Raw genomic sequence first — 288,358 nt, forward strand, 5'->3', positions numbered from 1 at the left:
ATGACCTATGTGAGGAGATGGCCTCCTACTGGAGTCAATGGAGAACCTGTGACGGTTCTTCCTCCCTCTTGCCAGCCATATCACAGAACAGGACTGACGGTAACTTAGAAACCAATCAGGGCACAGCTGTTCTACAAGCTGTGGGGATTACATGAACCCCAACAAGCTGTGGGGGTACACCGCTCTCTCCCTCCCCTTATGTCTAGCGCCCTGTGGGTGCCATTGTGGAAAATTTGATAGTGGATTTGGTAAGGGGGTAATTTGGACACGCAGCAAACCACCAAGGTGTGCAGCCTTTATAGGAAGAGGCAATGGAAGGTGCTGCTGTCTTGGGGGCGGCTTGCAGGTATTCTGCTTCAGGACTCCAGACAAAATGGTCAGGGTAAACCTCAACTGCATAACTACAGTTGCTTACCTCCAGGGGTGCCTAGAAGCCTTCTGGAATTATGATTGATCTCCTGGCTACAAAAATCAATTCCCCAGAAGAAAACGGATGCTTTGCCCTTCAGCCAACTTGGTTGCTCATGTTCAGAAGAGTTCCTCAGACTCTGGTATCCTCTTCCACAGGACCCAAATGCTCTCCTCTGTCTCCTCTGTGTGCATCTTCTGTGGTGTGGCTGCCTTTTCCTCCCCATCAGGAAGACAGTGGTTTAAATCCCTCTGCCTCCTCCCTGCCGCTTCCAGTCTCACTTTAACCCCTGCAACCAGCTCCATCTCACTGGCTAGCAGGGCAGATGGACCAGCCGTGCTCGACCTGATGGGCCATGAATACACCTCTAGGGAGACGGGTGGACCAGAACGAGGGTAGCGTGGCTCCCTGCCTTAGGGGCCTTGCTACAGCATGAACACACATGAAGCTGCCTTAGCAGACCACACGTCCATCAAGGTCAGTATTGTCCACTCAGACTGGAAGCAGCTTTCAGGGTCTCAGGTTGAGGTCTTTCACTTACCACTGGATCCCTTTTAACTGGAGATGCCAGAGATTGAACCTGGGAGCTTCTGCAGGCAAAACAGATGCTTTACCTCTGGCCTCCCAGAGTTTGTGGAAAGGCCTGTTAATCACATACCTGCAAACCTGGGCAAGCTCCCACCATGATTGGGGAAGGTTGTGTGGAGCATACGCACCTTTATTGGTGAACACCAAGCATCCACTCCACTCACCACTAGTGCTAGCCAAACCCTCAGCAGTAATTTTTCTTGCAGAATCAGAGCCCAGGTACGCGCAGACGGCACAGTAGCTAGACAAGCCAGAATGACTGAAGTCAGAATTTCAGTGGAGCAGGTGGATGAGTATCATTACAACGAGTATCAAAGCTGCCTCCCAGAGACATCAGGGGGTTACCAGATGAGTGCTCAGCAGGAGAGCACAGACCCTGGCTCAGGCAGGCAGGATGGGGGAAAGCGCAGGGGTCGAGTCCTCAGTGATAACAGCTCCTCTCTTGCAGCTGCTACCGACTTGAGTATCATTACAACCCGCTCTCCCTTAGCTCTCCACACTTCCTCAGGCATCCATCCGGCACTTGGAGGCAAAGATGTTGCCCACCCAGTGCCAGGCAACAAAAGCCAAGCCTGTGGAAGGAATGACCAGGGAGAAGCCAGCCATTCCCAGGGAGACTTGCCCGACACTTGTTCTTACCTAGCTCCTGTGCCCTGGAAAATGGCTGCACAGAGAAATGTGTAATGGGTATAGGTTTGCCTGGCATGAAGGTAATGAGGACAAGTGACTGATGCTTTTTTTGTTGAAAATGAAGGACTTTGTGCTGTCCCTTAACCTCAGACTCCAAAGGGGGACAAGACTAGTAAGTCAGAGAGACAGAGGGGACATGACACTGGGGCCATTTATACATGTTCAATTTTGATGCTCGCTCAAAGCTCTTTTTTAAAATGCGACTTTAAAAATGCCTTTTCACTGTCCCGACGCAAAAGGAGAAGTTCCACTCCCCCCACTCGCCTGCTCCTTTGTTTGCGTTTGCATAGTTATTAGCATATGCATCCCTAACGTGCCTCTGTTGTTTTGCATTGTTCCTTGAGGGGGATTCTACGCAGCAAACACCAAAGGTCGTGTTAAATGGCCTCTTTAGTAATGTGAAGCAGGTAAGCCCCAGCTTCGCAGCCTGCAAAATAAAAAAAAAATATGTGGGGCAATTCAGCCTGGAATGCGCTGCTAATTACCATGCAAAAATGGCCTGGGTCGTCCTTTCGCTACTGCTCTGAACTATCCCTTTGGTGTGTAGATTGCTACTCTCAGGGGAACTGCCTTCCTTCCTGCTTCTTCCTCACCTCCTCACAACACACACACACCTCTTCTCCATCTAGCCACCACGAGGGAAGGATGCAGGTCCTAGATCTCCCTCCATCCTAGTTACTTGGAATAGATGGGTAATTATATTTCACCCTATCCTATCCAGAAATTGATTTTCTACAAGAAACGAAGTATATTAGTTTGAATAGATAAAAGGGCTCCAAGTGATTTTTATTACTGGTACACACAGAGAGGTTTGGATGGGCTTCCCTGTGCACAGTTAGCCTTTATACACTCTGTTGACAAAAATCCAACATTTCTGGCTGTTGTGTACTTTTCGAAGGCTGCAAACTGTCTAAAAACAAAAAGACTCAGCTGCATGGGAAGACACTGCCCAGGACACTGTCATGACAGCCTTTGAAGGCACAACAGAGCTCTTTTGGCAGCTTTCCTGGTTGCCAGGGCAGGGAAGGGAAATAGGGGCTGCAGCACTCAGATCAAGTGTTGGGTTTGGCTTGTAACAAGCAGGGGCTGCTGTCTCGAGCAGTTTCAGGCCGACCCTAAGCATGTTTACTTAGAAGCAAGCCTCACTAAGGTCAGTGGAGCTTACGCCCTAGTGTGTTCAGAAGAGCCACCTCAGGGTGCCATCCTAAGCACATCTAAATCCATCAGCTTCACTATGTAGGGCAAATCCCAGGCCAGGCTGATGAGTGTTTTTCCTCAGCAGGCTCCCCAGGGATTTGATCAGCCCTTTTTATGTTCTAGTCCATCTGCACCAAACAGGATGGAACAGATCGATTCGAGTCTAGTAGCACCTCTGAGACCAACAAGATTCTGGGGGTATAACTTGACAAAGGGAGCTTTGATTCTCAAAAAAAAAATCTGGTTGGTGTCAGGAGCAGGCCATGAGGATGGTATGCGGTAGTGTGATTGTGCTGCTTCCAGGTGCTGTTGTGCTATTCTGTCCAAGGCCAGTCTATGCCCTGTGTTTAGTCTTCATAGATTCCCATACTGTGGGAATCGCCAAGTACTCCTTCCTGCCTCTTGGAGGGGGGGGGGTTGCCTGGGTAACCAGTTATCTCCTTTTGCTCTTCCATATATGCTATGTACCTTGCCTTTGACCCTTACTAGTGTCCTTTTGAATATGGCTTCTGAAACCTGTCGATTCTACCCAATAAAACTGCTTTTGTGGATTGGTAGTCTGCTGAAGTCTGTTTAAGGGGGCCGCAGGACTAGAGCTTACATTAGGACACTAGTCCTATCCTTACTTGCTGACCTTGGCTGGAGTCCTGGAGGGTTCGCCTGGACACTCGTCTCCTTGGCTTGTGGCACAGGACGGGCTCCCCAAGGACCCAGACTTTCTGCATGCCATCTTGGAGGAGGCACAGCAGACGTACGCGGAGTCCACCTGGCTGGTTGGGCTGGTGATTGATCAGTGGCATCACCTGGCAGCGACAACCCCCTGGAGGACTCAGGACGCTGATCTACGTGCCCACAATGACCTTTTGGGACTGGATACTTTGCTGGAGGAGGCCCGGTTGGCGCAAGAGGACTTTGCTGTCCTAACTCGGTTATTGGCTGAGCTTGCACTCTGCGGGGCGCAACAGGAGTCGGTGGCCCCAATCCAGGGACCCGAGTTCTTTTTCCCAATGGCGGGGGCTCAGGGGGGAGACTTTCCGCAAACTGTTCCGGATCCCACCCTATGCCGCCAGGAACCAGTCATGGTTCTTATGGATTACACGCCGACCATGGCGATGGTGGCCGACGGCAAGAAGGTACTAACTCCTGAATTTGGTCCTTCCTCTGCGGATCTTGCTCAACAGGTCCAACCGCTGTTGGGCCAGCACAAGGAAATCCAAATGCTCTTGGAACAAGCGGCCAAACCAATTGTGATGGCTGCCGCGGTCACCAAACTTGAGGTGGACTGGGCGCTCACTGACCGGAGGCAGGCAGAGGAGCAACTGTTGGGGATGCAGCCGCCGCTCGGGCGCGAGCGACGGCAGGAACTGGAGCACGGTTGAAAGTTAGTGGGGGACTGGACTGGTCTTTCCCCTCATTTTCTTTGGGCTCCCCGGAACCTGGCCTGCCCCGGGAGGTAGCGCGCAGGCAACGGCTCACCTTTGCTCCTGATGTGCAAGAATATTCAGAGGAGGAGGACTTGTATGCAGAGGAGGGTGACTGGAATACGAACTACCGAGTCAGCCAAGCCCGACGGACTGGGGGGGCTGAGGAAGAGATCCATGCCTTGAGATTTCAAAACCGAGAGCCGTTGGATCGTATGGCCCGTATGCAGGACCAAATGGACGTGTTGATGAATGAGTATGGTCGCCTACAGCGAGCTCAAGCAGCGCCTGCGCCGGCACCGGTCCCAGGCCAACAACCCCCCGGCCAGCAGCCTCTGCAGCAGCCAGCTCCAGGGCAACCTCCGGTGCAACCGCTTCCGGGGCAGCCAGCCCCGGTACAACTGGCTCCCAGGCAGCCAGCCCCAGGACACCCCATCCCTGGACAACCACCGGTACCACCACCAGTGGGACCGGTCCAGCCTATGGTCCCAGTCATGCCGTGGAAGCAACCCCGTTTGCGAGTGACTTTTGATGGCTCCACGGACTTGTTGCCCTGTTTTCTGCATCAAGTGGACAGTTACATGAGAGAACAAGGGCATACCTTTCCCATGGAAGACAGCCGAGTGAGATTCGATTCCTCACTTTTGGCTGGAAAGGCTGCTGAATGGATGGTCCTCCAGTTTGATACCCAGGCCTGCTCCATACGGTCGCTTAATGAATTCATGCGAGCGTTAAGGAGACGTTTCGAGGATCCGTTTCAAGGGGAGAAGGCCAAAGCGGCCCTCCTCCAACTCCGTCAAGGATCCTCCTCAGTCCGGGGAGTTTGCGGATGAGTTCCAAAGACTCGCTAATAAAATAGTTGATTGGACTGAAGCTACCCGGGTGCATTACTTCAGAGCAGCGTTGCATCCTGAGATTCTAAACTGGGCATACATGCAGCGAGACCCAGCCACCTTGGAAGAATGGATTTTACTGGCGGAAGAAGTGGAAAGCTGCCGCCAGTTTATTTCCTTTGCCTGACGGCAGGCCAGGGAGGGGGGAAGCCAGAAAAACCCTCCCAAACCTGCTGATCCTCAGGCCCCGCGGAGGCTGGCTCTACCACCACAAGACCGAGCGTTGCAGTTTCAAAGGGGAGCCTGCCTCGTTTGCGGTGCCATGGGTCACTTCGCTGCCACTTGTCCGTCACGTCCGGGACTGCCGAGTCCCACTCCCCAGCCAGAGGGGACTCCTCGTGGAAGAGGACGCACTTAGAGGAGAGGCACCGCAGCCAAGCGGAGCATCGCTCAAAGACGAAAAGCGCCCCCAGCTCTGCACGCCGGAGAAGTGACGACGGACCTTTCGCCAGCGGACCCGTCGGGTTCCAGGATTACAGTTACTACTCCTGGGTAGCTCCGCGTCTTCAGAGGAGGGTGACCACTGGAACTCCCCAGCCCTTAACTTGGAGTCTCCCCTCGAACAGCCAAAAAACAGACTGGGTCTGCGGTAGAGGGAGTGATACTGCAGACCTCCGCAGGCATTCCTGCGAAACCCGAGGCTCCTTTCATGGTGAGTGAAGTAGAAGAGACTGTGTATGTAGATGTGATATTACAACATTATAAAAAAGGTCCTCAATTACAAGTTAAAGCCTTAATAGACTCAGGGTGTGCCCGCTCGTTAATTAACGAAACCACCTTTAAGGCGCTCCAAGTGAAGTCAGTCCCTTTGCCGGCACCTGTTCAATTTGCCCAAATGGATGGCAGTGATTTCAGGGGGGGGGGCAGTCGACCGTCGCACTGACGGAGTGGCAATGGGAACTGGCCACCATTGGGAACAAATCAACTTTACTATTGTGCCCAATGTTCAATATGCTGTGGTGTTAGGAGCAAATTGGCTCAAAGGACACAGTCCCACCATAGACTGGGAAGCTGAGACTTTAACGTTCAATAGCCCGCTATGTGAGTTACACCGATGTGAAGTGGCCATTAAAACCGTAATCAAACCAGCTCCTGCCCTGGCCTCGAACACCTCCAGTCCGACCCAACTGCCACCCGACTATCAGGACTTTGCAGACGTATTTAATGTGCAGGAGTGTGATGTGTTACCCCCCCACCGCCAGACTGACTGTGCTATTGAGGTGGTGGGGGGTGGAAAACGGCCAAAGAGTAAGATCTACCCAATGAGTCCTACGGAATGGACGGTGCTCCGCGAGTTCTTAGACAAGAACTTGGCTCACGGTTTCATCCAACCCTCCACAGCGCCATATTCGGCCCCGGCTTTCTTCGTGCATAAGAAAACAGGAGATTTGTGTTTGTGTATTGACTTTCGAAAACTCAATGCTGTTACTCAAACGAATGCTTATCCCATCCCCCTCATTTCTGATCTCTTGGGACAATTGAAGGAGGGACACATTTTCACCAAATTGGACTTAGTCGAGGCTTATTACAGAGTCAGAATCCGGGAGGGGGATGAATCTCTGTCAGCCTTTTCCAGTTGCTTTGGGATGTTCGAATTTATGGTGATGCCCTTTGGATTAAAAGGGGCCCCGGGGGTCTTCATGCAACTCATTAATGAGATCCTCCATGATCTACAAAGGAGTGGTGGTATTTAGATGACATTCTCATTTACTCTAAAACCATGGATGAACATGTTGCCTTGGTTCGAGAGTGTAAGAAACTTTGCCAGAAATACATGGGCCCGTTTACCATTTCCCGGGTTATCAACGAGGTCACGGCCGAGCTGGACCTGCCCAAGACTTTGCAAGGGGTACACCCCGTCTTTCACGTCAGCCTTCTGAAACCCTTTTCTCCCGCCCCTGACTGGCACCCGGAACCTCCCGAGGCAACTCCTATTATGGTGCAGAGGGAACAACATTTTGAAATTTCCAAGGTCCTGTACTCCAGGCTCTGGAGGGGCCAGTTGGAGTACCTGGTACACTGGAAACATTTGAATTCGAGCCATGATGAGTGGGTTGCGGCTGGACGCATAAACGCTCCCTCTTTAATCGCTGAGTTCCACCGGAACTGCCCCGACAAGCCTGGGGACCCGGGGAGGGGACCTTTGGAGAGGCAGGATGTCAGATAGGATTTCTGGCAACACGGGCTAGACAATATGATCCTTCCATGCACTCCCCCCCTCCCTCCTGTTTTGCACACGAACCACTAGCTCTGGTCAGAGATCTACACCTGTATGGAGACCCGCCTGTGTAAATCTTCCATCAGATACCGGGTCTCGCTCACAATGCCAGGAACTCCACCAGCCCCACCTCTGATTGCCCTTAAGTACCCGGTACTTGACCCACTGAAGTCGTTACCAGGAGAAAGAAATCTATTGTTTCCCTTGTATTGCTGTAACCATTGTGTCCATTCTATAAATGTAGCAAATTCCCAATGATCTGCATTCTAACCTCTTCGTCTTGCTGAAACCACTGACTTCCAGAATAAAATCTTTGAATCGCTGCTCTGTCTGGATTCAAGCTTCTATTGCCTGAGACGCCGTGGGTTTACTGAAACATTGACAGAGAGGTGTTGCAACGTCTCAGAGACAATCAGCTCTATGCTAAAGTGTCTAATTGCGAGTTCCACAAGAAGCAATTGACTTTCCTAGGATATATTGTCTCACACCAGTCCCGACTATGGATCCTGAAAAGGTGCAAGCGGTGCTCGGTTGGGAACCACCCTCTACTCGTAAACAGGTCCAAAGATTTCTCGGGTTTGCAAATTTTTACAGGGCGTTCCTCCCACATTTCGCTCAGATTGCGCTACCCATCACAAACCTCCTTAAGACTAAGGGGAAGGGGAATACAGCCACCTTACCCAACACCCGGGTGGAGTGGACCCCCCAGTGTCAAGCTGTCTTCGATAGTCTTAAGCAGCTTTTTACATCCGAGCCTGTTTTGCAGCACCCAGACTGCAATCAACCATTCATAGTGCACGTAGACACTTCCGATATAGCGATGGGGGGTGCGCTCCTGCAGCGGGGGGAGGATGGGCACCTGCATCCATGCACTTATTTTTCTAAAAAGTTCACTCAATCCGAATTCAATTGGGCCATTTGGAAAAGGAAGCCACTGCGGTAAAGCATGCCCTGACAGTGTGGAGGCAGTTTTTAGAAGGTTCCAAGGTGCCTTTTGAAGTGTGGTCTGATCACAAAAACCTAGAGGCCCTAACGGGGGCTCGCAAGCTGTCCGCGAAACATGTGCGTGGGCAGACTTCTTTGCCCAGTTTTGATTCGTCCTGAAATATGTACCAGGGAAACAAAACCTTCTGGCTGACACTTTATCCAGACTTCCCCAATATCCCACCAAGGTTGATCGGCCCACAGAGTCGCTCTTCACCCCTGCCCAAAGAGGTCTATTGCCCACTTTGGCTGTACAAACCCGTTCTCAAACCCGACCCCCACCACCGCCGCTTTTGGTGGGAGAGGACGCCCCATGCCCGGCGGAGCCGGCAGCGCCACCCGCCTCGCTTCCTCCTCCTCCTGAGCGACTGACAGCCACGGTTCCCAAGGTGTGGGGACCCAAGCGCCCCGTTCAGTCGCTCCCTGCACCTGTGTCGGCTCCGTCCCTGATCAAGCTGCCCTCCGACTCATCTCAGGAGGGGGTGAAAAGGCTGTCTGATTCCTTTAAGGAGACTCTCCTTCGCAGTTGTCAAGCTGAACTGTCCTCGCAGACCCTTCCAGCTACTCTAATTAACACGGGGGGTTTGGGTACAAAGATTCTAAATTATATGTTCCGAAAGTGTTGAGGGGGGAGGTTTTGGGTTTGGTTCATGGCGCCAAGACCGCAGGACATTTCGGATTTCTCAAGACATTGCATTTGCTATGGAGACAATTTTGGTGGGCGGGCATGCGGTCAGATGTGGACTCCTTCATCCGCAGCTGCCCCATATGTGCAGCAGCCAAACACTCTCAGGGTAAGCCGCCCGGACTTTTACAACCGTTAGAGATTCCCTTGAAACCATGGGAAGTAATTGCAATGGATTTCATGACGGACCTACCCCCTAGTGGGGGGAAGACAGTTCTTTGGGTGATTACTGATTTGTTTTTGAAACAGGTGCATCTTGTACCCTGTGCAGGTATCCCTTCCGCCCCGAAATTGGCCCGCCTCTTTGTGTCACATGTCTTCCGTCTCCATTCCTTTCCACGCAAAATAATCATGGACAGGGGTTCAAATTTTGTGGCCAAATTTTGGAAGGCTTTTCTCAGGTTGGTCAGAGTAGAACAAGGACTGTCTAGTGCCTTCCATCCCCAAACGGATGGTCAAACTGAACGGGTGAATGAGGTGTTGGAATGCTATTTACGTTGTTACGTTAATTACCATCAGGATGATTGGGTAGACCTATTGCCTTTTGCTGAATATGCTTATAATAATGCGGTTCACCAATCCACAGGGTTCAGCCCTTTCCAGGTTGTCCATGGTAAAGAGTTTGGCCCCGCTGGTCATGTTGATGTTTCTGAGGAAGAGGGGGGAGCTGACGTGGATGGGTGGGTACGTTCAATTCAAACTACCTGGCCATGGCTAGTTAAAAATCTAGAGCGAGCCAAACGACGTTACAAGGCTCAGGCTGACAAACATCACTCCAGTATGGAATGCAAAGTGGGGGACCTCATCTATCTGTCCACCAAGAACCTACGATCCACCCGCCCTTGCGATAAACTCAGTGCCAAGTATGTGGGTCCGTTCCCCATTTCCCGGATTATTAATCCAGTGGCTGTGGAACTCTCCTTGCCCAAGTCCCTCCAGAGAATCCATCCTGTGTTCCATGTCAGTCTTTTAAAACCATATGTTCCTTCCCAAAAATGGCATCCTGAACCACAACCCGAAGTGCCTGAAATGGTGTGGGGGGGGGAGAGGAGCATTTTGAAGTGGCTAAAATACTGGATTCTCACATTCGCTACGGTACCCTTCAGTACCTGGTCCGCTGGAAACATTTTAGTCCCACCCAGCATGAATGGGTGCGCTCCTGTGATGTCTCCGCCCCCCGCTTAGTACAAGAATTCCATGCAGCCTACCCTCACAAACCCAAGGTGGGAAGGTGGGAGGTGTCTTTGGGGGGGCAGAATGTCAGGAGCAGGCCATGAGGATGGTATGCGGTAATACGATTGTGCTGCTTCCAGGTGCTGTTGTGCTATTCTGTCCAAGGCCAGTCTATGCCCCGTGTTTAGTCTTCATAAATTCCCATACTGTGGGAATCGCCAAGTACTCCTTCCTGCCTCCGGGAGGGGGGTTGCCTGGGTTACCAGTTATCTCCTTTTGCTTTTCCATATATGCCATGTACCTTGCCTTTGCCCCTTACTAGTGTCCTTTTGAATATGGCTTCTGAAACCTGTCGATTATAACCAATAAAACTGCTTTCGTGGACTTGCCGTCTGCTGGAATCTGTTTATGGGTTTGCTGCAGGGCTAGAGCTTACAACCCCAAGATTGAATTAGCTTTTTTTGTCGCTGCATCACATTGGCTGCTTATATTTAACTTATGGTCTGCCCATACTCCAAGATCTTCTGAAATCTTGGCTTCTGAAACCTGTCAATTCTACCCAATAAAACTGCTTTTGTGGATTGGTAGTCTGCTGAAGTCTGTTTAAGGGGGCCGCAGGACTAGAGCTTACAGTTGGTCTCTAAGTAGGGTTGCCAACTGCCAGGTAGTAGCTGATCTCTTGCTATTACAACTGATCTCCAGCCGACAGAAATCAGTTCACCTGGAGAAAATGGCCGCTTTGGCCATTGGACTCTATGGCATTGAAGTCCCTCCCCTCCCCAAACCCCACCTACCTCAGGCTCTGCCCTAAAAACCTCCTGCTGGTGGCGAAGAGGGACCTGACAACCCTATCTCTTAAGTTGCTACTAGACTGCAATCTAGCTGTTCTACCACAAACCAACACAGCTACTTTCTGTAACAAACAGGATGGAGCATGTCCCTCTTCCCAGCTTTTTGCGGTAAGCCACAATCAGTGTGCTTAAGGAGGTGGTCATTTTCCAGTTCCTGATTTCAGCTCACAGCCAAAGATCTTTGACATGAAAATGCCAGCATCCTTCAACTGATTAAAATCACAGCAGCCAGCCCCTTCTGTCAAAAACACACAAAGCAGATCTGTATTATAGACTTAAATTGCTGTTCCTTGCTACCGGGGAGCTCTGCCCTTGCGACGACTGGGAGGGGGCACAAACACTCATTATGACCCTCGACAGACCACCGTCCCCAGGATCCTTTGGGGGCAAGCCAGGACAATAAAACAGTAAATATCGACACTGAGCCAAATACTGCACTTCTAATCACCACCAAGGACGCATCACACATGATGTTCTCCCTCTTTGGACTCACACAGGAATATGGAAAATCTGGGCACACAACCTCACATGAAGCTCTTGCTGACAATAGGGGCCGTTTTTTTATTGGCAATCCAGCATGAGCATGCTCATTAAAGTACAAAAATGTGATATATTTACATGTGCATAAATATTTTTTTTGGGGGGGTGTCCTTCCAGTTTTTTATTTTTTTACTTTTTATGAAGTTTTATTGTTTATTAGATACTGTTACACAAAGTTACTTAGCCAGGGCAGCCATTTTGTCTTTTGGCCTCTTTGGGTTTGGCCTTCCCTTGAGCCTCCTGCCTTTCCCCCCTTCCTCGGCCTTGCTTTTCCCCCTGTCCTCCCCAGTGCATTGGAGGCTTCATTGCTGCGTGCTTCAGTCAGACCATTTTCTTTATGACCCACTTTTTTCATTCTTTCTTCATTGGTTTAAATGGGAACTACATTCCCAGCTGTAACTTTTTCTTTTATTTTCCACCTAGATAGGATGAAACTCTGATGAGGGACTGCACTCCTCATCCAAGAGTTCTCCCCCTGCCAAATTTCAGGAGAATAGAAGAAAGGGTCCCTGTTCTTTAGGCAATTAACATTCTCAGTTGCAGAACAAGCTGAGGCAGATGTTTGACAACCTAAAAATGCCAGAAATGTGCAGAAATAATATATATAATTCTAGGGTTAAAAAAAGCGTGTTTTAAGAGAAGTGTTACAAATTAATTCCAGTTCCAAATAACATGGAAGTTGTAAAGTAAACCACAGCTGACGTTTTGCATCCTGTAAGTGGCAAACACTTTGTCAAACTCTTGTTGTAATGATGTCCCGGGTGCCCACTCCTTACCTTGGTCTTTCAGCTATATCTCTGGATTGCGGGCAGAAATTCAACAGGTGCTGCATTCCTAAATACTAGCTATATACAGGCCTATGATATTTCTGCCAGATTCCCTCACTCCAACCAGACACAACTAAAGCATCATATGAGAATAAGACCTGTATATAGCTTCTTCTTTTTTTGCCTTCAGCTGACTTATGGTGACCCTGTAGGGTTTTCAAGGCTAGAGACTTCAGTGGTGGTTTGCCATTTCCTGCCTCTGCCCCGGTATAATCCTTGGCGGTCTCCCATCCAAATCCTTGCTAGGGTCGACACTGAGAGTGTGTCACGGGCCCAGGGTCACTCAGCAGGCTTCCATGGCAGAGTGAGGATTCGAACCTGGGATTCCCAGATCCTTGTCTGACACCTTCACCACTACAGCATAGGTCAGTGATGGCGAACCTTTTAGAGACCGAGTACCCAAACTGCAACCCAAAACCCACTTATTTATCGCAAAGTGCCAACACGGCAATTTAACCTGAATACTGAGGTTTTAGTTTAGAAAAAACAACACATACATTAACATCTTTTGCCTTAAAAGAAAAACACAATAACAGAGCTTTCAATGATATAAACAACTTTTTATTGAAAGGTAAAAGTTTGCATTTGGCATGCTTTTGAACAATTAATGTTTGTTCAAAGCCCCTAAGCTGGGCGGCGGGAAGTCCAGGGAAGGGGGGGGCCTTGAACTGCTCCACGCTGAGCAGTTCAAAGCCCCCGCCACCCAGCTGGGCAGCGGGGAGTCCAGGGAAGGGGGGGCTTTGAACTGCTCCACGCTGAGCAGTTCAAAGCCCCCGCCACCCTGCTGGGCGGCGGGGAGTCCAGGGAAGGCAGACGCGATGGCTGCTCAACTTACCTGGCAGAGGGACAGCTGCTGCCAGAGGACGGTTGCTGCCAGAGGACAGGAAAACTGCCGGGCCATGGACCACATGAAAGCCCCACGGCTGCTGCGCTGTACTGGTGCCTGTAGCAGCACCTGGGAAACCACACAAGCCTGTCCATGTGGGGAGACCACCCAATTCACACAGCTTGGGTCCCCCGAGCCCTGTCCACCCGCCCTGTTCAGGTGCCCCAATCACAGTCCCCCGCTTGATGAGCCTGCCCAACTAGTCAGTGGGACAACCTCTGCCCTGAGATATGCTCTCATGGGCCCGCATATTTTATTTTGCTTTGCCAATTTACACGGTTCTTCCCTTCCCCTTTTAGGGTATAGGTAAGGCTGAGAGAGTAATTGGCTCAAGGCGCTTTATGGCTGAGTGGGAATTTGAACCCAGGTTTTCCCAGCCTTAGTATAACACACTAACCAGAAACCACACTGTCTGTATCACCTTGGCACACTGGGCCACCCATGTCGTGATCGGATCATTTTCTTTCAACTGGATCTTGGAGAGCAATCTGGTATATTGTCTGAGTTTTTGACCACAATTAGTAACAACAAACAAACCAAAAAAACTGCAAGTGAGCCGTGCCTCAGAAAAAACCCTGCCACACTAAATGTGGTGTCATGGGATTGCCAGCTCCAGGTTGGGAAATCCCTGGAGATTTGGGATGTGACACAATGGAGCCAACCTCCCAAAGCTGCCATTTTCTCCAGGGGAACTGATCTCTGTAATTCCTGGAGAATTCCAGGCCCCACCTGGATATTGACAAGCCTATTTGTTTCTCCTACTCACAGAAAAAGAAAGTTTGGTTGCAACTTCATGACTGTCAACAGGCCAAGATGAAACAGATCCTCATGTGTGGCTGGGCCAGTCACAGCATAGCTATATCGAGCCTCACAACAACCCTGTGAAGCAGGTTAGGTCAGGAGGTCACACAGGAACCTGCTCTAATTCAACATGCTGTTCTAAATGTTCACTACTGAGGAAGTGAGGCAGACCTGGGTGCTCTGAATCAGGTGGTGATTCTGGACTGGACCTCAGGTGACAGCTGATTTCCTGGCCCAGAAGGCTTACAGGTGTGAATGTCCCAGCTGGGGCTGCCTGCATCCTCCTCCTCTGGCCCATGGGGGCAAGGAGACCAGTTCTAGCGCCACGTCGTTGCTTTCTGGGAATCTTGTTCATGTTGCACTTCCCTAAGAAGACAATGTATTCAACGTTTTTTGATATTTTGCTATTCAAAAAATTTTTTTTGCCTCAAAAGGCACTCCAAGATGTTCCCATATGTATGGCTTCAAAGCCCCCCCTCTAAATACTATCTTTTTTTGTTGTCATGAGCTTGAATCCTTCGTCCAAGATGGACCGCCTGTTGCGCCTCAGCCGCCTCTGCCTCTTGAGGTGAACGACCACTCCCAGGAGGGCGCTGGCAACAAGGAACAGCACCATCCCGGCGATGGCCAGGAGCAGGAGCGTGGCCTCCACTTGTCCCTGGGCCACTTTGGCACCAAACAAGCGGATTTGACGGGAGTCGTCTTCATCGTTGCCAGGAATTTCTGGAAATAAAAGTTGGAGGAGGTGGGAGAAGAACCACAGTTTAGAAAGCAGCATGATTTGTGAGGAAGAAAAGGCCTCCTTTCACTCTGAGAAACAACTGAAACATTCTCAAAGAGCATGGGGAGCTACAGTCCTCTCAGGAATGACCTTACTACTTCAGATGTGGTGGGGGGGCATGCTTCATTGTTACATCCAGCTGGAAGACGACCCATGGGTTCAACATCTAACCTATTATAAGGAGACTAGGATAAAGCTCTTCTCAATGAAGCCCTGGCTCTCCACATAAAGGAAGGGCAGATGGGAACTACATTTCAAGAACCCCCTTTCTCCCTCCTCTGAAGAGGTACAATCTCAGGAGGACATAAACACCCCACACACACCTAAAAAAAATGGAATGCAGCTCTTTGTATAAGTTGGTGGTCACCCTGGGACCGATCGGTTTGATAAATGTTAGCGCAGGTTTCATTGTGTTGTGCGACTGGAAGCAGGGCTATATGTTGTAGACAAGCTGGAACGTGTCCAGAGGAGGGCAACAAAGATGGTGAGGGGTCTGGAGACCAAGTCCTATGAGGAAAGGTTGAAGGAGCTGGGTATGTTTAGCCTGAAGAGAAGACTGAGAGGGGATGTGATAACCATCTTCAAGTACTTGAAGGGCTGTCGCATAGAGGAGGGTGCCAAGTTGTTTTCTGTTGCCCCAGAGGGTCGGACCAGAACCAATGCGTTGAAATTAAATCAAAAGAGTTTCCGTCTAGACATTAGGAAGAATTTTCTAACAGTTAGAACAGTTCTTCAGTGGAACAGGCTTCCTCAGGAGGTGGTGAGCTCTCCTTCCCTGGAGGTTTTTAAGAAGAGGTTAGATAGCCATCTGTCAGCAATGCTGATTCTATGACCTTAGGCAGATGATGAGAGGGAAGGCATCTTGGCCATCTTCTGGTCACTGGGGGTGTGGGGGGTAGTTGTGAGTCTCCTGCATTGAGCAGAGGGTTGGACTAGATGACCCTGGTGGTCCCTTCCAACTCTATGATTCTGTTTGTAGCATGGACATTCTGGGACAGAAAAGCTGGTTATAAATTTTAAAAATAAATAAGAAGAAATAGGACTAGAGTTCAGTATGTCTACTTTATGGTACAAGAAACTTCTGAGGTAAAATCCACTGCCTAGCAACTGTGCCCTCCTGACAAATGGTTGGAGGGATCTGGAGGCCTTTTTTGGTCATGGCAGGATGACTTTCATGATGTGGGTTGTGTTTTTGTCACATGGGATAGAGCAGTTGGTGTCCAAGGCACACACTTGCTCATCTATGAAACGCACACACGCCTGAGGGAGACAGGGCACAAAATCCCCAGCAATACTGCCTGAGAGGTAGGGTGCCTGTACCTGTGGTTTCCCTATGAATCTCACGAGTAAAGAATAGAAGTAAAAATTTACAAAAAGGTTTATAGAGGCTTATTTATCTGAACAGAATTGTTGATGTAATAAATAAAATAGAGTAAAGGTCATGAGTTGCTGGCTAAGACTATTCTTAATATTCTGAGATAAACAAACTGCAAGACTACAAGGTTATGATATGCAATGTTGCCCGCTTGATGGTTGTGTCTGGAAAAATATCAGCATCACTTATCCGAGGTGCTTGAACTCTTCTTGACATTAAGAAGGTCATTTCTGCCTGGAAGTTTAGTCCCTCTGATAGCTGCCGTGCTAGGAGGAAATAATGCTACCATCTAATGATTCAGACCTAGTCTTCAAACAGTATAACACATGGTGACCTTGCACTTGTGAAGACTTAATGCCAGGAACATGGTAATGCTTTTCTTCACAGACCAAGTGACAAGGCACACCTGGCACACCACCATGAGTGACCAATTGCAGGGATATGGGCAAACCAGGGCAGAAGCTTCTAGTCTCTCAGCTCAGATGACCACTGGTCTGAGAGAATAAAAGCCAGAACCAAACTGCCAGATGAGAGGGAGCTGACGGAAGATGGCTTAGGCTGTCTGACCTCACTCTCTCCACATCTCCAAAGATGTAAAACTTAGAAAGAAATGTTGGTAGAGGACAATGCTGGTTGTCTGGCTATCAGCTTTCTCTGTCTCTTGCGTGAGACTAAGAGGGAGTAACTGGAGGACAGCTGAAGCTGTCTGGCCTTGCTCTCTCCATCTTGAAAGATGTAAAAGCTAAGGAGATTGAAGGAAGACGACTCTGGTTGTCAGGCTTCACTCTCTTATCATCTCTGGCATACAGATTTACAGTCTTCTTGCCTAAAGCTAGAAATCCCTTTTGAAAGGGAATTCAGTTCAGCAATTCTAGTTCTCATAAAGGCTAGAGTCTGAAGTGAAATGCTGATAGGCTGCTCCATGACAAAGATGGAGACCTTAGAACTCCTAATACTCTACCTTAGAGATGGGAGTCTAAGTGTATTGGATCTTCACCATATTTGGTATATTGAGCCTCAACTGATCCTAGCAAGGATTAATGGAACCTCAAAGAAGATCTGTCTGATCCTGTTCTGGCTTTCCAAATGCTGGCAAGCATGAGGATTGTATATCCTATATAGATCCTATATAGATAATTCCCTGGACCTGTTCAGAAGTCTTTTCTAAATAACAGAAGGGCTTCAGAACTTTATCAGGGTAAGAGGGCAGAGATATTCCTGAAAAGAAAGGAAGATCTCTGTTTTCTGTGGTAATGCACAAGGCACATATAATATGCTTACATAAAACATATACAGAACCTATTAGGCTTATTTATGGAGACTCTTAACTAAGTAAACATATTCTCTGAAATTGGCAAAGCCAGAGAATAACTGAGTCTTCCATAGAACATTAATACAGCCTTAAGCTTACACATAATGAATTATACATAACACATAACTCTGCATTGCTGACTGTTAAGATACACACATACTTTCAGCATGTATGCAGCATTCCTGATCTTAACAATGATCAGAAGTCCATAAACATAGAATAGATTAAATACAAAGCTTATGGTATTCTATCCTCTGCACACAGCATTGGGTAAAGCTAACACATACTGAAACATATAAATATCCTGAACATAAATTCAGTTCCCATGAAGTTAAGATGATTTACAAATGACATGGCAAAATAAAAGCATGTCTTTTGTCCTGAAATATTGCTATGATACCTGAAATGATTTTAAGATGTTTTTACTAATCATATCTTCCCTCCCATTATATTAATCATATTTTGATAGGGATTCTATAATGATTATACACTAACCATGTTTTTACAAGATTCTGTAACTATAGTATTCTAAATGAATCTAGAGATACAAGTTAAACTCTCATAGAGAGAAATATTATGAAACATAGAAAGTGCTTACAAAGATTGTTTGAAACTGCTTGCGTATATCATAATGTATTTTATGACATGTTTTGAGAGTGTGTAAATATTCACATGCATATATATATTTTATGTGAAATAAATGTTATTTAAAGGAAGTTCATTGTTTATAAATTTTCTGGCACACTTCAATAGAAAGCCTACAGTAGTAGGAATTATCATTAACTCCTGTCTGTGAGGTCTCGCTGAATACGATAACTTCACTTCTCAGTAAGTGATACATTCTAAGAGTGTAGATCCCTTAACGACATGAGCCGTGACAGGACCACCCTCTTTTCCACCTGTAAAAACAGAGATTTGATGGTGGTGGGGAATAGAAATATACTTAATAGTTGCTTTCTTATCAAAGCTGAGTTTACATTACTGCTTTCAGAATATGAAATGTAAGACTTGGTTAAAACTGTACTCTGGTATATTTCTGAAATTTGAAAATATAAAAGCCTTAATTTTACTCAGACAATAATTACCAATATACCAAGAATTAGAGATTGTGCTCCAATCTGAATCACCCTTTAAGGGCTACTAAGCATTTCTTAGATTTCTCCAGTTGAGAAAGTAGGGACAAAAGAAAGTAGAAATTGGGTAACATGGTAGCAAACTAAGAAAACTGTTATCGTCTGGTTTTAGAAAGTGTATACAGACTTCAGCACACAGACAGCATGCTGAAAAAGAAGAAACACATTTTTTTAAAGATTAGATATAATCAGGCCAGCCTCCAGCACATTTATTTGGGAGTGAGCCCTACCAACCACAGTGCCATCCTAAACAGAGTTATGCCCTTCTAAGTTTATTGAAGTCAATGGGCTTAAAGGGTTGTAACTCTGCTTAGGATTTCATTGTCAGTGTTCAGAGCTGGCTGCAGGTAGCTGTTCATTTTTTATTTCTCATTGAATCTCATTAAATAATATATCTTTGAAATACTAGTATTCAAAGGTTTATTTCTCTAACTGGTATCTGAAGGATTTCCCCCCCCCCCACCCCCCAAAAATGTTCCTTCTGCCCTTCCATTTTGTGCTTCTTGGACTTGAGAAAATGGAAGGTTTTGTGGAGAGCGGGGAGGGCGGGGGGCACACAGAAGCTTCCCTCAGTGGATTTCACTTGAGGCAGAAGCTGTCACAGGAATTGCTCAGCAGACCTCGAATTTGGGAGATGCTCTGGATCCTGCAAAGCTCTTTCCCAACATCAAGTCCTAAGATTTTAGTATTTGCCATAGCAGTGCTGCGATTGTTAACATCTTGGGTCTAGAAGTGTAATCACCGTTGCATCAATGGACTGTGACAATATTATTGTAAATGTACTTCATTCATTATTCTGAAACCAAAAAAATGCTGCATAAGAGATTCTCCCTACCTCCCAATTTCCTCCAAAAATGTCCAGTTTTTTTCTATTAGGTAAAATGTATTTATTTATGTACTTCATTTATACCCTGCCTTTTCTCCCCATCAGGGACCCAAACCAGCTTACATCATTCTCCTCTCCTCCATTTTATCCTCACAAAACCCCTGTGAAGTAGGTTAGGATGAAAGTCTGTGACTGGCCAAGATCACCCAGCAAAACTTCCATGGAAGAGCAGGGATTCAAACCTGGGTCTCTCAGATCCTAGAGAAACACTCCAGCCACCCCACCCCACCGACACTTTTTAAGGCTCAAAACAGGAACATCCTTCATTCTCTGGGACACCTGATATGTATATGAACCTGTGAGGAAATGAAAGTCTTACCTGTACTGGAATCTGCATCCAAGGGCACCAGATCTGCAAGGAAATCAGTTTACAGAATGAGCAGTGTGTTAAAGGTAAAGGTCCCCTCCTGTGCAAAAGCACCGGGTCATTCCTGACCCATGGGGTGACGTCACATCCCGACATTTACTAGGCAGACTTTGTTTACAGGGTGGTTTGCCAGTGCCTTCCCCTGTCATCTTCCCTTTACCCCCAGCAAGCTGGGTACTCATTTCACCGACCTAGGAAGGATGGAAGGCTGAGTCAACCTTGAGCCGGCTACCTGAAACCAACTTCCATCGGGATCGAACTCAGGTCATGAGCAGAGCTTGCACTGCAGTACTGCAGCTTACCACTCTGTGCCACGGGACTCCTCGAGCAGTGTGTTAATGGACAGCATAAAAGGAGGGCATTCGACAGATGCCCCTTGACACCACTGCAGGAAAGCAGGGTCCGGAGGCTGGCTTTCTAGCACGCATCCACCTCACCAGGCTCGCCAGGTTGCCTGCAGACTATGGCAGAATATGTCTTTAGCTCCCAATGGGGCTGTGCCCTGGAGCCCCTTGGGTGTGCGTATTAGACCCGGATTGGGGCAGGTGTTTCCACAGGGGACTCTGCTGAAGTGAGCAGAATGTTGTGGCGCGTGGTGCTGTGGTGGGTGTATCGGTCTTGGTCCCCCACCAGGAGCTCACAGGATGCTGAGTCCAGCTCAACTACCTCTCTCCAGGTGTTCCAGCACCTGCCCATCCCTTGCAGAAGGGCAGGCCCACCCACTCAGTGGCTGTTCCCTGCCTCGCTGGTGCTGGGGACGTGTCTTCCTTAGGGCAGCCAGAGCAGACGCCCCTGCCACCCCAGCCTTGAAGCGCTCATTGCACTCTGCTCATTCTTGAGGGTGTGTGTGTGTGTATCTGTCTGTGTTAGTTGGCATCAGCATACCCTGAGGTGGGACAGTTGCCAGGGCTCCTGGTGAGGCCCACTTCTGTGGACCCCCGCCCACAAGCCCCTCCTGCCACATGTCTGTATGCCCTTTCCCATCGGTTTGCTTGAAGCACTCTCTCACCCATGCTCCCAGCTGCCCAGCATCATTGGAGAAAGGCAGTGGTACCTAGTGGTGATGCTGCTGGTGGCCATGGAAGCAGCGCTCCCAGCTGCACGCACCAGCCAGTGCTGTGACTGAAAGGGTGTGGAGGTGCTGGGCATAGGCATTGGGAGGGCTTACGAGTAGAAAAAGGTGGGGGCGCATAGGTGAGGGGAAAGGCATGGGGGGATCTGGTAGTGGTAGACGGGGACCCTCAAAACCTGGAACCAAACCTACCCTGAGGGCCTGCATTGCAGAGTCATGTGCCAGCTGCTGAGCCCTCTGCACGGTTAGTGGAGGTGGCTGTGAGCCACACGGCTTCTGCCAGGTGGATCGAACCCCTTGCACACCTGTGGCTGCCGCCTTACCTGGCCTGGGTAAGACTGTGAAGAGGGTCTCCATGCCGGCGTGGATGTGATCGGCCACATGGCAGTGCAGCAGCCACGTTCCAGGGTTGCCAGCCAACATTTCCACCATTTCAAAGGTCCCAGGAAAGAGGTCCACAACATCTGCTCTGTAGCTCTTGCCGTTCTGTCACAAGCACAATGGGGAGGGGGAGGGTTAGTTTGGAACAGCTTTGTTATGTAGGGAATTAACGACTTGAATCTCATTGGGGTGGGGGGGGGCAAGTCTGCACCAATAAAGGCTGAATGAATAAATGATTGATTATGCTAGTTAAGAAAAAATTATCTTGTGTGGCAATAATTTATTTTGCCTCTGCACATCATAGGGGAGGAGAAAATAATTTTGCAGGGCAGTGAAGTTCATACCCAGGAAAATATTTGGCCAGGGGGGAGATCTACTGGCACGACACTGTAAGATTTGCTAAAAATGATCAGAAGAAGCATCATTACAGTAGAACAAGAGCGAGCTTGTGGCGTAGAACCTGCTCTAAAACAGCCCGTCAGTTAGGGTTCCCATTTGCCTGCTTATGGTGGGAGACCTCCAAGTAATTAAGTTCTGACCATAGAGTTTTTAGCATTTCCTATAGCTACCCAGAAGTGACAGAAAGATAAATTTTAGAGTTTAGGCCTTCCCCAATTTCAAAACCACCTATTTTACCCCAGCCACTCCAACTCCTTTGTTTGATGCTCGGTGTTCATAGGCTTACCAGGTCCCTCCTGTCCTTCAGCGGGAGGTTTTTAGGATGAAGGTGAGGTGGGATCGCGAGCGTGCGCACGGCCGCACCAACGCGATTACGTCACTTCCTGTTTACAACCGGAAGTGCTGCATCAAGAGGCCTTTTCGGAAAACCGGAAGTGATGTATCGCTGCGGGCAGGCGCACGGGCACGCATTGCCCGCTGACCCTCAGCTGGTCGGCGGGCAGCCAGGTGGATTGGCAGGGGTTTGCCACCACCTGGCACTTGGTAATCACCTCAAAAAGAAGGACCTAGGTTGTTAGAACGATAGTGCTATAGCAAAAACAATCTATTATAATGTAAATCAAGTTGCAGAGTCTAAGTTATAAGTTCTATTGTTATTACCCTCCTGGACAAACCTAAGGAGGAAAAAACTCAGTTCCCAACCTCCAGGGCTGGCCTGGAGGAAAAAACCATCTGTTGCCACCCTCCAGGAATGACCTAAAGAAAAAAATGTTTGCCAATCTCAAAGGCTTCTCTAGACTGAAAATCAGTGGTTGCCAACCTCCAGGGCTTGTATTTTAACAAAAACAACCTGTTGTAATTTTTACCAGGTTTTCATATTAAAGTTTAATGATTTAATTTAATCATTAATGAAATATCATTTAATGATGACATTATTTAATGATGATATTTCTACGCTATATATTCTTACTACAACTATAATGCTAAACATAAACCAACTCAATGTTATACATACAAAATCTCCCACATACATGCAATACAAAAACTATATAATAGATCAGTCATCATACAAAATCTCAAGGTCAAAGGGTACAGTCTCCATATGTGACAAGTGAAGTCCATGAAACATATCACTATAACTTCTCAAGGTAAGTGTTCATGTCTACTATTGTTTTTTCTAGACATGTCCATGTTAGGGCTGTTGAATTAAAAAAAATTCGGTATAGTTCAGATTCGGCCGAATTCGGCCCGTTTAGATTCGGCATATGCCTAAGTCCGAACTCCCCCACTTCGGGTCCGTGCAATTCGACGGGAATTCAAAGTTCGGGAAAAAAATTCGGCCAAATAAAGCCGTTAAAAACACAACCGCGCCTTTCCGCGGCTCTGGGGGGGGCATTTTTGGGGGTAGAGGTTCCAAACATTCAGCGGAGCTTCAAAGGACGTTTCTTGAAAGACCCCCCAAGTTTTGTAAAGATTGGGTCGGGGGGGGGCTGAGATATGGGCCCTGAAAGGGGTCCCCCCCACCCTTAATGTGAATGTCTGAGCAGAGCTTGCCACCCACGCACAAAGCTCCCAGCCCCGACAAACAGCTGAGAAGTTTGCAAAGCATTGCAACACGACTGCAAAACAACATAACCTTGTAAGCAACACCTTTGCAACTGTGCAAAGCAACACCTGACACCTGGGAGTTTGAAAACCATGGAAAGGGACAGAGGCAGCTAGCTATGCATAATGAGCAGGAGGGGTGGAATTTCCCCTTTTGCATGGGACTCCAAATGCATTCTTTAAGTCACCATTTGAAAACCAGTTTTGAGCAAGCATCCAAATAGACCTAACCGCTCTTATGAATGAGGGAAAACCTGAAGACACACAACTGAAACCCCCCCCTCAAACCAGGGAGAGAGAGACTCGAGGGGGAACACACCCCCAGGCAGAACCGGCAAAAGCCCCCTTTGCCTTCCCCCCCACCCACAGAAACTGCTCCTTCCCCCCACACACACAGACTCTGCTTCCCCCCCCACACACACACACAGGAGAAAAATTATAGATTAAAGCCCCCAAAGGGGTCTTACTGTGGCTGTCTTCTGTTCCATCAGGAGGGACTGGGGAGGACTTGTAATCCAAGACGATTCCAATTAGGCACAGAACGTTTTGCTCTGGAGATGCATACAGGATCAGCTGATCCATTCATCCCAATAGGGAAAAGGGGAAAGGGGAAAGCCCATATTTCGGGACCCCCTGACCCAATATTTACAAAACTTGGGTGGTCTCTTAAGAAGGCTTGTCTGAAGCTCCGCTCAAAGTTTGGGATCTGCACCCCCAAAAATGCGCCCCCTGCAGCCACAGAAAGAGAGGGGGAGCCAATATTTCTGCCCCCACTGAACTCATCTTTACAAAACTTGGGTGGTATCTTAAGAAGGATTGTCTGAAGCTATGCTGAAAGTTTGGGGGCTGTATCCCCAAAAAAGCGCCCTCTGCAACCATGTAAATGGAAAAGGGGGAAGGGAAAAGGGGTGGAGCCCATATCTCGAGACCCCCTGACCCAATGTTTACAAAACTTGGGGGGTATCTTAAGAAGGCTCATCTGAAGCTCCACTGAAAGTTTGGGGTCTGTACCCCCAAAAATGCACCCCCTGCAGCCATGGAAAGAAAAAGGGGGGAGCCCGTATCTCGGGACCCCCTGACCCAATGTTTACAAAACTTGGGTGGTTTCTTAAGAAGGCTTGTCTGAATCTCTGCTGAAGGTTTGGGGTCTGTAATCCAAAAAATACACCCCCTGCAGCCACAGAAAGGAGCGAATGTGCACAAGCACCCCCCTCCCACACACACACACGAGGATTTCCCTCTCTCTCTCTCTCCCCGGCCAGGCCGCACATCAGCTGATTCCTCCAGTACTCAATCCTGACTGATTGGCCAGAAGAAGACCCAGCTTGGCCACCGATTGGCCGTGGAAGGAGAATGCTGCTTACTGACGGCCCCGAATTTGCCGGATTTATTCGTGAACTCCCGAACTCGCTGAATTCGGCTCCCCCGGTTGCCCTCCATTTTTGAGTTCGGTTCGTCCCGAACTAAAAACCACCGAATCAGGGGAAATTCAGCTGTTTTTCAGTTCGGGCCGAACCGAATCAACAGCCCTAGTCCATGTGTAAAGTTCTTTTCTTTTCTTTTCTTTTCTTTACAGGTTACCGGTTGGTTGTTCCTGTTTCGAAGATTTCTTCCTCAGAAGATGCACATGGATTCTTAATGGAAGCTCGAGTTTTACTCCCAGTTTTTCTTTCCTTACTTGTGGAACATGTCTGCATTTGGCAACCCTAGGTGTTCAGGAGATGAAGAAGCACACTTTGACTTATTATTTGTTTGGTGGTGACTCTGAGGGGGCTCTTGGAAATGACCCTGCCCTTGGAACCTGTTTATTGGTCACATCTGACACCGATGAAGAGGGCATCAACACCAAGGAAGGTGTTGCAGGCCTTTTCTCTGCAGAAGCCTGGTCTTTCTTGGACCTTTAAGGGTGTATTTCTCCACATGCATATAAGCCTGGATGATACAATGTACTCTACTTCATCCCAGAGCCGTCTACACTGCACGAGTCAATTGAATTTATAGCTTCATTGTCTCATATTGTAGGTCCTTAAATTGGGTTTGGGAGACTTTCCATTTTATCTTTAGGGGCCTGTGTATACTAGTTGTTATGTATTTTATTTTACTCATTACAGACTTATGTGTCATAAAGGACAATTACTTCATTTCTGGTAACACTACAGTAAGTCCCACGTAACCTGTTGTAAATAAGTTATATGTACAGTAATTAATGTGTGATGTTGTACTAATACTTCTGTTTATTGTTGAATTTCAAGGTTACAGTCCAAAGAAGGATATCGAAATGGGATACTAGCCAGCAAACCTATCACTGTTTTATGTTATATTATCAACACTTTTGTTTTTTATGTTTGCTCATTATTTGTATACTGTAATACATGTTTGCAATTTAATTGAACCTTTGATGGTACTATTATTTTGTAATACTTTGTGGTAGCTAGAAGTGAATAGATAAACGCCTTGTAACCTCTGGTGCCTTCCACATTTTTTCTGTCTTTTATCAGCGGTTTCTCTCCCCTCTTTTTCTATTTCTATGTCTGCACCATTTTCACTTCATAGTCCCCACACTTTTCACAGAGTGCCATTTTAAGTCAGAAAAGTTACAGTTGTCACTCACTGAGAAAGAATTTGTCAGAAAGCTTGAAGAAGGGTCCTCTCCTCATGGCAGCAAAGAGAAGACTAAGAGAAAAGAGCTCTCCCCATCCCCATCACGTGCCAGTTTGGGTGGGAAATGCCAGGTCCAGACTGGGGGAGGGGGAGCGCTCTGAGCACTCAGAAAGCTCTGCAAAGCTTGAGAATTCCTCTCTGCAGCTGGCCTACACATGCGCAGACCCATGTGTGCCTGAACAGAAGCCACAATGCTGAATAATAATTGTGTTATGTGAAGCTGCTTTGCTAGGATACTTCTGCATGTTCTAAAAAGTTAAATTTTAGTGCACACAGAGCCCAAGACCTCTTGATTAATATAGCATTCCTACATCTTAGAATTTGAAATGTGAAGTTTATCTTACAAGGGAATCCAGGACCCCAGAAGACTGCAAGTAAAGCTACACGGAGGACAGCAGGTTGGGGTCCTGATCCTCCTTCAAGTCGCCTGATGCAGGTTTGGACTGTGTGGAAAGACAAACTTTGAGAAGCCGACAGGAATATGCAGCTCTGCTTCAGAATGCAAACGGAATTCACTGGAAAGGCTAATGAAGCACACAGAATGGCTCTGGAGAGTCCTGCGGCCCACGAGATTGTGGTTGCTGTGTTATTTTGTCCCTGGTTACTGACTCGTTTTGTTGCTATGCAGTGAAGTCATTTGCTCTGCCAAGGGACAAGCCGATATGGCCCCTTCAGGCTCCTTTGGAGTTTGCATCTTAACCTTTCCACCGGTTTTGGTTTACCTCAATTTTGTGGCTGTCGTTAATGATTCTTTTGCATGCCACTTATATGCTGTGAGAGACAAAGAATGCTCAGAAAAGCATCTGTCTCAAGGGGGGAAACTCCGTGGCCAGAAAAAAAGGAAAGACTCACAGGTTTGTTTCTCTCAAGGGAGAAAGAAAATCCAAACAGGGATATCTGAATCAAGCCAGACCACTTCTGATAATTTTTATTGCTGCAGAAACATCTCTCCCTGCTGGGAACTATTTTGGCACCTTGAATTGTCTAATGAGTAGATTTCAGCGCCATTAAATGTATTTTTATCATATTGTATTATGCATTTTATTGGTTTTATTTTAATTATGATGTGAGCCACTCCTAGCCCAGCATTGCTGGGGGAGGGCAGTATGGATTTAGTCCATACCTTGGGGCAGAATTTTCTCATGCCTCCCTGTTAGTTTTAATGCATTTTATGCTGCCTCCCAACCATAGTTCTTGTGAAAGCTAACAATAAATTACAACAATTATAAAGGCAGTAAAATATAGACATCAGTCTAATCAATAAATTTCTATGCTCATAAAAGTACCAAAAATACCACAGCAAAGCAAAAGCCAATAAAGTTCAACAGCAACAATACAGTATCCTGCCAGCAAGTCAAGGAGGAGGAAAATACAAGTTGTACTTCTTAGTAAAGAAAAAAGCCAAGTTGCCATTTAAATCTTTCAGAGCACATAAATAACCCTTGGTCTCGTGACATCCAAAAACAGCTCGAGGGAATAACTTTCCCACGATGTCAGCCGCCATAAATTGCTGACGGTCAACTATCCAGCCATGTAGAAAATGGGTTGTTTAAGACCCCCATCTTTAGAATGCTGAAAAATTTACACCACATTTTTACGACCACCAAGGTGACCAAGCAGCCACTATAGTTCTCTGTATTGGCTCAGTGTGGACCAGCAATGGACTCATACAGAGGGGGTGAAGATCACATGTCTTGGCTTCTCCATAAAACTTTCTTTTCTTTTTTTAATTTTTTTTTATTAAAGGTATTCAACAATCAATATAGGTAAACATCAGAGTATAAATTCTAATAAACAATTGTTGAAAATACATACATATATAGATAAAAAATAAAATATAAAGACTTCCCCTACACCTCCCTCAATCTTGTCATTTATTTGTAATCTCCTTTGTTTAAGATTCTAATCCTAATATTGTTACAAACGTTTATAAGATATATTTTTCTTTATTTAACATTACTCATAATCTAAGTATTTACTATTTCATTTATCTATATTCAAATAAAGAAAAAGAAAATAAAAAGAAAAAAGAACAGAAATAAAAAGCACTATTTTTATGGCGAGAAACAGCGGCGCAGCCCGGCGGGGGCCGGGGAGCCTCCCTGCAGCCGCAGGGGGCCTCCCTGGCCGGTGAGAAGCGGCGGCTCTGCCCGGCAGGGGCTGGGGCAGCCTCCCTGCAGCTTCAGGGGGCCGCCCCAGGCCTCCCCGGCTGGCGAGAAGCGGCGGCGCGGCCCGGCGCAGCCTCCCTGCAGCTGCAGGAGGCCGCCCCAGGCAGCTCTCGGCAACAGGAAGCGGCGCGGGCCCAGCGGCGGCGGCGACAGTAAGTTCCCTCCTCCCTCCTCCCCTACCCTACCGTATTGACCTGTGTATAAGCCGAGTTCAGCTTTTTCAGCCCTTTTTTGGGGCAGAAAAACTCGGCTTATACGCGAGTATACACGGTAAGTATCATTTTTAACTTCCTTATATAACTTCCTTTATTTAACATTACTCATAATCTAAGTATTTGCTATTTCATTTATCTATATTCAAATAAAGAAAAATAAAATAAAAATAAAAAAGAAAGAACAGAAATAAAAAGCACTATTTTTATAATAAAAAATGGATTAGATAATAAGCATCATTTTTAACTTCCTTTGAGAATAAATATCATTATGATTCCTCCAGTTCTCCCACATATCTAATAAGTATCAGTTATGTTAATGCCATTAATTATTCTGTTTTTGTCAGAGCCAAGCCATTTAATCAGTCCTTTTTAATTAAATCCCGAGAAAAACTAAACCCTTTGACCCAGTCTCTTTATCTTAAATTTCCAGCATCTTCCTCTTTTTTCCAGTAGCTTTAAACATCGAAAGGCATCCATGGAAGTTGTTAGTGCAATTGCCTCTGTAAAAATTGATGGGGGATAGTAAGTCTGCAGCATGTTTTCTTCCATCCCTAAGGCGAGAAGAAAAATCCCGGTATTTCCAGCTTTTTGCCCTTTTAAATTCTCCCAGTTAACTTTGAAAAGTTCATCAGGTAAATCATACAAACAAAAGTCAAAGTCTCTTAGGTTCATATCCATAGTTGTCAATTGGGTTGGTTCAATTTCTTCTTGCAGATGTATATCCTTTGGTAGTCCTTCATAGCTCTCCATCTCCTTTACAGAATTTAATTTTTCTTTTAATGGTTTGTCGTTTGGGGAGCTTCCTTCTCTCATCTCTGATCTCATTGTCATAATTTGGTCTTTTATATCTTTGAGATCTCCCGAAATTACATCCAGTTTCCGATTGACAAGTTCGTCGATATTGTTTGTCAGAGAGACTAGTCGGTCCATGAATTTAGTCTCACTTTCCATGGTTGCTACTTCTGGTAGTTTGTTGAGGTTTAATTTGTAAAATCCAGACAGGTATACGTTGTGAGTTGTAAAGTGGTGTTACAGGGGACAGGATATAAGGTCGCGTGCCTGCCATTCCTTCTTTTTGCCTAGGAACTTGGGAAGTATTTGCCAGTTACACAGTGGTGCCACACATCCGGTCTCAAATCCCGTAGTATTCTCGCGATGGCAGACGATAGCTGATGCTTCCGGATAAGACGTGGCTTGAAAATCTGTTTACTCAGAAATGCCTCCTCCCGGAAGTGGGGAGGGAATCTGCTCGTCCCTCCCCTTTACACTTCTGAGTTTCTGATTGGTGGCTATAACTTCATTCAAAAGGTCCCAATTGTTATGTCTATCCACCGATCAATTTGATTAAGATCCTGCTGGCTTATCCAATGTTTTTAATTGTCAAAGAGTCATCCAAGCCTCAGATGGGGAGATACGGATTCTATAGATATTTTTTCCACTCCTTCGGGACTTCCAATTCCAGGTAAAAAAAAAGAGTTCTTGTTACTTACTCAGATTTTAGAAGAGTAGATATTCTTTCTTATGTATCGTTGCTTAGATGGTAATAGGTAGGGGAGAGCTGAGCCTAATTCCAGAGAGACGTTCGCGGCAATGGTTTCCCCTCAGGCCAGGCGGGACCTCATCCAGGATTCCGAGAGTCGTCCGATGGCTCTCTCAGCAAAACTGGGGGTCAAACCGCACTTCATGGGCAGCAGGGGAAATCCTTTTTCCCAATCCACTATTTAGGATCGGGTAGGGGTGCAGAATTACACCCCAGATTCGAATGAATCTTGGTTCCCTTGGGAGCCCCCAAGAGACGTGGTGTTCAGCTCAGCGTCCCTAGCGGAAGTCTCCATAAAACATTTTCAAAGGACACCTCTTTTTCCTTTAAAATGCTAACAGCAGAGCAACAGAGCCAGCGACAAACAGCAAAACCAAGCAGAGGCTGAATGAGGACATCCCCTCTCCCGTCCATGCATGGTCCCAAGGCCAAGTGAGGTGGCACAAACCTGCAAGTTGCATTTTACTGGTGGACCAGGACACATGCCCTGTCTGCTTGAATCCAACGTGCCCTACTTTGTGTGCCCTTGTACCCTTTCTCTCTCGTCCTTCAGACCACTCCTTAAAAACTCACCTTTTTGTGAAGCGTTTGGCTAAACCACCGGATCCTCCTCCTCACCTGGAATGTGTGTGAACTGCCCCTCTTTTTTCACCTGCCTCCCCTCCATCTAACTTCCCTTCCTGTTCTTCTGTTGTTGTCCTCCACTGTCAAAATGTGGATTGCAACCACCTTGGGGGCAAGGAACCTGTCTTTCTACCTGTCAGGATCATCTATCAAGTGCTCTGCAAATTGATGGTATTAACAAAGAGCAACGTAACAATTCTAACCTATAACATGCCTTTCCACCACTCTGCTGTGGTTGTTGACATCCAAACTGATCAACTCTCTTGTGCAAACCAGCACCCTCCTCGTGGGTAACTGTGGGCCCTTCAGACCCCATTTCAAAGGCTTCTTTTCCATTAAAGAAAGTATCTGCAGAGCATGAGTCTTTCATCCTGAGCTGAAGGCTCATCAAAGCTCTTCTGTTTGTTCATTATGTTAAAAAGCTCTGCCATCCAAGTGAGGACAAAAGTAAATATGGTTACATAACCCTCAGCTTTCTGAAGCGGTTGCTAAATTTCTTATTATTACTTTGGAGCAAAAGTGAGTGTAGTTAATGAACAAAGGATTCAGGTTATATAATGGTCTCCCTGGTCTCTATAAAGATTATTAAAACTGTTTGTAGTTACTATTTGTATATGTCTGGCCAAAGAACGGCCATTTTAAAATTGCTCTGCATTTTTAATTGGATGTCTCATTTTTGTAAAATATTGTCGAAGGCTTTCACAGTCAGAGTTCATTGGTTCTTGTGGGTTATCCGGGCTGTGTAACCGTGGTCTTGGTATTTTCTTTCCTGACGTTTCGCCAGCAGCTGTGGCAGGCATCTTCAGAGGAGTAACACTGAAGGACAGTGTCTCTCAGTGTCAAGTATGTAGGAAGAGTAATATATAGTCAGAAAGGGGTTGGGTTGAGCTGAATCATTGTCCTGCAAAAAGTATCAAAGGTAATGTGCTAATCATTGTCCTGTAAGTATCAAGATAATGTGCTAATGAGGGTGTGGTATGTTAATATGGAACCATTGTATCCTGAAGTGATCTGTTAATGTGTGAAATCCAAAGCTAATCTGCATGGCTATTGTGGACTGTAGTCTTTATTAGTCTGGAGGTTTTCAGGACAGGAAGCCAAGCCTTATTCATTCTTAAACTCTCTTCTTTTCTGTTAAAGTTGTGCTGATGTTTATGAATTTCAATGGCTTCTCTGTGCAATCTGACAAAATAGTTGGTAGAATTGTCCAGTCTTTCATTGTCTTGGAATAAGACCCTGTGTCCTGTTTGTGTCAGTCCATGTTCAGCCACTGCTGATTTCTCAGGTTGGCCAAGTCTGCAGTATCTTTCATGTTCTTTTATCCTTGTTTGTATGCTGTGTTTTGTTGTCCCGATGTAAACTTGTCCACAGCTGCAAGGTATACAATATACTCCTGCAGAGGTGAGGGGGTCTCTTTTGACTTTTGCTGACTGTAGCATCTGTTGTATTTTCTTGGTGGGTTTAAACACTGTTTGTAGGTTATGTTTTTTCAAAACTTTCTCCATCCTATCAGTGACTACTTTAATAAATGGCAAGAATACCTTTCCTATGGGAGACTGTTTTTCCTGAGTTTTCTGATTTTTGTTTGGTTTAATGGCCCTTCTGATTTCATTTCGGAATAGCGTTCGCTAGCAGTGCGTGATTTAGATGATTAGTTTCTTCCTTGAGAAACTGTGGTTCACAGATCCGTCTTGCGCGGTCCATTGTTTTGATTATTCCTCTTTTCTGTCGGGGGTGGTGGTTGGAGTTTTTGTGTAAGTAGCGATCTGTGTGAGTTGGTTTTGATGTTGTATCCCTCTTTACCAAGGTTCCAGTAAAAGACACAATCTCGTTGATTAACCAGATTTTTCCAGAAGATATAACAGCCTTATTTCACCATTGTTTGACAACAAGTTATTTCCTATGGGATAAAGAATTTTATGAACAGATTGATGGAGTAGCTATGGGAAGTCCACTCAGTCCAGTAATAGCAAACATTTACATGGAATATTTTGAAAAGACAGCATTAGAATCGGCACCTTACAAACCTACAGTCTAGTTCAGGTTCGTAGATGATACATTTACTATTTGGAGCCATGGTGAAGAAAAATTAATGGACTTTCTAAACCATCTTAATAATATCCATCCAAACATTCAGTTTACCAGGGAAAAGGAAATTGAGGGTAAACTCCCATTTCTTGATACCCTTGTCATCCGTAAAACAAACTTTCAGTTAGGTTACAAGGTCTACCGGAAACCAATTCACACAGATCGCTACTTACACAAAAACTCCAACCACCACCACCCCGACAGAAAAGAGGAATAATCAAAACATTAATGGACCGCGCAAGACAGATCTGTGAACCACAGTTTCTCAAGAAAGAAACTAATCATCTAAATCACGCACTGCTAGCAAACGGCTATTCCAGAAATGAAATCAGAAGGGCCATTAAACCAAACAAAAATCAGAAAACTCAGGAAAAACAGTCTCCCATAGGAAAGGTATTCTTGCCATTTATTAAAGGAGTCACTGATAGGATGGAGAAAGTTTTGAAAAAACATAATCTACAAACAGTGTTTAAACCCACCAAGAAAATACAACAGATGCTATGATCAGCAAAAGACAAAAGAGAACCCCTCACCTCTGCAGGAGTATATCGTATACCTTGCAGCTGTGGACAAGTTTACATCGGGACAACAAAACACAGCATACAAACAAGGATAAAAGAACATGAAAGATACTGCAGACTTGGCCAACCTGAGAAATCAGCAGTGGCTGAACATGGACTGACACAAACAGGACACAGGGTCTTATTCCAAGACAATGAAAGACTGGACAATTCTACCAACTATTTTGTCAGATTGCACAGAGAAGCTATTGAAATTCATAAACATCAGCACAACTTTAATAGAAAAGAAGAGAGTTTAAGAATGAATAAGGCTTGGCTTCCTGTCCTGAAAACCTCCAGACTAATAAAGACTACAGTCCACAATAGCCATGCAGATTAGCTTTGGATTTCACACATTAACAGATCACTTCAGGATACAATGGTTCCATATTAACATACCACACCCTCATTAGCACATTATCTTGATACTTACAGGACAATGATTAGCACATTACCTTTGATACTTTTTGCAGGACAATGATTCAGCTCAACCCAACCCCTTTCTGACTATATATTACTCTTCCTACACACTTGACACTGAGAGACACTGTCCTTCAGTGTTACTCCTCTGAAGATGCCTGCCACAGCTGCTGGCGAAACGTCAGGAAAGAAAATACCAAGACCACGGTTACACAGCCCGGATAATCTCATTTTTGTATTTGATGTTTTAGCTATCATGCCAATAAATAAGGTTATGAATGAATGAATGAAAAAAATATGGTTACATGGATGTATGATCAACCAGTGGAGAGTCTTACTCGGTATATGAATGTCTCAGCATGAAAGTGAACTGTGTGAACATCAATTTCCTGGCCCATTCCCAGCAGGTACCAGTTCACCCAGTCTCCTTGGTACATCGTCAGCCCGGGCAAGTTTGCATAGAGTTTACCATTGATGGCTGTGGAAGGAAGGAAAGAAAAGCACTCTGTTCATGAAATAGTACAGCCATCTCCCATTTGTATAATACTCCAGAGTGGGGGAGAGGAGCAGAATTCCCATATTAATGTGAGCAAAGGGTCTGATCCCGTAGCAGCTGCAGCACAGACAGAATTCAAAAACAGTGATGAACATAAGAACACAAGGAAAACCCTGCTGGATCAGACCAAGGCCCATCAAGTCCAGCAGTCTGTTCACTCAGTGGACATCCAGGTGCCTCTAGGAAGCCCACAAACAAGACAACTGCAGCAGCACCATCCTGTCTGTGTTCCACAGCACCTAAGACAATAGGCATGCTCCTCTGATCCTGGAGAGAATAGGTATGCATCATGACTAGTAACCATGAATACCCCTTTCCTCTATGAACATATCCACTCCCCTATTAAAGCCTTCAAAGTTGGCAGCCATCACCACATTTTGGGGCAGGGAGTTCCACAATTTAATTATGTGTTCTGTGAAAAAATATTTCCTTTTATCTGTTTTGAATCTGTCACCCTCCAGCTTCAGTAGATGACCTCGCGTTCTAGTATTATAGGAGATGGAGAAAAACTTCTCCCTGTCCACTCTCTCCAAACCAAGCATAATTTTATTGGAGAAAGGTTAACCTGCTGCTTTCTCCCTGTTAAAGGTATACAGAAGGTAGCCACAAGGCTCAAAGCCCCAGTCCTGGAGCAAAAGACACAGGTTATGGTGATTTTCTAGTGCATCTAGTTATCAGCGCCAGCTGAGAGCCACCCAGCTGCCTCCACGGAGAGATCTTCCCCAGCATGGGCAGCAGGAAAGCCCTCATAATACGTGGAGATGTTCAGGCATGATTTGTCTGGCTCCCAATTTCCCCCCTTTGAGCCAAAGAAAATAAACACCTGATGTTCTCCAGTTCAAAGGAAAAACTGCAGGGTGGCCATGGACAGAGCGTCCATTTGGGCAGCCTGCCTGAAGCCAGCATGCAACTAAAAAAGCTAGAGATTTTTTTAAAAAAATTAAAGCTGAGAATTCAGAGGAATGAGTAGATCAGGGTCCCCCAACTACTGCCCACCACTACTTCCCTGGTGCATGCAGAACTTTTTAGAAGGTGGATAGGGCCATAGAGTTTTGCAAATCCTAGAGTGTTTCATGATTTCCAGTTTTCACCGGAAGTCATGCCGACATGCCAAGTGCACCAGTGCCTGCCACCTAAATGCTTGCAGGGCAGCCCTGGCAACCCGAAATAGAAAATAGCTGCATGGGTTTTCCACAGGAGGGAATGCAGGACTAGCAGAGTCGGTGGCAATGGAGAGGGGAGAAGGGAGCTGCTAGGAAGAGTGCTTCAGCAGCATGATACAAAACAAGAACATTTGTACACGTTTACACTGTTTTGCTGCCATTACTTCCCACAGTAGCATTTTGCGGAGGGTTTCCTGACTCACTAGAAGTAGAGGTTGTCACAGCAGGCAACCTCCCACTCCCTCACTCTGACACTTCTGCCCGCTTAACTGGAAGTGACATCATGACACTTGTGATCCTCCCTCTCTCCAGACTCCACCCTTGAATTGCTCCCAGGGATCATGAACAGAGGGCAGGCAACCCACACTGGAAGACTTGGACAGAGCTTTCCATGCAGTGGTGAGAAAATCTATGCCTGTCAAAATATCTCCCCCCACAACAAGAACCATACAATCGTCACTTCACTTCGGCTGCAACCCTGGGCATGTTGAGGGCTTTGGGTTTGTTAATCTGGTAACCCTAATCTGGAAAATACTTAAATAGGAAAAATCAAATGCATAATTATTGGATAGGAGAGACTTGTCTTAGCAGTAGTGTGTGCGAAAAGGATCTTGGGGTCTTAGTAGACCAAACACTGAACATGAGTCAGCAGTGTGATGCGGTAGCTAAAAAGGCAAATGCGATCTTGGGCTGCATCAACAGAAGTATAGTGTCCAGATCACGCGAAGTGATGGTATCGCTTTACTCCGCTCTGGTTAGACCTCAACTAGAGTACTGTGTTCAGTTTTGGGCACCACAATTAAAGAAGGATGTAGACAAGCTGGAACGTGTCCAGAGGAGGGGAACAAAGATGGTGAGGGGTCTGGAGACCAAGTCCTATGAGGAAAGGCTGAAGGAGCTGGGTATGTTTAGCCTGAAGCGGAGAAGACTAAGAGGAGATATGATAACCATCTTCAAGTACTTGAAGGGCTGTCATATGGAGGATGGTGCCGAGTTGTTTTCTGTTGCCCCAGAAAGTTGGACGAGAACCAACGTGTTGAAATTAAATCAAAAGAGTTTCCATCTTGACATTAGGAAGAATTTTCTAATAGAGCGGTTCCTCAGTGGAACAGACTTCCTTGAGAGGTGGTGAGTGCTCCTTCCCTGGAGGTTTTTAAGCAGAGGCTAGATGGCCATCTGTCAGCAATGCTGATTCTATGACCTTGGGCAGTTCATGGGAGGGAGGGCATCTTGGTCATCTTCTAGAGATCACTGGGTGTGTGTGTGGGGGGTAGTTGTGAGTCTCCTGCATTGTACAGGGGGTTGGACTAGATGACCCTGGTGGCCCCTTCCAACTCTATGATTCTATGGTGGAGTCCAGAGTTGCCATCTTCTTTTTACACGCCCTGGGCTTTTCTACAGCGGTCTGCTGACATATGCACAGACGTTTAACAGGGGAAGTTTTTTCTGATATAGACATAAAGTGATGGGACAAGCTTCAGGTGCAATATTCAGCATGACAGACTGCTGGTAGAGGGATAAGAGCAGAGCCAGGGGCAAAGGTGGCTACCCCAAGGGCTTCCATATGACCTTCCCCTTGGCAGAGTAAATATCCCAAATGGCTTCTATGGACACTTTCTGTTTTGGGTTTGTCAAACAATAATGAAAGAACGGCTTGGCCTCCCCAGAAGTGGAGGAATGTCCTGTTCCTTTATTAAAAACATCTACATGCTGCATTTCCCACCAACTATGGCAGCTTGAGGCAGGTTACGAAAATCTTACCTGCATGTACCCAACAATTAAAACAGCTCAACATCTGGACAATTCCATATGTGAATTAACTTCCAAAAGCCCACCTAAAAAGGACAGCCTCACATATTCTTGGGGTGCAAAAAAAAAATAGCCAGCCTGGGACTCTACAATGCTGGGGCTGCCATGGGAAATGAATGGGTCCTTGCTGTGAATGATCGAGTAACTCAGAGGGGGGAGCCACTAGGAATCTGATCAGGGTCTTTGTGGGAAAGATAGTCCTTCAGGTAAGCTGGTCTCAGACTATGTCGGGCTTTAAATGCCACAATAAGCTTTTTGAAGTGGACTTGAAAGAATGTTCATAGCCAATGTAGTAATGGCATGTATCCAACTCTCTGTGGACTTCACAGTGGGGGGGCTTTTCTGATTTCCCCGTCCTGCTACAAATCCCTGAGATCCTCAACTATGGCTTCTAGATCCCCAGGAACAGCATAGGGAGCAAGGTGAGGGTCTGCAGTGGGAGGGGGATTGGCAAAACTGATTGCCCCTTTCCCATGAATAGAAATAGCATTTTGTTGGAAGAATTGTGTGGGTGGATACATGCTAATGCGCTCCCATCTGCATGCTGTAACCATTAGGTGAGCTACCCTGTTTTGCACCAGTTGAAGCTTCTGGATAGTCTTCCAAGGGCAGCCTCACGTACAACACACTGCAATAGCCTAGCTTCAAAGTTTAGTCTTTCTTCTGTGGTCCTGGCCCCCAGGAATACCTGTGGGGCTAGAAATATTCTAAGTGGCCAATTTGCACAATATTAGCAAGTGAAAAGCACATCAGATTACAGCCTTGAAGAACAGTGAAGCCTGATAGCTGAAATATTTTTGGTCTCCCACACACACTTCCTCTTACACACACACACACATGCGCGCGCGCACACACACACACACACACATATTGGCTTCCCCACTCCTCCACATGAAGCCAGCTGGGTGACCTTGGGCTAGCCAATGCTCTCTTAGAGCTCTCTCTGCCTTACCTACCTCACAGGGTGTCTGTTGTGGGGAAGGGAAGGTGATTGTAAGATGGTTTGATTTTTCCTTAAGTGGTAGAGAAAGTTGGCATATAAAAACCAACTCTTCTTCTTCTCAGAGACATCCAGATCTGGAACAGGAGAAGGATGGGTGGAATGGGGATACATCCAATGATGTCTCTTCTGTGGGGCTGTCAGTTAGATTTTGTCACATTTGGGGCACAGATAAGTATCCTATTGAGTAAAAAAGGGGTTTTGCTCCAGGACAGATAAGATTTGTTTTGTTTGCCTTTCTCTGCAGCTTGGCTTGGTTGCATGAGTCACCCTTGGCTTTGTATGCCTGCCTGCGTCTGCTGTCAGCCCACTCTGTGCTCCCGGCTCTCAATTTGCAGAAGGGCTGGTTGTGCCTTCCAGCGGGGGTCTGAGCTCAACAACTGTTTTGTTTGTTTCAGATCTATGATTTTATTCAGAAATGGAAAACCCAGCTGCAGCCAATTCAAGCATTCTCTGACTTTCCCACAAATTACTCTCAGGAATGAATCATGTGTCAATTGCCATCTGGTAGGACTTCATTTCCTACTCAGCAACAATTAGAACCAAGCTTTGCTGGCCAATGATCAAAAGAGTCCCAGGAAGGTCAGAGGTAGCAGCGTGTGTCGCCCACTGGGCAAGTGAGTGGTGAACTGCTAGGAAAACGGCATATTCTGTGGCAGATGTGGACACTCAAATTCCATAGTCATTCTTTTGTGGGGAGGGGCATACTGAGTGACATAAGGAAGCGGCTGGGGAGGGGGGAGATCCATCCCGATTCCTGGCCTGAGGCTCAGTCTGGGTGTGCAGTTAGCCTGAAGGCAAGTGCCATTTCTCACACACATGAAGCTGCCTGATACAAGATCAGTCTTGTCTACTCAGAGGACGAGAAGAAGAGTTGGTTTTCATACCTTGATTTTCTTTACCTTTAAGGAGTCTCAAACCGGCTTACAATCACCTTCCCTTCCTCTCCCCACAACAGGCACCTTGTGAGGTAGGTGGGGCTGAGAGAGTTCAGAGAGAACTGTGACTGGCCCAAGGTCACCCAGCAGGCTGCAGGTGGAGGAGTGGGGAATCAAATCTAGTTCTCTAGAATCTGCCGCTCTTAACCACTACACCATGCTGGCTCTCACATCCCCTACTGCCTGATACTTTTAACTAGAGATGCCGGGGATTGAACCTGAAGCCTTCTGCTTTCCGAGCGGGGGTTCTTCCACTGAGCCACAGCTCTCCCCTTTTATTTCATTTGATTTATATCCCACACTTTCCCAATGAAGTTAAGCTCAGGGCAGCTAACAATAATACTTTTGTATTATTTGTATTATTGTATTTGTAATAAAAAGGTAAATACATTTGTATTATTGTAGTATTTGTAAATATAATTATAAAACCATGCGTATCAATACAACAATTAAAAACCTAGGTAGTTAAAATACTTAAAATGATGACCTAAGAAATTTTTTTGCCTTACATTATTATTTTTATCCAAGAGGAACCATCCTCCTGTCGGTGAAGAAGGTGTCATCAGCAGGAGAAAGAAGCCCTTCAATAGGGTCCAGCAGGAGAGGCCAGTTTGTGCAATAGGTGCAATAGGGTCCAGCAGGAGAGGCCAATTGGCCATCACTGTTTTCATAGAACCATAGAGTTGGAAGGGACCACCAGGGTCCAACCCCCTGCACAATGCAGGAAATTCTGAACTCCCTCCATTTTCAACCATCTCTGTCTTACAGGCCCTGCAGAACTGAGCCAGATCCCCCAGGGCCCAGGTCTCATTTTACATCTTCCCTGCATATGCTGGCTGGCAGCACCCAAAAAGTGAACGTTCCCAGTAACAGCATCCCGATACTGAGTCTTCTCTTCCCTTCTGTCACATCCAGGTCACCTACCTTGATATGGCCATTTTGGCCACCTGGATCCACACCACAGTAACATCGAGACTAGACTACTGTAACAGACTTTACAAGGTCTTCCCCCCAAAGTCAATTTGAAGACTCCAACTGGTGCAGAACATCACATCTTGGCTATTATCGGGATCTAGATGGAGCATGCATATTGCTCCCATTTTGCAGTCATACACTGGCTGTCCATCAGTTATTGGGCTCAATTGAAAGTACTAGTTATCATGTACAAAGCCCATCATGGCCTTGGTCCATCATATCTGCAAGACAGCCTCTCCCCCATGACAGCTTTGCTCATCTGAGCGAGGCCTTCTGCAGGTGCCATCTGCCAAAAGGGGAAAACCAGCAACTTCCTGGGTTGTGATCTCCACCTGATTGTACGGGCCTGCCCGATGAGGTCAGGGAGGTTCCCATTCTCCTGACTTTCTGCAAACTGCAAAACTGAATTGTTCAAGAGGGCTTTTCTACACAGCTAATAGGGCTCTAGTATAATTACATGGTTCAGAAAGATGCTTGGGTTAGGCACTGTGGGCTATACTACTGTGTGATAGTTTGTACTATTTGTTGCTAAGTGTAGGATCCTACCATGTAATTTTTGCATTGTAACACATCATTGTAATGCTTATGTTTTGTTTTTACTCTGCTCAGATTTCTGCTTTGTTCCAGATTTCATAGAATCATAGAGTTGGAAGGGACCACCAGGGCTATCAAGTCCAACCCTTTGCACAATGAAGGAAATTCACAACTACCTCCCCCACCCCACACACCCCTAGTGACCAGAAGATGGCCAAGATGCCTTCCCTCTCATCATTTGCCTAAGGTCACAGAATCAGCATTGCTGATAGATGGCCATCTAACCTCTTCTTAAAAACCTCCAGGGAAGGAGAGCTTACCACCTCCTGAGGAAGCCTGTTCCACTGAGGAACCGCTGTAACTGTTAGAAAATTCTTCCTAATGTCTAGACGGAAACTCTTTTGATTTAATTTCAACCCATTGGTTCTGGTCCGACCTTTTTGGGCAACAGAAAACAACTCGGCACCCTCATCTATATGACAGCCCTTCAAGTACTTGAACATGGTTATCATATCCCCTCTCAGTCTTCTCCTCTTCAGGCTAAACATACCCAGCTCCTTCAACCATTCCTCATAGGACTCGGTCTCCAGACCCCTCACCATCTTTGTTGCCCTCCTCTGGACACGTCCCATTCCTCTGGCTTGTATTTGATTTAGTGTAATCTGTTTTGGCTCTGACTTGGATGGCTCAGGCTTAGCCTCGTCAGATCTCAGAAGGTAAGCAGGGTCGGCCCTCATTAGTACTTGGATGGGAGACCGCCAAGGAAGTCCGGCGTCACTGCACAGAAGCAGGCACTGGCCAAGCGCTTCCTCTCTTGCCTTGAAAACCCTACTGGGTTACCATAGGTCAGCTGTGACTTGTCGCCACTTTACACATACGATCAGCCTTGAGGCCCAGTGAGAAAAGCAGACTATAAATAATGCAAATAAATAAGTAAACCTGATATAATTACACTGAGTGCTGCCCCCACCCCCCCAATATCATCACCTGCTACTGGCAGGGGTGGAAAACAGGTCACATCGCACTAGTCTTTATAAAGGGGCAGGGAGAAGCTGCCAATTTGGGTAAGAGACCCTTATTTCTTGTCCTGTTTAATTCCACTCTGGGTTGGAGCCTGAAGACCCAAACCCACATGCGGCTGTTTTCAAAATGTAAGTATTCCTTTCAGGGTGAAGGGCAGCCCTACAGGTTTACAGTAGAATTGGGCTGGATTCATTGACAGGATTCTGTGAGGTCCCCAAGACCCCTTCCCCCTGCAATACAAAGTGTTTTCATTTTTTTTTCATCAATAAGGCTAAATCTATACTTGCACCTTTAAACATGAACAAAGTCAGACAGTTGGCCTGAAGCACAAGGGAAACATGATGGGGTAACATGAATGGCCGATTGAACATTTGATTGGCTGGTCTGCCTCTCTGTCATTGCCGTTACAAGACCGGAAGAAGCCGGGTTCATCCCATGGCGGCAAAATGCACAGTGAGCAAATTACAGCTGTCTTCCCCTTTTATGGAGCTTCTGGAAGCGATGTCATCCCTTTTCATTTAGGGTGGGGGTTAGTCTGGGCTGTGCTAGAAAACAATTAAAATTACATACTGGGGAAAACTGTGCCTTTTCTAAATTATGGAAACCCAGATTTTGCATGCATTTATGGATTCACTGATCACGTGAAAAGGCCTAACATCATGCTGGGCTGAAATCCATCTCCTGACCCTTGTCTCTGTCCACCCTCCCCAGCACCTGAGACTGCACGAAGCATTGCTCATACACTTTCAAGCCTATCTCACAGCCATGAAGGCTGAAAACTTGACCTTTCGAAATATGATAGCTGAGCTTACTCAAGATGCTGAATTCCACTCCAAATTCTTGAAGTCACACAGCACTATATTTAGAAGATGGAGGTAAACAAGGAGTATTTTTAGCCATAGCTTTATTTTTAGTAAGTTTCTGATTTCTATCCTTAACACCTTTATGCCCCTCCCGGAGTCCTTGTAACAAGAAGCTTAAAGGAATAAATATGAGCATTTTCTCTTTTAAGTCCGCTTCCCCTTGCATATCGGCCTAACTATGTACATACATAACACCCTCCTTCATTTGGGAGCAAAATGGAGAGAGCAAACACTGTTTTTTCACCCAGCCTTGTCAGGGGACAATTCTGGGTAATTCTTTGCAAAGAAAACTGGCAGCAATGCGTGGATCTGATGCAATACACACAAAAAAGGGGACCAAGTACCGTGCATTTTGTTGCTTTCCACAAATTCTTGATCATCTCGGTGGGCATGAGGCCAGTCTTCCTGGGCAGCATAATTCTTCACATTCTCCTCCAGGTACCAGGACTGATTTTCATCAAAAACCAAGAAGAGGAGAGCAAACTCTCTGCTTACACCTTTAATTCTCCCATCAACATCCAGCATCCCTTTACGGCAGACTTTTAAGGGCCCAATGAGGCCACTAAATAGATCCTGAACAAAAAGAGCAGTGATTAAATGAGTGGACAAGAAACCCTTTCCTCGGCTCTTTTAATGCAGCAGAAATAGTCATAAAGGTGGACTTTCCAAGGCTGTGCAAAGGGGTCAGCCCCCCAGGTCCATTTTGCCAGGTCACAGCTATGGATTCCCATAGAAAATCCTGTCAGAATTTGGCTGAGAACTCCCATGAGCCAGTATTCCATATTTCATCTATTTTTATGTCTATTGAGGACACAGGAGGTCGAGACGGAGTTCCAACAACAACGCTTTATTGTAGTACTGGACAGAACTGGGAACTGTACAAACAGGCCCTGCTTAAATGCTCCCCTGGCCCCTGGTGGCCGGTCCCCCCCTGATCCGTGATAGGGGGAAAACAACCCCCGGTTCACCAATGGCATGACCCGGCTTAGGGCCAATGGGATGCGTTGGCTTGGCCAATCATGCGAGCAGGGCTTAGGAGCCTTTGCCCAGGACTCAAGCTCCTAGGCTTCGCTTGTTATGATCTTAGTTACTCACATACATTACACCCATATTCTTATCAGTAATTTTAGTTCTCTGCTTTTTGCTGCTAATTTTTAGATTCATTGTGTATGCAGGTTATATACACTGTAATGTATCATCATCAGCTTACACCTTTATACTTACACCTATATACTAATAGCCAAGTGGGCTAAATCTGAGGACACTTACATCCGGTGACTGGAGCTATGAAGAGGCAAGACAGATCTTTCTACAAACATGAAAAAAACCCTACGTTTGCAGAAAAATGTGAAATCTACAAAAACGCACTGGAGGGCTTTAAAAAACCCAAAATTATAAAAGGAGGGCCTGTAGCTTTAATTCCTTCAGTAGTCGTTGTGAGGCAACCACAGTATTTCAGGCTTGCTTCTGTCAGTAAAAAGCAGCAGGAGGGGGCAGGGCCCTTTTCAGGCCTATTTTAGCCTTTGAGGGAAGACTCACTGGGGCCAGGCCTGACTAGGTTTGCCAGCTCTGGGTTGGGAAATTCCAGAAGATTTTGTGGTGGAGTCTGAGGAAGGCAGGATTTGGGGAGGGGAGAGGCCTTGGTTGGATATAATGCCATAGAGCCCACCCTCCAAAGCAGCCATTTTCTCAAAGGTGATAGATCACTGTGGTCTGGAGTTCAACTGTAATTCTGGGAGATTTCCAAGACCTACCAGAAGGTTGACAACCCTAGGTCTGGCAGCAACCTTAGGATGACTTGATTATGGATCAGTTATGTACTTTCAGCCTCACATGGTTGTGCTTATAAAGAGAAGGAAACTATAATAATGTGAACTACATTGGTCCCCACTGTGGAGAAAGGTGGGGTATAAGAAATAATAAATATAGCTGAAAATGGGAGGCAGATAAAGGTAGGTTGGCGAATGGCTGGCAAGGAGAGAATGAGGCAGGGAAAGGGTTGATAACTGCACACATCGTATATGAGAGACATATACAAACCAGTATTACAACTAGAACCAATCTGACCAGAAGTTTGAGTAATTGGTAACACATTTTACAACCTATACACATGCCTGGTTTGATTTAAACTGTTTGTATATGTATTTATTTCTGTAAATGTGTGCAGGCTTAACATGGGTTAAGACCACTGATGAAGGCCCAATGGGCCGAAACGCGTCTGGTATGTGGTTACAGATATCAACCCTAGGAAATGCCATTGTGCTATTTTAATGTTTTTAAATATTTTTAACCTTTACATAGCGCTTCGAATAAATTATATTTTCAGTATTTCTACCCAACATTGGGTACCCAGCACAGGCACAATTTCAACATCTTGATGGTAAATTCCATTCTTGGGGAAATATTCTCCTCCTCCCTCCCAAAAAGTAGAGGAAAAATCAAACCTTTACTGGGTCCACTTTGGAATAATAGACCCAAGAAACACAGGCAGAATCATTTGGTCCTGGGCCAGATCTGTCAGGAACAATCCAACGGTATGTTACAATTTCACCTTAGAACGAATGAAAGAAAGCATTTTATTATTTCTGCTAAGAATCCACCTCAGATCTATTTGCCTGCCATGTTTTACCCGACTTTACCTCCACAGAGTTGAGGGGCTCATACAGTATTGTTTTATCTTCTTAATGGTCAACTACATATGAGGTCCTTGTCATGAACATTTACCAAACAAAATGGCCAATAATAATAAAACATTTTCTGCTCTTTGTCTTTTCTTTTTAACTAATTTGGGTATATTTAGAAATGGAATACATTACATTTCTTAGTTTTAATGTAAATGGCCTCAGTCACACAATTAAGAGATTTTTAAAAAATTTCTACACTGTCCGGGGAGGGGCTCCCGCCCCCGTCTCCCGGGCCTTTCTGTTGGGTATTAGATAGCGAGCTTTGCTACATGTCAGACAGTTAAGGGTTAATATTGTAATTAGCCAAGTGGTCAGTATGGTGACCATTGCAATCGTGCCTGCTTATCACGTACACAACAATTTGCATGTTTAACTGCTTTCGATATCCTTTGTTTGGAAGTGAAAGCAGTATGGTAGTTACCCTTTTGGATGCCAGCCTGCTAGGATGGAGAGGCTTTCTTGCTGTTTAAGAATGCCTACTCGAGAGTAAGCTTAGCAACTGCCAGAGGCTCCTGGCAAGGTTAGGAAACTTAGAATGTAGAAGGTTTATTTGTTTTTGCTCCCAGTGAATTTCCTTTACCCTGAGTTTAGAGTAAAGATCATTTATTATTAAGACAAACGTCTTGTGTCTTTTGTGTGTGTGTGTGACTCAAGCTTTATTTTCAATAGACCATGATCAACGATCCAATCCCTCTGAATGGTAGCAGTAAGCCCTTAAGAATCTAACACTTTCCCCAGCCCCCACATTCACCAGCAGCACGGCAAGACCAGCCCCAATGGATCCCTCTCTCCAGGCACCCGAAGAGCCGAGGGACAGCAAGGGAGTTGTGGTGCCGCAGCCGTCGTCGTCGCAGCATGCCCCAACCCAGCCACGGCAATGACACCACTGGAAGTGGCCCGACCCGCTCAACAGCTAACGCGCGAGCGGGCCAGGGCGGGGAGAAGATGCGCCGCACGCCCGGAGGTTTCCTCCAGCCAACCATTTATGGACTTCTGGGGGGAGGGCTAGGAGTGAAGTCTGGGAGGGGCTTCTCTGGCCTGGAGGGTATAAAAGGCCAGAGAAGTTAAGCAGCCGGGGAGGATAGAAGCCAGAAGCTGCCTGCAAGGTGTGTCCTGCGGCAACCTGGCAACGTCCGAGGGAGAGTCGAGCTCTGACTCCCCCTCGGACTGGTCTGAGGTAGAAGAGATTGTCTCAGCCACGACATCCTCCAGGGCAGAGACCCCTTGGGCGGTGGGGGTTACTACCCCGCTTGACACACACCAAAATATTACTTTTCCCCAAGAGATGTAAAAACAGAACCTCTGACCTGCTACTGTGAATTTGGCACGGTACATACAGCATCAGACCATTGCTATAGTATTTACAGAAAGTTTCCCACCCAATTTATTGTACAGGAGGAAAGGAAGGTTTGGAAGGAAGATCTAGGGAAGAGACCATCACTCTTTAGGTGCCTTATAGACAAACATCAGAATTTTCTGATGCTTTATTTTTTGCATTTTGTTGCTGGAAAAGTAATTCTAGGGAGAAATGTTAATAGTGTTGCTAATACTCAGTTATAAATCTTCTGTTACCAATAAAAGGCTGCATACTTTATCACTTTTTTGACAGAAATGATGTTTCAGCTGACAGATACAGTACATGGAGATTCTTCAGAACATTTAAATACCACTAAACCTGTTTATCCTCTTTGCATGCTGTTACTCTAGAATTAATCTGGTTGTTGTTGTGTTTGCTTCCCAATACTTTTATTGCAAGTAATACAAGTATCTATATAGAGGCATTGAAAGCCCTTTCTGATCATGCTCGTATCTCTTTAGAGATAATTTTCTCTCAATCTCTGACTCAGCTGTAGTTTTGGAGACTACATCTACCGTATATATCTAATTCCCAAATGTGCCCTCTGCCTGCAAATACTTAAATACACAGATAGGGGCCACACTTCCACCTAACAAGTTTTTCTGCAGACTCGGGGGACCCCCTGGGTTCTTTTGCATCCATTCATGTCAACAACTGAATGTCCTTTCGGCTTTAGTCCAGTCATGTCATTAAGGACAGCGCTACTAATATTTATCCTCCAGTCTTCCCCAGTAGCTTATTGAGTGCCATTTACCTGGGGGTACCATCTTCCAGCACTATATCTTTCTTTCTTTTTTTCATTTTGTATTGTCTCATCATAGGGTTTTCGAGGTAAGGGTTGGTCAGAAGTGATTTACCATTGCCTTCTTCTGTGCAGGGTTAGCTGTAGTGGCACTGCCATTGTCTACGAAAGATCCTCCACCAGTGTCACCTTCTACTACTGCTGCTGCCCAGTAGCTAGCCTTCATGGATTCCTCTGCCCCCATCACCATTGGAACTGCCTTTTCTCTTCTGCGGATGTGAATGTTGATCTGTAAAAGGGGTGGACGCATCTTTGTCTGGTGTCTCAGCTGTGACCATTCTGCCTTGAGTGACTCTGCTAGGGGTTTAGCCTCTTGACAGAGTCTATACCCTGTATGGTATTGTTCCCAGCTTCGATGACACACACAACCCCCCTCACCACATTAAGGTGTGTGTCCAAAAAAGGGGGGGGCAGTTTAGGAAAGGCAAAACTAACACTCACTTCTCCAGCAGCTCTGTCCCCTGCTCTTTCTCCCAGCACAGCTGACTTGGTTCTCAAAACCTTACTTGTGCTGACAATGAAGCAGCTGTCAGTCATGGACTGACACAAACAGGACACAGGGTCTTATTCCAAGACACTAAAAGACTGGACAACTCTACCAACTATTTTGTCAGATTGCACAGAAAAGCCACTGAAATTCATAAACATCAGCACAACTTTAACAGAAAAGAAAAGAGTTTAAGAATGAATAAGGCTTGGCTTCCTGTCCTGAAAACCTCCAGACTAACAAAGACTACAATCCACAATACCCATGCAGATTAGCTTTGGATTTCACACATTAACAGATCACTTTAGGATACAATGGTTCCATATTAACATACCACACCCTCATTAGCACATCTTGATACTTACAGAACAATGATTAGCACATTACCTTTGATACTTTTTGCAGGACAATGATTCAGCTCAAACCCACCCCTTTCTGACTATATATTACTCTTCCTACACACTTGACACTGAGAGACACTGTCCTTCAGTGTTACTCCTCTGAAGATGCCTGCCACAGCTGCTGGCGAAACGTCAGGAAAGAAAATACCAAGACCACAGTCACACAGCCCGGGTAACCTACAAGAACCAATGAACTCTGACCATGAAAGCCTTCGACAATGTTCCTATGACTATTCAAGAGGTGCAGTATGCTATCAACTCACCCATTAAAAGTGAACCAATCCCTGAGTTTAGATCGTTTTCCCTCAGAGTTTTATCAAGGTTTTTAGTGATACTAGTTCCACCAACACAGGTTTCAGTAAATGTCTAATCCAAACCTAATTACCTGATACTTTGTAGGAGGCAAGCATTCCATTAATTCATCCACAAAAACAAAAAGATCCAGCAATGCATGGTTTTTTAACACGCAATTTCATTATTAAAGAAGTATTGAAAGATTTTTGTGTAGGGATGTGCATTCAGATTCAGAAACATTTGGAATTCACCGGATAAAGCCATATTCAGATAGTTCCGAACGTACCCAAATCCGAATTTGATAGTTCCTAATGTCTGTAACAATTCCTAACATTCTGAGTCCCATTTACTCCTATAGAAAGCAGAAGGCTAGGTTGCTGCTTGCTAGAGGAAGGGAGTGAAACCGGTTTCTCAGGCAACCTGGAGTGATTTCTTGAGAAATAAAACTTAAAATTCAGCAGGCACTCTTGCACCTGATTGGCGTTGCTGTGTGTTTCCCAAGGGAGGAGGACTGAGGTGAGAGCAAAGCCTGTGGCTGGTGTCTGTCTGCACCAACAAAATAGGCATAGACACCAAAAGGTGTTTTCACATTGGTTCTTTCCAACTGAAAGGTGGGCAGAGCAGCTTTTAAATCCTCTGAGCACCTGCTGTTGGGATATGCTCTATCTGTTGTAAGCCTGCAGCACTTTTCTCTGCGACCTTTTCTGAACACTTCAACTTACATTACATTCTCTACATCTCATTGTATATTATTTACTTAATATAGTTAGGAATAAGATTTAGATTAGTAGATTCATAGATTAATAAAATCTAAATTAATAGGGAAATTTTTATATTAGGTTTAGGCCCCGTTGGGGTATATGAGGCAGGGGAATAAGATTTTGCTATATATAGACAGATGTATTTTGTAACTCTGTGTGTGATTTCCATTGGAAGGGTCTGTGTTGTGCTGTAGCAGAATCAGATACTGTTCTTTGGGTAGAGCCTGCAGGCAGTATGAAACGTGGGAGCAGTAGAAGAAGGAAGCCACTTGGGGAAGGCTGCTGGAACACAGCCTGCAGCCTCTGTAGTAAAAAAGGGAGAGAGAAAAGACAGCCAACTGCTATTATGAGCCTCCCAACCAAAATCTGTCACCTGGCTGCCTTGTTCAGCACTGGCACTATGAAAGAGCAGCAGGCAGCAGTAGGGGGGGTGGGCGGTTGTCTCTGGCAAGGAGGTGGCAGAGATGCCTCTGGTTCAAGGCAGGGCAGATACGAGTGAACCTCAAACATGTTCCACTGACACTTTTGTGCAGTCCAGCCATGACAGCCAGGGGAAGGGTGCCAAAAAAGATGGCGAAGAAGGCACTTTTCTCCCCAAGAGCCTCTGTGCCAGAGAAAGACAAGGATGTCAGCTTGGGCGGCAGCGGTGCTGATGCTTCTGTGGTTGGGAGGGAAATTTATGAGAACCAGACACTGCCTTCCATGCCATGCAGCTCCATCGCATCAGATGTATTCAAGGGTTTATCCCCAGCCCCCATTCCCAGCAAATCTCTCCTGTGCAAAGCAGCCTTGTGGTGGTGGTGGGGGGGACTTCCCTTCAAGTACATGCGCATCTGATGTGGAGGAGGAGGAGACTGAGGGGACTCAGGTGGGCACTGTTTCAGAAGCATGTGGCCCTGAAATCCCCCTTGCCCCTCCAGCTGCACCTGCCCCGCCAGTTGCTGGAACTAGAAGTCACTACAAGTCAGCAATCACTTTTGGGAACATGCAGTCAAAAACTGGAGCTCCCAAGAAGTCAACAATCTGGAAGCATTTTCGACGGTGTGCAACAGATGCCAGAAGGTGCACTGCCAGAAGGTGCTCAAGCGTGGGCAGCACTTGGGCCACCTCTCCAACAGCAGCCTGCTCAGCCCCTGAAGACCCAGAACAGGGCACTGCTGCTGGCAAATGAAGCGGGCACTGTGGGGGGTGAGTGGCTTCCTTACTGCGAAGGGCAAGAGTCATCAGAGGGCAGAGGGTGAACCACCAGCCCAGGGAAGCAGGGAGGCAGATGGCCAAACAGCAAGAGGTGGGGGGGGGGGCAGCAAATGCCAGACCCACATCTCAAGAAGAAGCGCCATTTGTTTGTTACAGAGCAGTAGGACCCTCTGGAGGCCTGCCCCAGAGGAACAGACAGTGCCTAAAGTTCCAATAAGACTCCAGAAGGGTCTGCCCTGTTCTGTCCTCCCAAAACACCGGCAACATGCAGTGAAGATGCAGAATATACAGATACACGTGTTCAGCACCACCAGGGCAGTGTAAAGTAGATGTGGAGAACCATTAGTCTGGACACCCCATAAAAGGAGGTTCTTTAGAACAGGAAGGGACTGCAGTTGGCCAGCTTCAGGAAACCCGGACATCGTAGCGTGCTTACAGGATAGATACCTGGATTCTTCTCTCTCTCTCTCTCTCTCTCTCTCTCTCTCTCTCTCTCTCTCTCTCTCTCTGTGTGTGTGTGTGTGTGTGTGTGTGTGTGTTTCTCTGTGGAAGGTTTGCTACAGTGTCTATCTATTGCTTAATAAAAGGTGTTTTAACTGAATCTCTTTCTGAATTTCCTGGGCTAAGAGGGATAATGGGAATTTTCCCAATAGTGCACAATCTGCCCTCTCTGAGTGGATTCTGATCCCTCTCAGTCAAGCAGAGGCTTCTGTGTAATCTGATCTCCAAGTGAGTTTCATTAGTGAAGCTGAAGAAATCGTAGATTTATAGCTCTTTAATTGGGATCCAGTGCTGTTTTTAGACTTATAACCTGGCTTTGAGAATTTGATGAGAGTTATCAAGATGTCCACCTGTTGCTTATCTTTAAAACCCCTTCAGGGCCCAATTGTTTCATTCAGAGGACAATCACACCCTAGCACTGGAAAGATATATATTTGTTCCCCTCACCTTCTCTAAAAAAAAGTGTCATGCAAATGTAAGGCCGTGCTACCTACTGGAATACAGGTTCAAGACATATACAGGCCTTTGGCTGGCTTCTGTTCAAGGCCAGAGCCGGGCTGCTCCCCAAGGTCTGGTTCTCAGGCTCATAAATCCTGTGTACAGTTTTGGTTCCTCTGATTATCTCAGATGTTTGATATTATGGCTTCTCTCTCCCTGGGAATCGCTATCTCGAAGTAACTTCACTGTTTTGCTTTCACTGCCTTGAACGCTTTTAACCTGTACCTCGCACACCGAAAATCATTAGCAGCCTTTCCTGCGTGTAAGGCAGTCAGCTTCTTTTAATCCATCTTTTTGCTCCTAATAAAGTAGCATTGCTTAGGATCACCTGCCTGGGCGTGTGTGCTTTTTGGAATGCTAGGGACAGACACCTGAGCCTGACAGCAAAGGGCTAACCAGTCTTTCTGCAGGTGGCTCCTGGTCAAAGAAGAGCTTCTCTTGGGTGAGCATAATCGTGTGCAGGGCTTCCAAACCTTACATAGCACTCTGCCAATCAGCTTAATGCTGGTTTGCCTTAATCTTATGTATTTAACTAAATTTGAGAAATGGAAGGATACCTGATTTTTATTGCATGTGATCTTTCTGTATTCCTGGATTAATTTGCACCAGTATAGATCTATCAAGTTCTTGCCTAATAAAAAAGATGTTTTATTTTAAATAAAATCATTAACTCAGATATGTTCTCTGTTCATTCTGCTGGCAAAATATCTGATGTCGGACCCGGATTATTTCATTCTGCGGCAGGAGAAAAGTCTCTCTCATGGAGCTGTCTTAAACAGATCTAACTGGAGATTTTGCAAGGGTGTTAAGCTAATGAGAAAAATCCTCCCAGAGCCGAGCGGTACAAATCCCTAGACTGGATGTGAATTAGATAATTCATCCCACTGGGTTGCTCTGAGCTCAGTTTGTGGGTGGTACCTCCTGCGGGGCGATGGGGCTCCTCTCACTATGTGCTCCTAGGCAGGGGCTAAGGTCGCTTTGGGGGGAAGAAATGGCTCTGAACAAACAACATCTGAGTATTAAAGATGGTACTAAGGATGTCAGGAGAAAGTTAGATGTGACTCAAAGGCATGCTGGATTTTCTTGCCAGCTTTCCAAAAGCACACTGTTGCAGTGAAGGAAGCATGTGGAATAGAGTGCGGTAGCCACCTGACCACAGCTCTGGGACCCCAGACAGCAACATGCTGCCATCTTATTGGGCACATGGTGCTCCTTTCCAGCCTCCTGAAATTAGCTTGGTAAGTCCATGACCCCTGGCGAGGGCCGAGGTACACCAGTCACCACCTTTGGATTTTGCCAGCATTGCCGCCCAGCAAGGCTCCCTTGGGTCTCCTCCCTGAGCAGCAGCTGTCTGTGCTCAGGGCTCAGGTAGGCAACTCACTGGGAAGTGCCAAAAACTCCCACCTGGTGCGTGCATTAGATAGCTTCAGCTTCAGTCAGCGTGACTAGCTATAAATATTGGTCTGAGTTGGAACAGAACTATATTTTTATGCCCCTGAAATCTAAGTTATGAGCATGGAGGAAGGACAGAACTCCATCATGTCAGACGCCTTGGATATTAACTGGGGATAAATGTGAAGCAGCAGGAGCTTAGCTGGGGAGGCTCATCATTAATTGGCACCCCTAACAGATGATGGAGTGCAGGGAGAAGGCAGCTGAAGGAGACTCACCAGGTTTCGCTGCTTCTGGCCGCATCTCGCTCTTCTCCACTATTCCGTGGGCATGAATGGAATAAGGCCGTGTGGCATTGTTCCGAAACACAATGTTGAAGACGTCACCCACTTCTGCCCAAATGAAGGGCCCTGGAGGCAGAAAGACCACACTTCAGGGCACAAAGGCAATAGCACCAGTCTGAACAGCAGCCAGGAGCAGACCAAAAAGGACAGCAAAACAAAATGTGCCAAGGGGAAAAAGAAAGTGGAAGAAGAGGAAGACGTTCCAGCTTTGCTCACAGCATTATTGGGTATGCTGTACAGAGAATCAGGTGTCTGTTGTCAGGATGACAATCCTCACAACCCAAACCCAGCTTTGTATTCCTTTGCTACTGGTGGCATCTGGTCATATCTTTCTTTCTCAAGAGACAGAGGCTGAAATCCTAGACACTTTTACTTGGGAGAAACCCCATACAATCCTGTGAGTTTACCTCCAAGTAAATACACATAGGATTGTGCTGTAAGCAATGGGAGATTTCTGAAGAAACTGGCACATAAAGCCGCCTTGTAGAATTGGTCAATCCAGCTTGGCATGGGTGGCAGCTCTCCAGGGCTTTAGGCACTTACTACCTGACCCTTTAAATCAGAGACGCTGCTGGGGACTGAACCTGGGACCTGTGGCAGGCAAAGCAAGAACTTTTCCCCGCCCCCAGGATGGGCTGCAGTCCTTGGGATTGAGCTCCACTGAGCACAGTGGGATGTGCTTCTAAGGCACTCAGGACCAGGTGCTAAAGACCAGTCTACACTCTACAAAGGCCTTGTATTTGTCGGGGGACAACATGAGCTCTGTGCATCTGACATTCAACCAGAGTTCTGCATCTCCCAGAGGCATGCAAAATCGCACTATTTGCATGGCTCCATATAAGTTTCACAATAAAGCAAGTGGTGGTTCCAGTAGTCTGAGGAAGAAGAAAAAAAGTGCAGGGGAACACTGAAGCCACTTCTGCCCACATACTGCAGTTGCAAGGAGTTTCCAGGACGAAAGAGTCCCCTGGTCTCCAGACTTCACCACTGCTTATCTAGGCATTCTTAGCGCCTGAGGAAACAATTCTGATGATGAAGTGGGGCTAAAACTGCATTAGGAATAAGGCCTGAGACCTGGTTTACACCGGCAACAAAATGAGGCAGAGAGAAGGGGGAGAGGTGGTAAAATGGACTGTACCATTTCAGACAATCGGCGGGGGGATAACATTTTAATGACTTTTGCATTCAAACAACGACGACAAATAACTGGGCTTGAATTTTGTTCCTGGTGTGTTAATTGTACTTCCAGGCATTTTTCTAATATGGGAAATGATTTTAAAAAATGACACCCCCACCTGCGGCATGAACTGGAACAGTCCACTTTGCCACCTTGGAATTCCAACACACCACTGTTCTCCTGCACTAGTCGGGAGAATTAGTCTCGACTGGATGAAAGCAGCGGGCATCGCTTTGTTCTTACCCAAGATGCCTAAATGTTCTTCACCGTTGGTCCTGACCTTTGGGGTCTTGAATGTCCCATCAGTGTATTCCCTGTAAACTGCTTTCTTGTACTTGGAGCCAAGGAGTCCGTTTCCATGGCTGAGGAATACATTGCCGTAGCTGTGAATTTCAAAGTTCCTTGTTGCGTTACTGAAGCTCTATTGATATTAATAAAACAACACACATCTGTGTGCAAGAGAGCTCATGGCTGTGAATGGATTTCACCTCTGGAGATTTGAGCTTCCACAGATGAAAAGTTGCAGGGAAGCATGGCTCTGAGTGGCAGAGGGCTCTGGCTGAGGGCTGTCTCTTTCTACCTCACTAGCCGAGATCCTGCAAGGCCAGGGTCTGAACTTATAGAATCATAGAGTTGGAAGGGACCACCAGGGCCATCTAGTCCACAATGCAGGAAATTAACAACTACCTCACCCCACATCCCAACCTTCCCCCCGCCATGCAGGATCCCACAATCAAAGCATTCCCGACAGATGGCCATCTAGCCTCTGCTTAAAGACCTCCAAAGACGGGGACTCCACCACCCTCCAAACTTGGTGACTTCTGCATGCAAAGAACGTGTTCAGTCGCTAAACTGTGGCTCTTCCCTTATTGCTATAATATTATGAAGTATAAAAATTCACAACAAATTCTACTGCTTTTTTTGCAATTTAACATTGACAGTTATGCGTTAATGAATAAGCCTTTGAACCCGGCCTATCCCCACTTGAAATCTCCCCCCCCCCACCCGACTCCTGACTAAATGGTCCCCTGGATTTTTTCACTCTCTCCCAGGAAGCAGCTGGTTTCATCTGTAGCATTTTCTCTGCTCCCTGCAAGCTGTGTCACAGTCAAGAAGGAGTCGCCTGACTATCTGCCACCCAGAAATATGGCTAAATATGGCTTCTGGTCCACAAGGATAAAGCTGGCATAGTCTTGCCATTTTATACACACACACGCCTTGCAGTACAGGAGGCAAAAAGCAGGCGTGTGCTTTTTGCGGGGCAACATTTGGAAACGAGGCAACGAAAGCTCATTCATTTCTGAAGCGACCATGTTACCTTTCCTCACGAGAGCCATTGTGCCTTTCCAGCTCCCAGCTGCGGTCCGGGGCGTAGTCCCAATCCACCTCCTCCGCCATGATGTAGACTGTCCTTGCTCTCTCATATCGCCTGCCAAGAAAAGGTTCCTTCTTCCCGCACTGCTGAACTGAGTAACATCCCCTCATCCCGGACTGGTAATGGTTGCTAGTCTGACAGTAGACCTCAAAAGTCCCTACGAGACAGCATGAAGAAAAACACCACAAATGGGGGCCACGGAGATCCTTCACCAGATGTATCACAGACCTAATACTTAAGGAGAAGTCACCAAGTTCTCTTCGCCAGCTGTGGGAACCCAGCTGCTGAAAGACTTTGTCATTTTCATGACATATGTACATTCCGCCAAACCAGGCAAAGGGTCATTCTCAACCTGCCGGTGATGTTTCAATATGGCTTCCTGACTTTTCCCTCTTCAATGTAAACCTCCACATGCACATTAAGATCCTCCTCTCGTCCTCTTTAAAGAACAATTGCAAAACTGCTCTGGGGATGGGAAGGAGCAAGATGTCCTGGAGATGTCACAGACACTAGCGAATCACTGCCATCCGCAGCTGGCTTTGGCCACAAACTTGCAGAGCCATTTATTTTAAAAATAAAATAAAATCCAGTAGCACCAAAAAACAAAATCTGGCCCCAGAGGGAGAAAAAAAATAGATTTGTACTGAGGACACTTCCAACCTAACCCCACTGCTCTACAAAAGAAATGAATACCTTCATAATACAAAAGTAAGGAATGCCTTCGCCCTGACCTGGATGGCCCAGGCTAGCCCGATCTTGCCAGATCTTGGAAGCTAAACAGGGTCAGCCCTGGTTAGTACTTGAATGAGAGACCAGGAAATCCAGGGTTTCTAGGCAGAAGCAGGCAATGGCAAACCACTGCTGTTTGTCTCTTGCCATGAAAATCCTATGGGGCACTTTCTACCACCAATGAATGCCTTCACCATAAAATGAACACAGGAATCAGCTGTGTTAAGAAAAACCCATAGAGGTCAGTGCGGCATGAATGGATCTGGCCCTCACCTTCGTTGTCCGTCTGCATGAGGGCTGTGGCAAACGTGTGAGGGAAGAGGCTGGCTGTGTCTCGCCTCATCCCATCCATCAAGACAGTATTTCCTTGGAAGGCTGCTCCATGGACATCGGATTCAGTGCCCAGGCCCAAGAGGTGCCAGGAAACCTTTTCTCCTTTACATGCGTCCAGGCTAGGCAAGTTACTGAACAGGAATCCATTAATGGCTTCAGTGAGGAAAAGCACATGCACCACATTAATATAAACAGAACCAGAGATGACCCATCTCCTCTGAGGCTTGTGGGAAAGAGGTACACTGAATCTAAGTATTTGTTACACTGACATCCTGCTTTTCTTCCACAGAGCATTCGGAGACACAGACTGGGTCCCTGGGCTTCTCCTCTCAAGATAAGGACCAGATCTAGATCTGCAGAGCTTCACAATGCCACACCTTGTGCCTTCAGACCACACCCTCAGAGCAGATGTGCATTCCACACAGGCAGCGGGCAAGCTTTTGAAAAACATTTGCTTTTGTTTGACGTGTAGGGGGGAAAGAAATAACTTTCCTTGAAGCATTTCAAACTGGGAGCTCCTGCTAAAAGGTAAACAACAGAAGCAGGCTCGCTTGTTGTGTATTATTTATCATCACCACCTAATTCTGAGTTACAGGTGGGTCTCATCTGGGTGTCTAGATTCCCCAAGACCTGCTGGATTTGCTCAGAATGATGGACACTACTTGCCCCAGTAGAGAGACTAGAATTGAATCTGTGGTTTGCAGGGGGACAAAGACATTTGGTCAGCCCCCGCTGAGACCTGCATTATGGGAACCTCCCTTTTTGTGCTCTGTGATACCTACAAATCCACTGTAATAATCCCTTACTCTCCTGGAGTAGGTGTGGACATACCATGCATCCTGTTGGACTCCCTGAAGCCGTGATCCTCAAAAGCCTCTTCTTTCCTCAAGTAGTACTTCAGATTTGCATCCAGATACCAGCTAAGGTTTTCATCAAACACTCCGAACAAAAGATAAAACTCCTTGTCAACTCCTTTCTAGGAAAATAATGACACATAGAATTCATTCCTTTTATGAAACATCCAGATTCCCACATGCTAATAATCCGTGGATTATAATTCACACTGCCGGCATTTTAGCGCTCAGTGGTGGGGGGAGAGGAGAGAAGAGAGGGGAGAGAAACAGGTTGTGGCTGTGGAGCCACACACAGGTTGGCTGGGACTTCAAGGAAGAAATACGCTGTCGCTAAGAGAATGAGAACACAACTAATCCAGAGTTTGGTTGCCCATGCAGAGTTGTAACAAGGGTGGGGCCAGGGGTTACACTGCCCCACCTGGACCACTTACTAAAAAGGAGATTTCTTCTTTTTAAAACAACCACGGCTGCTCTCTGTGCCTTCAGTCAGACCGATGGTTATGTTTTAACAGCTTCCACTGACAATGAGGAAAGTTCTGGAACAATATTAGAGGTGGAGAGTGCCCCTGCAAATTATTACAGTTCCAAGTTCCACTCACCTGTGCCACTTAGCTCTGCCCGGACACCATTTTTTCAAGATCATGATGCCCTCATATTGCCCTGGCCTGGATGGCCCAGGCTAGCCCGATCAATTCAGATCTTGGAGGTGAAGTCCAGGGTTGCTACACAGAGGTAATTCCACCTTGGAACATCTCTTGCCTTGAAAACCCCACGGGGTCGCTGTAAGTCAGCTGCAACTTGGCCCTTTCAACCACAACCACCCTGCCCTCATATTATGCTAGGTGAGCATGACACGCACACACTCCAATGGCCATTATGAGACTCAGTGTGGCATTCGCTGTGAGTGGGTGCGGGATAGTCTCTCAACGAGGTTATTCACTATTCAAGGAGGGTGCCTAACCGGCCATAAGCAGTGAAGGCTTCTGAACTCAGAGATAACTGTTTCTGAGTTCATAGATAACTAAACTATGGACAGACACTTGAGTTTGGTGATAGGGAAATCAGAAACTCTCATAGAATAATAGAGTTGGAAGGGACCACCAGGGTCATCTAGTCCAGCCCCCTGCACAATGCAGGAAACCCACAACCACCTTCCCCCTACACCCTCAGTGACCCCCCACTCCATGTCCAGAAGATGGCCAAGATGCCCTTCCTCTCATCATCTGCCTAAGATCATAGAATCAGCATTGCTGACAGATGGCCATCCAACCTCTTCTTAAAAACTTCCAGAGGAGTGCTCACCACCTACCAAGGAAGCCTGTTCCATTGAGGAACTGCTCTAACTGTTAGAAAATTCTTCCTAATGTCTAGATGGAAACTCTTTTGATTTAATTTCAACCCATTGGTTCTGGTCCGACCTTCTGGGGCAACAGAAAACAACTCAACTATATGACAGCCTCTATATGACAGCCCTTCAAGTACTTGAAGATGGTTATCATGTCCCCTCTCAGCCTTCTCCTCTTCAGGCTAAACATATCCAGGCATCTCCATTCACTGGTTTGAAGCTCGAGCTGATGAGGATTGGAACCCTGGCTTGCTCCCACAGTGGCTGCTCACATTCTTCCAGGATGAAGGTGATGGTTTTTCTAGGTGTTACTCTATGGCTTTTCTAGGTGTTACTCTCCAGCAAGTGGAATTCAGCAGTATTCTGCCTCTGAACCTGGAGGCTTCACTGAGTGAATCGTTAAACAGCTCTATTTGGCTAATAGCCGTCGGCAGATCTGTCCTCCTTCATGAATATGTCCGATCCTCTTGTTTATCAATCTAAAGGCACCAACACCATCTTGGGGCACTGAGCCTCAGGGACAGAGAGGTCTTTGTAATGGAGAGTTGCCAACCTCCAGGTGGGCCCTGGAGATCTCCCAGTATTGCAACTGATCTCCAGAAGATAGAGTTCCTCTAAAGATAGAGTTCCTCTGAAGAAAATGGCAGTTTTGGCAGGTAGACTATGGTATTATACCTACTAAGCTCCCTCACCAAAGTCCACCTTTCCCAGACTCCACCCCCAAAAATCTCCAGGTATTTTTCAATCTAGAGTTGGCAACCCTAAGCCCTCATGTTGCAGAAACTTTTAAAAGTAGATGCCAGAGATCAGGCTTGGGGATGTGCTCTAAACCTGCACTATGGATCTATCGAAAACAGCAGCCCCGCATTTCAAAGGCAAAGCTTATCCTGTGAGATCATCGTGTGGCAAGCCCCTTGCCCGACCCCTGCAAGCAGCAGCTCGTGAGGCTGAGGATTTTATTCCACGAGGAGGAGTTGAGGAGACATTGATGCTGGGCTGTGGTTCTCAAGGGCAGCCAAATGCCGCCTCTAATCAAAGCCTTGCCTCAGCAAAGGGCCTCTTGTATCCTCTTGCTCCTGCTGAGACAATGTTCCGGCCTTAGCAGGCTGAGAGGCCGTACCTGCTTGTTCTGTTCACTGAGGGTTCCAGGCCGACAGACCAGTAAGGGCCCCACTAAGCCAGAGTTGGCGTCTCTGGCGGGATCCACCGCAGAGGAGTAAATCCGAGTCAGGCATGGGGGGCCTGTGGCCGTGGGCCCGACATGCTGGGGGACTGTCCAGCGGTACATAAAGCTCCCCAGAGGTTTCACGGTAGCTCCATTCCGGGAGAAGCCTTTTGAAATGCAAACAGAGATTGTGTGGCTTAGGCCCATATTCTAAAGACTGAACAAGCCATTCTGAGAAAAGGCAGCAGAAAAACTAATGTAATAATTATGTACTTTTGTCAGTCTTCAACACAGTCAGTCACTTTCACTGGGTGTCCTTGAGTTCTAAAGCATAAGCCTCTATCTATCATGTTTCCCCTTCACTGTTTCAACTAAAAAGAACATACAAAAACATTCAGCCATTGACCTCAGTCATTCCCCTTCTCTGAGCTTTTTTGCTGGATCTCTGAGGTCTTCTTTGTACACAGTATTTCCAATATTGACTCACATATCTGACAAAGGGAGCCTTGATTCTCAAAAGCTCAGACCCCGAAAATCTTGTTGGTATCTATGGTGCTACTAGACTTAAATCTAGCTTTTCTACTGCAGACTAACAGGGCTATGCTCCTGAAAATGTTGATACATAAAGGTATTGTGATACATGACTTCTTATTTTCATCCCTTTTCCTAGTAACTGAAGATAATTTCTAGTTTTTCATCCCAAGTATTCCTCTTGCACAGATCTACTTAGAGAGGGAGAATCATTTTTATGTGGCTGGGATTTTCATGACTAATCTTTCAATAAGAATACACCAACCATCATGATAGGGGGTTCCCTCCCACTCCTTTCCATAAAATACACCGTGGGGCTGGATACTGAAGGGCCAGGAGGCTTTGTTTGTAAAGGTGACCTGGATGGTATCTCCCACTTCGGCTTTGATGACAGGTCCTGGAGGGAGAGAGAAAATGAGAAGGGGGGGATATGGTTTGGTACCCGAAATTACGAAGGAAAGGCTGTTCAAGCCAAGGACACTCAATGGTCTTTTACGCATGGGTATTTTTATTCACATTCACCCCCAGACTGACTCGGTTCTTCCTTGGAGTTATGCATGAGTTTTCAATCCCTTAGAGATGACCTCACACCCAGCCCTTGCAATGTCCGGGTCTTCCCAATTGTTAAAACCCGATTCTTCAATCTCCCCTGAGATCAGCCCAGGTCAAATCATCCTCATCTCCATGCATAAAGCCAAATCACGGGACCGGGGAGCTGGGGGGGGGGCGCTTTTCTCACAGTAAGCACTACAGCCAATTACAAAGCAGCATTTCAAGGGGCAGGGACTCAAATGCTTCCTGATTTTTGTCCACCACCTAGAGTTCTTTCTGAGCAGAGATTTGCCACATAAAAATGAATTTTAAAACAACAGTTGGGTTCCCCCCGTTTCTTTTAAAGAGCTCCATTTTATGAAATGGTTTTTAAAACGGCACTTGGGTTTCCACTAGGGGGAGAGGGGAACTGGATGTTTTTCTCACAGTGAGCACTACAGCCAATTACAAAGCAGCATTTTCTAGGGGAGGGGACTCAGAAGCTTCCAGATTTGAACTGGTGATTTTGCTGGTGCATAGTATTTTTTGGATTCATAACAGAAAAGTGTGGGTCGAATGAGCATCGAACCCCAGGTAAAACTCCCATGTGTAAAAGACCAATGACTCCTAGATGGCTCAGAGATAAAAGGCTAAGAATAAAAGGCATCAAAGATTTGGGCTGTGTAGCTACTTTCCAAGTCTCTCCTCCTTTCCTTGGGTTGCAAAGGCTGGAATGCAAGAGGGGTCATGGAATAAAATTATAATTTAAAAAGAACAAAAATGAGAGAGGGAGAGCGAGAGGGGCTCCATTGCTCACTTAGGCTGATTATGCATGCTCACTTTACCCTTCTTTATTCCCCGTTTCAGCCAGGATCAAAGCAACCTGGGTTGGGGAAAACTGTATGCGTTGGCTTGAATGATCAGGGAATAAACTGTGTGCAAATCAGGGGCATGAATACAGGAAAGCAGTCTCCCAAGTTCAAATCAAGTTCCACCCCTTTAATTGCTGGTCTGTGATTGGCTCACCTCCTGAGAGAACATTTCCTTCCCCCCAGACCCAACTGCCGCATAAAAAAAGCATTTTAAGAACAGAAAACAAAAAATGGAGCCATTTGAAAGAAGGGGGGGGCGAAATCCAAGCCTTATTTTAAAAAATCCTTTCTTTCTCTCAGAAAGAGCTCCCAGGAAGCAGGAAGCAATTGAATCCCTGCCTCTTCGTGATTGGCTGTGAGAGATGCCAATCTTCGCTGCTTCCCCTGTATGGCTATCAGCAAACAGAACAGAAGAGGGGTTTGGAAAGGGGGCAGGGAAAGCTCAATGCGAGGCAAGTGTTATGTACGCTCTTTGGATCTGGTTTCAGCTAGGAAAGACCGTTTGACTCCGGCAAGAAGAGGAATGGGAAAAGCCGAGTTCCTTTAAGGTTGAAACGGGGTTGAGCCGAAAAGGAATGAGGTAACGTGCATTTCCAAAAACTGGATCCTGGCTGAAACAGGGAATGAAGGAGGCTAAACCTGCCATGCATAAGTGACCTTAAGCGCCCTACACAAAAAGTGTACTTTACTAATCTGGTGCAGGGGACAAATGGAAATAAAAAATCTTGGGGGTTGCAGTGGGACAAAACCTCTTTATTAACCATTTCCCTTTGACAGTCAAAGGCAGAACAGCAGCAAAGACAGCAGGGAGAAAAATATAGGAAAATTAAGAAAACACAACTTTGCCATTTGCATTGCTTGTTTAGGTGTTCCATTCAATTCAATCCCGCTATAAATAGCCTCAGCGCCATCAGAGAACAACTAATTTGCAATCTTCAAAAGGTGTGTGTGTGTGGGGGAGATGCCCTTGAAATGCTACAGGGCAATTGTTCTCCTTAAGGTTGAGAAGTAAATGGAATACAGAGGTGTAGAAGATTGAAAGCCAAATGCTACACTTTCCCCTACTTCTCAGGGTCACTTGACCCCAGGTTTGGGTTAAGGTTTGTGAAGGCAAGATTCTAGCTCACTGCATGTGGAAGTATGAACAAAGGCCTCCTGGCTTTCTTTCTTTTTTCTCTTTCTTGCTCTCGGTTTCTTCCTCTCTCTTCCTTTCTTTCTCTTTCTCTCTTCCTTTCTTCCTACCTACCTAACTGTGTGTGTAAAGTGTCGTCAAGTCGCAGCCGACTTATGGTGACCACTTTTTGGGGGTTTTCATTGCAAGAGACGAACCAGATAATAAATATGTGCACGTGAAAATCCAAATTAACTGCCACAATTCTATTTATTATGTCCATGCCTGCTATTAATGGTGCTTTTGGAAACATTATTTTTCTGGTTCTCGTAGGTTATCCGGGCTGTGTAACCGTGGTCTTGGTATTTACTTACCTGACGTTTCGCCCGCAGCTGTGGCCGGCATCTTCAGAGGAGTAACATTGAAGGACAGTGTTTCTCTGAAGTGTTACTCAGTGTTACTCCTCTGAAGATGCCGGCCACAGCTGCGGGTGAAACGTCAGGAAAGAAAATACCAAGACCACGGTTACACAGCCCGGATAACCTACAAGAACCAATGAACTCTGACCGTGAAAGCCTTCAACAATTATTTTGCTGCATTACCAAGTATGCCAAGGTGTTTCTCTTCTTCTGGCCGTTCTTTCTCCACCCGAAAAGTCCCATCTGTGTATTCCACGTATCTGGCCTTCCAGTATGTCCCCCCAATTCGAGTGGAACTCTTTTTAAAGAACAGCTCTGAGAAGCTAAACACAAATAATAACAAGCCTTATAATTCACGAACAGCTTTTTGCAACAGCTGAATTTTAAATTTGGTGCTATTTAACAAAAGTGGTTTATGCTAATGGAAGTCCAGCTGTGTCAAAGCCCAAAGCCTTTTTCATCCTGAAGTGTGTCATATATCTTGAAAAACAATAGTCTTTGGGCAGAGGATAGCTGATTCTGAAACTTACACTTCTTCTCTTCAATATTTTCAAAATCGTTAGAAAAGAGGAGACCTACAGCCAGTTGACTGAGCACATCAAGATTTAGAATTTGATATTAGAACCCAAAATGTTGACACTCGTCAGTATTTTCATTTGATCTGTAACTCTTGTACAGAGAATCATACCTGAAAGATTTAGGGTAGGGGTTGCTCCTTTTCCCCTCCCCCTTGTGGAATATGATTTCCTCATCAAAGCATCTGAAGAAGTGAGGTCTAACACGTGAAATCTCATGCTGGAATAAATGTCATTCGTGTCCAAGGTGCTACTGGATTTCTGTTTTATTTGACTCTGACTCAGCAACTTGCAGAAGAGCATATTAGGTAGTAGAAGAGCTTGAGCTACCTGGTGATACTTAGTGGTGGCAGGTGTGGATATGTTACTAAGGGCTGCCTGTGCGGTGGGGGGAAGCCACTTCTGCCTTCTCCCTCTTTCTCCTCTGCCTTTGGAGGTCAGTTTAGACAGCTGTAGCAATTCCGGTGGAGGACAAAGGGCTCAAAAAACCTCACGCCATAATGTTACAAGATTTGTCTATCACATTTTTACTCTGCCCTTCCTCTCAGGAGCTACAGAGCACATACACATATTATCCTTTTTTCCATGTTATCCTCACAATGAATTGCATCCAAGGGTTCAAACAGCCCATTCCTGAGAATTGGGCCAAAGGTTCTTTGGAGGCGGCGTGACCTCGCCGCCAGAATAAGTGTGTGTAATCACGCCAGGAATGGCGGTGCTGAGCCTGCTTTTTAGTAGGCGCAGCCTCGCTGTTTTCAACGGAGCGCGAAACGGCTTTTTTCGTTTCCCCGGCGTGTGCAAATTGGCTTAGGAAGAGGCGCCGACTCCGCACGCCGTGTTTTCAGGAATGGGCTGTGAAAGAACTTGCAGATGTAATTTCTGAGCCTCTGTCCATTATTTTTGAGAATTCTTGGAGAACAGGTGAGGTGCCAGAAGATTGGAAGCAGGCAAATGTTGTCCCCATCTTCAAGAAGGAGAAAAAGGAGGATCTGGGTAACTACCGACCAATCATCTTGATGTCTATACTGGGAAAGGTTTTTGAACAAATCATCAAACAGTCAGTCCATAAGCATTTTAAAAGGATGGATCTAAGAGACAGCATGGGTTTCTGAAGAACAAGTCATGTCAGACTAATCTTATGTCCTTTTTTGAAAAAGTTACTATCTTGCTGGATCTGTGGAATGCTGTAGACATTCAGTATCTAGATTTCAGTAAGGCTTTTGATAAGGTTCCACATAATATTCTTATTGACAAATTGGAAAAATGTGATTTAGATCCAGTTACTGGGGGTTACTGCACTTGTATTCCCAGCAATGTATTAAGAGTTTGAAAATGTTATAAAAAATACTGTTCGCACTTTCTATGTATTCCCACCGATGTATTAAGAGTTTGAAAACGTTATAAAAAATACTGTTCGCACTTTGTTTGGCCCCTTTAGCTGTGAAGACGTCTTCCAACCAATTTATAAGCCGTGGTATCCAAAAACCCTTTTTAAGCGATGTTTTTTACAACATTTTCAAACTCTTAATACATCGCTGGGAATACAAAGTGCGGTAACCCCCACTGTTAGGTAGATCTGTAACTGGTTGACAGATCATACCCAAAGAATGTTTGTTAATGGTTCCTCATCCACTTGGAAAGGAGTGACTAGTGGAGTACCTCAGGGATCTGTCCTCGGCCCTGTGTTGTTCAATATCTTTATAAATTATTTGGATGAAGGAGTAGAGGGAATGCTTATTAAATTTGCAGATGATACTAAATTGGGAGAAGCAGCAAATATGGTAGAAGACAAAGCCAGGATATAGGATGATCTTGACAGGCTGGAGAATTGGGCTAAAACTAGTAAAATGCATTTCAACAGAGATAAATGTACAGTTCTGCATTTAGGTAGGAAAAATCAAATGCATAATTATAGGATGGGGGAGACTTGTTTTAGCAGTAGTGTGTGTGAAAAGGATCTTGGGGTCTTAGTAGACCAAAAACTGAACATGAGTCAGCAGTGGGATGTAGTAGCTAAAAAGGCAAATGCGATCTTGGGCTGTATCAACAGAAGTATAGCGTCCAGATCACGTGAAGTGATGGTATCGCTTTACTCTGCTCTGGTTAGACCTCACCTTGAGTATTGTGTTCAGTTTTGGGCACTGCAATTTAAGAAGGATGTAGACAAGCTGGAACATGTCCAAAGGAGGGCAACGGAGATGGTGAGAGGTCTGGAGATCAAGTCCTATGAGGAAAGGTTGAAGGAGCTGGGTATGTTTAGCCTGAAGAGGAGAAGGCTGAGAGGGGACATGATAACCATCTTCAAGTACTTGAAGGGCTGTCATATAGAGGAGGGTGTTGAGTTGTTTTCTGTTGCCCCAGAAGGTCGGACCAGAACCAATGGGTTGAAATTAAATCAAAAGAGTTTCCATCTAGACATTAGGAAGAATTTTCTAACAGTTAGAGCGGTTCATCAGTGGAATAGGCTATCTCGGGAGGTGCTAAGCTTCCCTGGAGGTTTTTAAGCAGAGGCTAGATGGCCATCTGTCAGCAATGCTGATTCTATGACTTTAGGCAGATCATGAGAGGGAGGGCATCTTGGCCATCTTCTGGGCATGGAGTAGGGGTCACTGAGGGTGTTGGGGGAAGGTAGTTGTGAATTTCCTGCATTGTGCAGGGGGTTGGACTAGATGACCCTGGTGATCCCTTTCAACGCTATGATTCTATGACCTTATTCATATGCATGTAGATCCAGCCTCTAATAACTGCCTTGTTGGATGAGGCCAAGGCCCATGTAGGGTGGAAGCCAGCCTAATCTCTGTCCCTTGTACCTGGCGTTAAGAGGTAAACTGACTCTGTAGATGAAGGTGATATTGAGCCAATGCCTGGATGCTACCGACAGACCTGTCCTCTGTCTAATCTATTTTCCATGCTGCCTCTTGCAGAATGCACAGCATGTTGTAAATCCTAGAAATCAATTATGCATTTAATGAAGAAATACTTGAACTCCCCTCACACACACACACCAATAATTTTAATTGGGCTTCACTGAATTCTTGTGTTATGAGAAAGGAAGAAGGTTGTTTCTTGATATTATAGAAGCTCAGTTGGCCCATGCAAGTGACTTGGCCAAATCTGCAAATCACCTCTGCCACCCTGTGTCTGGTCCAGGGATTTGCTTTTAAAGAGCACAGGTCATCTCCTTGGCCCTTTCTGCAATGCCGACCTTGCCGTTTACTGAAAGCGGCTTTGAAAAAACCGCAGCATAAAATGCCTTGCTCACTTGCGCAAGTCATCGGGGAAACCCCACAGCTGGGTTACCGCATTATGTATTGTTGTGATTGAGTAATCTCATTCAGACACACAAGCTACACGCATACCCAAAGAAGCCGCTTGTCAGCAGCCCCCAAACCGCCCCCCCCCCTTTAGCATCAAGCAAGCAGGCATGCACACAAACATTCAAAAGGCTGGAATGTTTCCTCTCACATAAGGGAACAGCCTCACTCCCCCCTTCCCTCCCCTCCTTTAAGTTTCATTTCTCCTTGTAAGGGAACAATAGAGGTCTATTGACTAGATGTAGCAATGCTCACACAGACGGGTAGAAACTATGACGTTGCAGTGACAAGCTACATCGAATGTTATTGGAATGTCAAATGTCTATAAAACCTCTTGCATTGTCCCTCCCCCTGTGTGACAAGACTGCAGAGCTCATTAGCCTGTGTCTTGGCTCACCCGGTTCTGACTCCTTGGCCAACAAAGCAAGCCGTGAAGCTCACACCAGCCTCCTTGTCCTCATTACGCCATTGGACTCAATGGGGGGACACATCAGTATTCCCAGCGATGTATTAAGAGTTTGAAAACGTTATAAAAAGCATCACTTTAAAAGGGTTTTTGGATACCACAGCTAAAAAATGGTTGGAAGAAGTCTTCACAGCTAAAGGGGCCAAACAAAGTGCGAACAGTATTTTTTATAACATTTTCAAACTTTTAATACATCGCTGGAAATACACAGAAAGTACAAACAGTATTTTTTTATGTTTTCACACTCTTAATACATCCCTGGGAATACATAATGCGGTAACCTCCATTATTCACCTCTAGCATAGCCATGCAGTATTCCTTCTCCTGGGTCGTGTCCCTGATGGGTTGACCCTCCCCCCTGCATGACATCAGGTTAATTCCCCCCCCCCCCTTGATCCTCGTTGCTTGCTCCTCTGCTCTTTTTCATGCAAATCACGCCAATTTCTCAAGGCTCCCTTTCCTTCCTCAAGGACTCGTGTCCCGATTTGTGTTTCTCCCTCCCCCCTTTTTTAAAGGGCAAAAATATCGATACGTCAATATGTTGCTGCATCAACAAATGAAAGGACATGTATTATTGTTGTTGGGGAACGCGAAAGTGGGACATTCTGCTGTAGCGCTGAATATAAACTCCAGAAAACAATACTCAAAAATCATTACCACTAGGACATTAGAGCATATTACAGAAGGAAGGGTGGGAAAGTGAGTCTCTCCTTTCTTCATGCTTGTAGAACACATCACTATCTCTTCCTTGCAATCTGCCCCTTCTCATTGACTGAAAAAGAAGGAGACTAGCAGTAAGGGGAGGGAGGAGAAGGAGGCTGTGCTGTGCTGGGCGTGGAGGGGAGGGAACAGTGGGCAGGATCGGGAAAGTCGCATTTGTAATTTTGCATATGGCTACTTTGCGCCGGAGTCGGAGCAAACAAAAAAAGTTGCACCAACAGCGCTCCCTAGAAATCTGCAGCAAATCACCCCTGCTTTGAAGTCACTGCGCAGTTGCAAGATTTGCGTGAGAAATTAAAAATGAGCATCGGAGCAAGTCAGACGGGAATGCGAGGCTAATAACCATGCGAAAAGGGCCCTTGTTCCTGACTTGGGCAGAGGCTGTTGTGTGACATATGGGATTTCTATGAGAGCTGAAAATGATGAAGCGGAGCCAGCATTGCCTCTGGTGTATACACGCTTTTCTTGGGTCCCACTGTCAAGTCCGTTCAAACAGGTTTGCTCTTTTAAAAAATGTAACAGAAACCTACAAACCCCACTTAGCAGAGAGTCCAGGAAGTTTCCCTGTCAGTTACTGGGCCAGTCCGCCCTCTCTCCTTGTGGAGGCCACCCCTCCGCCCCAGATTTAAACTGGGTTCAAGCCTGTCAAATGACATAGCTCCAAATAGGAAATTATAATTCTGGGAAATTATAATTCTGTGCTTCAGTTCCCAAGACTTGGGAGGGAAAGGGAGGGAGCCCTTGCGATCAGTCCTCCTTTTCAAACTACTGTATTTTTCGCTCCATAGCACGCACCTGACCATAACACACACACCCCAGCTGGCCGTCGGGGCGGGGAAAGCCGGCTCACGCTGGAACGACGCGAGCCAGCTTTGTGCGTCCCGCCCGCCTCCCAGCTGGGAGGCGGGCGGGGAAAGCCGGCTCGCTGTTCCAGCGTGCCCAGCCACCTCTGTGCACCGGGGCGCACAGAGCCGGCTGGGCGTGCTGGAACGGGGCGCACAGAGCCGGCTCGCGTCGTTCCAGCACGCCCAGCCGGCTCTGCGTGCACGTTCGCTCCATAACATGCACAGACATTTCCCCTCACTTTTGAGGAGGAAAAAAGTACATGTTATGGAGCGAAAAATACGGTACTTTACATTTATTGGGTAGGTTTCCTATATACGAACTTCTTGTTTAATCAACTTGCACCACAAATGTTCTCTGGGAATAAAATGGCTTAAATCCAAAGACATCAATTTTGTTGGGCAAATGGTGCAAGGCCCAACTCTGGTGCCTTGTGAGCTTCAGGTTTACACATTTTGTTGAAAAATGCATATCCCTCCTACTAAGCCCCTTTCAATAACATGGCAAAGTGGTTCCAAACGAAGGGCCAAACGTCAGAACCCCCCTCCCCAATACCCCCTGCTTACCTGTGTGGCTCCTGCAGGCTTTCCCCCGTGCTCTGGTCTAATCCTGAGGGTCCATAATTCCACTGAACTTCCTGTGCTGCGATGTAATATGTCCGCAGTTTCCCTCTCAGGACAGGCTCTGGGTCTTGAGAGGAACAGTTTCTGACCTCATAGAGAGCCTCCATCCCTGCTGTAGAAAGGACACAGGAGACTCAGGCTCCTGCCCATGAGCTGCTCAAAGAGGGAGACCCACCAAGCTGAGCGTTGTCAGGTCGTGCGAGGGTTAAAACAACACAATCCTCGCATGACTTGACAGTTCTCAGCTTGGTGGGTCTCCCTCTTTGAGCAGCTCACAGGCAGGAGCCTAAGAAGGCTCCATATCTCTACAAGTTGCCAAGTTAGGTAAACCCCCTCTGGGGACTTAACATCCAAAACCCCGATAAACAAAGGGGTAAAACAAGGCTGCATACTGCCCCCCCCCACCTCTTTAACCTGTTTATGAATGGCCTTGCTTCTTTTCTGTGCTCCTCAGATTGCCATAGTCCAAAACTGGGATCGATTCATGTGCCATTACTGTTGTATGTGGACAATGCAGTGGTGCTTTCACTCACACAAATAGGCCTGAAACATTTACTATCTCTTTTCTTAGATTATTGTAATCTTAACAGTCTCACACTGAATTTTGAAAAATCAAAAAATATGGTCTTTGCAAAATCTTGTAGCCCCTTCAAATGGAGTATAAGAGGCAATTTGATCGAACAGGTGAAACGGTTCAAATATTTAGGAATATATTTCCATTACAGAGCCAGCTGGGTGACGAATAGGAAATTTGCAATAGACTCTGCTCATAATGGCGCACTGGCAATTACACGTTTCTACTTTACCAAAGGACACCAGTATGTTCCAGCAGCTCTTAAGGTTTTTAATGCAAAGCTAAGTTCTTAACTCCTCAATGGAATAACAGTATGGATTCATGCCTTTAACCAGGATGTTGAAAGAATGCAATCTAAATTCTTATGTAAAATTCTTGGAACACCAAAATGTATTCCTTGTGCAGCCTTGTGTTTAGAAACAAATCAAAGACTTATGGACACTGGAGTTTGGCTGGTAACAATCAAATTTTGGCTTCAGTGGCATTTCAAGGCTTATCTAAATAGTTTTATCTCTCATATGCTAACTGAATCTCAGTCATCCATATGGATAAGACATATTGAGGGGGAAAATAGATCAATAGGGATTTCTTTAGATTTCCTATATTGCCTCACAGAAAAGTCAGTGTTTGATGTGATCAGACGTAGACTTTTAGACAGAAATGCAGGAACTTAGAAGCCATGCAAGTAGTAGATGTTCCCCCTTGAGTTGGGAGCCTGGGCCAAATAGACAACATATAGATACTTGATGTGTCTAACTGCACCGCGACAGCGTAGAGCATATATGCTTGCCAGGCTAAATGCACTACCCTCCGCCTTGCTAGATGGAAGATTTAATAAAATCCCATTTGGGGACAGAGTTTGCCCCTGCGGGAATGGTGAAATTGAATCCCTTGTGCATGTCCTTTTCAATTGTTGCTTTTATGCTTGTAGCCGATCCCAATTCATTGACCTACTGTTTGTAAACAGGGAATGGCTCTCTGGTGAAATCAGGACATCCTATCTTATGACCACACAAAACCCAAAAATAATTGAATCAGTGGCAAAGTTCCTACAGTTAGCAATCTATTGGGGTCTTGTTAAGAGGCCCAATGAATCATGATTGCTGTTAGAAAGAATTCAGGTCAAGCACACAATAATAACAGAGTCAAGACTTGTTTCTTAATCAAACAAAAAGTCTTTTACTGTACTAAAATTAGGAAGGGTAACATGGAATAAAACAATTAATATCTTTCTATCTAGTTCCCTATAAGTCTTGCTAAAAGTATTAGCAGGTTTCTAAGGCTTAAATCCTTTTTGTCTGTCTCTTAGCCCAAGAAAGCTGAGAGCAGGCATCTTGCTTGTTTAAGATTGAAAAAGGCAACTGACTCACCCTGCCCCAAAGTTGACACCTTAAACAAAGAACAGGGTAATAAAAACAGTTCTGACTTCCTGACTTGGTGCACGTTTGCAATGGCAATTCTCCAGCCAATAGAATACTTACATCTGTCTCTTGCATCATCACCTTGAGACAATCTAAACTATTGAGGTAAACAAGTTAACCCTTTAACTGCCCTGACAGAAATGGAACCATATACTGTTAGTGTCCATAAACCAAAATCCATATACTGATGTTCAAAGTTATATAACAAGCATCCATCCAGAATTGTAATAATGTAATAGTTGGAACACCAGGGGGGAAAAAGGGAGGAAATTCCACTTATCCAGCAGTATGATCCTTCAGTGCCAAAATTGAAAGATGCACTTGTTCCGTGGTCAGTTGATCCTTGCTGGCCAATCCTATGTTGTTCCTTGGATGTACTGCTGCTAAGAAGCTAGCATAGAAAATGCTGCTGGAGAAAACTATGTGTTGTACATGTAATTGTACACGCATGCAATGTATACACACAGGTTGTATACACTTGAAATATGTAGAAAGTAACAAGACCCCAGTTTCATCTTGTTTCTCGTTGGTACTGTGATAGCTTCTTCATTCGGATATAAATGTAAAGTCTAACATGTTACGGTCCACCTTATGCATTCAGTATTGTATGTCACTGTAATAATTCATCATACGTTGATATGTATAAAGTGTAATACAGTTTGAAAAAGAATATTTAGAGTGATTAGTGGTTGTGTATTGAAAAATAATTTTCCTGTATAGGGATTTCCATAACCTCCAGGTGGTGGCTGGAGATCTCCCAGGATTACAACTGATCTCCAGGCGACAGAGATCAGTTCTCCTGGATGTAAAGTCAAGTCTATTGGATGCGTTTTCTTCAGATGCCCTTTCTATGAAGAAGCAAGATTTAAGCTAATTTCCCCTCTCCTTAACCTAACAAAGGACACCTCTGAGGAAGTGAGGCTGAGGAATCTCCTATGGGAAGGGTCAGCCCAGACGACGAAACAAGTAGCTAAATTCTGTGCTGCAATATACAAGATCTGTCAGACAAAGCAGGGGCTTGGCAATCTAACCTAAAATGGAAAATGTTATATTAATCTGAGGTTTTTAGCTAACAGTAATTTGTTCAATGTATTTAAGAATTATATATTACATAGTTTTAGATACTGCATCTTTTAATTCTATCTTGTAATTGATTTGAATATTTTAATGGCTTTGCCGTATTAATAAATCTGAATCTGGGTCCTTCTGGAGAAAATGGCTGCTTTGGGGGGTGGGCTCTATGGCATTATATCCCATTGAAGCTCCACCCCTCTCCAAACAGCGCCCTCCTCAGGCTCCACCCCCAAAATCTCCAGGTATTTCCCAACCTAGAGCTGGCAACCCTATAAAAGGCATTTGAGGGGGGGGGACAACAGAGATCTGTCCCCCCCCCATGCCGCAGGCCCAATCGCAGCATTTTAAAATCACCCATATTAGGCTGTAAAATGGTGGCAGCCCTAGGTCTGACCAGGGGATATCATCATGTTTATTTGTACCCTAAGGGCCAAACTAGACGCCATGTTTACATAACATTGGAGGAACATGCGCTTGGATTACTCCACTCTATTGCTCCAAAGCTGTGTAAATAGCTCCCTGCCAGGGGCTATTTCAGCTTCTCAAAATGGTAGTGCGGAGTGGTGGGGGGAGGCGGCAGGCAGGAGTCCCTCCTTCCCCCCATAACACTTTTCCAAGCAAAACATGGCTCCCTTTGATCTTTAAAACAACATTCCCTGCGGCTGGTGTGAGACTGCAAAGAACACGATTTGCGTCAGGGAAACGCAGGACCGGCCAAGGAAACATCACCTCTAGTCGAGCCCTCAGCATAACAGTTTGCTGGGCTGAGCAGCCCATCTTGTGGACACTGGTGGAACTGTGAGATCTTTTTAAGGTATTGGTGAGCTATTAATTTCAAGCTCTAAATCAGTGGATAATGATTCTCTTTGTGTTTGATCTGACTATTGCTAACATTGTATTGAGAAAGGAAATATAACCTTTTCAAAAACAATAATGGCCCCTAAAAAAGGTGATAAAAATGTAACTGCTGTGGCTCAGTGGAAGAATCTCCGCTTGGAACGCAGAAGGTCCCAGATTCAATCCCCAGTATCTCCAGTTAAAAAGAACAGGCAGTAGGTGGCATGAAAGACCCTGGCCTGAGACCCTGGAGAGCTGCTGCCAGTCTCAGTTGACAGTACCGTTCTTGATGGGGTTTGTTATTTCATTTTAGTTTTAACGGAAAATGTTTTAAACTGTTACTGTAAGCCACCTTTAACCACGAGGAAAGGCAGAGTATGAATGTTTTAATAAATAAATACATTAATGGACCAATGGCAACTTAAATTGTGTACATGTGAGAGGAAGAAGGTGGGGATAGAGTCTATGTTACTACTTATTAAAGATCTTTTGGATTAAAGAATCAAAACTATCAGAGGAAAGGAGTAATCACTCGATTAGAGAAAGAGTTTGAAAAGACTACCTGTTGAGTGCATTGATAAGAAAATGGAAGGTTGCAAATGTAGTGTAAAACTAGAACAGAAGTGTGTGATGGTAACTTTGAGTTGTTAAATGTTGAACTTGGAGAATTAGAAGAAGTTCAAAATGAAAGGCAAAAACAATTTGAAATGGAAAGCACGATGCAGTAAAATTAGCCCTGTTTAAATTAAAAAGCAAAGTTTTTTAATTTTAGTAACTGCCTAAAACCTTAGTCAGGAAATGCTGGCCCAGTTAGGAATATCTTAATGACACTACTGGAAAATGTGTGGGCAGGTCTATAGGAGAGGAAGGTTGTGGGGAATCTTTGTGAGAGGGGCAGACAGTGGAGGAATTCTTTCAGGTATCATGGTGGGGAGGACAACTGAGACAGTCAGAGGAAGAGATGGTCAGCCAGAAGAGAAAACATGAAGGGGGAAATTGAAAAGATTTTTAACTGAAGGCAAGACAAGGCTTCCCCTGAGAGTACAAGAATAGGAAATAGGCATTTAAGCCTAGGCAAGTATCACATGAGAGATGGCATTTTGTACAATACTGAATTTTAGCAGTAAACTTTGGAAAATATTGGGAAGTCAAATGTTTCTTGGAAAGGGAAAGAAAAACTGGAAAGGGAAAGAAAAATTCGGGAAATGAATGAGTGGCTGCGTCGATGGTGTCGCCAGGAAAGGTTTGGTTTTTTGGACCATGGCTTATGCTGCCTAGATGATGCTCTTCTATCGGGAGAAGGCTTGTACCCCACAAAGGTGGGGGGAAATGTGTTTGGCCAGAGCCTTGCAAGACTGATAAGGAGGGCTTTAAACTAAATCTTCCGGGGGAGCGAGACGTTAATTTAAAGCCTCATATGAGGACAATAACTGCAGATATAGATATGAAGGATTTGCAGAGGGTAGTACATAAGCAAGGAAAGACAGTTCAAAAACGCATCAATGGGAGGGAAACAATCTTGGATAAGCTGCCAAGAAGAAGGACCCGTGGTCTAAGATGTCTCTACACCAGGGATGGGGAACCTCAGGCCCGAGGGCCGTATGCGGCCCCCAAGGACATTTTTTGTGGCCCTCAGGAGCTCCGGGGCCCTGCCACGGAGGGGCGAGGCAGGGCAGCCCTCCCTGAGGGTGTTCCTGGGGCCACGACTTGCAGAGGCGCTGTAGCGCCCTTTGGACCTCCTCTCACCGACTAACAGCTGTTGGTCGGCGAGAGGAGGAGGAAGGACGCTTCCCCCAAGGCTGCCCCCTATAGCCGCAGCATGCCTGTCGGCTGTTGAGCAGCGAGTGGGGGGAAGAGGCCCGCAGCTCCCAGCGGCAGAGCATGTGCGCAGGAGCCGATCGGGCTTCGGGGGCCTTTTGTGGACTCGGGGTGGGGGAGGGCATGGAGCCTGGGGCCAGGTTGTGTGGGGCTGGCAGGTGTGAGTGTGTGTGTGGGGAAAGGCTTTTCTCTCTCCCTCTCTTTCTGCCTCTTTCTTTGTCTCGGTCATTTTCTTTCTCCCCCCTCTATTTCTTTCTCCCTCTCACCCTTTTCCTCTTTCTCTGTTTTCCTTCCTTCCTCCCTTCCTCCCTTGCTGATCGACCATGTGCTGCGCCCCCCTGGCGCCTTGTTTGCTCGGGCCCACCGCTGGCTGCCCTCCCGCCTGGGGGGGAGGACCGGGGGAGCGGGGGCACCCTCCAGGCCTTCTCTGCGTGGCCTCCCCTGGGGTTGCCAACCTCCAGGTGGTGGCCGGAGACCTGGCAAATCCAGCCTCTCCCCCCCACACCGGGAGATCTACACCTGGTATGGCCCCCGAATGATGTTATAAATGTGCAAATGGCCCTTGGCAGGAAAAAGGTTCCCCACCCCTGCTCTACACTAATGCACAGAGCATGGGAAATAAGCAAGATGAACTAGAACTCTTAACAGAACAAAGCAAATATGACATAATAGGCGTTATGGAAACCTGGTGGGACGAGTCTCATGATTGGAATGTAATACTTGAAGGGTATAACATATTTCGGAGAAGTAGACCAAATCGAAAGGGAGGAGGAGTAGCATTATACGTTAGGGATGATTACACCTGCGAGGAGGTCCAGGACTTAAAGACTGGAAGCCAGCTTGAAAGCATCTGGGTAAAAATTAAGGGGGAGAAAAACAGTGATGTCATTGTAGGGGTATATTATAAATCCCCAAGCCAGACTGAAGAGTTAGATGATGCCTTCCTGGAACAGATGTCCAAACATTCAAAAAAGAGAGATGTGATAGTGATGGGAGATTTCAATTATCCTGACATCTGTTGGAAGACAAACTCTGCCAGGACAATAAGGTCCAATAAATTCCTCACTTCCCTTGCAGACAACTTTTTGCATTTTCCAAACAGTGGAAGAAGCAACAAGGGGAACAGCTATTTTGGATCTGATCTTAACCAATAATGATGACCTGGTTTATGGGGTGGAAGGAGTGGGATTCTTAGGTGGGAGTGACCATATTCTCCTGGAGTTTGTTATACAGCAGAAAGGAGAAGCAAGGAGTAGCAGGACATGTATTCTAGATTTCAAAAAAGCTGATTTCAATAAATTTAGGGAACTACTGGGGGTGATCTTGTGGGTAAGAATACTGAAAGAGAAGGGAGTGCATGAAGGATGGGAATTTCGTAGAAGTGAGATATTGAAGGCGCAATTTCAATCAGTTCCAATGAGGAGAAAAAATGGTAGAGGTTGGAAGAAACCAGGGTGGATGTCTAAAGAACTTTTGGTTGAGACAGGATTCAAAAGGGGCATGTGCAAGAAATGGAAAAAGGGGGAAATCAACAAAGAGGAATTCAAACAAGTAGCCAGCATATGCAGGGAGAAAGTCAGAAAGGCTAAAGCACAGAATGATCTCCAGTTTGCCACGGAAGTTAAAAACAACAAAAAAGGGTTTTTTGGTTATGTCCATAGCAATAGGAAGATCAAGGTAACGATGGGGTCACTGCGTGGAGAGGACGGTGAATTATTAACAGGGGAGACAGAAAAGGTAGAATTATTTAACACCTTCTTTGTCTCAGTCTTCTCCCAAAAGGGAAATAGTGCTCAACCTGGGAATCATGGAGCAGAGGAAGCAGCAGGGAAATTACAGCATAGTATAGACACTGGGATAGTATGGGAATACCTGGCTACTCTTAATGAATTCAAGTCTCCAGGGCCGGATGAACTGCATCCAAGGGTGTTAAAAGAACTGGCCGAAGTGATCTCAGAACCACTGGCAATAATCTTTGAGAATTCCTGGAGAACAGGAGAAGTTCCAACAGACTGGAGGAGGGCAAATGTGGTCCCCATCTTTAAAAGGGGGAAAAAAGAAATCCCAAACTATTATCGCCCAGTCAGTCTGACATCAATACCAGGTAAGATACTAGAGCTCATTATTAAACAGATGGTCTGTAAGCACTTGGAATGTAATACTGTGATCACTGACAGTCAACATGGGTTTCTCAAAAACAGATCATGCCAAACTAATCTCATATCTTTTTTATGATAGAGTGACAAGTATGGTAGATGATGGGAATGCTGTTGATGTAGTGTACCTTGATTTCAGTATAGCCTTTGATAAAGTCCCCCATGATCTTCTTGAAGCAAAGCTAGTAAAATGTGGGCTGGACACTGCTACTGTCAGGTGGATTGGTAATTGGTTGACCAACCGAACCCAAAGGGTGCTCATTAATGGCACAACTTCATCCTGGAGAGGAGTGACCAGTGGGGTGCCACAGGGGTCTGTCCTGGGACCGGTACTATTTAATATTTTTATAAATGACTTGGATGATGGAATAGAGGATATGATAATTAAATTTGCAGATGACACCAAGTTGGGAGGGGTAGTTAATACCCTAGAGGACAGGGTTAGAGTTCAGAATGACCTTGATAGACTGGAGAGCTGGGCCATAAACAGTAAAATGGATTTCAATAGGGAAAAGTGTAAGGTACTTCACCTAGGAAGAAACAACATAAGGCACAGGTACAGGATGGGAGATAGTTGACTTGACAACAGTACACGTGAAAGAGATCTGGGAGTCTTAGTGGACCAAAAACTGAATATGAGTCAACAGTGTGATATGGCGGCTAAGAAGGCCAATGCAATTCTGGGCTGCATCAATAGGAGTATTGTGTCTAGATCAAGGGAAGTAATACTACCACTGTATTCTGCATTGGTCAGACCTCACTTGGAATACTGTGCCCAGTTTTGGGCTCCACAATTTAAGAAGGATGTTGACAAGTTGGAGCATGTCCAGAGGACAGCGACCAGAATGATCAAAGGTCTGGAATCTATGCCCTATGACAGTGGTGGCGAACCTATGGCACGCGTGCCAGAGGGGTCACTCAGAGCCCCAGCACAGAAAAGCAGCCCCAGCAGCAGGAGAGGTGGCGGGAGGGATCCCCCAAGCCACCTCATGGTGGCGACCCCTGCCCGCAGCCCTGGCTCTTGCACCGGGCAGCCTCTCTCCTCTCCTTCTTTTGGCAGCCACGAGGGGAGGGGGGAGGGGGAGAAAGTTGAGCTCCCCGGGTCTTCTTGCCATCGCCAGGGCGCCTGCGAGCTTCCCTCACTCTCCCCCTCGGCGGTGCAGGGTGACCTTGATGCAGCCACCCCCCAGGCACCAGGACAGGCCTGGATGGCTGGCGGCGTGTCCGGGCTCTCCTCAAGCGGGAGCTGCCGTGCCGCTCCTGCTTTGCGCCGCCAGCGTCTGTCCCTCATGGCGCGAGCGGTGGCGAGACTGGAGCTGGCTCCGACTGCCTGCACCGCCCCCGGCCCTGCCCTCAGAGGAGGAGTCCCACCGGGGCAACCTCCGCCCTCGCTTCTCACCCAGAACTGTCTGGTGCTGCTTGCGCGGCCTGGCCAACTTCCCTGAGGCTGCAGTAAGTGGGTGATACTGAGGTAACTCGGCAACATCGCTTTGCTTTCCCGCCGTCACAGGGATTCCTCCGCTGGTACGATTGCCAAAGATAGGACTTTTTGGAGGACTTTGATTCATAGGCACTTAACACACACACACGATTGCCAACCTCCAGTTGGGGCCTGGGAATCTCCCGGGATTACAACCGACCGCTCTACACAGATCAGTTCCCCTGGAGAAAATGGCAGCTTTGGAGGGTGGACTCTATGGCATTATACCCCGCTGAAATCCCTCCCCAAACTCTGCTGTCCCCCAGATCTCCAGGAATTTTCCGGCCTGGAGTTAGCAACCGTATTCAGGTTAAATTGCCGTGTTGGCCCTTTCAATAAATAAGTGGGTTTTGGGTTGCAGTTTGGGCACTCGGTCTCTAAAAGGTTTGCCATCACTGCCTTATGAGGAGAGACTTAAGGAGCTGGGTTTGTTTAGTCTGGAGAAGAGAAGGTTAAGGGGTGACATGATAACCATGCTTAAATATTTGAAGGGATGCCATGTTAATGAGGGAACTAGCTTGTTCTTGGCTGCTTCAGAGACTAGGACATGGAGTAATGGATTTAAACTAAGAGAAAAGCGATTCCACCTAAACATTAGGAAGAACCTTTTGACGGTGAGGGCGGTTCGATGGTGGAATGCGCTGCTTGGGGGGAGGGGGAGTTCCCGTCTTTGGAGGTCTTTAAGCAGAGGCTGGATGGCCATCTGTCGGGAGCGCTTTGATTGTGGGATCCTGCATGGCAGGGGGTTGGATTAGATGGCCCTTGTGGTCTCTTCCAACCTTGTGTGATTTTGTGATTTTTTAACTCTGCCTCAGATGTGGTTATAGCATTGCCTGTATTTCATGAAAAAGGGACAGGTGAAATCCTTGTTCCAGGTGCCCACAGCGGGCAAGGAAGACCATCAGCTGTTGGCCAAAAGCCCCATTGGCCACAAATCCCACTGGCTGCGACTCCTTACCTAACAGATGGTTGTGAACCTGGCAGCTCAGCAGCCATTTCCCGATGTTCCGGGGGATCATTTCAGCAGTGACAAAAGTGGCTGGGAAGAGGCTGGCCACATCGGTCCTGTGGCCTCGGATGGTCAGGGTCTGACCGTGGAAGAAGGCGGTGTGGACATCAATCTCATTGCCCATCCCAAAGAGATGCCATGCTACGTGATTCCCAGCGCACATGGTCATTCCGGGGAGGTTACCGAACACATAACCATTAATGGCTGTGGAAACAAAGATCAAGACGGTAGTCAAAGAATATTCGTTCAGTATTAATTGGGTGATGATTTTATAATTATGCATTTTGTTTTATTTTAAACTGTTGCTACCTACTCTGAGCCTGAGGGAAGGGATGTGGCAGAAATTGAAATAGATTCGAGAGAGCGTTCAGATGACGGCCCAAGCCCAGCGCCTCTTCCATTCCGTCCTATAGCGAATATGGCAGTTATCCCTTTCATTCATGGATCATATTCTGAATTGGAGCCTTTGAAGGCAGAAGCTGAATGCGGCCGGGGGGGGGGGGGAGCTTTGATATCCACCTTAGTGGGAAAGGGGGGCTAGAAATGAAGTCAGTAAGTGGAATATTCAGCTTACACCCAGGATGCCCTCCTTCTGTCATGTAAGTGGAAGAGTAACTCAGGATGTTAACAATTAGATGTTTTTTTACTCAGACCTTCCGTTCACTGACTTCAGCTCTGAGGTAAACTGTGAACCAATGCACACATTCCGAAAGGGCACTGCTACAGCCCTCACGTGACTGTTCCCACAGAATACGCTGTGGGGGGACTGGTGGCTTTGGAGCCACATTCCTTCTCTGTAAAGGGAGATTATGACATGGGGACACAAGTCTAATAAAAAAGGAAATAATTAAAGATTGTCACTTCTTTCAATGAATAGCAGCTTTTGTGTAATGAATTGTAAATTGCTAATGTGTAAGATTAGAGTGAACAGAGGAGAGAATCTGCTGAATGGAAACCAACATGAATGTACAAGATCTTCTCACATCAGTGAGTTAATCAAGCCACAGCCCTCAATTTGCATGATCTGAGCAAGGCTGTCAAAGATAGGACATTTTGGAGGATATTGATTCATAGGGTCGCTATGAGTCGGAAGCAACTTGATGGAATTTAACACACACACACAAGATTAGCCAGCATGGTGTAGTGGTTAAGAGCGGCAGACTGTAATCTGGAGAAGCAGGTTTGATACCCCCACTCCTCCACATGAAGCCTGCTGGGTGACCTTGGGCCAGTCACTCTCAGAACTCGCTCAGCCCATGCAGAGGCAGGCAATGGCAAACCACCTCCCAAAGTGTCTGTCCTTGAAAACCCTATGGCGTCGCCATAAGTCAGCTGTGACTTGACAGCACTTTCCACTACCAATGTGTAAGATAACCAGCAATGAGATTTGAGGTTTAGGTAGTATGAAAATGTATTGGTTCACTATAAGGAGATAAAAAACCCAACAAAATATTTTAACTAGTAGACAGCATAATAGTTCACACATATCTATTATTTCTGATAGTTAAGTTTCTCAGAGTCAGGGATGTATGTGTCAGTCTTTTCCACTTGGGATAGCAAATGAAGGGGAGACCAGGGGTCACTCACCATGCATCTGGTTGCTCTCCCTGAACTCCTCATCTTCTTCATCTACAGATTCTGGATCTCCACAGAAAGATGCGATGTTTTCTCTCAGGTGCCAGCTTTCGTTCTCATCAATCACACTGAACATCAGAAAGAAATGGAGATCCACATCCTGCCGCCTTTGAGAAACACTTTTCAGAGTTCCTGTACCAGGAAAGCACATGAGTGAACAGAGGAAGGAATCTGCTGAACATAAACCAACATGAATGTACAAGATCTTCTTACGTCAGTGAGTTAATCAATACGTCGGTGAGTTAATACTCCTTCCACGCTGCTCCCTTGGAAGATGTGGTTATGTGAGAGGAGCCTGAACTATGCCCCTGTCCCAAGCCCGCATCATCTTCCCCACTGATGGGAGCAACGTTAGTGTAGAGAGGAGCTGCAGCAAAGGCTCTTCCTGCATAGGCCAGATCTTCTGGTGTGACCCGGTGCACATGGAAAGAGGGCATGAGCATTCTGCCCTGCCCCATTTTCCTGACCTGAAACGGTCTGGGAGGGGGGCATTGGGGAAACTCATGAGTGAACACATATAAGACTGGGACTTTTGCAGTTCTGGAAAACAGCGAGGGAAGGAAGGCAGAATCTCCTTCTCCACATGCATTGCAGCTATGATCCAAAGGAGGCACCACACTCAGAGGAATTGAAGGGAACCTGCAACTCCCATGTGACTGCTATGTAGGACTCGGGGTAAGGACCCGGGACCCAATGTGTGTACTGTATTATGTGTGAATTACAAACCTGAATCTAGCCAAAAGCCATGCCTTCAAATATTTCTCTGTTTTAAAAAGCATGTGTTGGAGAATGGCACAGCAGCACCGGTCATTCTTCTTGTCTAAGGAAAACCTGTGCAGCCACCCTCGGGCCCCACACTTTCCACTTCCTTTCGCTAGCTCCATATTCAGGAGGAAGCCCACAAACATTACTCCTAGGGCAGGATCCCCTGGAGAAGGATTTGAGTCCTGCTGTGGGATCAATGATGCGATGTGGGCAACACATCCCACAGCATGGCTCTATTGGGCAAAGGGGCATGGCTGACGGCAGAGTGCACAGTTGTCATGCTAAAGGTCCCAGGCTCATTCTCTGGCATCTCCAGTGAAAAGATCTCAGGCAGCATGTGTTAGAGAAGAGCTTTCTCTACCCTGATCCTGCTGAGCCAGCGGTAGTCCAAGAAGGTGGACTGTTGTGGCTGCACCCCACGCTTTGAGGTTGTTCAGAATTACTGATGTTTGACTGACGGGCTTCCTTCTCTCTGTTTGTGTTTTTTTTAAAAACTTGGATAAAACTGTGCTATAAATGCTGGAGTAAACATGGGTTAGCAACTAGCTGAGCAGCCGGATCCTACACGTTTACTTGGGAGCAAGAGTCACACAGCATTCATTGCGAGGGTTACCACTAGGTCAGTGTGATACCAGCAAAGGAATAACACAGGGTCATGTACTAAATGGCAACTTACATCAACATAAATTAAAATTAGGGAATGTAGAAAGAAAGCTCACTAAACTGAGGTTATTGTACTTTGGTCACATTATGAGAAGACGAGAGTCACTGGAAAAGACAATAATGCTAGGAAAAGTGGAAGACCCAACATGAGATGGGTGGACTCTATAAAGGAAGCTATGGTTGCAAGACCTGAGCAAGGATGTTAATGATAGGACATTTTGGAGGTCATTAATTCATAGGGTCACCCTGAGTTGGAAGCAACTTGATGGCACTTAACACAGAGACACAAGATAATTTCAGCCCTGACCTGGATGGCCCTGGCTAGCCCAATGTCATCAGATAGAGGCTAAGCACGGTCAGCTCTGGCTAGTACTTGGATGGGAGACCACCAAGGAAGTCCAGGGTTGCTATGCAGAGGCAGGCAATGGCAAAAACCACCTCTATATGTCTTTTGCTTTGAAAACCCCACGGGGTTGCCATAAGTCAGTTGCAACTTAAGTCAGTTGCAACTTTCCACCACCAAGATAATTTCAAGGTAGGCTGCAAAACCTGCGGCAGTCTTACCTTCTTTACATATAAGCAACGGCCCAATTAAGCCAGTAGCAATATCTTTTGGTGCATTGATGTGAGAATGATAGATCCAAGTCAAACACATTAGGTCGTCAGCAGTTGGGCCATGATCCTCAGGAACAGTCCAGGTGTAGGTGTGGTTCCCTCCAGGCAGGACGGCATCATCCTTCTTGAGATCCTGTGAGGACATATCCGGATACTGGGACCCTGCAGGAAGCAAGCAGTCAAATATCTGTTCCATTACAGCCAGGACAAGAAATCTGATACACGCGTCAGCTTCTATTTAAAGCTGTGGCCCAACTCTTTCGCCCTGTGGTCTTGTACCAATCTTTGCAAGTATCTAAGCCATACCTTTAATGAACGGCTTTTACATTTCAAAGTCCCTCATGATTCCCTGTGTGGTTTTGTTGAAGAATCCTTTGAGTCAGAGCAATGGTCCAGCCATGTGAGGTTGCACAATACACAAAACGAGCCTGCAGCGTGCACCAGGCGGAACCTTTGGCTGTCCCCTGCATGAGCAGCAGGAAGCCCCCGCAGTAAACGGAAGAATCCCAATGACACTGCGCACAACGCCTGTCACTTCTTCCTTCGCACCCAGAGACAACAAATGGGCGGCTAGACGCTCCACCCGTAGCCACCAAGGATTTCTGGATGCTGCACTTTGCGCTATGCCACAACTCACAGGACATCCTCGCAGTGGCTTTTGCAGGTAGCCTAACACTGCAGTCATGGCAGCCCACCCACCCTGACAGTGTCTGTTGGGAGGCCCTGGATCAATTAGCATGCATATTATACCATGACCGTCATAGAATAATTCTTGCATTCAGCTACTCCATCTCGCTCCCGAGTGTACAGGACCGTGAAGTCTGTTTTGTATTCAATCTGGCCCCTCCCTTCTCCTCCTGTGTCTTTGTCTCTTCCCTCCTGGAGCTGCAACGAACATGATGTTCCTGTGGGTCCCTCCTGTGAGACCAATGCCAGGAAGACAGGCAGGAACATGCCCAGGCAAACGCACATCCACTCAGTTGAAACCAGCCATTTCTTTTAGAGAGAAGTATTCTTTTTAGAATGGGCTTATACTCCAATTAAAGCAAACCCACTTCAATGAAGTTTCCTCCTTATAATTTCTGGTTTTGCTGTGCTTCTTACCCATGCTTCAGCGTTGTATAACTCTGCTAACTATACAAACCATATTCCCTATGGCTCTAGAACATAGTGATTGTTTAAAGTGACTGGGTTTTTTGGAACTACAAAAGAATATTGTTGGTCTGTTTGTTTGTGGCCAGGCTATCAGCTCTACTAGGGTTGTCATGTTTCCTGCTATGGAGGTAAACCTCCCAGAAAACCTGATTTTTTCCTGCCAGCACCTAAAATGCTGGTGGGAGGAAAATGGGGGTGGGGGGATATGGGCGCTAGCAAGTTGACATCAGTTTCAGCAAAATCTGAAAACAATATAATGACATCAGGGGGATACTGTAGTATTTGCAAAAAAAAAACCTCTATAGTTCAAAATTTCTGGTTAAACTCAATGGATTTTTGTGAATCTTAGAGCATCCCTTCCACACAATGATGTCACTTCCTGTTCTCACCAGAAATGGCATCAGGGCACCAATAAGATTCCTGTGTGTTTGTCTCTGCCTCCCAGGCTGAGGACTTGCAGCCTTAAGCTGTGCCCACATGCAGTAAGAAATATATATGTTTTTTTCTTCTTTGTGGCAAGCTTAACAGCTTGGCCTGTGCACAGCAAAATGAATCTTAGAAAAGTTTTTTTCACCCTTTTGAGTTGCAAAAATGGCACAAAGACATGTAACCTTTCCCAAGCTCTGCAGAGAGAATTTCCATGCATGGAGTTTTCTCTGTTAGGAGAACAGATTCTGATTCCAATACGAAGAGAAAACTGTGTCCTCACATATCCAAAGCATGCAAAGTCGCCTCTACTCTAACATTATACACATTGTCCTGAGGCAGAGCATTTTCATGTACCTTCAGAGTCCTTCTCATAGAAGACGCCATGAGGATGGACAGTGAATGGCCGAGTGGCAAAATTTTTCAGCTGTACCATGATTGTGTCACCCACTTCAGCTTGTATGACGGGCCCAAGGAATCCCAGCCAGGCAGGTTGGGGGACCTCTGTCGTGTATGTGGAATCAGAATACTGCTTATAGACAGATTTCTTGTAAATGCTGCCAACTCGGTTCTTGGAATGCTGGAGGAATTTAGAGGCTGCCCTGGGGGGGGGGAAAGGTGAAAAAAGGTTAAATGCCAAGATTTCTACCCATACAAATACCCTTTTCCAATGTTTAACCCTACTCCCTTGGTGCTGAAACACTCTGACCCTCATCCTCTCTTGTGCTATTTGTGTGCACAGGTGACTGTTCGTAACTCATCAAAGAAGGGGGCCATTTTTAAATCAAATATGCATTCTGAGTAATGGGGACTTCACTCATGCCACTGATGTATGGAGTGGAGCAGACCTCCAGGTCCACCAGCACAGAGCCTGTCCCTCATGCATAGGGTTGCCAGCTCTGGGCTGGAAAAATCCTGGAGACTTTGGGTGTCGAGCCTGGGGATGATGGGGTTTTGGCGAAGAGAAGGTCCTCAGTGGGGTATAATGCCATCAAGTCCACACTCCAAAGCTGCCATGTTCTTCAGGGGATCAGTTGTAATCTCTGTCCTCTGGGGATCAGCTGTAATTCCAGGAGATCATCAGGCTCCAGCAGGAGGTTGGCAACCCTACAAGCAGCAGCCCTCCCTCAGCTCAGAAAGTCTCCTGTTTTATTACCCAAAACTCATAAGCCTGGAAATTGGTGTTGGCACAAATAATGAGAGCAAGAGATTAGGACAGACATCGGTTTAGCAGGGCAGGATATGTGGCTTGTGGGCCTCATTCAGGGATGGGGACACATTGTTTGGGATCTATCATTTTATGTCTGTGGTGGGAGTCAAAGTATGACAAAAGGGAATATTTTGCAGTTTGCATAAAGTCTGTTGTAAATTAATGTGTTTCTGCTCTTTTGCTCATTGGGTTCATTACTCAATGCCACATTCAGGGGGGGACCAAAAGGGCAGTAAAATAAATCAATCATAATTTACGTTAAGTGGTCTTTAGTACATCCAACACACAGTGCATTAATTCTAAATTAGATTGGAAACTGGAAAAAAAAAAAAAAACAGAAACCAAACAAGAAAACGGAAATAATTGCTGTTGTAATGGTGCCTTCCAAGTCACAGCTGAATTATGGTGACCATGCACGTGGCTTTCAAGGCAAGAGCTGTTCAGAGGTGGTTTGCATTGCCTGCCTCTGCGTCACGTCCCTGGTATTCCTTGGTGGTCTCCCATCCAAGGACTAACCAGGGCCAGCCCTACTTAGCTTATGATTCCCAACAAGGTTGGAGAAGGCTGGGTCATCCAGATCAGGACTGGTGGTGAAGTCACAGACAACTTACAGTGACTCTGTAAGGCTTTCAAGGCAAGAGACAATCAGAGGTAGTTTGCCATTGCCTGACTTTGTATAGCAACCCTGGACTTCCTTAGTGGTATCTAATCCAAATACTAACCAGGGCCGACCCTGCTTGGCTTCTGAGATCTGATGAGATTGAGCTCACTTGGGCCATCCAGGTCAGGACATAATTATTCGAGGGCTACAAAACAGGCCCAGAAGAAAAATGTGCAGCATCTTTCATGTGGACTTAATGTGTGTAAATAGGCAGTTGAAGCTTTTCATAGCATGGTGGTATATAATATCATAAGGTAAATAACAGACATGAATTTTCCTCCTCCTCTTAGACTGTTTGAACTAAACCACTTTAAGAGTGGCCAAATTTTGCACCTCAGTGTTGTCAGCAAGGAAGTATTTTTATTAATTATGCCGGCACTACTGAAATCAGAGTATTCCAGGGCTCAGAAATTTTATTGTATGAAGATCTGTTGATGACTCTGAGTCAATCTCAGCTGATCTATGATCGTAACAAATGAAGATGGATTGATGGTTAGAAACATCACATTAAGCTTCTATTAAAGGGACAGGACTCCCCCGCAAGACAGTTTGCAACCCTAAATTGGTCCCAAAATTAAGCCAGCATATTTATTTAGAACATTTCTGTGCCACCTTTCCTTCTAGATCAGGATCCTCAACCTGGCGAACAGAACAATAAAACAATTCAAATGCTAAAAACATTTCAGAACATTAAAAACAGTGCTTAAAATACTATATATACATTATTTAAACATTTGAATAAAACATATAAACCCACAAACAGGGAGAAAGGCTAATGAGAGTTATTGAGGGAATGCCAAACAAAACAAACAAGTCTTTACCCACTGGCAGAAGACAATGATAGAGGGAGAAAGAGATGATAATGATAGTGATAATAGACAGCCCCCATGATCCAGTGATACTTCTAAGCAGGAGTGAGTTGAGTTCAGGCTACTTTTATTTAAGATAACCCCTGTAGTGTAGTGATGTGCTGTACATTTACACAAGTGCAGAGTCTAGAGGTCTTAGGAGTTGTGGGTGTTCAGTGATGCTGAATGTGTGCTCTGGCTGCTTAAGCGGTGCCGGGTCAGGCCAAGAGCCACCTGGGCTAGCAAGCTCTACAAGAATCCCACTCTGGCAAGGGAGGGGCAGAGAACCCAAACCCCACGCTGTAAAAAACAGCACGGTTCATTTTGCTCTGAGATAATGTATGCAAAGTAGTAGAAAAGAGCAGGAGTCCAGTAGCACCTTAAAGACTAACAAAAATTCTGGCAGGGTTATCAGCTTTCATGAGCCACAGCTTGAAGTGAGCTGTGGCTCACGAAAGCTTATACCCTGCCAGAATTTTGTTAGTCTTTAAGGTGTGGCTCACGAAAGCTTATACCCTGCCAGAATTTTTGTTAGTCTTTAAGGTGCTACTGGACTCCTGCTCTTTTCTACTGCCAGTGACAGACTGACACGGCTACCCATCGTGATTGATCTGTATGCAAAGTGTGCTTTGAACACTCAAAAAGTGCCATGAATTAGAATAACAGGCTAACGAGTTACACAAGGAATGAATTAGAACAGTCTGCACTTCCCCCATGTCTCTTAGGGCGTTATGAATACCACAGCATGGAAGTGTCTGAGATAAAAAAGTTAAACATTAAGTCAGCAAAGATCAGATACATTTATTATCTAGTTTCTAGGCAGCCTTCTCCTTGAAGGGAAGTGGCACCTACATGTCATTTGCTATGCTTCGTCCTGTGACTTCGTTCTTTCGTAAGGGAGCATAATTCCATTCCACCTCACGTATTCCCAGATAGTAGACCCTGGTGGTGCCTTCCGCCAGAACAAGCAAGAGGAAGTGGATGTGGACTATGGCACGCTGGTAAGATCCCATCTCCACTCCTAGAAGGTCTTTGGGTGATCTTTGGAAAGAGAGGAAACAAAAATCTTACCCCGAGTCCTAAGAACTAGAAGGACCAATACGGCAGCACCCAAAACCTTTGACAAGAGTGGAGGACTGAACCGAACCGACTATAGAGGCAAAGAAGAATCAGCCCAGTGGTGCAGTGCTCTCTCATTCTGTTGGCAGGGGGTCAAGCTCAGTAGTGACTTGAACAGGACGGCAATGCACTGGTACCCTCACCTCATGGTGTGCAAGTGAGGCCAAAGAATGGAAGCAGCAACGGTTGTCTTTCCAGAATTGCCAACTCCAGGTTGGAACATTCCTGGAGAATTGGAGGTAGAGCCTGGGGAGGCTGGAGTTTGGGGAGGAACCTCAGCTGGTTATAAAACCACAGAGTTTCAGGAGATCTCCAAGCCCCACCTGGAGTGTGGCAACCCTATCCCAGACCCTAGCTTGGCTTCACCACCTGGTAGCCTACTTGTTCCTCATGATCCAATATGGCTATAATAGCTTCCCTATCAGGCCTGGGATTGCCAAGGAAGATGATAACAAAGCTGAAGCTCAAAAGTGGTGATTACAAGTTGGCAAAGTCAGAAGTATGTTCTATAGAAGAATGCATTTTGGCAATCTTTCGCAGGCGCCTTTTAAAGCTCAGACACGTGTAAGCTTTCCTTCCACAACAGAGAGGTGGCTCTTTACATAACTATTTTCTTGCAAAATCAGGAAGTGCCGGACACCCCATTTCCAGTGGCTACTGGGGACCAGGAATTGGCTGGTCAAACATTTACCTGCAACTGCTCACCTGTAGTTGCCAGCCTCAATGACAGAGGCATGCCTTACTTGACTCCTTGCTGCAGGCGCTGTTCAGAGAAATATCTCTGTTCCAAAGGGAACCAGCATGGTGTAGTGGTTAAGAGCGGAGGACTCCAATCCGGAGAACCGGGTTTTATTCCCCACTCCTCCATATGAAGCCAGCTGGGTGACTTTGGGCCAGTCATAGTTCTCTCCAAACTCTCTCAGCCCCACCTACCACACAAGGTGCCTGTTGTGTGTGTGTGGGGGGGGGGAGGCGATTGTAAGCCACTTTGAGTATCCTTTCAGTAGAGAAAAATGGAGTATAAAAACCAACTCTTCTTCTTCTTCTTCAAAATGCAAATAGATCTAAGAATGGCAAGTGGGTTATCAGGGACAGTGAGCCAGCATTGAGCCCTAAGTAATCCCACGGTGCACCAACATCCATTGGCTAAGTCCCTCGGCCCACAAATGCTTATCTCTCTGCTCAGAAGTATCAAATGGCAGGTGGGGAGTGGGGGTGTTTCATTCTCAGTCACCTACTCCTGAGCTTGATATAGGACTTTATCAGAAGTCTGCCTATCATTATTTAGATCGAGTTCAAAAAAAGTACCTGCTGCCTTTCCAGTGACCTGCCATCTATCGACTGAATTTTTATCTCTCCCTTCCTCCAAGAAACGCAGGGCAGCCTCACAAGAACCCTGCAAGGTGGGTTCAGCTGAGAGAGCAATACTGGTCTAAGCTCACCCAGGCAGCTTCATCTCAGAGCGTGGATTTGATCTCAGGTCTCCCGGATCCTAACCGGACATTCTCAGCACTATACCACTGCTCCTTGCAATTCCTTTCTTTGTCCACAAGACTCATGATGAAGCAGAGCTGCATCAAGCTCCACCTTGACAGCACATCACAGTCCTACCCAGAGTGTGTGTGTGTGTGTGGGGAATCTGGGTGTTTGGCACCGTGTTCCATTTGTAAATGTGGATCCATTGGATCCAGTGTGGTGTAGTGGTTAGAGTCTTGGACTAGGTTCTGGGAGACTCAGGTTTGAATCCCTGCTCTGCCATGGAAGCTTGCTGGGTGATCGTGGGCAAGTCACACTCTCAGCCTTTCCTACCTCACGGGGCTGCTGTGAAGATGAAATGCAGGACAGGATAATGATGTAAGCCATTTTGGGTCCCCATGGAGAGAAAGGTGGAGCATACAGGATGAGTTGTCTACCCTCGAATAAAAGACCATTCCCCAGTCCATCAGACAGAGCAATCCTAGCCTGCCTCCCATCAGAGCTGAACAACATACACACCTGGGAATCAACATTTACCACTTTAGTAAAGATGAAGGGGCGTCCTCTTGCAAAACCAACACTTCTGATCAAAGGGAACAGACTTCACAGCCCACCTGCCATGTGCCGTAACATTTTGGGCCACAAACATCCCGTCTGGCAGCCTGACATCCCTCTCCCAAACCTCAAGCCCTTCCTTCCCATCCCCCCCACTTAGGTTCTCCCCACGAATAACCCAACCTTTTTGCACATTCAGTGTAAAGGAAGTCCCAGTGGAACTTGCGCAGCTAAGTATGCCTAGCACTGCAGCCTGAGAAGCTCGCACAGAAAGCACTCGATTAACAGACTCTCTTACTTTGCCGAAGAAGAAAGCTTGCGACTAGTGTGAAGGGCTTGAGAAATATTTCCCCAGCATTTTCTTCCTGCGCCTGAAGCACCAAGGAAACCACAGCGGTTCGACAGGAGCCAAGCCAGGGCAAAGTCTCTTCCATAAAAGAGGGTAATGCCTGAACGTCTGCCTGTCGGGAGCAGCCAATGCCTTGGGTACACGTGATTGGCTGATGCTGGGGAACCATCCCAGTCAGCATAGAGATCCAGCACCCGTCATTAGCTTATCATCCCGGGTTTCGATGGCAAGGAACAAGCAGGGTGTGCGGCGCTCCCAATGAGGCCTGACCGCAGATTACTTTCAGGTAGGGAAGATAACCAGTGATAATATTGGTAAGAACAAAGTGCAGACAATTAGGACCCCGTGAAGTGGCCTGACCTGGGTGGCCCAGGCTAGCCCAACCTCGTCAGATCTCGGAAGCGAAGCAGGGTCGGCCCAGGCCAGTGTATGGATGGGAGGCCTTCAAGGAAGTCCGGGGGCGCCACACAGAGGCAAGTAATGGCCAACCACCTCTATTTATCTCTTGCCTTGAAAACCCTCGGGGGTCGCCATAAGTCGGCTGCAACTTGACAGCACTTTCCACCCCCTGCAGTGTAGTGGGTGGAGCGCTGCACTAGGGTCTCGTTTAAGTCCCCACTTCTGCCAGGGAAGCTGGCTGGGGGTCCTTGGGCCAATCACACACTCTCAGCCTACCTACCTCACATGGTTGCTATGAGGTGGAAATGAGGGAAGGCGAATTACGTTGCCACTTGGAGCTCCTTGGAGGAAGCGTAGGATGTGAAGTCTGTAGAGGTTCTTGGGGGTGAGAACACAAGAGATCAGTGATAGGGATCGAACACAAGTGGTGAAGGGCTTGAGGGTGTTGGGGGGGGACACTGCAGAGCTGCTGGAGGAAATGTTATAGTTGAATTCTAGTTTAGAATCCCAGCTTGTGGAAGACAAAAACTTCAGCTTACATCAGAGATCCCCAACCTTTTTGGGCCTGCAGGTACCTTTGGAATTCTGACACAGCATGGTGGCCGCAGTCACAAAATGGCTGCCTCAGGAGGTGGAGCCAGCCACAAAATGGCTACCATGGCTCTCGTTTTCACAGGGAAGATCCTTGTGCTGAGGTGGCAGATGCTGCCAAACAACATTTTTTTAAAATCTGCCCATTAGGAGAGATGGGCAAAATTAAAAATTTCCTGGCTGGGGAGAATATCGACTAAAGATGACGGTTTTACCAAGAATGAACTTTTTGTTCCAGATGATTCCTTTTGCAGTAGAAGAGAAAACATTGGAAATATGGCAAAGTCAAATTAACAAATTTATCTGGAATGGGAAGAAAGCAAGGGTCAGATTTAAAATACTACAGGATGACAAAAAGAGAGGAGGACTTGCAGTTCCGATACTACCAAGCATCTGGTTTAATTTGGATTACAGATTGGATTAAGACTCTGGATACAAAATTAATGAAACTGGAAAGAGATTAGATGAGTGAGGGATTTCACTTTAATTTGTGGAAAACAACCAAATACCAAAATATTGAACGTCAGCACATAATTAAAGATAACTTAACTAAACTTTGGTTTAGAATTAGAAGAAGGCTGAGCCCCTTGCCACCTCTAATGATGTCTCCGACGGATGCTTACTATTCTATAAAGGAGAGACAATCTATAAGCTTTATCACATATCAGGATATGATTAATTCAAATGGACAAATAAAGAACTGGGAAGAATTTAGATTGGAGAATAGAAAAATAGGCTGGTTTATCTAAACTAAAAAAAGACTGTATGGAAGGCAGTACTTTCAGGGACCCTACAGAGTTTGAATAACTGATTAAAAAGGATACAGATCATTTATTGGGGAGTATATACAAACTTTTATTAAAATATAATACGGAAGCGGAATAAATTAAACCATGCATGATAAAATGGATGCAAAACATTGGCCAAGAAGTGGGCTTAAAAGATTGGGAATATCTGTGGTCGAAAGCAATAAAATTCATAGCTAGCCAGAGCCTTAGAGAAAATTGGTACAAGATGTTTTTTGGTTGGTATATTACACCCAAAGATATCTCTAAAATAAGCAAAATACGGATGGCTATGCTGGATATGCAAAGGATGGAACTTTTTTTCACTGTTGGTGGTCATGCAACAAAATAAGAAAGTTCTGTGTAGAAGTACATCAAGAAATGCAAAGAATTTTAAATACAAGTTTTCTGTTGGACCCGAAAATATTATTGTTAGGAATCTTGCCACTTGATATCGAGAAAATGTGTCTGAAATATTCAGATATATGATTACAGCAGCAAGAATGGTAATTGTCTATAATTGGAAGCAAGAGTCTCAGCACTAAGGAACTGGTTTGATAAATTGGCAGAATATGCCAGGATGGCCAAGCTCACGAATATTGTCAATAAAAGACCTAGAGAAGACTTTTTAAGAATTGGAAACCGTACTATGATTATATTGTTAAGTGATATAAAATTAAATTATCAGGAGAGGGATAATAGTGATGGATATAATTAGCAATTATTAATGGATTTTAGCTCTACAATAACCACCCTAGATATGATAAATCTTTTGTTGTGCCTAAAAAACCGTTTGTCAGCTCTGGGCCCGCTTGACAAATCCCACAAATCACCCTCTAGGCAGGTCTTCCATAGAAAGATGATTTATTGAGAAATATACAGCGTGTTGCAGAAATCGACATGTAAATAAGCAAGGACACTAATGGGGGAAAACTATAAGGGTACAGAGGATATATAGTAAGAGTGAACATTCTGGAGAGTGAACATTCGGGAGGATTCCTGGTTGCTACAGCAACCCCCCAAGAGGACTTGCCCTTTCCCAGGATAGGGCAGACACAACAACCTTAGACAGTTCGAAATTGAAATACCATCTGGCTTACCAGGCCGGAGCCTGATATTCTGCCCCCTCTAAGGCCCCCCTCCCCCTCCCATGTCCGACGGGGAGGGTTTATCCGGGTATGCTGCATGAAATTGGCGGACCAGTCGGGGGGCGGAGACGTGGTGGTGAGCAGCCCATTCATCGTAAGCAGGACCAAAGTGCTTCCAGCGAACAAAGTAATGGAGCGCCCCCCTGTGGATATGGGAATCAAGGATTTTGGAAACTTCGAAGTGCTCCTCCACCCCCCCACCATGTTAGGTACCTCCGGAGGACTTTCTGGATGCCATTCGGGCGAGGGCAAATGTCGTTTCAGGAGGCTGATATGAAACACCAGATGGACCTTTCTCAGAGCTTTGGGGAGGGAGAGTTCTACAGTCATTTTGTTGATGATTCTGGATATGGGAAAAGGTCTCACAAACTTCTCACTAAGTTTCCTGCATGGGCGTAGGGATCGGAGGTTTTTTGTGGACAGGTACACTAGATCCCCCACCTTAAAGTCCCAACCAGGCGAACGATGCTTATCTGCCTGGATTTTGTATTTCCGTTTAGCCCGTTCTAGATTCTTTTGTAACCAGGGCCAAGTGGTTTGAATGGCCTGGTGTAAGGTCTGAGTTCACCTGTCAAATCCCAATCAACAGACATCCAGACAGAGTCGTCTAAGAAGCAGTTTATTTGGGAAGCATAAGGTGTATAGCAGAAACTTACAGGAAAAGGTACGAGGACTCAAGTGGGGGGAAGCAGGCAGGTTGAAACATGTACATCAGAAAGGCACCGTTGGATACCAGGCTGAGCCTGGTTCTCATGATAGATTAGTTATCGCGCCGGGGCGCAGGCTATTTGACCTTGACTCCAGCTGCGCTCTCAGTCTGGAGCTCCCACCTGGACCCACTCTGTTATGTCGGCATCTCCTCCTCCCCCGAGACGTCAACACTGCCTAGGGGACCGAACTCTCTCCCATATACTGCGTAGAACAGGCTAAACACTGTAGATTGATGCACAGTATTATAAGCATATTCAGCAAAAGGCAAGAGGTCGACCCAGTCATCTTGATGGTAATTAACATAACACCGTAAATAACACCCTAAAACAGCATTTACTCGTTCAGTCTGTCCATTGGTCTGAGGGTGAAAAGCACTTGACAGCCCCTGACCACCCCCACCAATTTGAGAAAAGCCCTCCAAAACTTAGCTACATATTGAACCCCACGGTCGCTAATTATCTTGCGTGGAAAACCGTGATGTTTGAAAACGTGACACAAATAAACGAGCCAATTTTGGGGCGGAAGGCAAGCCTGCACAAGGAATCAAATGTACTTGCTTGGAAAATAAGATCCGTAACCACTCATAGTACCGTTTTTCTCCTGCTGAGAGGGAGATTTGTCATAAAATCCATGGCAATAACTTCCCATGGTCTTGAGGGTGTTTCCAAGGGCTGCAACAACCCAGGGGGGGGCTTTCCTGGGGACCATTTGGCGATGGCACAGGTGGGACAACCGCGAATGAAGGCGTCTAAGTCCGATCGCATTTTAGGCCATTTTAGAATTGACATGATATGGGCAAGCAAATCTATTTTTACGCAATTACGTAAAGTACAGATAATACCTAGAACATTTTCAGATCATAACCCAGTTTCCTTTGAATGGAGTAACAGACAAGCATTCAGATGGAGGCTAAATGATAGACTTATGCGAGAGGATAATATGAGAAAAGAAATACATACCCTTATTAAAGACTTTTTTGAGATCAATATGAATTGAGAAACCAGTTTAAATATAATTTGGGATGCTTTTAAAGCTGTGTTGAGAGGATTTATGATACAGAAAACTATAGTATGGAGGAAAAAACAACTACAACAAATGATATACTTTGGGAATTACAAAACTTGGAACAGCAATATATTTTAGAATCCAGAGAAGACCAAAGGAAATTTATATTAATACAGATAAAAGCTGTTAAGCATCAACTTAATTTGGTGGTAATGGAAGAGATGAATTAAAACATGAAATATGCAAAGCAATTTTGAACATGCAAATCATCCAGGCAAACTGTTGGCTAGCCAATTAAAAGATTCAATGCAAAAGAAGATAATCAGCAAAATACAGACTGAAAAAGGACTGGTTTATACTACAACAGAGATACAGAAAGCATTTGTGTCATTTTATACTAAATTATATCAAAAAGAACCTATCTCTGAAAAAAAATAGATAGGTATTTGAGTACAGTAAATATCAACAAGTTATCCTCTGAACAACTCAAAATTATGGATGCGCCAATTACTACAACAGAAATTAAAGAAGCAATATCCAAACAAGACAGATAAAACACCTGGCCCAGATGGAATTACAGCTTTATTTTTTAAGATGTTTAAAGATGATTTGAAAAACTCTCTCCTGCAAGTATGCAACACAATATTAGACACGGGACTCTCCCCTGAGACATGGTCATATGCTTATATATTAATTCACAAGGATGGAAAAGACCCAGAAAGAGTAACTAACTATAGACCAATCTCATTATTAAATGTGGATTACAAAATATATGCTTCTATATTATCGAACCGTCTAAAGCAATTTTTTACAACTTTGATTCATGAAGATCAAGCGGGCTTTATCCCTGGAAGACAGATAAAAGATAATTGGAGGATTTTATTGGATGCAATGGAATATTATGAACAAAATAATCAGTGCAAGGCTGCTTTCATTTTCCTAGATGCTGAAAAAGCTTTTGATATGGTTTCATGGACATATATGAAAAAAATGAATTTTGGGGTAAGATTTCGAACTGGGATTGAAGCTATCTACAATAACCAAAAGGCTAAAATATTGGTTAATGAATCTATATCAGATAACTGTGAAATACAAACAGGAACCAGACAAGGATGCCCACTTTCCCCTTTGCTTTTTTATTTTAACATTGGAAACATTATGTTGTAAGATACGCGATACAGAGAAAATTCGCGGTGTCAAAGTAAATAAACAAGAATATGAAATGAGAGCTTTTGCAGATGACTTACTCATTCTGGAAGAACTAAATCAATCCATAGATTCCTTGTTGGATGAAATGAAACAATATGGAGAAGTCTCGGGATTTAAGATTAATCAAGATAAGACTCAGATAATGTTCAAGAATCTTTCTAAAGAAGAACAAAAAGATTTTATAAATACCTCAAGATGGGAGAAAACAAACAAAGCAAAGTACCTAGGTATTTGGATTACAAATAAAAGTAAAGACTTGTTAGTTAATAATTATGTTAAACTATGGGAATCAAAAAAAAAGATATGATATCGTGGTCCAATAAAAATATTTCATTTTTGGGTCGAATTTCAGTAGGGGAAATGAACATTTTGCCAAGACTGCTGTTTTTGTTTCAGAATTTACCAACAGTAACACAAACAAAATACTTCGATATTTGGAGGAAGGACTTCTTGAATTTTATTTGGCAAGGGAAAAAATCTAGAATTGCCTATAAATATCTGGTTGGCTCTAAAGAGAGAGGAGGATTTGCTCTTCCAAATTTTAAACTGTATGTGGAAGCATCAGCATTAGTATGGCTAAAGGACTGGATTAGTATGGCTAAAGGACTAATCCATACTGGATTAGTATGGCTAAAGAACACACTTTATTGGATTTAGAGGGCTTTGATAATAGATTTGGGTGGCACGGTTACTTATGTTTTGATAAATTAAGAAATCATACGGCTTTTCAACATCATATTGTAAAATCTTCTTTAATAAAAACTTGGCTAAGATATAAGCAACTACTAGAAACCAAAACACCTTTATGGATCTCTACTCAAGAAATGCTGACACTGCGACCATTGAGGCCATCTCAATTTGTAACTCATCATGACCTTTTGGTATGGGAAGCTAATAAATGTGCCCTAAAAGATCAAGAAGAGCTTAAAGAACATCTGACTTGGTTTCAATATCATCAGATAAAATCTGTATATATATAGGATATGAAAATAGGATTTGTTAAGGATAAAACTATTTTACAACAAGTGTTACTGGATAATAATGATCATTTAATTTTAAAGATGTATAAGGTGTTGTTAATGCTATATACAGAACAAGATCAAATTAAACCACTGATGATAACTTGGGCACAGACATTGGGTTATAATATTTCATTGAATAAATGGGAAAGACTTTGGTCACTGGATATGAAATGTATATTATCACAATCTTTAAGAGAAAATATCTACAAAATGATTTACAGTTGGTACTTGACACCAAAAAAGTTAGCCAAAATGAATAAGACAATGTTACCAAAATGCTGGAAATGTCAAGAAGAAATTGGTTCTTTTCATCATATATGGTGGCTTTGTGAAAAAGCTAAGAACTTTTGGGATATGATCTATAATGAATTATATAAAAAAAAAACACTGATCATACAACAGAATATCCCGAAAATGCCGAAAATGATGTTGTTAAGTGTTATACCGGAAACAATATTAACCCAGACATCATTTTTGATGTATGCCACTACTGTTGCAAGACTGGTTTATGCAGCAAAATGGAAGCTTTCGGAAATACCGGACAAGACGGACTGGATAAAGAAAATGCTGGAACTAGCAGAAATGGCTAAACTTACAGCATTAGTAAATCTAAAGGAAAACACAGAATTTGTGGGAGAATGGGAGGCATGGACAATATATTGTGAAAATGAATTAAAGCTGGGAAGGCTTAAAGATTATATTTTGATCTAATTCAAACGAGAGAAGTAGAAATATTATTAAAGATAATGATTTAGATTAAAAGAATTGTAATTAGATTGATATAAAAATATATTATAATGAATTAGAATTTAAATGCAAAGGGGACAATTAAGTTATCAAATAGATAGAGAAGGGGAGAGGGGAAGTCAATGAAATACTAGCATTAATTAGTTATTTGGTTAAGAAAAATAATGTTTATATCATATAACAATGTTATTGAATGATGCAAATTATTGTGATATGGAAAAAACAATAAAAAAAATTTTTTAAAGGATAACGCACTGGAGATCAAGAAGTACTTTTACAACTTGCTCTATTTAATGGTACCAAGTTTAAACATATAAGCATCAAACATCAAAATCTCTCCAGCCGAAACACAGAGTCAGACTGCAGAAAGAATCACATTACTGTTCAGTATTCTTCCACTTTTATACATTTTCTCAATAACGATACATTTCTTCTTTTCCCATGGTTTCATTTTTAACCAAGCAAACAGTTCTGCAATAAGCCAATTCTTTTACTGAAACATGAAGGGACTTTGCAGATGTTTTTGATATTAAAGAATGTGATGCCTTACCCCCCCTCCGTACCACAGACTGCGCAATTGAGGTGGTAAAGAGCAAGATTTACCCCATGAGCGTTTCCGAACGCACTGTATTACGTGACTTTTTGGATAAAAATCTTGCTCGAGGGTTCATTCGGCAATCGAACGCTCCCAACTCAGCCCCTGCGTTCTTTGTCCAGAAAAAGGAGGGTGACCTACGTTTATGCATTGACTTCCGAAAACTTAACGCAGTTACCCAAGCCAACGCCTACCCCATACCGTTGATTTCGGACATTTTGGGACAATTACAAGAGAGACGTATTTTCTCCAAATTGGACTTAGTGGAAGCTTATTATCGAGTCCGTATCCGTGAGGGGGACGAACCCCTCACTGCCTTCTCTAGCTGTTTTGGAATGTATGAATTTCTTGTGTTGCCTTTTGGGTTAAAAGGGGCTCCGGGGGTCTTCATGCAGCTCATTAACGAAATCCTCCATGATTTACTTTATCGCGGCGTGGTAGTTTATCTGGATGACATCCTCATTTATTCTAAAACCATGGAAGAGCATGTTGCTCTGGTCAGAGAAGTTTTAGAACGTCTGCGTGCCAACCAGCTCTATGCAAAGCTGTCTAAATGTGAATTTCACCAGGAGAAAGTGACTTTCTTGGGGTACATAATCTTTCATCGTGGCCTTAGCATGGACCCCGCTAAAGTCCAATCGGTTCTTGACTGGACTCCTTCCTTCACCCGCAAGCAAGTGCAGCAATTTCTGGGCTTTGCTAATTTCTACCGTGGTTTCATTCCCAACTTTGCTCAAGTGGCGTTGCCAATCACTGACCTCCTGAAAACAAAGGGTAAAGGAGTTTCTGCAACGTTGCCCTCTGCCAAAATACTTTTTTTTATAATTTTTTATTATTTTTATAATAAAACATAAACAAAAAAAAACAAAAAATAATAATACATATAAAAAGAAAAGAAAAATACATGTTCAGCGCACTACTTATCCACTAATACAATATTCAATTCACTAAATTCCATCGTGCCCTGAATCCAAATCCTACCCCCCCCCACCACAGTGCCCTTCACCATTGGACTTCCGATGGAGTGTTATGACATTACAAAATAAAATATCTATAATTATATTTAAAATCATATTATACTATAGTTCGTTAACTATACTTTTAAAATCCGTTTTTGCCACTTTATCCCAATATGCGGTGGCCTTTGACCATATAGATTTAAATTCCTCCATATCTTTACCATGTAAAGAAGCTGTGATTTTGGCCATCCGCATATACATCCATAATTTTTCTCTCCACTCTTTAATTGAAGGTTTATTTGTTTGCTTCCATTTTTTTGCAATTATAATTCTTGCTGCAGCAAAACTATATTGACATATGACTCTATCACCTTTATCTAAATCTTTTTTTGAAATACCCAATAAGCAAAAGGCGGGATCTCTCTTGATTATTAATTTAATCAGATTATTAGTTTCATTCAAAACTAACCTCCAAAACCTCCTTATTTTTTTACAAAACCACCAAACATGCATAAATGTACCTATTTCCATACCACATTTCCAACATAAAGCTTCATCTTCTTTCTTCATTTTACTTAACAATACTGGGGTTATATGCCATCTATAAAACATTTTATACAAACTCTCTCTTATTTCATTTGAAATGGTAAACTTAAATTCCTTTTCCCATAAATTTTCCCATATTTCCAAATCTATATTATAACCTAAATCTCTCATCCATTTCAACATCACCGGCTTAATCCTTTCTTGTTCTAAATTTATTTCTATAAGTAATTTATATACCCTCCCTATCAATCCTTTATTGCCCTTAGATAGTATAATCTCAAATTTCGATTTGGTTTGATTAAAACCCAACTTATCTTTATTAAAAACATCTCTTAATTTATAATACATAAACCAGTCTTTAATCTGAAGTTCTTCTTTTAATTTCAATACCCATGTACCATCTTTATATTCTATCATTTCTCTATAATTATTACCATCCAAATTTAAATGTATACCCCTTCTCAAAAATGCTTCTACAGGATTAATCCAGCCGGGAGTTTTGCTTTCAAAAACATCCTTATATTTATTCCATATTTTTAATAATTTTTTCCTAATAATATGAGAATTAAATTCTTTATTTACTTTCTCCTTTTCATACCACAAGTAAGCATGCCACCCAAATCTCAACTTAAATCCTTCTAATTCTAATAATTTCGGGTTCTCTAAGAGAAACCAATGTTTGATCCAGGTGAAACATGCTGCTTGATAATACATTTTCAAATCTGGTAGACCAAATCCTCCCGTATCCTTCAGTTCAATTAAATTATTATATGCAATCCTGTGTCTTTCTTTACCCCAGAGAAATCTCATAATATCTTTTTTCCAGACATCAGATATCTGTACACCCTTAACTATTGGGAGGTTTTGAAACAAGAAAAGCATTTTAGGTAATATCATTTTAACTACCGAAATTCTTCCCCACAATGATAATGGCAATTTTCCCCAGCTTATCAAATCCTTTTTTATCTGTTGCCATTGATTCACATAATTATCTTGAAATAAATTAAGATTATTATTTGATATCCATATACCTAAATATTTAACTTTATTTTCAATAATAAACCCCGTCTTTTTTGTTAATATTTGTTGTTGTGAAAGAGTCATAGTCTTAGTTAAAATCTTGGTTTTAGTTTTATTAATTTTAAAACCTGAAAGCTTTCCATAAACCTCCAAAATTTTATTCCATCTGTCAATTTGTTCAATCGGATCAATCAAAAAACAAACTAAATCATCTGCATATGCTTTAAGTTTATAATGATTTCTATCTATTCGTACACCAACTACATCATCATTTATTCTAAAATTATACAGTAAAAGTTCTAATACTAAAACAAACAGTAAAGGGGAAAGAGGACATCCCTGTCTCGTTCCCCTTTGTATTTCAATATTTGGTGATAGTGACCCATTTATAATCAAATTGGCAGTTTGTTGTGTATATATTCCTTTTATAGCTGTTTTAAAATTCACACCAAAATCCATAAAATCTAATATCTAAAACATAAACTGCCAATTGACATTATCAAAAGCTTTTTCAGCATCCAAAAATATCAAAGCTATTGGTGTTGTATCTTGTTCTGCATATTCTAAAAGATCAATTACCACCCTCACATTCTGACTCATCAACCTTCCAGGTAAAAAAACAGCTTGATCTTCATGTATTACTTGATTTAATACTCTTTTTAATCTAGTAGCTAAAATTGCTACAAATAATTTGTAATCGGCATTTAACAATGAAATTGGCCTAAAATTTTTAACTTCCAATATGTCAGAATTTGCCTTTGGTATTAATGTTATATTTGCTTGTTTCCAAGTTTGAGGAATAATTCCTTCTTTCAATGCTAAATTCATTACTTCCAATAAATAAGGAATTAACTGATCCTTAAATGTTTTATAATAAGATACATTAAATCCATCTGGGCCGGGAGATTTATTTAATTTACTTTTCTTTATTGCTTCTTCCAACTCCTCTTTAGTTATTAAAGAATCCAAAAAATCTTTATTTTCCTGTGTTATTTTTCCCAGTCCCCTTTAATAAGATACTTATCCATTTCTACCTCTGAGACTACATTTTTTCTGTACAAATTTGTATAAAATTCTACAAATGTTTCTAATATCTCCTCTTTTATTCTTGTAATCTTGCCATTCTTTTTAATTTGGGTTATTGGTATTTTTTTTTCTTTCTGCTTGAGTTGCCAAGCTAACACTTTACCCGGCTTATTTGCATGTTCAAAAAATATTTGTTTGTTATACATAAGTTTACTTTCAATTTCTTCTGCAATTAAAAATTCATATTGTTGTTGCCAATTTCTAATCTTAACCTGCTGTTCCTGCTTAGCTGCTTTATCTTGCAACCTACTTAAATATCTTTCACCTTGTCTTATTTCGTCTAATATATGTTTTCTCTTTTTCTCCCTTTCCCTGTACCACCTTGTATTTTGTTGGATTAACAATCCTCTAATTACTGCCTTACCAGCATCCCAAACTATATCTTCACGGGTACCCTTATCTGTATTTTCTTTAAAATAATTCTGTATATCCATCTTCAATTTGATGACTATTTTAGTATTTTTTAAGAGGAAATCATTAATTCTCCAGGGTTTGTATCCTCTGTCTCCCATTTGGATTTTAACTGAAACCGCATTATGATCTGACAGAACCCTAGGTAAAATCTCTGAGTCTTCTGATTTCTCTATTAGGCCCTTCGATAACCACAACATATCTATCCTGGAATATGTAAGGTGTCTTTGGGGGGAGGGGAAAGTATATCCTTTCTTATTACCATGTGCCAATCTCCAGACATCAAACATATTCCATTGATCAGTAAGAGCATCAAAGACCCCTGGTAATTTTCCTTCATTAGTCGCTTTCTTCTTTTTCCCAGATCTGTCTATCTTAGGTACTTTAACACCATTAAAATCCCCCATCCATATCATTTTTTCTGTGGCATATTCAGCTAGTAATATTGCTAATTTATCATAAAAAACTTTTTGATTTATGTTAGGCGCATATATTCCCACAAGCATTATCTTCTGAAAACCACGTTATTTCAACTAACAAAACTCTTCCCTCCATATCTTGGAAAACAACTTTTGGTTCCAATGAAATAGGTATATACATAGCTATTCCATTAATTTTTCTACCATTATTACATGCCGTGAAAAGTGTACCCAACCTTGAATGTTCCAACCTAAATATGTCCTTTGGGAGTATATGAGTTTCCTGTAAACAAATAATATTAGCATTACTTTTATGTAGCTGGTGGAATATTTTCCTCCTTTTATTAGGAGAATTCAGTCCGTTAATGTTCCAAGATAGAACCTGTAACATATCAAAAATCAGTTAGATCCCATACTCTTCCACACACAACATTAACAACCGTATTTCTTATTGCCCCCCTTCCCCCCATTCTTTAGTCTTCAGCTTCATCAATTGGAGAGTCCTCTGGAGAGTCTATTGGCAAATCTCCCCCTCCAGATGCCTCAGATGCCTTTTCTTCTTCCGTAAATTCTCTGGTTGGAACTTGCTTAGTTGATTTAGTAGGTTTCACCAATTCTGCATCATATCTTCTTATGAACTGCTCGGCCTTGTCCACTTCTGTATACTTGAACCTTTTTGCTTTAAAAGTGAAGGAGATGCCCTGAGGATATTCCCATCTATATTGGATTCTATTGAGCCTTAAACATTGAACAATCTCCATAAAATCTTTCCTTTTCCTCAGCAATCTTGCCGGTATTTCCTTCATCAATCTCAAAGACTCATCTTCAACTTTTAGTGGTGTCTTGTAATGAGTGTTAAGTATCAAGTCCCGGTGACTCCTCGAAAATAATTGAAGCAGGCAATCCCTAGGTACTTTGTTTCTGGTTGCATATGCAGAATTCATTCTGTAAGCTGTCACAATCATCCCTGCAATAACTTCTTCAGATTCTTGTAAAAAGTCTGCCAAAAGAACTGCCAAATATCCACGTAAATCCCGATTTTCAACTTTTTCTTTCAATCCACATATATGTAACGAAGATTCCTTTATCTTAAGCTCCATCATCGCCATCTGGTCTTGTTGTTTCTCGTCTCTATCAGATGAGGATGCTATTGCCATCTCAAGGGTGTCCACCTTCTTCTTAGTTTCTTTGATTTCCTGTGTATTTTTCTTTAACTTGGTTTCAACCCTATCTTGCCTGATAGTCAGAGATGAGATTGTATCTTGCAGAGTAGTTATTGCAGCAGAATTTTGAGATGTAGTAGCTGTATTCTGGGATAACTCCTTCATTTCAGCAACATCTTGATGAGTCTTGGTTAAAAGTTCAAATACAGAGGTCAATGTTACTTCAGGCTTTGCTTTTGGGGTCATCTTGGTAGTAACAAATGTTGGTGCACCTGGAGAAGTTGTCTGTTTAGTTGCAATTTGAGTCACAGAGGGCCTTCTCTGAGGAAGCTGTACCACCAACTTTGTATCCTTAAGAATATCCTTGGTGTGTTTCTCTTTTTCTCCCATTTGTAAGCTGTACAAGCTGAAGACAAAACAGCTGGCAATTGTAATCCAGAAAAAAGAGGGAAATGGGGGGGGGGACTTTCTTTTAGATCATTACACAAAAATTATTTCAGATGAAAGAATCCAGTTCAGACTTCCGATCGGACGATCCCCTCGCCGACAGCGTTGAAGACGCTCTCCTGCTGCCAGCTGCCGCAGGGCGATTAACCTCCCCTGGGAAAATCCGGCAAGCGGCACCCCTCGGAGTAAGAGGGGATGCGGAGTCGGGAGCCGGTGGCGGACCCGTCATATGAGCGATACCCTCCTAGAAACCGGCGGCGATCGCTCTGACGGGGCTCCGCTGAAGAGCCAGAGCCATCTTAAAGAGACAGCAGGAGAGAGCGAGGTGGGAGCCGATTTTCTTTATAATTTTTTTTAAAAAAACTTCACTTTGATTTTTAAAGTTACAAATTGGGGTGTGTGGCATTGTTGGTTTCTAAATAAAAACTCTGAACTATTTACAATTCTGTTACGTTTTATTTTTCTGACTTTTGGCTTTTTGCCAGTTGTGTGACGCATCTTAAAAAGTTTTTGGCAAGAGTGAGATCTTCAAAACAAATGAAAGACTTGGGAATCAATTAAGTGATATGACTCAAAATATATGAGATGTCATAGTGATTGTATTCTCCAAACTGAAATCATCTGAAACGTAATGATTTAAAAGAAACCTTCTGCCCCCCCCCCCACTTCCCCCTTGTGGAATACAATTGCTGGAGGTTTTGCTCTCAGCTTTTTTTAGCCTACTGATGGGAGACAAAGAGAAGCATGCAAAAGACATTCTTAAAATAGAAAGCTGGTTGTGCAGTCTTCTCTTCGAAGGGCCTCTGTAACTCAAGTTACAACTAAAACAACTTCTCCAGTGGCATCAACATCTGTCACTGCTAAGATGCTTCCAAAGTTTAAACCAGAAGTGACATTGACCTTTGTATTTGAATTGCTTACTAAGACTCATCAAGATGTTACAGAAATGAAGCAGGAGTTATCCCAGAACACAATTACTACATCTCAAAATTCGGCTGCAATTGCTTCTTTGCAGGATACAATCACATCGCTGACTGTCAGGCAAGATAAGGTTGAAACCAAGCTTAAGAAAAATGCACAGGAAACCAAAGAAATTAAGAAGAAGGTGGATACCCTTGAGATGTCAATAGCAGCTTCAACTGAAGAGAACAAACACATCTTGACCAAATGGCGATGATGGAGCTTAAGATAAAAGAATCCTCCATACGCATTCGTGGTTTGAGAGAAAAAGTGGAAGACCGGGATCTACGTGGGTACCTGACAGTTCTTTTGGCTGATTTTTTGCAAGAATCTGGAGAAGTGATTGAAGGAATGATTGTGACAGCATACAGGATAAACTCTGCATATGCCTGCTTCAACTGTTTTCAAGAAGTCATCTAGATTTGATACTTAATCAACACTTCAAGACACCGCTCAAAGTTGGAGAAGAGCCTTTGAGATTGATGAAGGTTACTGCAAGGTTACTGATGAAAAGGAAAGATTATAGGGAGATTGCTCAACGTTTGAGACTTAGTGGCATCCAGTTTAGATGGGAATTTCCGCACGGAATCTCTTTCATCTTTAAATCAAAGAGGTTCAAGTTCACAGATATGGATAAGGCTGCACAGTTTCTACGCAGATATGATGCGGAATTGGTTAAACCTATTAAACCAACCAAACAAGATCAAACCAGAGAATTTACAGAGGAAGAAAGGCATCTGAAGCATCAGGAGGTGGAGAATTACCTATAGATCCACCAGAGGACTCTCTAAGTGATGATCCTGAAGGCTGAACTAATTAACAGGGGGGGGGGAAGGGAGGCAGTGGGAAATAGGGATTTTTAATTTGTTTAGTGGAAGAATATGGGATCTAACTGAATTTTGATATGTTACAGGTTTTATCTTGGAATGTTAATGGATTGAATTCGCCTAACAAAAGAAGGAAAATATTTCACCAACTACAAAAGGTTAAAGCTAATGTTATTTGCTTACAGGAAACGCACATACTTCCAAAAGATATATTTAGATTGGAACAAGCAAGGTTGGGTACACTTTTTACAGCATGTAATGAAAGCAGAAAAACTAATGGAATAGCTATGTTTGTACCTGCTTTGTTAGAACTGAAAGTTATCTATCAAGAGATTGAGGGAAGAATTTTAATGGTGGAAATAATATGTGGCTTCCAGAAGATAATTCTTGTGGGTCTATATGCGCCTAATGTAAACCAAAAAATATTTTTTGACAAATTGTCAACATTGCTAGCCGAATATGCTACAGAGAAAATGATATGGATGGGGGATTTTAATGGTGTTATGGCACCTAAATTAGACAGATCAGGGAAAAAGAAAAAAGCATCCAATGAAGGAAAATTGCCAAGGGTTTTTAATGCTCTTACAGATCAATGGGATATGTTTGATGTCTGGAGATTGGCACATGGTAATAAGAAGGGTTATACTTTTTTTTCACAGAGACACCTTACATATTCCAGGATAGATATGTTATGGTTATCGAAGGGTTTAATAGAAAAATCAGAAGCTGCAGAGATCCTGCCAAGGGTTTTGTCAGACCACAATCCGATATTAGTTAAAATTAAATTGGGAGATAGAGGATGTAAAATCTGGAGGATTAATGATTTTTTTATTAAAAAATACTAAAATAGTTACCAAAATGAAGTTGCAGATTCAGAATTACTTTAAAGAAAATGCAGATAAGGGTACTCGTGAAGATATAGTTTGGGATGCTGGTAAAGCAGTAATTAGAGGATTATTGATTCAACAAAATACAAGATGGTATAGAGAAAGGGAGAAAAAGATAAAATATATACTAGATGAAATAAAACAAGGGGAACGTTGTTTAAGCAGAGTACAAGATAAAGCAGCCAAACAGGAACAGCAGGATAAGATCAGAAATTGCCAACAGCAATATGAATTTATAATTGCAGAAGAAATTGAAAGAAAAGTTATGTATAACAAACAAAGATTTTTTGAACATGCAAATAAACCAGGTAAAATGCTAGCATGGCAACTTAAGCAAAAAGACAAAACAGTACCAATACTTCAAATTAAAAGGAAGGGTAAGGTAACAAGAATTAAAGAGGAGATATTAGAAACATTTGTTGAATTTTATACAAACTTATACAGGGAAAACGTAATCTCAGAGGTAGAAATAGATGAATATCTTGCCAAATGGGACTGGGTGAAAATAACACAGGAGAATAAAGATCTTTTGGATTCCCCAATAACTAAGGAGGAATTGGAAGAAGTAATAAATAAGAGTAAAGTGAATAAATCTCCCGGACCGGATGGTTTTAATGCGTATTATTATAAAATTTTCAAGGAACAGTTAACCCCTTATCTACTGGATGTGATGAACCTAGGAATGACAAAAGGTATTATCCCCCAAACCTGGAAACAGGCAAATATAGCATTGATACCAAAGGCAAATTCTGATATACTGGAAGTCAAGAACTATAGGCCTATTTCATTGTTAAATACTGATTATAAATTATTTGTAGCAATTTTAGCTACTAGATTAAAAAGGGTACTGAATCAAATAATACATGAGGATCAGGCCGGCTTTTTACCAGGAAGATTGATTAGTCAGAATGTAAGGGTGGTAATAGATCTTTTGGAATATGCAGAACAAGATACTACACCAATAGCCTTAATATTTTTAGATGCTGAAAAAGCTTTTGATAATGTTAATTGGCAGTTTTTGATTAAGGTATTGAATTATATGGATTTTGGCAAAAAGTTTAAAACTGCTATAAATGGAATTTACACACAACAAACTGCTAATTTGATTATAAATGGATCATTATCACCAAAGATTGAAATTCAAAGGGGAACGAGACAGGGGTGTCCTCTTTCCCCTTTATTGTTCATTTTAGTATTAGAATTATTATTGAATAATCTTAGAAAAATTGAGGATGTAGTTGGAATACAAATAGGTAGTAATCATTATAAACTTAAGGCATATGCAGATGATTTAGTATGTTTTTTGACTGATCCAATTGAACAAATTGACAGATGGAAGGAAATTTTGGAGGTTTATGGAAAGCTTTCAGGTTTTAAAATTAATAAAACTAAAACAAAGATTTTAACCAAAAATATGACTCTCTCACAACAACGATTATTAATCAAAAAGACGGGGTTTAATATTGAAAACAAAATTAAATATTTAGGTATATGGATATCGAATAACAATCTCAATTTATTCCAAGACAATTATGTAACTCAATGGCAAAAGATAAAGAACGACTTGATAAGTTTGGGGGAAATTGCCATTATCATTGTGGGGAAGAATTTCGGTAATCAAAATGATGTTACTACCCAAAATGCTTTTTCTGTTTCAAAACCTACCAATATTGAAAGGTGTACAGATATTTGAAGATTGGAAAAAAGATATTATTAGATTTTTGTGGGGTAAAGAGAGACATAGGATTGCATACAATAATTTAATAGAATTAAAGGAAACAGGAGGATTGGGATTACCAGACTTGAGAATGTATTACCAAGCGGCGTGTTTCACCTGGATCAAAAACTGGATCTTCTTAGAGAATCCGAAGTTATTAGAATTAGAAGGATTCAATTTGCGATTCGGGTGGCACGCCTACTTATGGTATGAGAAGGAGAAAGTAAATAAAGATTTTAATTTTCATATTATTAGAAAAAATTTATTAAAAATATGGAACAAATACAAATTAGCTTTTGAAAGTAAAACTCCTGGTTGGATTAATCCTATAGAAGCATTTCTGAGAAGAGGTGCACACTTAAATTTGGATGGTAAGGTTTATAGGGAAATGATAGAATTTAAAGATGGGAAGTGGTTACTGAAATCGAGAGAAGAACTTCAAATTAAAGACTGGTTTATGTATTATAAATTAAAGGATGTTTTTAATAAGGACAACAGGTTGGGTTATAATCAAACTAAATCTAACTTTGAGATTATATTAGCCAAGGGCAACAAGGGATTGATAGGTAGGGTTTATAAATTAGTTATAGAAATAAACTTAGAACAGGAAAGGATTAAACCAGTGATGTTGAAATGGATGCGAGATTTGGGGCATAATTTAGATCTGGAAATATGGGAAAAGTTATGGAAAAAAGAGTTTAAGTTTACCATCTCAAATGAAATAAGAGAAAATTTATATAAAATGTTTTATAGATGGTATATAACTCCAGTATTATTAAGCAAAATGAAAAAAGATGGTAAGGCCTCTTGTTGGAAATAAAAGTCAGATATGCCAAGCAAAGGTTTTTTGAAAGAGCAAACAAACCAGGTCGTTTTTTAGTCAACCAACTTAGACAACAAGAGAAGAAAAGGAAGATAATAGGTGCCAAAGCCAATGGGATAACTTACAACAAACAAGAGGAAATTGAAGAAATATTTGTGGAGTACAAGCAACTTTATCGGAAAGATGACCTGCAAGAATATGGAATATCAACTTATCTAGCAGATGCACAATTACCCAAGTTATCATTAGAAGAACAAGAGAGTCTTAACCAGAAGATAACAACTCAAGAAATTGTTGATGCCATTAACAATTTGAAATCAGATAAGGCACCCGGCCCGGATGGTATAACACCACAATTCTACAAGTTGTTTGAACAGCAACTTACTCCGGTTTTACTCTCTTTATACGAGGTCATCGAACATGGCAAGATCCCTCTGTCTTGGCAGGAAGCACATATTTCTCTGATCCCAAAAGAAGCTGCAGATCAATATCTCCCTCAAGCTTACAAATATCATTATTGAACGTTGACTATAAAATTTTTGTCTCTATAATTACTAAAAGATTTCAAAAATACATTGGTAACTTGGTACACCTAGGTTTTGGAGATTAGTTTTGAATGAAACAAATAATTTGATTTAAGTCCAAAATTAAGAGGGATCCCGCTTTTTGTTTATTGGGTATTTCAAAACAAGATTTAGATCTAGGTGACAGAGTCATATGTCAATATAGTTTTGCTGCGGCAAGAATCACAATGCTAAAAAATGGAAGCAAATAAATAAACCTTCAATTAAAGAGTGGAGAGAAAAACTATGGTTGTATATGCGGATGGCCAAACTTACAGCTTTTTTACATGATAAAGATATGGAGGATTTTAAATCTACATGGTCAAAGGCCGCCACATATTGGGATAAATCGGCAAAAACTGATTTTGAAACTGTACTTAACGAATTGTAGTATTATGTGATTCTTAATTAACTATAAGATGAGAATTTTTTATGTAGTGTCATAACACCCCAATGGAAGTCCAATGGTGATGGGCACTGAGGTGGGGGCTGGGACTCAGGGCACTATGGAGATATATATTAAGAGAATGTATCTTTTAATTATTAGATAATTAGTGCTCTTTGTATTTCTGTCTGGTTGTTTTGTTTGTATTTTATGTTTTTTTTCCTTTTTTGTATGTTTCATTAAAAATTTAATAAAAAATTTATATAAAAAAAGAAAGAATCCAGTTCAGAGAAAGCAATCACTATGACATCTCAAATGATTTTATTCCATGTCACTTGATTGTTCTCCAACTCTTTTCTTTTATTTCCAAGTTCTTGCTTAATAAGAAACTGTGCGTCACACAGCTGGCAAAAAGCCAAAAGTCACAAAACAGAGCGTAACAGAACTATAGATGGTTCTAAGTTGAGTCTTTTATAAACAATACTGCCACACACCCCAAGTTGATATTTTAAATAAAAGAAAAAATTCTTTGTTCCAAGTTTAAAAGTAAATCGGATCCCACCTCGCTTTCTTCTTGCTGTGCCTTTAAGATGGCGCCAGCCATACAGCGGAGTCCCGCCTGAGTGACCGCCGCCGATTTCGTGGCGGCTATCGCTCCGATGACAGGTCCGCCACCGGCACCCGATTCTGCATCCCCTCTTACTCCGAGGGGAGCCGCTTGCCGCCACCGGCACCCGATTCTGCATCCCCTCTTACTCCGAGGGGAGCCGCTTGCCGGATCTTCAAGGGGCGAGATAATCGCCCCGCGGCAGCGAGGCAGCAAGAGCGCGGCTCCGCGCTTGTGGCAGGGGGGACCGTCCGACCCGGAAGTGTGCCAAAATACTTTGGACTGACCAATGTCCATCCGCCTTTGTGGCCCTCAAGCGGCTTTTCACTTCTGAACCTGTACTGCAACACCCGGACCCGAACCAAATGTTCATTGTACAGGTTGATGCATTCGATGTAGCCATGGGGGGAGGGCTCTTTTCCAGAGAGGACCGGACGGTCTCCTTCACCCCTGTGCCTACTTCTCGAAAAAGCTTGTGCATACCCAACTGAACTGGCCCATTTGGGAGAAGGAGGCATCAGCCGTCCATCATGCCCTCACTCTATGGAGACAATTCCTGGAGGGGTCCAGGGTCCCCTTCGAAGTCTGGACCGATCACAAAAATCTAGCTGCCCTCACGGGGACCCACAAACTGTCCGCAAAACAACAGCGTTGGGTGGACTTCTTTGCTCAATTCCGTTTTGTTCTTAAACATGTGCCCGGAAAACAAGACGTACTTGCTGATGCCCTATCCAGGTTGCCTCAATACCCAGTAAAAATTGATCGGCCGACAGACTCTTTATTCACCCCTGCCCACAGAGGGGCCCTGCCCGTACTGGCCGTGCAGACCCGATCCCAAACTCGGCCCCAACCTGGAAACCGCGCAGTAGCCGACAGAACATCCAACACTGACCAGCCGTCTCCCTCGCTGGCTCCTCTTGCGCCGCCTGTACCCGGCGCCCCGCAGCAGCCAGTTCCCCCCCCTCAATCACCACCAACTCCCGATCCGCCCTCTTCTGCGAGAGGGGGGGAGTGATCCTATCCAACTTCTTCTTGGACTCCCTTCGTGCTCAGTGCGTAGCCGCACTGCCCAGACCCTACCCCAAGGCTTGCTTGAACAAGGTGGTTACTGGTACAAAGACTCGAAGTTATACGTGCCAAAATTACTTCGAAGAGACGTCCTGCAGTTGGCCCATGGAGCTAAAACTGCAGGGCACTTTGGGTTCCTGAAAACCCTTCACTTATTGCACAGACAGTTTTGGTGGGGGGGGGATGCGTTCTGATGTGGACTCCTTCATTCGCAGCTGCCCTATTTGTGCCACGGTCAAATGATCTCAAGGCAAGCCCCCGGGACTGCTGCAACCGCTAGAAATTCCCAGCAAACCCTGGGAGGTGATTGCCATGGATTTTATGACGGATCTCCCACTTAGTGGAGGCAAAACTGTACTGTGGGTTATTACTGACTTGTTTTCCAAACAGGTGCATTTGGTTCCGTGTGTGGGTATTCCCTCCGCCCCCAAGTTGGCCCGCCTCTTTGTGTCACATGTTTTCCGTCTACATTCGTTCCTGCGCAAGATAATCTGCGACCGCGGAAGTAGTTTTGTTGCTAAGTTTTGGAAAGCTTTCCTCAAGTTGGTGGGGGTGGAGCAAGGTTTATCTAGTGCCTATCATCCCCAGACGGATGGGCAAACTGAACGTGTCAATGCTGTGCTAGAATGTTATTTACGCTGTTATGTCAATTACCACCAAGATGATTGGGTAGAACTGTTGCCTTTTGCAGAATATGCTTACAATAATGCTGTACATCAATCTACAGGTTTCAGCCCGTTCTATGCTGTGTATGGTCAGGACTTCGGTCCTCTTGCCCCTGTAGAGGTAACCGATGGGGAGGAGGATCCTGACGTGGTCTCTTGGGCGCATGCCCTCCGCACCACATGGCCCTGGCTAGTGAGCAATCTTGACAGAGCCAAGCGCAAATATAAAGCGCAAGCAGATAAGCATCGCTCTCCCAGCAAAGACTTTCAAATTGGGGAATTGGTGTATCTTTCCACCAAGAACCTGCGATCCACTCGCCCTTGCCACAAACTCAGTGCCAAGTATATAGGGCCATATCCCATTGCCCGGATCATTAATCCTGTCACTGTGGAACTGACTCTCCCTAAAACCTTAAGACGTATCCACCCAGTCTTCCATGTCAGCCTCCTCAAGCCTCATATCACCTCCTCGGAATGGCACCCAGAACCGCCTCCCGAACAACCCGTGATGGTGGGGGGGGAGGAGCATTTTGAAGTGTCAAAAATCCTGGATTCACGTATACGGCATGGGTCCCTTCAATACCTAATCCGCTGGAAGCACTTCCCCCCTGCGTACGACGAGTGGGTGCGCGCACAGGATGTATCCGCCCCGCACTTAGTAAACTCCTTTCACACCGCCTACCCGGACAAGCCGTCCCCCTGGCAAGATGGGAGGGGGCCTTAAGGGGGGCAGAATGTCAGGCCTGTATCCCAGTTGCTTTCGTTTTCTCACTGATCAGACTCAAGGATTGTTATGCATACCTAAACGCCTTTGAAGCTGTGTGAACCACAGCCTGTTTGTGTTCTGTAATCTCTTGCTTTTTTTCATGCTTTTATACTACCAAGTACAAGTCAGCAAAAGCCATTGCTGTCACCTTTTCCTTTATGCTCTGTTAACTTATTTTGACCAGTTAAACCAGCTTCTTTGGACCTGACTGTCTCTGATGAGGTTTTTGGTTCAGATTGGGCCAAGGGCTTACACCTTTATACATTTTCTCAATAACGATACATTTCTTCTTTTCCCATGGTTTCATTTTTAACCAAGCAAACAGTTCTGCAATAAGCCAATTCTTTTACTGAAACATGAAGGTTCCTTTGCCTAGATAACGAGCTAGCAGAGCAGAGAAAACCGCTGTGTTTGCGATGTTGCAACACTGAGGAATGTTAGTGTATGTGCTTTATGGACTTTCTAAACCATCTTAATAATATCCATCCAAACATTCAGTTTACCATGGAAAAGGAAATTGAGGGTAAACTCCCATTTCTTGATACCCTTGTCATCCGTAAAACAAACTTTCAGTTAGGTCACAAGGTCTACCGGAAACCAACTCACACAGATCGCTACTTACACAAAAACTCCAACCACCACCCCCGACAGAAAAGAGGAATAATCAAAACATTAATGGACCATGCAAGACACATCTTGAATAAGGCTTGGCTTCCTGCCCTGAAAACCTCCAGACTAACAAAGACTACAGTCAACAATAGCCATGCAGATTAGCTTTGGATTTCACACATTAACAGATCACTTCAGGATACAATGGTTCCATATTAACATACCACACCCTCATTAGCACATTATCTTGATACTTACAGGACAATGGTTAGCACATTACCTTTGATACTTTTTGCAGGACAATGATTCAGCTCAACCCAACCCCTTTCTGACTATATATTACTCTTCCTACACACTTGACACTGAGAGACACTGTCCTTCAGTGTTACTCCTCTGAAGATGCCTGCCACAGCTGCTGGCGAAACGTCAGGAAAGAAAATACCAAGACCACGGTTACACAGCCCTGATAACCCACAAGAAGCAACCAAAATGATTAAGGGACTAGAGCATTGGTTCCCAACCAGGGGTCCGCAAGAACTAAATTAAGGTCCGCAAAACAAAGTTATAAACCCATAATAAATTAATATTTTCAATTAAAAGTTCTCTATTATAAAAATATATATTCAAATGTTATTCTAAGTTTAATGTTTAACTAACAGTTATGATTAAAGTTTACTTTCAAATTCTCGGAATTTTTATTTTGAACCTTGGGGTCCCTGCACCGATCAAAAAAGTCCTAGTGGTCCCTGGTCAAAAAAAGGTTGGGAACCATTGGACTAGAGCAACTGTCCTATGGGGAGCAGTGAGGACGCTTAGGGCTGTTTAGGTTGGAAAGAAGGCGGCTAAGGGGAGACATGATAGAGGTCTATAAAATTATGCATGGTTTGGAGAGAGTGGACAGGGAGAAGTTTTTCTCTCTCTCCCATAATACTAGAACACGGGGTCATCTTTTGAAGCTGGAGGGTGAGAGATTCAAAACTGATAAAAGGAAATATTTCTTTACACAACGCATAGTTAAATTGTGGAACTCCCTGCCCCAGGATGTGGTGATGGCTGCCAGCTTGGAGGGCTTTAAGAGGGGAGTGGACATATTCATGGAGGAGAGGGGTATTCATGGCTGTTAGTTAGAATGGATACTAGTCATGCTGCATACCTAGTCTCTAGTATCAGAGGAGCATGCCTATTATTTTGGGTGCTGTAGAGCACAGCCAGGACAATGCTGCTGCAGTCATCTTGTTTGTGGGCTTCCTAGAGGCACCTGGTTGGCCACTGTGTGAACAGACTGCTGGACCTGATGGGCCTTGATCTGATCCAGCAGGGCCTTTCTTATGTTCTTATGATAATCACAAAAATATCTTCTTTCGTTAAAGATTAAATGTACAGAATAGAATACTCATGCTCACTACAAGTACAGAAGACCATCAGACCTCTCTGGGTATTTGGTTCCTTACTGAAACGCCTATGTAATTGGATAAAAGTTCTTCCCCTTGAGTTAACCAGGATTCACGGGTGGCCAGCTGTATCTCGTTAGTATATGACTAAGGGTAATTTCAACACAGTTGTTTCAGCATAGGTTATTTGTGTTATTGAGCTTATTAGCATGTGCATAGCTCACGCGCCTCTGTTGTTTTGCATTGTTCCTTGAGGGGGATTCTTCGTGGCAAACACTAAAGGTTGCGTTAAATGGGCTCTTTACTAATGCGAAGCAGGTATGCAATGGATTCGCAGTCACTTCCGGGATGACGGTTCAGGGTGCAAAATTCAAAAAAAATATGCGGGCCAATTCAGCCTGAAACGCGCTGCTCATTACCGTGCCAACATGGCCACTGCAAAACGAGCCCCCCAGGAGGCCGCGCAGCCTCTCCCCACAAGCGGGCGGGCGGCAATTAAAAAGGCACATCTCTTTTTCGACAGCACCGCGGCAGCACGGAGACGAAAGGGTTAAGGGGCTTTCGCCACGTTCCGGGATCGACGGGGCAAGGGCCGTTTCGCTGCGCCTCTTTGAGGAGCTGCGCGGCACTGACGTCAACCAGAATCCAGGCGCCCGAGGCCGGCTCTCTCCCCGCGGACGGGCGTGAGGCGACTCAGCTCCTGGCGCCTCGTGTCGACGTCACGTTGGCCGGGCGACGCGGGAGGTGGGCGGGGCTGCGGCGCATTTCTCAGCGCGGTCGGAGGGAGTGTGGCGTCGCCGTCCGGGATGCAGCCAGCGGAGGCGGCGGCGGCGGGCGTGCCTGGGGGCGGCGGGGCCGCGGCGGTGCCCGGCTTCCTGGCCAAGCTCTGGGCGCTCGTGGAGGACCCGGGAAGCGACGACGTGATCTGCTGGAGCCGGGTGAGGGGCGCAGTGGCGGCCACACGCCCCTTTGTTGTTGTGGCCGCTCCCCAGGCGGGCGTGGCTTTTGCATTGGAGGGAAGGGGCTGCGCAAGGGCATGCAGCAGGAAAAGTTTTTGCGTGTAATGATCTCCCCCCCCCCCGGTGAAAGGAGGGCATCCCAGAGCAGTGATTCGTACAGGGATGCGACAGGCACCGTCTTATGAAGGCAGGTGGCTTTGCTGCACCACAAGTGATTGCGAAGCCTGCTTTTGTCAGGTCAACAGCCCTTCCCTATCCTTATGGGAGTGGTTGGAAAGAGACACGCCCAAGGGACATAGCAGACAGCCTCCCTAGTATAGTCAGTTCTTGCCTTATAGGGAGTGCTTGTGATAAATGTGTATTTCTGTGTAGGAATGCATGTGTGTGCTCACATTGAACTAATGTGTGTGGTGCAACAGAATATGTGACCTGCATATGGCACACATATGGGCACATTGTGCATGTATTCCACTGTCATAATAGTTGGGAAAAGAAAGCAAGTACATTTGCATTGTGTTATGGAAACAAGCATGCGCCCTGCTAACAAGGAAGCTAGCTGCTGCCTCCGTGGGGTTCAGTAGTATGCTGGACTAGGGGAAGGCATGTTGTATCGCAGTGGTTTTCAGACTGCATTCAGGACAATCTTTGGCAACATATCTGCATTCCTTAGATTAGAAGCATGGCTATGGCATGGCCGTTGAAAATGAAGCTGAGGGCCTTCCTGGCCTTGTTGCTGTCAGAGCTGAGACAGCCTCATAGCCACCACTTGTCTGCAGTCCCATAAGGTGTGTTCCAATACGTCCGTCATTGTCGGGGTTTGGTTTTGGTTTCTGTGTGATAATGGGACACTTGCATAGCAAGCCACTTTGGCAAGCAACTTCTAACAATTTTCAAAGATGGCCAAAGGCTTCACCTGTAAGTCACTATTTGCCTGTTTTCTGTTGGTTGGATCAATTTTACTGGTTAAAATGCCGGTGGTATGTTTAGTCTCCTGCTCAAGGGTTATAGGGTCATAAGCAACTAAAGTGATTTTTCTGCACGTAGTATAGTGTTCTATAAAACTACTTTCTCAAAGTAGGTAGCCATTCTCCTCTTGAAACTGTAAACATCCACAATTATTAGGATTGGCCTCTAGCACTGAGTAAATGCCGGCTTCTGTAAACCTGTCTACAAGTTACAGTGAGCACATGTACAATCTGTATAGTGCACACTTGATTTTTCTTTATACATATGTTGGGTAGTTCTCATATAACATCCAATGCATGTCTTAAACCCTCCATTTACCCAGGTACTGGTGCCCAGTTTCATTTTTAAAGTGAATGTGCTTTGGTTCTTTCTTACACACAGATGGGCATGCCTTGCCTGAAACACGATCAGGACTTATGTTTTCAATAAATGACTGGCCAGTACTTTATCCAAGCATCTTTTGCTATTTTGGACTTGGCACAAACTCGTTTGCTTAGTCTGCAAATATCCACCGTGGATCCCCACTATGCCTGCAACAGCAACGTTTTTTTCCTGTTCTCCTCATGCCCCATATTTTGCTTATCATCCTCTTTGCAGATGGATTCTATGAAATGTGAAAGACATGTCACTGTTTTTGACTCTTTCACTTGCTCCTAATGAAGAAATTGTTCTGTTGTTGCAATTTTCCCTCCGTTTCTGCAGGAGAGATGTAAGGTTCTGTATGCTGATCCATATACTTGAAATCTCATAGAGGCTTGACACCTCAGCAGGGTGATGTGTTTATTTTGTTGCCTTGTTTCTATCCTGCCTTTCTCCCCAATGGGGACCCAAAGTGGCTGACATCTTCCGTCTCTCCTCCATTTTATCCTCACAACAATCCTGTGAGGTAAGTTAGGCTGGGAGCATGTGACTAGCCCAAGGTCATCCAGAAAACTTCCATGGAAGAGCAGGTATTCACACCTGGGTCTCTCAGATCAAGTCCAACACTCTAACCCAGGGGTGTCGAACTCATTTTTTAGGAGGACCGGATATGACATAAATGCCAAGTGTAAATAAATAAATGGGGTGGTACTTATCAAGGATGTGAAGTCACATTGTGAGGTCACATCCTATGATGTCACTTCCAGGTCAAAGGTCAAGTGACGTCCCTCCCAGGACAACCTCATCCTGCCACTTCCTGTGAGGTCACTTCCAGGACCACTTCCTGTGAGGTCATTTTCCCCCCTCATTTAAATTTTAAAAACCCAGTGATCAGATAGAATCTTATTCCATACAGATAGTAGCCTACAAATACAGTCAGTAGCTCTTTGATCACATAGTGTGTGTGTGTGTGTTTTGCTGTCAAGTCACAGCTGACTTACAGCAACCACATATTGTTTTCAATGCAAGAGACATTTTTTCAATGCAAAAAAAAATCAATGCAAGAGATTATTTGCCATTGCCTGCCTCTGCATCAGATGCAGAGAATTTTATTTATTTACTTCCTGTATACCTCCCTAACGGAGTCCCAAAGGGGCTTCCATAGTTTTCCTCTCCTCAATTTTATCTTCACAACAACCACCCTGTGAGTTAAGTGAGGCTAAGGGTTAGGGTTAGAGATGGGATTTGAAACTGTGTTTCTCAGATCCTAGTCTTAATAGTCTCATTACTGCAACACACCTTAATATTTTCAAGTTCTGCCAATAATCCACAAAAGAACCATCTCTCCGTACACCCCATACTCGACATAATTCACAATAACCTTGGCCTGTCCCTTAAACATTTGGGGGGATGGAGGAGTAAGTGATCAAATGTTTGTATACACCACCAAATCCTTTAAACAGAGAACAAGCAGTTCTGGTTACTTTCATTTAATAGAATAGCTAAGAATCAGACTATGCTTAAAATTATAGAATCACAGAATCTTAACTCAGAAATGAACTCACTTGATAGCCTCAGCTTCAGATCCCTTCTATGCAGTTGTTTGATGTCCCTGATATCATAGCTCTCAAGATAAATAAAAACCTTTACCTTCAGTCTTTGCTATTCTATTAGCTTCTGGTCATTTCTGTCTCCTCTGTTTGCATGTGCCAGTGAGGTGTACAGGTTATCTACTACAAGGACCACCAAGTATCACATAACAGAGGGCAAGCTTTTGAGTTCTCCAGAATTCTTCAGACTTGATGTTACCCCCCCCCCAAAAAAAAGAGGAAAAGAAAACAAAGATGCTGGGTGGTTTGTGATGCAAAGTCCTGGTGTAGTACATGCTGTGCCAGGCGCTAAATGCATGCTGGGGAGGGGTTGCATATGTTTTTTGCTTTTTTAAAGACTTGCCCAGTGGAATGCAGATACCAGGGAAAGGCACTCTGTACTCCCTCAGAGGCATTGCCTCATCTCCCCTGGGTACTGAGGCAGGATCACACAGAGCAGGGCTAGTGGGGTGGGTTTTTCGAAGTGGGTGGGAGTGGTGCCCCCCCCCAACCAGAAGCAGCTCCTGCCTCTCCCCAGCCCAGAAGGAATTCAAAGAGTACTTGGCCAGTTATGTCAGCTAGTGCCAAATTGCATAAGAACATAATATAAGAAAGGCCCTTCTGGATCAGACCAAGGCCCACCAAATCCAGCAGTCTGTTCACACAGTGGCCAATCAGGTGCCTCTAGGAAGCCCCCAAATAAGACGACTGCAGCAGCATTATCCTGCCTGTGTTCCAAAGCACCTAATATATTAGGCATGCTCCTCTGATCCTGGAGAGAACAGAATAGCCAAGACCTATCCTAGGAACTCATCTTCCCCAGGACTGAAGGAAGAAAGGGGGAGAGGCAAATGCAAAAAGATGCATGTCGGTCACCAGGTAGCCAGCTCAGCACAGAAGAGCAGCTTTTCCCCAGCCAGCCAAAGGCAGAACGTGGCTGTTATATAGGATGAGCAGAGAGTAGCTCCTTCCTCTTCCCAGCCCAGGCTGGATAGGGAAAAAATGAGCCGGGAAGAACCACAGGCACCCAGTGCTCATAGGACTTACCCCCCCCCAACCAGGAGCAGCTCCTGCCTCTCCCCAGCCAAGGCTGGATGGGATAAAAAAATGAGGGGAGGGAGAGTCACCATGGGCTCCCAGCACTGGAAAAACTTAACCTCCCCACCCACCCCCGCTAGCCAAGGGCAGCTCCTGCTTCTTCCCAGCCCAGGCTGGATGGGCAAAAATGAGCTAGAGGAAGAGGCACCCAGAGCTAGGAGAAATTCACACACATACCCCCAGCCAGGACAACACCTGTCTCTCCCCAGCCCAGGCAAGATGGAATAAAAAATCAAGGGGAGAGGCACACAGGAAGAGCTAAGGGTGCCCAGCACCGGGAAAACTTCTCTCTCACACACACACACAGCTCACTAACCAGGGGCAGCTCCTGCCTCTCCCCAGCCCAGGCTGAATGGAATAAAAAATGTGGGGAGGGAGAAGCACCACCACGGGCACCCAGCACTGGGAAAACGTCACACACACACACAAGTGCACGCGCTAGCCAGGGGCAGCTCCTGCCTCTCCCCAGGCCAGGCTGGATGGAACAAAAAAACTAGGAGAGCACCAGGGAAGACCTACAGGCACCTGGCGCTGGGAGAGCTTCTGCGTGCCCCCCCTCCAAGGGCAACTCCTGCCTCTCCCAAGCCCAGGCCGGATGGGGGAAAATGAGCTGGAAGGAGAGGCACCCGGGAAAAGCCGTGGGTGCCCAGTGCTGGAAAATCTTCACACACACCCCCCCCAACCAAGGGCAGCTCCAGGCCAGGCTGGATGGGGAAAACTTCACCCACCTACCCCCCAGCCAGGGGTAGCTCCTGTATCACCCCAGCCCAGGCTGATGGAGAAAAAATGAGCTCGAGGGAGATGCACCCGGGAAGAGCAGCCAAACAGAAGTTGCTGGCTGTGATGAAAGGGTCAGGGAGGGAGGTATGCCAACAAAAGCAGAGAGGTGGACTCAAATGAGGAGAAACAACCTACCTCCTTGTCTAGCAACTAGTGGGCCAACAATGGAGCCTGATCACATGCGACGCTCTGTTGCTGCTTCGCGCACCCAGGAAAGGGGTTTCTGGCCTGGGAAGGAGGCTTCTGGGCTTCTGGGCTGGTGCGTGGGGCCCCGACAAGGGGAAGAAGGGGTGGCAGGGTTGCCCTGCGGGGCCTGAATGGCCCCGACGAGGGTGGGAACAGTGGGGAGGGGAGGCGGCGGGGGAGACGACGAGGCTTGGAAGGGGCAGGTGGAGGAGGCATGCTCGGCCCGCGGGGCAGGAGTGGCCCTGGCTAGCTGGGAAAGGGACGGGGAGGCTCTGCGGGCCAGAGAAAAAGCCGCGGGCCGCATGTTTGACACCCCTGCTCTAACCACTCCACCACACTGGTTGCAGGAGCGTGCTTGACAAAATATGACCTGCCTCTTCCCAAGGTTCTTTTGTGTTCCCTGAATAAAAATTGAACCAGCTGGTTCTGTACTGAAAGTGGGTGTGCGGCTGTGCAGCTTCCTTGGTCATCCCCCGAGCCTTTGGTGAAGTGTAGAGCTGTTCTGGCCACGGTCTAGTTTTCTGGGGCAGTGACCAATTTTAGAAGAGATTTATATGTCAGATCTAAAAATTACAGGGTTCTGTGGGGGGAAAACCTGAAGGAAATTTAACAAATAGCAAATTTAACAAATAGCTTGTGATTTCAGGCACCTTATTTAGCTTTTCAGTTCACTGTGGCTCTTTTAGGTATTTGCCAGCTAGCCTGTTCCAAAGAAATGCACAAGTTTGCCTGCATGTGCCTGCCTGCCTGTCTTAGTCATGTGTCACCTGCAACATATTTTCCATAACACTTCCGTGTGTTGTCACCAAAAGGTGATTCCTGGCCTCTGAGGGATTAACTGATAAGCCTTCTCCAGTTAAGTCTCCGCAGAGCACCGGCAATGAAAGCCAAACAAGCAGACAACTTAGCTGCTTTCCATTTGAACCATTCTTAATGAGATACTGTTTCTGTTTTTAAATGGCTGCTGGCTGCTATTCTTAGTGCTCTGGCAAGGCTTTTTCATCCTTCAGTTCCTTATCAGCAGGCACTGCAACCGTACTCAGCTATGACTTTCTTTTCTATGTTACACTCCTACATCCAGCTTGCTGGCATGATTTGTGATTCTTCCCATTCTTAATTCGGGGTTCCACTCTGGAAAAAAACATCCTTGTTTTTAGTAGTCTGTTGTGTCGTGTCCGCCCCCCCCCCCCCCGGCATCATCACTGTTTACATTCCAAATGGATCCTATTCTGAAAATACCCTGGGAACACTGGCTTTTTATTGGCGGCTTCTCATTTTTGCCATCTTACAGGAGCTGTGCATTTTTAAAAGACTTTTATTTGATGCCCTGCAGGTTCAATTCTCGCTCTGAGGCAGGAGGGCATCTTCAGCTCAGATTATCTCCTTCTCTTACTCAGGAAGGCAGGAACAAAAAACACCAGCCTTCCTGTCTCCCGGGGAGAAATGATCCCTCCTTCCTCTTAGGCCCAAGTTTGTTTCCTGCCTTTGATAGGGAGAGCAGCTCTTACAGCGCTTTGCTGCTTTAGGTCTTAGGAAACTAGCCTTTGTGTTTTAGGATCAACTTTTACCTTTTGTGTGTCTTTGTTGTTCTGTGTTGTCACTGGTGCTTTTGTCTTCGTCTCCCTCTTGTCCGCCCGGTTCCTTTCGCCTCAGGCTTAAGGCCAGGCAAAAATTTCCCGCCCAAACAAAATGGTGGAGACCTGCAACGATGAGTACATCTCGTCCAAGGATTTAGATCCGGGCTTGCTTGTTGCAGCTAATCAGAGCCAGGACGAACCCTCCTGCAGTCACAGCTGTGGCTCAGACAAGCTGCAGGTCATCAGCAAGACACGCCAAACTGGCTCCAAATCATAGAGATGGCAGTCTCAGTCAGGAGGCCAGGAGCGTGGGGGGGAGGTGGAGGTGGCGGGGAAGGCAATCCCGGCCCCTGGCAGGGCCAGGAGCAGCCGGGAGAGTGGGGGGGGGGGATAGCGGGGAAGGTGATCCTGGCCCCCAGCGGGGCCAGGAGCGGCCGGGGGAGTGGAGGGGATGGCGGGGAAGGTGCTCCTGGCCCCAGCAGGGCCAGGATCGCCCGGGAGAGTGGGGCGGGCAGGCTTGGCTCTTGGGCCGGTGAGGAGCCCTCCGGGGCTGGATCTGGTCCGCGGGCCGCCCGTTTGACACCCCTGGTCTAGACGGAAACTCTTTTGATTTAATTTCAACCCGTTGGTTCTGGTCCGACCTGGGGCAACAGAACGCCTTAGTGAAATTTGATAAGGGCGCCAAAAAGAAGAGGCTTCTAGCCTCACTCAGACGACGCCTTGGGCTCTCTCTTCCACAGTGTTGGAACAGCCCACCTCACTGCCTGCTCCACTAGAGCCCATGACTGGACAAGTCCCTCTCGCTTCGCAGAGGGCTTCTGGGGGTGACCCAGTTCGAGACGGCCACGAGGCTGCAGACGGTAAAGTACAGCCCCGCACGAATGCACGGGGGAGGGGGGACTTTCAGCTTTAAGTTTAGAGCTGGCAGAGCTCGTTAGGAGTGCCTTTGCAGAAAGGCTGCAGTCTCTGCAAATTGCTTCCCCAGCCCCATCCATTGAAGACTGCCCTACCAACCAGGAACCATGGAAGGAGCCTATGGAAGGAACGATTTCAGTCCACAGGGGTTGTCAGGACTGTGGCAAACCTCACTAGCCTACTAAGGCAGCCCAAAAAGCCCCCCCCCTTCTAGGTGTTCTGATATCAGTCTGTTCCCTGATTCATCCAATGATGAAGGTACAGAGGAGGGAACTTCCCCCGGCAGAAGAAAAGCAGATTAGACTCTTTGCACAGGAGGACTTTCAAACCCTCCTTTCCAAGGCACTAGCAGCCTTGGATTTGCTCCACTCCTTCTAGGGCTATTCCAGTGCCTGATTACTTCACTACCCTACTCAAGACCGAATGGGAGAAGCCCCTTGCAAATAAACAGTTCCCAGCTGGGGGGAAAATCTCTCTCTCTCTCTCTCTCTCTCTCTCACTCTCGAGACACACACACACAGGGATAAATGCCACTTGTTCACATGTAGACCTTATCCAGCATTACTGAGAGATGCAACCTTTTAAAGAAAGTTAATTACAGTACCTGTTAACTGACTTGTTTTTATAATTGGCATAACTGTTGGACTGTTTGGATGATTAAATAATCTTTTTCTAGATTAAGTCTGTGTTTTTAAAAGACTTGACCGTAACTGACAGTCTCTGTCCAATATCTGAGCAGTCAGTTGACCAAATCTTTTCTGATTCGTCCAAAGTTCAGCCCCCAGCCTTTTTGAGCCTGCAGACATCTTTGGAATTCTGGCACAGAATGGCTGCTGTGGGAGGCAGTGCCAGCCACAAAATCTCAGAATGAGGTCACGCTTAACTCTAATAGTAACTCTTCAGAATCTCAGGCAGAAGCTCTGTATAACAGGATGTCTTTTGAAATGAATATATTGTTTTAAAATATTTGTACACACAGCTTTTTTTCAGTCATACACTGAAGATCTTTGTGGTGTTGTGGCAGCTGCTGCCAAACCAGCTTTTTAAAGGTTTGCACAACTAATCATATCTCCAGTAGCTGATCAGAAGCCCCACCTGGCCCCATCTACGTTCTAAAAACACTTGACCGGCACCAGGAAAGGTCCATGCAAGCACCATGGATGCGCACAGGCACCGCGTTGGGGAACCATAGAATATTGCTTTGCTGGGGAACTGCTTTGATGCTCAGCCTCTGGGTTTTATGATCATTTTTAATAAGCTCTGGTTATATTAAAGAGCGTGTTTATCCTTTCAGTGGCCCCTTAAGGTACATGAGGCCAAAGAAGAGCTAGGGAGCTTGCCCACAATTATCTTTATGAGCTTTCTGGGCAAGAGGAAAATTGAATCTCAGATTTCTTGCATGCAAGCCTCCTGCACTAGCTCTTTCACCATGCTGCTTCTTGAAGAAACAAGTGAGTCCCTCCTCATTTTGCTTACCAGGCCCCTTCCTGGTGAATTCTAATGTGACATGAAGTGCGACTGTTGTGTAGGTGGCTCAGGGTTGTGTACCTTCAGTTTCTTATTGCAGTGTTTCTCCCATTTTTCTAGAATGGACAGAACTTCAGCATTCTGGATGAGCAGAGGTTTGCGCAAGAATTGCTTCCCAAATACTTCAAACACAACAACCTGTCCAGCTTCATCCGTCAACTCAACATCTGTAAGTGTCTGTTAACTTGGTGTGGTACTACCATTTCCTTTCTTCTAGGTGGAAAACAGATCTGTGGACTAAAGGAAGCTTGATGTTAGCAGCACAAAGCAGCCCAGATTGTGTCTGAATTGCAAGATAATGCTTCTGCCAAGCAGCTGTTTCTGCTTTGAGGGATAGCCCCTTCTGAAAGCCAAGATTCCTTCCCAAGTGCCTGCTGCAAAGGAAGGAGCTGTTAGTGGATTCAGGCTGACTGTTTCTATTGGAGACGCGGGGAGAGTTGGTATAAAGTTCATAGAAATTATAACTCTTATTGCCTTGGCTTTAAAACACCTCCTGGGGCTCTGTTGGAACTTACTGGGGTTTCTCCTAATGAGAATATCATTAATGGTAGAAAAAGCTTCTCTGTTTTACATCTTTTTTACCAGCAGTATCGCTCTCTCCCTGCAGTGCACAGCTGCAGATGAATTCTGTGTGATTTCTTTATAGTTGCCTTTTTTAAAGGCAACCAACGCATAATCAAGTTGCTATAATAATAATATATAAGTAATCTATACATTTGTTTCTCAACTGTGGCCCCCATCTACAGATATCTAAACTTGCAGATTGGGCCACACTTGTATTTCTCTGCAAACTTGGGTGATTCCCCCCCCCAAAATTTGCAGAAAAATCTGAAATCTTAAAAAAAAAATGCATTGAGGGGGTTTAAATTCCCCCCAAAGTAAAATAGATTTTTCCTACCTTCAGTGTGATGGTTAGTGGCGGCAGTGGATTTCAGCAGTTGCGCTGGGCCCAGCATCGGCTGTGGTGGAGCCTGGGAGCGGCAGCAGGCATGGCAGTAGTGAAGCAGCCCTGGAGCCATAGTGGGCCTGGCGCCGGCTGCAGAAGACCTCAGGATCTGCGGCAGGCCCACCGAGAAAGGGGGGGGGAGATTCTTGTAGGCTCTGATATTCAGGTTCAAGCACACAGTCCAAAACATAGTTCAGATTTTAAGTAGAATTCCACTAACTATTAGACACAAGATTAGGCACAATGCAAAACACCTAGTAATATACTGATAAAGATGCTCACTGAGTAGGTTGTAACTGTTGTAAAAACCAAGTCTGCTTTCTCACTAGAACATTCTGTTTAGGTACAGCTGCACTGTAGCTTTAAAAAATTCCCAAGCATTTCCAGCAACGAATTGGACAGCAGGTGTGCCATTGATCATCAGATCTGATCAATTCTGTTTCTGATCATGACTGTTAATCTCAAGATGTGCTGAATACTGTGTTGGAGTCTGGATACTGAGAGTTAAGATGAGTACAGATTCTGCCCTGACTTTTGCAGTGAAGCAATCAATACAAGTGGAGTCTCCATGTCTTCGGGAACAATACATAGGATCGAATGATTTGTTGTCTAAGTTCAGTCTTCTGAGAAATGCAATAACCCCCCCTTCTACTAAGTCATTCCAGTGCCATTCATATTGGTGTGTTCTGAAGCAGCTGTTGTTGGTTCAGTATTAGATGCGCTACTTTATGAGGGGGGTTCCCGTCCACCCCCACCCACCCCCGTTCAGCCCAACTGTTTGTAGACTCCTATAAAGTATTGTGTGCGAGTTCTAGTTTTTTCCTCCCAGCTTAATGTGCAATAGCTAACTTTCTCGTACGATAACATTCTTAACAATTATCCAACTGCAAATCAAATGATCATTTAACTGAACCTAAAAATTAAACTGAACAACAGTTAAAAATTTAGAACCCTGCCATCAAACAATTACATTACATTGCAACAGTGGCCATATAGCCTAATAACCAATAAATCATTAATCTGCAACTGGCCCCATTTGAGACCCCAGGAGCCAGATGAGATGATTCAGTTTTGCCTTTGTTCAAATGTTCGGCTGAAGGGCTGGATAGCTTTTCTCTCTTGCAGGTGTGTGCTTAGCTGATGGGGGAGGGGGGAGGCAAAGGTGAGGGCCATCCTGCTCCATGTGTGAAATGCAAAGACGATCTGGGTTGATGTTCAGGGAGTTATTTAGTAGATGAGATAATGACAACTGTGTTAAAACGACGGCCTTAAGAACAGTCTTAAATTTTAAAAATGTGAGGAACTCTGTTTAGCCAATAAATGTTTTCCTACCTTGATAATTAACTGGTGTCTACACCAGGGGTCGGCAAACTCATTAGTCAAAAGAGCCAAATATCAACAGTACAACGATTGAGATTTCTTTTGAGAGCCAAATTTCTTAAACTATATAGGTAGGTACACTGTTTATTAACTTAATAAACTTTAAAGTTTTAAGTCTTAATTAAACTATAGGTACAATGAATAAAACTTGATATCATATTTAATAGTGATCTTATTTATTGATAAAAATTAAATTGTAAGTCCATGCCATTTTCCCCTCCACGTCCGGAGTCCTCGTCTGGAGGCCTGGTCTACCGCCATAAAAGCCTATTGGTAGACCTGGCCTCCGGCTGAGTCCCATTGGGAGGCCAGGTCTACCCATTGGCTTTCTTGGCAGTAGACCTGGCCTCCGGAGGCCCATAGAAGCCAATTGGTAGAACTGGCCTCTGAAGGGGGACTTTTTCCCCTCCTCGGAGTCCAGGTCTACCGCCAAGAAAGCCAGTGGGTAGACATGGCCTCCCAATAGGACTCAGCCGGAGGCCAGGTCTACCAAAGGAAGCCCGCACTGCCCAACAGCTGATAGGTGGGGGGGGGGCAGGAACCGCTGAGCCGCCCGCCCAGCAATCGCGCGGCTAGAAGGCAAGGGAAAGGGGGACCCGGCCATTCTCCACGGCGGGGGGGGGGGAGATAGAGCACGCCCGCTCGCCAGCTCTCTCTCTCTCTCAGGTGCGCCGGCTCCGCAGCCTGGCTGCCGGCGCGAGTGGGCGCAAGAGCAGGGGCTCCGAACCAAGTTCGGAAAGCCGCACTCAATGGGCCAAAGAGCTCTGGAGCCGCAGTTTTGAGACCCCTGGTCTAGACTAAAGAACGTACATGCAGGAGAGCTAGAAAAAGGAGGTTCCCTGAGCATTGTTCACCTTGGTACAATGACGACTTGGTCTTGGAATAAGTGAGACTGTGGATGAAGCTGTGAACAGCAACAGTGAGCAGTGTTTGTGATGATGCTTCTGTCTGGCCATAGCTTTTCCTCTCCCGCTTCTTAAAACATACAGGTGTGTGACCTACATGGAGCAAAGAGCATGTGTGAGCAAGCATTTCACCTGGGGAGGATAATCGGTTTCTGTACTTTGGCCTTGTCTGTGTGGCTGTGTTAAATTGAGAGTAGACTCCTAATTCATCTGCAGATAGCTGTCGAATTCCACGCTGGAAACACTCCACTGCTTATGACAGTCTTGCAGTAGTTGCAAGGTACCATTAGGTTTATTGTACTAGGAAATGGTCCCAAAATGAATCAGTAACTGATGTGGGCTGTCTTAAGTTGAAATGCTGGGGGGGGGGGGGGAGCGGGGGAGAGAAAGAATGTTTGACCTGAATTTCTATCACCAACTACTTTCATTTGGTACTCTTTTGAGAACATTTTATTCTTTTGAAAAGGTTGTCTGTTTTTGATTGAACTGGAAGAGAAGATAATTTCCTGTTTTTAAAAGTGTGTTATCAGATAATTATTTCTGGTGAGTTGGGAGACCTTTTTTCTTACTAGGCAAAACCAAATTCTAAATTGCTGTTAAACATCTAGGTAATAATGGGTAAAATTCAAGGGTGAATTTGGAAGGGGGCATTTCTTAGAATCTTCTGGTATTGCTAGTGCGAGATCTTGAGCGGCAGCCTGTTGTATCAGTAAAAAGCGTCCGAAATAGTGGCAAGAGGATTGAGACGTTTGTGTCAGAAGACCCACCCGGGATGGACTCCTGATCCAGTGTGCCACAAAAGTTGTTTTAAACATAAGAGAAGGTTTAAAAAGGTCCCCTTGTTAACTTCACAAAAGGATGCTAAGTTTTCAAATGCCTTCACAGATGGCTTCAGGAAGGTGATTGCCCTGGAAAATGGCATGATGACCTCTGCGAAGAACTTGGCCATTGAGTTCCAGCACCCATTTTTCAAGCAAGAGAAGTTCAGCTTGCTGGCAAACATCAAACGCAAGGTAGCTCCCCCCCCCCAGCTTGCCCCCCCCCCCCAGTGAGAATGTCTAGTGTTAAATGGGATTGCTGTGTACATTCCAATCTCTCAATTACGTCTTGTTGTTCCTGGGCAGGGAGATCCCCAAATGAGAGTAAAAAGGAGTCTTCAGTTAAGTTCTCCAGATTTTCTCTGGCTTGGGATGCCTGAGAAGGCAATTCTTCCACCTCAGCATCTGTTTGAATATTTTGTTGGGAGGGTGAGTCCAGATTAACAGTCGCAGTAGTAAAGGGAGACTGCATTGAAGGTAATGTGGGTAGAGGATAAGACAGAGGGATATTAGTTTCCGTCTCCTTAGGGGACCCTTCTAAGTGGAGGTTCAAGGGTAAAGTTGTTAAAGTAGTCTGCTGAGCAGTAGCATGTTCGGCTTCCAAAATTTCAGTAGCCAGAGATTTATTATGCGACGGGAAACATGGTGTCTGAAAAGTAACTCTGTGTGACCTTAAGTCCAAATCCATCTCATAATGAGTTCCATCCTGACACTTGGTAGCCAGATTCCCTGGCAATTTAAAGGTCCTGGAAATTGCGTCCTGAGATGATGATTGCAGGGAAGAAGGACCTTCACCATTTAGGGGATGAACAGTTGGAATTACATTCGAATTGTCAGGTTTGATAGAGTTGACTCCATCTCTTGTCTGTTTCTGTTCTGTTCTAATATTACTGAGAGGGACTACTCCTAAAGCATCCTTTGTTGGTTTAAATAGAAAATCTTTTCCCCTTAACTTGAGGCACAGGGGAGCTTGCACACAGTTCTTAAAAACTCTGGTCACCCGAATTCCGTATTTCCTATATAAATTTTTTTGGAGGTGTAGCATCCTAGAAGAGATATCTCCATTTTTAAATTGTAGAACCAATCTGTTATAAATTCCCACTCTGGGGAGTCTAAAATAGGAGCGTAGGGATATAGTTGAGATATTGCAGTTAAGCAATTGGCTCAATGAAAGGGTAATGGCATTAAAATTGCTCCATCTATAGTAATCAGTCTGAGAATTAAAAAAGATAGCCAAATGGTTCCGTTGAAATGTCAGAGAAGCTGGTGGAGAATGGATCCGAAAATCCTCTTTCGTATTTGGCAAGTCAGCTGCAGTCAGTTTGTTTGGTTGCGGAAGTTCAAAGTCTGCCTTATCATTACGCATGTTAGGCTTGTTAAGGCTTACAAAACGGTCAATAGCTTCCCTCATGGAGCTTACTTTGGCTTCTATGTCCTTGACTTTAGCTAATAACATAGCCATGGATTGAGAGGTTAAAATTGCTTCCTTAGAGAATATATCCAGGAGTAATGCAGGTAATTGCTGGCAGCAGTGTTGACGTGGGTTTAAATCAAGAGGAGTATCCTCCTCTTGCAAAACTCCCTCTTCATCACCCGGGAGTAATGGGGTTTCTGATTCTAAAGCAGCAAATCTGTTAACAAGTCTAATTACACCAGGTTGCGTTTCAGAGGCATTGTTGTCAAGGACGTACCTATCTATTTTTTGTTGTTTGCCAACTTTTAAGCCAGTTGTTTCGGAGGAGGAACGTCGGCGTTTTCTTGTAAACATAGTCTCCTTCAAGCCTTTAGAGATTTTTCCAGCCACAGTGTTACTGATTTATCTTTAAAACAATTCTAAAAAGACCCTGAGATTATTTCAGGTTTCAGACTGATAGTTAAAACACCCTCAGATAGTTAAAAGTTGTAAAAAGAGAAGATAAAAGTTTTCACTTGAGGAGAGAGTGGACCGGAGCTCCTAACAAGACGCCATCTGTGAAGGTAGCTGCTGTCTCTTCTCTTGATGATCAAGTGCATGTAAGCGGCTCTTTCTTGGGAGGTAGCAGCGGGGTGCCACTGGGTATGCCTCTCCCCCATTTTTTCATCTGGATGCTGTTAAGTAAAGCCTTGACCTCTTTCTGGCTATTCTGGCCCTGTAGAACAGAAGGTCCTGAACCATTTTGAGCTAGCAGGCACCTTTGGAATTCTGATTCAGGGTGGTGGGCGCAGCCGCAAAATGGCTGCTGCAGGAGGTTGTAGCCAGCCACAAAACGGCAACAGCATCTTACCTTCAGTCACACAGTGAAGATCCTTGTGTTATGGTGGCAGCTGCTGCCAAAACAACGTTTTTTAAAAACCTGCACAGCCAATCAGAAGACTTGTGGGCAAAAGCTCCACCTGGCCCCGTTCACTTTCCAAAAATGCTTGGCAGTCAAGAAGAAAGGCACCCACGGGCACGACATTGAGGACCCCACTCTAGAATATTCTTTGTATGCCACTCAAAGTAACTTTTAACAGATTTTTTTAATCGGAAATCTTTTTATTCATATTTAAACAATACAGGGGGAAATTTCAATATCTGTACATTCCAAATAAGTTACGTTGAAAATTTGCAAGCTTCAGCTACCCCTTCCACAGCTCTGTGCCGCTCACTGTTCTTGGGCAGGCGCATATAGCTAAATCTCATTTCTGGCTTAGTTGGGATTTTTGTGTCTCTTCCGAGCAGTTATATCTGGCAGGAATATTTGCCTGGGGACCTGGATTGTGAGCTGCAGTTGCTTCTTCAAGAATCCTCCTCAAAGCCATTTTCCGGGTTCTTGGACAGGATCTGGGCTCTCCCCAACCCCCCTTTGAACTGACTTCTAAAACAGTTCTGCTGCCACTGTGATCTTTTAAAGGTTGATTCTAAAGTGGGCAGTTGTGGCTTGCATTTCTAAACTGCCTTTTCACATTTTCTGAATTCTCCACTACTTAGAGGAGGATTCCTTTTTAAAAATGGTGGTGTTTCCAATGTGTGTTGTGTTTTCATCTGACTGCTCTTTATTTGATCAATAGTGCAGACTGCGGGGGTATATCTAACTTCCTCCAACTTTGTTATCATATAACTAAATGACCAGCTCTTTTGCCGTCTATCTTTTGATCATCGGTATATGTTCCAAATGCAAAAGCCTTTAAAAAATTGCCTTCTCGTTCTGGGGGAAGGGCATCTTGCAGGTTCGTGGGTTTTACCATCACTTGGCCTGGGAGGCAGGACTAAAAATTCAACTTCCTGTCTTCCTGGGCGGGAAAGCCCGCCTAAGCCAGTTTCCGTCCTGCCTTGATCAGGGAGACAGCTTCTCGTTCTGGGGGAAGGGCATCTTGCATGTTCGTGGGTTTTACCATCACTTGGCCTGGGAGGCAGGACCAAAAATTCAACTTCCTGTCTTCCTGGGCGGGAAAGCCCACCTAAGCCAGTTTCCATCCTGCCTTGATCAGGGAGACAGCTTCACCCGTTGGCTCCGACCGTTTTAGGATTTTTCTCTCATTCCTCTAGGCCTTTTCTTTCTATTACCTACTTAGATTCGTCTATTCGGTATTTCTCCTGAAGGCCTGACTTTTTCTTCGGCTCCCGAACATCCTATTTCTATCCGATCCTTCTCCCTCCCTCCCCCTCCCTCCTCATAATTCTTCTTCGCTCTATCGAGCAAGATGGCGGACAGTCCAGACAACCATCCACCAGAAGGATTTACAATACTTCTTGGAAGACCTTCGTATTGTGGTATAGAAGAAAGCACACAGACCCTCTTGTCCCGGGTATTCCCAAGATACTGGAATTCCTGCAAAATGGGGCGGATCAGGGCCTCAAACCCACCACTCTGCGCCGTCAGGTGGCGGCACTCTCAACTGTCATTCCAACCATCGAAGGCTTCTCTCCTTCTAGACACCCTCATATCTTGACATTCCTAAAAGGGGTCATTCAGGTGAAACCTCCAATCATTCATTGCTTTCCTACCTGGCGCCTCAATGTGGTTCTAGCGGCTCTTACCAAACCACCTTTTGAGCCTATTCAAGAAATTCCACTGAAAATGCTGAGGATGAAAACCATTTTTCTGACAGCGGTTACCTCCGTGCTCTGTGTTTCTGAACTAGGAGCCCTCTCAGTGTGTAAAGGGTTCTGCATCTTCCATCATGATAAGGTGGTCCTTAGACCTGACCCCACCGTCATCCTTAAGGTGAACTCGTAGTTCCTGTTTGCAATGGAAGTATATCTTATGTCCTTCTGCCCGAATCCAAAACACCCCAAGGAAAAAGACTGGCACAATTTGGATCTCTGTGGAACTCTTAAGGTGTACCTCAAACACACAGCATCTGGATCTCTGTGGCACACTTTGGATCTCTGTGGAACTCTTAAGGTGTACCTCAAACACACAGCATCTATCAGGCATTCAGACTCACTGTTCATTTCTCTGTCCAATCTTGCGAAAGGAAACAAGATGTTCAGGGCGGCTATAAGCTACGCTGTAAGACTTACAGGGCTAGCAAGATTCCGGTCCCCACCGGGATTACTGCACACTCTGTACACAGCACGGCTACTTCGGCAGTCTTTGAGAAACAAGCTCCCCTGGAAAAGATCTGCCGTGCGACCACCTGGTCCTCGGTTTTCACTTTCATAAAACACTACAAAATAATTCCATGGCCTCAGCTGACGCAGCCTTTGGTAGAAGGGTGTTACAGCATGTCTTGGATGATCAATAACTCCCACCCAATGATATAGCTCTTGGAGATCCCACGAACCTGCAAGATGCCCTTCCCCCAGAATGAGAACGGAGCCTTGTTTACTCACCGTGAGGGCTCCTTCTGTTTTGGGGTCGAAGGGTATCTTGCCCGTCCAGATGTTAGTTTAACTGATCCAAGACATCCAAGACATTCACAAGTGGGGTCTGGGCAGACAGGGTGAATGGGATCACTCCAATCCTCGAGCTAGTCTGTTATTGGGATTCCTTTGTCCACCATCTGTTCTGATAGTTTTCCTCAGAGAGTTATTCTTCTACATTCATGTGGTTAATACTTTTTCCACGTTACTGTTTATATCATTGTTGTTTTGTAGTTGCTATTTTTTCTATACTCACCTGTCTTATTAGCTTGGCGAGTGTCAGGCTGCTATCTCGGTTTCGTTATTGCCTCTGTCTCTGTGCTGTATTGTCTGCCCCCCAAGGTCGCATACCTAGGCCTGGGAACTCAGCTCCTGGGAAACTGTATTCATGCGTGTAATCTCCCGCCTTGCCTGCCTTATAATATCTCCCAGCTAGTGAGCCTCTCAGAGCTGTCATTTTATTCGTTTGCACTGTATGCCTATTTGATCAGTAAAAACCATCTGTTTGGACTCTATATGACTTTGTGGTGATTTCTGGTTCTGTGGGCCAAGGGCTGACATTATGACAGCTCTCCCTCATCTTCACCGTTCTCCTAGCCAGGCTGGAGCCCAGGGGGGTTCGCCTGCCACTTGGATGGGAGCTGTGCAGCTCTCCAGGTGATCTACTACCCTGGAGCCCTTCTCAGAGGATCCTACTCTGTTACAAGACTTAATCGCTGAACTTTTCCGGACGACCCGAGAGGTTTGCCGCTTGAGGGGACTGGTACAGGCGCAGTGGCAATCTCTTACAGGACGTCTCTGGATGTTAACATCGGAGGATACTGATGCTCGTTTAGATCTTCAGGACTTGGATCAATTACTGGACGATGCCCGATTGGCGACTGAGGATTTACAAATATTAACTGGACTTTTGGATAATCTTATTTCTCGACAAACTCTTTCTACCATGGCGGGAGCCCCGCCGGAGGGTTTTTCCCTGATCCCGGATGCGGCCAGCTGCCAGGCTGAGGCCAAGCGAGTCGCTATTAGCACCGCTCTTCTCCTTGTGGAATGTACAAAGGACACCCCGGTAGCCACCTTGGCTCAAGTTTTGACCCCGACGTTTGGAGCCGAGGCATCCGCACTAGCGGTTCGAGTACAACCTCTGCTGGGCGGGGAACCTGACCCCATACTCTTGCTCCTCGAGACAGAACTTTTGCCGCGCATTACGGCAGAGGCTGCCCTAAGACTTGAGAACGCCAAAGTTCTTGCGGATCAGCAAGCCGCCGAAGCGGCTAGGGTCGCAAGAGAGAGAGAGGCGGCGGAAGCAGCCAGGGCGGCTGCAGCAAGGATTAGGAATCAGGCGAACGTGGACACGCGCCCCAAGGACTATGTACTGGGACTATCAGGTCTAACTTTTTCCCCGGCGTTTGTCCCGTCGCGTGCGACCCAACGCGCACGCCGTTTGGCTGACCGACGTCGAGACTCAGATGAGTCTGAAGACGAGGATTTATATGGGGATAGCTCTCAATGGGCCACGAGCTTCCGAACCAGTAAGCCTCATCTTACTGGTGGCCCAAGTGAGGAGGTTCATCTTTTACGAGCCCAGAATCGGGAGCTCTCCGACCGTGTTGATCAACTCCAGGAAGTAATGGAACTTATGCTTCAAGAGAACAGGCAATTACAACACACCCTGATAGCTCAGAGACAGCCCGTTCCGATACCGGGTCAGGGGGTACCCGTACAACCACCCGCTAATGTGCCTGCTCCACCCTTACCTCCTGGAGCTCCTGTTGCTCCTCCGCCCGGACCACCCGTGCAACCACCTGCTAATGTGCCCGCTCCACCCTTGCCTCCTGGAGCTCCTGTTGCTCCTCCGCCCGGACCACCCGTGCAACCGGGTCAACCCGCGCCCGGCCCTTGGAAGCAACTCAAATTGAGGACTACGTATGACGGATCTCTTGAGACTTTGCCTTGTTTCTTGCATCAAGTGGACAGTTATATGCGAGAACAAGGTCAACTTTTCCCCACGGAAGATAGCCGGGTGCGGTACGTAGCTTCCCTCCTGACAGGCAAAGCGGCTGACTGGATGGTCCTCCAGTTTGACACCCGCTCTCGTGCGATTCGTTCCCTCAACAACTTCATGACTGCCCTGAGAAGGAGGTTTGAGGACCCCTTCCTGGGGGAAAGAGCCAAAACGGAACTCTTACAATTAAAACAAGGCTCTGCTACAGTTCGGGAATTTGCCGATGAATTTCAGCGACTGGCAAGTAAAATTGTAGGTTGGCCCGAGACCACCCTAATCCATCATTTCAGGGAAGCCTTGCATCCTGACATTCTGAACTGGTCTTACATGCGGGGCGATCCCGATACCCTCGAAGGCTGGATCCTATTAGCCGAGGAAGTGGAAAGCCGCCGCCGCTTTATTTCTCTCGTCCGTCAAAAACACAAGGAGAAGGGCACCCAAAAGCCTCAACCCAAGGCACCACTGCTCGTCCCACGAAATCCCCCACGTCCGCTCCAGGAACGTGAAGCCCGATTTCAGAGGGGTGCCTGTCTTACATGCGGAGAAATGGGCCACTTTGCAGCCGTTTGCCCACGCCGCCAGGAATTATTTCGTCCCAGCACGACAACCCGCGCCCGAGGTCGTCCACCACGCAGAGGCACCGCGGCCACCCGCAGCGCAGCTCCGGGAAGGCCCACACCCTCTGCACTCCATGCCGGGGACCCAGCCTCCCTGCCTGCTTCCAACGACCCCGCCGGGTCTCGGATTACAAGTGCCCCATTGGGGGACAGCTTTCCCTCTTCGGATGAGGAAAACCCTTGGATTTCTCCAGCCTTAAACCTGGAATCTCCCCTCGACTTGTCAAAAAACGGCTCCGGTCTGTGGTGAATGGAGCATCTCCACAGACCTCTCAGGATCTTCCTATCAAACCGAATGCTCCTACCAAAATCAAAGAAGTGGACTCCACCGTCTACGTGGATGCAGTTTTACAACACCTTAACGGAGGTCCACAAATCCCCGTCAAAGCACTAATTGACTCCGGTTGCTGTCGCACTCTCATAAGTGAAGCCACGTTTGCTGCACTCAGAGCCGACTCAGAGGCTTTACCCGCCCCCGTCCAATTTGCTCAAATGGACGGGAGCCAATTCCAGGGGGGTCCAGTTGATCACCGCACCATAGGGGTGGCAATGGGAATTGGTTCCCACTGGGAACAAATAGACTTCACTATAGCCCCTATCCGATTTGAAGTGGTCTTGGGAATTAACTGGATTAAAGGACATAGTCCCAGTATTGATTGGGAAACAAACACTATCTCTTTCGCTAGTCCCACCTGCGACCAGCATCGGCAAAACTTTGCTCTGCCATTTCCGCCCGTTCCAGCATTAACCTCTACTGCCCCAGTACCACCAGCTCTACCCGCTGTATACCGGGACTTTGAAGATGTCTTCGACCTTAGGGAATGTGATGCCTTACCCCCCCACCGGGCCTCAGACTGTGCGATTGAAGTAGTAAAGGACTGCACATTAACCAAAAGTAAGATTTACCCTATGAGCGCTTCCGAGCGCACTGTCCTCCGGGACTTTTTGGACAAAAACCTCGCCAGAGGGTTCATTCGCCCTTCGAATGCCCCAAACTCGGCCCCCGCGTTTTTCGTCCGGAAAAAAGAGGGCGACCTTCGCCTATGCATTGACTTCAGAAAGCTCAATGCGGTTACCCAGACCAACGCCTATCCTATCCCATTAATATCGGATATTTTGGGACAATTACAGGAAGGCCGTGTGTTCTCTAAATTAGACTTGGTGGAAGCCTACTACCGAGTCCGTATCCGCGAAGGAGATGAACACCTCACTGCCTTCTCTAGCTGTTTCGGAATGTATGAATTCCTTGTAATGCCATTCGGATTAAAAGGGGCCCCGGGGGTCTTCATGCAACTCATCAATGAAATCCTACATGACCTTCTATATCGTGGGGTGGTGGTCTACTTAGATGACATTCTCATTTATTCGAAAACTATGGACGAGCATGTGACTCTGGTCAGAGAAGTTCTACAACGTCTGCGTAACCATCAACTGTTCGCTAAACTAGCTAAGTGTGAATTTCACCAAAGCAAACTCACGTTTTTGGGATACATCATCTCCCACCAAGGTCTTCGCATGGACCCCGCCAAGGTCCAAGCCGTTCTCGATTGGACTCCCCCCACCAACCGTAAGCAAGTACAGCAATTTCTGGGATTTGCAAACTTCTATCGGGGATTCATCCCTAACTTCGCCCAAGTGGCTCTACCCATTACGGACCTGCTGAAAACTAAGGGAAAAGTAAGCTCGGCAGCCTTGCCCTCCGCAAAAATCCTATGGACTGAGCAATGCCAAGCCGCCTTTCTAGCCCTCAAACGCCTCTTCACTTCGGAGCCGGTGCTACGGCACCCAGACCCAAATCGAATGTTCATTGTGCAAGTCGATGCTTCCGATGTAGCCATGGGAGGGGCTCTCCTCCAGCAAGGACCGGACGGTCTTCTTCACCCTTGCGCTTACTTTTCAAAAAAATTTGCGCACGCTCAATTAAACTGGCCCATCTGGGAGAAAGAGGCCTCTGCAGTTCATCATGCACTGACTTTATGGCGGCAATTCTTGGAAGGGTCTAAAGTACCCTTCGAAGTTTGGACCGATCACAAAAATCTAGCTGCCCTCACGGGGTCCCATAAGCTATCGGCGAAACAACAACGGTGGGCGGAGTTCTTTGCTCAGTTCCGTTTCACCCTGAAGCACGTCCCTGGGAAGCAGAACGTTCTCGCGGATGCCCTCTCCCGTTTACCACAATATCCGGTAAAACTCGAAAGACCCACCAACTCTCTGTTCACCCCTATGCAACGTGGGGCCCTACCTATGCTGGCTGTGCAAACCCGATCCCAGCATCAGCACACCTTCCCTAACTCGCAAGCTCCGCCAGCCCAACCGGCTGCCCAGCCGCCACCGCAACAGACCGGAGTTCCCGCCCCTCCTACCCCTCCGACCGCTCAGCCGCCTGCAGTCTGCGCGCCGCCGCACGTAAGCACTAGCCCTATAACTGTTTCTCAGATCTCCATGACCGACGGGGGGGCTCCCTCCAAAATCCCCATCTCCGAATCCTTTTTAACTGTCCTTCGGGACCAGTGCCTTTTAGAACGTTCCGCTCATACCCTACCTCCTGGTGTTTTGGAACAAGGGGGGTCCTGGTACAAAGACTCAAAATTGTATGTACCCAAAGCTCTCCGGAAAGACGTTTTACATTTAGCTCATGGAGCCAAAACAGCTGGGCACTTTGGGTTTCTGAAGACCCTTCACTTATTGCGCAGACAGTTCTGGTGGGGGGGAATGCGTTCCGACATTGACTCCTTCATCCGCAGCTGTCCCGTTTGTGCCGCTGCGAAACGATCGCAGGGCAAACCCCCGGGACTGCTACAACCTCTTGAAACGCCCAGCAGACCTTGGGAAGTGATTGCTATGGACTTCATGACTGATCTCCCTCTCAGTGGGGGTAAAACTGTGTTGTGGGTTGTTACTGATTTGTTTTCTAAGCAAATACATTTGATTCCATGCGCAGGGATCCCCTCTGCTCAGAAACTGGCCCGCCTCTTCGTGACGCATATCTTTCGTTTACATTCGTTTCCGCGTAAAATAATTTGTGACCGCGGAAGTGGTTTCGTTTCTAAGTTTTGGAAAGCTTTCCTCAAGTTGGTGGGGGTGGAACAGGGATTGTCTAGTGCATACCATCCTCAAACTGATGGTCAAACTGAACGTGTCAATGCTGTACTTGAATGTTATTTGCGTTGTTATGTTAACTACCACCAGGATAACTGGGTGGAACTGTTACCTTTAGCAGAATATGCCTACAATAATGCCATGCATCAATCCACAGGTTTTAGCCCGTTTTTTGCTGTGTATGGACAAGATTTCAGTCCCATCGCTCCTACAGATGATGTAGAGGGGGAGGGGAACCCCGACATTGCCTCCTGGGCACACGCCCTCCGTACCACTTGGCCCTGGCTCGTTAGCAACCTCGACCGGGCCAAACGTAAATACAAAGCGCAAGCTGACAAACATCGCTCCCCCGGGGGTGATCTGCAAGTGGGTGCTTTGGTTTACCTTTCCACCAAAAATCTCCGTTCCACCCAACCGTGCCATAAGCTCAGCGCCAAATTCATTGGCCCTTTCCCCATTACTCGGGTCATAAACCCTGTCACAGTGGAACTGGCTCTCCCCAAATCCTTGAGGCGTGTGCATCCTGTTTTCCACATAAGCCTCCTCAAACCCCATGTTGCTTCTCCACGGTGGCATCCGGACCCACCGCCTGCGCAACCCATCATGGTGGGGGGGGAAGAACACTTCGAAGTCTCCAAGATCCTTGACTCCCGTATTCACCATGGCAATCTGCAATATCTAGTTCGTTGGAAACATTTCCCCCCTGCCTATGATGAATGGGTGCGCGCACGGGATGTTTCCGCCCCCGACCTCGTCGACTCCTTTCACATTGCTTACCCGAACAGGCCAGCCCCCTTGCGAACTGGGAGGGGGCCTTGAGGGGAGCAGAATGTCAGGCTGCTATCTCGGTTTCGTTATTGCCTCTGTCTCTGTGCTGTATTGTCTGCCCCCCAAGGTCGCATACCTAGGCCTGGGAACTCAGCTCCTGGGAAACTGTATTCATGCGTGTAATCTCCCGCCTTGCCTGCCTTATAATATCTCCCAGCTAGTGAGCCTCTCAGAGCTGTCATTTTATTCGTTTGCACTGTATGCCTATTTGATCAGTAAAAACCATCTGTTTGGACTCTATATGACTTTGTGGTGATTTCTGGTTCTGTGGGCCAAGGGCTGACAGCGAGTCCGTACACTGGCTTAGGCGGGCTTTCCCACCAAGGAAGACAGGAAGTTGAATTGTTGGTCCTGCCTCCCTGGGCATGTGATGGTAAAACCCACGAACCTGCAAGATGCCCTTCGACCCCAGAACAGAAGGAGCCCTCACTGTGAGTTAACAAGGCTCTGTTCTGGCAATTCTTGCTCATTTGTGTTTTAGAGGGATTGAGGAAAACAGGTGTGGGGTGAGGCCAGTGTTGGCAAGCGGCTGCTGCCCTCACCTTCTTAAAATGCCTGGGTTTTTTTCTCTTCTCTGACATGTTCTTTTGAGATGCTGCATATATGCTTGTTGCATGAAGAGCGTGATTTCTTGCCATCAGTTTTAGAAGAGGATCCTTCAGTCCCGAGAACAGAAAGTATGCCTGTGCAATGAAGTGACCTGGCAGACATGTTCCTTACCTAGGGTTGCCAACCTCCAGTTGGGGCCTAATCTGTTCCCCTGGAGAAAATGGCTTCTTTGGAGGGTGGACTGTATGACATCACCCCACTAAGGCCCCTCCCTCTCCAAACCCCACTCTCCCCAGGCTCAATCCCCAAATCTCCAGGAATTTCCCACCGAGGAATTGACCACCCTACCCTTACCGTATGGCCACTCTGCAAGCTCACAGTTGAAGCCTCTCCTGATGATCTCATGAGCTTCTAGAAGTAGATCTGGAGATGATGGCACATGCTCATAACATTTCTTGTCACTGCAGCTGCATTGCAGCCAGGCACCTAAAATCTCTCGTGCCTTTATCTGCAGGATCTCTGCCATTAGGAAGGGTCGAAAGATCCTGCCTTTGGTGGCAGTGCTAGTTTAGGCCAAATCTTGGCTTCCTTCAGATGCAGGATTGTTGTGGCCGAATCTGGGGCCTGTGTTATGTTGGTGTGGGCCTTGGCCAGCCAACGAGGCCTTTTGTATATATATGTATATAAATTTTTATTTTTTTATAACATAAAACAAAACATACAAAGAAAAAGAAAATACGAAAGAGATCTTGCTTAAAAATTGCTGCTACTTATTATAATAAAAAATTACAAAATTCATAGTGCCCTGAAAAATTACCACCCACCCTGTGATAGTTCCCATCACCACATTGGACTTCCGGAGAAGTGTTATGACATTTTTAAAAGATAAATATACTAAAATCATTATAAAAAACCATTAATTATCTACAACTCATTAACTAAATTAATAAAATTCATTTTCGCCAGTTTGTCCCAATATGCAACGGCCTTTGACCATGGTTTTTTTTTTAATCTTCCTTGTCCTTTCCATGTAAGGACTCTGTTAATTTGGCCATTCGCATATACATCCATAATTTCTCTCTCCGAGCATTGATTGAAGGTTTATTTACTTGCTTCCAGGTTTGTAATTCTTGTAATTCTATTGTAATTCTTGCCGCTGCAAAACTATATTGACGTATGACTCTATCATATCTATCTAAATTGTTTTTAGGTATACCCAATAAACAAAAGGAAGGGTCCATTTTCACTTTAGAATTAATCAGATTGTTAGTTTCATTTAATACTTTTCTCCAAAAAAATTAATTTTTTTACAAAGCCACCATGCATGCATAAATTTTCCTTTATCTTTTCCACAACATAGATCCGAATCACCTTTTTTCATTTTACTTATCATAACAGGAGTAATATACCATCTGTAAAACATTTTATATAGTTTTCTCTTATTTCATTGTAAATTGTAAATTTATATTGTTTTTTCCACAGATTTTCCCATATTTCCAGGTCAATATTGTATCCTAACTCCTTCATCCATTTCACCATCACTGGTTTAATTCTTTCATGTTCTAAGTTCATTTCAATTAATAATTTATAAATTCGTCCTATCAATCCTTTATTTCCCTTGTTTAATATAATTTCAAATCTGCATTTATTTTCATTAAAACCCTTCAACTTACCCTTATTAAATATATCTTTTAATTTATAATACATAAACCAGTCTTTTATTTTAAGCTCTTCTCTACTCTTTAATAACCAAATCCCTTCCTTACACTCTATAATCTCTCTATAAATATCCATATCTAAATTTAGTTGCATACCCCTCTTCATAAATGCTTCTATTGGGTTAATCCAACCTGGAGTTTTATTTTCAAAAAATCCTTTATATTTTCTCCAAGTTTGAAATAAACCATATCTAATAATATGAAAATTAAATTCTTTATTTACTTTCTCTTTCTCATACCACAAGTATGCATGCCATCTAAAACGTAAAGTTTTATATTCTCTAATAATATCCAATTCTTTAACCGGTTAAAGCAAGCTGCTTCATAATACATTCTTAAATTGGGTAACCCCAAACCTCCTGTTTCCTTTAGTTGAATTAAGTTATTATAAGCTATTCTATGTCTTTTCCCCATAAAAAGTTTTAAATATCTTTCTTCCAACTTTTAAATATATGTACTCCTTTTATGATTGGCAAATTTTGAAACAAAAAAAGCATCTTGGGTAATACCATCATTTTAATAACAGCAATTCTACCCCATAGTGATAGCGGTATTTTTTCCCAATTTTTAAAATCTGTTACAATCTGTTGCCATTGTTTAATACAATTATTTTGAAATAAATTAAGATTATTTTGAGAGAACCATATGCCCAAATATTTTATTTTATTATGTTCAATAGTGAAGCCCGATTTTTTTGTTAATTCTTGTTGCTGTGAGAGAGTCATATTTTCAACCAATATTTTGGTTTTATTCTTATTTATTTTAAAACCTGCAAGTTTTCCATAAACCTCCACTATTTTATTCCAGTTTTCAACTTGATCGATAGGGTTTGTCAAAAAACATACGAGATCATCTGCATATGCTTTAATCTTAAAGTGATTTCTCCCTATTTGAAATCCGTGTAAATCTTCAGTTTGTCTAATCTTTTTCAATAAGACTTCCAATACTACTATAAACAATAATGGAGAAAGAGGACAGCCTTGTCTGTACCTTTTTCACTATTGGTTGCTGTGTTAGTCTGTCTGCAGTAGTAGAAAAGGGCAAGAGTCCAGTAGCACCTTAAAGACTAACAAAAATATTTTCTGGTAGGGTATGAGCTTTCGTGAGCCACAGCTCACTTCTTCAGATAAAGCTCATACCCTACCAGAAAATATTTTTGTTAGTCTTTAAGGTGCTACTGGACTGGTACCTTTTTGTATTTCAAATTGTGATGATAGTGTACCATTTATCAACAGCTTAGCTGTCTGATAAGTATATAAATTTTCAATAGCTGTTTTAAAATGTGTTCCCACATCCATAAAGTCTAATATTTTCTTCATAAAATTCCAATTCACATTATCAAATGCTTTTTCGGCATCTAAAAATATCATAGCTACCGGAGTTGGAAGATGTTCTGCATATTCTAAAAGATCTATTACCACTCTAACATTTTGACTAATCAATCTGCCTGGTAAAAACCCCGCTTGATCTTCATGTATTGTCTTATTTAAAACGATTTTTAATCTGGATGCTAAAATCTCAGCAAACAATTTATAGTCTTTATTCAATAATGAAATAGGCCTATAATTCTTAACGTCTAATAAATCTGAGTTCGATTTTGGTATTAATACTATATTTGCTTGTTTCCAGGTTTGGGGAATGGATCCATTCTGCAAACAAGCGTTCATTACTCCTAATAAATGTGGAGATAATTGTTCTTGAAAAGTTTTATAATAAAATGCTGTAAATCCATCCGCCCCTGGAGATTTATTTAATTTCCACTACCTATCCCTTTTTTTAATTCTTCCATAGTTATTTTAGATTCTAACAATTCCCTATTTTGTTGTGATATTCTTCCCCAGTCAAATTGATTAAGATAAACATCCATTTCTCTTTCTGATGCTGAATTTTTGCTATACAAATTTGTATAATATTCTACAAATGTTTCCTAATTTTTTGTTTATCTGTTAATACTTTTCCATCTTTCTTAATTTTCAAAATTGGTAATTTTTTCCCTTTCTGTTTAAACTGCCATGCTAACAATTTACCTGGTTTATTCGCATGTTCAAAAAATCTTTGTCTATTATACATTACTTTTCTTTCAATTTCAGTGGTTAATAAAAATTCATATTGACGTAATTTTTTCAAATTGTTTAACTGTTCCTGTTTTGCTAATTTGTCGTGTAAATTTCTAAGCTGTCTTTCTCCTCGTCTAATGTTTTCTAATATATTTTTCTTTTGTGCCTCCTTTTCTTTAAACCATCTTGTATTTTGTTGTATTAAACGTCCTCTAATTACTGCTTTACCAGCATCCCATATTACCTTTTCCTTTATTCCCTTATCTACATTGTCAGAAAAATAGTTTTGTATATCTATCTTTAATTTGTCTACTATTTTTTTGTTTCTTAATAAAAATTTATTTATTACCCACTGCTTGTTCCTTCTATCACCTATCTTAACTTTTACTGAAACTGCATTATGGTCTGATAACTGTCAGAAACGCCAATCAATAATCAACACTCTTATCCCCTTTACCCAACCTTAATTGGGGATAGAGAAGACCAGACACAGAGAGATCTGTTGAAAGCATTTATTGGCCAATAAATGGGAGTCAGTCTTGGCATTTTGCAATGCCCTAAGACTGCTCAAAGACAATGGTCCACTGCTCGCTCTTTTATAGCCCTTCAGAGGCTCAGCCCCCTACTGATGCCCGAACGCCGGCCCTTTTGGCTTCCCATGATTGGATAAAGCCAAATTACAGTCTTTCCCGGCCGCCCTAAAAATCCATACATGGCAAACATTGACATCATTGAAACACCCATTTCTAAAATGGTTAATTTGCTGATCATTGAAGTTTCATGTCCCATGTTCTTTGAGTTGTTTACTTGTCTCACAAAATACTTGCTGACAGTGTAAGTTATTTCTGATGTTTTAGACCCTATGACTGTCTGGGTTTTCGCTGCTCACTTCCCTATTTCATGTTCCTTTGGTAAATTTCCAGGCTCCCTAGACTCCCCCTCCCATCTCTTGACCATCTATCTGAACTCTTGTCTGAACTTTTAACCTCTCCTTTAATTCTATATGGGAATCTAAAATCCTCCAATACTTTATTGCTAAATCCAAAAATTAATAGTTGAGAGTTCTTGGATTTGTCTTCTCATCTTAATCATGAAGCAATTAGCCTGTGTGCAAAGTATCTCCTCAATATTCCAAACCATCAGACCTTTACACATCATTCTTAATTTCACCAGCATATTTTAATTTCACCTATGTATCTCTCTCCAGTAAGCATGCTTCCTCTTCTGGGATTTTTGAATCAGTAGTTGTTCAATGTATTGTCTTATCTAGCACCCCCCTTTCCCTATACAGGAGTACAATTCTTAACCTTGATTAAAGATGTACTAATTCTTCCTTTCTGCAAATCTAATATTTTAATTTATTTATTGGAAAACTCCTTTCAGCTAAAATCATTCTATGTCTGTCCTCCCTGCATGTCTATTTTCAGCAAAGCCAGTCTGTCAGAAAACAGGAAGTATCTTCTCCTACTTAAGAAAGATTTCCTATAGTCAATATAAGCTAATATGTCTTCAATCAACTATTAAGTTTAAGCCTACATTCCTAATCTATTCCCCTAAAGCTTAATCTTGATTTTTACCCTTAATTGCCAAGCTTAATCTTTCTATCAAGATACAGCTCCTCCTTCCCTTATGTTCTGAGTTTGGGCTTTAATGGGCCCTCTTTTCATACACTTTGACTTAGGTCAGCGAGATTTTGCAAATTCTCTCCAATAGCCCAGAGTCCCGTGGATAAAGACAGGTAGCCTGAGATGGAATGCCCCCATCCAGTGATGGACCCAGGTCATCCCTCTCTCTGACCCCTTCCTGACAGTTCCACCGGTTCTCTAGCTTCAGTGAGACAGGCACTTTCTCATGGCTTCCATGTTAATCCCCCAACCTTTCTTAGCCAAAGTCTGCATGTTTCTTTGACATGGGAAGAGGAGCTGAATCTGGATAATGTTTCTATATTATTCTTTGATATATATGTGTGTGCTTTAAAGCAGGATAAATTTTAAAGATTCTTCTCTCAAATCTCCCCCCCCCCTCTTGTCTGTGCAACAGGAAGCCCCAGCCTATTTCTGAAGTCTGTCTGCTTTAACAGGAAGCCTGCTCCTAACAGCAAAAAGCTGAGCTCGAGAGCTTCCCTATTTTCTACAGAGTCAAGAAAGATTCCATCTTCAAGATTCTTTTGCTTCTCCAAAAACCTCCAGGCCTTGCCTGGAGAAATCTTTGGGTTTGCCTTAAAAGGGCATTCTATGCTATTTAATCATTACCTTTATATATACTCTGTTACGGGTAAACCAAAGGTGACCCATTTCCAACATAACACCCTAGGTAGAATCTCCGCATCCTCTGAGATGTTTATCAAACCTTTAGAAAGCCAGATCATATCTATTCTTGAATAAGTAAGATGTCTAGCTGAAAAAAAAGTATATTCCTTTTTACTCCCATGTAACAATCTCCATACATCAAACATTTCCCGTTGATCTTTAAGATTATTAGAAGTACCAGGTAATTTACCCTCACAGTTTCCCTTTTTTTTTTTTTTTTTGGCAGATCTATCCATCTTAGGTTCCATTACCCCATTAAAATCTCCCATCCAAATCATTTTATCTGTAGCACATTCAGCTCAGATTGTTGTCAGGTTGTTATAAAACATTTTTTGATTTATATTGGGAGCATAGATTGCTACCAACAATACCTTTTGAAACCCACAGGTAATTTCTATCAACAAAATCCTTCCTTCTTTATCATTAAATATAATCTTGGGTTCCAATACCAAAGGGCCATACATTGCTATTCCATTGATTTTTTTTTGTTTCATTACACGACGTAAAAAGTTTGCCTAGTTTTGTTTGTTCCAGCCTGAATATATCTTTTTCTAACATGTGAGTTTCTTGTAAACAAATAATATTAGCTTTAGCTTTCTGTAAATGAAAAAATTCCCTTCTCCTTTTGTTGGGAGAATTCAAACCATTAATGTTCCAAGACAATACCTATAACATATTAAGATTCAGTTAATCCCATTTCTAAAAAATTTTCATTCGCAAAGTTATTAATTTCTAAATTTCCCCATATCCCCCTTCCCTCCCCCCCTTCCCATTAAGTTCCAAATCCGTTCAGCCAGCATTCTCTTCTGACAGAGAGTCCTCCTCTGTTACATCTATTGGGTTGATACCTCCACTTGCTTCTGACTTCTTTTCTTCCTCAGTGAGATCTTTTGGAGACGGTTGCTTTGGTGGTTTGGAAAGATCCTTCTCATATCTTCGCAAGAATTGTTCAGCTTTGGCCATGTCTATGATCTTAAATCTTTTAGCTTTGAACAGGAAGAAAATGCCTTGTGGATACTCCCATCTGAATTGGATCCCATTGAACTTCAATCTTTCTACAATCTCAGCAAAATCTTTCTGAGTAGTCTTCCAGGAATCTCTGTCATCATTCTCAAAGGGATACCCTCTATTGTTAGAGGGGTTTTGTAATGTTTATTTAAGATGAGATCCCGGTGGCTTCTGGAAAACAATTGAACCAAACAGTCTCTTGGCACGTTGTTTTTAGCTGCAAAAGTAGAGTTGATCCTGTAGGCTGTGATAATCATTCCTTCCACAACATCATCTTCTTCATGTAGAAATTCTGCCAGGAGTTCCTTTAAAAAATTTCTTAGATCTGTTCCTTCAGATTTTTCTCTCAAACCATGTATACGGATGGAATTTTCTTTTATTTTAAGTTCAAGCATTGCTATGTGGTCTTCCCTTTCCTCTTCTCTCTCCTGAGCTGCTTCCACTGACATTTCCAGGTTGTCAACCCTCTTCTTGGTGTCTTTATTGTCCTGCACAGACTTTTGAAGTTTAGTCTCCATCTTATCCTGATGCACAGTCATAGCTGAAATGGAATCCTGCAAGGCAGCAATAGCATTTGTATTTTGAGAGATGGCTACAGTATTTTGACTCAGCTCTTGTTTCATTTCTGTAACCTCCTGAAAAGTTTTTGTCAACAGTTCATGTAAAGAGTTCAAAGTCACCTCAGTTTTTGCTTTGGCAGCCATCTTCACAGCAATAGAGGTACTTGTTAGAGACGGTGAAACAACTGGTGTTATACTGGAAACTGAACCTCTGCGTTGTTTAAGAGTTTGCTGCACTTGCAATTGTTTAGCTCCTTTAAAAAATTCTTTGGAGTGTTTCTCTGTTTTGTCTTTGTCTTCCATTGAACTTATAAAACAAGCCTAGCTAAAATTTGTAATCCACAGAGGGGTGTGTGAGATGGCATTTCTTGTTTAAAACATCAGTTTGGGATCTTTATTATAGGTGAAAATCACACAGATTATAGTTCAGATCTCAGAGAGTCTAGCACACTGTCTTCTTTGCCTAATTATTTCATGCCAGTTATCACCTTGAGTTTTATATGCAGATCAACGTTTGGCAGTGTCAGGCAAAATATATTTTGTGCTGCGCCACAGCTGGCAAAAAGCCCAGTTTCACTTTAGATGCAGTTAGTAGAGTTATAGTCAATAGACTCAATACTTTAATTTCCAAGAACCAAACTGTCCAACACCTCAGTTGTGATTTTAATAAAGTAAATTAAAAATAGAACAAACAAGACTTGCTATTCATATCGGAGATTCTCCTCCGCGATTTCCCAGCTGCCGTGGAAGATGGCGCCCGCTTCTCGGGCTGCACCCATCAGAGCGACCACCGCCGATTTCTTGGCGGCGATCACTTCAATGACAGGCAGCCCACCGGCGCCTGATTCAGCATCCCCTCTTACGCTGAGGGATGCCGCTTGCCAGATGGGACGTTTTCCCAGCCCCCGGCCACTTCAAGCCGGCACGCAACTCGCCATGCGTCCCGCTGAGCTCCCTCTCCGACCCAGAAGTGCCAACGAGGCCTTTTGATTGATGCTTCTCATCTGACTCTCAGTCTTGTTGCTAATGTTGCTGCCACTGTAAAAACAAATATTGGGCACAGCACAAATGTGGTGAGGTCATCTAATCCACACCTGGCAACACAGTGTTGTGGCAAGAAATCCAATTCATTTTGCAAACCAAAAAAAGCTCTCTTAAACCCCTGGGAGTAGGAAAATGACTTTTGATCATGCCCTTGTTGAGGCAAGAGCAGTCATGTTCTTGTTAAGAGAGGGGGCTGCGATGGGGCTGGGACCAGGAGCAGTTGCCTGGTGAGCTTGCTGGGGCAGGGGGAGAAATCACTTCTAAAATGTTATTTATTTACAAAATTTATATCCCACTTTTCGGTCCTCAGAAGAGCCACCAAGGAGAGCCAGTGTGGTGTAGTGGTTAAGAGCAGCACACTCTAATCTGGAGAACTGGGTTCAATTCCCCAGTCCTTCACATGAAGCCTGCTGAGTGACCTTAAGCCAGTCACAGTTCTCTCCGAACTCTCTCAGCCCCTCCTGCCTCACAAGATGTCTGTTGTGGAGAGAGGAAGGGAAGGTGATTGTAAGCAGCTTTGAGACTTCTTAAGGTAGAGAGAAGCGGGGTATAAAACCAAGTCTTCTCTTCTTCATGTAAAAATGTCCTGTACCAGTACCATTGAAGGTGAAGTGATTAGATTGTGTCTTCAGTGGGTTGTTTTACAATTCCAGGGGGGTGAATGGCTGGGAATGGCAGACAGAGGTTGGCCAAGGCCACAGTTCTAGAGCAAGGGACCCTTACAGTCAGCGTCCTCCTCTGAGGGGCAGTTCTACAGACCGAAGCACTCCCTGGGCCAAGCGGTCTCTGCAGTTGTACCTGTGTCGGCGGAGGGGTTGAGAAGCACAGCACCATTATCTCCTGAAGTATCCAGTATCTGCCCTTCTGGTGGCAGCAGACCCTGCTCACTAGTTGTGACTTGGGTCAGTTTTGCACTCCAGGCCAGCAGTGTGAGCATTTTGCTGAGCAATGCTTCAATACCAGAAGGCTCTGAGTGCTCCCAGACATGTCCTGTACTCAGCAGATGTGTACTTTAGCACTGCTGTTTGGGAAGAAAGAGTCAGGTTGTTGGCATGTGAAGGATCCAGTGGCAAGCCCTGGAGTCAGTTTTCAGCGGCTGTCTCTAATTTTCTGTCCTGTTAAACCATAAACATCTATGTGTCAGAACTCAAGCCTCTTTATCTCCCAGGGTCTTAAAGGAAGAGGCAGACAGCCTTACCTTAAGGCAGGAGGAACCTTGTGGTTTTTCTAGTTTAGCAACTGTATTTTGATCCAGTTTCATTTTGGAGCCGGCAGCGGGGAAAGTCTGCCTGGCTTAGCTGCCTGCTGGTCTTTGAATTTTTGTTCTTGGAGAGCTCGAACAGGTCTCTGCTCTCAGAAATCCCAGCACCGCCCCCAAGTTCATGAAGGACTCTGAGATTTCTATCAGGAGCCAAGTCCAGCCTTGTCACATCAGCAGAGGGGTGATTCCTAAGCCTTTGGGGCAGCTCATTGGCATTTCATTGTCTTTACTGCTCATGCATAGAACCAGATCTGTTAAGGTTTTCCCAGCTCTTTGTCTGTGCCCTTTGAAAACGCTTGAATTCCTGCCTAAAAAGGAGCCCCCCAGAGCCTGAGATGGTCATGAGGCTAAAAACGTTGTTCTCCCAGTGCATTTTGCAGGTAAGTATCATACAATGTGGCCTCAGTTGCTCTTACTGTGTTTATTATGCGGCTTTGGAGTTGTTTATGAACGAGCAGCCCAAGTAAGGGGTGTGTGTGTGAAACTCTGTGAACCCTCCAGAATAGCAGCAGCCCAAAACTTTCCTGGGGTGTGCATAGTTGTGATTTGGTGAAAAGGGGGTATAAGGGATTTATTTATCATAATTAAGTTTCCTGATCATTCATACAGCTGTTCAGTGGGATAGGCCAATTCTGTTGTTCCTGGCTTGCCTGGCGGAGGCCGAAGGAACAGAGGCTGACCTGATGCCGTCTGGCGAGCCCCCCAGGCAGGGGCTCTCTGGCTCCCAGGGCTCTCTGCACCTCTCAGTCAAAAGTGTGAATCTCACGTGTCCCTCGGCTTTGAGGACCTGATGAAATGGTTGCCTTTTGTAACTGCCCTTTAGTTGTCCCCTTGGCCACCGGGACATGATTGTTGTGAGTGCAAATCTCATGCAACTGAGAGAATGTTGAAGTGTCCGGTCCTCATGGGCCAAGCCTGTCACGTGGGAGATCCCTGAGGGAGGCTCACTTTTTCTTTGAACTTGAGTGTTAAGCTGAGTCCCAGCACAGTCCCTGGTCCATTTTCCCCTGAAACCTATAGTGATACTTAGATTACATAGATAGAGGGCTGAACAAGAATGGACGAGGCAGTTTTGCTGGGATGTTCTGTGGAAGTTAGTTTGGAACTCTTTCTATTGTTAGCTTTGTAGCATTTAGTTAATGTATCTAAGATTCAGCATCTCTGGTCCTGATGTACTAATATTGTTTGGTTCTCATCTTTTGCAAACTTCTGAAACTGGAAATACTAAGTGGCATTTATGGCATTTCTGTTGTGGCGGGTAGTGGTAAGATTATGCACTTTTCATTCCTCGGTTGGTCTTCCATGTCCTCTCTTGGGGAAGCAGCCATCCTATTGCATGCAATCCTTCTAAGAATGGTGCATCTTTAAAACGAGCCTGTGAAAAAAACCCTGCCCTTTGGTCCTGCCACAGGTGTCTGCAGTGAGAGCGGAGGATCTCAAGGTCTGCCCAGAGGACTTGCACAAAGTGCTGTCTGAGGTCCAGGAGATGAGAGAGCAGCAGAGCAACATGGACCACAAGCTGGCCAACATGAAAAGGTGCCTGTAGCTCTCGTGCCCGTCGATTGCGTCTCAAAGGGAGAGCCAGCCAGGGCACTGCGAGGGGGGGGGTCGTCGTTGGCGTCAACAGTTGGATAACCCTTAATCTGAAACATAATATAACAATTGTGTATATATAATAATCTTGCAGTATCACCCACCCCATGCTAACCCTGAATAATACAATGGTAAGATGGTGGAATATTCATCTTTCCAAGAATGAAATGAGTTGGCTGGTTCTTATCTGCCTGGAGAGAGAAGGAAGTAAAGGAGAACAGAACTGAGAGACGTAAACAGACAAAGCAGCAAGTCAGGCGAGAGGGAGATTCTGTGCGGAGGGACGGGGCACATCCTCTTTTGTACACTTTTAAAGTGTGGCCCTCCCTTCCTGGCACAATCTGGTTTTGCATGTTTATTTTTAGCTAGTGAAAAGTACCGTATATACTCGGGTATAAGCCGACCCGAGTATAAGCCGACCCCCACAAACTTGAGGCCAGAAAAGGGAATTTCTTATTGACCCGCGTATAAGCCGAGGGTCAATAAGAAATTCCCTTTTCTGGTAAAGCTGCGCTCTAAAATGGCGGCCGCCATTTTAGAGCGCAGGGAAGATCTTGCCCCTGCCCCAGGTCGCCCTCCCACCGGCCTGCTCCCAGGCAGGCCCCGCTGGCCGCTCCCAGGCCGCAGGAAGGCGAGCGGGGAGGCGGCGGGGCCTGCCTGGGAGCAGGCAGGCCCCGCTGGCCACTCCCAGGCGAGCGGGCCGGCGGCGGGGGGGGGCGGCGGGGGGGCGGGGGCGGCGGCGAGGCCTGCCTGCCTGCTCCCAGGCAGGCCCTGCTGGCCGCTCCCAGGCGAGCGGGCCGGCGGCGGCGAGGCGGCGGGGGGTGTTGGGGGGCGGCCTCGAGGCCTGCCTGCTCCCAGGCAGGCCCCACTGGCCGCTCCCAGGCCGCGGGAAGGCGAGCGGGCCGGCAGCGAAGGATGGCGGCAATGATAAGTTTTCCTCTTCCCTCCTCCCTCCTCCCTCCTACCCTACCCTACCCTACCGTATTGACCCACGTATAAGCCGAGTTGGCTTTTTTCAGCCCTTTTTTTGGGCTGAAAAACTCGGCTTATACGCGAGTATATACGGTACCCTGTGTTAAATTGATCTTATTGGGACATAACATTGATTTGAATGGAAATACTTGAGTGGGACAATATAGCATGTCCTTCCCTTACATTGTTTAAGGGAACTGAAGGGAATTGAAGGCCCTGCAAACTGTTGACAGGCGGACTTTCACCTGCTCAGAGAACTGGGTGTCTCTGCGTGGGTATCATCCGTCTTTAACTCTCTCCTGCAGAGGTCACTGAGGCACCTCATCACTTCAGTTCCTCAGGAGGTTGCAGATTACTGTATCTCTTCCACCCTGTGAGAGGAGACATACAAACAAGCATTTTAACTATAGTTTTTGTTTGATGGGCTGTGGAGCCCCTCGTGTAAGTTCATAACTTGGTTTTCGTTATATGTATTTCAGGTTTTATCCCCTCCCCTTTATAAATTAATACACCATGCCTGAACTTTCTCTAGCGATTCTTGGGGAAATAGTAGTTACAACTTTGGAACTGCCCAGCTTACCAGATATTGTACTGGCAGCAGCATCCATTTATCGATTTTATTTTTAAATGAACACTGAATCTTTAGAAATGGAAAATGTTTTGTGGTAAAGTAAAGCACTTGAAAAATTTCCACCTTGCTCATCTGGTTACTGATGCCTTCCGAAGTAGACTAGAAAGTTCTGCCCAAGCTGGGTGTGGTGGTTGAAAGTGTCATGAAGTCCCAGCCAACTTACGGTGGCCCCATCGGGTTTTCAAGGCAGGAGACTTTTAGAGGTGGTTTGTCATTGCCTGGCTCTGCATCATGAGCCTGGACTTCCTTGGTGGTCTCCCATCCCATACTAACCAGGGCCGATCATGCTTAGCTTCTGAGATCTGACAAGACTGGGCTAGCCTGGCCCATCCAGGTCAAGGCACCCAAGCTGGATCTCTCCTACTCATTGCATCATGCTGCTCCCACCCACTTTCCGTGTCCTCATAGAATCATAGAGTTGGAAGGGACCACCAGGGCCATCAAGTCCAACCCCCTGCACAATGCAGGAAATTCACAACTACCTCCCCCCTCCACACCCCTAGTGACCAGAAGATGGCCAAGATGCCTAAGGTCACAGAATCAGCATTGCTGACAGATGGCCATCAAACCTCTTCTTAAAAACCTCCAGGGAAGGAGAGCTTACCATATCCCGAGGAAGCCTGTTCCACTGAGGAACCACTCTGTTAGAAAATTCTTCCTAATGTCTAGACGGAAACTCTTTTGATTTAATTTCAACCCGTTGGTTCTGGTCCGACCTTCTTGAGAAACAGAAAACAACTCGGCACCCTCCTCTATATGACAGCCCTTCAAGTACTTGAACATGGTTATCATATCCCCTCTCAGTCTTCTCCTCTTCAGGCTAAACATACCCAGCTCCTTCAACCTTTCCTCATAGGACTTGGTCTCCTGATTGTTCCTGAGAAGTGTGGCCAGTGACAATGACTTTGGCTGCAAGGGGGGGGTGGGCCCTTGTGTATCACGTGTGCTGATGCATCTCAGCCCTTGAGCACTATCTTTGTGGCACTTTGTCTCATAGTGCACCTGGGCTGGCCACGTGTCACCCTTGATAGGGTGTGGTGTTCAAACTTCCTGCTGGGGCAGCTGGGCTGAGCACCATGTTTCCTGGACTCTCCAGGAAAAATCCCAGAAATGTTCAAATTGGGGTGCTAAACAGCACCTCAACCCGGTCCTAAACAGTGGACTTGAGAAGCAGGAATTCCCTGCAGCCACTTATGTGGTTTGACCTCCAGAACTCTCCGAGGGAGGCTTTCAAGCCCCTCGGAAGTTTTGATGCCGGTCCCGAGGGCAAGAGGGAAAGTCATCGCCGGAACATTTCATGGGTAATCAAGGTTCAGTCCTCCCCCTTCAATCACCATCTAAGAAAATTATCATCACCGTAACCTTATCATCCAACATCTGAGTAAGTTGCAAGAATTCTTTTGTCTTTACCTTGAAATTGAAGCTCTGGAAGATCGTAATAATCATCAATGCAATCTGCATCTCTCTGTCCAGAATATAAGTGACTTTGTTTGTTTAAAAAGAGTATAGTTGAATGGCAGGAGCCTTATCTACTCGATCTCCAGTTTGGCATAACAAACGGGACTGTTGACAGACACTCTAGCTACCAATTAGAAGCCGAGGTGTTAAAAGGGGTGGGAGCGAATGGGCTAAATTCCTCTGGAGATGACGTCTTTCCGATTCATCATAGAAAACCGTCGAGATTGAAAGGGAAAGATCATACAAGAAACTAAATCGCAGGGCTTGAAGTGCGCCTTTATTGTGCAACATGCAACATATTCCTACTACTGGAAAACAAGACGGCCGAAGGTCCGCGATTTAAATAATGCCCAGCCCACCCCCTTCTTTTAAAATCGAGCAGAGTGTCAATAAAACTTGATGGCCTTTTACAACAGCACTAATTGTTTTACAGCGGAGAGAAGAATTTGCATCCATTTAATCTCAGGACCTGTATAATTGATGAATAGAACCACTACAAGGTTTTGGACCCTGCCAACATATTTAAAACAGCATTTCTTGGTATTGGTGAATTGTCAGAACTATTTTCAGAAATAAACATGGGAAAGGCCGACGAGAAAATACAGGAAATGTTAACAAAACACATGGATGCCTTTACTAAATAATATGAGCAACAATCTCAACGTCTGGTTCAGTTAACCAACATATTGACTAGTCTAACTCAAACTACCAACCAGACTAGTCAGAAATTGGACATTTTGGCAAGCGAAATTACAAATATGAAATCTCAAATATCTACAATGAAAACTGATATGGGAAAAATGGATACTTCAATTAAAAAGGCAATTGAAGAACAGAAAGATATTAAAAATAAACAGATACTTCAAGGTAATCAAATTCAAGCTATACATTTCCAACAACAAAATGTTATGGACCTACTGGCTACTATGGAGTTAAAATTAAGACAATCGAACGTACGTCATCGCAATTTTCCAGAAGCAATGGGATGTACCAGAATAACTATCATAAAATCATTGGCTGACCTGATTCATATAAGTGAACAAGATCTGGATTATGCAATAAACAAAGTATATAGAATTCCTTTACCCACCAGTTTGGAGAAGACAAAGGCAAGAGATATTATGATTTCCTTTTATGATATAAGGATGAAAGATTATATTATGCAAACCCTCTATGATAATCCTTTGTCAGTGAATGGAAATCCTCTTATCATTCTTAAGGATATCCCACGACACTTGATGATGAAGAGAAATATGTACAAAGAATTTACTGGGACATTGAAGAAGAATGGAATAAGATTCTCCTGGATCTTCCCACAGGGACTCACTTTTACCTACAAAGAGGTCAGATTTACTATCTCTTCACAGGAGGAGGTAAAAAACTTTTTGAAGAATTATGAAAAAGATCTAGCTGGCCTTAACCAGGAGCCACAACATCAACAAGAAGAGGAGAAAAAGGAGTTGGCCTCGACATCTGGACAAAAAAGACAGGACATCAAAAATAACAGAAGTGTTGGAAAAACAAAAATTCACAGCAAGAACAAAACTAAAGGAAACATGCAGTTTATGGGTGATAGAGAGAAACAGAGGGCTAAACAGGGATTTAAATGATGACTAGGGAATTTTGTATTTACTGATCTAATCCTTTTACCTTAAGAACGGTTTTGAAATAAAATCTGTTACTATATATGAAATCAATAATAAACACGTACTAATTGTAAATGAATAATTTAGAATTAATTTAGTAATCAAGCTTGATGTATTTTTCTGGATTAGAACTTCTTTGCAAAAGAATAGATAAGTTTATAGCAAGATGGAGGAAGGTGAGGGGGAAGTCTCTTATTTGAATATCGTTTCATTAATAGATGAATATGCTTTTCGATGACGCTGTTAAAGTTTTTTATTGTATGATTTATGAAATGAATGTGTTGTTGAAAAGTACCAGACAGTAAAATATTTTAAAAATAATAAAAAAATTATGATAGGGTGTGGTGTTCAGTCCTGGCTTCTTGCGTGCACCTATATAAAAATGTGTGTGTGGCCTTCACTTTTTTAGGCATACCCATAAAAATCTTAGGTGTACTCATAAGAACATAAAGCATGAAGTGACTAGTATTCTGTTCTAAAGGGGAAGTGCGTGACCCCAAGGACTGTTGTGGGAACTCAAAAGTCTGTCTAGAGCAAGCCAAGTAAACATCTCTGTTCTTTCCCCTGTTTTTGGTGCCTTTTCATTCAGGGAGAACCAAGTCCTGTGGAAAGAAGTGGCATCTCTGCGGCAGAAGCACATCCAGCAGCAGCAACTCCTCTCCAAGGTGCCCATCACAGTCTTTCCCTCCTCCTGGTGGCTCTCGAGCATGTTTGGGACAGGGGGAAGCACTCCTTAGGGGGAGCAGAGCCTCGGTGGACTCTCATCTGCTTGGTCTTCCTCTGGGCTTTGCTTGATCTCAGGCTACTAAAAGTAAAAACAGATGACTAGTGATGGTGGAAAATGCTGCGAAGTTGCAGCCAACTTATGGTGACCCCGTAAGGTTTTCAAGGCAGAGGTGGTTTGCCATTTCCTGCCTCTGTATCATGACTGTGGACTTCCTTGGTGATCTGCCATCCAAATACTAACCAGGTGGACCCTACTTAGCTTCCAAGCTCTGACAAGATTGGGCTAGCCCAGGCCACTCAGGTCAAGGCAAAGTAAATGTTTTTACTAAAACATTTACTAAAAGTAAAAACATGATTGAGAAACCTTTAAATAGCACTGCAAGGAATCTGGCACTTGGATCAGAAGCAGATACTGGAAGCTGTCCACATTTTAGGCAATGCAAGACCCACATCCTATCACAAGGGACCATGCAAACAACCTGTCGTGCAGGTGTGGGTTTTCAGTTGGCGAGCTTCACCCTGTGACTAGATAGCAAGCAAAACTCCCCAAAACTCCAGCAGAATCAGAGCTGCTTGTAGCAAATGGAGGCAGACCTTGTTTTACTAAGCTTTTTAGAATGGCAATGCCGCAATAAAAACTTGTCTGTCTGAGACAGACCTTTGACAAAGCTATTGAAGAAGACGGCAAGGATGCATTAGGGGGCTTGTAATCTTGCCCTCCTTTACAGGGTTGATGTAAAGCTTACGCTGTCTCAATGAGATGATCCTGCCACTCTGCGGAGCAAAGTTTGATGGCTTCTTCCAGCCCAAGGAGGCTTCTTTCATCTTCAGTGGCTTTTCTATGGGAAGAAGGCTGTTTAGGATGGAGGAGGGTTAGGTCTACCCTAGTATGTGGAGAAGCACTTTGAAAATCCTAAAATAGCTAAACGTTATGTTGTTGGCCCCGTGATGTCATGTGTTACGGGTGCGGCCTGAGAAGGCTGGCAGAAATGTTAGGCCTTTGTTTATCTCAAGCCAGGCTTGCCTGAAGCAGGAGTCAGGGGATGGGACAGCCCAGGCTTTATGTTGGGCACGGCTGCTCGGTGCGTGTGCTGGCCCAGATGGGAGGGCTCCTTCCTGTAGCCCTCTGAAAGGTTCTGGAAAGAGCAGGTGCTGCGTCCTCAGCTTCTTATCGCAGAGTGCCGATGGCACCGTGCAAGCTTCCAGAGACGGTCCTGAGGGATGTTTTGTGGTGAAAGGCTTTGCCAGCATGGAAGGTGGATGGTTACTGGGGCGTATCCTGCCCTTGTGTGAGTGTATCGCAGCTGATGCGGCGCGCCTGACATCATCTCCTTTCTCTCCAGATCCTTGAGTTCATACTGAATTTGATGAGGCGAAACTGCATTGTGGGACTGAAGCGGAAACGGTAACTCTTCCCTGTGCTGCTGTGTGACTGTGATGCCCTTTGCTAGAGGGCACAGTGAGAAATGTGGCACAAGACGATCTGTGTGTCGCTTTTGCACATTTTCTGCAGCAGTTATGTTCCATGTAAGAGTAAAACTTCCCGTTACTTCTTGAACAACTAGACACAAATTATTGTGTAATTTTTGTTTTATTAGCTGCATTTTTATCTCACCTTTCCAGAGAGCTCAGAGTTCTTCTCAATTTTATCGTCTCAGCATCCCTGTGAGATGGGTGAGGCTGAGAGAGAAAGAGAGACTCTCTGACACACAGTGAGCTTCACGGCAGAATGGAGATTTGAATCTCGGTCTCCTAGATTCTAGGAGACACATTCTAACCATCACGCTACAGTAGTTCTTAACTTGTGTGTCTGAGACAGCAGTCTGCATTCCCTGTGGTTATTGGGGTATATGGTCTCACCACCACCACCACCACTTCAAGGCGTTTCTGAAAGTCTCTCTGGCATTGCATCCTAGGTTTTTTTTTATCCCAAATAACCATACAAATCAGAAGTTAAAACTAATAGTCTGTGTATGCTCACAGGTAAACCTAAAAATCTGGTTTGGATTATTCCAAAACCATAGCAGTTATTAAAATCAATCCCCTCCTGCTGTGGTTACCGTTGCTAGCAGCGAGGAAGGTGGTTTCCAGTTTACCAGGTCAACATCATGAATCAAACACAGTTAGACTTCATTTACAACTTCCCATTTTAGAAAAAGATAACTTTTCATATTGGCAGTTAACAGGTTCCAGTTAGAATATTCATGTTAGGTGGGGCAGTTGGCTCTTTTACTGTTTGATGAGCAGTCTTCAGCCACCACGTAAGCAAGTTGTGCAGCCATTGTAGAAATGACAAACAAAAAGGGAGTAGGGAATCCCTGTCTTACACCTTATTTTCTGCTGCTGCAAATAGAAGTAAGAAAGAGCTTTTTTAGGAAGAAATGAACAGGCAGGCAGATTTACCAGTGCATTACTGAAACTTTCAATATCAAAACCTTTATTGGCATAAAGACTGAAACTTTCTTGGGAGTATGCCCTACTGAATAAACCTGAGTAGGATTCTGATTAGACCTGTTTAGGATTAGTCTCCTATACCAGTTAATCTGGGCTTCTGTTATCTGCTGTTTCTTCCACATCACTGAGGGGCCCCTGGTGTTATGAACTTCTTGCATGTGAAATGTCTAAAGAAAATCTGTGGAACATCATTCCATGCAACCATCTTTCTGAACTCATGTTCTGAGAATCTGCATTTTGTTTCCCACTAGATCTCTGTCTGATGGTTCAGGTGCCTCGCCTTCAAAATACAGCCATCAGTATATTCGAATTCCTGTCGAAGATTGCGAAACGGTAAGTCCTTTTGTTCCTGGGGTGGTTGTGTTTGTTTGCTTGATTCCTTTGGGGATGGATATCATAATACCTTGACTACTGAGGTTATACACTCTTTGATTATATGTTTTAAGGTAACCAATAGATGTGCTTATTCCTTTCCTGACTCAGTAATACAAATCAATAGTGAGAACAATAATTGTAGTATGAAGGGCGCCTGCATGACTTTCTTCTGTTGTGGTTGCATCTGTCCTGTAGGTGGGCTGCAAAGATGCTCTCGTAATTCGTGAGATCACCAGTGTTCAGGAGGAGGAGGAGGACCAGGGGGGTCGCTCAGAGAGGCCACTTGCTCTAGCGCACACGATCGATGGGAATTGGTGAGGATGCCCAAGTGAAAGTATTCCCATCTGGCCCTGTGTTGTGCTCAGTTATACATCCCAAGAGACCAGAAGCTGAAAATGGCATTACAGTGGTTTGCGGTGTGTGTGTGTGGGGGGGAATCGTTGGTTGTAATAGGCCTAGGTTGAAAGACAATACTTAAAATGGGACTTCTCCTTGAACAAGAAGGGCTGAGACATTTTTGCTGAAGGGGGACAGCCTGGGGCATGGGAGATGAATTGCCTTTTGCTGAATCAGGCAGTGGCTTGTCTAGCCCAGTATTTTGCTTTGGCTGGTTTTCTGAGGCTCCGGCAGAAATTTGAACCTGGGGTGCAAGGTAGGGGTTCTTGTCACTGAGCTGTGGCTGAATTCAGGGGGTCCCCAATGTGGTGCTTGTGGGTGCCATGTTGCCCACCAAATGTTTCTAGAAAGTGGATGCAGCTGGGTGGAGCTTCTGCCCAGTAGGGTTTCTGATTGGCCATTGGAGATCTGGTTGGCTGTGCAAATCTTTAAAAAGTTGCTTCGGCAGCAGCTGCCACCACGGTGCAGGGATCTTCCCTCCCTTAGTGTCTGTAGATGCAATAAAATATTTGTACAATTATTTGTTCATTTTTAAAGGCATCCTGTTAAACTGAGCTTCTGCCTGCAATGTTGACTAGTTACCATAAGTATTGTCGAAGGCTTTCACGGTCAGAGTTCATTGGTTCTGGTAGGTTATCCGGGCTGTGTAACCGTGGTCTTGGTATTTTCTTTCCTGACGTTTTGCCACAGCTGCTGGTGAAACGTCAGGAAAGAAAATACCAAGACCACGGTTACACAGCCCGGATAACCTACGAGAACCAAAGTTACCATAAGAGTTAAACATAGTCTCCCTGACATTTTGTCATTGGACTTTAGATGGCCACTTGTTTTGTGCTAGCCAGAAATGCAGTTTTCACATAGCAGACCTCCAGGGGTGGATGGGCTATGAATGCTACAAGGAAAGTCCCAGTGGGCTGATTACCTGGAAGACTCACACACACACACTGCCACCAGGGCCACCCCAACGCTGGAGTGGATCCCTGCAAGGTGGGCAGGAGCCACTGCTGCCACCAGTGAGGTAGGTGGGAGTTGCCTCCCCCACAAGCTAGTGTTCTGCATGAGGTGGGCAGGTGGGAGTTGCAGCAAGCCCCTCTTTCTTCTCTCCCTCTGTGTGCTCTCAGGGGTGGCCAGCTGCCTCCAAGAGAAGGCATATCTCCGTGTGACGCTCCGCAGACCTTGGAGCTGGAGCTACCAGAGGTCGACTGTCCAGTTCAGCTTGTGGACAACCCTGTGGGGGGCAGTGTGGAAGAGAGCAGTGCTCTGGAGCTGCATTCTGCACAGCCCAGTGTGACAGAAGACCCTGCTGCAGTGATTGCTTCCATCTTGGATGAAAACCAGACAGTGGTGCAGAGCGGCCCCATGCTGGAGAGGTACGGAGAGACCAGAATACGCATGTTGAGAGAAAGGCCTTTCTGGGCAGGGCTGGGATTCCAAAGTGAAAACTGGTCGTTGGCAACTGGCTAAAAAGCTCCTGCTTCCTTGCTGTCTCTGACCCATGGTAACCACCCCTTGCTCAGTCTGCCTCCCATTTATTCAAGGTGTCTCATAGCCACAGATAGACATCTCCCCCATGTGTTTGACTAATCCTTCTTTTTTAAGTAGTAGCAGTTATTGCATCCTCTTGCAGTGAATTCCACAAGTTAATTATTCTTTGAATGAAAAAGTTCTTCCTTCGGTTTGTCCTGAATCTACTGCCCACCAACAGATTGGTGGGACAGATTCTGGTGCATTGTCTGCCAGAGATTCTCAGTTGCCACCCAGTGCTCTGTTGTTAAGAACCAACAAAAGTGAAATGTTCTGAGAGGGCTTGTCTTTCTCAGAGAGCCAGTGTGGTGTAGTAGATGGAGTGGCAGATTAGGGCACTGGGTGACGGGGTTCAAATCCCCACTTCTATCATTAAAGCTCGTTGGGTAACCTTGAGCCTATCACAAGCAATTAGCCTGGCCTACCTCACAGGGCTGTTGTGAGAAAATGGAGGTGTGGAGAACGATGTTCTGAAAAGCCACTCAGCTGGGGAGAAAAGCAGGATATAAATAAATAAATAAATGTAGATTGCCCTCTTGAAGATGCCTTGGAACTTTGTTCTAAAAGATTTGTTCCTAGTTTCCTTCTATCGTTCTGTATTGTGGCCAGTGTGCTTGGTGAGTGCTTCTTATCCCTGGACTGCAGTTGCAATTGCCGGCTTCCATTTCCCACCGCACTTTGACTTGGTGGGTTTCCTGCCTTCTTTCCTAGGGAGGAGATGCAAGACTTCTTGAACTGTATTGATGCAAGCCTCGAGGAACTTCAGGAAATGCTGTCTGGAAAGAAGATCAGCTGCAGCTCAGAAACACTTGCCAATGTTAGTACCTCTGTGTGCTTGCATGGTTCCTTGAATGTGCCATTGCAGCGCTTCCTTGTTGTGTAAGCAGGAGCCGTTAACATGACCCAACCTGTGTGCCACATTTCCTAGGCAGCCAAAGCAGCCCTTATGAATAAGATCACCCATGTGGTGATCGCATCTTGGGAGACCCAGGTAGCCACAGAGGGTGTTATTTATGACTCTGCCCACAGACCAGCATTTATTTGAAGTGGCCAATAGAATATTAAACAGTGCAGTGTTACACAACTGCAGCAGTCCAATGAAGACTTGCCAGCCAATCAAAATTAGAAATTCAGGCTTTGGCAGTGAAGTGTTGAGCCTGAGGACTGTCGTTCAACAAAGGAGGTTTGCCGTCAGAGCAGGGGACAATAGTAGGACCCGCACAGTGCTGAGTAGTCGACCCCAGGCCCTAAACAGCGCCTTAAACTATGCCTAGAAGCAAATTGATGAGATGCCGGAATAATCAGAAAAGATGGGAAGACGGGAGGAACAGCTCCCTCCCCACGCCTGCCTTCCTTCCTTCCTTGGCTAGCTCCTGCACAGAAACAGCCAGGAAGGAAAGAAAGAGGGAGGGGGTCTCCCGGTAGCTGCCACCATCCTATTTCCAGGTCCCCAGTGAGAGAGCAAACAGGAGAATTTCTCTTCCAACCTGTTCTTCATCTCAGAATCCACGTATAGATGGTGGTGTATAAAAATTGTGTCAACATAGTGAGCAAACTGGCCCTGGCTCCAAGGAAAGGAAAGCTGTATGTGGAAAAACAAATGAGAGAAAGGATTGCTTTGGAAAATTCAGGAAGGAAGGAAGGAAACCTGGAAGGCAATCCCAATGCCACAAAGAAACAAATAGACCCCTGACACCAAGCTAGCTGAAGGGTGTTCCCTGTCCTTCGACTCATGCTAGTTTAGAGTATCGGGACAGTCCCCAGGTCGGAGCTTCTGCATTCACCCTGGGTGGCCATCCTCTTGCACAGGTGGCGCTCTGCCCCATGGGTGCTCCATGGGAAAATGCGCACCGGGGTTTCCTGGTTCTGGTATTTTAACGGAGCTGGCAAAGCCCATAGCCTCACTTGGGGTGGGGGCAAGTGCTTTCAGTATCTGGTATTTTCTCATTTGATGGGTATTCAGTCAGTTTTCAGCAAGCAGTTTTGGCAAAGCAAGGGGGTGGAAGATTTTGCACCTCCCTGTCAGACTGAGGCGTCTGTCCCTAGCATCCCATAAGCACACACGCTCAGGCAGGTGATCCTAAGCAATGCTACTTTATTAGCAAAAAAACAGATTGAAGAAGCTGACTACCTTACACGCAGGTAAGGCTGTTAATGACTCTATGCATGCAGGTTACAGTTTAAAAGCATTCTAGGCTGAGAAAGTAAAACAAAGTGAAACCATTCCAAGATAAGCGATTCCCAGGAAGGGAAGTCATAACATTGGCACATCTGTGGTAAACAGGATAAGCGGAACTGTACACAGGGATTGCAGGCATGGGAACCGAAAACCTTGTCATGTAGCCAGAACCAGGCCTACTCATGTCAAGAGCCCTCACTCCAGCTAGCAGCAAAGTCCTGACACTCCCTGGGCAAAGAACTTTGGTCTCTGTTACCTGAATTTTTGTTTCTGGGTGCAGAGGGGCTGCTAGAATAAGTTGAGCATCTCTGGGGAGCGTGCAGTAGATCATACCATCTTGTTGAGACTCATGGAGGCAGTAGTAGGTATCGGGATGCGCACTGAACTGGTTCAGATCATTCCTCATGGATCTGACTCAGAGGATTGCTATTGGAAACCAGTTGTGATCAGTGTGGGGCCTGACCTATAGCGTTCCACAGGGCGCAATCCTATCCCCCATATCTCTCTCTCTCTCCCTCTCCCTCTCCCCCCCTCCCTCCCCCTCTCCCTCCCCCTCTCCCTCTCCCCCCCTCCCCCTCTCCCCCTCTCTCCCTGTTTTTCCCTGAAAAAGAGAACAGGCTCAACTAGGGATCATAGTAGGCAAGGTATGGCTTCCAGGCTGCTGGTTGACATGAACAGAGAGGTAGTTGAGAAGCACCTGGCTGCATTGGATGAGTACAAATCCCCCGGGCCAGACGGTATGCACCTGAGAGTGCTCAAAGAACTTTCTAGAGAGCTTGCAGAGCCTTTGTCCATCATCTTCCACACCTCTTGGAGGATGGGAGATGTGCCACAAGACTGCAGGAGGGCAAACGTTATCCCTGTTTTCAAAAAAGGGAGGCGAAACAACCCAGGAAACTACAGGCCAATCAGTTTGACCTCTATCCCAGCAAAGATACTGGAGCAGATATTACAGAGATAAATCTGTGCGCATCTGAAGGACAATTTGGTGATCCGGTGAAGTCAGCATGGATTTGTCCCCAACACGTCCTGCCAGACCAACCTTCTTTCCTTCTTTGATCGAGTGACCAGCTTACTGGATTGAGAGGATGCAGTTGATGTTGTTTAACTGGATGTCAATTAAGGCTTTTGACAGGGTTCCCCATGATGTTCTGATGGGTAAACTAGAGGATATTAGGGGGAAAAGTTTTACGGTAAGAATTGTTCGACAGTGGAATCAGCTACCTCAGGAGGTGGTGAGCTCCCCCTCACTGGCAGTCTTCAAACAGAGGCTGGACAAACATTTGTCAGGGATGTTCTAGGCTGATCGTGCATTGAACAGGGGGTTGGACTCGATGGCCTGTATGGCCCCTTCCATCTCTATGATTCCATGAGTTGCAAAAAAGGCTTTATTCCAACTCAGCCTAGCCTGTAAGATGGCCCCTTTCCTCGATACAGCTGATCTGGTCACCTGAATCCATGCCATGGTGACATTGAGACTAGACTACTGTAATGAACTGGTCAGTGTTCTCTCCTCACAGTCAATTTGAAGACTCCACTTGGTGCAGAATGCTGCAGCTCGGCTATTATCAGGAGCTAGATGGACCATTCTGCAGACACTCCATTGTCTGCCCATTTGTTACTGGGCTCAGTTTAAGGTATTGGCTGTCACATACAAAGCCCTTCATGGCCTTGGCCCCTCTAAATTGTGGGACAGCCTCTTCCCCTGTGCTCTGCCACAATGGCTTCACTCTGTGGAGCAGGGTCTTCTGCAGGTGCTAACCTGCAAACGGGCACAATCAACAACTACCTGAACAAATGCACCCTGGGTCGTGGATCCCACCTTATGGAACAAGCCTGCCTGATGAGGTCAGGAACGTCCCCACTCTCCTGGTGTTCTGCCAACTGTGCAAAGTTGAATTATCCAGGAGAACTTTTCTGCCTAGGCAATAGAGTTGCACTGTACTAAATGATTCACAAAGTTACTTAGCTCAGTTATTAGGGGCTGTGGTCTGTGCCACTGGGTTTAGCTGACGCTAGGATCCTACTATGTAATTTTGCATTGCTCAGTGTTTCATGTTAATACATATGCTTGCTTCGCTTCTGTTCTGTTTTTAGACTTCTGGCTGGTTCTACAGCCCCATCCTATTGATTGTACTGACTCTCTGTGTAATCCACCTTGAGTCCCAGCGAGAAAGGCAGATTATAAATGATGTAAATAAATAAAGCGGGTAACATGGAAATAGTTAAAAGCCAAGCTGGAGGAAGGGCGTCCTTGGCAGGAGTTGGCCCCACCCAGCATGGTTAAGAGGTTGCTGGCACTCCGTCTCCTCCTGATGTCCTCATCGCTGGCAGTGGGAAGCAGCAGCAGTTCTGAACAGTTTTCACGCCCTGCTCATGGGCCCCTGGGCAAAGGTCCTTCCGAGGGCACAAACCTCAGAAACTGGTAGTTGAATCCCAGGGGCAGTGCTGGATGGAACAGGGAGAGTGTCTGCAGAGGGCTTCTAGGAGCAACTGGAAAGCTCTATATTTAAAAAGAACCTTATTTAAAAATTTTTAAATAATATCACCTTTGCTCTCTGGTTCTACTTTCTAAACTCGTGCTACAGCAATACTGCAGAAGCAAAAGCAAGCCCATGAACATGCCATTACACCCTTTGTGCACAGATTATCAAATGACATAACGTCATCAGCATACTTGGATCCTGCTTTCCTGGTGCAGGGAATGGATCTTGGTGTGCCATTGACCTGATAAAAGAAGCCTTTCTCAATGAATACTATATTGTGGATGAATTTTGTGCACATGCTTTCAGTTAAATGAACTGCATTTAAGGAAAAATACCGTATCTCCTTTGTGAAGTGTGTGTGTGGTGGGGGGGGGGATAGTTCCTCTGAGAAGTTGGCTACTCCGTTGCCCTATTAATTAAATAGGCAGGAAAGTCACTTTTAAATTTCTGAATGTTAAACAGCCTGTCTAAATAATTCCTGCTTGCTTGTTTCTCTATCTCATTTCTTGACTTCTTCCTGCAGCCCTTCAGTCCTGAACTTCCTGGGTTGGATGGCAGCTTGACAGAAGAGCCCCCCGATTTTGACTGTGTGAGTGGTGCTGACATCTCTTCAGTGGGGGGGGGGTGAGGACTGGTACAAGTGGGGCAGGGCTGGTGGGAGCCTCTTGCTTCCCAGGCTGGGGGACGGGGCTGCGTAAATGGCAGGTGATGTTCACTACACAGCTGAGCTCCGCCTCTCCCTTGTCTCCTCTTCTGCTGCAGCGGGCAGCGCTAGGCTCTCCAGGGCAGCTTGGCTTCCTGTACATTTGGTGACTTGAGGCTGTACAGCCAGCTAGAGAGATGGTTGGGTGAAGAGAGGGCTGAGCCCTGGCAGGACAGGCTAGAGACTCTTGGGCTCCGCTTTCATGACATCAGCCGTGGCAGCTGGTGGAGGTGGATTAGTGTGTCTTCTCCACAAAGCTTAGGTTAGTGTTTCAGGAGGGACCCAAGTGGTTTACATTATTCTCTCCTATTTTATCCTCACAGCAATCCTGTGAGGTAGGTTAGGCTGAGAGTGTATGACTGGCCCAAGGTCACCCAGCAAGCTTCCATGGCAGGGTGGGGATTTGAACCTGGGGCTCCCAGATCCCAGTTCAACACTATGCTGTGTCATTGATTTCAGGGGCAGAGGCATAAGCATGTTCTTGAATCTTAGGGACTTGAAAACCCTTGGTAATGGCTGGAACGAGCTTTTTAGCAATGCTTCATTCCAGGAAGTCCCTAAGCGCACACTAAACTGGTTTCTTCACTTGTCTCGAGATGGAGTATTTGCCAGAAAGTATAGACACTGTTGAGACAAACGAGCACCAGACACCAGGGAAGAAAGGTGAGCTGTAGGGGAACTGTGAATGGCTTTGGCAACCTGAATCTGAGGAAGCTGGAATAGTCTGGAAAAGCTAATCAGGAATGTGGGTTCCAAAAGCGGGGGAGGAGGAGCTGTTTGGGAGGAGCGCATGCCCTCCTCACCCAGGGTGCCAGACCTTAGGCACAGAATGTATGAACTGATGGGAAGGTTCTGTATCCAGTACTGGATGTGTGGCTCTTTCAGATGAGTACCTCCTCACTTGAGAGTTGTGGGTCTCAGCATTTTGCCTTCCTAATGGAGAGATTTTTCTTTCCCCCCCCCCCCCCAGACATGCAGCTGATCCAATACAGGGGGAACCCCTTGCTTTCGTTACTTGAAGATGTTCCTTCAAGTGAGGTTGTGTGCAAGGTGGAGAACACCAATGATGTCCTCCTGGCTTCACTGGAGGACAGACCTCCCCCTCCTCTTCCTTCCGGTGGTGAGGCCGCTGCTCATCACTTTCCGGATCCGGCTGCTGAAGGCCCTGGGCCACAGCCACTAGACCCGCCACTTCTCCCTGAAGACGTGAATGGAGAATATAAGCTTTTTCCACTCCTGCTTCTCAGCCCAGTCGCAAACTTCATAGAAGAAGCGTCTGAAATCAAGCCGCTTGAACCGGACAAAGATCTTCTGGAAACGGCTTCCCAGCTGTAGAATGTACAGAAGGCTGCCAGAGAGAGCGTCATCTCTCTCTTTCTGCAGCCTCATCTCCTACATGGATGGAGGGGGGAGGGTTGTTTTACAAAAAGAGTTCCAAGGACGGTGGCCTTTTGAATCAAATCGGCATTGCACCACTTTAAAAAAAAAAAAGATAAGAGCAAATAGTAATCTACTTCCAGCTCATTTTTATATTTGTATATATGTATCTCATATTGACAAGGCAACCAGTTTGTATTTGTGCAGCCTTGTTAGGTTAGTTGTGTTTTTTTTTAATTGCAAAACTGTCTTTTCTTACCATTAGCAACAGTCCAATTTTGTATCAGACTAAATCATATATTATGCACTCCTTGATATGCCTCTCAGTATCTGCGTAAAAAAATCTGTTTCCTATGGAGGACAATGTATTTTTAACTCTGATCCATAAAATTATGCAGACAGTGGGCTTCTCATGCACGTTACATGCAAAAAGACTTTGCTTGATTGGGGAGTGCAGTAAGAGGGAGAGAAATGGCTGGAATGATGCAGCACCTGTAGCGGTGGGAGCAGGGTTGTGGGCTGTGCCCTGTCCCCCCACCCCATGATGGCGCATGCTGGCTCCATGCCCCTCTCGGACTGCTGCGGTGCCCACGTAGTTTCACTGTTTTCCCACATGTGCAGTTGGGGCTAAAACCTCTATTTTCTCGGCTCAGAGGGACAAAGGGCATCTTCAAGATGGGTGTTTCCTTTTCCTCTTAGCTCGGGAGGCAGGATTAAATATTTAATTTTTTCTTGACTTCTGAGGGTAAACGCCCCCTATAGCCAGTTCTATTTCCTGCCTTGATCGGGAGAGCAGCCCTTTGCAGCTCTCAGCTGTTAGGATTAGAAATTCCAAGCTTTACTAATAACTTTCTTACCTAACAAACTCTGTTTCTTCTACTATTCTGTGTCTTATTATTCTCTCTCCTATCCTTTCATGAGGGAATAGGAGGGATCAATTCATAGTTATTAGGATCCTTCCCGCCAAAACAAAATGGTGGACCGGCAGGACGATAACTATATCGCCTCAACCGATTTGGATCCAAGCCTCTTAATGGCTTTACCACAGCCATCCGAGGCTAATATGCCCTCCACCAGTCAACTTGCTGACTTGGGGGCTAAACCTAAAAGAAAAGGGAGTTCCAGCAGCGGAGGCAAGCGAAAGAGGGCCGTCTCGGCCAGCAACAAGCGCGTAAAACGCCTCATCGCCACCGCTCACTTTTCAGCCGCGCCGTCGCGAGGCGGACAAATGCTCACGACGGCAAGCGGCCCGGAGAACACAGCGGCGTCAGTCGCTCCCTCCAGCAAAATTCTCCTGGGGCGCACTAAGGAGGCTGGCGGCTCGCCATTAGCCTGTACTACCCCAGAGTCTGACGCAGGGTTTACAGCGGAGGCGTCCGCTCCTCCTGCGCAACTTATACAAACACAAGAGGCTAGTGGCTCGCATTTGCCTCATGGAGCTTCGTCCATGGGCGTCTCTCCCCTTTTTCGCGGACCTGAAGCCTCAACGGAGACACCGGCTACCGGTAGGACCTTCTCCCCCCCCCCCCTTGCAGGATGGCGGGCTAGCTCTTTTGAGGGCAGAGCTCTCCTCAATTATAAAGGACTCCTTTGCAGAGGTTTTAAGAGCGGTTCAGCCTCCCCCCCCCACCCGGTTCCTTTGTACTCCCAGCAAATGCAAGGATTACAACAGTCCCAAACCTATTCCCACATGGGAGACCAGGTCAACCGGGCACCTATTAATAATGAGCCCAATACCTTTGGGGACGGTAGAAGGCCAACCAAGGCAGCACTAAAGGACAGTTCTGGGCAACAGACTGCACAGGGAGAGGAGGGGGATGATTCTTCGTCTTCTACAGGGGACAAATATGAGAGAAGGGGAGTTCAGCTTCGATGGGGAAGATATTGTGGAGCAGCCTAAACAATCCAGAGTTTTTAATGCAGAGGAATTTCCTCTATTACTTACAAAAACCTTGGCTGCTCTTGATCTCTCAGATAATTCTGAAACACCAGACTCTCAAACTAAAAAAGGGTCAAGAGAGTTTTTTCATATGCATGAGACACCAGACAAAGTAGTTCCAGTGCCTGCGTATTTTTTGTCCCTTATGAAATCAGAATGGGAGAAGCCCATGGCCTCCAAGCAATGGCCTATACACTCAAAGAAGTTTTATAATCTAGATCACTGGTTCCCAACCAGGGGTCCATGAACCCCCAGGGGTCCACGAGAACTAAATTAAGGTCCGCAAAACAAAGTTATAAACCCATAATAAATTAATATTTTCAATTAAAAGTTCTCTATTATAAAATATATATATATTCAAATATTATTCTAAGTTTAATGTTTAACTAACAGTTATGATTAAAGTTTATTTTCAAATTCTCAGAATTTCCTAACCTCCATAGATCTAACAGAGGCATATTTACATATACTCATGCACCCGCATCATCGACGCTTTCTGAGGTTCTTATACCGGGACATACACTACCAGTTCAGAGCCCTCACTTTCGGACTAACATCAGCCCCGAGAGTATTTAGCAAAGTTCTAATCACCCTGGTGGCAAGCTTGCGCAAAAAAGGGATAAGGATATATCCTTATCTCGACGACATACTGATTTGTGCGGACTCAATCCAACAAAGCATACTTCATACAAACATGGTCTTAGACACACTGACAACACACGGATTTGTAATAAATTACAAAAAGAGCAAACTGAACCCCTCTCAGAGATTGACACACCTAGGGGTGGAAATAGATACGCAACAAAACAAACTCTCACAAAAGAAAAAATCCTACTCATCTCCACACTAGCAAGGAAGGCATACGCTTCCCAGTCGTGCAAACTAATGTCCCTCGCCAAATTACAGGGACACATGGTAGTATGCATACCAACTGTTCAGTGGGCGTGCGAGGCCTCTACAGTGGCTACTCAGACCGTACCAAGGAGACATACAAAAGAAAAGAGACAAAAATGTCCTTCTTTCCAGAGTGGCCAAAAACAGCCTGATATGGTGGTCAAACCAACACAACCTGTCAAAGGGCCTCAGATTCATATTCCCCGTTCCAGAGCAACTATACAAAGATGCTTGCATGACGGGGTGGGGGGCGACCTTTCACAAACACATAGCGCAGGGCACCTGGTCCCCCCAGGAACAAAAACTACACATAAACGCTCTAGAAATCAGAGCAATATTCAAAGCTCTACAGAGTTTCAAACATCTGGTCAAGGGAAAAGACATCTTAATCAGAACAGACAATGTGGCCGCAAAGGCACATTTAAACAAACGGGGGATCCAGATCCTCAACGCTACACAAGGAAGCACTATTGATTCTACAGTGGGCAGAGGTCAGTCTAATGTCTCTCTGCGGAGCACATACAGGGAATCACAAATACACAAGCAGATTGGCTCAGCAGGGAGACAATACACGAGGCGGAATGGGCACTTCACCCAGATGTTTTCCGCAGCATCACACTAAGGTTTGGGACACCATTAGTGGATCTATTTGCCACCAAAGCGAACCACCAGATTCCGAGATACTACTCCAGATACACACAGGTAGGAGCCGAGCAGACGGATGCACTGACGGCACCCTGGCCCAAGGGCCTGTTGTATGCATTCCCGCCATTACCACTCATTCCGAGAGTACTGAGAAGAATAGTCACTGAAGGCGCATGTACTCCTAATAGCACCACATTGGCCCAGGCGGCCATGGTTCCCTACACTGATACAGCTCTCGAACAACAGGACCTGGAGATTACCAGTAAGACAAGACCTTCTCATTCAGGGTCCAGTTTGCCATCCCGATCCAGGATGGTACAAAATGACCGTTTGGGAATTGAACGCAGGAGATTGTCCAAGCTAGGTTACATTGAAGACATTATTAACACCATTCTGGCGGCACGGAGACCCTCAACACAGAGGATCTATCATTCAACTTGGAAAGCATTCACTAGATGGTGTAGGCGCAAGAAATTCAATCCTATCAAACCTCACAAAATAGGCATCCTTTCATTTCTTCAGGAGGGTCACAAAATGGGTTTGGCTATCTCCACCCTAAAAAGACAGCTGGCAGCAATAGCCACTATTGTACCACGAGTAGCAGGCTACAGGGTTACAAGGCATCCTCACATAGCATCATTCCTTAAAGGGATATCTCAAATCTCTCCACCGGTTAAACATAGATTTCCCACTTGGAGCCTGCATACCGTGCTAATAGCACTCACAAAGCCACCCTTTGAGCTTCTAACACAGGTGAGCTTAAAATGGTTGAGAATGAAAGTTCTCTTTCTAACAGCCATAACATCAGCTCGCAGAGTCTCGGAGTTAGGAGCACTGTCAACTTGTCCGGGTCTTATAATTTTCCACAAGGACAAGGTGATTTTGAGACATGACCATTCCTTTATACCCAAGTGTAACACCAAATTTCATAGAGGGCAGGACATAGTTCTTCCATCATTTTGTCCCAGTCCAAAGACATCTATACAGAAGTTGTGGCATTCATTAGACCTACGTAGAGCATTACATGTCTACATATCCAGAACAGAACCCATTAGATCTTCAGAGTCACTATTTATAAACATTTCACAACCAAAAAAGGGTAAACCAATGTCCAGGGCTTCTATCAGCCGCACTATCTCACAATGCATTAAAACGGCTTACACGGAGAGTAAACTGCCTATACCTGGGGGCATAACGGCTCATTCCGTTAGAAGCATGGCCACCTCGATGGCTTTCGACAGACAGGCGTCCATAGACGAAATCTGCAAGGCGGCCACATGGTCGTCCGTGTCTACGTTCGTAAGACACTACAAATTGAACATTTACTCGTCCGCTGAAGCAGCTTTTGGCAGACGAGTCCTGCAAAGTGTATTAGAGGACGTCTAACCCTTCCTGGGCGGGGACTGCTCTGGTATGTCCCATCTTGAAGATGCCCTTTATCCCTCTGAGCCGAGAAAGAGCCTTGGCTACTTACCGTGAAGTCTTCTTCTGCTCAGAGGGACAAAGGGCATCTTGCCCTCCCAGACATCCATCTCATGTTTGAGTTTTCAGTTTCCTAACAGTTCAATACAGTTTCACATTCAGCTACACAGCTGATAGTTCATTAAGATAGATTTTTTTAATTACCGTTAGTAACACACCAGAGAGATTCTGGGGTCAATAGAATGTTGTTTAACTTTTCTGTCAGCATTTATCTACTAATCTTATAAGGCTTGGAAAGTATTTACCTGGCTATAGGGGGCGTTTACCCTCAGAAGTCAAGAAAAATTTAAATATTTAATCTTGCCTCCCGAGCTAAGAGGAAAAGGAAACACCCATCTTGAAGATGCCCTTCGTCCCTCTGAGCAGAAGAAGCCTTCACGGTAAGTAGCCAAGGCTCTTTTGGTGCTGTTCAGTACAGGGATAAGGTTAGGGGGGGTAGGGTGACAGTCTGCACAACTGCTTGCCCCCCATTGCCACTGCTCTGTTTCTGGGTGGGAAGGTGCACTGCATTCCCAATGGGTGGGAAGGTGCACTCTTCATTCCCCCAGGTTTCTTTTAACAGTGCATCAAGGTGCGTCCCCAAGTAGCATTTCTCAAAAGCGAGCCACGTTGCGTTTCCAGGCACCAAGGAGGGGAGGCTTGTGGAAGTGGGAGAGACTGCTGGGGCAGGGGTAGGCTCAGGTGCTGCATGGCACCAGCCTCCCCCTCACCCCTCCAATCTGGTGCCTGTGGAAGCTCCGTGCTCACTTTGGGGCATGTACGTGTGCACGGTCCTCGGCCCTCCGTGCATGTTGTCCTGTGTCCGCACACTCGTGCTGAAGATGTCTCCCTGTCCCTCGGCTGAGTCTTCCCCACCTGCGGCTGCCCAGCTTGTTTTGCCCTTTGCCCGCTGGGACCAAGCGCCGAGGTTCCCAGAGCCTCTGGCAGGCCCTTCACGGGCGCCTGCTGATTTTGGCCCTTTTTTCCTTCAAAATGTATATTTGCCAAAGTACCTTCCCACTGGGTTTAATTCATGGACAGGGATTGGAGCTTTATTGAGAACTGCTGGTTTTCCTCCTGCTGTGTTCCTTCAACAAACAGCCAGGAAGGGCAAAGTCGCTTGGAACTCCTGGCAGGGCCAGACGTGCCTCGGTTTCTGCCGGGGAGGGGTTGTGAATTTGCGGGGGGGGGGGGGCTCCCACCACCCACCGTGAGGCAAGAGGCTGCAGAGCATTTATCAGCACTGAGGAAATCACACTTTGTTAGGGAGCTTTTCCTGCTCTTTGCCCCTCATCCATTTGGTGCTCAGGAATGTGTGAAAATCTGAATGTTTGCAGCAGAGATTCTCCTTTGATAGCAAAGCTTTAGTAAAGTTTCTAGTCTCTGGCGCCATCTTTGGTTACTTCTGTGTGCTGCGTTTTTATCTCACCCTTCCTCCTTGGAGCTCCAGGGGGGGCCAGGCGTGAGGGTGGTTCTCTCTTACTCATTTTATCCTTGCAACAGTGACTGGCCCTGGTTCCCCTTAGAGCTTCATGGCAGTGATGGGGTTGGAATCCACACCTGGCCTTCTAAACAGTGCACTGCACGGACTGCCCTGGGCTCCCTTTCCTCTATGACAAACGCAGGCCGGTGCTGTACCTGGGGAATTTGGTTTTTAAATTCAGATGCCAAACCTGAAGCAGTTTCACCCCTGATTTTTATTGGGCCCTTCCTGCAAGCTCCTCCTCCTCCTTTATCCTGGTCAAATAAATGGTAGTTCAGTAACCTCGTCTGTCCAAGACCAGTGATATAGAATCAGAGTTAGAAGGGGCCATAGAGGCCATCTAGTCCAACCCCCTGCTTAATGGAGGATCAGCCTGGAGCATCTGACAAGTTTTCACATGTGGCCCTGGTGCCCTTATATTGATTGGCCTGTGATGCCTGGATCACTTTGCTTGGTGCCCAAGGCTAGTTTTCTACCCAAGTCCCTGAACTACAGGCAGTGTTGTTGGGGCCGGCAGTATGGGCAGAGGCGCCAGGCGTGGCGGAGGCCTCTGCTTGCCTCTTACTCCTGTGCAGCCAGGGGTGGAGTGAGCTCCCGTGGTGTTGGCAGGGCTGCCGGTCCCAGGGTCTGACCAAGGACAACCTCCCACCCCTTTTGATGCTGGCCCAGAAACATCTTTCCCAAGCTGACAGGCCCCAACAATGTGTGTGCATTTTAAATGTGCAGCTCTGCCACCCTTTCAAGAGGTTGATACCTTCTAATTTTTAAACTTGTGCTGGATCTGGGTGGGGAAGAGAAGAGTCCGAGACGTGTGTTTTGGCTTTCTCAGGAATGTGTCAACTCTGCTAGAAGTAAAGGTCACTGAAAATATTCTGCTGAACCAGTTTCAGAGTTTCTTTCCCCCAAAAACACTACCAATTCAAATAAGTGTGTGTGTGTGTGTGTGTTTTAAACACGGTTTCAGACGAACGAGGTTGAGTTCAGGCTAGACAAAGCAGAGTCCTTCTTTGCTTGACCTGGGCCCAGAAGTTGCTGCTGCCGCTGCCGCACAACTCTTTCTGTGCAGAAGGTCGTCTCCAGCAAGAGCCCTCCTTGGGCAAGTTTCCTGTTGCCAGAGCAGGGCGGATGTGGACAGGATGGCTCAGCAGGAGGAACATGCACAAGTCACTCCATTCTTGGATGGTCAGGCCAGCAAATAGAACGAAGGCCAACAAACCTTGATGGGGTCGGCGCCGAGGTTCTTGCTCCAGCCCTCCCCACAGTGCAAGTCAGGGCTCTGTATAGGGTGCACCGGATGTTGCATCAGCAGCCACTGGGGAGGGGGGAGGGGGAGGACTTGGGTTTTCAGTCGTGCAAAGAGGAGACCTCTAGCTGAGATTGTGAAAAGGGACAGTCAGGTTCTTGGCACTAGAAGCCATTCAAAATGATTTCTTTCTTGCCAACTGCAGGTTGGAAAGTGCCTGGAGATTTGAGTCTGGAACCGAAGGACGGGGTTTAGTGAGGGGAGGGACCTTAGTGGGGTAAAATGCCATACAGTCCACCTTCCAAAGCAGCCATGTGCTCCAGGGGAAGTGATTTCTGCCGCCTGGAGGTTCATCGTGCTTCCTGGAGATCTCCAGGTCCCACCTGGAGGGAAGCAGCTCTATGCCATTCTCTGGGCTTCCTCCGGTATTGGGGTATATCTGAATCTGCTTTGAGGGTTGCCTTGCTGGTCTACCTAGACCACTGCTGGCTACTGCAACTGGCAGTGGGGTCTCTTCAGTTTTAGGGTGAGAGATTACTCTAAATGCCGGAAATTCTGGTTTAACAAGAGATGCCAGCAATTACACCTGCGACTTTCTGCAGGCCCAGCATATTCTGACCATGAATGGAGCAATGGCCCAAATAGAAGCTTGTGGTGCCAGAACCAGTGTTTGGACCAGGGACCACTGTAAGTCTTCTAGCAGGGGACAGTTGCTGGAGTTTGGGGATATGTGCTTCGGGGTGGTCCAAAGATTGTTTTGGGGTGCAGCTGGGCCCTAGTGTCTGCATGGGCATTTTTCCTGGGGCACCCCAATTTTAGAGCAGCTGGCACAAGAACTGGACTTTGGGCCAGGAACCAGCATACGTCCCATTGGAGGGCAGAGTCTCCTGAATGTGCTGGTGTATGATATGTGGTAGTCCAAACCTTAGTTTGGGGTGTAGAGCTTTTAAATTGTCTTCAATATTTGTGATTGGATTAAGGAACTAGGAAATTCAAATAAGGAACTGGAATGAACTGGGAACCAATTTCAGCCTCATGCTGCCAAGTGCAGTCAAGTGGCCATGTTGGTGCAAAACACAAAAGTATGCTTTGCAGTAATGTTGCAAAATACAGCTGTGCTAGAGTTGATGGGTTTCTGCAGGTCATTTGCAAGACGATGTGGGAAGCAGTCCATGCATCATCTTTACTTCTGGTAACCTCAAGTCCAGAGTTGGGAAAACAGCATGACAAGGCAGTCCTAAGCAATCTTTTAAAGAGTTGAACCCTTGACTTTTCTTGGCAGCAAAGAAAATCCAGGCCAGGCTGGTCCAGCTAGTAATACTGAAGAGAACTGAGACATAAACTCGTTTTTTATGGAAAGTGGGCTTATTCTATTTCATAATAAGTGTGGAGTGGTATGGCTAATGTTGGGGTATTCCCAGATAACTTCGAATGTTACATTTTTAAGAACATTCTGTGTCATTCTCCAGTACTTTGATAAGTTCTGGTGGGTTATATGTATAGAGGGAGATATAAATATAAAGTTTATTTTCATTTAAATAAGATACAAAACAAAACACAAAATACATCACAATACAACACCTACAAAACATCACAAGACTCTACACAAAATAAGAAAATGAAAAAGGAAATGACTTAGTACTACAACATACCGCAATCTATTTTCTCAGGGTAAGCATATCATTTGACATTTAAGTTCCATATATATTCTATCTTATAATAGAAAATCTACAGTAAATATAATAACATGGCCTTTCCTTTATACTAACTTTTGGATCATAACCTAAATATTCCATCCCTGCCTTAATTCAATACCATATTTAACTATATATAGCCAGTATCCACTATAAAACAGATACATTTTTCCTAATATAATGTTTGGTCCTTCAACTTGAATGTCTAAACCTAATAACAAAATTTCATATCTCGCCGTCTTATAAATAAACATTTTTTAATCTGTACATAGCTTTCTAAGCATATAAAAAATACAATTCCCCCCCTTTTTAACTCTTCCTTGGATTTTGTTTGTTTGTTTACTTGGTTGGTCAGCTTAGCCATGACTGCACACTGCTAATTTATCTTTCCAATCTTCAATGTCTGGCTTTCTTCTGATTTCCACTTTGCTGCTGTGACAACTCTTGCTGCGGTTATCATATATCTTGCAAGCTCTTCCAAAATTTTTGGAATGTTGGAAGGTAAGATTCTGAACAAAATAGTTTTTGGATCCAGTGCAAATTTGATCTTTAGGCTTTTTTGAATTTCAGAGTGTACTTCGCTCCAGAACCTCTTTAGCTTCTTGCACGTCCACCATGTATGATAGAAAGTTACATGTAAGAGATATATTTATTGAGTTTTAATCTGTTACCAAAATGTAACTTTTATCAATTTATTGTTATATAGATTTTTATCAGTTCATGCAACAGCCTTTGGCCAAATATAATAAACTTGAACCTGAACCATACACAGCCAGCTAGGGCTGCCACTAGCAAGCCTCTCTAGGGTTACCAGTAGGGGTGCACCAAAATGTTTTTCCAGTAAATTTTGGATTTGGGTTTATTGGCCCCGTTTTTTTCTGGGAAACTCAAAATATCAGTAAATGAGTATTCAGCTTTAATTCCAGGTTTCCCCCCCAAAATCCGGGTCCATTATAGTCTATGGAATTTATTTTTGAGCCTCAGGGGGGGGGGGTATTTTTTGAGGTAGAGTTACCTAATTTGCAGCATAGCTGCAAAGGACTCTCCTTAGATGGACACCAAAGTTTGGTGAAGTTTGGGACAGGGGGTCCAATTTTATGGGCCAGCAAGGGGGTTGCCCCTATCCTCCAGACATCTCTGAGAGCTGAGCTGTCAATCCGTTTTCAGGTTCAGAAGGTCAGCGTTGCCAAGAACTGGTGGAAAGAGCTTGGGCGCATTTTAATTTTTTTTTTTTTATGATTCTGGTTCTGTACAGTTTAACCTGTTGTTATATTGTTATACTGTTTTAGATTGTAATGGCCTATGGCCTTATACAATAAACTTGACTTGACTTGACTTGGTGGAAAGAGCCAACTGGCAGGCTGGCACTTCTGAGTCTGGGGGCTCCATTCGTATCTAGGTCGCTTTGCATGGTCCATGCAAATTAGCTTCCAAACTGAGGGAAATGGTTTAAATGCAAGAAAAATATATCACATTTGGTGGCAATGACATCCTGTGAACAGTCCTTTAATATAGTCATAAAAAAATCTGATTTCAAGAGATGGTCACTGTGTGGGTAAACAAAGCCACTACTCAGGGTGACCTTCAGTTTGAGAGCAAATTTTCATAAGGGGAGAGGGTGATATCAGAGCCAGCTGAAGTCTCAACTAACAAAACAAGAAAAGAGCACCTCTGTGCTAATACCGTTAGGTTTGGAAACTGGCACGGGAAGAAATCAGTACAATGATACAAAATATGTATATTGTGTTTCAAAACATTTCAACAAGTACAATGGACTACAACAAGTGACAATAAACAATATACAAAACGTGTTTGATGCAGTCTATGAATAGTACAGTCTATAAATAGTACAATCTTCTTAGTATATAGAAAAGTAGTTTAAAAAGTCCATCAGGTACATGTATAAATGATCACAAAGTCTTCATTAAGCATGATGGGTGGGGGACGGCCGTTTCAAGAATATTTCTTCAGCCCCATTTCCAATCCTACATTAAATATAATATAATACATTCCATCATGAAATTCCTATGAGCTACACTTAATTGAAATTAATTCATATATATTATACTTACAAGTATCCAAGCTTAATTAAATTCTATATATCATCATGAAGTCAATTCACCAGTTCCCGTAGGATACTCCCAAGTGTAGGCAACAGCTTAGCTTGTTTGAAGCCAACCCGTAATCACAGCTGAAGATAAGAGATCACTCAAGCGTTCCTAATAGAGTCTACCGTAAATCCTGTAATACTGGCGTTAAAGCTCCCATTGCTGTGTGAAAGTTATATATAACAAGAAAAGTCATTTTCCAAATTTAATCCATTAGGCTGTAACGTATTAAAGAGATGTATAAAGTAGTTCTCTTTTTGACGTAAGATTTTCTCAGTATCCCTTCTGTCATGAAAAAAAGCAGAAACGGCTATTTTGGGGTTATATTCGGTTTGGGTTTATCGATATGCACAGCCCTAGTTACTAGCTATGGCTTGGGAAACTCCTGGTGATTTGGGGGTAGAAATTGGACAGGAATTTGGGGAGGGAAGGGAGCATCATAGATATGATTTCATAGAGTCATAACAACATAAGCCTTACTCATCAGTGAAAAAATAGGCATTAACCTTCATGCCGTATAAGAGTCCAATATTAATTAACTATATAATATTAACTATACAATGTATTCATTCATACAATATCATATCATAAATACAGAAACAAACATTACAATCAATCATTACAATCAATATTAAGCACACTTGTGTCCATAGGCAAGATGCCTGGTCATATAACAAAGTCTATTTGCACCCAAGTAGAGTTGTTCTACTTTCCGCGGTTGGATACAAGAACCCGGCTTGTGTTATTACGAACCATAGTCCAATGGGTGTGGATTCAACAAGGCGACAAAGGCAATAATCAAGGATGAGGACGTGAGATCGATCAGGATCACGTTTAGATGGCTTCATCAGCTCATTATTGATTTATCTTGCTCCAGTAGCATTATAAGACAAATTGTGCATCATGCTGCCGATCTTTCTTTTCTCAATATAAAATTGAGTGTTTAGATTACTGACAAAATAGAGCCATCGTGCTGACCATTATCTTCAGCCTCCAGGTGGTGGCTAGAGATCTCCTGCTATTAGAACTGATCTCCAGGTGACAGAATTTAATTCACCTGGAGAAAATGGTTGGTTTGAAAGGTGGCCTCTGTGGTATTATACCCATTGATGTCCCTCCCCTCCCCAAACCTCACCCTTCCCAGGCTCCCCCCGCCCCATCGCTAGGTATTTCCCATCCCAGAGCTGGCAACCTAACCTGGAGGTAGGCAACCACACCTGTTAGTAAAAAAGGGCTTGCTGCTCACACAGTCACCACTTTAAAGTAGGCCCTGTGCTCAAGATTTCCTCTGCTCTCTTGGCATTAGTCAGACCTGACATTGTGAAACCCCACCCCCACCCCCAGCACTGGACATGTGAGCGTGCTGCTTAAGAAAAGGGGCAGATTCTTCCCTCTTTGGCAGATGGCCACTTACCAATGTTTGCTGTCTTTAGACTTTCATCTGAATCAACTGGTACAGCTTTTCCTTTGAGGGGAGGAAAGGGGAGGGGAAAGGGTTTTCTTTCCATGCTGCTTTTTTCCTTGCAAGCAATCCTTGGTTCTTCCTCCTGGGATTGTGGCTTTGTGTTGTGGTGAGTGTTTTAAAACAGCATCCAATATGTGCAGATGCAGCACACAGAACTTCCTGTGCTGTTCTGCAACTTTGCAATGCTGTGCCAAAATAACCAGACAACTACAACAAAAAGCAGACAAGAATAACGATTATTTGCTAGAGAGAATGCCATTATTGTGAGTATACCAATGTACATTAGTACACAGACACTAATGTCAATTGCATGGATCCTGGGGGAAAGAGTGCCTGGGGGAGGGGGGGGGAATAAATCACACCCAGCCATGCTGCATCCCCCTGCCTCTCACCTGCCAAAGAGGACTGAATGCAACAAAAGTCACCACAAAGTGTAATATAAATAAAGCCTCTGAAGCTGTCTTCTACTATTGATACTAGGGGTTCTGCAAAGGCCCATCTGCCCCCCCCCCACTCCACACCTTGTCGCTGGATAGTTGCCAGCTCTGGGATGGGAAGTACCTGGAGATTTTGGGGGTGGAGCCTGGGGAGAGGAGGGACCTCAGCAGAGTCTAATGCCACAGAGTCCACCCTCTTAAGCAGCCATTTTCTCTGGGGATTTTGAGGGTTTTGTTATGCCCAAACCCTTGTTAATTTAGCAGAGTGCACAAAGGCTATTGTGCTCAGAGAAGACCATCCAAACTGTGTGTGCCAGGAACAAAACTGTTCGGAGCCTTTTTGTCTATTCAAACTAATATACGTAGTTTCTTGTAGGAAATCCATTTCTGGATAGGGTGAAATATAGTTGCCTATCTATTCCAAGTAACTATAATGGAGGGAGATCTAGGACTTGCATCCTTCCCTCATGGTGGCTAGATGGAGAAGAGATGCATGCATGTGTGAGGAGGTGAGGAAGAAGCAGGAAGGAAGGAAGTTTCCCTGAGAGTAGCAATCTACACATCAAAGGGATAGTTCAGAGCAGTAAAGAAAGGATGCCCAGTGACATGTCGCCTCTGTCTCTCTGACTCACTAGTCTTGTCCCCCTCTGGAGTCTGAGGTTAAGAGACGGCGCAAAGTTAGAAACAAGTAATTCACAATCTAGATTTCAGTAAGGCTTTTGATAAGGTTCCCCATAATATTCTTGTTGACAAATTGGGAAAATGTGATTTAGATCCTGTTACTGTTAGGTGGATCTGTAATTGGTTGACAGATCACACCCAAAGAGTGCTTGTTAATGGTTCCTCATCCACTTGGAGAGAAGTGACTAGTGGAGTTCCTCAGGGATCTGTCCTGGGCCCTGTGTAAGCTCTAGTCCCGTGATAATCCCATAAACAACACCAGCAGACCGACAGTCCAAAGAAAGTTGATTTATTGGAAAATCCACAGGTAGCAGAAGCCAGGAGTCAGATGTACACTAGTGAAAAATAAGGGAACAGTACCAGGTATATATCAAAGAGCAAAGGGCAAATCTGGATACCACGGCAACCCCCCTCCCAGGAGCTGTCAGAGTGCTAGGAGTCTTCCCGCAGAGTAGTAGTCTAAACACACTGTTTACAGGATGCAGAGCTGGCCAAGGCCAGCACCTGGAGAAACCACAACATTCCTTTCTCAGAACATGTCTGACATTCTGCCCCCCCCCAAAGCCCCCCCCCCTCATTTCCCAGGACCTGGCTTGTGAGGATAGGCAGCACGGAATTAGCGGACCAGGCGAGGGGCAGAAACATCGCGAGAACGCACCCACTCATCCTGAGCAGAACTGAAGTGTTTCCAGTGAACCAGATATTGGAGGGAACCACGGTGGATACGTGAGTCCAGGATTTTTGCGACTTCAAAATGCTCCTCCCCCCCACCATCACAGGTGCTGCAGGCGGTGGTTTAGGATGCCATTCTGGGGAGGGAACATGCGGTTTCAATAGACTGACATGAAACACAGAATGAATTCGTCTCAGAGATTTGGGGAGCGAGAGTTCTACAGTCACCGGGTTGATAATCCAGGAGATGGGGAACGGACCCACATACTTGGCACTGAGTTTGCACATCCAGTCTATTAAAGCTTTCACTTTTAACTGGGGGCCCTTTCTATAATGTTGCAATACTACATCCACACATTCAGCCACATCACCACCTCCCTCCTCCCCTGAAACATCAACATGGCCAATGGGGCCAAACTCCTGTCCATACACAGCTTGAAAAGGGCTAAAGCCAGTGGACTGGTGCACAGCATTATTGTAAGCATATTCAGCAAAGGGCAATAGTCCTACCCAATCACCTTGGTGATAATTGACATAACAGCACAAGTAGCATTCCAACACAGCATTCACCCGTTCCGTTTGGCCGTCTGTTTGGGGATTGAAGGCGCTTGACAGTCCTTGTTCCACTCCAACCAGTTTTAGGAAAGCTTTCCAGAACTTAGCCACATACGTGCTCCCGCGGTCGCTCACTACCTTGCGCGGAAAACTGTGGAAGACATGTGACACAAAGAGGCGGGCCAATTTTGGGGTGGAAGGGATACCTGCACAAGGTACCAGATGTACCTGTTTCGAAAACAGATCTGTGATACAGTTTTCCCCTCACTGAGAGGTAGATCAGTCATAAAATCCATTGCAATTACCTCCCAGGGTCTAGTGGGGATTTCCAAAGGTTGTAACAGTCCAGGCGGCTTGGAAGAATTTTCTAACAGTGGTTCCTCAGTGGAACAGGCTTCCTCGGGAGGTGGTAAGCTTCCCTGGAGGCTTTTAAGCAGAGGCTAGATGGCCATCTGTCAGCAATGCTGATTCTATGACCTTAGGCAGTTCATGAGAGGGAGGGCATCTTGGCCATCTTCTGGGCATGGAGTAGGGGTTGCTGGGGGTGTGTGGGGGAGGTAGTTGTGAAATTCCTGCATTGTGCAGGGGGTTGGACTAGATGACCCTGGTTGTCCTTTCCAACTCTATGATTCTGTGAATGCACAGGCCAATGTTTTAAAGAGGTGATGGTGGAAAGTGCTGTCAAATCACAGCTGAAATATGGCAACTCTGTAAGGTTAATGATTAAGTGAAAAGATGGGGGGGTTGCTTCCACTGTCACTGTGGTCCCCAATGTTGACAATGACATTAAAAGCAGCTTTGGAGCCGAAGAAGGCCCTTGCTTCCCTTTTCAGAGCTACCCTGTTGCAACTTTGGAGGAAAGCAAGGCACAGCCCTTCCTTTGACCTTGTGGCCCAGAACAGGAGACTCTGGCATGAGTCAGCCACAGAAAAACTCGTGCATCTTGTATCCTTCTTGTCAGCACCTTTTGTAAAAACCCCACCACCACCTTTTCAGTAGATCTCTCTTCAGGGTGTTAAGAGTTCCTGGGCAATGCACCCCTCAGCTAGTAGTTGAGCTGTACACTGAAAACAGAATTCTCTGAGTGGGCCCCAACCATGCCTCCCCCCTAGTGTGGTAGCCTTTATCTGTGAACCCTGAAATTCTGCATAGTGTCAGAAGTCAAGAACAACGTTAATATGGAGAGCAACAAGAAACGTCTCGCGCAGCAGATTCCAAGCCTTGCTCTTAAGGTTGCCAACCCTGGGTTGGGAAATTCCTGGAGATTGGGGGGTAGAGCCTAGAGGAGGACAGGGTTTGGGGAGGGGAGCAAGTAAGGTTGCCAACTCCCAGGTGGGGCTTGGAGAGCTCCTGAAATTTCAATTGATCTCCAGACCATATGGGGTGTAATGCCGTAAAGTCCACCCTCCAAAGCAGCCATTTATCTGAAGGAACATATCTCTATGGTCTGGAAATCAATTGAAAGTTCAGGAGCTCTCCCCACCTGGGAGTTGGCAACCCTACTTGCTCTAGAACTAACCAGGTCGTGTGATTTTAGGGCAAGTCCTCAAAAAGTTCCTAGTACTGTTGAAAAATAAGGGAATGTCTCTTAAGTGGTAAATTCTACCACTGTGGTTTCCTCTTAACTCTTTTACAATACCAATGTAAAATCATATATATTTAAATTACATACTGAAAATATATTATCTCTAAAAATGATCATTACCACTTAGAAAAATAAATGATTTTGGAGTGGCTCCTGCCTCTATCCAACCACTCCTCTGAACAAAGTTTATTTATTTATTAATGTATTTATTAAAATATGTGTACTACGTCCTGCTATGTAAGATAAGGGTACAAAATAAGAGCAATGCACTGGATAAGAACATGTAGATTTAAAACACATAGGCGGAAGCATTTCATCCTCCTCAAAATGCACTCTGAAACAGAACTCTCTTGCAGGCCTTCCTAAATGGAGCCAACAAAGGCACCCTCCTCACCCGCTCAGGCAGGCCATTCCAGATGATTGGATCTACCTGTAAGCTCTAGCCCTGCGGCAAACCCATAAACAGATTCCAGCAGACGGCAAGTCCACGAAAGCAGTTTTATTGGTTAGAATCGACAGGTTTCAGAAGCCATATTCAAAAGGACACTAGTAAGGGGCAAAGGCAAGGTACAGGCATATATGGAAGAACAAAAGGAGATAACTGGTAACCCAGGCAACCCCCCTCCCAGAGGCAGGAAGGAGTACTTGGCATTTCCCACAGTATGGGAATCTATGAAGACTAAACACAGGGCACAGACTGGCCTTGGACAGAATAGCACAACAGCACCTGGAGGCAGCTCAATCACACTACCGCATACCATCCTCATGGCTTGCTCCTGACATTCTGCCCCCCTAAAGACCCCCCTTCACCCTCCACCGTGGGTTTGTGAGGGTAGGCGGCATGGAATTCTTGTACTAAATGGGGGGCGGAGACATCATGGGCGCGCACCCATTCATCCTGGGCAGGACCAAAATGTTTCCAGCGGACCAGGTACTGAAGGGTACCATAGCGAATGCGAGAATCCAGTATTTTAGCCACTTCAAAATGCTCCTCCCCCCACCCACCATTTCAGGCACTTCGGGTTGTGGTTCAGGATGCCATTTCTGAGAAGGAACATACGGTTTTAACAGACTGACATGGAACACTGGATGAATCCTTTTTAGGTACTTGGGCAAGGAGAGCTCCACAGCCACTGGATTAATAATCTGGGAAATGGGGAATGGACCCACATACTTGGCACTGAGTTTATCGCACGGGCGGGTGGACCATAGGTTCTTGGTGGACAGATAGACGAGATCCCCACTTTGTATTCCTTACCAGGGGAGTGATGTTTGTCAGCTTGAGCCTTGTACTGTCGTTTGGCTCATTCCAGATTTTTAACCAGCAATGGCCAGGTTGTTTGAATTGAACGTACCCATCCGGCCACATCGGCTCCCCCCTCCTCCTCCTCAGAAACCTCGATATGACCAGCGGGGCCAAACTCTTTACCATGGACAACCTGGAAAGGGCTGAACCCTGTGGATTGGCTAACCACATTATTATAAGCATATTCAGTTAACGGCAACAGGTCAACCCAATCATCTTGATGGTAATTAACGTAACAGCGTAAATAGCATTCCAACACCACATTTACCCATTCAGTCTGACTGTCTGTTTGGGGATGGAAGGCACTAGACAGTCCTTGTTCTACTCCGACCAATTTAAGAAAAGCCTTCCAAAATTTAGCCACGAAAGTTGGCCCCCTCTCCGTCACTATCTTGCGAGGAAAGGAATGGAGACGGAAGACATGTGACACAAAGAGGCGGGCCAGTTTCGGGGAGGAAGGGATACCTGCGCAGTGTACAAGATGCACTTGTTTCGAAAACAGATCAGATATCACCCAAAGTACTGTCTTTCCCCCACTAGGGGGTAGGTCCATCATAAAGTCCATTGCAATTATTTCCTATGGTTTTGAAGGAGTCTCTAATGGTTGTAAAAGTCTGGGCGGCTTGCCCTGAGAGCGTTTGGCTGCTGCACGAATGGAGCAGCTGCGGATGAAGGAGTCCACATCCGACCTCATGCCTGCCCGCCAAAATTGTCTTCGTAGCAAATGCAATGTCTTGAGAAACCCGAAATGTCCGACGGTCTTGGCGCCATGAACCAAACCCAAAACCTCCCCCCGCAACATTTCTGGAACATACAATTTAGAATCTTTGTACCAAAAGTCCCCACGTGTAATGAGAGTAGCCCGGAAGGGTCTGCGAGGACAGTTCCTCTTGATAACTGCGAAGAAGGGTTTCCTTAAAGAAATTAGTTAGTCCTTCCACCCCCTCCGGGGTTGCGCCGGCGGGCAGCGTGACTGGGGATGGAGCCGACACAGGTGCAGGGAGCGACTGAACAGGGCGCTTGGGTCCCTGAACCTCGGGGACTGTGGCTGTTGGCTGTTCAGGGTGAGGAGAAAGTGAGGCGGGTGAAGCTGCTGGCTCAGCCGGGCGTGAGGCTTCCCCCCACACACACACCAAAAGAGGCGGCGGTGGGGATCGGGTCTGAGAATGGGTTTGTACGGCCAAAGTGGGCAACAGACCTCGTTGGGAAGGGGTGAAGAGTGACTCTGTGGGCCGATCAACCTTGGTGGGATATTGGGAAAGTCTGGACAAAGCCAGAAGGTTTTGCTTCCCTGGTACATATTTTAGGACGAACCGAACTGGGCAAAGAAGTCCGCCCAGCGCACGTGTTTCGTGGACAACTTGCGAGCCCCCGTTAGGGCCTCTAGGTTTTTGTGATCGGACCACACTTCAAAGGGCACCTTGGAACCTTCTAAAAATTGCCTCCACACTGTCAGGGCATGCTTCACCGCAGCGGCTTCCTTTTCCCAAATGGCCCAATTGAGTTCAGATTGAGTGAATTTTTTGGAAAAATAGGCACACGGATGTAGGTGCCCATCCTCCCCCCACTGCAGGAGTCCACCCCCCATCGCTACGTCAGAAAGGTCTGCATGCACTACGAATGGTTGATTGCAGTCCGGGTGCTGCAAAACAGGTTCGGATGTAAAAAGCTGCTTAAGACTATCAAAGGTGGCTTGACACTGGGGGGTCCACTCCACCCGGGCGTTGAGTAAGGTGGCCGAAAGGTCCCCTTTCCCTTAGTCTTAAGGAGGTTCGTGATGGGTAGTGCAATCTGAGCAAAATGTGGGAGGAACGCCCTGTAAAAATTAGCGAACCCGAGGAATCTTTGGACCTGTTTATGAGTAGAGGGTGGTTCCCAATTGAGAACTGCTTGTACCTTTTCAGGATCCATAGTCAGTCCCTGGTGTGAGATAATATATCCTAGGAAAGTTAATTGCTTCTTATGGAACTCGCACTTAGACAGCATACAGCTGATTGTCTCTGAGACGTTGCGACACCTCTCGAACCAAGGCAACGTGCTCATCCATGGTTTTAGAGTAAATAAGAATATCATCTAAATAGACCACCACTCCTTTGAACAGTAGATCATGGAGGATCTCATTAATGAGTTGCATGAAGACCCCCCGGGGGCCCTTTTAATCCAAAAGGCATCACCATAAATTCGAACATCCCAAAGCAACTAGAAAAGGCAGTCAGAGATTCGTCCCCCTCCCGGATTCTGTAATAAGCCTCGACTAAGTCCAATTTGGTGAAAATGTGTCCCTCCTTTAATTGTCCCAAGAGATCAGAAATGAGGGGGATGGGGTAAGCATTCGTTTTCATAACAGCATTGAGTTTTTGAAAGTCAATACACAAACGTAAATCTCCTGTTTTCTTACGTACAAAGAAAGCCGGTGCCGAATAGGGCGCGGTGGAGAGTCGGATGAAACCGCGAGCCAAGTTCTTGTCTAAGAATTCACGGAGCACCGTCCGTTCCATAGGACTCATCGGGTAGATCTTACTCTTTGGTAGTTTTCCATCCCCCACTACTTCAAAAGCACAGTCCATCCGGCGGTGGGGAGGTAATACATCACACTCCTGCACATTAAATACATCTGCAAAGTCCTGATAGTCAAATGGCAATTGGGTCGGACTGGAGGTGTCCGAGATCAGGGCAGGAGTTGGTTTGACTACGGTTTTAACAGCCACTTCGTGTGGGTGCAATTCACATAGCGGGCTATTGAACGTTAAGGTCTCAGCTTCCCAGTCTATGGTGGGACTGTGCCCTTTGAGCCAATTTGCTCCTAACACCACAGCATATTGAACATTGGGCACAATAGTGAAGTTGATTTGTTCCCAATGGTGGCCAATTCCCATTGCCACTCCGTGAGTGCGACGGTCGACTGGGCCCCCCCTGAAATCACTGCCATCCATTTGAGCAAAGTGAACAGGTGCCGGTAAAGGGACTGACTTCACTTGGAGAGCCTTAAAGGTGGTTTCGTTAATTAACGAGCAGGCACACCCTGAGTCTATTAAGGCTTTAACTTGTAGTTGAGGACCTTTTCTATAATGTTGTAATATCACATCTACATACACAGTCTCTTCTACTTCACTCACCATGACAGGAGCCTTTGGTTTTGCAGGAGCACCTGTGGAGGTCTGCGGTATCGCTCCCTCTACCGCAGACCCAGTCCGTTTTTTGGCTGGTCGAGGGGAGACTCCAAGTTAAGGGCTGGGGAGTCCCAGTGGTCGCTTTCCTCTGAAGATGTGGGGCTACTCTCTCCAGGAGTAGTAATTGTAATCCTGGACCCCGACAAGTCTGCTGGCGAAAGGTCCGTCGTCATTTCTCCGGAGTGTAGAGCTGGGGGAGCTTTTCGTCTTGGAGGGATGCTCCGCTCGGCTGCGATGCCTCTCCCGCTGGCGCGTCCTCTCCCGTGGGGAGTCCCACCTGGCTGAGGAGTGGGACTTGGCAGCCCCGGGTGTGATGAACAAGTGGCAGCCAAGTGACCCATGGTACTGCCAATGAGGTAGGCTCCCCTTTGAAACCACTATGCTCGGTCTGGTGGAGGTAGAGCCGGCCTCCGCGGGGCCTGAGGAGCAGCAGGTTTGGGAGGGTTTTTCTGGCTTCCCCCCTCCCTGGCTTGCCATCGGGCAAGAGAAATAAACTGGCGGCGGCTTTCCACTTCTTCCGCCAGTAAAATCCACTCTTCCAAGGTGACTGGGTCTCGTTGCATGTATGCCCAGTTTAGAATCTCAGGATGCAATGCTGCTCTGAAGTAGTGCACCCGGGTGGCTTCAGTCCAGTACACTATTTTATTAGCGAGTCTTTAGAACTCATCCGCAAACTCTCGGACTGAGGAGGATCCTTGACGGAGTTGTAGGAGGGCCGCTTTGGCCTTTTCCCCTTGAAACGGGTCCTCAAAACGCCTTCTCAAAGCTCGCATGAATTCATTAAGCGACCGTATGGAGCAGGCCCGGGTATCAAACTGGAGGACCATCCATTCTGCAGCCTTTCCAGCTAGAAGTGAGGAAACTAACCTTACTCAACTGTCTTCCGTGGGAAAGGTATGCCCTTGTTCTCTCATGTAACTGTCCACTTGGTGAAGAAAACAGGGCAATGCATCCGCGGAGCCATCAAATGTCACACGCAATCGGGGTTGCTTCCACTGCACCACCGGTGCCACTGGTGGAGGTGCCGGAGGCTGTCCTGGCACTGGCTGCGCTGGAGGCTGCTGGCCGGGGGGTTATTGTCCTGGCTGTCCCAGCTGCCCCAGCGGCGCTTGTCCCAGCGGTTGCTATGGTACATACTGCGCCGGAGGTTGCTGGCTGGGGGGTTGCTGGCCTGGGATCGGTGCCTGCGCAGGTGCCACTTGAGCTCGCTGCAGGCAACCGTATTCACACATCAACATGTCCATTTGGTCCTTCATATGGGCCATACGATCCAAGAGCTCTTGGTTTTGAAACCTTAAGGCATGGATCTCCTCCTCAGCCCCCCCAGTCCGTCGGGCTTGGCTGGCTCGGTAGTTTGTATTCCAGTCGCCCTCCTTGGCATACAAGTCCTCCTCCTCATATTCCTGGATGTCAGGAGCAAAGGTGAGCCGCTGCCTGCGTGCTATATCCCAGGGCAGGCCAGGTTCCGGGGAGCTCAAAGACAATGAGGGGAGAGACCAGTCCGATCCCCTGTAAACCTTTGCCCGTGCTCCCGTTCCTGCCGTCACCCGCGCCCGAGTGGCGGCCGCATCCTCCAACAGTTGCTCCTCCGCCCACCTCTGGTCAGCGAGTGCGCAGTCCGCCTCGAGTTTGGCGGCGGCGGCAGCCATCACAATTGGTTCAGCTGCCTGCTCCAGGAGCATTTGAAGTTCCTTGTGCTGGTCCAACAGCGGTTGGACCTGTCGAGCCAGGTCCGCAGAGGCAGGACCGAATTCCGGAGTCAGTATCTTCTCGACGTCGGCCGCCGTTGCCGTGGCTGGCGTGGGATCCAAAAGAACCAGGACTGTCCTGGCGGCAGCGTTCTGTGCTTCCCGGCGGCATAAGGTGGGATCCGGAACAGTTTGCGGAACCTCTCTCATGAGAGCTCCCGCCATTGGGAAACAGAACTCAAGCCCCGGAATCAGGGCCGCCAACACCTGTTGCAGCCCACAGAGCGCAAGCTCAGCCAACATCCGTGTTAGGGTAGCAAAGTCCTCTTGCACCAACCAGACCTCCTTGAGTAAAATATCAAGTCCAAAAAGGTCTTTGTGGGCTCGTAGATCAGCGTCCTGAGTCCTCCAAGGGGTCGCCACTGCCAGGCGACACCACTGATCAATCACCTGCCCAACCAGCCGGGTGGGCTCCGCATAAGTCTGCTGCGCCTCCTCCCAGACAGCATGCAGAAAGTCGGGATCCTCGGGGAGCTCATCCTGCGCCCCGAGCCGAGGAGGTGAATGTCCAGGCGAACCTTCCAGGGCTCCAGCCAAGGTTAACAAGTAAGGATATGACTAGTGTCCTAATGTTAGCTCTAGCCCTGCGGCAAACCCATAAACAGATTCCAGCAGACAGCAAGTCCACGAAAGCAGTTTTAATGGTTACAATCGACAGGTTTCAGAAGCCATATTTCAGAACGACACTAGTAAGGGGCAAAGGTAAGGCACAGGCATATATGGAAGAACAAAAGGAGATAACTGGTAACCCAGACAACCCCCCTCCCAGAGGCAGGAAGGAGTACTTGGCATTTCCCACAGTATGGGAATCTATGAAGACTAAACACGGGGCACAGACTGGCCTTGGACAGAATAGCACAACAGCACCTGGAGGCAGCTCAATCACACTACCTCATACCATCCTCATGGCTTTCTCCTGACACTACCACTGAGAAAGTCCATGACCAGGCTGTTGCCCTACGGAGCATCTTAAGAGAGGGCACAAGGAGAAGTATGTCTGAGGGACACAGTTGGAAGACGGGAGTGTACCAGGACATGTGGATCAATACCGTATATACCCGTGTATAAGCCGACCCGCGTATAAGCCGAGGTGCCTAATTTCTCCCCAAAAATGGGGAAAAATTAGGCACCCGCGTATAAGCCGAGGGTCGGCTTATAACTCCCCCCCCCACAGGCTTACCTGACCGGCTCCTGGCGGCGAAAAGCTGCGCGGGCCCGGTGGGGGCGGCTTTCCTGCAGCCGCTGGAGGCCGCCCCCAGGCCGCTCCGGGCGGCGGAAAGCGGCACGGGCCCGGCAGCCTCCCAGGCAGGCCCCGCTGGCCGCTCCCAGGCCGCTCCCAGGCGAGCGGGCCGGCGGCGGGGGGGGGGCAGCGGCAAGGCCTGCCTGGGAGCAGGCAGGCCCCGCTGGCTGCTCCCAGGCGAGCGGGCCGGCGGCGGGGGGGCGGGGGTGTGGGGGGGGGGGCGGCCGCGAGGCCTGCCTGCTCTCAGGCAGGCCCCGCTGGTCGCTCCCAGGCAGCGGGAAGGCGAGCGGGCCGGCAGCGAAGGATGGCTGCAATGGTAAGTTTCCCTCCTCCCTCCTCCCTCCTCCCCCCTCCCCTACCCTACCGTATTGACCCGCGTATAAGCCGAGTTGGCTTTTTTCAGCCCTTTTTTTGGGCTGAAAAACTCGGCTTATACGCGAGTATATACGGTAAGTGGGCGTACATTTCCCACATTTGATAGTGGTCAGCTGGTCCTTAGTTAAGAGTCTGGGGGCTACAGTGGATCTAGCATTATTGCTGGAGAAGCAAATTAATTCAGCCTCACGTGCTGCCCCCTGCCTTGACATGGCTGATCTGGTTACAATAGGGATCCATGCCATAGTAATCCCAAGGCTAGACTACTGTAACACACACTACATGATTATGCTCTTGAAGACAACATCGAATTTCCAGCTGTTACAGAATGGCACAGCTCATTTACTATTAGAAGTTAGGCAGAGTATGCATATTACACCTGCAGTTGTTCCTTTAGTTCCCAATTAGTTCTGGGTTCATCCCAAAGTGCTGGTTATTATGTACAAAGCCCATCATGATGTAGGACCCACTTATCTGCAGGACTGCCTCTATGGACATACTCCACTGTGACAGCTTGGGTCATCTGAGCAAAATATTCTGAAGAAGCCACTCTGCTAAGGGGCAAGAACAAAAGCTGCCCCCAGCCAAGCATTCTCTCTGGTGGCTCCCACCTGGTGGAACGGATTGCCTAAGGAGGTCAGGAAGGCTCCCACGTTTCTGAAGTTCCACAGAATGTGTAGAACCCAAATGTTCAGGAGGGTGTTTTTATAAAGGGAATATGGATGTGGTAAAACAGAATTCTGCAGAAGGGCACTTGTTATTAATAGGGTCCTGATTGTATTTGCCTGTGAACATTTTATGCAATTTTCTTTCCCCCACCTCTTTATATTGCATCATTATTTTTATTTGATTGTTCTTCGTGCAGTTTTATTGCATATTTGCATATTGCATAAAAGCAAGGTCATTTCTGGAAAGTGATTATCATTCCCTTATAGCTGACATTAGCATTTTTAAAGCTTTGCCAGACTGTAGCTAGATTGGGAGTTTACCAATAGTTTCCATGTTTTGGCTGGTATATGTTTAAAAGGGACCTTTTCATTTTAATATGAAATACAACAAAATGTGAAAAATGAATTATTTCTTGGACTTTGGAAAAGGATTCTTGTAGTTAAAGCTGTAACTATTCTTCTTACATTATATAATAATCTAATTAATGATAAGAGATCCTTAAAATGTAATTGTAGAAACTAAAATGGGATAGGTTAGAAAGAGCTAGTTCAATACAGAATGTCTGTATATGGAAAAAAACCTGAGACATATCATTAGACTAAATAATTTTATTTACTTTATTTATATCCTGCCTTTCTCACTGAGACTCAAGGCTGAACACATGATATAGCCAATGTAACACAGCATAAGACATCCAAGACATCCTTCCTGCCCAATGTCTTCATTGTTGTTTTTATGTCTTTCTTACGCAGGGCTGCCCTTGAGTCTGATCTGGAAGCTCCAGCGGGTCCAGAATGCGGCAGCGATGGGTGCTGATGGGAACCCTGTTTAGCACTGCACTGGCTCCAGGTGGAGTACTGAATCAGGTTCAAGGTTCTGGTTGTAGTGAAATGTAGTCTTGATTGGGGAGTTGGAACAGGGGAGGAGCAACTAACAGGAAACAGGACATTAGAAGGAGACTCTGAAAATAGAGAGCAAGCAGGCACTAGGGAGGAACTATTGGTTTTTCTTTGTGTTATAGAAGTTCAATAAAACGTTATACAGATACCTGAAGTCCCTGGCATTAATAAGATACTGGTATTAACCTTTAAAGCCCTAAGCGGTCTTGGACCGCCATATCACTGGGACCACCTCTCCCAACCTACCCCTCAGAGAGCACTACTCTCGCTAGTACAAACATATTTGAGATCCCTGGTCCAAAAACTGGGTTTTTTGGCCCTGGCCCCAGCCTGGTGGAGCTCTCTGTCAAATGAGACCCGGGCCTTGCCAGATTTAACCCAATTCTGCAGGGACTGTAAGACAGAGATGTTTTGCCAGGCTTATGGTTGAGGGCAGTGACAGGAATACCCAGAGAGCCGGGACTGTAAGGGACTGCAGGGACTGTAAGACAAGAGATGTTTTGCCAGGCTTATGGTTGAGGGCAGTGACAGGAATACCCAGAGAGCCGGCCTCTCTGCCCTTGCTTTATTTTCCTTTTACTCACTTTCTTCCTCCCTTTCCTTTCCTGGGTCCTTTCCCTCAAACTTTTTTCTCATTGTTCTTCCCTTCTCTCCTTTCCCTTCCCTTCCCTTCCTTGCTGTTACGGTTTCTGTCTCCATCCTCTCCCCCCCTCCCCAGATTGAGAAACATGAGTGAAGGGCATGGAGGCACGACCAGCTTAGATAACACCTTCCTTAAATGTGGAGATTCTAGGTGCCATCGGGGTGGGATTGAATTTATTGAATTTTAAATCAATTATGTTGTTTTATTTATATTTTATAAATTTGTGATTGTATTGTATTATATATTATGATAGCCACCCTGAGCCTGGTCCACTGGGGGAAGATACAAATGTTATTGTTATTGTTGTTATTATTAGCAGGCTAAGATAGTGAATGTTTTTAGATAGGGATTGCATTTCCAAAGTGCTAAGTTGGAACGATCCTAACTCAGGAGACTATATAGGTCTCAGAGTCTGGCTTTTGAGAGAAACTAGGCTAACACGGTGAATACTTTAGACTGTAGCTGTCTCAGACCCTGGCTTCTGAGGGAAAGTGGCTTAAAATGTGCAGTTCTGGGAAAAGCTGACATTTAACTGTGAGATTTGTGAGGCCGAGGGAAGGCTAACGTTCACCTTGGCTGATAACTGTTCTCTGCACCCAGGAGTTGGCAACTGAAACTCTATAACTAAATGAGCCCAGCGACTGCTGTGTGTTATACCTGTAAATAGTTGTAAGTCTCTTTACTGAACAATCTTATTTCCCCTGTCCCTGCTAGTGAATAAAAATTACTGGGTTTTTTTATCCTATTTTGCTGATATCTCGTCTGAAAGAACTGCATTTAGAAGGCCACTATCTTTAACAGTCTTGTTCTGGCCCTGCAGACTGAGGGCCCACGCTCTACAGTATCCATAAAACCACATTTCAAAGGAATCAACTTTCTTCCTGTCAGCTTTCTTCATTGTTTAACTTTCATATCCATACATAGTAATGGGGAATACTATAGCTTGAATTAACTTGATCTTGGTAGCCAAGGACACATCCTTACACTTAAGAATCTTTTCTAGCTCCTTCATGCCTAGTCTCAGTCACTTCTGATTTCTTGGTTACAGTCTCCCTTTTAGCTAACGATGGAGCCAAGTAATAGCAAATCCTGAACAATTTCAATTTCTTCATCATCAACCTTAAAGTTGTTCAATTCCTCAGTAGTCATTACATTTTTGTCTTCTTGATGTTTGGCTGTAATCCTGCTTTGGCACTTTCTGCTTTGACCTTCACCAATAGTCGTTTCAAGTATGATTTTTAATTTTGTAATTAAGGGGGTAGCTAGCTGATCAGAAAAAAAACTAGTTGCCAGGTAGGTGAGGGAGAGAGAGCCTGCCTGCCTGCCCACTTGCCAGTCCTTTGGTTTGGTTGCTAGATCTTTTCTTCTTCTTCTCTTCCTTTAAAAAATAACCTTTGAAGTCAGCTGCAAAGCCTCCCTTCGTGCACAGGCACATTATTGCAGCTGATGCATGGAGCCCTGCGCCCACTGCGCCGCTTCACAGCAACAGGGTTACATGTTAATTTGCCCTCCAGCCATCCCACGTTTTCTGTTGAGCTGCAGGAGACAGAGGTGGCCTAGGCTGAGCAACTGGAGGGGGGGAGTCGCAATGACCATGAGGGGCTGCTCTTGTCAGGGTTCACCAAGTTCTGCCCCTGGCCCATACAGGGCTCCCCTTCTCACATTGCCCAGAGAACCCATGAGGGGCACCTCCCACACACATCCCACAATCCCACCCCATCCTTGCATATACAACCTCATGAGCCATGAAAGAAAAGTTGCCATTTTCATAGGGTTGCCAACTTCCAGGTGGGGCAAGGAGATCTTTTGCAATTACAACGGATCACTTCCCCTGGAGAAAAGGGATGCTTGGGAGGGGGGGTGGAGTCTATGGAATGTGCCCTGCTGAGGTTGGTCCCCTCCCAAAACCTCCCTCCACGCTCCGACCCTAAATCTCCAGGAATTTCCCAGCCAGGAGTTGGCAGCCCTACATTTTCATCTGGCTTTATCCATAAATATACATGTCGAACACAGGTGGAGGCAAACACAGCAAGAGAGGGATTTGGCGCTACAGCCCATCAAATGCCTGATTATTTCTCTAGCTCTTCCAGCATCTCGGCTGTGCTTTCTTTTCATGCAGACACTCACAAGCAACGTCTTTATGAGCTACTGGCTACTGGAACAGCATCATCCTCTCTCCAGTCCTGTTATGGGACAAACATGGCTTCCAGCACTTTCACATTTTTTCAACTCATTGGGAGTCAGATTTTCAGCACATTTTTGATCCCTGAGACTCCTCAGCTGGGACAGAACATGGGGGAGGCAGAGGGGGGTGGAATGCAAAAAATGAGAAATATGTGCTGGGAAAGCATTTGGTGCTATCAAAAGTTTTATGGCAAAACAAGTCGAAAGCTGAAAGATAATTATGACTAGAGTCTTGGCCGCTGAAACCAGTGCCTTTTCCTGATGCTTATTTTTAGGAAGGCCAGATTTTGTCTATTGTCTAGTAAAAGAAGGAAGGGGCAGAAGTGATGCAAGATCCCAGATAATAAAGCATGAGAAGAAAAGGAAGTTGGGCTTACTTCACTCCTGGGCTCGGAGGAGGGCAAGTTCTCTCTGAATGAAGAGCGGGAGAGGCCTGGGTGAAGCTCTTTGTAGAATGGAAACATTGGTTTTGCTATGGCTACTAGCGCTTGCATCCCCTGTCTGTGGGAAAGGTGAGTGCCCTGCATTCCCTCTCCACAAACTGATATAGAATGATACCTCAGCAGTATTTAACCCCAAGAAAGGCAGAATACGTTGTTTGGTGCTGTCAATGTGACAATGGGGACGTTGTTGGGTTTTTTCTTTTCTTTTTTTTTTTTTGGTGGAGAAAAGAGATGTTGGTGTGAAATGCTAAGAATCCTGATTAGTTGTAACTGGATGCAAGCTGTTAACCTCTAACCCCCTGTAAAGAAGCTGTTTACTTGTGACAAGTCAGTTGAGAAAACGTGGACAGGAACAGGTTTTGGAATGCATACGGCAGCTCTGGTAGGTTGTACCCTCTCTTAGATGCACATCTGAATAGGCTCTTGGTTTATGCTTGCAGTTGGCATTCCAGGGAGTGATTCGTGTGTAAGAGACAGCTTGTGTATGCAGATGTCTTTGGCCAAATGGGTTGTAGGTTAGTTGGGAGCCCAAACAAAAGGACAGACGGTTGTAGGGACCCTCGTGGCAATTGTAGAAAAAGTCCTGAGGAAGGCGGTGAAAATGTCCACAAACATTAGCAATGCTGCAAGGATTCTGGACCAGAAGCAGAAAGCAAAAATGACTGGGCCAGTGAAGTACGCTTTTTCTGCCTAAATTAAAACTGGAGGCATTTCACGTTTAGATTCCCCAAACTGATTTTGAGAGTCATTAATTGTCACAGTCATAATTGCACACCCTCAGAAGAGACCCCCTCCTTGCTCTTGTGCATGAGTTGCTGTTACATGCCTCTTGATTGGCAGGATGCAAGCACAAAACTTCAATTGGGCACTCTTCTTGGGAGGCAGGTAAGTCCGGTGCCTCTCTGCACTGCAGTTGGCTGAGTGATTTGGTTACCCCTGACACAGAGACCCAGCACAATTATTTGGGGGAGAGGAACCTTGAGCTGTGACTCATGCAGAGATGCAAGGTCAGTCTCCTGCGTAGGCGCATACTTTGGGCTTGGATGAGTGCTCAATTGTGTTTGGACTGTTCTTAGCATGTGAGCACTTCTCTCTAGTTGCACCCATCCCCAGTGTTAAGTCCGTGTGGGCAATACACGAGATCGGAGACGGAGTTCCAACAACAACTGCTTTATTAAGTGAACAAGAATGGAACTGCAAAACTGTGCCCAGACCCCTGCTTAAATGCTCCGCTCTGCCACCCGCAGCCACACCTACCCACTCTGTGATTGGGCGGTTGTTGCCCGGGGACTAATTGGGGACACGCAAGTCAGGAGCCTGGCAAGAACTCAAGCTCAACACAAACCCAGCTTCCCACTGCATACATAGCACCCAGGCTTTGGGAATCCCTTCCCTGGAGGCAAAACAGATTTAACGCCAAGCTGATTCTCAGCGCAATTTAAATATACAATGCAAGTTATTGCGGTGGGGGGGGGATAATTTGACACCTAAACAGATAGTGCCAAAAGAAGCTCACCATACTAGTTTTCAGTTGCTGAAATGGACCATATGCGCAAAAGAGCTTCATTAGATTTATTTAAGAAAATGCTAGTTTGTGGAGAAGCGTAAGCATCCAGATGCTTGTGCGTGTTGCAGAGAGGTAGGAAGGGTCTGATTTTCAGAATGTAGCAACACCATCATGTTGAGCAGGCACGCTGAACTTTCCCCCCTACTGCATAAGAGCTGACCAATTTGCATGATTTTCTGGCTTGGTAGCTTCTTCACAAAAGTCTATAGAGTTTGTGTGTGTGTGTGTGTGTGTGTGTGTCTGCTTGGGGACTCTCAGAATGCAGCTGTAACCAAAGGTTAGGATTGTCCCGTGCCTGCAATCAAATTCTCTTATTACTGTTCTCCAATACCTTCAGTCCCATGTGTGCGAAAGGATTCAGACTTTATCTCCTGCCTTTAGTTTCATACAATGGATTGGCTTGTGTGGCTTTTCCCACAAATGGTGGTGCTTTCCCCCACCTCAAGGAGCCTTCCCTAGGTTCTTGTGACAGGGGAAGGATGCTTCTGTTCGAGGAAAACCCCACTTTCACTGGTACACTTCCATAGCAATGCTCATATGCAATTTATAAAAGATGCTTAGGACTGACTGACAGAGTTTACCAGCATCATGAGGGTATTTGTTCATAAATGTTGCAAGAGGGTCTATTGTTATTAGACAAATCCACAAAATGAAATCGTTGCATCTCACTCTCTGCAAAGGGGAGGAGTCATAAAATATACACCACAATGTTTACAACACTTCCCTGTACGGTTGTCAGCTCCAGGTTGGGAAATACCTGGATATTTTGGGGGGTGGGGCCTGAGGAGGGAGGGGTTTGGGGAGGGGAGGGACTTCAATGCCATAGAGTCCAATTCCCAAAGTGGCCATTTTATCCAGGAGACTGACTGACTGACTGACTCCAGGGGACTGATCTCTTATTGCCCGGAGATCAATAGCGGTAGATCTCCAGCCACCACCTATAGGTTGCTATCCTACTTCCCTGGCAGCTGCAGCGCTGCAATGTGGTTTATATAATGGGCAAAATTAAGGGCACAAAACTGCCTCATACAAAGGCCGTCACTCAGTCCAAACCAAACCAAACATTTACTCTGCTCTGGTTAGACCTCACCTAGAGTACTGTGTTCAGTTTGGGGCACCACGATTTAAGAAAGATGTAGACAAGCTGGAACATGTCTAGAGGAGGGCAACAAGGATGGTGAGGGGTCTGGAGACCAAGTCCTATGAGGAAAGTTTGAAGGAGCTGGGTATGTTTAGCCTGAAGAGGAGAAGACTGAGAGGGGACATGATAACCATCTTCAAGTACTTGAAGGGCTGTCATATAGAGGAGGGTGCTGAGTTGTTTTCTGTTGCTCCAGAAGGTCAGACCAGAACCAACGGGTTGAAATTAAATCAGAAGAGTTTCCTTCTAGACATTAGGAAGAATTTTCTAACAGTTAGAGCGGTTCCGCAGTGGAACAGGCTTCCTTGGGAGGTGATGGGCTCTCCTTCCCTGGAGGTTTTTAAGGGGAGGTTAGATGGCCATCGGTAAGCAATGCTGATTCTATGACCTTAGGCAGTTCACGAGAGGGGGGGAGCATCTTGACCAACTTCTGGGCACTGGGGGTGCGTGGGGGAGGCAGTTGTGAATTTCCTGCATTGTGCAGGGGGTTGGACTAGATGACCCTGGTGGTCCCTTCCAACTCTATGATTCTATGACACCCAGTACAGGCAAGAAAACCCTGAACAGCTGGATCTCTGTGGCCCCTCCCACTCGCAGTTGTCAGCCTGGCATTCATGGAAGGGGGAACATGTAGCGGCTGACTGAAACATAAACTCATGCCCTGTAAATAAAAAAAATCAAACAGTAGAACTGGGTTTTCTTCATGCTTTTCTAAATAAATCAAAACAGGAGCACATGCAAATGGCAAACAGAAGTCTCACCCACAAGTGCAGCATGCCTCTTTTATCAACGTGTGTGTTTCGTGGAAGTGGCACATTGTTCCAGTGCTCTCTGGCCCTAGCACTGGGTAAGCATTCTGCAAGTGTTCAGATCTAGGGTGCACCAGATTTCATTGGAGTTTGGTGCTGTCAAAGAGCTCCAACCAGCCTCCACCAGTTGGGCTGCTTTGGTTTGGTCAAAAGTTTCCCAAAGAGACAAAACATTAAACTCAGGGCTTCAACCCCAAGATTAATGGATAGCTGCCACCAACCCTGGATCAAAAGGCGAGCCTCCAGGCAAGGAGTCCAGGGTAACTCCAGCCAAGCTCCAAATTCAGTGTGACACTTTTCCTGCCAGGGTGAGACCTAGCTAGGACTGTTCACACTTCTCAAAACTGTCTTAGGTTTTTGGTAGGTGGTTTCACACTCACACAAGGCACTTTAGATTTAGGCTTGGAATCCCTAAATCAAAAGACACAATCCAATTAAAGGCTAACAATTTATTTATAAGATTTATGCTGGTTTACAGGAAAGAAAAAGGGTTTCATGAAGTGATAGGCAATAAAATAATAAACCATTTAGCATACCTAACTAATACATTCAAAAGCCTTTTTGATTCAAAAGGATTGGCAAAGGTTTCTTGCATCAGATTTATAGTTACCAACTTCCAAAGATGCTTCCAGCATTCAAGAGTTCCAAAAGGTTGTCCAAAGGTTTCTCCAAAAGGTCAGCTTGACCAGAGTTTGACCAGAGGTGAAGAAGCCTGCAGACCTACCTGCACCTGGACATCGTCATGATGGCTGACCGATTAGTTACTATGGCAATGCACGGCCTTGCATTCCAAAAAGGGGAGAGAAAGGTTTCACGAGAAGCAGCTGGTTGCCTATCTTGTTCTCTCCACAAAAGCAGTTTTCAAAAGGAAACTTATTTTGGTGGTCTAAAATCCCAATAACACAAAATTCATAGGCCTCTAGGCCTGAACCAAAAGAAATCATACAATCCAAGAAATTGAGAGACCTCAACTTCTTGACAGGTGCAATAATGGTTGGTTGTGAAAGAACTAAAATTTCACCTGGATGTGTAATATGAGTGTCCTTTATTTGCAAGAGCAAAATGGCTGTTAACAAAGGAGAACATTCTATGTTGCCGAAGTTGTTCCTATTTTAGGTTGTTCCTGTTCAGGCTCTTGCCAGCATAACCGTAACCTCCGTGTGAGAGAACCTGCATTCATTCCCCAGCATGCTGTTCTCTTATCTGGAGATTTGCTGTATTAATTTCTTAGAGTTGGCATCTAATTGTCTTGTGCTTGCAGCCCTGCTGGATCTAACTGGTGTGCAGGAAATCGAAGGGACCTGGAGAGCATCCGTTAATTTGCCATGTGTGTATGAACCCTCTGCTGACTTCGAGCAGGAAGCTGTGGTGTGGAAAGCCTCTCTGTCAGATCATAGCATTAGGACCATCTTTCGCCGGGCTCCTGACTCAGGAGATCAGATACTCTTGATGCATTTCAAAAGCAGAATCCATGTCCCAAAAGACCCACCCGGAGATGTTTCCCTCCTAATTGAGGATCTGGAGTTGGCCGATCGTGGGCAATACACCTGTGAAGTTGTCTGGGTGGCGAGAAACAAGAGCAGGATGACGAAAGAGAGGATGACTGTCCTCAGTGTTGTCAAAGGTAACCCTCGCAGGCTGCAGGACATTCAGTGGGTACAAATGCAAATGGAGGGCCATGTGTTTGTTTAGTTTTGCATAATTTGTACTGAGCTGTCCTTATGCGGGCTTTAAAACTTTGGCTTTCCCAAGAAGGATGTGGATGAAGGGCAGGAAAGGCTTCCCAAGTTATTCTCTGTCTGGAAACATGACATTCTGACTGATACTGCACTCCTCTCCCCTCCTTTAATTCCCCTCCCTCTCTTTCCTTTGACCTTTAGCCCCCTGCGCAGTGCCCAATTGCTGTAGCGGCTCAATAAACATTCTTCTTCTGTTCTTCAGTGGCAGTGTCCAAGCCCGTCATTACAGCTGGAAGCGTGGGATCCATCCTGCCCAGAGGGAGGAATATCAGCCTGACCTGCCAAGCCAATGGCTCCCTACCCATCATATACCGATGGTTCAAGGCAGTGCAAAAAGGAAATGCAGACCAAGTTGGGGAGAATGCCATACTCCGCTTTGACAGTCTGCAGGTACCAGATACAGGAACATACTTCTGTGAAGCAGAGAACCGAGTCAGCTCTGCTGTCCAGCAGAGTGATGCCTTTCAGCTAATTGTGAGAGGTAAGGAACCCAAAAAATCACATAAACGAGTGAAAGAAAGAGAAAGGATTTTAAGAAACACCATTAAAAAGAACTTTCCAGTAAAGTTGTACCCTCTATATCAGGGGTCCCCATCTTAGTGCTCACTGGTCCCGTTCTTGGCAACTGCCAACAGTATTTTTAGAAAGTGAGTGGGGCCAGATGGGACTTTTGCCCAGTAGGACTTCTAATTGACTATTGGAGATCTGATTGACTATGCAGATATATTTTTTAAAAGCATTGCTTTTGGCAGCAGCTGCTATCACAGCACAAGAATCTTTACTGTGTGCCTGAAGACAAGGTAGGGTTGCCAGCTCCAGGTTGGGAAATACCTGGAGATTTTGGGGGTGGAGCCTGAGGAGTGCGGGGTTTGGAGAGAGGAGGGATCTCAGCAGGGTATAATGTCACAGAGTCCACCTTCCAAAGCAGCCATTTTCTCAAGGTGCACTGACCTCTGTAGTTAGGGTTGCCAAGTGGGTGGGTGGTTTTGGCGGGCAATTGCCTGCCAATCCACCCATCTGCTCTGGGGGTTTCAGTATTAAATTAGCCGCAGTGATGTGGCACTTCCAAAACTTAAACCGGTAGTGCTGTCATAGCATTTGCATGCGCGCCCCAGCCCCGCCCCCTAAAACCTCCTGCCAATCAGGAGGGAGGGCCTGTTAACCCTATCTGTAGTCTGGAGAGCAGTTGCAATCCGAGGAGATCTCCAGCCACCACTTGGAGGTTGGAACGCTAAGGTGTTTGTATGCAAGAAAATATTTTTAAAGGCATCCTGTTTAACAGAGCTTCTGCCTGAAATAGTGATAAGAGTGGAATACCAGAATGGGGGGGGGGAGTCATCTGCTGAAGCTGAAGGGTGAGAGATTCAAAACAGATAAAAGGAAGTATTTCTTCACACATTGTAGAATTCCCTGCCCCAGGATGTGGTGATGGCTGCCAACTTGGAAAGCTTTAAGAGGGGTCCTTGAGTATTTAGAAAGGATGGATCTGATCACTAAGAGCCAGCATGGGTTTCTCAAGAAAAAATCATGTCAAACTAATCTTATCTCCTTTTTTGAGAAAGTTACTACCTTGCTGGATCATTTTAAAAAATATATATATATTTTTGCATTGGAGGTCATTTTACATCTCCATACCTTTATAATTGAACTTTACACTTTCCTTCTTCCAATACAAATTTCCCTCTTTCCCCCCCCTTTCCCTCCCCCCACGGACCAATCCATAATATCCTTGCTGGATCAGAGGAATGCTGTAGACATAGTTTATCTAGATTTCAGTAAGGCTTTTGATAAGGTTCCACATAGTATTCTAGTTGACAAATTGGGAAAATGTGGTTAAGATCCTATTATTGTTCGGTGGATCTGTAACTGGTTGACAGATCGCACCCAAAGGGTGCTAGTTAATGATTCCTCATCCACTTGGAGAGAAGTGACTAGTGGAGTTCCTCAGGGATCTGTGCTGGGCCCTGTGTTGTTCAACATCTTTATAAATGATTTGGATTGAGAAATAGAGGGGAATGTTTATTAAATTTGCAGATGATACTAAATTGGGAGGGGGAGCAAATACGGTAGAAGACAGAGCCAGGATACAGGATGATCTTGACAGGCTGGAGAATTGGGCTAAAACGAATAAAATGCACTTCAACAAAGACAAATGTAAAGTTCTGCATTTAGATAGGAAAAATGAAATGCATAATTATAGGATGGGGGAGGCTTGTTTGAGCAGTAGTGTGTGTGAAAAGGATCTTGGGGTCTTAGTAGACCAAACACTGAACATGTCAGCAGTGTGATGCGGTAGCTGAAAAGACAAATGTGGTCTTGGGATGCATCAACAGAAGTATAGTGTCCAGATCACGCGAAGTGATGGTATCACTTTTCTCTGCTCTGGTTAGATCTCACCTGGAGTATGGTGATCAGTTTTGGGCACTGCAATTTAAGAAGGCTGTAGACAAGCTGGAATGTGTCCAGAGGAGGGCAACAAGGATGGTGAGGGGTCTGGAGACCAAGTCCTATGAGGAAAGGTTGAAGGAGCCGAGTATGTTTAGCCTGAAGAGAAGACTGAGAAGGGATATGATAACCATCTTCAAGTACTTGAGGGGCTGTCATATAGAGGAGGGTGCAGAGTTGTTTTCTGTTGCTCCAGAAGGTCAGACCAGAACCAACGGGTTGAAATTAAATCAAAAGAGTTTCCGTCTAGACATTAGGAAGAATTTTCTAACAGTTATTGCGGTTCCTCAGTGGAACAGGCTTCTTTGAGAGGTGGTGAGCGCTCCTTCCATGGAGGATTTTAACAGCCCATTCCTGAAGGGGGGGTGCTGAAAGTCTTCAGGAGGCAGTGTGACCTCGCCGCCAGCGTAGAGAGGCTGTGCCGGCGCAGGGAGGCGGGCCAGGGGCGGTCTGGGGGGAGGTTATGCTGGCGCCAGGAACGGAGGTGCTGCTCCTGCTTTTGAGCAGGCACAGGCCTCGCTGTTTTCAATGGGGCTTTTAGCCCCAGTAAAACAAAAAAAAGCCGCGAAACGGTTTTTGTTTTGTTTTGTTTTACAGTGTGCAGGAATCAGCCAACTCTGCCAACTCTGCACGCTGTTATTTCAGGAATGGGCTATAAGAAGAGGTGAGATGGCCATCTGTCAGCAATGGTGATTCTGTGACCTTAGGCAGATGATGAGAGGGAGGGCATCTTGGCCATCTTCTGGTCACTTGGTGTGCGGGGGGGAGGTAGCTGTGAATTTCCTGCATTGTGCAGGGGGTTGGACTTGATGACCCTGGTGGTCCCTTCCAACTCTATGATTCTATGAGGGGAGTGGACATGTTCATGGTAGCTATTCATGGCTACTAGCAAAAATGGATACTAGTCATGATGCGTACCTATTATAAACAAAAAAGGGGGGGGCAAATTAAACTCAACCAAAATGCTGGATCCAAACCGAAGAGGTTGAGCTAGAAAATGCTAAAATTAAAAATATATACATTTTAATATGGTGCACAGTAAAGTTAAAAACATAAGGTAAGTCATTCACAGTCAATAAATACATGAAATCTTACAATGACCCAATATCATTGTAGGTCCCAATAAGGACCAAATAAAGTCCTGCTTTGGTCATTGTAAGATTTTACATTAAATGTGTATGAGTTTTCATGTATTTATTGTGCTGGGGCCACTAACGCCAGCGTGCGCCTTCCGGGTGCCGTCGGTGTTGTCAGGCTGCTATCTCGGTTTCAGTATTGTTTCTGTGTCGGTACTGTACTGTCTAGCCTCAAGGCCGACCACACATACCAAGGCCTGGGAATACTGCTCCTGGGAAAGTTGCCTCTGTCTGTGTATGCTGATGTTGTATAATCTCCCGCCATTTACTGCCTTATATTATCGTTCGGCTAGTAAGACTCTCATAGCTGCCATAGTTCCCTGTATGCACTGTATTGCCTTTTTGACCAGTAAAAGCCATCTGCTTGGATTCTATATGACTCTGTGGTGATTTCTGGTTCGAAGGGTCAGGAGCTCACATTATGGCAGCTATCCATCTCCTTCTTTATTGTACTACTAGTCAGGCTGGAGCCCAGGAGGGTTCGCCTGCCGCTTGGATGGGAGCTGAGAAGCTCTCCGAGTGACCTATTATCCTGGATTCCTCTCGGAAGGATCCCACCCTGTTACAGGACATAGTCGCTGAACTCTTCAGGACTACCCTAGAGGTTTGCCGCTTGAGGGGACTGGTACAGGAACAGTGGCAATCTCTTAAAGGGACTCTCTGGATGTTGACGTCGGAGGATACTGATACTCGTTTAGATCTTCAAGACTTGGATCAATTACTGGACGATGCCCGGTTGGCAACTGAGGATTTACAAGTACTAACTGGACTTTTGGATAATCTTATTTCTCGAGAAACTCTTTCCTCTAGTTCTACCATGGCGGGAGCCCCGCCGGAGGGTTTTTCCCTGATCCCGGATGCAGCCAGTTGTCAGGCTGAGGCCAAGCGAGTCGCTATTAGCACCGCTCTTCTCCTTGTGGAATGTACAAAGGACACCCCGGTAGCCACCTTGGCTCAAGTTTTGACCTCGACTTTTGGAGCCGAGGCACCCGCACTGGCGGTTCGAGTACAACCTCTGCTGGGCGGGGAACCCGACCCCATACTCTCACTCCTGGAGACGGAACTTTTGCCGCGCATTACGGCGGAGGCTGCCCTAAGACTTGAGAATGCCAAAGTTCTTGCGGATCAGAAAGCCGCCGAAGCGGCTAAGGTCGCAAGAGAGAGGGAAGCTGCTGAAGCAGCCAGGGCAGCCGCAGCAAGAGCTAGGGATCGGGCGAACATGGACACGCGCCCCAAGGACAATGTACAAGGGCTATCAGGTCTGTCTTTTTCCCCGGCGTTTGTCCCGTCGCGCGCGACCCAACGCGCACGCCGTTTGGCTGACCGACGTCGAGACTCAGGAGAGTCTGAAGACGAGGATCTATATGGGGATAGCTCTCAATGGGCCACAAGCTTCCGGACCAGTAAACCTCATCTTACTGGTGGCCCAAGTGAGGAGGTTCACCTCTTACGAGCCCAGAATCGGGAGCTCTCCGACCGTGTTGATCAACTCCAGGAACTAATGGAACGTATGCTTCAGGAGAACAGGCAATTACAACAAACCCTGATAGCCCAGAGACAGCCCGTTCCGATACCGGGCCAGGGGGTACCCATACAGCCACCCCAACCACCCGCTAATGTGCCTGCTCCACCCTTGCCTCCTGGAGCTCCTGTTGTTCCTCCGCCCGGACCACCCGTGCAACCGGGCCAACCTGCGCCCGGCCCTTGGAAGCAACTCAAATTGAGGACTACGTACGACGGATCTCTCGAGACTTTGCCTTGTTTCTTGCATCAAGTGGACAGTTATATGCGAGAACAAGGACAACTTTTCCCCACGGAAGATAGCCGGGTGCGTTATGTAGCTTCCCTTCTGACAGGTAAAGCAGCTGACTGGATGGTCCTCCAGTTTGACACCCGCTCTCGAGCGATTCGTTCCCTCAACAACTTCATGACTGCTCTAAGAAGGAGGTTTGAAGACCCCTTCCTGGGGGAAAGAGCCAAAACGGAACTCTTACAACTCAAACAAGGCTTTGCTACAGTTCGAGAGTTTGCCGATGAATTTCAACGACTGGCAAGCAAAATTGTAGGCTGGCCCGAAACCACTCTAATTCATCATTTCAGGGAAGCCTTGCACCCTGACGTTCTGAACTGGTCATATATGCGGGGCGATCCCGATACCCTTGAAGACTGGATTCTATTGGCCGAGGAAGTGGAAAGCCGCCGACGCTTTATTTCCCTAGTCCGTCAAAAGCACAAGGAAAAAGGCACCCAAAAACCGCAATCCAAGGCACCACCGCCCGTCCCACAAAATCCTCCACGTCCGCCCCAGGAACGTGAAGTCCGATTTCAGAGGGGTGCCTGTCTTACTTGCGGAGAAATGGGCCACTTTGCAGCTGTTTGCCCGCACCGCCATGAGTTATTTCGTCCCAGCACGACGACCCGCGCCAGAGGTCGTCCACCACGCAGAGGCACCGCGGCCACCCGCAGCGCAGCTCCGGGAAGACCCACACCCTCTGCACTCCATGCCGGAGACCCAGCCTCCCTGCCTACTACCAACGACCCCGCCGGGTCTCGGATTACAAGTGCCCCATTGGGGGACAACTTTCCCTCTTCGGATGAGGAAAATCCTTGGAATTCTCTAGCCTTAAACCTGGAATCTCCCCTCGACTTATCAAAAAACGGCTCCGGTCTGTGGTGAATGGAGCGTCTCCACAGACCTCTCAGGATCCTCCTGTTAAACCGAATGCTCCTACCAAAATCAAAGAAGTGGACTCCACCGTCTACGTAGATGCAGTTTTACAACACACTAACGGTGGCCCACAACTACCCGTCAAAGCACTAATCGACTCCGGTTGCTGTCGCACTCTCATAAGCGAAGCCACGTTTGCTGCACTCAGAGCCGAATCTGAGGCTCTACCCGCCCCCGTCCAATTTGCCCAAATGGACGGGAGCCATTTCCAGGGGGGTCCAGTTGATCACCGCACCGTAGGGGTAGCAATGGGAATTGGCTCCCACTGGGAGCAAATAGACTTCACTATAGCCCCTATCCGTTTTGAAGTGGTCTTGGGTATTAACTGGATTAAAGGACATAGTCCCAGTATTAACTGGGAAACAAACACTATCTCCTTCGCCAGCCCCATGTGCAATCAGCACCGGCAGAACTTTGCACTATTATATCCGCCCGTACCAGCACTGGCCTCCGATGTCCCAGCACTTCCAGTCCTACCTAATGTGTATCGAGACTTTGCGGATGTCTTCGACCTTAAAGAATGTGATACCTTACCCCCCCACCGGGCCTCCGACTGTACAATTGAGGTGGTCAAGGACTGCACCTTAACCAAAAGTAAGATTTACCCTATGAGCGCTTCCGAGCGCACCGTTCTCCGGGACTTCCTTGACAAAAACCTCGCCAGAGGGTTCATTCGCCCATCGAATGCCCCAAACTCGGCCCCCGCATTTTTTGTCCGGAAAAAAGAGGGCGACCTTCGTTTATGCATTGACTTCAGAAAACTCAATGCGGTTACCCAAACCAACGCCTATCCTATCCCATTAATATCTGATATTTTGGGACAGTTACAGGAGGGCCGGGTATTCACCAAGTTGGACTTGGTGGAAGCCTACTACCGAGTCCGCATCCGCGAAGGAGATGAGCACCTCACTGCCTTCTCTAGCTGTTTCGGTATGTATGAATTCCTCGTGATGCCGTTCGGATTGAAAGGGGCCCCGGGGGTCTTTATGCAACTCATCAACGAAATCCTTCATGACTTGCTGTATCGCGGGGTGGTGGTTTACTTAGACGACATTCTCATTTATTCAAAAACCATGGAAGAGCATGTAACTCTAGTCCGAGAAGTTCTGCAGCGCCTGCGCGACCACCAACTCTTTGCAAAACTGGCTAAATGCGAGTTTCATCAAAGCCAGCTCACATTTTTAGGATACATAATCTCCCACCAAGGTCTTCGCATGGACCCTGTCAAAGTCCAAGCCGTTCTCGATTGGACTCCTCCCACCAACCGCAAGCAAGTGCAACAGTTTTTGGGATTTGCAAACTTTTATCGAGGATTCATTCCTAACTTCGCCCAAGTGGCCCTACCCATTACTGATCTACTAAAAACCAAAGGGAAAGCAAACACAGCTACCTTACCCTCCGCAAAAATCCTGTGGACTGATCAATGCCAAGCCGCGTTTGTGGCTCTCAAACGCCTCTTCACATCCGAACCCGTACTACAGCACCCGGACCCAAACCAAATGTTTATTGTGCAAGTCGATGCCTCCGATGTAGCTATGGGAGGGGCCCTCCTCCAAAAAGGTCCGGATGGCCTCCTTCACCCGTGCGCTTACTTTTCGAGAAAATTTGCGCACGCACAATTGAACTGGCCCATTTGGGAAAAAGAGGCAGCGGCCGTTCATCATGCCCTGACTCTATGGAGACAATTCTTAGAGGGGTCCAATATCCCCTTCGAGGTTTGGACCGATCACAAGAATCTAGCTGCCCTCACGGGGTCCCACAAACTATCAGCAAAACAACAACATTGGGCTGAATTCTTCGCTCAGTTTCGTTTCGTCCTAAAACATGTTCCTGGGAAACAAAACGTTCTCGCAGATGCCCTCTCCCGGTTGCCACAATACCCGGTAAAACTCGAGAGACCAACTGACTCTCTGTTCACCCCTACGCAAAGGGGAACCCTTCCTGTACTGGCCGTACAAACCCGATCTCAGCAACAGCACCCCAAATCCAGTTCTCCAGCATCTCCAACCCGAGCGGCTACCCAACCGCCCTCGCAACAACAACGAACCGACGGTTCCACTCCTCCAACCCCACCGGCTGCCCTACCGCCTACAATCTGCGCACCACCGCACGTAAGCACTACCCCCATAGCGGGTCCTCAGACTACTATAGCCAGGGGGGGGTTCCCGCCAAGGTTCCCATCTCCGAATCCTTTTTAAATACCCTTCGGAACCACTGCCTCTCTGAACGCTCCACTCACACCCTACCCCCTGGGGTAATAGAACAAGGAGGCTCATGGTACAAAGACTCTAAATTGTATGTACCCAAGGCACTTCGAAAAGAAGTCTTACACTTAGCTCATGGAGTAAAAACGGCTGGACACTTTGGATTCCTAAAAACTCTCCACTTACTGCGCAGACAATTTTGGTGGGGGGGAATGCGTTCCGACGTTGACTCTTTTATTCGCAGCTGCCCTGTTTGCGCCACAGTGAAGCGATCACAAGGCAAACCCCCGGGGCTACTGCAACCTCTAGAAACACCCACCAAACCATGGGAAGTGATTGCTATGGATTTTATGACTGATCTCCCTCTCAGCGGGGGAAAAACTGTGTTATGGGTTGTTACTGATTTGTTTTCCAAGCAAATCCATTTAGTTCCATGCGCAGGGATCCCCTCTGCTCAAAAAATGGCCCGCCTCTTCGTTACACATATCTTCAAATTACATTCGTTTCCGCGCAAAATAATCTGTGACCGCGGCAGTGGCTTTGTTTCCAAGTTTTGGAAAGCATTCCTCAAGTTGGTGGGGGTTGAACAGGGATTGTCTACTGCATACCATCCTCAAACCGATGGTCAAACTGAACGTGTAAATGCTGTCCTTGAATGTTATTTACGCTGTTATGTAAACTACCAACAAGATAACTGGGTAGAACTGTTACCTTTTGCAGAATATGCCTACAATAATGCTGTACATCAATCTACAGGTTTTAGCCCATTCTATGCAGTGTATGGACAGGATTTCGGTCCTGTTACGCCCAAAAACAATGTGGAGGGGGAGGGAGATCCTGACGTTGCTTCCTGGGCACATACCCTCCGTACCACTTGGCCTTGGCTCGTTAGCAATCTCGACCGAGCCAAGCGCAAATACAAAGCATAAGCTGATAAGCATCGTTCCCCCGGGGGCGAACTGCGAGTGGGTAAATTAGTCTATCTTTCCACTAAAAACCTACGTTCCACCCGTCCGTGCCTTAAACTCAATGCTAAATTCATTGGCCCTTTCCCAATCACACGGGTCATAAATCCTGTCACGGTGGAATTAGCTCTCCCGAAAACTCTGAGGCGTGTGCATCCCGTTTTCCACATTAGCCTCCTGAAACCCCATACGGCCTCTCCACAATGGCATCCCGATCCGCCCCCCGAACAGCCCATTATGGTGGGGGGGGAAGAGCACTTCGAAGTCTCCAAAATCCTTGACTCCCGTGTTCACCATGGCAACCTGCAGTACTTGGTCCGTTGGAAGCACTTCCCCCCTGCCTACGACGAGTGGGTTCGTGCACGAGATGTCTCCGCCCCCAAACTAATTGATGCCTTTCACACTGCCTACCCGGACAGACCATCCCCCTAGCCGACTGGGAGGGGGCCTTAAGGGGAGCAGGATGTCAGGCTGCTATATCGGTTTCAGTATTGTTTCTGTGTCGGTACTGTACTGTCTAGCCTCAAGGCCGACCACACATACCAAGGCCTGGGAATACTGCTCCTGGGAAAGTTGCCTCTGTCTGTGTATGCTGATGTTGTATAATCTCCCGCCATTTACTGCCTTATATTATCGTTCGGCTAGTAAGACTCTCATAGCTGCCATAGTTCCCTGTATGCACTGTATTGCCTTTTTGACCAGTAAAAGCCATCTGCTTGGATTCTATATGACTCTGTGGTGATTTCTGGTTCGAAGGGTCAGGAGCTCACAGGTGTGGGCTCCTGCGCCGGCGGAGGCCATAGTCGGCCTCCTAAGGGCTTTGGGCCTGATTTTCAGGAATGGGCCCTAAGATGCTCATGTTATGTTATGATCAGTTTAACCAATAGGGATTATTGTTAGTCCCTTTTTTGCTTAGAGATAGATTTTTCATCTCTGGTCACCCTTGATTAATCTTTCTGATGGATAAAGCTAATGCGAAATGGGATTATACCGGATTCCTATCTCGGGATAAGCAGGCTTACATCTTCTTTGTGTAACTTGGGGAACAGCAAGCCTACAACAGCTTGATCCGCTCCTGGTCATACATTTGGTTTCAATCCGCAGGAACAGCTTTCTGTGATTTCGCTACACCCGCTTCACAGCTGCTGCAAGGAGAGAGGAATCTTGCCGGGAGGACTTCTCTCACTGGCTTGGGTCTCCTTCATTCACGCAAGGATACCTACGTGGCTTTACTAGTTTGGAACTTTAGGTTCTAGTATAGAACGGGTGTTGTAATTTTTCATTGAATATATTTGTTTCTGAATGCCCTCAGTGCTTGTTTTGTTGTTAAGCTCCTTATATCTAAGCACGAGGAATTGTTTTGAGCCTCCAAGGGGTGGCTGGAGATCTCCTGCTATTACAACTGATCTCCAGGCAACAGAGATCAGTTCCCCTGGAGAAAATGGCTGCTTTGGCAATTGGACTCTATGTCATTGAAGTCCTCTCCAAACCCTCTCCAGACCCCACCCTCCATAACCTCCCCTCTCCAGACCCCACCCTCCATAAGGGTGGATTGCAAATAGATTGGATAGGCCCTTCTATGGTTTTTCCTGTGCCTGTTTCTGCCTCTGCAGGGTACTTGTACTGCTTCTGGGGAGGGGGATCTTTTCCCTCAATGAGGACACAAGCGTCGTGTACTGTACCACATTCTGCTTTGTCCTTTACCCAAACTTCCTGAAATTCCCTCATCCACGGATCCCCATTAAGAGGTGCCAAACCCCTAGGGTTGCCAGGTACCTCTTCACCACCGGTGTGAGGTTTTTGGGGCGGAGCCTGTGGAGGGCAGGGTTTGGGGAGGGAGGGACTTCAATGCCATAGAGTCCAATTGCCAAAGCAGCCATGTTCTCCAGGTGAACTGATCTGTATCGGCTGGAGATCAGTTGTAATAGCAGGAGATCTCCAGATGGTACCTGGAGGTAGGCAGCCCTACAAACCCTAGGCTTCATCCCCCCCAAATCTTCAGGTATTTCCCAACCTGGAGCTGGTAACCCTGAGACAGACAGTCTGACTTGCATAGGCTCCATTGACATACACTATAGCACATAAAAGTGGCAGTGAAAATGCTGAAAGGGTTTTGAATGAAGGTCTCTGGGCCTGGATATATTGCTCTGGGACTGGAATGGCTGGAATGGAATGACGGCCCTGGGAGCAACAGAAATGTTCTGGGACTGGGATGACAGGTCCCAGAGTGGAATGACAGCCCCTTGTGGCTGAAATCATTGTAAGGTGTTTCATTCCAATCTAAGGTTTGTGATTACAGGTGTAGAGCACTGATTTCAATCACAGGGACCCTCATTCCCTGTCTGCTAGAAATCACCATATGAGTGTTATTTCAGGCCCTCCCCTTGCTATGTGGGCTCTATCGATTTTAAAACTTTCTGTCCCACTGTATCACTTGGGGCACTCCAGGCAGCAACTTCTTAACTGCCCCCACCTGGATCAGGATTTGTCTCTCTTATCCAGATGGCCAGAGGGCAGAAGTTGTTACACTAAGTAGGCAGCCTCCTGGGTCACAACTCTTCAATGAGCAGGTGGTTGCAAAATCAAAATTGGTTTCATTAAAGAATAAAAACAAGAAATATATTTTAAGTGATGAACATACAGAAACAAAGCATACTAGAGCTGGCTAAGAGAAAAGGGCGGAAGTTTCAGGGTTGGGGGTCTTATTATTGACGGAAATGGCACAGCACAGTATCAGGGTTGGAGGTGTGTTCAGATTAGGGCTGTTGAAAAAAAATTCGGTAAAGTTCGGCTTCGGCAAAATTCGGCCCTTTTTAATTCAGGACATGCCGAAGTCCGAACTCCCCCGCTTTGGATACATGAAATTCGGCGCGAGATCCTGAGTTCAGGGGAAAATTTGGCCGGGTCTTTGAAGTGCTGGGCGCCGCCTGCCCAGGCGGCGCCCACCACTTCAAACTGAGAGTCGGGAAGGGGGGTGGGATCTTTAAAGAGCCCCCCCACGGACCTTCACGGGGTTTCCCTGTTTAAAGCGCCCCCCCGCGGGCCTTCAGGGAAGCCCCGTGAAGGCACAGGGGGGGAACAGATCTGCGCCTCCCAACTGGAAGGCGCAGATCTGTTTAAAGCGCCCCCCGCGCGCCTTCAGGGAAGCCCCGTGAAGGCTTGCGGGGGGGGGGGACAGATCTGCGCCTCCCAGCTGGAAGGCGCAGATCTGTTTAAAGCGCATTACTGGAAGGCAAGAATCCCTGGAGCCTAATTGGGGAGTTTAAAGACCCCCCGCCTGGTTTTCCGGGAGTCCCGGGAAAGTGGGCGGTGGGTCTTTAAAGTCGGGAAAAGGCAGGTTCGGGAACACTGAACCTGCTGAATTTATTCGGCGATCGCCCCGAATTTGCTGAAATCGGGGTGTCGTTTTCCCGCCTTTTTTCAGTTCGGTTCCATCCGAACTGAAAACCCCCAAATTGCGGAAAATTCGGCTGTTTTTTGGGTTCGGGCGAACTGAATCGACAGCCCTAGTTCAGATTCCTAACTCCACCACCATCGTATCTTGGGATGGGACGCAAGTTAGAAGGAGAGTGAGTACATCCATATCTCCTTATCTCCGTCCCCTTCCCCTATAGTACCTGCTCCCGCTGCCTCTTTCCTCTAGGCATGCCAGCCTCCAGGTGGGATATGGGGATCCTCCAGAATTACAACTGATCTCCAAACTACAGAGATCAGTTCGCCTGGAGAAAATGGTTGCTTTGGAGGATGGACTCTATGGCATTGTACCTCAATGAGGTCCCTGTCCTCCTCAGGCTCCACCCCCAAATCTTCCCACCCTGGATCTGGCAACCCTGTCCCCCATCCCCTGCCACTGGCCAGGGGGGACCTGGCAACCCTACCCCTCACTCATTTCCCTCCCTTTCAGGGGCCTTCCCACAAGCTTTCTATTCTTGACTCAAGGGGGAGCCAACCAGCCGTCCACCTGTCCTTTTGCTGGAGACTCACTGTGAGTCTCCAGCAAGAGACTTCCCCCGCAAGATGGCAGCATACTCACATCTGGTCTTTCTTAAAGGCTTACAGGTGCCTCTCATGCCTGCTGGGTACTCTGGGTGATGAAGAGGGAACCAATTGGTGCAAAACCTTCTCCTCATTACCCCCAAAGCTGTGAAAGGGGCAGGTATACCCCCTCTGAACCTTTGTCCTAAATACAGGGAGAGCTGGTGTGAAGTAGTGGTAGAGTATCAAACTAGCTGTCGTGAGTCAGCCTGCTGCAGCTCCTGCCAGGAATCAGCCTGCTGCACATGCGTGCGCGCACACACACACAGTAGTGTAGAAACTCTTATTTATCTATTTAGGGCTTTGGCTATTGTCGTAATTCCCCTCCTGGGTTTTCCAGACCCAGAGGGGTATGATCAAATAGCATGATCCTACGATCCTACTTAGGGCAGAGGAAATTGTTGGATGAGGTTGGCAATATCTCCACACAAATTCTCTTGTGCTGCAGTTGCTTCATGGATGCCAGCCATTTCTTTTCAACCGAATCTTGATCTTTCGCTTGATTTGCAGATCTGGTTCCAACTACAATAGAGCCTTGGAGGGATGGGAGAGTTTCAGAGCACTATGCCAGCAACCCAGGTATGGAAAGCTGAAAGCATAAGGGGCAAGCTGAGTTGCCCCAGTGCTGTTTTGATGCTCCAGAGCAGAGATCCCTAACATGGGCATCATGGCTCTGATCAATACAATTCCTGGTGCCCACCAAGTGTCTTTAGAAAGTGGGTGGGGCTGGGTAGGGATTTTGCCCAGCAAGGCTTCTGAACGGCCATAGGAGATTTAATTGGCTGTGAAGATCTTTAACAATGTTACTTTGGTAGCAGCAGCCACCACAGCACAAGGATCTTCATTGTGGCCATTTATTCATTGTAATTAGCAGCACATTCCAGGCTGAATTGCCCCGCATATTTTTTTGAATTTTACATGCAGAACCGTCATTCCGGAAGTGACTGCTAAGCTGGCGCATACCTGCTTTGCATTACTAAAGAGCTCACTTAACGTGATCTTTGGCATTTGCAGTGAAGAATCCTCCTCAAAGAATAATGCAAAACAATAGCTGCTCGTTAGCTATGCAGACAGGAACAAAGGAGCAGGCGAGTGGTGGGGGTGGAATTTCTCCTTTTGCGTCGGGACCGTGAACAGGCATTTTAAAAGTCGCATTTTAAAAAAGAGCTTTGAGTGAGCATCAAAATTGACCATGGATAAATGGCTTGTGTGTGACTGAAGGTAGCTGTAGCAGCCCTTTCTTGGCTGGCTACACCATCTGCAGCAGCTGTTTTGAGGCCACACTACCACACAGTGTCAGAATTCCAAAGGTGCTTGCAGGCTCAAAAAGGCTGGGGACCCCTCCTCCAGAGGTTCTACATGCTTTTGGGATCCTTTGGCTTGCTCACCTGCCTCAATGTGTGCACAGAATCCCCATGCCTTCAGGGGCGACTACTCAGGTGCGGGGAGGGGGCTTGAATCCCTCATGCTGCTCTTTTGCATAGCCATGTTATTATTGTTCGTTTCTGCTGGATGTTTGATACCCCCAAATTGTAAACACGCTTATTTGGAATTAAGACCTGTGCATGTTAATGGACTTTCTTCCAAGTGCTTTGGATCTCAGCCTTAATGTGCAGCACTGCTTTCTTTTAGTTATTTTAAGATCCATCATGGCTTTTCTTACGTTCTTATGTTCTTAATCCCATTAGTGAACCTACAGGTTGTTCACAAAATAGACTGCAAACATAACCCATGAGAAAGACAGTGGAACATTCTGGGCTGTTGGCTGGGAAACCAAAACTTTGTGAACAATTGCGCCCAGGTAGTCCATCAAAACCCCTACTTACTGGGCTCTTGATTTTGCACTACCCTACCTGGATGGACAAGGCCAGCCCATCCTCATCAGATCTCAGAAGTTAATCAGGGTTGGCCTGGCCAGTATTTGGATGGGAGACCACCAAGGAAGTCCAGGGTTGCTATGCAGAGGCAGGCAATGGCCAACCACCTCCGAATGTCTCTTGCCTTGAAAACCCCATCAGAGGTCCCCAGAAGTTGCCTGTGACTTGGTGGCACTTTCCACCACCCCCATGTTTGCACCAAGACTCCTCTAGAAGGGCTTCCCACCTAACCTGCCCTCTCAAACAGAAGGGAACATGCCAGATGATCCAGCTCTGTGGAGAAAGGTGGTCCTTAAAAGAGGTAGTAAAAAAAGGTAAAGGTCCCCTGTGCAAGCACCAGTCATTCCTGACCCATGGGGTGACGTCACATCCCGACATTTACTAGGCAGACTGTGTGTGCGGGGTGGCTTGCCAGTGCCTTCCCCAGTCATCTTCCCTTTACCCCCAGCAAACTGGGTACTCATTTTACCCACCTCGGAAGGATGGAAGGCTGAGTCAACCTGGAGCCGGCTACCTGAAACCGACTTCCGTCGGGATAGAAGTCAGGTCGTGAGCAGAGCTTGCTCTGCAGTACTGCAGCTTACCACTCTGCGCCACGGGGCTCATAAAAAGAGGTAGTACCAGGCCATAATTATTTATTCTGCCTTGCAACAGCCCTGTGAAGTAGGCCATTTAACGGTTCCATTTTCCAGATGGGACACTGAACTTAGGGCAACCTGATGAGAGCAGCAGCTGGCAGATTTGCTTCTGTGGCCCGCTGTTCTTGAACTCAGCCCCTGCTAAGCCGAAGGCAGCCATTCGCACTAAAATACTGTGCCCCTGTGCTGTTTTGCTCTAGCTCCTCGGAGGACCAGCCTGCCCCTCTACGTCATTGTCCTGATTGCTGTGCTCTGCATCGTGGTGCTTCTTGCGGTCTTGGCGGTTGTCTTCTGCAGAAGGAAGCCCAGGGCTGGTGAGTCAAGTGTTGCTGGAAAGGGAAGGGCTGTCCTGAAAATCATGGTGGTGGAGAGAGTGATTCCCAAGAAGCATTTGTGGTTTCTGGATCCCCTTTGGATGAGGCCACCATAGAGCTGAGCACATTTTAATTTCATTTATTTATTTCATTTTAATTTCATTTATTTATTTCTTTATTAAAACTTTTATATCCTGCCTTTTCTTGTGGTTCAAGGAGGCTTACAATGATGCAACTAAATTACCATCATACAAAGACTTTGCCCAGGAAAGATGGCCCTGGTGCATTTGGTCAAAGCATGCACCTGTAAGGAACACCTGATTTCCTCCTTGCCAACTTTCGGACAGATATTTGGAAGTGGTTTTATAGACAGTTAAAATTCTTGCTTGCCAAACAGGTACAGGGAGAAATCTGGCAACCAAAGAAAGTAGGTTGCATGGCAGAGGCACCACATGTAGTAGGGGAGCTAGGAGAGGCAGGCACTTCCATTTTGCAGGGGAGGGGTGGGCATCCCCGCCCCAATGACATCACTTCCAGTGCAACCCAGAAGTGATGTCATCACACCAGAGTGGTGCTCTATGAGATTTTGGGTGGTTGCTAGAGTGTTGCCTGGTGTGAAAAAGTTACTTCTGGGTTGTGCTGGAAGCAATATCATCAGACGGGATGCCTATCATGCCCCCCTCATTTCTGCTGGGCATTTCCTCCCACCTCCCAACTGAGTGGCAGTAGGCAATAGGAGCTTGGGGGTGGCAGATCCCTCCCCAGTGGAAAACTGGCAACCCTCAGCACTGAGCATGCACAGTTGAGGGTGCTAAACCCTGTCCCCTCCCAAGCCTTACCTCAATGTGCTTAGTATCCTATCCCCCTTCTAGGGTTGCCACCTCCAGGTGGGGCCTGGAGACCTCCCTCTATTACAATTGATCTCCAGGCAACAGAGATCAGTTCCCCTGGAGAAAATGGCTGCTTTGGAGGGTGGACTCTATAGCATTGTATCCTGGTGAAGTCCCTCCCCTCCCCCAAAGCTGGCCTTTCCCAGGGTCCACCCCCCCCCCAAATCTCCAGGTATTTCCCCACCCACAGATGGCAACCCTACCCGCTTCCCTTCCAGTCTGCAGCACTGCCAGGGCGCGTATGCAAAGGACATTTGCCCCTGTGCAGCAGCAGGGAACAGAATGGCTCATGGCACAGAAACCACTGCAAAAATAGAATCAACGTCCACTCTACATCAGTGAGCCATTATGTGCCTGAGCGATGCACTGTGCAACCACCCATCAGGAAACTTCTCTTCAGTGGCATGATCTGTGTGTAATTGCTGGCTGGTAAATGGCCCTGTCGGTGACATATCTGCTGAATCGCTCTTTCCTTCCCCTCTGATTTCGGTAAACTTTAAGCCAGACAGCCAGGCCTCAACAAGAGAGAGAGGTCTGAACCTTTCTGAGTATTACCAACCATCATTATTATTTTTCCAGTTTAGAGCCGTATGATAACTATATCAACAAATGGGGCATTTTCTGATCATTTTTTATTTGTTTATGTCCAAATGTGCAAATCCCAAGCATGCAATGTTTCTTTACAGAAAGTTCAAGGACGGCATGGAGAACTGTCTGTTCAGAGTGTGCACATTGATGGTCTGTTTCTAGATACAATTTTTAATAGTGCTTCAAAAACCTACACAGCTGGGTGTGATGAGACAGCTCCCTCACGCCCCCTTCAGCTCTCCTTAACATCTTCTGCCTTCAGCCCAGTTCTAGAAGGTGGTTGATAAAGATGCTCCCTCAGCCAGTTGCCAGCCGTGCCCGTGTTGCTCGAGAGGCCTTGGGGCAGACATGGAGCATTATGCGGCCTCTTTTGGGCCAGGGGGCTTGCCGCACTCCGAATGGCAAAGCCCTCCCTGCTTGGGGTCCTCTGTCCTCACGGTTTTCTTTTCACATTTCCACTGGATGCTGCTTACTCTTTTAAACAAATTTACTTTCTGAGCGGAAGGTTTTCACATAAAGCTCTGCTGTTTCTTTTTCAGATCACACCTATGAAGTGAACTAGTAAGTAACTTTTGGGTTTTTGGAAATGCAAGGTGGCAATGTTGGACTAAAACATCTTGGGAATGTGATTGTTAAAGACTGAGTGAAAAGAGCCCCAGTGTTTATGTAGTGACCCATGGAGGGGAGGGGGGAGGGAATGCAAAGGAACGGTCAGGGGTCACTGGTGAGGAAAGCAACCTACTTTTCTAAAGGAAGTTGCAAGATTGTTCTCTGCTCCAGTCAGCCTCCGAGAGCAAAGAGGTTTGTTTGCTTGCTTAATACTTGGAAAGGGAGGGCTAGAACTGGATTGCTGAGCACAAGTCTTTTCTGGCTTTAGAAGGGTCACCTGACTAAACTGTAATTGTCTGCTTGTTTGCAAACTTCACCAAAACTTAACAAGAAAAGTACCAAATCAGTGGTACCCTTTCTCCATCTTCCATATTAGGTGACAGGAACTACCAAAGGTGACAGCAGTGTTTGCTCAGTGAGGAAATTGGCTTGCACACAGGCCATTGTTGAGCATGGTGGATTGGGGCCAGTACTTTTCATGGTAGTAAATGCAATCTAATAGCAAAGAGCACAACCCAAAAAAGCCATGGGTGGCCCTTCTGCCTGCATACAGAGCCCCCAACCCCAAACCACTCTAGGTACATAAGTGCCATCAAGTTGCAGCTGACTTACAGCGACCCCAACAAGGGACTTTCAAGGCAAGTGGGAAGCAGAGGTGGTTCGCCATGGCCTCCTTCTGCAGAGTCTTCCTTGGTGGTCTCCCTTCCAAGTACCAACCTTGCTTAACTTCTGAGATCTGATGAGATCGGGTTACACCATGCCACCTTCCCTCTAAACCATCCTAGAAAGTCACAAAACAATGTCCCATGGCAACTCCAAATCAGCTGTGTTACAATGTAAGTTTTCATGGACTAGAGCCTGCTTGGGCAGAGCCTGCCTTCCTCTTGCACACATACATTGTAGGGGGAAGAAAGGCAAACTACGGTCAAATCGCCATTAAACAGAAAGAGCAGCTGCAGGTCTACAGGGCCAGGTTGGCACTTTAACTTGCCAGAAAGCTTCCCTGTGAGGGGCTGGCAGCCAGGAATGAGCCAAGTGGAGCCCCTGTCCCATGGGCAGGGAAATGTGCCCCCCCTCCACCCAAACACCCTATATGCAAATGGCCCCAGTGACAAAGGTGCCCCATGTGCTGGCAGGATGCCCGTGCAGCAGTCAGGACACTGAACTGATTAAAAGTAACACAATATTTGTGGAACTAACAAATGGATAGGAAAGAGGAGACAGCTGTGAAAAACACATGAAAAAACTGAGACATTGTCAGCTGCAGAGGCCAAACAAAGCACCTTTAAATTACCAAGCATTTTGTGCACCCTCTCAGATAAGTGATGCCCCTGGATCTGGTCACCCCTTGTGTGTGTGTGTGTGTGTGTGTAAAGTGCCGTCAAGTCGCAGCCGACTTATGGCGACCGCTTTTGGGGTTTTCATGGCAAGAGAGTAACAGAGGTGGTTTGCCAGTGCCTTCCTCTGCACAGCAACCCTGATATTCCTTGGTATCGCCCATCCAAATACTAACCAGGGCTGACCCTGCTTAGCTTCTGAGATCTGATGAGATCAGGCTAGCCTGGGCCATCCAGGTCACCCCTTGTACAGAATGGCAAATTTTGTCCAAGCAATGACAAGCCTCAGAGGTAGGACTCACACTGGAGATGTGTGATCTTTTATGATAATGGCTTTGTTTACAAATACACAAAGACGTAGTCCTACAGGGCAGTAGACCCGCTGTGTGTGTGTGTGTGTGTGTGTGCTGTCAAGTCACAACTGACTTATGGTGACCCCATAGTTTTCAAGGCAAAAGACTTTCATAGGTGGTTTGCCATTGCCAGCCTCTGCACGAGCTGAGAGAGTTCTGAGAGAACTGTGACTGGCCCAAGGTCACCCAGCAGGCTTCACATGGAAGAGTGGGGAATCGAACCCAGATCTTCAGGTTAGATACTGCTGCTGTTAACCACTACACCACACTGGCTCTGAGTAGTTCTGCTACCCTCGTTTATATCCCAAAGAGAGAGAGAATACGAGAGAGAGAGAGAGAGAGAGAGAGAGAGAGAGAGAGAGAGAGATATTTTGCCTCCCCAAGTGTGTTTTAGCCAACCCACAGTCATGACTGTTTGCTTCTCTCCCCAGACTCTAAGCACATGCCTGCCCCCTCCCTTCAGGATGGGTGCTTGGACAAAGCCACTTAAGGGCCTTTGAGGATGTGTATACAACCATTAAGAAACATCACCTTTCCCTTGGCTCCCCCCCCCCCGTCCCCGCATACCACTTGAGGCCAAGCCCATAGGACAGAAGCCATTCACAAATCACCAGACTCCAAACCCACTAGGGATGCCAGCCTTTAGGTGGAAATTGGGGATTCCCCGGAATTACGGCTCATCTCCAGACTACAGAGATCAGTTCCCCTGGAGGAAATGGATGCTTTGGAGGGTGGACTGTGTGGCCTTGTACCCCACTGAAGTCCCTGTCCTCCCCAGGCTCCATCCCCAAATCTCAAGGAGTTCCCCAACCTCTCCCTCTCCTAGATGATTCATTCCTGAGTTCACCAAGTCTTTTGTTCACATCTTAATCCAGCTGCTTGGTGTGGTAGTTAAGGGCTGCGAATTCTAATCTCCACATGAAGCCTGCTAGATGACCTAGGGCCAGTCACAGTTCTCTCAGAACTCTCTCAGCCTCACCTACCTCACAAGGTGTTTGTTGTGAGGAGGGGAAGGGAATGTGTTTGTAAACCAGCTTGATTCTCCTTAAAAGGTAGAGAAAAGTTGGGTATAAAAACCAGTTCTTCTTCTTCTCTACTCTTGGTTTGCATGGTTACATCGTCTTTCCTTTAAAAATGCTCTCTCAATATTTGGGAATATTTTTGCCAAAATATTTGGGTGAAGCAGGCTTTTGGGATACCCTGTTATAATGCTGCAGTTGTGCTAAGAAAATGGAGCCCGGAAGTGGGTTGGAGAAAGGCATGGTTTCCCCAGGTGAATTCCCACATCCTTCTTTTATCCCATTGTCTTATCATCAACCAGGTTTTCAGGTATTTGCAGCAATGTTAAGAGCCCCGTGGTGCAGAGTGGTAAGCTGCAGTACTAGCAAACCACCCCATAAACAAAGTCTGCCTAGTAAACATCAGGATGTGATGTCACCCCATGGGTCAGGAATGACCCGGTGCTTGCACAGGGGACTACCCATACCTTTTAAAAACCTGCAAACCCTGTTTCCCTGAGGCAAAAGAGGGGTGTCTTGACAGTGTTCCCTCTTTTGAAAATATATTATCTGGGGGGTGGAAACAGCACCTCTCTCCACAGACTAGCTTCTTTTTTAACAGGTTAGGGGGTTCAGTAGCACACTGGGGGGGGGCAGAGGGCAAGAGTAACCAGACTTGTCCTGGCTTGCTTCCCTTTGTGACTTTTTGAACTTGAGCCACAGATCTCAAATCATGTAGTCCAGAGGTCAGCAGAGGGCATGAGACGCCCCATCAACAGCACAGCCATAGGAAGGGCCAACTCTACAAATGCACACCTGCTGGACCCTCCTCACATAGTCTTGCATAGATCAGGCCATGGCCTGTTTGGCATGATTTGAACCTTAACTCTCTCTTTCAGCAATAATCCTGGGACTGTCACGAGGGAAGAAGCCGGTGCATACAGGTGTGAAGTTGAGCAAGTCACCCCAAGGGTTGAGAACAACTACACCATGGAACCAGCCAAAATCTCTGAGTATGTGCCAATGGACACCAAGATCAACCAAGAGTATGAGACCCTTGTGCAACAGATGGAGTCTGAGTATGAAGTGGCAGACACTCAGTAGGGGGCTGGCGTGGCCACAGACCCTCAAGCATTTAGCAAGAGAGGAAATAGCTCTTCTGCAGCCCTGCCTTCGGGGCGCATATTAACTTGTGTCACTTGAGGTTCACCCTCAAACTCTCTTTGTTAGAGCCCGTCCCATTAGGTTGCCCAGACTCTGGAAGCCCATCAAACTCCTACCTGCCTTAACAATGCAGGACTGGAAGAAAGACAGACAAAAGTCCTGAACTGCAAATAATACGAGTGCCTGGAAGAAGAGAGCCCAGGGCCCCGATCCAGCTTGGTGCCATACCATGCCCAGAAGCAGGCTCCTGCACGTGTACCTGCAGCTGGATGGGGAGATGCACAGGGGCTCAGGATCCCTCAGCCCAGCCCACTAGCCTGAGCTGCATAGCCACAGCTCACTGCTTCTATTATTCTGTCACCCCCACCTTGATCTCCCTGCTGTCCCCTGTCGACTTGCCTGGCATGGCCATATTTGGACTTGCGCTTCCCCCCTAGGTACACATCATCTCACATCACCTGGTACCTGTGCAAAAATTCAAACCCACCACTAGGGAGCTAAATTGGGAACTTTTGCACCGATGCCCTCGCAGATCTTATTTCTTCTCTTAATTTGGCTCCCAGTAGGGAGCCCCCAGATAAATCGAAAGGCATCAGGACAGCTCAAGCCCTCTATCCTTGCTGCTGGTGCTGTGCCTGAACCTGTGCCAGTGCTGCCTGGAAGGGCTCTGCTCCTGAGCCCTCTTCCACTGCTGAAATCGCAGGATCCCCCCTCAACTCCCACCCCATTGTCCTCAGCCTTTTGTCTTCAGGACAGGCAACACCTGTTTTTATTTCCTACTTTACCCCCACCCCCAGGTTTCAGCTTCCCTCTTCTCTGGTCCAGGTCAGTCAGCCTTACTGCTAGCAGGTCTTTTCCTCAGTCACTTTCAACTGGGGCACTTACTGACAGCAACCACATTAAGAATGGTCAAGCATACACAACTTTTATAGGATTTTCATATCCAAACTGCAATTGTCCTTTTGCAAAAGCCCTGTCTTGTATTCTTCTGATTCTTCTCTTCCCAGTTCTGTCTCTTGAGCAGGACAATAAAGTTACTTATTGGTTAAGTGTTTGTCTCTCTTCCACCTTCTCAAAGTTTATTGTGCCCGATTTGGGCTCATGTATACATCAGACTGTGAAGGTCTGTCTCCTTCTTTCACCCAGAACATTTTAGGGTTTTCATGTGCAAGGGATGCTCTCCATGAGACAGTTCTGACATGAGGATGGATTTGGGCAATACTACATAGCCCCGTGGCGCAGAGTGGTAAGCTGCAGTACTGCAGTCCAAGCTCACGACCTGAGTTCGATCCCAACGGAAGTCGGTTTCAGGCAGCCGGCTCAAGGTTGACTCAGCCTTCCATCCTTCCACCCTTCCAAGGTCGGTAAAATGAGTACCCAGCTTGCTGGGGGTAAAGGGAAGATGACTGGGGAAGGCACTGGCAAACCACCCCGTAAACAAAGTCTGCCTTGGAAACGTCAGGATGTGACGTCACCCCATGGGTCAGGAATGACCCGGTGCTTGCACAGGGGACCTTTACCTTACATAGGTACCTAGGGTTGCCAACCTCCAGGTGATATTCAATATAGTAAACTCAACTGTAATTATGAGTAGTAGTCAAAGAACACAGTTGTAGGCCAATATTAACACAATCAATCTCTGTATTATAACATCAGTTAGTATTTGTATTATAACATACTATATATGGTAACCCAATCATTATACACTGTTATGTTACACTATTTATATCATAATGCAGCAGGGCACAAGTGTATTTGCTGCATTATGATATAAATAGTGTAACATAACAGTGTATAATAATTGGGTTACTATATATAGTATGTTATAATACAAATACTAACTTATGTTATAATACAGAGATTGATTGTGTTAATATTGGCCTACAACTGTATTCTTTGACTACTAACCTCCAGGTGATGGCTAGAGATCTCCTGCTATTACAGTTGATCTCCAGTTGATCTCCAGGCGACAGACATCAGTGGCTACTTTGGAAGTTGGACTCCCAAAATCTCCAGGTATTTCCCACCCTGGAGCTGGCAATCCTATAGGTACCTGACCTAGATGGCGCAGGCTAGCCTGACCTTGTCAGATCTCAGAAGCTATGTAGGGCCACTCCTGGTCAGTATTTGGCTGAGAGAAAGCCAAGGACGTCCAGGGCAGCTACACAGAGGCAGGCGATGGCAAACCACCTCTCAACATATATTGCCTTGAAAACCCCACGAGGGTGACATAAGTCAGCTGTGGCTTGACAGCACTTTTCAGCATCACCATGTAAGTTCAGTTGTAATTGCCAAGCACATGTGGATTGAGGCCTCAGTATTGGACAGGGTAAGACTGGAAGAAAGACAAAAGTCCTGAACTGCAAATAATACTGGTTCTTGTAGGTTATCAGGGTTGTGTGACCGTGGTCTTGGTATTTTCTTCCCTGACGTTTCGCCAGCAGCTGTGGCAGGCATCTTCAGAGGAGTAACACTGAAGGACAGTGTCTCTCAGTGTCAAGTGTGTAGGAAGAGTAATATATAGTCAGAAAGGGGTTGGGTTGAGCTGAATCATTGTCCTGCAAAAAGTATCAAGGTAATGTGCTAATCATTGTCCTGTAAGTATCAAGATAATGTGCTAATGAGGGTGTGGTATGTTAATATGGAACCATTGTATCCTGAAGTGATCTGTTAATGTGTGAAATCCAAAGCTAATCCGCATGGCTATTGTGGACTGTAGTCTTTGTTAGTCTGGAGGTTTTCAGGACAGGAAGCCAAGCCTTATTCATTCTTAAACTCTCTTCTTTTCTGTTAAAGTTGTGCTGATGTTTATGAATTTCAGTGGCTTCTCTGTGCAATCTGACAAAATAGATAGTAGAATTGTCCAGTCTTTCAGTGTCTTGGAATAAGACCCTGTGTCCTGTTTGTGTCGGTCCATGCTCAGCCACTGCTGATTTCTCAGGTTGGCCAAGTCTGCCACTGATTTGTTAATTTGCCTAAGGCATGTAACCTCTCTGCCTCAGTATTACCATCTGTGAAATGGAAGATACAGTGTTGTGTAGCGGTTAGAGTGTTAGACTTGGATCTGGGAGACCCAGGTTTGTAATTCCCACTCTGCCACAGAAGCTTGGGCCAGTCCCACACACTCTCAGCCTCACCTACCTCACAGGGTTGTAGTGTTGATAAAATGGGGGAAGGGAGAATGATGTCAGCCACTTTGGGTGCCCATAGGGGAGAAAGAAAAGCCAGGATGTAAATCAATCAGTAAACACCTTCTGTGCTTGTCTTTATGTTTTGAACATTGAAAATGGCCAGTCATCTTGAAATATTTAGTAGTACCACCCTAAACTCCTGGAAGGAAAAGTGGGATAAACTAGGAGAGCGGAAGTGTCTCTCACAGTTAGGATGACACGCCTTCTCCCCCATCTGCCTGCTCCATCCTTTCTCTAGTCTCAATTTATCCGGCGAGCTTAAAACTGCTGGTGCAGGAGATTGGAGAAGCAGGAGCAAGAGACGGAGCCAGGCAGAAAGAGGGGCCTCCTCCCAGAGTCATGGCAGGATGACGCCACAACTGGGAAGACCAAGCGAAGGGCCTGGGAGCGGAGCACAGCCGGCCCTCTTCAGTAGGGTTGCCAGTCTTGGGCGGGGGGTGGAGGCTGGAGATCTCCTGGATTCACAACTGATCTCCAGATGACAAAGATCAGCTTCCCCCTTTCAACAACCTGGTGATTATATACATATGTGGTGGACATGCCAGTTAGTATCTCAGTTTTGGAGGGAAATCTTTGCAGAAATTTCAAAAATCACACGTCAAAACATATGTGTTACACCTGCATTGGCCTTACTATCAATATGGGGGGAGCATAACCAAAGAGCAAAATCTAAAGGATTAATAGTGTTTATGTTACTGGCTGCTCGAAAGGTTATAGCAAGAAATTGGAAAACAGCAGAACTCTTAACGTTACGCTCTTGGTATTCTGAACTGTGGCAAATAGCCATGGCAGAAAAATTAACACATCAACTTAGAGTTATCAAAGGTAAGGCCAACATACTGAATTTTCATGAAACACCGTATGACTTCATCTCATGTACAAACCAGAAAGAAATTCAACATATATCCAAACCATTTCAAAGATTATGGGAAATGAATTAGTTATAACAACCCTTCCTCTACCTTTTTATTTGTTTATTATTTATTTATTTATTTTCTCTCACTCCTATCTGTATTAACCATCTAATTCGTAATTGTAGTCCTCTTATACTTATATATTTATCTATTTGTTTACAAGAATACTAAGCTACCGACCATAAGTACAGCAAAGATTGCTTTCCGTTTTTTTTATTGTTTTTGTCTTGTCTGTCTGACAGTCTTATATTGTTTGTTTACATGTTTGTGAATTGTAATTGTATTTATGTATGTTAATACATTTTTTTTTTAAAAAGATCAGCTTCCACCCCTCCCCAAACTCTACCCCCAAATCTCTAGGAATTTCCCAAGCTGGAGTTGGGTTGCCAACTCAGCCCAGCAACAGCACGCCTGAGGGAATCCACTGCTTGCACTGAAGAGTTTCATGGGAAGAGTAACACTGAGTTCTCTCCACATGTGCCTAGCAAACAAAGAAGGGTGAGGGAAATAACCTGGTTGGCTTTGCGTCCAGACTCCAGGTGTGTGTATGAAACCAAATCCTGCGAGAACTGGAGCCCCTGTCAAGGAAGGTCTTCAGAATCTTCCACATCCAGGCACAAGCAAGCCAAGGATGAGGTCTAGCGGATCTCCCTTGCAGGTCAATTCCCATTATTCTGAACAGTTTCACCTGTGCACATGAATGCGGCCACTTCCCTCAGTGGCAAGGTCATGGGAAAAGGCATTTCCTGTGGGCCAGAGGGGATGGCCAGAAAGACAACATGCTAATATCCTAGCTCCCACCTCTTTAAAATTCAGCAGGGAGTGTACACTTGGTGAATGGAGCAATGACTGCAAATAACATCTAAACTGCATGGAAAACCAAGCAAGATGAAGATGTGTTTCCCATTGAAGCCAATGGAAACACAAAACAAATGAAACCAGAAATGACTTTTTGGAAAGGAACATTATATTAAAAACATTTGGACACTCCTGGACTCAAAAAACGAACAGTGATAAACCAAGCCGTTGTTGCACGCAATGTGTTCTGTGGATTCTGTAAGGCTAGGCAGGCGTTTTGGGATCTCATTGAAGTGACTGTAGTCACCACTGCCCTTTTTACTTTTTAATTGCATGTACCAAATGTGTGGAGCAGTGGGCATGCCCAGCTCCCTTCACTTCTTCCGCAGCAGAGAACCCTTCTGGGTACAGAATTCCTGCCATGGTGAGCACAGAGTTTGAAGGGGAGGAGGTGGCATGTGGATGTCTCCTTGTTTCCTGCACAAGATTGCAGTAATCATACAGCTGGCCTTTGCTCAAGTCATCTACTGCTAAAATGTGTTTTGCCCCTTTTACATATACAGGTGCAATAAGGCTACCAGGTAGGGATGCCAAACTCAAGGAAGGTGATGGCTGGAGATCTCCCGCTATTACAACTGATCTCCAGGCAACAGAGATCAGTTCACCTGAAGAAAATGGCTGTTTTGCAAGGTGGACTCTGTTGCATTATACCCCATTGAAGTCCCTCCCCTCCCCAAACCCCACCCTCCTCAGGCTCCACCCCCAAAAACTGCAGGTATTTCCCAACCCTGAGCTGGCAACCCTATTGCCAGGTGCCCCCTGGCCACTAGCGGAGGATGAGAGGGTAAGGGGTTGTCCGATACAGGGTGGGAAACTCCTGGAGATTTGGGGATGGAGCATAGGGAGGACTGGACAGGGACCTCAATAGAGTAAAATGCCACAGATTCCACCCTCCAAAGTAGCCATTTTGTCCATAGGAACAGGTCTCTGTAGTCTGGAGATTGGTTGTAATTCTGGGAGATCCCCAGGCTCCACCTGGAGGCTGGCATCCCTAAAGTACAAGGTGGGGTGCAATAGTAAAAAGGTGGCAATAAAAACAGGAAAAGCATTACAACAGTACACAGCAAAATGATGCTAAAGTCCAAAACGCCGTCTTTCAAACCCACTCACAGCCATATCATGAAAGCAGGAAGCAACAAAACTGGAATCACATGGCCCATATTTATTTATTTGTTATTAATTTATTAAAACGTTCATACTCTGCCTTTTCTCATGATTCAAGGCAGCTTACAATAATTTTAAAAAACATTTTCAGTTTAAAACCAAACATAAAATCACAAATTTCAAATCCCCCACACTTTCAAAGATGCCAGCCATTCAAATCCCATCAGAAGCCCTGGCAAACAGGCAGGGCCTGCAGCACCTCTACAAGATCTCCAAGGAGCCCCCCCCCCAATCTCTTCAGGGAGCCCCTTCCACTGAGATGGGGCCACGATGGAGAAGGCCTGGGGCTTCGGTTGATACCAGACAGGCCACCCTAAGTGGTAGGATAGTCATAGGGTTGCCATCCTCCAGGAGGAGGCTGGAGATCTCCCAGAATTACAACTGCTCTCCAGACTATAGAGATCAGTTCCCCTGGAAGGAATGGCTGCTTCGGAGGGTGGACTCTATGGCATTATACCCTGCTGAGGTCGCTTCCCTTCCCAAATATCACCTCCCAAGGCTACACCCCCAAATCTCCAGGAATTTCCCAATCCAGAGTTGGCATCCCTCGATAGCCAACAAACGGATGCCTGATGACCGTAGTTGATGCATAGGGACATATGGAAGGAGATGGTATATACGAAGGCAGCCAGTAGCCACACCTCATTGGGACAGGAACATTTCAAAAAGGCTTGTCAAGCTGCGGCTCACCCCTTCTTTTCATGCTTGGGGGTGGTTATTACTTACAGATTGGACTTTGTATCTCTTGCACCATTCCTGAGGCTTTGGAAAATGCCCTGAAGGAAGATAAAAGTTCCTCCCCAAAGACCCCCTCTGTACCCTTCGCCTTCCCTCTCAGTTGGGGGATCCCACCCTGCCCAAGTCCACTGGTACAGCCTATCCTCAGTGCCTGCTCCCTGCCTCTTCTTCCACAAAGCCTTTCCCTGCCTCAGTTTCTTGCCTGGAGCTGAGGGTAGCTGCCTTCTTCCCTAGGTCCCATGCTAGGTACGGAGGGAGGGGGGAGAGCTTTTTGTCACAAAAGCCTTGATCCATCAGTTTTGTGCTGGGAAATTCCTGGAGGTTTTGGGGGCAGAACCTAGCTTGGGGAGGGGAGGGGAGCTCAGCAGGGTATGATGTAGTAGAGTCCACCTCCCCAAAGCAGCCGTTTTTTCCAGAAGAACAGGTCTCTGTAGCCTGGAGATCAGTTGTAATCCCAAGAGATCTCCAGCTACCGCCTGGAGGTTGGCCACCCTACAAAGTCCTGCCTCTTTGAAGCGGTCAGCCCAGAGACAGGCTGTCCTTCTCGGCGAGGAGACCACATCTGGCCCCTGTGATTGGTCTGCTCCTAAGGGCAGCATTGCCCAGATGGATCAGAAGGAACAGCCCTGGAGGGAGTGGGAGGCATTTTTAAACCACACCTCTGACCCTAAAGGACACACATCTTATGGCCAAGCGGGCATGAAATTGGCATGGGCATTCAGCAGTTTTCTCTCTGTCCTTTTCCATACAGTTGATTTGCCTTTGGCTTGATACTGTTAGGAAATAGGAGTTTCCCATTATGATTATTCCTGCTTCCCTGCAGCATTCTGGTGCATTCATGTGCCTCACAGGGTTTCCCTGGCGTTTCCTAAATCTTCCCCTAACCAGATTAGCTTCAGAGTTTCAGGAAAGTTCTCAGCAAAGCCTGGATGGCTGCCATGAGGGCTGAATTTTCCTGGTCCCACCCAGCCCCATGTGGCAGCCATTTTCTCCCCAGTGGCCATTTTCTTCTTCTCCCTGCCACCAGGGGCTTTTGGGTTTGGGATTAATTGGCAACTCAATATTGTTATATCAATATGACATTCTAACAATACCAGGTTTCTTTTTTTTAAAAGCCTTTTGTCCCTTTCATTGTGGAGGTATAAAGGGAAAGGCATTTATCTGCAACAAAAGGGGCTAGAGGTTTACTTTTTATAACAAAAGCAGATTGTTCAGAGAACCATGTATACACATTATTTTGACATTATATTGATACAAGGATATTCAGTTGCTGAATTTTTTAAAAAAATTAAAAGATGCTAGTGGCTCAGGGGAGGGAGGTTGACTGCTGCTGGAGGACTAGGGCAGGGAAACGGGGGAAACCTACCATGGGGAAGCCCTGCTGCCACCATGCTGTCTTAGCAGCCACAGCAGCCACAGGGAAACCATATAAGCCTGTTGTGGAAACCCCTGTGTTGTACACCTTCCATCAGCAGCTAAGGTGACTTGGGATCAATCTCTACAACAATTTGGTCTCTTCACTCCACAGCCCACTTTACAAAGAGGGCTCTAGCCCATTAATCCCCTCCCAAGTCTTTTGAGTACCTTGGGACTCCGCGGTGTGTTAAAATAAATAAAGTTAGAGTTAGATTGTCAACTTCCAAGTGGCACCTGGAGACCACCTGGAATTATGACCAGTTTCCAGATGAAAGAGGTGGGTTCTCCTGGAGAAAAAGGCTCCTTTGGAGGGTGGACTCTATGGCATGATACCCTGGTGAGGTCCCTCCCCATGCCCCCCATCCCCAGGCTCCAATCCAAAATCTCCAGGAATTTCCCAAGCAGGAGTTGGCAACCCTAACTGGAGTAGCTCCGGCAGATGATGGGGCTGCAGAAAGAAACCTACAGATGACACCAACTGTAAAGACTCTACAGTTTGTGTGTGTGTGTGTGTGTGTGTGGTGGGCTGCTAGCCAAGTGGTCAAAGATGGACCGTGGGCAGTCCCTGCCAAGCTGACTTCAGTCTTCTTCTGTCGCCCCCAGCTGGAACAGAACTCAAGGCGGCTTCCTGTTTTATGGACAGTTTCTCGGCAGCTGCTCAGCGTTGCAGGGCAAATGCCGCACTTTGTATATTTGACAAACTGACACTGCTACACTGAGTGTCAAACTCAGCTCGTCAAATACACGGAGAGCAGCACTGCAGGAATCCGTGGCACGAGACTGGTGGCACCTTCCACAAACCGACATCTAGACTGCAAAACAAAAGGCAGAGAGTTCAAGGACCCACATTCCTGCTGACCTGGAGCCTGAAGTACCAGAAAGGAGAACTCCAGAAGGAGATCCAGAAGCAGCCAAAGCAAACAGCCAGCTCTCCATTCCTCATCAGGTGGCTCACAGCACACGTCTCCCTCTCTCTGGCTACTTTCCCTGCTGCTTTTGGGGGGAGGCTGGATTGCTCGAGTTCACCCCGCTTTGCTCACTGCCACTCTCTGCTTGTAGGACAGGCAATATTGACAGATCCTGTCACAGAGCTAAGGATGGGAGAAGCTGCACCTGCCAACTTCTCTCTCTTATGCAGCTGTTGAAGGTCTTTGGATCCTGGCTTCGGCTGCATTTTCTTACGGTCGCTGGCACAAGCACAAAGCCAGAGTGAGCCATGCTGAACTACATTTGAGCAAAACCCATGTGTTAGTAAAAGGAGGTTAAAAAACCCAATCTGAAAAGGGGCATTTGACCTCTGTTTCACACATGCATACATGTGTTTCACCACATGCATAGTGGGAAGTGCTGTCAAGTCGCAGCTGACATGGTGACCCTGTAGCGTTTTCATGGCAAGAGACGTTGGGAGGTGGTTTGCCATTGCCTGCCTCCATGAGGGCTGAGAGAGAACCATGACTGGCTCAAGGTCACCCAGCAGGCTTCATGTGGAGGAGTGGGGAATCAAACCCAGTTCTCCAGATTAAAGTCGGCCGCTCTTAACCGCTTAAACCACTATACGCTGGCTCTACACACACTCATGCAAATACACAACGAGGAGTAATAAATCACAATGATGCAGTAGTCAAGTTCAGTCTCTCTGCTTTATGTTTATTTTTAAATGCAATAACTATGCAGCTCCATTTTGTGCAGTTACTTAGATGTGTGCCCTACTGAATTAGCTGAGTGTTACTCTTAAGTAAAGGTACATAGGATACTGGGCATAATTTAGTGTGAAATATCTTCAGATAACTTAATTTGCACAACAGTTAAGCACCCGCTTATAAGAAGGTATTTCAAGAATGGTGTTTTTATATTCTCCTATGATTATTTTGTTTAACATACTCAGTTATGATGTCTGTTGTATTCAGGGCTTTTTTAAAAAGAAGGTATACAAATAAGGTACTGAATTTGGCAAGTTGATAAATAACATTATTGCTTTAAACCTCATCCACAAGACATTTAAGTCTTTTTTTTCTTAGTTCCTCAAACTGAATTACAAACTCGAAATTTGAAAATGTCTGTAATTCACACATTCAGAATTATTCCTGACATCTTGCTGAATGTCTAATTTAAGCAGATTCCAAGCAAGGAAATGCATTTCAGAGAGGGACAAGAACATTGCTTAGATGGGATGTTTACTTTTAAGTATGCCAAAAGGGGCAATTAGCAGAATGGTTTTCAGGGTGGTAAATAACCTGTTGCCTGCAGCTATTTTTATGGATCACACTTCTAGGCCATTCCTGTCCCTTGCGTGGTAGGGGGAGAGCAACTACAAATTGACTGATTAAGTTTGTACACTATTTGACTGATTAAATTTGTATGATGCCTCTCCAGAACCTTCAAAATACTGGTTAAAACATATGAAATATAAATTAAAATAAAGTTTGAGAAGTCATCGGGAGAAAGAGTTTTAAGCCTGACTGCAATCTCATGTGTGCTTTACAGCAGAGAAGAAATGAATGTTGCCAAGCTAAATCTAAGAACTTGTTAGTCTCAGGGATTCAGCGGGAGAGATCTGATCATCTCTTTGGCTCTCCCATTAAATCCAAAAGGGCTGGCCAAACTACAAGTGATGGTGGGCACAATAGATCTTGAAAGGCTGCCACATTTCCACTGAAAGATACTGGGCACAATTCAGTAAACAGTAGTTGCAAGTAATCAGAGGAATGTCAGATGGTCCTCCTGACAACCACATTCAGTTGCTTTTGATGGGACTTAGGTTGCAAATATTTCTCTGCATGGATCAAGAAGATGAATTTCCATCTCAGTAAATATGCTTAAGACTGTACCGTATATCGCACCAGTTGCTGGGTTGTTCCCCTTGTCTAAATTCCTTTCCTGGCACCTGGGACTCTAAAATGATAACAATTCATTTAGTTCTGGCTATAGTTTTAAAAGGCAAACCAAAATGACCCACCCAACACTATCCCATGCTTATAACAAACAGGGCTACATTCCTTCTTTAGAGAGAAAAGATGGCCGGACGAGTTTTCTGGAATAGAAATACTGACATCAGTAGCCTTTGAGGCTCAGCATCTCGGTAGCCGTGCTGGTTACCCAGAGGACAAAACACAGAGTGAGGAAAGGTCCAAATGTTTATTTTTAAATGCAAGAACTATGCAGCTCCGTCCTGTGCAGTTACTTAGATGTGTGCCCTGCTGAATTAGCTGAGTGTTACTCTTAAGTAAAGGTACATAGGATTGCTGCATCACTAGGCTTGCCAACCTCCAGGTACCAGCTGGAGATCTCCCACTATTACAACTGATCTCCAGCCAATAGAGATCAGTTCACCTGGACAAAATGGCCGGACCTGGCCAGACCTTGGCAATTGGACTCTATGGCATTGAAGTCCCTCCCCTTCCCAAACCCCACCCTCCTCAGGCACTGCCCCGAAAACCTCCCACCGGTGGCGAAGAAGGACCTGGCAACCCTGTGCATTACAGTTTGTTTAAGTATTGGGGAAGGTTGGTCTTACTCCTAAGAAGTGAAAAGGGGACATGAGACAAGCTTTCAGATGAAATCTGTGACAATAATCTCAGGTTTGCAAAAAAGGGCAAAAACAATAAGAATTTTTTTTTCTCAAGAAAGAACATTACATTTCACATTTCTGCAGCACTTTTGAGCATTTAAAACCTCAACAATCCTTTCCATTGAATAATGTCAACTACTCTTAACATTCGGCATTATAACCCCAAAGTGGAGATCACCAGTAGCTGGGATGGGAAGCTTTCTTCTCTGTGAGGAAGGCCCCCCAACCCTTTCCAGCCGGGCCAGCTGCCCTGGCTTAGACAGCAGCCTGGTGAGCAGGAATTAGGCCCTGCTACTTTTCATTGTGTGGAAACAAATTCTAGATGTTGCAGATCAAGCTACTGCTCAAGGCATAACTGGCAACTTGGCAACCCTCCATACTGAGGGAAGGAGTACAGGATGCTCTAAAACAAGAGAAAAATGGACGGAGACATGAACACATGACGCTGCCTTCTACCCTTGGTCCATCAAAGACTGGCAGCGGCTTTCCAGGGTCTTTCACATTACTGCTTACCTTGTCTTTTTTACTGGAGTGCCAGTAAACCTTTTGCATGCCAAGCAGACGTTCTACTACTAAGGCACAGTTTCTCTCCTTAAGAAAGGGAGATTGCCTTGGAGAGAGTTCAGAGAAAGACTGGGCAGTCCAGCAGCTGCTCCTCACAGATGCGGTTGCCACCTTTGTTTGGGCCGAGGCTCAAACAGCCGCTACATGACAGACCGAAAGTCCTGTGTCATGGAGATACAGCAATGCAGAAAGCCTTCAGTTGCAGAATTTCTGGCTCTTGGGCAGCTACTGAAGACCCTGGAGTCCAGCTGGAGAAAAGGGGCCAGAATCATAGACCAAGCAATCCCTGTAAGATCACTGGCCAATTTGATGTTTCTCCAGACCTCCTAAGTCTGGAGACAGACAATAGTTTTCAGTGGCGATGGAGACTGTTCGAAAGAGAAACCACTTCTTCTGGCGCATGGGCCCACTGTGGTTCCTGGTCAAACAGGGTTTGCAGGCTTTTTGGAACAAGACAAAGCCTTATTAAACTGGTTGACCCAGGACCAGAATAGGACAGCATACACCTCCATCCCACAGGCAGCCATGGCCATTCATCTGGAATCCAAAGCATCTGGAAAGAGGTGGGTTCCCCACGGCTTGCTGGGTTTTTCTATCATTCCCAAGACCTATTTGGTCAGGCCCTGTCTTGGATGGCCCAGGCGAGCCCGGTCTCATCAGACCTCACAAGCTAAGGAGGGCTGGCCCTGGATAGTGCTTGGATAGGAGACCACCAAGGGAGTCCAGGGCTGCTACACGGGGTGGGCATGGCAGACCACCTCTGGACGTCTCTTGCCTTGAAAACCCTATGGGGTTGCCATAAGTTGGCTGCGACTAGATTGCACATTAGACACACACACACACACTTAGTCAGAGATGAGAGTGAACCAAAAGACAGTAGTAGTGATTCCTTCACCTTACCTCTTCCTACTCTCTCACCTACAGATAGCAGACTATAGACCTGCTCTAGATCTTTTACCTCTGTGACCATCACATGAAAAAGGCAAACAGCTGAACCTAGGAGAGGAAGTAGAGGAGACATATCATACCTGTCCCTGCCTGCTTGAAAGCTGGACAGACTCGCACCCTTCTCTTGCTTCGGATAACACACGGTGCGCAGCTCAAGAGGAGCAGTGGAGTCCTGCCAAGGAAAGCTGGGGCTTGTTTTGAAGAGGCCTCTAGAAGAGGAAGCTGAAAATGGGGAAGATAAAGCTGAGGTTAGATGACAGGAAATATCTGGATGCGAAGTGACAACATGTCAGAGTTGAGAAATGTGGCAGCCGGCAAACTCTCCGGCCTGTGTTGTGTGGAAAGCGCCATAACGCCCAATTATGGCTTTATTTGGAAGTCCTGACCGCTTCCCTCCTTCCATTCCATTGGAGACTAAAGTAAAATGGCAGCCTTTGTGCTCTTCTTGAATGCAGCCAGAGATGAATCCCATCCCCCAAGAAGAAAGAGAACAGAAGGGGGGAGGCAGTTGGTCTTCACTTCCTCTTTCATTTCAAGCTTCTTATAAAAGAGGAATGGAAAGGTCTGTGCATATTTAAAAATAAATGGGAGAAGGGGAAGGGACTGCCTATAAAGTATGTCACACACTTTCCCACAATCTTTGAAACCCCCTTCTCCCCCTAGTACAGTGCAGATTGTATGTGTGCACATGCATGATGATTTCCATTGCTTACTTTGTCTCTGCTAGAGCAGCAGTTCTCAGACTTTAGAAACCTGGGGAGCCTCTTGTGAGCTGCAACTTCCACAGACCTCTAAGCCCTGAGCCACAGCATACCACGGACAGAGATCTCCATTCTCATGCATCCTCAGAACAATACAAAACAATACCACTTCAACTACACTTTAAAAGCAAGTTTTGGTAACCCATTTGCATTGTTTGGACATAGCGTTGCCAACCTCCAGGTGAGACCTGGAGATCTCCCAGAATTACAACTTATCTCCAGGTAACCAAGGTCAGTTCCCCTGGAGAAAATGGATGCTTTGGAGGGTGGACTCTATGGCATTATGCCCTGCTGAGGTCCCCAAGCTCCATCCATAAACCGGGAAGAAAATAAGGCTGCACTGGTAAGTTGGAGGGGGGGGGAAGGGAATAAGGGCCAAGGGCCAGTTTATTTGACCTTTTAATTAATGACTCTCCCTCACACCATGTTCCCTTTTTTTCTCCATCCACAAATCTTCAGGAGTTTCCCAACCCAGAGTTGGCGACCCAGTGCCTGGACACGGCCTGCAAGGTCAGGTCTCAGAGGGTCGCTGATTCTTTAGGGCCACAAGTCAAAGGCTCTGACCCAAATTTTAATTAATGTAACTCCTTGATTAGAATGCATTTTGTACTGAAGACAAGCAGGAAATTGTTAATAATGTCTAGATCAAGTAGGGTTGCCAGGCAAGGCCTAGCAACTGGCGGAAGCCCTGGCTGGCAACACAATGACATCGCTGGCAATTCCCTATGCCCCCAGAAGTGATGTCAGCACATCATCGAGGGACACCAGGGATGCCCCTTAGAAAACTGATCTGGTTTTTACTCTATTTTCAAATACAAAGAATTTCACTGGGGGGGGGCAACACTCTGCATCCATAGGCCAATGACAGTCGAATACCAGCTGTTCAGGTTTTGCGTGATGCTGGTATTTTTCTCTGAGCAGCTCTGAAAGTATTTTCAGGCCTCTTCCCACCCTTGTTCAGCCAGCCTTGATCTCAAACTTGCTGTTCTCTCTCTGGAGCACAAGACCCCCTGCCACCAGCGGGCACTTCCCTGCTGCTGCTCTGCTGACCAACCGTGGAAAAAATGGCAGGAAATGGGTAAGGGGGATGTCAGCAATGTTCGTTGCCGAAACCCCAGAGCATCCCTGGCATCTTCTATTGTGCCTGAGTAATCATACCTGCATCACATTCAGACATACACGCAAGCTACACGCGTAAGCCACTGACTTTCAAAAGCCATTAGCTGGCAGAAGCTGCTTACAAGCAAAACCACAGAAGCCGCTTCCCAGTGGCCCCCCTTTCCTTTCTCTTGCATACACTTCAAGTCAGTAACAAGTTAGCAGCACACACATTCCAATGTCTGATAAGGAATGCTCCGGCGTTCCCCCCCTCCCCTTCAGTAACTTTTGCTTCGCTCTGCAAAAGGACACTGTGAGCTTTCTCAAGGAAACAGGCTCCATTCATTAATGTAGCGAGGCTCACACAAGTGCTGTAGAAACTAATGACGTTGCATTGACAAGCTAACATCGGATGTTAAGAAAATGTATTGTTGTATTGGAATGTCAAACGTCTATAAAACCTCTTGCATTTGCCCCTCCGTCAGTGTGATAGGATCGCAGAGCTGTTTGTCTGTATCCTGGCTCACCCAGTTATGACTTCTTGGCCAATAAAGCAAGCTGTAATCAACCAACCTCCTGCCCTCATTGCTCTCATTGGACTCTACGAGAATTGGGGGAGCACAACATTTCTGGCGATGCGCTGACATTATTTCCAGGCTCATGGGAAGTGATGTCAGAATGTCAGGTCAGAGATACGTCACTTCCTGGGAAAACCTGAAAGTGATATTATGCCACTCTGTAAGCTCTAGCCCTGCGGCAAACCCATAAACAGACTTCAGCAGACAGCAAATCCACAAAAGCAGTTTTATTGGGAAGAATTGACAGGTTTCAGAAGCCATATTCAAGAGGATACTAGTAAGGGTCAAAGGCAAGGCAAGACACATATATGGGAGAGCAAAAGAAGATAACCGGTTACCCAGGCAACCCCCCCCCCCTCCAACAGGCAGGAAGGAGCACTTGGCGATTCCCACACTATGGGAATCTATGAAGACTAAACACGGGGCATAGTCTGACCTTGGACAGAATAGCACAACAGCACCTGGAAGCAGCACACCAGCACTGCCGCATAACATCCTCATGGCCTGCTCCTGACAATCTGCCCCCCTAAATACCCCCCTTCACCCTCCCACCGTGGGTTTGTGAGGGTAGGTGGCATGGAATTCTTGTACCAAGCAAGGGGCGGAGACATCACAGGGCACAACCCATTCATCCTGGGCGGCCTAAAATGCTTCCAGAGGACCAGGTATTGAAGGGTACCATAGTGAATGCGTGAATCCAGTATTTTAGCTACTTCAAAATGCTCCTCCCCCCCCCCCCCACCATTTTAGGCACTTCAGGTTGTGGCTCAGGATGTCATTTTTGGGAAGGAACATACGGTTTTAAAAGACTGACATGGAACACAGGATGGATTCTTCGTAGGGACTTGGGCAAGGAGAGTTCCACAGCCACTGGATTAATAATCCGGGAAATGGGGAACAGACCCACATACTTGGCACTGAGTTTATCGCACGGGCAGGTGGATCGCAGGTTCTTGGTGGACAGATAGACGAGATCCCCCACTTTGCATTCCACACCGGGCGAGCGATGTTTGTCAGCTTGAGTCTTGTACCTCCGTTTGGCTCGCTCCAGATTTTTAACCAGCCATGGCCAGGTTGTTTGAATAGTATGTACCCACCCGGCCATGTCAGCTCCCCCCCTTCCCCAGAAACATCAATATGACCAACGGGACCAAACTCTTTACCATGGACAATCTGGAAAGGGCTGAACCCCGTGGAGTGGTGAACCGCATTATTATAAGCGTATTCGGCAAAAGGCAAAAGGTCTGCCCAATCATCTTGATGGTAATTAACATAACAGTGCAAATAGCATTCCAACACCGCATTCACCCGTTCAGTTTGACCATCCATTTCGGGATGGAAGGTACTAGACAGTCCTTGTTCCACTCCGACCAATTTGAGAAAAGCCTTCCAAAATTTGGCCATGAAATTTGAACCCCTGTCCATCACTATTTTGCGCAGAAAGGAATGGAGGCGGAAGACATGTGACACAAAGAGGCGGGCCAATTTCAGGGCAGAAGGGATACCTGCGCAGGGTACAAGATGCACCTGTTTCGAAAACAGATCAGTAATCACCCAAAGAACTGTCTTTCCCCCACTAGGGGGTAGGTCCGTCATGAAGTCCATTGCAATTACTTCCCATGGTTTAGAGGGGGTCTCTAACGGTTGTAAAAGTCCGGGCGGCTTGCCCTGGGGTCGTTTGGTCACTGCACATATGGGGCAGCTGCGGATGAAGGAGTCCACATCTGACCGCATGCCCACCCACCAAAATTGTCTCCTTAGCAAATGCAATGTCTTGAGAAATCTGAAATGTCCGGTGGTCTTGGCGCCATGAACCAAACCCAAAACCTCCCCCCGCAACACTTCCAGAACATACAATTTAGAATCCTTATACCAAAACTCTCCACATTTAATTAGACTAGCCGGAAGGGACTGTGAGGAAAGTTCTGTTTCATAACTGCGAAGAAGAGTCTCCTTAAAGGAATCAGACAGCCCTTCCACCCCCTCCGGAGTTGTGCCGGAGGGGAACTTAACCGGGGACGGAGCCGACCCAGGCACAGGGAGTGGCTGAACGGGGCGCTCGGGTCCCCGCACCTCAGGAACCGTGGCTGAAAGTCGCTCAGGCGGAGGAGGAAGCGAGGCGGGAGGTGCTGCCAGCTCAGCCGGGCGTGGGGCTTCCCCCACCACTGAATGCGGTGGTGGTGGGGATCGGGTCTGAGAACGAGTTTGCACAGCCAAAGTGGGCAATAGACCTCGTTGGGCAGGGGTGAAGAGCAACTCTGTGGGCCGATCAACTTTGGTGAGATATTGGGGAAGTCTAGATAAAGCATCAGCCAGTAGATTTTGCTTCCCTGGTACATGTTTCAGGACAAAGCGAAACTGGGCAAAGAAGCCTGCCCAACACACTTGTTTCGCGGACAGCTTGCGGGCCCCCGTTAAGGCCTCTAGGTTTTTGTGATCGGACCACACTTCAAAAGGCACCTTGGAACCTTCTAAAAAATGCCTCCACACTGTCAGGGCATGCTTTACAGCGGCGGCTTCTTTTTTCCAAATGGCCCAATTGAGTTTGGACTGAGTGAACTTTTTAGAGTAATAAGTGCACGGATGCAGGTGCCCATCCTCCCCCCCACTGCAGGAGCGCACCCCCCCATCGCTACGTCGGAAGCATCTACGTGCACTATGAATTGCTGATTGCAGTCTGGGTGCTGCAAAACAGGTTCGGATGTAAAAAGCTGCTTAAGACTATTGAAGGTGGCTTGACACTGGGGGGTCCAATCCACCCGGGCATTGGGTAAGGTGGCCGTAGTCCCCTTTCCCTTAGTCTTAAGGAGGTTCATGATGGGCAGCGCAATCTGAGCAAAATGTGGGAGGAAAGCCCTGTAAAAATTTGCGAACCCGAGAAATCTTTGGACTTGTTTACGAGTAGAGGGTGGTTCCCAACCGAGCACTGCTTGCACCTTTTCTGGATCCATAGTCAGTCCCTGGTGCGAGATAATATATCCTAGGAAAGTCAATTGCTTCTTGTGGAACTCGCACTTAGACACTTTAGCATAGAGCTGGTTGTCTCTGAGACGTTACAACACCTCTCGAACCAAGGCAACATGCTCATTCATGGTTTTAGAGTAAATGAGAATGTCATCTAAATAAACCACCACTCCTTTGAACAGCAGATCATGGAGAATCTCATTAATGAGTTGCACGAAGACCCCCGGGGCCCCTTTTAATCCAAAAGGCATCACCATAAATTTGAACATCCCAAAAGCAACTGGAAAAGGCTGTCAGATATTCATCCCCCTCCCGGATTCCAACTCTGTAATAAGCCTCGACTAAGTCCAATTTGGTGAAAATGTGTCCCTCCTTCAATTGTCCCAAGAGATCAGAAATCAGGGGGATGGGATAGGCATTAGTTTGAGTAACAGCATTGAGTTTTCGAAAGTCAATACACAAATGCAAATCTCCTGTTTTCTTACGCACGAAGAAAGCCGGTGCCGAATAGGGCACGGTGGAGGGTTGGATGAAACCGTGATCCAAGTTCTTGTCTAAGTTCTCGCGGAGCACAGTCCGTTCTGTAGGGCTCATTGGGTAGATCTTACTCTTTGGCAGTTTTCCATCCCCCACCACCTCAATAGCACAGTCCGTCCAGTGGTGGGGGGATAACACATCACACTCCTGCACATTAAATACATCCGCAAAGTCCTGATATTCGGGTGGCAATTGGGTCAGACTGGAGGTGTCCAAGGCCAGGGGAGACTCCAAACTAAAGGCTGGGGAGTTCCAGTGGTCACCCTCTTCTGAAGAAGCGGAGTTACTCCCCCCAGGAGCAGTAATTGTAATCCTGGACCCCGATGGGTCCGCTGGCGAAGGGTCCGTCGTCACTTCTCCGGCGTGCAGAGCTGGGGGCACTTTTCATCTTGGAGGGATGCTCCGCTCGGCTGCTGTGCCTCTCCCTCAAGCGCGTCCTCTCCTGCGAGGAGTCCCCTCTGGCTGGGGAGTGGGACTCGGCAGGCCCGGACGTGACGGACAGGTGACAGCGAAAGTGACCCATGGCACCGCAAACGAGGCAGGCTCCCCTTTGAAACCGCAATGCTTGGTCTTGTGGAGGTAGAGCCGGTCTCCGCGGGGCCTGAGGAGCGGCAGGTTTGGGAGGGTTTTTCTGGCTTCCCCCTTCCCTGGCCTGCCATCGGGCAAGAGAAATAAACTGGCGGTAGCTTTCCACTTCTTCCGCCAGTAGAATCCATTCTTCCAAGGTGGCTGGGTCCCGCTGCATGTATGCCCAGTTTAGAATCTCAGGATGCAATGCTGCTCTGAAGTAATGCACCTGAGTAGCTTCAGTCCAATCCACTATCTTATTAGCGAGTCTTTGGAACTCATCCGCAAACTCTCGGACTGAGGAGGATCCTTGATGGAGTTGGAGGAGGGCAGCTTTGGCCTTCTCCCCTTGAAACGGATCCTCGAAACGTCTCCTTAACGCTCGCATGAATTCATTAAGCGACCGTATGGAGCGGGCCCGGGTATCAAACTGGAGGACCATCCATTCTGCAGCCTTTCCAGCCAAAAGCGAGGAAACAAATCTCACCTGGCTATCTTCCGTGGGAAAGGTATGCCCTTGTTCTCTCATGTAACTGTCCACTTGGTGCAGGAAACAGGGTAACGAGTCCGCGGAGCCATCAAAAGTCACTCGCAAACGGGGTTGCTTCCACTGCACGACCAGGACCACAGGCTGGACCAGTCCCACTGGTGGTGGTGCCGGTTGTTGTCCAGGGATGGGGTGTCCCGGGGGCAGCTGCCTGGGAGCCGGTTGTACCGGGGCCGGCTGCCCCGGAGGCGGTTGCACCGGAGGTTGCCCTGGAACCGGCTGCGCCGGAGCCGGCTGCTGGCCGGGGGGTTGTTGGCCTGGGATCGGTGCCGGTGCAGGCGCCACTTCAGCTCGCTGTAGGCGACCATATTCACACATCAACACATCCATTTGGTCCTGCATACGGGCCATACGATCCAACAGTTCTCGGTTTTGAAATCTCAAAGCATGGATCTCCTCCTCAGCTCCCCCAGTCCGTCGGGCTTGGCTGACTCGGTAGTTCGTATTCCAGTCACCCTCCTCTGCATACAAGTCCTCCTCCTCTGAATATTCTTGCACATCAGGAGCGAAGGTAAGCCATTGCCTGCGTGCTACTTCCCGGGGCAGGCCAGGTTCCGGGGAGCCCAAAGAAAATGAGGGGAAAGACCAGTCCAGTGCCCCACTAACTTTCAACCGCACTCCAGTTCCTGCCGTCGCCAGCGCCCGAGCGGCAGCCACGTCCACCAACAGTTGCTCCTCCGCTCACCTCCAGTCAGTGAGCGCTTGGTCTGCCTCAAGTTTGGCGACCGCGGCAGCCGTCACAAGTGGTTCGGCCGCTTGTTCCAAGAGCATTTGGATTTCCTTGTGCTGGCCCAACAGTGGTTGGATCTGCTGAGCAAGATCCGCAGAGGAAGGACCGAATTCAGGAGTTAGTACTTTCTCGACGTTGTCCGCTGTCACCGTGGTCGGCGTGAAGTCCATAAGAACCAGGACTGTCTGGCAGCAGCGTTCTGTGCCACACGGCAGCATAGGGTGGGATCCCGAACAGTCTGCGGGACGTCTCCACCCTGAGCCCCTGCCATCGGGAAACAGAACTCGAGCCCCTAGATTGGGGCCGCCGACTCCCGTTGCGCCCTGCAGAGCGCAAGCTCAGCCAATAACTGAGTTAGGAGAGCAAAGTCCTCCTGCGCCAACCGGGCCTCCTCCAGCAAAGTATCCAGTCCCAACAGGTCATTGTGGGCACGTAGATCAGGGGTCCTGAGTCCTCCAGGGGGTCGCCGCTGCCAGGCGACGCCACTGATCAATCACCAGCCCAACCAGCCAGGTGGACTCAGCATAAGTCCACTGTGCCTCCTCCAAGACGGCATGCAGAAGGTTGGGGTCCTCGGGGAGCTCGTCTTGCGCTCCAAGCCGAGGAGACGGGTGTCCAGGCGAACCCTCCAGGGCTCCAGCCAAGGTTAGCGAGTAAGGATAGGACTAGTATCCTAATGTAAGCTCTAGCCCTGCGGCAAACCCATAAACAGACTTCAGCAGACAGCAAATCCACGAAAGCAGTTTTATTGGGAAGAATTGACAGGTTTCAGAAGCCATATTCAAAAGGATACTAGTAAGGGTCAAAGGCAAGGCAAGACACATATATGGGAGAGCAAAAGGAGATAACCGGTTACCCAGGCAAACCCCCCCCCCAACAGGCAGGAAGGAGCACTTGGCGATTTTCACACTATGGGAATCTATGAAGACTAAACAAGGGGCATAGACTGGCCTTGGACAGAATAGCACAACAGCACCTGGAAGCAGCACACCAGCACTACCGCATACCATCCTCATGGCCTGCTCCTGACACACTCTAGGAATCACCTGAAGTTTCCAGGAATTCCTAGAGCAGTGTGATGTCACTTCCAGGAGAAACCACTGTACCAACAGCACTCTTTGTTTTTCTTCCACTGGCTGCTGGAGCAGCAGTGGGCAACAGGAGCTGATAACTAGCAACCTTCAGTTCAGTCCGTTGTCTTCTTAAAAGAAAAAAATGATGTGGTGACCCCCGGCAGCGAGGGCTCATGAACACAAAAGCTGAACATCCAGGAGGAGTTTTCCTACACCTTGAATTCTGTCTTCTTTTCTCTTAAAGAGAAACTGCAGGCAGGGCAAAAGCATACAGCTCTGAGGGCTAATGACTATAATTAAATGACTTTATAATTAAACATGGAATAAATGTAGTGCTGAGCATGAACAAAGGAAGCCTCGGTCTTTTATAGGGTTGCCAACATCCAGGTAATAGCAGAAGATCTCCTGCTATTACAACTGATCTCCAGCCGATAGAGATCAGTTCACCTGGAGAAAAATGGCCGCTTTGGCAATTGGACTAAATGGCATTGAAGTCCCTCCCCTCCACAAATCCCACCCTCCTCAGGCTCTGCCCCAAAAACCTTCCGCTGGTGGCGAAGTGGGACTTGGCAACCCTAGTCTTTTACCCAAACAAACCTTTGATCCATCTCGTTCAATATTGAGTACTCCGGCAGGCAGTTGCTCTCCAAGGTCGTGGGGGAGAATGTGGGGGTGGGGGTGGGTGTGGGTGTGTGTGAAGTGGGTGGGTGGGGTTCTTCCCAAATCTACTACTTAAGATCCCTTAACTGGAGATGTAACTTGAGACCTTCTGTATGCAGCATGTGTGCTCGGCCCCTGAGCCCGAGACACAGAATATTTCTTGACATTTTTGCTTCATGCACACTCTATAGTACTTTTGGGTTATGGATAGCTCTGGGATCAAATTAAGCCCATTAACATGATACATGTGCATTGGATTTGAGATGTCCCGTATGAACCAGAATATAACATAATATAACATAATATAATAGAATAGAATAGAATAGAATCATAGAGTTGGAAGGGACCACCAGGCAAATCAAGTCCAACCCCCTGCACAATGGAGGAAATTCACAACTACCTCCCCCCTCCACACCCCTAGTAACCAGAAGATGGCCAAGATGCCCTCCCTCTCATCATCTGCCTAAGGTCACAGAATCAGCATTGCTGACAGATGGCCATCTAACCTCTTCTTAAAAACCTCCAGGGAAGGAGAGCTCACCACCTCCCGAGGAAGCCTGTTCCACTGAGGAACCGCTCTGTTAGAAAATTCTTCCTAATGTCAGTCTAAACGGAAACTCTTTTGATTTAATTTCAACCCATTGGTTCTGGTCCAACCTTCTTCAGCAACAGAAAACAACTCGGCACCCTCCTCTATATGACAACCCTTTAAGTCCTTGAACATGGTTTTCAGATTCAGACACCTTTATTGGCATAGAAAGGACACTGATATAAAATAACAATGGTACAAAGATATATAATAAACACTCCATCCTACAAACATAATACATATATCCAACAACTATGAGCTACAATAGACCCTGGCACTCTATCTGATGATGAAGCCCCGTGCTTTCAAATAACCTAGGTTAGTTTTATGCCATTTACTTAATTGTTACTCTTTTGTTTTGTTTTGATGACAGCCATCAGAAACTCTGCCATGTGTTCAGTGACAGCAGGAATCTTGTCCTCAAGTAAAAATTTAATGATATCATGAGTTGTATTTTCTGAAGGTGTAATATGGGGATTTATTAATTCTAGACGATAATTATGGTACAGAGGACAATGCAGAAGAATATGTTCAACTGATTTTAGTTTTGCCATCTTGCAGGTACAAATTCTTTTATTCCAGGGTATGCCCCTGTATCTGCCAGAAACTATAGCAGATGAGAATATATTTAATCTAGCTAGCATGAAGGCCCTGCGCTGGAATGGATGAGTTAGGCTGGACTAAAAAATAATCGGCCATTGAGTTTTTTTGAAATGTAAGGCCAAAATATGTAGGGGAGCAGATCTTGTTTGCTACTGCAATTATATTCTGCGAATCAATATCCCTAATTCGCCCTGAGATCGTCTGGAGGATATATGCATCCTCGGAATTACCCAGTCCCTCAATATCAATGCCTAAGGTCTTGATTTTCTTTTGAATAAATTCAGACCATTTGGATATATACGGGTCAGCGACCACACTGACTATAAGGCTGTTTGAGGCGGCACCAAAATGTATGCACAGCCAGAACTTGATAGTTGAGATCCAGGCTCAGCTTTCAATAGAATGGAGGCCTAGCTCCGCACAAAGTGTGTGATAACCAACTGAGTTGGGTATGCCAAGTATACGCCGAAGAAACAACAAATTAATCCCTTCCACCTCCTTGTTAAAGGCCTGGATCCACACTGGGCCTCCATACAATAGATGCGGAATTAGTGTGGTCTGGAAAATTCTTATGGCCGCAGGGACAAATTGGTTCCCATTTCTAAAATAAAATTGGGCAATAACTGAAAGTTTACTCTTAGTTGATATAAGTGCTCGCTCCCTATGTAAAGACCACTTCAAGTTGTAGGAAAACAGTAAACCCAAGTAACGGAATGTTTTGACTTGTTCGATTTCCCTGTCCCCAGTTCTCCAGATCTCCTGTCTCCATGTGAACATGGTTATCATATCCCCTCTCAGACTTCTCCTCTTCAGGCTAAACATACCCAGCTCCTTCAACCTTTCCTCATAGGACTTGGTCTCCAACCCCTCACCATCTTTGTTGCCCTTCTCTGGACACGTTCCAGCTTGTCTACATCTTTGTTAAATTGCGGTGCCCAAAACTGAACACAGTACTCTAGGTGAGGTCTAACCAGAGCAGAGTAAAGCGATACCATCACTTCACGTGATCTGGACACTATACTTCTGTTGATGCAGCCCAAGACCGCATTTGCCTTTTTAATTACAGCATCACACTGCTGACTCATGTTCGGTGTTTGGTCTACTAAGACCCCAAGATCCTTTTCGCACACACTACTGCTGAGACAAGTCTCCCCCATCCTATAATTATGCATTTGATTTTTCCTACCTAAATGCAGAACTTTACATTTGTCTTTGTTGAAGTGCATTTTATTAGTCCTAGCCCATTTCTCCAGCCTGTCAAGATCATCCTGCATCTTGGCTCTGTCTTCTACCGTATTTGCTACCCCTCCCAATTTAGTATCATTGGCAAATTTAATAAGCATCCCCTCTACTTTTTCATCCAACTCATCTGTACATAGGAAAAGAACCCTTTTTTGTTGCGTTTAGCATCTCTCGCTAGCCTAAGTTCATACTGAGCTTTAGCTTTCCTAACACTTTCCCTACAAGCACTAGTTATTTGCTTGTATTCCTCTTTGATTATAAGGCCCTCCTTCCACTTCCTAAATGTGTCTTTTTTATTTCTCAACTCTTTAAAAAGCTGTTTATGGAGCCACCCTGGCCTCTTTAGGCTCCTCCCATTTTTCCTTCTTATAGGAATGGTTTGGGATTGCACATTCAGTATTTTATTTTTTAAAAATGCCCACCCTTCTTGAACTCCCTTCTCCTTAAGTATTTCTGACCATGGGATTCTACCTAGCATAAGTTTAAGTTTGTTAAAATTTGCTCTTTTGAAGTCCAACCTACATGTCTGACTACGTACAGGTTTTCCTCTCCCCAAGATTGTAAATTCCAAGAGTACGTGGTCACTACTACCCAGGGTGCCTACTACTTTAACCTCACCGACCAGTTCTTCCCTGTTGGTGAGAATCAAGTCCAAGATAGCAGACCCCCTTGTTTCCCTGTCCACCTTCTGGAATAGGAAGTTGTCAGCAAGACAAGTCAGGAATTTATTGGATCTTGCATTTTTAGCAGCGTTGGACTTCCAACAGATATCCGGGTAATTAAAATCTCCCATGACCACCATGTCCCGTCTCTTTGAGAACAGAACTGAACCTGTTTCAGGGGCTGCTAAACCATTTACTGATCTGGGCTGGAAAAATATCCAACAAACTAGAACTGATCCAAACCCTTTGATGAACTGAACTGAACCGAATTCTGGGGGGGGGGGTGAATCCCAGTGCTGGGAGGCAGCAGAAGGGGAGGGGCCTCAGCCTCTAAAGCCCTGTTTGTTTGGTCCTCCTGCTTTGCCTCTGTGGGGAACAGTCTGCTGGCCTAGATGGACCCTCACTGGTCTGACCCAGCAGGGCTTTTCTGATGTTCTAATGAAGGCCTCGGTTGGACCTCCAGTCCAGGGGAACTGGTTGGCCTCTGTGTGAGATGGGATGCTGGACTAGATGGACCACTGGTCTGATCCAGCAGGGCTCTCCTTGTGTTCTTGCCCATCCTTGTTCTTCTTAAAGCCTGCAAAATGTAACTCTGCTTTACAAGGCAAAGGCTAAAGCAACTGCCAGAAACTCTTTAGGGTAGCCTCCTTCTCTCTCCCACACATGAAGCTGCCAATCAGGCCCCTGCTCCATCAAAGTCAGTGTAGTCTACTTAGACTGGGAGCGGCTTTCCAGGGTCTCAGGCAGGGGTCTTTCACATCACCTACCTGCCTAGTCCCTTTAGCTGGAGATGCCGGGGATTGAGCCTGGGACCTTCTGCATGCCAAGCAGATACTCTGCCACTGAGCCACAGCCCCTCCCCTCTTGTCCATTCTTCCCCTTGCCCCTCCTCAGGGAAATGTTGAAAGGCAAGACCCTCTGGGCCACGCTGTTGTAGTGCTAAACCGTGCTGCTACAATAGGAAAAGCCCAATCATCTGTGTAGCAGGCAGGGGCCCATGACGGTTTCAGAGGGAAGCCGTGTTGGTCAGCAGTGACTTTTGGGTATAAGCTTCCAAGAGTCAAAGCTACCTTTGTCAGATACCTGCTACTGGATTTGAATCTAGCAGCCCCATGATTGCAAGTGCACTGTTCACACAGAGCTATACTTTACAAAGGGTGGTGGGGGTGGTGAAAAGCTGAGCGCACCAGCAGAAGGAGCAATCCTGCTCCAAGCTTTTCCTCCACTATTACCCCCTACCTCCCAGGCAGTGAGTGCCTAACTGAGGAATTTCAGGGCACAGGTCTACCTGGAAGTCAAGAGAGTCTGACTCGGACCCCCAACCTCCCTGAATGAGTGACTTAGGATTATGACTCTCTGTGGCGGTGGAAAGTCACTCTGCACGTGCTTATGGCCATTCTTCTTACTACATGTCTAGAGATTCTGGAGCTGTTCAACCAAATGCTAGGATCACTCTTAAATCCTCACAGGGAATGGAGTGGCTGAGTTTTTGCATCTTTGCCTCCACATACCGCAGTCGTGTAGGACTGCATGCCAGGGAAGTGGTCCCACACGGCTCAGGGTGCATGAGCCTGAAGGGTTGCCAGCTTCGGGCTGGGAAATTCTTGGAGATTTTGGGGGTGGAACCTGAGGAGGGCAGGGTTTGGGGAGAAGAGGGACCTCAGTAGGATATAATGCCATAGCTGCCATTTTCTCCAGGGGAACTGATCTCTGTTATCTGGAGACCAGTTGTAATGCTGTGAGATCTCTAGGCCTCTCCTAGACGACGGCAAGCCTAGTGTGAGGAGGTCTCAGGAAAACCGTTTTCACAACTACACTTTTGTGGAGGTTAAACCACTGGTTGTATCTTTGTGCTTTCCCTGAGGTCCCTGTGGTAAAGCTACTAGGAGAGTGAGCTTCCTGGTTTGAATGAGACTAAGTTATTTCCAGGAGCCAGTGTGGTGTAGTGATTAAGAGTGGTGGACTCTAATCTGGAGAACCGGGTTCAATTCCCCGTTCTTCCACATGAAGCCTGCTAGGTGACCTTGGGCCGGTCACACTCTCAGCCCACGAAGAGGCCGGCCATGGCAAACCACCTCTGAACCTCTCTGGCCTTGAAAACCCTACGGGGTCGCCGCAAGTCAGCTGCGACTTGACAGCAAAATCACAAAATATTCCCAATTAGGCAGGTAAAGATTTAGGGTGACCTTGCTGAAAATCTTGCCCTCTCTGAAACCTTTTAATCCCCCACCTATTTGTGCCCTATTTTTTTTTTAACTAATGTACTTTTTAAAATGCCCTGTGAATGTGGAAGAGGAGAAGCAGAAAAACCTTGAAAAGATTTACAAGAGGCATCTCGTGCCAGCCAGGCCTTCGGACTGGAGATGCTGAGGATGATGTCTGTTTCACAGGCGGAGAGGATACTGCTGCTGGAAGAAGATTATGTTTTTGTCATATTTATTTAAAGTTCTGGTTTTGTTTCTTTTAAGGATCTTTGAGGCTTCAGTTGTTTCTCTGATGAGCCAAGTATGATAAGAAAACCCCAACTAACCGTCACAGTCTTTTGTTAGGTGCAGTTTCACCACTTTGACAGGCTTTAACATAGGGATATTCAAACGTGCCATTTTTATTTCTTAAACGTTCTATACTTCTTTCTTGCAAGTGTTTTTGTCCCACCTATTTTCTTTGCTGGTTTTCCACGTTGTTCATTTTTGATGTCATTTTGCGGTATTTTTACACCCTTTATACATTTATGCACCATGTTAATGCAAAAATTGTGAATTTTACTATTGAACTCCAATTTCATCCCAACCGCTGAGAAACCATAAAAGAAACATTGTCTTTCAAACTTAAATGGAAGAGCAGTCACAAAATTTGGTAATGTTTTGACTTCAAAGCATCTTGAATCGACAGCAGAACCATGCCATATTTAATGAGCATAAACTATGGAAGGACTTTATAGGATGGACCACTGGGACAGAGGTTTTGCTCCACTCTGTCTATAGTTTGATGACCTGAGCACTGAAGAAATCACAGATGATAAGACAGGACCCATGAGACGTGGGGGGGGGGAAACTCCAGCTTTCCCCCCTTCAGTTGCTTGCCTTCAGCTCTGGTGCTTCTACTGGCCTGGATGTTGTATGTGTGTGTGGGGGGGGGGTTGGGTTTGGTTGCTCCTCCCTCCAAAGGCAAACTCATGGAGAGGGGCAATCTTGCTCACCTGCCCCTACCCTACTTGGCCTGCTCGCCCACTGTTTCCTCCTGTCTATCCACCTCCCTGTCTCCTGCCACTCTGCCCACCGCCTGGCTGCTCTGCCCCCTGCTGTACACCCCTCACCCCCGGTCTTCCTTCCTGCCAGTCTGTGGGGAGCAGTGGGGGGCAGCTCCTGCCTGACTCAAGCAACATTGCAGGCAATGTTCCTCTGTTTGGGGGGAAGTTTATCCCCCCTTCCTTTAAAAAAAGTTTTTATATTTTCCTCTAATCCCAGGTTTCCCCTAAATATGCAGGAAAATCTCCCTCTTTCTCCACAGCCCCAATCCGTGGATGTAAGTATCTGCAGATGGGGCCTTGCTGAAAATTATCGATAACAAACGTGACAGACTTAGAAAATAGGAGAAACTGCTCTTCCTGTGTTGCCCAATTTCCCCCTCACAGTACTCTGTTGCTTAAAATTGTTCTTCTCTGCATTCTCAAAACAGGTTAGCCAACTTCCTGAAAAGCGGTTGAAACCAAATTCAACATCATGTTTTTAACCAATCATTTCCCCTCTTTTATACATTCCATTAACTTGTGCTCCTGGTTTCGGTCCCAAGGACACCATTGCTTCTGCCAGAAGGCCTCAGACACACAAATGGGCACATTAGTCCCTGTGGGATAGCCCTGGGCCTCTAACTCCCATTCTGGGGTCTTCACTGGGTGGGAGGCAGGAGACGGATGATCAGGATTTCCCACAGTTTTAAAGCATCGCTACAGGCTGCTCATTTGATTGGGGAACAGGGCCATTTTCATCTTTCCTCTTGTGCTCTTGCTCTAACTGAAAACCAACTACCCCCAGCTTCTGTTAGTTCCATGGGGGCAGGGAATAGGAAAATAAGACTTTCTTGCTATGCAGATAGGGTTGCCAACTCTGGGTTGGGAAATTCCAAGAGATCTGGGGGTGGGGAGAGGGTTCAAGGAGGGGAGGACCTCGATAGGGTATAACATAGGGTTGCCAGCTTCGGGTTGGGAAATACCTGGAGATTTGGGGAGTGGAGCTTTAGAAAGGCAGGGTTTGGAGAGGGGAGAGATTCAATGCCATAGGGTCCAGTTGCCGAAGTGGCCATTTTCTCCAGGTGAACTGATCTCTATTGGCTGGTGATCGGTTGTAATAGCAGGAGATCTCCAGCCACCACCTGGAGGTTTAGCAAAAAATGACATAGAAATAGGAACTGGTGGAGGTCCAGTTGCTTTTTTCCCCCAAGAAAGCTTCTTTTTTTCCTAAGAAGCTTCTGTAAGGGTGGGCAATGTACCCACATAAATAATATATGGAAAAATATAAAGTTGAAGACCAACTAGCTGAAGAAGCTTCGAAACGCCCACCAACCTAGAGGTGGCATCTGGGTTGGATTTCGTTTCTTTTGGTTTTGTTCTATGGTGTCCCAAGTTCAGTGAAGAATTCCAGGAGCCCTTCCCTTTGCTCCCGTGTAACTCCGGGAGGCGCGTCTGTGAGCCACGGGGCTTTCCAGCTTAGTGGCTTTGCCGCCTCATGAGTATTGCTACATCACACCGCGGCGTGCGGGGAGCTCCTTGCAGCTCTGGTCTCTCCTTGAACTATCACGCTCAGATCTTGACTTTGTTTTTCTGCAGCTTTGACTGGCTGTTGCCAGTGCAAGAGGGACTGCACTACGATACTTACACATGTTTAAGTATATAACATCTGTGTTTATACTTGTAAACAAAGTAATTTCACTGTGGATTTTTGTACAATTTGTTGGGACATTGACATATAAGTATGATTGTATTTTTGTTAACGGTTTCTGTGTAAATTTTGAACACAGTTTACTTAAATTTGTTTCTGTTTGATCATTTAATATAGTATATGGAATATTGTCATTATCGTGTTTTGTGACATTTGTGAATTTATCTAGCAGAGTAGTTGAAATTGGAGCCTTACATGCTGGCTTTTGTTGGTAACCACCTGGATGTTGGCAACTCTAGTATAACACCTTAAGGTCCATCCTCTAAAGTAGTCATTTTCTCCAGAGGAACTGATCTCTGTCATCTCGAGATGGGTTCAATTACAGGACATCTCCAGGCCCCACCTGGAGGCTGGAAACCCTACCTAATACCAACTTGGAGGGGTGTTTACAATGCAGAATAAAATGTTAAACTCTGCCCCCCCCCACTGCTGCTTTCCCAGTCCAATTAGCAGCCCACTATGTTTGTACCAGGTCTAGTTTGACCTGTAATGTAACCTACAGTTTTGCAATTCTCAACACACACACACAGCTACATTCATTCTAGCAGGAGATCTCGAAGATCCCATTTTTGTGGCAGGTGGCTTTCTGGTTCATGTAAGGCAGTGGTTCCCAACCTTTTTTTGACCAGGGACCACTAGGACTTTTTTGTTCGGTGCAGGGACCCCAAGGTTCAAAATAAAAATTCAGAGAATTTGAAAATAAACTTTAATCATAACTGTTAGTTAAACATTAAACTTAGAATAATATTTGAATATATATATATTATAATAGACAACTTTTAATTGAAAATATTAATTTATTATGGGTTTATAACTTTGTTTCACAGACCTTAATTTAGTTCTCGTGGACCCCTGGGGGTCCACGGACCCCTGGTTGGGAACCAGTGATGTAAGGAGAGGCTCATACAGCGAAGGCCTTCCGAAAGTTTTGCAAATTCCAGCTCTTCAGGCAGGGCGTTTGAAGGAATGTCTTTGGGTTTCCAGCCTCCAAGTGGGAGCTGGACTTAAGGTTGCCAGGTCCCTCTTTGCCATCGGCGGGAGGTTTTTGGGGTGGAGCCTGAGGAGGGTGGTGTTTGGGGAGGGGAGGGACTTCAATGCCATAGAGTCCAATTGCCAAAGTGGCGATTTTCTCCAGGGGAAGTTATCTCTATCAGCTGGAGATAAGTTGTCATAGCAGGAGATCTCCAGCTAGTACCTGGAGGTTGGCAAGCCTAGCTGGACTACAGACTACAGGGATCAGTGCCCCTGGAGGAAATGGCAGCTTTGGAGGGAGGGGCTCCATGGCATCACATTCCTGCTGAGCTCACTCACTCTAGGGGTCCTCAACCATTTTGAACCCGTGGGCATCTTTAGAACTTGGACTCAGGGTGGTGGGCTCAGCCTAGGGTTGCCAACCTCCAGGTTGAGAAAATGGCCGCTTTGGCAATTGGACTCTAGGGCATTGAAGTCCCTCCCCAAACCCTGCCCTCCTCAGGCTCCGCCTCAAAAACCTCCCACCAGGGGCAAAGTGGGACCTGGCAACCCTAGTGACTGACCCTAAGTCAACAGAGACCTTCATTGGCTGGCTATGGATTCAAACACAGGTCTCTTTGGTCAGAGCCTGCTGCATCACATTGACAGCTCTGGGAATGGAGTGTGGGCTGTACTTAGCGATAGATCTAGGTACTGTGTTGTACAATTTCTCGCACGGAGCTGTTTTGGGGGATGACCTGTGTTGAGGATAAAGCGCCCCTGAGACTGCTGGCATGAGAACTCCCTTGCAGGCTGCACACCAAGGGGTCAGCTGATCGTCCGTGCCAGATGCAGCTCCCACAGCATCTGTTGCAGGACAGGCCCAAATATTTGTGAGCCTCTTCCTCTGGATTCTGAGGAGACAGCAAACAGGCCCCTTATCGGCTGTCACTTGCCCTGCCCCAACCCAGACAACGTTACAACACTGTTCTTTCTGCCTGCCGAGTCACTGCTGTGGGGGAAGTGACCTGGACCTTCCGCACCCGGGTAGTGGATGCCGTTGCTCAAGTCTGACGGTTAGGGGTTTACATCAGCCTCCACCTGCTGTGGCAAGGGAGGGTCTTCCTCAACAACCAGCAGCTCTCTTCAGCTGCTCCAGAAGAGTGTGTGTGTGTGTGTGTGTGTGTGTGTTAAGGAATCCCATGCACTCATTCCAAAATGCAGTGGATCTTAGTGAAAACTGTGCAAGTTCCCTGTCAAGTGAGCATGGTGAAGAAGGATGTAGCCGAACCAAATATTCAATAATATTTGCTGACATTTCAGATCTCAATGCAGAATTTCAAGTAGAACTCACATGTGAACTTAGACGGGAATTTTTTATCTTGAAACATGCTTATTTGTTTAGTATTTATTTCAAACATTTATTGGTTGCCTTTCTTCTTTATGGAGCTCAAGGTGGCTTATAAACATAGATAAAGCATACATTAAAAACATAAAACCAAAATTTAAAATCACAACTCAGAACTGCTAGTAAACCTAACCAAATGCAATGCTAAACAAAACCTTCTTTGTCTGCCCAAAGAGTGTCATTGCCGGTGTTCAGGCTATTTCCTGACCTGCTGTGAGATGCAGCGTCAGAGGTGGTCCTTACAGCAAAAAGCAAATCTGTGGCATAGCAGCTGCTGTTGGGTCCCTTCAGCTCCAGCAATAAGTGTCCAGCAATAAGTGCCAAGGCCTCTTTTGCTGGGTTTCTTTTTCACTCCCTCCCCTGCAGGCGACCCCTTCAGTGCCTGGCACCCACAGTCAGAAAGCAGCCAATGCAGCAGCTACTATTCTGCAGCTGGCCTGAGATCACAAGAAAAATTATTTGCCAGGAAAGCTGGACGAATATTGTGAGAGAGATCATAGGTGGAGCAATACTTGGGAAGAAGGTTTGTTGGATAAGAAAGTGTAAAGTAGTTCGTGTGAGGACAGGCTCAAAAGGGAAGAGGGCAAGGCCCACGTGTAAAAAAGGCAAAACAAGCAGGCGGGGTACCAGCGCATGTCACTAGGGCAGGGGTCTAAAGAGGAGAGGCCGTGCCCACGTGTGTGAACCCAACACTCTACGTGGGCTGGCCAGCTAGCTAGCTGCATGTGAAGGGGGATTCTCCTTGACCAAAGCAAGGGGACCAGGACTGCAACTCTGTGCAAGACTGTGTGTATGTGTATACGCACAAAAACCCATGTGTGTGCCTTGGCTCTCTCCCAAGCCGCCTGCAACCTCGAGCTGTGCGGTGGGCTTGCGTTGGGGTAGTTATGGCAAGGTGGACTCACCAGGGTCTGTGTCACGTGATCAGAGGCAAGAAGCAGATTATGCTGCCGCCACCACCTGTCCGGAGGTGAAGGAGGAAAATGCAAGATGGCTCACCAGCAGGGGCGGTAGGGGTGCTGAGGAAGGGCTGCTCTTTGGCTACCCCGGTGCAGGTGCCGCCTCTGTCTCTTGCAAATCTAGCCGGACCTCTCTCCTCCTCCCAGAGCTTTCTACTCCAGCAGCCAAAGTCTCCACCACCTGCTTTTCTTGTGTCCCCCTTCCTGTGGGTGTGCCTTCACTCTGCCAGAAGAGTGCCACCGGGAGCCATCTCAGCCAACAATCATTTGCCTCCCCAGCTGCACCTTCGGAGGCTCAGCCATTGGAGGACAACTTTCCAGCCCCTCTACTTCTTGCAGAGAGCTCCTGGAGAAGAGGGCCCACAGGCCCAGCCATGCGCCGCTTGCCCAGTCTTCTCCCCCACAGAGCCACCGCCAGCAGGAAGGCCAGTCTGCCTCCCCTGTCTGTCTGCCGCCAGGGGCAGGAGCCCCCACTTCACCCCCCAGATTTTGCTCTCTCTTTCTTACACAGTACAAGAGACAAGCTGTACAGCCAGCCTGCACCCACTCTTTTGCCAGGAGGGTCGCACTAGGGAAACAGGCTGCCTGGGTTGCCATCTCTGGGTCGGGAAATTCCTGGATATTTGGGTGTGGAACCTGGGAAAGGTAGGGTTTGGGGAAGGGGAGGAACCTTAGCAGGGTGTCATTCCATAGAGTGCATCCTCTAAAGCAGCCATCTTCTCCAGGGGAGCAGTTGTATTCCTGGGATATCTCCAAACCTCACCTGGAGGCTGCTAACAGCACAGCTTATTAGATATTGCTGCACCAGTTCTCCTCCCTCCCCCCTCCGCCCTTCTGGAGTTTTGCATCCAATGAGGAGATGGCCAAGACCCCTCCACTGTCTTCTCTTCCACAATGGGCAGCACCAGCTCAGTGGTGTGAGAACATTCTTGGCAATTGTGCTGTTCCCCAGGGGTAAAGCTGAAAATAAAATGGACAGGCTTTTTGATTTTATTTTTAATATTGCATCTAAAGCTCAAGCACAAATCCCAGCTCCTGAAGTTGGCTTTCATTTCAGGAATCCCAGAGCAACTGATTCTTTGATCTCAGTAGTTCATTGAGTGGATTTGGACGATCTGATAGGCAAGGCAGGAAATGTCCTAGCAGGTTTACCATTCCCAGAAACCGACAGACTTCTGAGACTGATTGCAGAGTTAGAAAAATGTCCATACCTTCTGCTTCACCAGGATCAGGGCGTACACCCTGTCCGTCAATCACATCTCCCAGGAAGCACACACCTTGAACTCCAAGGTTGCATTTTTCACTGTGGAGCCTGACTTTTGCCTTTGGGAGGTGTTGCAAGACCTGCTTTAGTCTTGTGTGATGCTGTTCCATTGTGAGCCTGGTTATTCTAACATCATCCATACAGCAAAAGACCCCTGCGGTGCCTCAGAGAAGCAGATTCATTTGCCCTTGTTGGAAACATTTGGGTGCAGAAGAGAAGCGCAATCTTTTGAAACAATATTTCTCCGAGGGAAGCATACCTCGTATCGGCTCTCTTGGACTGGACTATGAAATATGCAAGAGAGGGCAGAACTGATTCTGAGTTGGTGTCCCAAAGTGGGCAGGCCAACCTGCCCTTGGTCTGAAGGGCCTTTCTGAAAAGAGCCCTCTTTGTCCTGGGGCCATGTTGGCATGTCAAGGCCCTGCTTCTCCCTCCCCAAGAAGCCTTTCTCAAGGATGCTCGACCAGCACCACGGAAGGTTTTCCTTACCTCAGCCATGGAGATGAGGTGTAAATAGCCCTGCCTCCAGGGCTGCTTGGGGTCCTCCTCCCAGGACACAGTGCTGCTGTTCTCTCGGAGTCCTGATGAAAAGACAGCAGGTGCTCAGGCAGACTTGCCTTGCACAGAACAGCGGTGTTTCCTTCTGCCCTGGGGGTGTCTCTTCCCTTGGGGCAGGAGCTGCTCTTGAGGCAAGGCTCTCTGAGCCCTTCCCCCCTCCCCCAGGCCAGCTTCAGACTCTCCTGCAAGAGACTGCCATTGCACTGCAGTGCCTGTCTCCATCTTTCAGAGGGGCGGAGGGGCTGGGGCCATTGGGACAAGTGGGAAGAGCATCCAGAAGTGCATCTGAGTCAGCTGCAGAGGTCTAGAGCCACCTGTGCGGAAGAGGCTTCTTGAGTTCTGATGTGTGAAGGTAGGATGTGTACAGCAAGGCCTGACCTCAGAGGTGGTGGACTGGTGGGGTCCGAAAGGAGACGACTGGGTACAGTGAAAGGAAGCTGGTCTCATCCTGCCCAGGTAACTTACCCCGCTGGCGGAGAAGCATCCCGAGGAGCTGGCTCATGATCTCCCGGGCCTTCTCCCAGATGCCCGCTTCAGGGTCGGCCAGAGAGACAGTCAGCTGCGCCACCAGGTGGCCGAAGGCATCTTCCTCCAGGATCTAGAGCAGGGGTTTCCAATCTTTTGGCTTCCCTGGAAGAAGAAGAATTGTCTTGGGCCACACATAAAATACACTAACATAATGTTTTAAGTAAGTTTACGATTTTGTGTTGGGCCGCATTCATAACTGTCTTGGGCCGCATGCGGCCTGGGGGCTGCAGGTTGGACAAGCCTGATCTAGAGGGAAGGAGAAGAAGAGGCCTCTCTTGCAAATCCCCAGGTAGCACAGGAGCTCGGAACCCTCTGAATCATCCCCCTCCTCACCCCCCACCCCAAAGCCAAGGAGGTCATTTTAGTGGAGAGGGGAGAACGTCCCGGTGTTGGGAATTGGGGCCGGAGAACCAGTCCTCAACTGCACCCTCTAAATGCTGGAGCAGCCCTGCTTCTCTTGCTTTGCTCCGTAGCCCTTGGAGACAAGCCATGCCAGGCTGGGGAGTGGGGGACTTACGTTTAAGGAGGGCAACTCTTGGGCAAATGCCAGAGGGCAATAGTCAGAGAGGCAGTCCTGCCTCTGGGGGCGGCCCATATGATGCTGCATCAGACAGGCAATCAATCTCCCAGTCCAAATCCTCACCATGGTTTAAACAGTGTAAAAGGGATCATGTCAGAGCTTCAAACCTGGTCAGTATCCCCTTCCTGTCAGATAGGGCTAAACAATATGATCCTTCCGTGCACTCCCCCCCTCCCTCCTGTTTTGCACACGACCCACTAGCTCTGCTCAGAGATCTACACCTGAATGGAGATCCGCCCGTGTAAATCTTTCATCTGATACCGGGCCTCGCTCACAATGCCAGGAACTCCACTAGCCCCACCTCTGATTGCCCTTAAGTACCCAGTACTTAACTATTGTCTCCTTTTGTATTGTTGTACCATTGAGTCTGTTCTATAAATGTAGCAAATTTCCAATGATTTGTATTCTAACCTTCTTCGTCTATGCTGAAACTACTGACCTCCAGAATAAATCTCTGAATCACTGCTCTGTCTGGATTCGAGCTTCTATTGCCTGAGACGCCGTGAGTTTACTGAAACCTGACATTAGGTTAGAATCCATCTTTTTTATTTTCTGCTAGTTTAGCTCTTAAGAAAGATGTCCAAATCCAGCTCGAACCGATCCACCGAGCTAATCCGACGCTACAAGAGCCTCTGTCTGTCGGAACAGCAGAGAGCAGCTATGCCCCAGGAGGAAGCTACCCCGGGAGGAGTAGACTTGGTCGAGCTATACCGAGGTCCGCTGGAGGATCAGTACTCCGGGAGAGAGGCACCGATCCGGGGCCAGGGACCAACCACCTCGACCCCTTACCTCCAGGAGCACCGGCTCCTACAGGAACGGAACCATGACCTGGCCCGGGAGAATTGGGACCTGAAGGCCCAGCTGGGAGTCCTGCAGAGGGAGATGACGGCGCTAGCAGGGACGGTGCGTGAACTTCGATCGTCCTTCAGCGCGGCGACCACCTCCTCCGCTCTCCCCCCACGCACTGTCACCCGGGACCTACAAATCTCCTTTTATGGTTCCTGCGCTCAACTGCCCCACTTCCTACTACAACTTACCGGTTTCATGGACGATCAGGGTGAGACTTTTCCTTCCGAGGAGGCCCGGGTACGTTACGCCATAGGGCTTCTAAGGAAGGAGGCAGTAGAATGGGCAGTAGCAGCTACAGAAGTCAACCCGGGACTTTTGCATTCGCTCCAAGATTTCTTGGAGGCCCTGCACCACCGGTTTGAGGACCCTCACCAGGCAGAGAGAGCCAAGATAACCACTGAGGCAGGGGTCCCGGTCTGTGCTAGAGTATGCCCAGGAGTTCCAGTCCCTGGCATGCAAGGTGCGGGAGTGGAGCGAGACCACTAAGGTCCAGCACTTCCATGAGGGATTGCGCTGGGAGGTGTTGGAGGGCTGCCTGACTCTAGGCGACCCTGATACTGTGGAGGGTTGGATCCGTTTGGCTGGGAAGGTGGAGCACCGCAAGCTCACCTTGCAGTTTGCCAGGGATCGCCCGGGGAGGGAATCTCCCTCCAGAGGCCCAGTCAAAGGGAATGCCCCAGTGGGGGCGCACCGTGGAGAAGAAAACCGAGGCAGTTTCCTGGAGGAGAAGGCGCGCTGCTCCAAGGAGGTGGTCTGTTGGCGTTGCGGAAGAACAGGGCACTTTGCGGCCAAGTGTGCTTATGGCTACCCAAGACAGACAGCGGATAGAGGGGTCCCGACCGAACCCCAAGTTCCGGACAGAAGGAGAGCAGAGGGGACCCCCACCCAGCGCAGCACGGCAGCTCTCAGCGCAGACCTGGAACCTGCTCCATGCACACATCATTGTTGTTCCGGATGTTCCTCGCCGTCAAAAAACGAGGAAAGCTTCCTGTGATTGAGCCGGCACAGGAGGCAACCTTGCAAATGAACAAGCCGGTTCCGACCTGGGTGAGTGACCAGGGGGAAACTTTGTTGATGCCAGTAGTGTTGAAGAATCCCCGGGGAGGGGATCCTATTGCGGTCGTAGGCATTTTGGACTCTGGCTGCTCGAGAACTTTAATAGACCAGGGGGTGTTTGACCGTTTGCAGTTGGGGGCAGTGGAGTTGGATCAGCCCTTACACTTCCGCCAGATGGATGGGAGCGACCTCAAGGGGCCCCCCGTTCATTTGCGCTCTGAACCAGCTTTGGTGGGGGATCACTGGGAGCTGATCAGTCTGACCATCGCCCCTGGGATCTCCTATCCAGTGGTTCTAGGAAGTAACTGGCTGGTGTGTCATAACCCCAGCATTGACTGGACGCAGCGCCAGGTGGTGTTTGAGTCCCCACAATGCAAGTGGCATTGCCGGGAGGACATGCCGAATGGGGGGGGATAGCGGCCGCGACAGCGACCCCAGTGACATTACCCCCAGATTATCAAGACTTTATGGATGTTTTTGAAGGAACAGATTGTGACTTGCTACCCCCTCACCGCACCACGGACTGTGCCATTGAGCTCACCGCGGACGTGAAGCCCTCCAGAGCCCGAGTTTATCCCATGAGTCCTCTAGAAAAGACTGTGTTGCGGGAGTTTCTGGAAAAAAATCTGGCGAGGGGGTTCATCCGTCCGTCCAAGGCTGCATTCTCCTCACCTTGCTTCTTTGTTAAGAAGAAGGGAATGTCAGACCTCCGGTTGTGCGTGGACTATAGGGGGCTCAATGCAGTGACTGAACGGGATGCCTACCCCATCCCCCTCATTCCTGACCTCCTTAGTCAGTTACAGGAGGGCAGGATCTTTTCGAAACTGGACCTGGCAGAAGCCTATTACCGGGTCCGGATTAAGGAGGGGGACGAGGCGAAAACAGCCTTTTCCTGTTGTTTTGGTCTGTTTGAGTTTTGCGTGATGCCTTTCGGGTTGTCTGGAGCTCCATCCTGCTTCATGCAACTTATTAACAAGATATTACATGACTTGTTGTTTCGGGGGGTTATCGTGTATCTCGATGACATTTTAATCTATTCTCGGGATCTGGTAGAACACCGGAGGTTGGTGCGGGAGGTTTTGCGCCAACTGTGGGAGCACCACCTATACGCCAAGCTGTCCACGTGCGCCTTTAACCAGGACAAACTTGCCTTCCTTGGGTTTGTGGTATCTTCTAATGGATTAATCATGGATCCCGAGAAGGTCCAAGTGGTCTGTGACTGGGAACCCCTCCGAACCCGTAAACAAGTTCAACAATTTCTGGGCTTCGCGAATTTCTATCGAGGCTTCATCCCGGATTTTGCTGAGATAGCCCTCCCGATCACGGACCTCCTTAAGACCAAGGGGAGGGGTCAAGCGGCCACAGCCGCCAACTATCAGGTAGCATGGGACGATCGCTGTCAGGCAGCGTTCAACTTGCTAAAAAGCCGGTTCACGTCCATGCCTATCTTAGCTCATCCTGACTGTTCCCAGCCTTTCGTCCTGCAAGTGGACGCTTCCAACAAGGCAATGGGGGGAGCGCTTCTACAGAAGGACGCTCAGGGGAGACTCAGGCCCTGCGCTTACTTCTCCAAGAAGTTCTCTGGGCCTGAGCTGAACTGGCCGATTGGGGAGAAGGAGGCCATGGCTATCAAGCATGCCCTCATGGTTTGGCGCCAGTTCTTGGAGGGGGCGCCCGTGCCGTTCAAAGTTTGGACGGACCACCGGAACCTTGAGGCTATTTTGGGGCAGAGGAGAGTCTCGGCCAAGCAACTGAGGTGGGCGGATTTCTTTTCTAAATTCCGCTTCACCATCAAGCACGTCCCCAGGAAGGAGAATTGTCTGGCGGACGGTCTCTCCCGCATGCCGCAGTACGACTGTAGAGTCGAGCGGCCGATGGGATCCCTTTTTCCCCCAGAGCACCTGGGCTTGAACCCGGAGGGGGCAAGCGCAGGAGTTCTCACCCGGGCTCAGGCTCGAGCAGCCCCCCCCACCGACCCTGGCCCTCCCACGAGGGGAGGGTACCGCACCCACCCATGCCCAGGGGGTCAGGACCCGGGCCCAGACCCGGGCAGCTGCTGCTCCGCTTCCCCCCAAGCTCCCACCCGGAGAGGCGGCCAAAAACCCCCGCTCACAGGCACCCCCTAGTGACCTGCCTCCGGCCACCCAGACTAGGTGGGGGGAGGCCCTTTTGGAGGAATGAGGGGGGAAGCCTTTTGGAGAGGAGGAAGCCAGGGTTCCGGAGGGAAAAACTTACGTCCCCCTAAAGCTGTGCCGAGAGGCTCTGGAATGGAGCCACAGCTCCAGGGCAGGGGGACACTTTGGTTTTGTAAAGACCCTACACCTGATCAGACGACGCTTTTGGTGGCAGGACATCGATGTTTTTGTAAGGTCCTGCCTGACATGCGCTACCAATAAACGCCTTATGGGGAAACCGCCCGGTCTACTAAAACCCCTGGAAACTCCGGAGGCTCCCTGGCGGGTGATTGGGATGGACTTCGTAACCAATCTCCCCCCTAGCCAAGGCAAAACCATACTGTGGGTAATCACGGACCTGTTTTCCAAGCAGATCCACCTCATCCCATGCGAAGGTTTGCCCTCAGCCCACAAGCTGGCCCGCCTGTTTGTTCAACAGATCTTCCGGCTACACGGGTTTCCCCGGAAGATCGTGAGTGACAGAGGCTCAGTGTTCCTGTTGGGGTACAACAAGGTTTATCGTCTGCCTATCACCCGGAGACGGATGGGCAGACGGAGAGAGTGAATGCTGTTGTAGAATGTTACTTACGCTGCTTCACCAATTATCACCAGGATAATTGGGTCGATCTGTTGCCCCTAGCGGAATACGCCTATAACAACTCTGTACACTCCGCTACGGGACAGAGTCCCTTTAAGACAGTATATGGTATTGAATTCGACCCATTGGGGGCAGTTCCCCTCCCGCTGGGAGGCGACCCGCCGGAGGTGTCGGCCTGGTCTAATACCGTCAGAAATACTTGGCCGGGACTGGTTAAACAGTTGGACCAGGCGAAGGAACGATACAAGGCGCAGGTTGATAAGCACAGGGCACCTCAGTGGGATCTTGTAGTCGGGGAGAAAGTGTACCTCTCCACCAAGAACTTGAAATCACTGCGTCCTTGTAAGAAACTTTGCCAGAAATACGTGGGTCCATTTACCATCTCCCGAGTTATCAACGAGGTCACGGCTGAGCTGGACTTGCCCAAGACTTTGCAAGGGGTACACCCCGTCTTTCATGTCAGCCTTCTGAAACCCTTTTCTCCCACCCCTGACTGGCACCTGGAACTTCCCGAGGCAACTCCCATCATGGTACAAGGGGAACAACATTTTGAAATTTCCAAGGTCCTGGATTCCAGGCTGCGGAGGGGCCAATTGAAGTACCTAGTACACTGGAAACATTTGAATTCGAGCTATGATGAGTGGGTTGCGGCTGGACACGTAAACGCTCCCTCTTTAATTGCCGAGTTCCACCGGAATTGCCCCGACAAGCCCGGGGACCCGGGGAGGGGGTCTTTGGAGAGGTGGAATGTCAGATAGAGCTAAACAATATGATCCTTCCATGCACTCCCCCCCCTCCTGTTTTGCACACGACCCACTAGCTCTGCTCAGAGATCTACACCTGAATGGAGATCCGCCCGTGTAAATCTTTCATCTGATACCGGGCCTCGCTCACAATGCCAGGAACTCCACCAGCCCCACCTCTGATTGCCCTTAAGTACCAAGTACTTAACTATTATCTCCTTTTGTATTGCTGTACCATTGAGTCTGTTCTATAAATGTAGCAAATTTCCAATGATTTGTAATCTAACCTTCTTCGTCTATGCTGAAACTACTGACCTCCAGAATAAATCTCTGAATCACTGCTCTGTCTGGATTCGAGCTTCTATTGTCTGAGACGCCGTGAGTTTACTGAAACCTGACACTTCCATAACCTCAGAATAGCTTTTACATCCCTCTGGTTTCAAACTATGCCAACGGCTTGGTTAGCTGGACGTTACTCCCGAACACCGTGGCCCTCTTGTCTATGTATCTGTGGAGCTGTTCCAGAGGACCTAATTCATTGCACCTTATTCTGTCCTCTTTATACAGAGCCCAGATCTAAATTTCTCAGAACATTTCTAAAGGGCCTAAATCTTTTTTCAGATCCAGAGAATCTGCTCTTTCTCCTATCAGACGCCAATCCTGACATTTCCTACAAAGTGTCACTTTGCTTTAGCAGCCAAGAAAATCCAAGCTAAAGCTGTATTAATCCATGTTTAACATATTTAATTACTAGTTTCTTGGGGGTACGACTGTTTTAAAGTTATTTTAATGTCTTGTATGATAGATTGTGATGGCCTTTGGCCTTTATCAACCACAAGCTGTTGCGAGGGGCAGACCAACTTGGAAATCCTACACATGCACACACACAAATACATACGCACACAAAAAATCCCGACTCCATAAAATATACCCTGGCAGGATCTGTTATACTTCCAGGAGCTCCTGCCGGCCAATTCTCCCTTGGTCCTGCCTCTGTCTCTTGAGACCAGCATTCAGCTGGTGGCAAAGGGCAGGAATCCAGCAGCTCTTACTTTGACGTCACTGCGGACTGTAGCCATAGGGACTGATTCCTCCGAGCAGTGCTGAGCAGGGAGGGACTCATCCCCTTTGGAAACGGAAAACAACGTTTCTTCCCCAAGGCCAAAAGCTACCCCCGCTTTCCTCCACCTCCTTGGTGCAAGGGTGCTTCAGAACAGCCCGAGACACACTTCCTGGGTGTCTTCATGGACTACCTGTTCAGAAGCATCGGCTTCCATCAGAGGAGTCTCCTTGGCTTGGAATCTCCCTGTTTTCTGGAGCCTCCCAACATTTTGTGATTGGCTTTGCCCCCCACCCCCACAGTCATTGAGTAGCAGAGCTCAAAATCTTCCCGTTAAAGGGACAAAGTGCCCACAGCTCAGCTTGGGGTTGAGGGCCCTAGTGTAGATATTTCCAAGGAGGATTTTGTCAAGAGATAGTATCGCTCATTCTCTTGTTGAAAGGCCCACCACAGCCTGGAGAAGATGACAGCCCAACTTCCAACAGCAGGGGAGGGACAGGAGCTTATGGATTTATTAGAATCATAGAATTATAGAGTTGGAAGGGACTACCAGGGTCATCTAGCCCAACCCCTGCACAATGCAGGACATTCACAACTACCTCCCCCCGCACACCCCCAGTGACCAGAAGATGGCCAAGATGCCTTCCCTCTCATGATCTGCCTAAGTTAAATGAATCAGCATTGCTGACAAATGGCCATCTAACCTCTTCTTAAAAACCTCCAGGAAGGAGAGCTTACCACCTCCCGAGGAAGCCTGTTCCACTGAGGAACTGCTCTGTTAGAAAATTCTTCCTAATGTCAAGACGGAAACTATTTTGATTTAATTTCAACACGTTGGTTCTGGTCCGACCTCCTGGGGCAACAGAAAACAACTCAGCACCATCCTCTCTATGACAGCCTTTCTATGACAGCCTTAAACATACCCAGCTCCTTCAACCTTTCTTCATAGGACTTGGTCTCCAGAACCCTCACCATCCTTGTTGCCTTCCTCTGGACCCATTCCAGCTTGTTTACATCTTTGTTAAATTGCGGTGCCCAAAACTGAACACAGTACTCTAGGTGAGGTCTAACCAGAGCAGAGTAAAGCTATACCATCACTTTGCGTGATCTGGACACTATACTTCTGTTGATGCATTCCAAGACCGCATTTGCCTTTTTAGCTACAGCATCACACTGCTAAATCATGTTCAGTGTTTGGTCTACTAAGACCCCAAGATCCTTTTCACACACACTACTGCACAGACAAGTCTCCCCTATCCTATAATTATGCATTTCAGTTTCCCTACCTAAATGCAGAGCTTTACATTTGTCTTTGTTGAAGTGCATTTTATTAGTTTTAGCCCAATTCTCCAGCCTGACAAGATCATCCTGTATCTTGGCTTTGTCTTCTACCGTATTTGCTACCCCTCCCAATTTAGTATCATCTGCAAATTTAATAAGCATCTGTCAAGGAGGTCCGGCCTGCCCTCCAGCAAAACCGGTACCTCCTTGGGTCAAAAGTTGCCAAACTCCCCACTGGGCTTCAGGACTCTCCCTAAAGCACAATGCGGATAGACTCTGCTACCTTGTCAAGGAGACTCTGTCTGCTCTCCAGCAGGCCGATTCCTCTGTAGTTCAAAGTCACCAAATGTTTCCCTAAGGAAACCCAAATTCCTTACTGTGCCCCAGGATTCCCCCTTTGAGCGTAGTATAGGTATATCGCCACCAGCTCTCAATTCCAAAAAGCTGGCTTTCCCAGGGATGAGCTGAGAGCTACTCTTCCCCAGCCAGTTTCCCAAAAGTCAAAACAAGCAAAAACCGTCCCTGCAGAGTAGAGCTTCTGCCAGGGGAGGCTTATTGCCACAAAACCCTAGGGTAGGTGGTTTCTCACACACACACACACTCAGGCACTTGGATTTAGCCCTGAGACCCAAAAAAGGTTTCTCAGACTTCAATATAAAGTCTATAAGTTTATTTAATAAAATGTGCTCGTTACAGAAAGGAAATTGTTTGTGAGGCAGATAGCATAAAAACAAGAAATCTTAGCAATCTCTAACTTCACAGTAGTTCTTTAAGTTTCAGGCAAAATAGGCAAAGTTTCCAAGAGAGTAACAAATGCAAGGTTTTAGTTGATTTATAGTTACCAAGACCCAGTTTTGGTCCTAACACGCAGAGTGTCAGCCCTTCATGGTTCCCAGATGATGATCGCTTGGAGACATGACCAGCATGTCTCCCTCCCAAGCTTCATGATTTTGATTAGAACAGAGTTCATATTTATCTCTCCCATCTCATTGGGTGATGGCCATTCCGCCCAATGAGATGTTGGGGACGCAATAAACTTCTAAGATATTTGGCATGACACCTCTAGGCCTTTTGAAGTTACAGATGTATTTGCATCTCTGCAGCAATACAAAACATCTGGGCTCCTTCAAGCTTTTGAGATGTCAGGCTTCTAACAGGATTGTCACCAAGAGAACAGATAGCTGATTTACAATAGGAAGGCTTTGAAATGGAGGTGCTTTGAAGTGGAGGTGGCAATGCCTTCGGTCTCCACACCTTTCCCCCCAAAGTGAAGTGGCTTCCCATGGGAAATGGAAATGGTTTCCCACGGGAATGGTTTGTGAGAGAGAGCTGGTCATCAGCTCCTAGTCTGATATCAAGACATTGAAGACATAGAAGGCCGCAGCCTGAACCAAGGTTTGGTGATCAGAAGAAGAGCAAGGTTGCTTTTCTTTACAGCATCCCCTCTACTTTTTCATCCAGATCATTTATAAAGATGTTGAACAACACAGGGCCCAGGACAGATCCCTGAGGAACTCCACTAGTCACTTCTCTCCAAGTGGATGAGGAATCATTAACTAGCACTTTTTGGGTACAATTTGTCAACCAGTTACAGATCCACCTAACAGTAATGGGATCTAAACCACATTTTCCCAATTTGTCAACTAGAATACTATGTGGAACCTTATCAAAAGCCTTACTGAAATCTAGATAAACTACGTCTACAGCATTTCCCTGATCCAGCAAGTTAGTAACTTTCTCAAAAAAGGAGATAAGATTAGTCTAGCATGACTTATTCTTGAGAAACCCATGCTGGCTCTTATTGATCAGATCCATTCTTTCTAAATGCTCAAGGACTGATTGTTTGATGATTTGTTCAAAACCCTTTCCCGGTATAGAAGTCAAGCTGATGGGTCGGTAGTTACCCGGATCTTCCTTTTTCCCCTTCTTGAAGATGGGGACAACATTTGCCCGTCTCCAATCTTCTGGCACCTCACCTGTTTGCCAAAACAACTGTTCAAAAACAATGGACAGAGGCTCAGAAGTTACATCTGCAAGTTCTTTGAGTACCCTTGGGTGCAATTCATCTGGCCCAGAGGATTTTGTTTCATTTTAAGAAACTAGGTGATTGTGCACTACCCCAATACCAATTCTAGGCTGCAAATCCCTTCTGTCAGGCCCATCTCTTCATCTTGGCCTGACTTTGCTCCAGGCCGGTCTGACATGGCCCAGGTCACGTGCCTTTTGGTTCTCATGCTTTGTACAGTATATCTCTCTGCCTACTGCTGTGGTATGTGTGCCCATCCTGTTTACCACAGCTGCGCTCTTGTTATGCCTTGTTATGCTTTGTTATAACTTTCTACCCTGAGAACGCTTATCATAGATTCTACTGGCCTGCCTGACACTATGCAATGTATTTTTACCCTGTGTTCTAACACTGTCCTCCATTCGTAGCCTCCTTCTGCTGAGGTGGCAGTCGACTTCTAACTTTGTCCAATCTTTTTTTAATTTTTTTAATTATTTTCTATAATATCTTAATCCAGCTTTTCAACAATTGAACATTTCTATTAATATTTTTATAAAAGTAAATAGTATCGTTGATAATACATTGTATATTAAAATCAAACAATTGACCTCACCCCTGTTGCGGGAGCTGGCGGATTGTGCCAACGCCCAGGAATAACCACCAGTACCAGTAGAGCTTGTAGAAAATGCAGTTGTTTATTCACAGTGCTATAAACACACTCTTTCCACCACTATCTCCCGACACAGACTCACAGAGTCTTATACTTATATACAGATGCCATCTCCAGGCAGCAATTAGTGTTCCTGGCTGAGTCACTCTCCAGGTGCAACTCATCACCTTCAGGCTGAGCCACCCTACAGGTGCAACTCATTAACTCAGTCTCAGGCCTTCTAGGGGCTTTCCAGGTTATTGCATCAGCTTAGCTTGACACTTAGATCCCCTGAATCTAAAACCACCTGTCATTGCTAATATGAACAGACTTGCACATTCTGTCAACCCCGTCCATCTAATAATGAATTTATTACTCTTTTGCATATCAATACTAATCCTGATATCATATTATTTTGCATTACTATCAATCCATATATTCATCTTACACTATAGTAAATAATCTCACTTAGGCTGTACTTATTCTCCTCTAAAAAATATATAATTCACTGATATAAATTTACCTATATATATTAATTAAAAAGTTATATACGAAAAGGATTAGGTCAATGAGTAACCTTTAAACATCCCCATTTTACATTCCTTTCCACGGTAAGTTTTCCATGCCTCCCACTCCTCCAAAAACTGCACATTATCTTTCTGATTTATTAATGCTATGAGTTTTGCCATTTCCATCAGTTCCAACATCTTCTGTATCCAGTCTTTTTTATTTGGTAATCTCACCATTTTCCATTTGGCCGCATACACCAATCTTGCTGCAGTGGTGGCGTATAACAAAAATGTCCTTTGAGTTAATATAGTGTCTGGTACCATAGATAGTAGCATCATTTCAGGTGTTTTAGGGACATTATTCCGTAGAATCAACCTTATTTCAGTATATATCATGTCCCAGAAATTTTTAGCCTTTTCACAAGTCCACCACATGTGATGAAATGAACCAGTTTCCTGGTTACACTCCCAACATTTTGCTGACATAGATTTGTTGGACCAGCGATACATCATTTTGTAGATTTTTCTCGTAACAATTGAGAAAATATGGATTTCATGTCTCGAGACCAAAGCCTTTCCCATTTATGTAACATTATATCATGACCTAGCATCTGAGCCCAACTGACCATAGTAGGTTTTATTCTTTCTTGCTCACAATAAAGTTCCAATAACATCTTATACATCTTAGATATCAAGTGATCATTCGAATCCAATAAGAGTTTTTGAAACTTAGATTTGCCTTTAGAAAATCCTGTTTTCTGATCTTGAAGAAATACTGATTTTATTTGATAGTATTGAAACCAGGTTAAAAGGTCCTTAACTTCATCATATTCTTTTAGTGAGCATTTGACTTTGTCCAATCTTGACCCCAAATAAAGCCTAACCTGTTTCAGAGTCTTGCCTGAGCGAGTTTTGCTTGAAGGGACACTGAGGACAAAACCCTGAGTCTGACATTAGGCTACTAATCTGAATTTTCCTGTTTTCCTCTCTTGTGGGCCACCCGTGGTTCACTATGGCAAAGAATGGGGATAAAGTGCCGGATACGGTGGAACCAGTTCCGGACCCTAAGGAGCCCAATATGGGTGGACAGCCCGACGGCGGTGAGCGCCTGGTTGGTGCTCCCAAAGGGTGTCTAGAATTCCGTCGGAACGACTGGCTGGATTCCCCCCGCTCTTGGATGACCTTGGGGGCAGAAGCCCGGCGGCAGCCCGTGATTTCGGGCTTACCAGAGGGCCTGTGGGGTCCTGAGACTTTTCCTGAGGACTTGCAACAGCGCAAGTGGGAGACGGAACGCCAGCATCTCCTGCATCAGAATTGGGAGCTGGAGGAGCAACTCACTACGATGCGGGGTTTTTTATGCAGGACTTGTGGCTAGAGATGGATAAGCTGCAATGTGCTTGCCCCCCCCCCCCGACCAGCCAGTAGGGCCTCCGGGGCAACCTGTTCCAGTGCTAGCCCAAGCATCGGTCCCAGTGCAACCTGTTGGGGTCCCTGCGCAACCTGTTCCGCCGCCCGGGGGTCCTGCACAGCCGGCCCCACCGCCGCCTCCTTCCAGGAGGGAGTTGAAGGCGACGTTTGGTGGGGCTAGTGAAAAGCTGACTTATTTTCTGATGCAAGTGGATGTTTACCTGTGGGAGCAGAGGGCTACTTTTGCTACAGAAGAAAGTCATGTGCAGTACATAGCCGCCCTGTTGGAGGGTGAGGTGGCAGCCTGGGTGAGGCGGCAGCCTGGTGGCAGCAGTACAAGCTACGCTCCCATGCCCTCCGCAGCCTTGACGATTTTATGTTAGCCCTCAGACAGCGCTTTGAGGACCCCCACCAGGGCAAGAGGGCAAAGACAGCCCTTCTACAGCTGCACCAGGGGACTAAACCAGTGATGCAGTATGCCAGTGAATTCCAACTACTTGCCAGCAAAATCCTGGACTGGAGTGAGGCCACCCGGGTTCAATATTTCCGAGAGGGCCTCAATATTGATCTGTTGCATTGGGCCTTCCTGCCAGGGAACCCACCAGACCTGGAGGGCTGGATCCGTCAAGTGGTAGACGTAGAAAACCGCCGACAACTGCTGACCCTGTCTCGGCAACATACTATGCGGGAGTCAAAACCACGGCAAGAGATAAAGGACCAGTTCATTCAACTACAGATATACAAAAAGAATTTGTTTCATTTTACACTAAGCTGTATCAGAAAGAAAATATCTCAAAACAGAAAATAGATAAGTTCTTAAGTTCAATACAGATGAATGTTCTTTCAATAGACCAATGAGAATGGATAGATGCTCCAATTACAAGGGAAGAAATACAAAAAGCAATAATGAAACAAAAACCGGACAAGACACCTGGACCAGATGGAATTACTGCACTATTTTATAGAACATTTAGTGACAACTTAGCAGACTTTTTTGTATTACTTTGCAATACAATTTTGGACAAGGGAGTAGCCCCAGAGACTTGGTCGCATGCATATATATCGTTGATACCCAAGGAAGGAAGAGATCCAGAAAAAACATCAAACTACAGACCTATTTCGTTGTTAAATGTGGACTATAAGATTTATGCCTTGGTCTTATCGAATAGGATAAGAAAATTTATTAAAGACCTTATACATGAAGATCAGGCGGGCTTTGTTCCAGGAAGGCAAATTAAAGACAATATAAGAATCTTACTGGACTCATTAGAATATTATGATCAGAATATTCAACGATCAGCCGCCTTTGTATTTTTGGATGCGGAAAAAGCCTTTGATATGGTCTCATGGGACTTTATGGAAAAAACATTGGAAAAATTAAATTTTGGAGACCGTTTTTTGAAAGGTATATGGGCTATTTACACATCCCAACAAGCAAAAATTTTGGTGAATGAATCAATGTCGGAAAATTGTCAAATTAAGAAAGGAACTAGACAAGGTTGTCCTTTGTCTCCGTTATTATTTTTGTTGGTGTTGGAAACATTATGTTGTAAACTAAGGAGCATGGAGGACATTTGCGGTTTAAAAATTAAAAAACATGAATTTAAGTTGAGAGCATTCGCGGATGACCTCCTGTTAATTCTAGAAAACCCAACACAATCAATGAAGATACTACAAGAAACTCTGGACGACTTTGGGGAGATATCGGGATTTAAAGTTAATCAAGAAAAAACAAAGACAATATTCAAGAATTTACCAGAAATAGAGCAACAGGAATTCATCTCGTTTACAGGTTGGGAGAAGGCCAACAAAGTTAAATATTTGGGAATCTGGATCTCAGCAAAGAACAAAGAATTGTTAATTAACAACTACTTTAAACTATGGGGTAAAATAAAAACTGATATGATCATTTGGTCAAATAAAAAGTTGTCACTACTGGGACGTATTTCAATAATTCAAATGAATGTGCTACCAAGGATGCTCTTCTTATTCCAAAACTTACCTATAATATCACATGTTAAATACTTTGATATTTGGAGGAAGGACATTTTAAACTTCATCTGGCAAGGGAAAAAACCGAGGATTGCTTATAAATATTTGGTGGACCTTAAAGTCAGAGGAGGTTTAGCATTACCAAATTTTCAACTTTACGCTGAAGCGGTAGCCTTAACATGGCTAAAAGACTGGATAACCTTATCAAATACACGTTTACTGGAGCTTGAAGGCTTTAACAATATTAGTGGATGGCATGGCTATTTATGGTATGACAAAATCAAGATACAAGCATCATTTAGGAATCATATAATCAGGTCCTCTTTATTGCATATTTGGATGAAATATAAACATATTTTGGAACCAGCAACACCGATGTGGATTTCACCGCAAGAAATGTTAACACTACGTCCACTTAGACCGGACAAATTTATAATCTACCAGGAATTAATTAAATGGGAGGGGGAAAAATGTTCATTAAAGGAATTTCAATTTTTTAAAGAGGATCTACAATGGTTGCAATACTGTCAGATTAAATCAGTTTTTGTACAAGATATGAAGAATGGATTTTCTAAAGAAAAGTCCCCTTTCCACAAGATGTTATTAGATAACAATTTGAAACCGATCTCGAAAATGTATAATCTACTTTTAACAATATATTGTGAGCAGGAGACAATTAAACCAACTATGATCGACTGGGCTCAAAACATGGGACATGATATTGCTTTAAATAAATGGGAAAGACTATGGTCAAAAGATTTGAAAGGAATAAATGCGCAATCAATTCGAGAAAACATTTATAAAATGATGTATAGATGGCATTTAACACCTAAGAAGATTGCAAAGATATATAAAGTGACATCCCCTAAGTGTTGGAAATGTAATAAGGAAATTGGTTCCTTCTATCATATGTGGTGGACTTGTGATAAAGCTAAAGATTTTTGGGATATGATCTACAATGAATTGAGATTAATAGTACAAAAAAATATACCCAAAACACCAGAAATGATGCTATTAAGTATGATACCTGACGATTTGCTAATACAAAGAACTTTTTTGATCTATGCTACAACAGCTGCGAGACTGCTTTATGCAGCAAAATGGAAAGGGGCAGAAATTCCCGAGAAAAAAGACTGGATTGGGAAAATGTTTGAATTGGTGGAAATGGCAAAACTTACAGCCATTTTAAATGAAAAAGACAATGTTCGATTTTTAGGGGAATGGGAGGATTGGATGAAATATTGTGAATATGAATTAAAATGGGAAAATGGAAGAATACTTATTAATCTGATCTAGAGGACACAATTAATATTAAGAGTTATAATCATTTATATTAATAGAAGATGTTTTATGAAAGTTAAATGAATTTATGATAGTTAAGATCAGACCAATTACGATGGGATGAATACTTTATTAAGAGGCGGAGAGAGGTGATGGGGAAGTCATAAATTTTCCTTTAATTGTTTTTTTTTGTTATGAATTTAAGAAATCATAACAACATAGAGTTAGAATTTTGAATTTCATATTGCCTTTATTGTTGTTTACTATCATGGAAAATTTGTATTATAAAAACCAATAAAATTATTATTAAAAAAAAAAAACCACGGCAAGAGAAAGCCGTCCCGGGAAGAGGTGGCCCGACCCCGGGGAAATCCCTGACAATGGAAAGAACCAAGCGTTTCCGGAGTGGATGGATGAGTCACTTCGTAGCCAGTTACCCTACCCGACCAGAAGGGCCACCACCTGCCCCACAAACACCCAAGGAGGAGACCAGGCGTCATGAGGGGAAGGACCATCGCCGGAGTACTGTGGCAGACCAGCGGGGGAAGCCCAACACTCTCAATCTCCAACGACCAGGTCGAAAAGAGCAACACCCATCTCCGTCTCCTACCGGCTCTCCAGAGCCTGGGATTACAAATTCCCACCCTGACAGTCCCTCCACCACTTCCAGTGAGGAGGAAACTTGGAGCCATTCATCAAAAAATGATCCCGGTCTGCTATAATTGGGGCTCCACAGCAGACCATGCCTAATCAAGAGCAGGAAGCTCCAGCGATGGTAAGAGACTAAGGAGACACTGTGTGTGTGGACATAGTTTTATAAAATTATAAGGGGGGACCCCAAATGACTGTAGAAGCCTTAATCGATTCAGGCTGTGCCCGCACCCTGATCAGCGAGGAAACTTTCAAAGCCCTTAAAGTGAAAGCAGTTAATTTGCCTGAGCCCATCCACTTTGCTCACAGCGACTTTAAGGGGGGGCAGTCACTCAGCATACTGGCCACGTGGCTATGGGAGTCGTAGTACATTGGGAACAACTCCACTTCCCCTGGCATCAGATATCCCGTGATACTGGGGATGAACTGGCTACAGGGACACAATCCTACCATAGACTGGGCAGGACAAACCATAGCCTTTGCCCAGCCACAGTGTGAACGGCACCAGCACGGGTTGGCTATCAAGGAGTCTGCCACCGTGTGTGCCTCCAAGAAGGACCCAGGCCCTGCCCAACTACCGAGGGAATACACTCAGTTTGCAGATGTGTTTGATGTGAAGGAGTGTGATATGTTGCCACCCCACTGAAAGACAGATTGCACCATTGAAATAATTGGGGCAGGCAGTCTGCCCAAAGGGAAGGTTTATCCTATGAGTCCTAAAGAAAAGGCAGTTCTGCGGGAGTTTTTGGACAAAAATCTTGCCCCCGGATTCATTAGACCTTCGTCTGCCCCTTGCTCAGCTCCCTCCTTCTTTGTACATAAGAAAATGGGAGATCTAAGTTTGTGTATAGATTTTTGTCATTTGAATGCCGTTACCCAAACTAATGCCTACCCCCTCCCATTGATTTCAGATCTGCTCAGTCAATTGAAGGAGGGGCACATCTTCACCAAATTGGACTTGGCTGATGCCTATTTTCGTGTGCGCATTAAGGAGGGCCACGAGTGGAAAACAGCTTTCTCCAGCTGCTTTGGAATGTTTGAATATCTCATGATGCCGTTCGGCTTATCTGGAGCTCCTAGTGTCTTCATGCAAATGATTAATGAAGTGTTACATGACTTATTGTTCAAAGGGGTGATTGTATATCTAGATGATATTTTGATTTATTCAAAAACCTATGATGAACATGTAAAACTAGTCAGAGAGGTGCTGAGATGCCTAAGGGACAATCAGCTGTATGCCAAAGTATCCAAATGTGAATTTCATCAACACTCTTTGACTTTCCTGGGGTATGTGATTTTGCACCAAGGCCTTGCCATGGACCCGGAGAAAGTATGGGCCGTGTTGGAGTGGGAGCCGCCCAAAAAGAAACAACTTCAATAATTTCTCGGTTTTTCAAATTTTCACCGTCCCTTTATCAAAAACTTTGCCCAAGTGGCACTACCTATCACAGATCTGTTAAAAACTAAAGGAAAGGGGAGCGCAGCTATTCAGCCAACCTCCCGGGTAGTCTGGATGGATAGATGCCAATTGGCGTTTGAAACACTGAAGGGATTATTTACCTCAGAGCCAGTCCTGAAACATCCTGACTGTGAAAAAGCTTTTGTAGTACAAGTCGACACCTCAGATGTGGCGATGGGGGGCACTTCTTCAACGGGGGGAGTCCGGGCAGCTCCAGCCTTGTGCCTTCTTCTCTAAAATGTTTTCTCAGTCGGAGCTTAATTGGCCCATTTGGGAGAAAGAGGCGGCAGCCGCCAAGCATGCATTGACTGTGTGGAGGCATTTTCTGGAAGGGGTGGAAATTCCCTTTGAAGTGTGGACCGACCATAAAAACCTAGAGGCTTTAAAAGGAGCTCGTAAACTGACCGCCAAGCAGGTCTGGTGGGCTGAGTTTTTCTCCAAGTTTTGTGTTGTGCTGAAACACTTACCAGGCAAACAAAACCAGCTAGCACATTCTCTCTCCAGACTTCCACAATTCCAAAGCAAAGTAGACCGCCCAGTGAACTCGTTGTTCATGCCTGAACAGCGGGGGGAGGGGGATCTGCCTGGCCTAGCTGTTCTCACTCGCTCTCAAGCCCTCAAAACACTCCCCTTGGAGACTTTGCCTGATTCTCTCAAGCACAACTTAATTAACGGCTGCCTCCAAGAAGAGGTGATTGATGGACTTCCCAAGGCCATAACCCAGCAGAGAGGTTTCTGGTTCAAAGAAGGTAAATTGTATGTACCAGGCTCTGTGAGGAGGGAGGTGCTCCAGCATTGCCATGGTGCCAAAATCGCAGGGCACTTCGGCTTTGTAAAATCCTTGCATCTGCTCCGTCATCGGTTTTGGTGGCCAAGAATGCATACGGATTTGGACAATTACATCCACAGTTGTCCCGTGTGCGCCACAGCTAAACGCGTGATGGGGAAACTGCCGGGTTTGCTCAAACCACTAGAAGTTCCCTTGGCCCCTTGGGAGGTGATTGCAATGGATTTTATCACAGATCCCCCCCCTAGCAGGGGGAAGAGAGTCTTGTGGGTAGTCACGGACCTCTTTTCTAAACAAGTACATTTGATCCCTTGCAAAGAACTCCCCACAGCATCAAAACTGGCTCACTTGTTTGTGACTCACATCTTCAAAATCCACAGCTTTCCGCACAAGTTAATCACGGATCGGGGCAGCCAATTTGTTGCCAAATTTTGGAAAGCCTTCCTAAAACTGGTGGGGGAGGAGCAGGGGTGGTCTAACACATACCACCCCCAGACAGATGGAGAAACCGAACAAGTCAGTGCTGTATTAGAATACTACCTACTTTGCTATGTGAATTATCATCAAGATGATTGGGTTGACTTATTGCCGTTTGCTGAATATGCTTACAATAATGCTTCTCATTCATCCACAGGATTCATCCCCTTTCATGTGGTGTATGGTAAAGATTTCCGACCCTTTGGGGGTGGGGATCCTTTGGGGGACGGGGAGGTCAAAGATGTAACTGATTGGGTGGTACGGGGAACATGGCCTTGGTTACAAATTTTTTGGGAGAAAGCCAAACACCATTGTAAAATCCAGGCAGCAAACATTGGTTCCCTGGTTGGGACATTAAGGTGGGGGACCAATATACCTGTCCACTAAAAATCTCCGATCTCTTCGGCCCTGTAAGAAACTGAGTGAACGATTTGTGGGACCATTTTCTGTGTCACGTCTGATAAATGAAGTTACTGTGGAATGCACTCTTCCAAAATCCCTCAGAAACATTCATCCAGTATTCCATGTCAGTCTCCTCAAAAAGACTGTGTCAGCCCCCAACTGGCACCCAGAGCCTACCCCGTTAGTAGTGGGGGAGATCACTTCGAAATTTCCAAAATCCTGGATTCCAGGATCCGGGGGAAGGGACTCTTCTACCTAGTTCGTTGGAAACACTTGGGGCCCTGTCATGATGAATGGGTAGCTGAACACCACATTTCAGCTCCTCGTCTAATACGTGAGTTCCATGAGGCTTACCCACAAAGCCCCTATCGTTGGGGGGGAGGCCTTAAGGGGGGCAGAACATCAGGCCCATCTCTTCATCTTGGCCTGACTTTGCTCCAGGCCTGTCTGACAAGGCCCGGGTCACGTGCCTTTTGGTTCTCATGCTTTGTACAGTATATCTCTCTGCTACTGCTGTGGTATGTGTGCCCATCCTGTTTACCACAGCTGCACTCTCGTTATGCCTTGTTATGCTTTGTTATGACTTTCTACCCTGAGAACGCTTATCATAGATTCTACTGGCCTGCCTGACACTATGCAATGTATTTTACCCTGTGTTCTAACCCTATTCTCCATTAGTAGCCTCCTTCTGCTGAGGTGGCAGTCGACTTCTGACTTTGTCCAATCTTGACCCCAAATAAAGCCTAACCTGTTTCAGAGTCTTGCCTGAGCGAGTTTTGCTTGAAGGGACACTGAGGACACCTTCCCTCATCATGCATTCTGTTTAAGCCATGCTGAGCACTGCTTCCATCGCAAGAAAAGACTGAGGAAAAGTAGGAATTGAGGAGTTCTGCCCTCTCTTCATCTCCTGTTACAATGTCACTTTCCGGTCCCTGCAATAGGCTTACCTTGTTCTTACTCTTACTCTGTACATAGGAAAAGAACCCTTTTTTGTTGTGTTTAGCATCTCTCACTAGCCTAAGCTCATACTGAGCTTTAGCTTTCCTAACACTCTCCCTACAAGCACTAGTTATTTGTTTATATTCCTCTTTGGTTATCAGGCCCTCCTTCCACTTCCTAAATGAGTCTTTTTTATTCCCCAAATCTTTAAAAGGCTGTTTATGGAGCCACCCTGGCCTCTTTAGGCTCCTCCCATTTTTCCTTCTCATAGGAATGGTTTGGGATTGTGCCTTCAGTATTTCATTTTTAAGAAACTCCCACCCTTATTTAACTCCCTTCTCCTTAAGTATTGTTGACCATGGGATTATACCCAGCATAAGTTTAAGTTTGTTAAAATTTGCTCTCCTAAAGTCCAACCTATATGTCTGACTACGTACAGTTTTCCCTTTCCCCAAGATTGTAAATGCCAAGATTACATGATCACTACTACCCAGAGTACCTACTATTTTAACGCCATCAACCAGTTCTTCCCTGTTGGTGAGAATCAAGCCTAAGATAGCAGATCCTCTTGTTTCCCTGTCTATTTTCTGGAACAGGAAGTTGTCAGCAAGACAAGTCAGGAAATTATTGGATCTTGCATTTTTAGCAGAGTTGGACTTCCAGCAGATATCCCGGTAATTAAAATCTCCCATGACCACCATGTCCCGTCTCTTTGAGAACTTTGTAATTTGGTCCAGGAGTGTCTCATCCAAGTTCTCTGCCTGGTTTGGTGGTCGATAGCAGACCCCACCATAATATCACGATTATTTCTTTATCCTTTTATTTTTACCCATAGACTCTCGACTGAACTACCATGCTCAGATTCATGTACTTCTTCACATTTGTACATGACTTTGACATACAATGCTACTCCTCTCCCCTTCCTTAACTTCTAAACAAGTTGTACCCCTCAATTTTAATATTCCAGTCGTGAGTGAGATCCCACCTGTCAGGGGAGGTGAGATCCCACCTGTCTCTCGCCGGGGAGAGTTACGGTTTCATGGGTTTAAACTGTATGTTCCTGAATCTGTTCGGCGGGAGGTGTTGGAGTTGGCTCATGGGGCAAAAACCGCAGGACATTTTGGGTTTGTCAAATCTTTACATTTGTTGCGGCAACAGTTTTGGTGGCCGGGAATGAGAGCGGATGTGGACCTTTTTGTGCGCAGTTGTCCCACCTGCTCAACCTCCAAGAGACTTATGGGGAAGTCCCCGGGACTCTTGAAACCCTTAGAAGTCCCGTCAGCCCCCTGGGAGCTCATTGCCATGGACTTTATCACGGATCTGCCCCCCAGCCGAGGAAAGACGGTATTGTGGGTGGTGACGGACTTGTTTTCCAAGCAAGTACATTTTGTTTCCTGTACGGGTCTCCCGATGGCCCAGAAGCTGGCATGTATGTTTGTAACACACGTGATGAAACATCACGTAAAATAATCTCCGACAGGGCCCCCCAATTTGTGGCTAAGTTCTGGAAAGCGTTTTTGAAACTGATGGGGGTGGAGCAAGGGTTGTCTTCGGCACACCATCCTCAGATGGATGGGCAGACAGAGAGAGTAAATTCAGTGTTGGAATGCTATTTACGCAGATATGTGAACTATCACCAGGATGATTGGGTTGATCTACTGCCTTTTGCGGAATACGCTTATAACAATGCTCCCCACCAGTCTACTGG

At 46.2% G+C, this 288,358-nt stretch overlaps 3 protein-coding genes across 3 annotated transcripts; 2 read left to right on the forward strand and 1 right to left on the reverse strand.

Moving 5' to 3' along the window:
- Positions 1 to 14,641: 14,641 nt before the first annotated feature.
- Positions 14,642 to 89,926, reverse strand: HEPH (hephaestin). The gene is made up of 22 exons (XM_056859730.1): positions 89,922 to 89,926; positions 89,512 to 89,700; positions 86,298 to 86,542; positions 84,309 to 84,521; positions 82,269 to 82,448; positions 80,631 to 80,885; positions 70,256 to 70,424; positions 63,955 to 64,094; positions 61,104 to 61,235; positions 60,263 to 60,474; positions 57,775 to 57,919; positions 56,884 to 57,096; positions 55,825 to 56,038; positions 54,750 to 54,889; positions 53,264 to 53,395; positions 45,056 to 45,162; positions 42,956 to 43,184; positions 34,089 to 34,228; positions 21,413 to 21,575; positions 17,658 to 17,662; positions 16,962 to 17,004; positions 14,642 to 14,886 (listed from the first exon to the last, which is right to left on the reverse strand). The coding sequence occupies exons 1-22, from the start codon at positions 89,924 to 89,926 to the stop codon at positions 14,642 to 14,644; spliced, it is 3,516 nt and encodes a 1,171-aa protein (XP_056715708.1).
- Positions 89,927 to 118,495: 28,569 nt separating this feature from the next.
- Positions 118,496 to 172,061, forward strand: LOC130486366 (heat shock factor protein 3-like). The gene is made up of 13 exons (XM_056859628.1): positions 118,496 to 118,627; positions 127,707 to 127,815; positions 131,763 to 131,890; positions 154,990 to 155,114; positions 160,468 to 160,543; positions 161,948 to 162,009; positions 163,310 to 163,391; positions 163,629 to 163,747; positions 164,951 to 165,199; positions 166,065 to 166,170; positions 170,542 to 170,607; positions 171,318 to 171,384; positions 171,692 to 172,061. Exons 1-13 carry the CDS (start codon positions 118,496 to 118,498, stop codon positions 172,054 to 172,056), a joined length of 1,686 nt encoding a protein of 561 aa, XP_056715606.1. The 3' UTR covers positions 172,057 to 172,061.
- Positions 172,062 to 201,609: 29,548 nt separating this feature from the next.
- VSIG4 (V-set and immunoglobulin domain containing 4) lies at positions 201,610 to 229,114 on the forward strand. The gene is made up of 9 exons (XM_056859774.1): positions 201,610 to 201,706; positions 206,416 to 206,778; positions 207,096 to 207,374; positions 212,985 to 213,035; positions 215,511 to 215,525; positions 220,917 to 220,985; positions 223,122 to 223,235; positions 225,253 to 225,274; positions 228,910 to 229,114. Exons 1-9 carry the CDS (start codon positions 201,610 to 201,612, stop codon positions 229,112 to 229,114), a joined length of 1,215 nt encoding a protein of 404 aa, XP_056715752.1.
- The last annotated feature ends 59,244 nt before the right edge of the window (positions 229,115 to 288,358 follow it).

Source organism: Euleptes europaea, chromosome 13, assembly GCF_029931775.1.
Source record: "Euleptes europaea isolate rEulEur1 chromosome 13, rEulEur1.hap1, whole genome shotgun sequence".
NCBI lineage: Eukaryota > Metazoa > Chordata > Lepidosauria > Squamata > Sphaerodactylidae > Euleptes > Euleptes europaea.

Coding starts and splice junctions, on each gene's coding strand:
- HEPH (XM_056859730.1), bottom strand. Junction 70,425..80,630: donor GGTTCACAACCATCTGTTAG/GTAAGGAGTCGC, acceptor TCCTTTCTACAG/CAGGGATGGAGGCTCTCTAT. Junction 53,396..54,749: donor AGAACATTTAGGCATCTTGG/GTAAGAACAAAG, acceptor TTCTGCCTCCAG/GGCCCTTCATTTGGGCAGAA.
- LOC130486366 (XM_056859628.1), top strand. CDS start 118,496: ATGCAGCCAGCGGAGGCGGCGGCGGCGGGCGTGCCTGGGGGCGGCGGG. Junction 127,816..131,762: donor CATCCGTCAACTCAACATCT/GTAAGTGTCTGT, acceptor ATGCCTTCACAG/ATGGCTTCAGGAAGGTGATT. Junction 160,544..161,947: donor AGCAGCAACTCCTCTCCAAG/GTGCCCATCACA, acceptor CTTTCTCTCCAG/ATCCTTGAGTTCATACTGAA.
- VSIG4 (XM_056859774.1), top strand. CDS start 201,610: ATGAAGAGCGGGAGAGGCCTGGGTGAAGCTCTTTGTAGAATGGAAACA. Junction 201,707..206,415: donor ATCCCCTGTCTGTGGGAAAG/GTGAGTGCCCTG, acceptor TTGTGCTTGCAG/CCCTGCTGGATCTAACTGGT. Junction 223,236..225,252: donor CAGAAGGAAGCCCAGGGCTG/GTGAGTCAAGTG, acceptor TTTCTTTTTCAG/ATCACACCTATGAAGTGAAC.